This window comes from Meles meles, chromosome 19, assembly GCF_922984935.1.
Source record: "Meles meles chromosome 19, mMelMel3.1 paternal haplotype, whole genome shotgun sequence".
In the NCBI taxonomy this organism is placed as follows: Eukaryota; Metazoa; Chordata; class Mammalia; order Carnivora; family Mustelidae; genus Meles; species Meles meles.
Genome location: NC_060084.1, coordinates 16,262,805 through 16,529,304, shown reverse-complemented (window position 1 = coordinate 16,529,304; position 266,500 = coordinate 16,262,805). Strand labels below are relative to the sequence as shown.

The following is a 266,500-nucleotide window of genomic DNA, read 5'->3' as shown; positions in this document are numbered from 1 at the left end:
CACATTGCTCACTTCCCAAAAGATCTTTTGTAGAGCTGACAGCCTCTGCACTGGGTCTCAAGTAGTCTGCTAGCTGGGAGCCTGGGCACAGAAGGTCCTACCTCCCGGCCTACGTTATGTAGCCCTTCCCCTCTGAAGGCTCTTCTCTTGCCTGTACTGCTCCCCTCCTTCCCCGACTCCATCCCTTTGAGGAAACTTGTGGGTTTCCTGTTACTGTTACGGGAGGAATCCCAAATCACTTTTCTCTTCCCAGACTTAGAAAACCTGCTTTTGGTATTATGGTGCTCCAAATATATTTCTCTAACCCTTCCCTTTGTTGACAAGTTCTTTTATACTACCATCTTAGAGTCGTTAAGAACACGATTGGGCCCAGTTTCCCAAAGGCAGAGATAGTAAAGGAAATGCTTTGCAATTTTACTAATTTATTGCATGTGGGATAAAGATATATATGCTTCAGAGAACATTCAGGGTTTCCCAAAATTATCCACAAATCACTTGCATCAGTCATCACAGATACTTGCTAAAAATGTTCGTTTCTGCTTTTACATCCAGACCCACCGGGCCTACATTTCTGGAGGTGGGGCTGGGAATCTGCATGTTTGTTTTTTTTTTTAATTGTGTTAAAACAATGTTTTATTATTTCTCACAATTCTGTGGGTTGATTGGGCAGTTCAGAACACTGGGCTCCCTCAGTGTTCATACTGAGCTGACAAGTGGATGAAGGGGTGGGCTCAGCTGAGAGTTTAAATGGCTGGTCTTTAATCCCAGGCTTTTTCCCGTCATCTTGATCTCATTCGGGGGAGGGTTCTTATCTGTGAAGATGGAAACGTCAATGCCTCTTGAGGTCTGAACTTCACAACTTGAGCGGCATCACTTCTGCCACAATCAGTTGGTCAGAGTAAGTAATGAGGCAAGCCAAGATTTTGAGGTGAGGAAGAGACTCCCCTGTTTGGACAAGAAGCAATCTGTATTTTTAAAGATCTTTATTTATTTGAGAGAGAGAGAGAGAAAGAGAGAGGGAGATCACAAGCCAGGTTGGGGGACGAGGGAGAGGGAGAAGCACCAACTGCTGCCACACACACACCCCCGCACCTCCCCAGCCAGCATCCTGGGATCATGACCTGAGCCAAAGGCAGCCACTTAACTGATTGAGCCACCTAAGCACCCCAGAATCTGTATGTATGTCTGTCTGTCTGTCTGTAAAGATTTTATTAATTTATTTATTTTAAAAATTTTTACTTATTTATTTGACAGGGAGAGAGATCACAAGTAGGCAGAGACACAGGCAGAGAGGGGGGGAAGCAGGCTCCCCGCTGAGCAGAGAGCCCAATGCGGGGCTGGATCCCAAGACCCTGAGATCATGACCTGAGCGGAAGGCAGAGGCTTAACCTACTAAGCCACCCAGGCGCCCAAGATTTTATTTATTTATTTATTTGGCAGAGAGAGACACAGGGATAGAGGGAACACACGTAGGGGCAGAGGGAGAGGGAGAAGTGGCTTCCCGTTGAGCAGGAAGCCCGATGCTGGGCTTGATCCCAGGGCCCTGGGATCATGACTTGAGCTGAATGCAGTTGTTTAACGACCTAGCCACTCAGGTGCCCCTAGAGTCTGTATTTTTTTTAGAGTTTGTATTTCTAAAACAGTCTCCTCAGGTGCACACTGGGGTTAATTGTGAATTATTCATTTAACGAGTATGTGTTCAGAGCTGTGTCCATTACATTTGGAACAAATCTCTATTTCTAGAATTTAAATGTATATGTATGTAAACCTTTTTGGTTTAGAAGTCTTCTTTTTTTTTTTTTTAAGATTTTATTTATTTGAGAGACAGAGCACAAACGGGGGAGGGGCAGAGGAGAGTGAGAAGCAAGCTCCCCACTGAGCAGGGAGCCCCATGTGGGGCTTGATCCCAGTACTCTGAGATCATGACCTGAGCTGAAGGCAGATGGAGATGCCCTCAGAACGCTTATTTCTTATGTTACTTTTCTATTACCAAGCCTACCACAGTACTTGTGACATAGGAAATGTTCAGTAAATATCTCTGAAATGAATTTAAATCTTTGAATCTAGTTTGTGGAATATCCTAAGAATCATATGGGATTTCTCTCATGATTTCTGTCTCATTTGGGAGGTAAGATATGGAAACTTAAGATTTACAGATACAGGGGGTTTCCTGAAATAGTAATATGCTTAGATGCTGTAGGGGATGGGACCATGGAGGCTGGAACGCCAGCGGAGTTTGTGAAAAAGAATTTCAGGATGACCTTGAAAGTGAGTAGGCACTGGAAGGAAGAGAGTCGGTGTACTTGGTATGATCACAGAAGTGGTTTTATTACCAGCAGGTTTAGGAGTCAGTGGCTGGTACACAAGTCTTATAAAAGGAATGGTGGAAAATATTAGTAAAAGGGGTTGAAGATGGATTGTGGAGCGCCTGGGAGAGTGACAGGATGAAAAGGGCATTACATGTCAATTTGTCAGTTGTAATGGCAGTTAAAAATGAGTAGCTTACAACACTGCACATCAATCAAGCTTGGAATTCCAAAATGCTGGGAGGTGAATTTTATTTTAGAACACAAAGAAACGAAAATAGCATAGCTCTGTTCTGATCACCGAATAATTCGTTCAAAAATCAGATTCCCCCTTCCCAACTTTGAGTTATAACTGAATCAGACTCTCAGTAGTGGCAAAAACTTGGGAAACTACCTGTCAGTGGCATAGGCGAATTACGACCCTGCCTCCACCCCTTTTTGAGCACCACTGTCATTCATGCCTTGATTACTGTGTGCCTAGCGCTGTGGAGATACACATTCTCATTCAATTGATCAAACAAGGTTATCTCGCCCATTATACTGGTGAGGAAAATGAGACTTAGACATGAGTCGTCCGGTCACAGCCTGAAGGTTTAAAAAAAAAAAAAAAATGTAAACCCGGGCTAGAATACAGGCCGCACGGGAGGTGGGGGGAAAGAAACTTCGCGCGGAGAGGTCACGGCGAAGGGAAGGCAAAAGAAGGGAAACGGAAAATGGAGACTCGGCCCTCACTTCCATGACTCCGCAGGCCGCTACACTAAGTGAAAGGGAAACTTGTGTAACCTGTCAACCTGTCTCTATTAGGCCTTTTTCCAAAATCACGGTACCTGGTTGGCGAGATTGGAGGGATAGACGATCCTGATTGGTTAGTTGGACCTCGAACCAGGCCTCCACTCCAAGGATTGGGCGAGAGGGGGCGGGACTTAAATCTGAATCCGTTATTTCATTGGTAAAAATAAAAAACGAACCAGGAACTACCCGGAAGCGTGATTGGCTGTTGCCAGGATCCTTCCGACGACCGTAGGGGGCCTAAGTTACGGAAGCCGGGGAGGACTGAACAGAAGGTCCACCTCGAGGAAGTTAACCTCGGAAACCCGGATAGTGGTCGAGAAGAGCTCATTCAGGCCCAATGGCGACTGTGGAAGCAAGCAACAGCGATGGGAAAGGGGAAGGGGTCGAGACCTCCGTCACTTATTATCGATTGGAGGAGGTGGCGAAGCGCAACTCCATGAAGGAGATCTGGCTGGTGATCCACGGGCGAGTCTACGATATCACCCGTTTCCTCAACGAGGTGGGGCCCGGGAGGTGGGCGGCCCTTGGGAGCTGCACGGGTGAGGGGTGGTCCGGACCGGAAAAGTTGCAGGGTGTGTGTAGGAGGGAAGTGAAGCCTGGCTGAGGGCGATAAGGCGGACGAAAGGGACCACAGCTCCCCTAGACGGAAACAGAGGGGCCTTGGTTCTGCATGCATTTCTAACCAGCACTAAATTCTGGAGCCTTCAGTAATGTCATGTATTGCATATCTTATATTGGGTACTTAACTGTTCGCTAGGTGAAACTTTTAAGCCATCATTAAGCCGTCATTATCCCCATTTTACAGAAAGGGAAACTGAGCCTCAGGGACTGAGGACTTTCAAGGTCACACGCTTAACAGCCTATAACCATTCCAATCTAGGTTTCAAGGCTCTGAACCTGTGCTCTTCCCACTGCGCCCCCTGAAGTAATTCATTTCAGGTTTTCCTGAGAAGAAACTGAGATTTCTTTACCCCCTGATTATGCTGCCTTTATTTTCTATTAATTTGAGTTGACCTTGAGGCCAGAAGGTCATGAGTTAACTTTTTTAGTCCTTGACTCACCTTCTTTGTTAAATCTTCAAACCTGTTGCATTAGATCTCATTGTGAAAGTTCTTGAGACCATGGTGCAATTGAGTGTTATTTTGTTTTAATTTAAGGAAACAGGATAGGCTTTTGTCTAAACATATTGAGGTGTACTTTACATACAGAAATTGTGCCCAATTAAAATGTACAGTTTAGTGAGTTTTGACAGATGTTTTCATTCACATAATCCCACTCCCTTTTAAGACAGAGCATTTCCATCACCCTAAAAAGTTCCCTCTTGCTCCTTAACAGACAGTCCACAAACCCCAATCCATGAGACTTTGAGGTATTTGTGTATATACACATATTAACACATATTTTTTTTGGTGTGTATCATTTTGAGTAATAAAATCTTGGGGTGAATTCCTTGGAAATTCCTGCACAGTATAACCTTGTAACTGAGAAAAAACTTAATTTTTGTTCTTTCCGTGAATCAAATATACTAGTAAAATATTTTTTCTATATTCAGATTCATAAAGCTATAAAATTTTTTTTGAAATGTAAAGTTTCCCAAAGGACATTGTTTTTAATAAACCTTAATGGCCAGTAAATTAACATCTTAGAATTTAATAACTTGTATGGCTTTTTATGCTTTTAAAGGGTACTTTAAAAGTACTTTCTCATTATTTCATCCATGGATAACTAGTTGAGAGTGACTTGGGTGTAGTGATACTTATGTTGACAGAATGAGAAACAGGTTCACAGAGATTTTGATTGATGAGTGGCCGAATCTGATTTCGATAGATCCCTTGATTTCTTTTGTGTACATAGCATTACTTCTGAATTCTACCCTTAGCTTGGTCCTTTGGTGTATGCCTCATGCCTTACCTCATGGTAAGTTAAAGTTGTGGGTTGTAGCCTGTTAAAGCATAGTTCATAATTGTAGGTAATGATGTTTTTCATTTGTGGTTTCATTTCCCCCCCAAATTTCTTCTTGATTGATTTAGAATACATAATGAACTTGGAAGGAACACTCAGTGCTTGTCGTGGACCTTAGTTCAATCTTGAGTAGTGGTTGCTAACTCGGTTCACAATGTTGGTAGAGCCAGAGACATCACTGGTATGCCAGAGCCGCCCACGAAGCTTGAGCCACAGCTCTTTACCTGCAGTTAGCTCTTCTTACTTACCTGTTCTAGTCTCTCTGTTCCTATATTCTTGTTCATTCCAAGGCTATTCATTTATTCACTTGTTCATTCAGATATTTATCTGAATTGTCTGTGATATAATCTGTGACATAATCTGAAGTGTCTGTTGTATGTCAGATACCGTTCTAGGTGCTTAGAATAAAGCAGTGGATAGGCTGTATTTATGCCTTCATGGAGATTAATCTGCAGGGAGTGGACAATAAGCAGAGTAACTATAATATATGCTATATTACATAGTGGTAGGTTCTAAGAAGAGAAATAAAGTAGAGAAGAGGACTGTAGATGTATATGGGGTGAGGGTGTAAGGGTAAGGGGTTGAAATTTTAGGTATGATGCCCAGAGTTGTTTTTATTAAGATGACTAGAGTAAGGCCAGAAGGAAGTTAAGGGAGCTAGCCATGTGACTCTCTGCAGGAAGAGCATGCCTGTCAGAGGGAGCAAGTTCGAAGGCCTTGAGGCGGGAGTATGTCTGTGTTGTTTGAGGACGAGGGAGGCGGGAGTGGCTGGGTAGTAGTAGATGAGGTGAGCAGGATTAGCTGAGGGCAGATGAAGTACCGCTTTGCAGGTTGTGGGAAGGATTTTGACTTTGTGTGGGTTAGAAACGAACCCACACTGGAGCAGGGGAGTGTCATGATGTGGCTTAATGGTTTAATAGTATCACTCTGACTACTCCATTTAAAAGACTGGAGGAGGGCATGGAGAGAATTGAGGAGCCCAGTTAGGAGGCTGTTGTAGTAGATTGGGTAAGAGGTGGCAGTGGCTTGGACCAGGCTGGTGGCAATGAGGGGTTGTGAGAGTTATCAGATTTTTGATGTGTGTGGGGTTTTGTTGTTGTTGTTGTTTTTAAAGATTTGCTTATTTTGTCAGGGTAGTGGTGGGAACTGCAGGGGGAGCAGGCATGAGAGTCTTAAGCAGAGCATGATGTGGGAGTCCATCTCTGAAATCACGACATGAGCCAAAACCAAGAGTTTGTCCTCTAACCAGCTGGGCCACCCAGGCGCCCCTGGATGTGTTCTGATAGTAGAGGCAATTGGATTTAATGATGCATTAAGTTTGAAGAGTGAGAGAAGTCGTCAAAAATGGCACCAAGGTTTTTGGCCTGTAGGTCAGGAAGGGTAGGATTGGTATTAGATGAGATGGGAGACCTCTGCCAGGTCTCATTCTTTCTTTACAATCTGAAATCACTTTGGGGTTCATCCTTAGAAAGGGGTTCCTAATCTGAAAAATCCTGTGTTGCCTTTTTTTTTTTTTTCTTAAATGAATGTGGTTATAATGTTATTCAGGAGTTTGAGTGTGATAATTTTGAATTGGTAAGGTAATTGAATTACTTTTTCCCTAACATTAATTTTGCATTTTTGAATTAATAGTACTGGTTTAATTTATTGAAATCATGAATGAAAAACCAAACGTTGCAGCAGTACACATCATTCATCATTGTCTTTCCACTTTTAGTAATATAGAAAGAGCACATAAAAATGGTTATGCTGTCTATGACACTGACTAGAAGATACCAAAGTACAGCTCCTTTAGCAAGGGTAGGTATGATTTTGTGAACCTTTGTTTTAGTTAATACTCTAATTTTCTTACTGTGTATCACAGGTCAGAGAATTTAGAAGCCATTATCTTATGTATAAATAACCATTTCTAAAAAGAATAACTTAAATACAACATTGTGATATTTTAAGGTTTTCTAGGTTTTTTTTTTATTTTTAAAAATTAACATGTAATGTATTATTAGCCCCAGGGGTACAGGTCTGTGAATCGTCAGGCTTACACACTTCCCAGCATTCACCAAGCACATACCCTCCCCCAATATCCATAACCCAATTCTAGGTATTTTTTTAGTGGCTATGGGCATAAGTGGGAATATTACTATAGGGCTTGCCTCACAAATGGGATAGCATTCAACAGGTATTTCTTAGTTGTTACCAGGTGCAATGGTAGTAGGCCCTGGTGGCAAATAAAAACACGGTCCTGTCCTCTTGAACCTGCTCTTTGAGGAAAGACAATAGAAAATAGAAGTAGAAAGATGCTCAATGAAGGTGCTTTCTGCAAAGGAAGCAAATAGGAATTGAGAAAGAAAAATGAGGGTTTAATTTTTTTTTTTTAATTAAGTAAATTCTACTCCCAATCTGGGGCTTGATCTCACAACCCTGAGATCAAGAGTTGCATGCTCTACCAACTGAGCCAGCCAGGCGTCCCAGAAGACTTACTTAATTATTAAGAGTGATCTGGAAAGCTGTGGGATGACTTTTAATTGAGCTGAGGTGAAGGAACTGGCTTCAGGAAGAGAAAAGTACATTCTGAGGCATTTGCAGAGTGAAGCAAGAGTTTGGCCCATCAGTGGGACTGAAAGCAGCTGTGGCCGTGGTATAGCCAGTGAAGATCAAAAATGGCAAGAGAGCTTGGTGGGACCCAGGTCAGGCAAGGGAGGGTAGGTAGTATGGATTTGATCCTAAATGTATTGGAAAACCATTGAAACCTAAGATGGGAGTGACATTAAAGCACTTTGCTTTTCCAGTAGATTATTTTGGGCTAGGAGTCAAGAATAGGTTGGAGGGAAAAGTGATACAGAATGGCAGAAAGTAAAACTCTTATCTATCCCAAGGATTTGTTTGAATCTTTCTGCATCTTCCATGTATATACCAGTATATACAAATGTGTACAAATAAATATGGAAAAAGAATCGTAGTATTCCTTTTTTTTTTTTTAAGTTTTGGGTTTTTTTTTGTAATCACAATATGGGGCTTGAACTTACAATGCAGATCAAGAGTTGTAGGCTCCTCTGACTGAACCAGTGAGGGACACCAATTATAGTATCTATTCATTGATTTGTTTTAGTAGTACAAATAGTGTTTACTGGTGCTTATTATTCTGAGTGTTTTACCTGTAATTTTTCTCTTAACTTCTAACAGCCCAACCCTTTACTTTTTAAGATTTATTTATTGACTTCGGGGTGGGGTGCAGTGGGAGAGGGGAGAGAATTTCAAGCAGACTTCCCATCTTGGGTATTGATCCTGAGACCCTGAGATCGTGACCTGAGCTGAAATCAAGAGTCAACCCACTGAGCTACCCAGGTGCTCCTATTTCTAACACTGTAGAACAACGGTATCACTTTTTTTTGTCTAGTGTCTTTGGTTTCACATATCTGAGACTTATCTTTGCTTTTTCCTATGTATCAGCAGTTTGTTCCTGTTGCGTTTTATTTTCTTTTATTTATTTTAATTTTGTGTATTTATTTCATTGTATGATTGAACTGAAGCTTATCTGTTCTCCTGTTGATCAACATGTGCATTGTTTCCATTTTTTGGCTTTTTTTTTTTTTTAAAGATTTTATTTATTTGACAGAGAGACAGATCACAAGTAGGCAGAGAGGCAGGCAGAGAGAGGGGGAAGCAGGCTCCCCACCGAGCAGAGAGCCCTATGCAGGGCTCGATCCCAGGACCCTGGATCATGACCTGAGCCGAAGGCAGAGGCTTTAACCCATGAGGCTATTATGAATAAAACTGGTGTGAATGTTCATGTACAATCTTTGTGTGGACATATGTTTTCATTCCTCTTGGTTAAATACCTAGGAGTGAGATTTCTGGGTCATAATTTTTTTTTTAACTTTTTAAGCAATCTCAGGCCTTTTCTCAAAATGTTGGTATCATTTTATACACCCAGCAATATGTGGTTTTCCAGTTCTCCACACTCTCCTTGACACACAGTATCGGTCATTGTACTTTGAACCAATCTAAAGGGTATGTGCTGTGCTGGCATATAAATTATGGTTTTAACTTATATATCCTTGATGATGAATGATAACTGAGTATCATCATGGTATGATTGGCCATTTGTATGGATTTTCGTGAAGTGTCTGTTTTATCTTGGCCATTTATAATTGAATTGTTTTCTTAAATATATTCAAGAATATATTCTTGAATATATTCTTCATATATTCTATTTTTATTTTTATTTATTTATTTTTATTATTATTATTTTTTAAGATTTTATTTATCTACTTGACAGACAGAGACCACAAGTAGGCAGAGAGGCAGGCAGAGAGAAGGAAGCAGGCTCCCCGCTGAGCAGAGAGCCCAACATGGGGCTCGATCCCAGGACCCTGGGATCATGACCTGAGCCGAGGTTTTAACCCACTGAGGCTTTAAACCACTGAGCCACCCAGGTGCCCCTCTTCATATATTCTAGATGCAATTCCTTTCAGATACAGTTAGCCCGTGAATGGCAGGTTTGAACTGCACAGGTCCATTTACACATGGATTTTTTTTTTCAACATAGTATTTTCTCTTCCTTATGATCTTCTTACCTTTTTTTTAAGTAGGCTCCGTGCCCAACGTGGAACTCATGACCCTGAGATCAAGAGTTAGATGTTCTACCAGCTGACCCAGCCAGGCACCCCATGATCTCTTAATAACATTTTCTTTTCTCTGGCTTACTTCATTCTAAGAACACAGTGTAATACATGTAACATGCAAAATATATGTTAATTGACTATTTTATTGGTAAGGCTTCTGGTAAGCAGGACACTAATAGTAGTTAGGTATTTGGTGAGTCCAAAAATATATACAGATACTCAGCTATGTGTAGAGGATGGGGTTCAATAGCACTCTAACCCCCACATTGCTTAAGGGTCAACCTTATATGTATCGTGATTTTTTTTCTCCCAGTCTTTTGCCTTTTTGTTTTCTTAATAGTGATTTGTTTTGTTTTTCGATTTTTTTTATTGGGCGCCTGGGTAGTTTGGTTAACTGTCTGCCTTCGGCTCAGTTAGTGATCGCAGGGTCCTGGGATCCAGTCCCAAGTTGGGTTCCCTGCTCGGCAGGGACTCTGCTTCTCCCTCTGCCCTCCTCCCGCAGGGTCTCTCAGTCTCTCTCTCTAAATAAATAAAAATCTTTTTAAAAAATTTTATTTATGTAGGGAGAGAGAGAGCATGCTCTTGAATGGGAGGAGTGGCAGAGAGAGAGAGAATCCCAGGCAGACTGTCCTGAGCCCAGAGCCTGCGTCAGGGCTCAGTCCTCTGACCTGAGATCAGTACCTGAGCCAAAGTCATGAGTTGGCCATTTACCTGATAACCACACAGGAGCCACACTTAGTGGTGTATTTTAAAAAAATTTGGGAGACGCCTGGGTGGCTCAGTTAGTGAAGCATGGGCCTTCCGGTAGGGTCATGATCCTGGGGTCCTGGGATCGAGTTCCGCATCAGGCTCCCTGCTTACCGGGGAGCCTGCTTGTTCCTCTGCCTGCCATTCTCCTGCTTGTGCTCTCTCTCTTTCTCCTTCTCTCTGGCAAATAAATCTTAAAATGCAATTAAAAAATATATCTAAAGAAAATCTGGTTCCTTGTATAGATGAAATATAATTCTAATGTCTGGGTACTGGCTTTGGGGTCCAAATATCTGGTTCAGTTTACTGTTTTACCACCAATAGTTGTATAACCTTGGGCAAATAGCTCTGTCAGGGCCCTTTCCCGTCTATAAAATAGAGATACTTGTATGTACTCCATAGAGTTGTTACGACAGTTGATATAAATAATGCATATAAAGTCTTGTGGTACCTGGCATAAAGAGCTCAGTAAGTGTCAGGGGCCACTGAATGATTGAAGAAGTTATTTTTATTAGTAATAAAACTTGTTCCCTGTAGCTCTTTTGAGTGCTTAAGTGACAGGTGCTCTGAAGATGTAAAGGTGAATTGTTTGTCTTGGGCATGTGAGGGAGAATGAGCTCTGTGCACAAGTCATTGTCATGCAAGAAAGACAGAACACAGGCTGTGTTTGATATCAGGGTACTGACAGTACCCCTGAAATCTTCAGAGCCTGACTGGTAACAATTCTTACTCATTTCTCTAAGGCTGGTGAAAAGAAAGCATAATTTGATTGTCATCTAGCTTGTGAAATTAACAAATCTCTAGGAAGAATACTTTTAAAAAAAAAGATTTTATTTATTTATTTTAGAGAGAGTGTCAGTACAAGCAGGGGGAGGGACAGAGGGAGCAGGGAACCCGACACAGGGTTCCATCCCAGGGCCCCGGGATCATGAACTGAGCAAAAGGCAGATGCTTAACTGACTGAGCCACCCAGGAGCCCCAAGAATACTTTCTTTTCTTGAGTAGTTGCAAGTGATTAGTCCTAGGGAAAGCTAGAAATAAAATGAGGCAAAATTTAACCTCCAGTACTGTCCAGGTAAGATCCTCTGATGACCAAATTGACTTTCATTTATTTGTTTTGCATGTGGGCATGAGATGGGGTTGCGGGGGTGGCGAATGGGACAGAAGGAAGGTGGAATGAGCTCTCTCTGTAGATCTCACTATGTTCAAGCATACTGTGTTCTAGAATACAGCCATGAAAAAATCAACCACGGTCGCTGTTCTAATGGAGCTTATAGTCTAGCAGGTTACAGAGACATCAAATAAACAATGACGGTTGTCATAAATGAATACTATGAAGGTACCTAAGGAATTATGAAAATCTGTGGTACTGGGATTTAATCTGGTGGGAATAAGTTATGATTGGACCCGAAGACCTGAGATTTCACCCCTGGGCAGGGCTGACTGCCGAGGTTACACCCTTTCTGGCAGCGATCACGTTAGCGTCTCCTAGATGACACCACTACTTTACTGGGCTCTTTCTAAACGAATGCGAATGAAGACGTGTGGACCCCTACTGCTTCCTCCTGTTCACCACTCAGGTCTGTCATCTTTCTCTGCTCTGTCAGACTGTTGTTTCGAAAGTAGTTTTGCCCTGTCCAGAATTTCAATCTCCATATCTCATTTTGATGAGATATTCTGCCTATCTGTTTGGGTAGAGGTTCTTTTCATCACCCAGCTTAATTTTGCAGCTTCTAAATCTTAATGTTTCTAGATCTTATTTCCTAAGCCTACTGGTCTTTAGCATATCCTTATTGCTGCATTTTTATTACATCATTATGGGATTTCCACTCATAGAGAATTTGTGTAATTTTTTCCCATTATGACTTTTTTTTTTTAAATTTATTTGACAGAAATCACAACTGGGCAGAGAGGCAGGCAGAGAGAGAGGAAGAAGCAGGCTCCCCGCAGAGCAGAGAGCCCGATGCGGGGCTCGATCCCAGGACCCTGGGATCATGACCTGAGCTGAAGGCAGAGGCTTTAACCCACTGAGCCACCCAGGCGCCCTCCCATTATGATTTTTATTCCCTATCCTCCTCTACATTCTTTCTCTTCTTTTCTGCCCTCTGATCCCTATCCTGTGCGTAAAATTAGTAATCGGAAAGTATATTTTCTGTTAGTAATTTGCCCTCTTTCTTTTCTGTATTAAAACAAAATTTTCTTCTTTTTTTTTCCCCAAAATTTTTAAAAAAGATTTTATTTATTTATTTGACAGACAGAGATCACAAGTAGGCAGAGAGGCAGGCACAGAGAGAGGAGGAAGCAGAGAGCCTGATACGGGGCTGGGATCAAGCCCTAAACCGAAGGCAGAGGCTTTAACCCACTGAGCCACCCAGGCACCCCTCTTCTTCTTTTCAATAATACTTAGTAAATGAACTTAAGAAAGAACCAAAAGGCTTCCTCCCTACCACATAGGCTTTGGACAGATGAACTGACTGAAATCCTTCACTAGGGGACATTACACAATTTCCTTTGTATCTTTGAAGTATTTCACTTGATTATTGCTGGACTGAGAGAGAAATGAATGGGTCACAGTCATTGTTTTGTCCCTTTTGAAAGTTTAGATTTTGGTTGTAGTGTCATTTATTTAAAACATTTTTTTTGTAACATTGTGTAACTGCTTACATAATAAAAGCTAGGACATTAGTCTTAAAACACAAAGGCTATCCAAGTCAAAATAAATTTTTGGTAAATTCATATAAGATTTAAAAGCAAAGCAAGTCCTAGAAAAAGTGGGAGATTTTTCTGTTAGATTTACTGAATAAAAAGAGGGAGAGATTTATGATTTTCCAATAGATTTGAACAGTGTAGGCCCCAATGTAGATTATTCAGGTTAACCCCTGAAACTCTTAATGGTCTCATTTGTTATATTTTGCTCTGATTCAGACAAAAGTAAGTTTTTGGCTGATATTAATTATAGGCATTTATAACCTAGTTTTATTATTTTTTATTTGGTAAAACATATAAACAGAATTTTCCATTTAATCAGTTGTACACTTCAGTGGCATTAATTTTGTTCACAGTATTGTACAACCAACCAGCACTGATAACTGTTTATAAACTTTTTCATCACTTCAGGCAGAACTTTGTTACCACTAGGCAATAACTATCCCCTTATCACTCTTCCTTTGATAACTTCTAGTCTGCTTTGTCTCTTTAGAATTGCTTAATTCTAGGTACCTCGAGTAGATGGCAACATAAAATATTGGTCCTTTGGTGTCTGGCTCCTTTCACTTAACATGTTTTTGTTTTTAAAATTTTTATTGTGGTAAAATATGCATAACATAAAATTGATTATTTCAACCATGTTTAATTGTACAATTCTGTGGCATTAAGTTCATGCATGTCATTGTGTAACTCTCACCACCATTTATCTCCGGAAGTTTTTTGTCCTCCCAAAGTGAAACTATAGCCATTAAACAATAACTCCATTGCCCCTGCTCCCAGCCCCTAGTAGTCACTGTTCGATTTTTCTGTCTTTATGAATTTGACTGTTCTTGGTACCACATATAAATTGAATTATTCAATATTTGCCCTTTTGTATCTAGCTTGTTTCACATAATATGTCTTCAGTGTTCACCCATGTAGTAGCATGTGTCAGAATTTCTTTTTTTTTTTTTTTTTTTTTTTTTTAAGATTTTTTTAAATTTATTTATTTGACAGATAGAGATCACAAGTAGGGAGAGAGGCAGGCAGAGAGAGAGAGAGAGGAGGAAGCAGGCTCCCTGCCAAGCAGAGAGCCCGATGCGGGGCTCGATCCCGGACACTGGGATCATGACCTGAGCTGAAGGCAGAGGCTTTAACCCACTGAGCCACCCAGGCGCCCCTCAGAATTTCTTTTTAAGGCTGAATAACATTCCATTATATGTATATATACTGCATTCTGTTTGTCCATTCAGCCATTCATCAATGGACACTTGGATTGTTTCCATCTTTTAGCAATTTGTGAACAATATTGCAGTGAACATTGGCATACAAGTATCAGAGTGCTTGTTTTCAGTTCATTTGTATATACTGAATAGTGGAATTGCTCATACAGCTATACTGTGTTTTTTTGTGGAACTCTAAACTGTTTTCCACAGCAGCATTTTACATTTCCACTGGCAGTGAATGAGGGTTCCAGTTTTCCCACACCGTCTCCAACACTTACTGTTTTTTCACTTACAGCCATCCTAGCCAGGTGTAAACTGGTATTTCACTGTGGTTTGACTTGCATTTGCCTAATGACTAAAGATGTTCATGTATTTACTGGTCCTCTGTGTATCTTCTTTGGAGAACTATCTAATCAAGCTCTTTGCCCATTTTTCAATTGAATTGTTTATCTTTTTGCTTTAAAGTTGGATTTCTTTGTATATTCTGGATATCAATCCTTTATTAAGTATTTGATTTGTAGATATTTTTCTCCCATTCTGTAGCTTGTCATTTCACTTTCTTGATAATGCCCTTTGATGTACAGAAGTGTTTAATTTTGAGAGTTAAGTCCCTCCTCATAAGTAATTACTTTAAATGTAAATGGATTAAATTCCTTTTTAAAAAAAGGATTATTTGAGAGAAAGAGTGCACATGCATGTGCACAAGTGGGGGTAGGGGCACAGGATAAGGGAGGGAGAGAATTGCAAGCCCTACTGAGCGCAGAGCCCAACACGGGGCTCCATCTCAGGACCCTGAGATCACAACCTGAGCCAAAACCAAGAGTCAAAGTTTCAACCAATTGAGGCATACTGGAGCCTCTAAATGGATTTAATTCCTAAATCAAAAGACAGAGGTTGACAGAATGAATAAAAATACAGGATCTCACAAGATGCTGTCTACAGGAGACTCACTTTAGGGTTTTTTGTTTGTTTTTGTTTTTTTAAAGATTTTATCTAATTATTTGACAGAGTACAAGCAGAAGGGAGTGGCAGGCAGGGGGAAGGGAGAAGCAGACTCTCCAGCATTTTTTCGTGTGTCTTTGGCCATTTTGTTGGTTTTTTTGTTGTTGTTGTTTTTTGGACAAATATCTGTTCATGTCTTCTGCCCATTTCTTGATTGGATTATTTGTCCTTTGTTTAAGTTGATAAGTTTTTAATAGATTTTGGATACCAGCCCTTTATCTGATAAGACATTTGCAAATATCTTCTCCCATTGTGTCTTTTGGTTTTATTGTCTGTTTGCTTTGCTGTGGGAAAGCTTTTTATCTTAATGAAGTCCCTATAGTTCATTTTTGCCTTTGTTTTTTTTTTTGGTTTTTTTGCCTCTGGAGATATATTTAGCAAGAATTTGCTGCAGCTGAGGTCACAGAGGTTGCTGCCTGTGTTCTCCAGGATTTTGGTGGATTCCCATCTCATAGTTAGGTCTTTCATCCATTTTGAGTCTATTTTTGTGTACAGTATAAGGAAATGGTCCAGTTTCATTCTTCTGCATGTGGCCTCATTTTGGTTTTATTTGCATTTCCCCAGTGACTACTTATGTTAAGCATCTTTTCATATTCTTGCTGGCCATCTGTAGATCATCTTCAGAGAAATGTCTACTTAAGTCCTTTGCCTGTTTTCTAATCACATTGTTTGATGTTTTCATTGTTGAATTTTAGGATTTCTTTATGTATTCTGAATATTAACCCCTTTTGATTTACGTATCTTTTCTCTCATTCTGTAGGTTGTTTTTTCAGTTTGGTGATCATGTCCTTTGGTGCATAAAAAATTTTAAGTTTGATGTACTCCCATTTGTCAATTTTTGCTTTTGTTACCTATGCTTTTGGTATCATATTCAGTAAAGCAGTATCAAATCCAGTGTCCTAAAGCTTTCCTTCTGTATTTTCTTCTGGGAGTTTTATAGTTTTGGGTTGAATGTTTAGTTCTTTAATCCATTTTCAGCTAACTTTTGTCTGTCTTATAAGGGTCCATCTTCATTCTTTTGCATGGATATCCAGTTTTTCCCATAATTTATTGAAGAGACTGCCTTTTCCCTATTGTGAGTGGTTCTGGCATCCCTTGTCGAAGATCATTTGACTGTATATACAAGGGTAGTTGTATATGTGATATTTTGGAAATTATTTTCCCATTAATTATAAATTCCTGAGATTTAGTCATATGACCTCACTCTAGTAAGCGAACACATTTGGATAACCACCATCTAGAGTCTAGAACTTCACAGCATGTGGGGCTCCCAGGTGACTCAGTTAACTAAGCGTCTGTCTTTGGCTGAGGTCATGATCCTAGGGTCCTGGGATTGAGCCCTGTGTTGGGCTCCCTGCTCAGTAGGGTTCTGCTTCTCCCTCTGCATCCCTCCTCCGCCACCCTGCTCTTGTGTTCTCTCTCTTAAATGAATAAATAAAATCTTTAAAGAAGAACTGTATACATTTTCTTCTTCATCCCTGGAGGTACCCACTCTATTGATTTTAATCCTGTAGATTTGTTTTGTTTTTGAACTTTTTACAAACGAGAGAGTCACAGGTTTTTTGTTTATTTTGTTTTTTAAGATTTTCTTTTTTTTTTTTTAAAGATTTTATTTATTAATTTTGACAGAGAGAGATCACAAGTAGGCAGAGAGGCAGGCAGAGAGAGTGAGAGGGAAGCAGGCTCCATTCAGTGCAGAGAGCCCGATGTGGGACTCGATCCCAGGACCCTGAGATCATGACCTGAGCCGAAGGCAGCGGCCTAAACCACTGAGCCACCCAGGCACCCCTTAAGATTTTATTTTCTTGTTAGCAAGAGAGAGTGCGCGTGCACCCCCGCAAGTGGTGGGGAAGGAGGGAGAGGGAGAAGCAGACTCCCTGCTGAGCCGGGAGCTCCATCCCAGGACCCTGAAATCATGACCTGAACAAAGGCAGTTGCTTAAGTGACTGAGCCACCAGGCACCCTGAGAATGTCACAGTATATTGTTTTATTTCTGGTGTTTTTTTGTTCGCCATTTATATTCTTTCGTGTTGTGGATATTGGATATTGCAGTGGTTTTGTTCTTTTTCATTACTGATTAGGATTCTACTCTAGGATTATATGGATTTATTTGTACTCTGCTTATGGTCATTGGATTTTCTTTTTTCTTTCTTTTTTTTTTTTCTTTTTAATTTTAGAGAGTGAGCACATGCAGGGGAGAATGGCAGAGGGAGAGGAACAGAGAGAATCTCAAGTAGTCTCTCTGCTGAGTGCAGAGCCTGATGTGGGGCTCCATCTCATGACCCTGAGATCATGACCTGAGCTAAAATCAAGAGTCCAGCAGTTAATGGACTACACCACCCAGGCAGCCCAGGCATTGAGTATTCAAGTTTAGGGTCATAACAGATAGTGCTGCTATGATCATTTGTGTGTGTATACAAGTTCATATAGCTATACACATTTCTTTGGGGTATCTACTTAGGGAATTCAATTTGATTTTTTAATTAAAAGTTTTATCAAAATAATTGTAGATTCATATGTACTTGTAAAAAATAATAGATCCCTTGTATCTTTTACCTACTTCGCCCAGTGATAACATTTTGTAAAACTGTAGTACAGGGGCTCCTGGAATAGCCTCTCATTGGGCTCCCTGCTCATTGAGGAGTCTGCTTCTCCCTCTCCCTCCGCCCCTCCTTCCCTCACTATGTGTGCTCATGCACACTTTTTCTCTCAAATAAGTAAATCAAGTATTTAAAATAAACAACTGTAGTACAATACCACTACCAGGATATTGACATTAATTGGATCCACAGATCTTATTCTGACATCCCCAGTTCTACTTGTATGAAATTGATTTGCCTTTTAAAAAGAGAACACAAAGTGATTTAATTTGTAGAGTCAAGAGTAATCCACTTTTGATTACAGTACTCAACATGCAAATTACATTTACCTCTTGATTCAGAAATGGCACCCTGCCACTTCCCCAGGACATTTAATCCAGACAGTTATTTCTGGGCAACTTTTCTCTATATTTCTGCCAGCACTTGCCCTCTCTACCTTCTTAAAATGATGTATAAACTCTTATCCAGAATGACTGGATCTTTAGTTCAGTTGAGTCACCCTAGTATAGAGACAGCCATTGATTTTTTTTTTTTTCAACTGATTTGATATATTCTGAATGCACCTGTAAGTGATCATTCCTTAAGGCACTTGAGAATCCCACAGTGTCTCAGGGTCATCAATTTTCCCTGGACAGTTTTTAGAGACGTAGAAGGTTTGTTAAGTCTATCTTGGCCCTGAGTATTCACTCTGAAAAATAATTTATTTGAATTAAGTTTTGATACCTTTGCTCTTTGTGTCATTCTGTAGGCTCAGAATGAGCAATGCAGGGATATTTGTTTTGCTTATACTTAGTAAATTTTCATTAATAAAATTATTAGTTTTGTAAAGGAAGTTATTAAATACTAGTACATAAATTAGATTTAAAAATACAGGCTATCTGAATCCCAAGAAAACAGGAGTTTACTGTGATTTAGATGTCAGGGTGATTGTATATGGTAAGTATTATAATGGTTAATGTTTCTTCCAAAAATTGAATTTTTGCTAAATTTTTACATATTATCACTTGCTTGAGTTTCCCCTTTCTTTGCCTTTCATTTCTATTGTCTCCAGAAGGGAATTTTTTTTTAAGGATTTATTTATTTATTTAACAGAGAGAGATCACAAGTAAGCAGAGAGGCAGGCAGAGAGAGAGGGGGAAGCAGGTTCTCCCCTGAGCAGAGAGCCTGATGCGGGGCTCGATCCCAGGACCCTGAGATCATGACTGACCTAAGCCGAAGGCAGGGGCTTAATCCACTGAGCCACCCAGGTGCCCCCAGAAGGGAATTTTTAAACATTTTAAAAATAGTTCTTTCCCTTGGGATGCCTGAGTGGCTCAGTGGGTTAAGCTGCTGCCTTCGGTTCAGATCGTGATTGTAGAGTCCTGAGATAGAGTCCTGCATCGGGCTCCTTGCTCAGTGGGGAGCCTGCTACTCTCTCTGCCTCTGCCTGCCATTCGGCCTGCCTCTGCATGATCTGTCTCTCTGACAAATAAATACATAAGATCTAAAAAAAAAAAAAACCAAAAACAGCTCATAGCTAAATATGAATACATGAAAAAAAAATAGTTCTTTCCCCATGTGGCACCTGGGTGGCGCAGTGGGTTAATCTGCCTTCGGCTCAGGTCATGGGATCAAGCCCCAAGTTGGGCTCTCTGCTTGGAGGGGAGCCTGCTTCCCCCTCTCTCTCTGCTTGCTGCTCTGCCTACTCGTGATCTCTCTCTCTGTGTCAAATAAATAAATAAAATCTTAAAAAAAAAAAAAAAAGTTCTTTCCCTGTAAGTCACCCCAAACACAATCATTTCCTCCAGCTTCAAACATAAAGGGAAACCTGGCTCAGACAAAAATGAACCTTTTTGCATGTCCCCGAGCTCACGTGTTCTTTTTATTCTGAGAGGCCCCAGCTCAAACAGTTTACAAGGTTAAGGGCTACTCTGTTCCCAGCAGAGCTAACGCTGCTTCAATAAATAGAGGTCTACAATTCTTTTTTGAACATGCCTTCAAAGTGGAGATCTTTGGCCATGAGCTCCTCTTTGACATCAGCAAGTGCCCACTGGCAGCCTGTTAGCTCCAGAACTTTCCATTTTGCCTTGAAAGCTTTGTTGCTGGCTACGGGCATGGCTGTGGCTGCTCCAGTCATCTTGGCGTGGGTTGTTTTTTTTTTTTTTTAAAGATTTCATTTATTTACTTGACAGAGAGGGCACAAGCAGGGGGAGCAGCAGAGGGAGAGGAAGAAGAGGGATTGAGAGCCTAGTTCGGGGCTTGATCCCAGAACACTGGGATCATGACCTGAGCCAAAGGCAGATGCTCAACCTACTGAGCCACGCAGGCATGCCTGCCTGGATTATTCTTGGTTGGTCATTGGCTTTATTTTGGCCCAGAATGAGAGAATAAATGCTCTGAATCCCAAATACGTAGAATTACCAGGATGTAGCATGTACTCAGATGCAGCTAATGTGAGTAGTTGAATTCCTTCCTATAGTATAGGCTTAAAAAACAGCATCAGTAGAAATAGGCCTTTGGTTGTAACAAAGCGTGAGCATGTCATGTTTATCCATTCACTAGTTAGAATGATTGGGATGCCATTTGTTAAATTCCCTTTCACCATGTCTGTGAGCATAGTGGAATCAGTCGTAAGAGAAGGTAGTACTGTTTTCCCTTTAGTTTTTTGAAAAATCCGTCATTTTCCATTTTCTCTGAGGACTGTGCTATGTAATAGGACTTCAGCTGTCAAATATTTGCTCCTGGGGGAGTTTCTTGTCCCTCTGCAGCAGGATGGACACATAGTGGTGGATCATGCCCGCAGAGGGGGTGATGGTGAACATGGGCAGGGCTACTAGAGACTCACATTGGAGTTGAGCTGCAGCTCCTGCCATCTTTTTTTTTTTTTTTTTTAAGATTTTATTTAGTTATTTGACAGACAGAGATCACAAGTAGGCAGAGAGGCAGGCAGAGAGAGAGAGGGAAGCAGGCTCCCCGCTGAGCAGAGAGCCCGACGCGGGACTCAATCCCAGAACCCTGAGATCACGACCCGAACCGAAGGCAGCGGCTTCAACCCACTGAGCCATTTATTTATTTGACAGGGATCACAGGTAGGCAGAGAGGCAGGCAGAGAGGGGGAAGTAGGCTCCCTGCTGAGCTGAGAGCCCCATGTGGGGCTCGATCCCAGGACTCTAAGACCATGACCTGAGCCGAAGGCAGAGGCTTAACCCACTGAGCCACCCAGGCGCCCCCCCTCCTTTTTTTTTTTTTTTTTTTTAAGATTTTTAATTTTTTTACATAGGTGTGGAGGGACAGAGGGAGAGAGAATCTTAAGCAGGCTGCATGCCCAGCACAGAGCCAGATTCAGGGCTCCATCTCAGAGCCCTGAGATCCTGACCTGAGCTGGAATCAAGAGTCAGGCACTTAACTGACTAAGCCATCCAGGCACCCCCTAAAGATTTTATTTTTTGTAATCTTCACACCCAGTGTGTACAACCCTGTTGCAGGGTTACATGCTTTACCAATTGAGCCAGTCAGGCGCCTCTCCCACCAGCTTTATTTATTGAGAACCAGCCTAGTCAGAGTCATAGGCCAGGCCCTGAGCCTGGGCATTACCTTGTTACAGAACTGGCCATGGCTGTGCTGTGGCCTCAGGCCTAGTGCACTGCCTTTAGCTGGGTTGCCATTTTATTTTATTTTTATTGTTTTAACTAGTTTATTTGAGAGAGTGAGTGCAGGGGGGTGGGGACAGAGGGAGAGAATCTTAAGCAGACTCCATGCTCACACAGAGCTCAAACTCATGACCCTGAGACCATGACCTGAGCTGAAAGTCAGGTGCTCAACCAACTGAGCCACCCAAGGTACCCCTGCCATTTTATTTTTTTTTTTTTAAGATTTTATTTATTTTTTGACAGAGAGTGAGACAGGGAGAGAGGGAATACAAGCAGGAGGAGTGGAAGAGGGAGAAGCAGGCTTCCTGCTGAGCAGGGAGCCTTATTGATGCCTGATGGGGTCTTGATCCCAGGATTCTAGGATCATGACCCAAGCTGAAGGCAAACACAACAACTGAGCCACCCAGGTGCCCCTGCCATTTGATTTGATTTGATTTATTTTATTTTTTAAAAGATTTTATTCATTTGTTTGAGAGAGAGTGAGTGGGTGAGAGCATGAGAGGGGAGAAGGTCAGAGGGAGAAGCAGATTCCCCATGGAGCTGGGAACCCGATGCAGGACTCGACCCTGGGACTCCGGGATCATCACTTGAGCCGAAGGCAGCCGCTTAACCAACTGAGCCACCCAGGCACCCTGCCATTTGATTTTAAATAGTATCTGAAGTTTATAGAGTTCTAAAATAGTCACCAAGTTTCCCTAAAATCTTCTGCTTGTTCTAAACCATCTGTAGTAAAGCCACATATTGAAGTGAAAGGTAGTAAACCTAGGGTTTTTTTGACTACTCCAACCTTCCTTGCCTCAGTGAAAAAAAAAATCAGGCTATAAGGCAGCGTATATGATATGAATTATTTTTATAAAAACATGAAAACTTTTATTTATCGCTGTCTGCTTTATCAAATAAGTACTCAATAAAAATTATAGCATAATGATTGAAATGAATATACAGTATTAAATACACAGTGTTGGATATACAGTAAAATATACAGTATTATATGTTTTTTTTTTTTAATTTTGACAGAGAGAGATCACAAGTAGGCAGAGAGGCAGGCAGAGAGAGTGAGAGGGAAGCAGGCTCCCTTCAGTGCAGAGAGCCCGACGTGGGACTCGATCCCAGGACCCTGAGATCATGACCTGAGCCGAAGGCAGCAGCTTAAACCACTGAGCCACCCAGGCGCCCCTACAGTATTATATGTATTTATATATTTTATATATTTACTATATATTCAATATACAGTATGCAGTGTGTGTGTGCACTGAATATACAGTAAAACAGTGGATGTATATTATATATAGTTGTGTAAGTGTAGCAGTTGTGGGCGGGCACACGCACAAGTGGTGGGGGAGAGGCAGAAGGAAAGGGAGAATCTAAAGCAGGCTCCAAGCCCAGCTTGATCTCACCACCCTGAGATCATCACCAGAACCAAAGTCAAGAGTTGGAGCTTAAATGACTGAGCCACCCAGGCACCCCAAGTGTTGCACTTTCTTATTTATTTATAAGTGGTGAGAGATTGATGAAAATGAAAATACTTTGTAGCTGTAGATAAAGCCATGCAGGAAGTCATAAATTCAGCCATTTCCTGAAATATCTCAAGCTGCTAAGAGATTCTGTTACCCTTTTGTTCTCTGAAAGGCAACATAATAGTTGGGATGTAGCGTAAGGAAAAACTATCTTCACAGTTGAGGCATATAGAGCACATTGTGGAGCACCTGTGTGGCTTGGTTGGGCGCCTGCTTTCAGCTCAGGTGGGGATCTCAGGTCCTGGGATCAAGCCACGCAGGGGGCTCCTTGCTCAGTGGGGAGTCTATCCCTCTCCGTCTACCCCTCCCTGTGCTTGCCGGCCACTGCCCCACTTGCCCCCTCCAAATAAAGAAATAAAATCTATTTAAGGATGAGGGGCGCCTGGGTGGCTCAGTGGATTAAAGCCTCTGCCTTCAGCTCAGGTCATGATCCCAGGGTCCTGGGATGGAGCCCCACATCGGGCTCTCTGCTCCACGGGGAGCCTGCTTCCTCCTCTCTCTCTGCCTGCCTTTCTGCCTACTTGTGATCTCTGTCTGTCAAGTGAACAAATAAAATCTTTAAAACACAGATTTAGATATGTCATCTAATGTAAATTCTAAACTTACTCATTTAAGTAATGTTTATTGAATGTTTAAGTCAGGGACTGTGTTAAATGTAATTTTTAAATATATATTTTCTCAATAGATGGTATTTCATTTGGTGAAACAATCTATAAAAGGTATATGGTGAAAAATCTTTCTCCTGGCCCCTAGGTTCTTTTCAGAGAGAGATATTTATATTTATACATTTAATGTTTATAAAATTAATTTATTAATTTACTATTAATTTATTAATATTTAAGTATAAATATATATTTAAAGTCACAGATGGTAACATATTATATAAACTATACCTTTCTTTTTCTGAGTACAAAGTATTTCATATCTGTATCTCATTTGATACAATAGTAGTGAAAATAGTTACTCCTATTATCTCCATTTTATAAGCAGGAAAGCAAAGACCTTTCAGTTTCTTAGTACATTGTCCAGGGTAATAGAACTAGTCAGTTATAGACAGAATCTACTTCCTGGTTATAAAGGCAGTTATTTTGGTATCACTTACTTAACTTTTTATCTTGAAGCCATTTCAAACTTACAGAAAAGTTGCAGGAGTAGAATAAAGAATTCCATACACTCCTTGACCAGAATCTCCATTCGGGTTTCTGCGGCCGTCTTGATAATGTTGGCAAAAAGGGTCAAGCCAGGAGCACACGTTGTTCCCAGTTGTCCCATCTTGCTGGCCTCCTTCAACCTGCAGCTTTTCTTGAGGCTTTCCGTAGCTTTTCTGACCTTGATATTTTTGGTGATCACAGGCCAGTCCCTTTGTAGAATCTCTCTCAATTTGCTATTGTCCTAGATTTCTTCACAGTTACGCCAGTATTATACATTTTTGTACGAATATCAGCAGTCACGTTACATTCTTCCCATTGCGTCCCATCAAGGTGGCAGACAGTGTTGATTTGTCCCATGACTCCCATTAAGGAAGGAAAAAAAAGGGGGTAGAAGGGGGAAAAGTAACTTCCATGAGTTTTCACTTCAGAGGGCTCTGTGTTCAGCAAATATCTTTTCTTTGTAGCATCCTGGGGGAGAAGAGGTTCTGCTGGAACAAGCTGGTGCGGATGCAAGTGAAAGCTTTGAAGATGTAGGCCACTCCTCCGATGCCAGAGAGATGCTGAAGCAGTACTATATTGGTGATGTGCATCCGGTAAGAACGCGCCGGGCGAGGAGCGCATACAGAGACGAAGCTGCTGAACAGCCACAGAGCACAAGGAGAGGGAATGAATTATTAAAATGGAAATTCATTCATCCCTGTCATCAGGCTACATATTCTCCCAAATCATTTTGCCTGCTGTGCTGAGATGGGGCTTCTTGTATGTGAAGTAACCCCGGTAGTTTTCTGAAAAGTCAAGAGAAATGGTTTTGGAGTTTTTTTTTTAACTGATTTTTATAAGGCAATTACATGTCTACCTGAAACAGTGATTTGGTGGTTCTTGGAAGTTCCTTGCTAAAGGCGGTAGCTATGGACATTCTAACAAGGAACCCTGATAAGCTCAGAGTTGGGGGTGGGAGAGCATCTGCCCTTCTACAGATCTTGATGTCTCTCAGAGAATTCTCTGCTACCAAGTATGTAGTCTCATGGTTTAAGGTTAGAAACAAGCACATAGTGCCCAGAGTGAAAATGCATTTGGAAATGACTTAAAATGTTACTTGTTTTCCCTTTTTAACAGAATGACCTTAAACCTGACAGTGGTAGCAAGGTAAGAAGAAGTCATCTGTTTCTCTTGTGTGTTTCAAATGTTTATATTTCTATTTAACTCAAATAGAATGGCTTTTTAAAAAGTTATCTTAACAAGAGAAGTGTTTACTTTTCCCCCAGGCAAAAAAATCCTATTTTTTCCCCAGGGATTTGGACTTAGTGCCATCTCAGGAAAAAAGAATAGCTGAGTCTTGAACAGTAGGAAACATTTTGTTCATGTTTCCATTTGCATTAAAAAAAAAAATTCTAGCCAGGGGGTTCAATTGTAAAAAAGTATTTCTTATTCTTACACTAAATAGTACAGGTGATAATAATTCTGTGTTAGCAAAATAATTGGAATGTTGATTTTCACTTTCAAGTCTTCGGAGTTACAGATTGAAGTAATTGACGGGAATGGGCCTTTCTGTCCCTGTTACCCGTGTGTAATCCTTTTATCCCATTTCGCTTACTCGGTGCTATAGCAAAAACAAAAGATAAATATTTGAAAACCTTAATGTGCCCTGCATAACATACCAAGCACAAAATATGAAAGCCTTTTAGCTTCCCATAAGCGGGGCTATTATTTCCCTTACTGCTTCAGGCTTTTTCTTGACTTCTCCTTCACAGAGCTCTCAGGTTACCCTTTGACTTAAAGGGACAGCAGTTTAGTTGCAATCAGAGTATCGTGGTAGCAACTTTCTGCCTTAGAGCTTCTTGCTTCCCTTTCCTCACTGAGCTGGAATTACTAAACTTGTTGGATAGAGCACTTAAAGTTGGCCTCAACAGAAGAATTCTTTTAACTCAAAGAGATTGCTTGACAGTGTCTGCCGTGTGTTACTCTGCAGTCCAGACTGGTCTGTGCAAATTAACTCTCCCCTCTTGCTGCACTTTGTTGTTCTCAATTGTTGAATTGTTCGTGAAGGGGGATGAAATGACTCTTTAAATGCTTCTAGAGTACTGTTGGTTGGTCTCTCTTCCCCCTCTCCTAGCGCATGTAATGAAGGTAAAGTTCGAGCTGCACGTCGCCTTGCTGAGTGTATTGAAGGTGTCTGGGAAACACTGTTTCAGTTAAAGTAAACATTTCATTCAAGGGATATTCCCATTTGTACAAGAGATAGACTTTATGTCTAGGAACCACAGCCCACTTCTACACAACATTCATGAGAGTACCTTTACTGAAACAATAGAAAATATTTGGGGGATTAGAATTGTCAAAAAGTCTATAAATTGCTTCTTCTTCTTCTTCTTTTTTTTTTTTAAGATTTTATTTATTTATTTGACAGAGATCACAAGTAGGCAGAGAGAGGGGGAAGCAGGCTCCCTGCTGAGCAGAGAGCCTGATTCGAGGCTCCATTCCAGGACCTTGGGATCATGACCTGAGCCGAAGGCAGAGGCTTTAACCCACTGAGCCACCCAGGTGCCCCACAAATTGCTGCTTGTTGCTATTTTTCTTCCTTGGTAGTTCAGTATGTGGTGAGGACCATTCTTAGGAATGGAGAGTGATGTTTTTCAGTTTCTGTCCCTTGGATCACCTGTGTTAGAATCCCTGGTCATGTTTCTGAAATGTCTATTTCCTGGGCTTCTTCTACCGCTGATTCATAATCTTTGGAAATGGGACTTGGGAATTTGCACTTGAAGTAACCCAGGTAGCCAAGCACCAGACGTTTTGCTAAATGATGTGCCCATCTTTTCATTTGAAAACTTCACAGATGTCTCAGCTAAATTAAATCTCTTGAGCCTTGGACTTTTTATAAGAAATAGGGGGGGGGGGGCTCTTTCAACTCACTAAATTCTGTGTATTAATTTAGAAGTTTCCAAATGTAGTTTGGCCCCTGCCTGGTATAAACAGTGACTAAAGGCTGTATATTTGAAGCTGTTTTCCTCATGTCTGTTGTACCCAAAGGACTGTCTCCATTAAGTAGAGAGTAGATTATAGAGTGTTTCCAGTCACACTCCTTTATTTTAGGCAGATCAGGCAAGGAAACCTTTGGGGAAAATTTCAAGGCCATCTATGTGGGTTTTCACAGAGCTATAGTCCTACCTGATTTCAGTTCCAGGAAGAAAGTCCTGGTCTCTCAGGTTTATTTCCTATAAAGATTGTAAATAAGCAGTTCTGAATCTAGGAAGTAGAAGTACCCTTTCTTAATTTTTCTTCACTCACCATGAAATAAAGGATGTAAAATTCATTTCATTAATACTTTCTTTTGGTGACAGGTTCCTAAACCTCTACACAGAAGTGATTTTTTTAAGCCTAATTAAGGCGTCTTCTGCCTCCTTTCTCTTTTTACCTTCCTTCATTTCTCCACTTCTCCCCCACACCCCAGCTTCCCATTGCTTCCCTGCCTGAAACTAGCCCCCACCCCATGCAAAATTAAAAAAAAAAAAAAAAGCAACAAAAAACCCACCACCCAGAACATGCTATTCCAGAGCATAAATCCGGAACCTTTCCCCAATTTTTTGGCAACTACCTTTCACACTGTTTTGGCTACAACAGAGGTAAATAATTGATGGTCACCATTGTTTTTTTGTTAGATTGATAATGCCTGAGTTCTGAAGCCCTGAAATAGTACAAAACTAAAATGTAAAAGTTTAGAAACTACAGATCCGCCAGCAGATGTTTTTCTCACCTGCTTCAGGGGAGATAAAAAACTAGAATTACCAACTTTTTTGTTTCTGAATCTCTTCCTCCCTGGAATAGTCCCTATGCTGAGAGCCATCAGTCTTCTATTCCTTCTTGAGTTTCTTGAGTTAACATTTTTTGGTCTGCTTTGAGTAAGGAAGCTCATCTTAGAAACACTTGGTGTTTTCTGTGCCGTTTTGTCTGCCTGTCTACCGTAGGGCGCGTAAGCTAGACACGTTTGTGGTCCGTGATACCTCTCTTTGGGTCATGGTTTCCCATGTGGGTTCACGGTTTGAGCTGCCAGCACTTGAGGAGAGGAGGTACATACACATGCTAACCTGGCAAAAGTAGTCATTTCATTCATTTATCAGCAGATATTACCTAGGTGACAGTTCAGCTGCTTCAAGTATCATTACAATGAGCAGACTCAGTAACCTGAGCATTATCCCATTTATTTTATTTTATTTTTTTAAAGATCTTCATTTATTTATTTGACAGAGAGAGAGATCACAAGTAGGCAGAGAGGCAGGCAGAGAGAGAGGGGGGAAGCAGGCTCCCTGCTGAGCAGAGAGCCCGATGTGGGACTCGATCCCAGGACCCGAGCCGAAGGCAGAGGCTTTAACCCACTGAGCCACCCAGGCACCCCCATTATCCTATTTGAATTTTTGAATGGGTAGTACATAATGTACGTTCCAAAAAATTGAGATAGTTTTTAAAAGTATACTTTTATATGTACATCTTATATATAAATAATACCTATTGCTTATATATAATTATGTTAATTATATTAATATATAAATAATATGCATGTACTTTTATATATAATGACTGCCTTCCATCTCCAATTCTCAGTCTCCCAGTTCCTCTTCCTCAGAGGTAGCCAGCTACCATTTTCTTGTTTTCTCTTCCCAAGAGATTCTGTGCATTCAGAAATATAAATGGGTGCACAGATCGATCCACCGATGATTCAGTTGATAAGCAGACCAACCATCACCTCCTTTAAAAAAGTCACATACTATTGTTTCTTTTTACTTAAAATTTTTATCTGAGTGATTGTTCTTTCTTTTTCTACAAGAAATCCTCTATTTTTTTTTCAAATTTTTACTTAAATTCTAGTTACTTAACATACAGTGCAGTTAGTGATTGTTGTTTAACGGTATTCTGTAGACAAGAATTTTGATGAGATGGCATTTACCATACTTAACTGAATTTGATGTGTTTTTTAAAAATAAGTAAGATTGTGGGGTGCCTGAGTGGCTCAGTTGCTTGAGCATCTGCCTTCGACTTGTGGTCCCAGGGTCCTGGGACTGAGGCCCACATTGGCTCCCTGCTCAGTGGGGAGTCTGCTTCTCCCTCTCCCTCTGCCTCCCCACGCATGCTCTTTTTCTTGCTTGCTTTCTCTCAAGTAACTAAATAAAATCTTTTTAAATAAATAAATTTATTTAAATAAATAAATAAAAACAAATAAGATTGTTTCCATAAAGACTTGACATGTTACTTAAACTTCATTTTTTTTAAAATTAAGAATTAACTTTTGAACTCTAGTAAATTCCACATATGTTAGAAGCAATCTATAAGTTGCATTTAAAAGCAGATACATGGGGGCCTGGGTAGTTCAGTGGGTTAAAGCCTCTGCTTTCGGCTCAGGTCATGGTCCCAGGGTTCTGGGATGGAGCCCTGCATATGGCTCTCTGCTCAGCAGGGAGCCTGCTTCCTCCTCTCTCTGTGCCTGCCTCTCTGCCTACTTGTGATCTATGTCTGTCAAATAAATAAAATCTTTTTAAAAAATAAAATAAAAGTAGATACATGGGGCACCTGGATGGCTCAGTCGTTGGCCGTCTGCCTTCGGCTCAGGTCATGATCTCAGGGTTCTGGAATCAGGCCCTGCATAGGGCTCTCTCCTCAGCAGGGAGTTTGCTTCTCCCTCTCCCACTCCCCCTGCTTGTGTTCCCTCTCTCTCTGTCAAATAAATAAATAAAATCTTTTAAAAAATAAAATAAAAGATTTTTTTTCTTCCTGATGCAAATGACTTCTGTTATACAACAGTTTTCTAGAATACATACATAATATTCAGTTTACCTTCTCTTTTATGGGAAAGAAACTAAAAAGAATACATTGTTTGTAATTATGTAATGTAGTTACTTGGTTGCATCATACCAAAAATTTCCTTCAAAAAATTGTTTAATATTCCCGTCTTACGTAAAAGCTAGTTCATTAGTGTTTGGAACGGTTATGCAGATGCCCTTCAGACAATCAGTGATTGCTCTTTACCAGATAATTTTGCATGGTTGATTCATTGTTCCTGATTTTGCCTAACATTTCTTTTTTGAAACATAATATTTTGAAAGCATAGAATGTAATGGCAAAATGCCTCTTGTAAAACAAAATACTCATTGCTGAGGCATCTCAAGGATTAATACCTTCTCATGACGCTTTATTTAGAAATAGTGTGTAGGGGCACCTGGGTGGCTCAGTGGGTTAAAGCCTCTGCCTTTGGCTCGGGTCGTGATCCCAGGGTCCGGGGATCGAGCCCCACAGGGGGCTCTCTGCTCAGCAGGGAGCCTGCTTCCTCCTCTCTCTCTCTGCCTGCCTCTCTGCCTACTTGTGATCTCTGTCAAATAAATAAATAAAATAAAATAAAAAATAGAAATAGTGTGTAGTTTTGCAAAAGAAGGTGTTGGAAGGATAAGGTAACATCTTTTTCAAATCAGCCCTCCAGTGTTAGAACATGTTTTTCACTTCTTTGGTCCCAGTAGAAATTACTCTGTGAATGTTGAGTTTTTTCCTCCAGTGATGTCTTATATATGTTATCACAATGGGTTCTTGAGACAGTCGTACAGAAATTTATCTTAGAGGGTGTTTTTCATCTTTGAATTTTTCCCTTATATGCAGGGAAATATTTTCTACTTGACTAGGCTGGCTCTAGGGATGATACATCCCTAGAAATAGTAATTATTAATTATTAATACATTAGAGCCTTTCTAGAAAGAGAAGATGCTCTCGATCCACACATGGCCATGTCCAGTTGGGACTATAATATGTTGAAGTCATGTATTTAAATAGTCAGACTTTTTAGATTTTAAGAAATTAATTCTGAAATTCATATTGTGAGTGTTCATGCTGTAAAGTCCATTGTATCATAGGGGGAAAATCCTTTCCAATAGTGTTTGAAACCGAAAGTTCCAAAGTTGTTTTTCATAAGTTACTGGCCACATAGAAACCAAAGTGTTCTAAATAAAAAGCTACAAAAACTGTTGGACCACCCAGATATTCATGAGCTTTGAAGGTGGTATGTGGCCCAAAATCCACTTTTTCCAGTTTTAAATACTTGGAATCCTCTTGGAATAGCAAGCATCTAGTTTAGGAATTAAAACATAAGCTCCTAAAAGAAAAAAGGAAAAAAGAAAAAAAAAAACTCCTTGTATACCCTGCAATAGATTTCCCTTTTATTTAAACCTCTGAAAGTCTAAACTATTCAGGCTAAAGGTTTACTTTATAAATGCCCTATCTATATATTTTGATGCATCATAATCCTAATTGTGGTGTATTGTTTCCTATGTTTATGTTCTGTTGATAGAGCACACTATTCCTTAGGCATGGGTTTTCCCATGTTTTTTCAAAAATGGCTTTCATAGTGAAACCATGCCCACTGACCCCCAAATCCTTTCCTGTATGTTTGCCAATTACTACATTTCTTTGTCATTCTCTTAACCATATCAGAGAGTCCGTACTTTCAGTACAGTGCCTCTTGGAATAGTATCTAGAAGAATATAGATACTCTATAAGAGTATCTTATACCAGGTGTAAGATAGAAAAATCTGCATGTGGGTAGTGCTGCTTCAGTCTTTCCAGACATGGGAGACTAGTGTTTCCTTCTCTCTAACTTTTAGAAAGCTGCTATTGTAGATTTTGTGAAAATGCCCTTGGGTCAGAAAATTGTGTTGAGTTAATTAAATACGGCTTTAGAATTAGAGTTTATCTGGTTTGAGCCTTTCATTTTATAAGTGAAGAAACCAATTTAGCATTGAACTTGAAGACTGTAGACAGTTTCAGTTATGAGCAGTGTAATAAAAAGGGTACTCAGATATTAGGAAATATTTCCTTTTACCCTCAGAGCCCATGTTTGTTTATTTAATGAAGGAATTAACGCCTTAATTAACCTCGAACTTAAGAAACTGTTTATTCAAACAGTTCATTTCTGTTAATTTTGAACTAAAATCAGAGTAGACTTAAAACAATTTGGTAGTTTGGAAGTGTATTCCAGAAACATGCATATTAATTACTTGGTAAGGCTTTTGGTAGAAAAACTGGATTTGATCTGCTTCCTTGTAACTAAAATCGTACAGTATTGCAGTTTTATCCTTCCATGCCAAGGATTGAGCAGTCACTGTTCTCCTGACCAAAAATCTTGCATGTAAATTAAGATGTGGGCAAGAACATTACCAGCCAGATATGCCTGAACACACAAAGGGGTAAGTTAAAGTCAATCATAAACTGTAGGAATTTCACTTACACATCCATTAGATTGAGCACAGAGCTTTGGAGTGGAAATGGGGAGCTGTGCATAGAGACAATGGCAGGGTGGGAGTGAAGGAAGGTTTTGTGTGAACAAAGCCTTTTCTTTTTCATTTTGTTAAATTAAAAATAACTTCCTTGGCTTCTTTCCAAACTTGGCTAAGGTACTTGGCTTCTACGAGCAGTGCCTTAAACAGCTCTTTCGTTATAGCTGATTAGAAGGAGAGTCGCTGTAGTTTGGGACTTACTTGGCTGTCAGTGTCCTAAAGAAAGGGTCCACTTCTTTCTCTTCTTTTTCCTCCAGTGGTAGGGAAGTTGGTCTTTTTGCCTCCAGGGATGGAATGATCTTAAAACAGGATTTGAGGTACTTAGTTTTTTTTTGTTGGTTTTTTTTTTAAGTATGTTTAAAATTTTTTAGTGTTTATCAGAAACTATTAGAGTTGGAGCGTATTTTGGTCTTCTTTCTGGTCTTTTTCTTTTCTCAGTTGCTTTCCACATTGTCTGAGGTTCACTCCACTTAGCACACATGCCAGGCTGTTAGTTGTAAAAGGGGCTAAAGGTTTGAAATCTAGAGAATCCAGTACTATGAACATCGGCTTTTACTGTGACTGCAGATTAAACATAACACATATATTACCCTATAATGCTTTCATGTAAGCCTTTCAAATTGTTCCAGATTTTTTAATACTGACTGTACATTTTTTCTTCCAAAATCATTGGTATATATGTGGATAAAGCATGAAAGACTATAGACATCCTATTTTTGATGAAATTCAATTATTTCATGGCTGCTGTAGTGGAATCTTTTATTTTTTTATTTTTTATTTTTTTTTTTTTTTTAAGATTTATTTATTTGACAGAGAGAAATCACAAGAGAGGCAGGCAGAGAGAGAGGAAGGGAAGCTGGCTCTCCGCTGAGCAGAGAGCCCGATGCGGGACTCGATCCCACGACCCCGAGATCATGACCTGAGCTGAAGGCAGCGGCCTAACCCACTGAGCCACCCAGGCGCCCCTGTAGTGGAATCTTTTAAAAGGCAACATTATAAATTAATCTGATACACACTCTACCATAATTACTACAAGCACCACCTTCTAAATTTATAAAACATTTGCTGTATTTCTCAAAGAGTGACTTGTAACATGTTTTAATTAATCTGACTTATGATGTTCTAGAAATGTCCCAGATAGCAGTTATCATCAAGGTCTCAAAGAAGTATAGTAGTTTATTAATGTGGTTTATCTGAAACTTCTTATGAAAGGTTATATTTGCCAGTAGTTTATTTGCTGCTTATTTCTTTTTGGGTTTGGGGCATGTATTCATTTGCATGGCAGTGTTTTGGGTATATGAAATTAAAACTCATTTCATGATCTGCTCTAAAGTATCTACAGTACTATGTAGGGTTTTTGGAAATTCTTGGTGATTACTGAAAATTGTGGTTAAACAGAGTTAATATTCTGTGTTCACACCATCGTAACATACTGCTGCGTATTGACAAAGAGATATTTTGGGCAGTAGTAACCTATGCTAATGGCTTTGTATGCTAATGGCTGCTAACCTCTGGCAGTAAGTTAGCCGGCCTTTTGTATGTATAGCTAATTAATGGACTCCAGAACTTCATTTGATATTTACTTAAGTCGCATTTGAAAATTTTAATAACAGATTTTTAAGCTATAATTCACATACCATCCAGTTTATTCGTTAAAATCTACCTGTCAGAGGGTTTAGTATATCCATAGAGCTGTGCCACCATAATCACAATATCACAATAATTTTGGAACATTTTCATCACTCCAGAAAGAAACCATATACCATTAGCAGTCATTCCCATTCCCCTCCAACTCCTTTGCCCCTGCTACTCCTCCAGCCCTAGGGAACCACAGATCTACTTCCTGCCTCTAGATTTGCCTGTGCTGAACCTTCATACCAATGTATTTCTGTAATACTTGTATAATACGTTGTGTTTTGTATCCTCATTGCACTTAGCATGTTTTCTTCACGGTTCATCCATGTTGAAGCATGGATCAGTACTTCATTGCTTTTTATTGCCCAAATTTTGCTTTTAAGGTTATTTTGATATTTTTCCCCTTAATTCCATTCTTCCCATTTCATTGTTAAACAAGCCCCAGGGTTTCTACTCCTAATGATGACGATTTCTAAGAGTAACCATTTCATCTCTATAAGCCATGAAGAAACCAGCTGCACACGCTAGAGCATTTCACAGTTGATCTTTTTGACACAAGTTTTGATTTTTAAAATATGTTTTCAGAAAATGTGGTCTTGGCTACTGCCAGTGTGGCAAGCCCAACTGAACTAGGCATATCATTGTGACTGTAATTAGTTCAATATAGTTTGCATCAATACCATTTTTTTTTTTAATGTCTAAGAAAGTTTAGGCCATTTTTCTGGGCTCTCCTTACTTGTTCTTCACTAGGAAGTACCAGTATGTTACCAGAAATAGAATTCTTGGTCCTCCCAGTGCATTAGGTGTATAAACATCAAATTGCACGAAAGATGAAGTTCTGTTATTAGCTGCCAAGTTTATGTAGATACTCAGTAAAATTTGCATACTTATTAATCTTCTTTGTTTTTTTTGGTAACTTTTGAATATGCATCTTCTTCAGGATCCTTCGAAAGATGCCCCGTGCAAAAGGTTAGTATATCCTTAATGGACTTCCTTATGCTCAACATAATGTCTGGCCAGAGGTTCTTCCATAAATATACATGTATAACATAACTTAAGAATACAGTTTGACTTGGGAAGAAAAGTGGGGAATACAGTCAAGGGTATTACGAAAGTGTTGTGTGGTGACAGAGGTTAGCTACACTTGTGGTGAGCGTGGCATAGGCATAAACTTGTCGAATCACTGTGTCATACACCTTAAACTAATATAATACTGTGTTACTATATTTCAGATATGTGTTAACTATATTTCAATGTTTTAAAAGTACAGTTTAACAGCTAACTCTCTTTTGGCCAATATTACTGCAAATTCAGTAATTTCTTACATTTGCAAAATTAATTTTGACACAGTCATTTTGAGTAATCTCAAAAGTTCATGCTTTGAGTAATTTTTAAATCATGTTGTGACATAAATTGGAATCACATTCGGTGAGAGGCCAATGCAGGGACAAGTAACTACTGTTAAGTCAAGCTAGCAATCTCTGTAGCTGAGCCCCACTATGCAGCTTCCACTTAAAACTTAGTCTCATTTAATCCTTGAAACCACTCTGTAAGGTGGGTGCATTTTATAGAAGAAAAAAATGTGTTGCACATGTATTCCGGGATTTGGATTTTTTCAGTGGTTACTTCAAATATCCATTGCTGCGGTTTTAGGAATACAATAGTATGAGCTCTGAAAGGTATACATTTGCCATCCCTTAAATGTACTTGAGATGATTCTGGAATCCTTGGCTTGTAAAAAATCTTGATATTTTATATTTATTTATATTTTATGTTTTATAAAACTCTCTGTTTACCTTTCTGAGGGTTTCAGAGAAAGTGAGAGAAAATGTTGTGTTCTCCCCCCCCCCCATAAAAGTATCGCCTCTTTTTAATTTGTAGTGGAGGACAGAGAATTAAGAAAATTTAAACTTCGAGGAAACTATTAATAAATTTGCCTTCCTTAATATTAAGGTGTTAGGCTCAGCCAAAGACTCCGGAAAGAATTTGGAAACACCAGCCATAAAGTTGCAGTATTCTTAGGCTACACATAACACTCGTTAAGAATTATCATGCAGGGATGCCTGGGTGGCTCAGTCCAACCTGTGTCCAACTTGGGCACAGTTAAGTTCCAGCTTGGTTTCAGCTCAGGTCATTGTGTCATGAGATCGAGTCCAGTGTCCGGCTCCGTGCTCAATGGGAAGTCTGCTTGAGATTCTTTCCCTCTGCCCCTGCCCCCATTCATGTGCTTTCTCTCTCTTTCTCTAAAATAAATAGATGCATCTTTTAAAAAAAATTATTATGCAGAATACATAAAGAATTCCTACAAATTAATTTTAAAAAAATTTAGTAGAATATGAAAAAAAGACTCAAACAAGCACTTCACAGAAGAGGAAACCCAGATATAGGCACATGAAAAAAAAAAGTTTAATTTCATTTGTTATCAGAGAGATGCAAATTAAAATCATAAGGTAGGGGTGCCTGGGTGGTTCACTTGGTTAACTGTCCAACTCTCGGTTTCTGCTCAAGTCACCATCTTAGGGTCGTGAGAACTAGCCCCTAGTTGGCTCCTTGCTCCATGGGAGCCTGCTTGAGATTCTTTCCCTCTCCCCCTGCCCCCCACTGGCTTGCACATGTACATTCTCTCTCTCTCTCTCAAATAAATAAAATCTTTCAAAAATAATAAAATCATAAGGTATATTGCCCGATGACCAGGTTGGCAAAAATTGAAAATTCCACAAAAAGGTGTTGTTGAGGAAGTGGATTGCCAAGGTTCTTAGCCCCTCTTAGGGAAGCATAAATGGGTACAGTCACTTTGGAAAAGAGTTCGGCATTATCTAGTAAATTTGGCAATGTTAATAACTTTTGATCCAGAAATTCCATTTCTCAGGATTTATTCAAGAGAAATGGGTGCACAAATATGCCAGGAAACACATACTAGAATATTCATAACAACATTATTCAAGATAGCAAGATACTGGGGAAACAACCCAAATAACCATTTCTTAATAAAATGAATCCAAAAAATAATAAAATGACTGAATCCATTCCGGTATATTAGTAAAATTTTGGTGTATTTCTAAAGTGCAATACTAAATACTACAAAGAATAAAAACGAGTGAGTCACAACTATGTACAGTAACCTGAGCAAATCTCCAAAAGAGAGTTCTGTCTTATGGCTGGGAAGTTACTGTTGCACCTAAAACTCTTTTGGTGCTGCCTAAATCCATTTCCTCTGTTTCTATCTCCAGTGACAGTTACGTATTACAAATTGTATGAGGACTGGTAGTCAACCATTCTCAGTCTTTTGTACAGGAGAATTTCTCTTCCGTGTTTTCCCAAGGAACCTATTGTAGTCTCTTATGGTGATTCTCCAAGATACCTGAATTGATTACCTTTCTGGGGACATTACTTCAGTGTTCCCATGTGCCATAGTGTTGTCGTACATGCTAGTTCGCTTTACCCAAAGCTCCTTGGCTGACATTCTCAACTTCTCTGGGGCAGCTTTCGACCATACTTAAATGTACAAAATGCCAGGCATGTTTAGGCAAGGAGAATCATTGTTGTTACTGAAACTCAGCTGGTTTTATTGCCTTCAAAACCTTTTAATACCAAAGCTGTGTATGTTTGGACCATGGAAAAATTACACTTTGAAACGAACAGTGCTAATGAGCCGAATAGAGAAGAATTATTTTAAGGAGAGTGACGACTATTGTGGAATTCCTAAGGAGAGTCTCTTACGGGACTTCTCATGTTAACTGCCATTTATTTAACATTATTTGACTTTGTTCCCTCCCCTCAAAGGTTTGTTTGTTTATTTATTTATTTATTTTTAGAGCGAGAGCAGGAGGGAGAGGGAGATAGAGAATCGCAAGCAGGCTCAATCAGGGCTTGACCCCACCACCGCGAGATCATGACCTGAGCCAACACCAAGAGTTGGTTGCTTAACTGACTGAGCCACCCAGGCACCCCAAACTTTTTTAAGCCAACTGCCATTTATTTAACTTTTCAGTATGTTCTGTGTGGATGTGTATCCTTGTTAGTGTCCAAACTTAACTGGAGATTAAGAGGATGGGTCTGGAACCAGACTGGTTAACTCAATTTGCTTCGTGATTTTGGGTGCAAGGCTTGTATTCTCTGTGTATACTAGAGTAATAGTAGTACCTATTTCATAGGGTTGTTGTGAGGATTAAATTTAGAAAATATATGTGAGACAGATATAACATTGCCAGTAGTTGTATTAGATGATATTGTTTTTAAATTTGTAACCATATCTATAAAATGGTGGCTTTTTTCTTCTTTAAAAATGTTGATTGTAGAATATGTGAATAACAAAGCCAAAAGAAGAAAAATTTAAGCCATCCATGATCCAGAAATAACCGCTACTTGTCTTTGTAAAAACCTATAAAGAGGCCTATATATGTATGTATTCTTTAGTATTATATTGTGCATTCTGTTTTTAATCTTTTAAAATTATTGTTTAATATTATCATGCCAATCTAGGTTTTTATTTTTTTCCTGTTACTTGGGTGATAAAAGCAGTTAAACTTCCCAAAGTAAATCAAAACTCTTTGCTCATAAAAATATTAAAACGTGGTTGTTGAAAGATAGGAAATGTTTGGTATCAGGTGTTCACGGCTTCATTGCTTTCCCCCCACTTCTAGTTGCTGGTCATACTGGATTTTGCCCATCATAGGCGCTATTGTCTTAGGTTTCCTGTATCGTTACTACACGGCGGAAAGCAAATCCTCCTGAGGAGACCATGTGGAAGTTGGAAAGCATATCCATTGGGAGTGCGCGCTAGAGACTTGTTTGGAGGCCCTCTTCTCGAATCCTGCTGGGTGTGTGCTTCCCCCTTGGAGCCCAGATGGTTGGCCAGACGTCCACCCCAGACCTGGGGCCAGTGTCCTTCATTTCCCAGAGCCTTACTCCCACAGCACCTGCTTGTTGTTCTGTGTCCCTGCCAGTGGCCCCTCTCTCCGCTGGCTTCACCAGCTCCTTTGTGTTTCCAAACTTGGTTTTATAATTACAATCCATACGTCCTAGTGACATTGTACTTTGGTAAAAATGCCTGCTTTCCAATTCTTTGATGTACATTAGATATTCTTAACAGGGCAACACACTCTGGTTTTGAGATTTTTCTTTTTCCATTTTTCTTTGAAGTAAATATATATGTGTGTATATATATACACTTAGTTCTGACTTAATTCTGTTATTTATCATAAGAGGTTTAATTAATGAAGTAAAATTGCACACCTGTGAGTTAAAACACAACTGCCAAATGATCTCGTTCCTTGTTTATATTTGTTCAAACTAGGAAGGACCATGAAATCACCCACCCCACCCCGAACTAGTGCAGCAGGTAGCTCTTGCTACCCCTCAAGTCCGCCAAGTGGTGCTGGGCAGAACTGTGCTTCCATTGTATTCCTTGGAAGTGGAGAGAAAGAGGGAAGGGGAGAGGTCAATTGGGGTGATAGGATGAATTCCTAGTCCTTTTTCTTTCACAAAATATTGAAGACACTACTTTAGGACAGGAGTTTAGGAAAAGCACCAAAGATTTCCTTCTTTTCTTTCCTTTTTTTCCCCCCCAAAGACTTCATGCCCTACTTTCATGTGGCACCAGTTTCTCGCTGTCTTCTTTCTTTCCCCCCACAACTGTCTTATTGGTGAGATACAAATTTATAATTCTCTCTGTAGAACTTTACCAGGGATTTTTTAACTGATTGATTAGCAAATGTTTTCTTTCTCTGTTTTACAAAAGCAAGAGAGTTCGACTTGATCAGAGATACAGGATCAGATCTTCTGTTAGCCCCGGTAAATGAACTTCAGCAGTAAAGTGGCCTTCGAAAGGGGGAGCACGTGACAAGAGAATGTTTTCCATTTCATCCGGGTTTTACCTCCTTGGCTCCTATTTGTGATTTTGTTGTTTTTCCATTGAGGGGGAAAAGAAAAAAAAAACAACCAACGAATAGTTTTATTCCTTGGATGAGTGTTTAATTGAAGAGCAGGTCATTATTTAGAATTATGTGAGTGTTTCTTCTTGGTTCAGGAATTTTTCTGGCTTATTTGACTTTACTTTTTTTCCCTCTGTGGAAGAACCTGAGGAGACAGTGTACAGGCTGTTTTCTGCCAACAACTGTTTGTGGTGATTTTTCTCCCCATTTTTTAAGGATTACCAGCCTGCTTCTGAGCCGTTGTCCTATGCAGCAAGGAGCAGCTTGGTTCCAGAAGGACCATGGACACTACTCAGTATGTGTCCCCACAAAGCAGTGTCTGCCCATGCAAACTATTTAAGAAAAGGTTCAGCCCACGTCCTGCAGTTGAGTGAATTCAGAATTCATCAAAATAATATTAACCTTGTATTTGCATGCTTGGATATGATGTTCTGAAGAAATTTTAAGGGATTTTTGGCAGACTTTTATATATTAGGGATGTGGGAATAGTCAAACTTTTATCTTTAGAAAATATTTTATATAAAATGCCACTTTTAGACACTTTATTGAGAAAAACCTTTGTTATTATGTAACAAAAGTGGTGTGACTATTGATGGTTCTCCCATTTGAAGGCATAAGGAAGGACTGCCTTGAATAAAAATTGGTATATAATTGCTATAGTAATTAAGCTGCATGATCACATGGGCCACATTGGGGTAGAAATAAAGAACAAAGGAATATTGAGGAGCTGGAAAGGGAACGTTCAGGCTGAAAGTAAGCCAGCAGATAACTTGGATCAATTAAAAAATCTGTTGGCAGTCTCCAAAATGAAATGAAAAACATTTGGCTTATAAGAAATGTTAAAGAGTGATAGTCTTAAGTAAAATTGGTGGGGTATTTTTGTTTTTTATTTTTGCTTTTGTTTTTTAGGGCAAACACAACACTAAAGGTATGTTTTTCTATTTCATATTGGTTGTCTTTTCCTGTTTATATCTGGACTTGTTTTTACTTGGAGCCAGAAGAAAAGATTTTCAGACTTTGTCTCTACCGTCCATGAAATCCATCCAACACCCAGGGCTTCTTTTGATCTACTCCTGATGTCACTTTGTATTAGAAAAAACCCGTTTGGGTCCTTTCGCTGTTCCTCTGCTGCCTACATCAACAGCCAGGCGAAAGGTAGAGCTGGTGTGTGAATTTGCAGTGGTTTTTCTAAACAGTAAAATAACACAGTATGTTAGCCAAGTCCATCAAAAAAGACTGTTTTAAGAGGTAAACTCAAATTCTCAAAACAATCTGGACATCGGTTGGTCACGAAAACCCTTCTGGAGAGCAAATGGAGCCAGTTGCTGTTGGCTGACGGGGCCTCCGAGAGCTGGTCTCTGGGGTGGAGAGTTGTTCGTTCCCGAGGAGGACCCAACTGCCGCCTCATTCTGTGCTGTGCACGTGAAGGCTGGAGGTGAGAAAAGGCGGAGATGAGGGAAAATGTGTGCCACCCACATGGGGATGGGAGTGCCGGGCCTCCAAAATTTGCTAGCCCCTGTCCCTTAGTAATTGGTTTCGGTGTCTAAACAACTCCACGTCTGTAAAGACAAGAAGTGGTGGGAACAAAGGTGATATGGTGTTTAGTTCTTTTGTGACCTCTTAAGCAGAAACAAGAATTCATTGGAACCTATAATTTGAGCCTTTCAAGCTCTTTTAGCAGTTGCCATAAGTGCATATGTTGTGAGATAAGAGCATTGTTGAGTTTATACTCATGGAAATCCGATGTGGAGCAATGAGAAATGCTTTATATTTATAGGCCAAGTATATCATTACTTATGGTATCTCATGCTTCAAATCTCAAGTGATACCTATCTGGTTAAATTCCATTTTAGGAGATTGAAATGCAGAACATTACGTTTATTACTTCCTTCCCTGGGAGAAATGGAATCAGACATGTCTTGTCTCAACAGGAGGTTTTTTGTGTTTTTTTTTAAACCATCTCATTCTGTTGCCAAATATCACAAAAGTAATGGGGAGTTCAGTTCACATTTGGCTGTTGTTCTCTAAAAGGGCCTGGTTTGGAATTTGTGGGGGTGATTTCAGAGGGAGGTTCCAGAAAGCAGTGAGAGGTATTTGTCAAGTTACCTACCAATATCTAGCATCTTACTCATAAGTTTAGGAGCTGCCCTTTTCCTGTACCTATATTCTACATGTGCTCGTTCGGCAAAATGTTTATGGTTATTTAACTTCCTTTCTTTTTACTTCACCCTCAACTGTGGATGAGTAATATTAACATTCCTTTTGTGTATTCAATAATGGAGTTTGTTTACCTATTTTATTTCAGCATATTTTGAACAAAGATCTTTGTCTCTTTCTGCTGGAATGTGCACACAGTGAATGTTTGTTAGAACTACACACAATAAAGATACTGTTTTCCTTTTCTTGCCCTGACTACAGTTATTAACTTTTTTTTTTTTTTAAAGCAGAAGTGTTGGCTCTGTAATCCTAGGTGTTCTGGAAGAGAAGAATTTGAGGAGCATGAAAGTCACTTCTATCTGTGCTAATAATGTGTTTAGTGTAACTTGATGGGCAGTTCTGTGGTTCTTCAATATTCTTTCTGCTGTTCTTTCTTTGAAGTTAGTTGCTTGGTTGATAATCACAAAAGGCAAAAATCTAGACTTTTACTGTGTTAATGGACGTGAAGTGTCAACCAAGTAGACCAGTTGGGAGTTCTGTTTTTATTGAAACCATCTGGTAAAGAGAAGCCAGTACAAGGCCATAATATTTTGTTATCTGCGATGCCAGTCTTCAAATGATTGTTTTTCTTGGAAATAGCTAAACTGTTGGGGAAAATTAAACACTCAGATTGAAGTTCTAGCGACCATGTTAATTAAATAAGGGAAATAAACAATTCTTATAATTACCTTTAAAACATACTGATAGCCTTCTAACATTACTAATGAGACATCGTTCATTCGGGCTTGGTTATTTCACTGTCACATGAATTACCAACAGGAAAGGGTAGGCCCATTCTTACTACTATTTTTTGAATCTAATGTTTAATCTCCAGTCCTGATAATTATTATGACTGACTCTTCGTGATACTGAGTATTTGGTAGGTGCTTAACAAATCCTGATTTATTCTTGAAAGCCTGAGGTAGAAGATTGTGATTCTGTTTATGTAAATTTAAGGTAAGAAATGCCCACATGGTCTACTAAACTGTTGGTAATTGTAGGTGTTTTTGGTAACCTAACATTAATTAGCTTAATAGATATCTGTAGTATGCATTGAAAGGACCGCTCAGCTTAATCACATATATTCCAGCATTTAAAAAACTTAATTTTTTTAAGACTTTTTTGTTCTTAAGTAATCTCTACATCAACGTGGGACTCGAACTCGCAACCCTGAGACCAAGAGTTGTACTGTCCACCAACTGAGCCAGCCAGGTGCCCCTAAAAAACTTAATTCTTTTATAAAGCATCCGGGAAAGACTAGAGTTGCTGTCAAATGAGACATGAAGATACAGCTATAACACTCTTCATCATTTATGTGCCCCCTACTATGTGTTATGCAGTACCTGTGATAGCATTTCTGATCCATCCCCTTATAGCATCCTTACACAGTAGATGGGGATATTAGAATTTTAACAAAACTTGCCTAAGGCTACACAGCTAAGATGAAAGCTAGAATTTAGATCCAAATCTAGCCCTAAACTCTCCATTTCCTCTGTTGATGGTTCTCCTATAAAAAATAAGCTTCAACTGTATAAGAATTAATGTGTTTGGTATATCTATTACTGATTCTCATATATAGGTGTTTCTGTGTACCGTCAATGAAATGGATCAGTAATAATCATTTTCTCCGAATTAGTAGATTACTGAAAAGTAGCCACTATCTTAGGAGTCCCTGAAAAATCTTGGTTGTTGAAGGGATGCTGTTGTTTCACTGGAAACAACTTATTTAAAATGATCCTTGTAGGGATGCCTGAGTGGCTGTCAAATGTCTGCCTTCAGCTCAGGTCATGATCCCAGGGTCCTGCAATAGAGTACCACCCTGGCCTCCTTGCTCAGTGAGGAGCCTGCTTCTCCCTCTCCTTCTGCCTGCCTCCCCCTGCTTATACTTTCCATCTCTCTGTCAAATAAAATCTTAAAATAGGATAAAATGGTCCTTGCATCCGTTGCAAAAACAGTCTCTTAAAAACAGTTAATGCGAATTTAGATTTGAACTGCATTATTAGAAACAACTTTTTAAAAAATATTTATTTTTAATAAAAATATTTTATTTTATTTAATAATTTGTTTAAAATAAAAATATTTATTTTTAATAAATAAAAAATATTTATTTATTTTAGAGAGAGAGCATGTGCAAACAGGCATGGGGAGAGGCAGAGGGAGGGAGACGCCTGAAGCAGACTCCGTGTGGAGTGTGGAGCATGATGTGGGGCTCAGTCTCACAACCTGAGATCATGACCTGAGCTGAAACCAAGAGTCAGATCCCCAACCGACTGAGCCACCTACTTGCCCCTAAATTTATAGTGTTTTTTTTTATTTTTTTATTTATTTGACAGAGAGAAATCACAAGTAGGCAGAGAGGCAGGTAGAGAGAGAGGGGGAAGCAGGCTTCCTGCTGAGCAGAGAGCCCGATGCAGGGCTCGATCCCAGGACCCTGGGATCATGACCTGAGCTGAAGGCAGAGGCTTTAATCCACTGAGCCACCCAGGCGCCCCTAAATTTATAGTTTTTAAATGGAAGGTAATTGATAATTGGTTGGCTTGAAAGTAGCCTCTTCTGAACCTTCTCTACAAATCATGTGGATATTTGAGAAGTGGAAATCCTGTAATTTGTGTCACATACCCTATGATTTCTAGCTTTTGAGATTGTTACATCATGAAAAGATGATTCAAGTTGAAGTGTGATTCAAGGATGCATAACGTAACACAAATAACAAATGCTGTTTGTTACAAGTGTGATGTGGCATTTTTTGGTTTTGTTTGTTTGTTTGCCAGCCTCAGAGTGGTTTCCTCTTGTTTGCTCCTGGGTCCTAATCTCTGTCATTGAAACACTGATGTTAACTTTAGAGCCACATGGACCAGGAAAGAGAAAAATGAAAAACCCAGGTGCTTGAATTTCACTTTTCCTTAGAGAAGCCTCCTTCTGAGATTTTCTCCCCCATGGCTTCCTCATCGGAAGTTTTTCAGAAAGGGGAGGAGGTGGTGGTATGTCACTGAGCAACAGGATGGTGTCCCCAGTGAAAGTAAAGCTTCTCGCAAATTTGCCCACTGACACAGCTGCCCAAAAGTCTGATAATCAGAAACAAGTAGAGAAACAGGGAAGCTGTACCCTGAACAGCACAGACCCCCTTCGGACCCCCTTTTTTCCTAAATCCTTTAAAAAATCTCTTTGGAGTTTTTCCTTAGTCCTTATCCTAACCTCTGCCCTGCCCTTCACTGAACAACTTTGCCTATGTTTTACTAATAATTTCTAAGATAACACCTCTGCTATGCTTCTCTTCGTTTTAAAGTATTGTGGTACAAAAATGTACCCTTTAGTCTGTCTTAGAAAACATTGGAAGAAATAAAGACGATTTGTTTATGAGCTGGACCGTCCATGTAAACTAGTGCAGTTTTGTTTGAACATCTTTGTTGACCTTCGTTTAAGGCGGATTTCTACCTCTGGAGTTTTCATGTATGAGTCAGTAAATTGGTTTTTTGTCTTAGGCTCGTTCAAATTTGGTTTCTGAGACCCACATACTGACTACTATGGCCTCTGCAATTTATCCGACCTTAAATGCCTGCCTTGGTAATGATGTCTTTGTAAGGATTCTGCCTCTCCAAAGTATACCCTCGCTCTCATAAGGCAGAAACTCATTTTTTTTGTTCTGTGCTAAGTCTAAGTATCTTTGTAAAGAAATACTCTTCACTTTAAAAAGGTACACAGATTCTTTTTTTCTTTCTCCCCCCCCCCCCCCGCCCAAAGATTACATTTATTTATTCGAGAGAGAATGGGAGAGAGGAGGAGCTGGGGGAGCAGTGGAGGGAGAGGGAGAAGTGGTTTCCATGCTCAGTGGGGAGCCCCACATGGGGCTCAATCCCAAGACCCTGAGATCACAACCTGACCAAAGTTGAGGCCTCACCAACTGAGCCCCCTAGGTGCTCCCCCCCTTTTTTTTAAAATAAAAGGTAGACTCCACACCCACTTGTGAAGCCTGGTGTCCAGGCTTGAACTCAACCCTCAGATCAAGACTTGAGCTGAGATCAAGAGTCATGCTTAATGGACTGAGCCACTGAGGTGCCCCAATTATTTTTTTCATAGAGTGAGATAAAGAGACCTATTTAAACTAATATAGGTAGAAGGGAATCTACTTGTTATGAATCAGTTACGAATATCTGATGGAACTAAGGGTGGGAAGCATAGCTGGGCTTCCGGAGAAACTAGGACTAGAAATCAGAAGATCAATAGCAATCAAGAGGGCTACATTTAATTTCCAGTCCAAATGCCTAATGGAAATGAATTCCTAGAAATGAGAATGTAGTCAGCCAGATAGTATCCCAGTGTCCACTTCTGGTCCCATCAAGGGCATGGGGACCCAGGCTTGAATGAGGGAGATCATAAGGGAAGCAGTTCCCTAAGGCAGATACTTTAATCACACACATACGTGTGTGTGTGTGTGTGTGTGTGTGTGTATGAGTGTGGTGTGTATTCAACTGTCTTCAGTAATGAACTATGACCTCTGAAGGAAGGGTCTTCTGCATCTCTCAGGGTACCCTACATTAAGCTCGGCCATAAACTAGGTAGATTCAGTATGATTTGGCACACTCTCTGAATGAACAGCCATAATCAAATTTGCTGAAGAACTATCTAGGACTCCCAAGTAGAATTTTAAGATGAATCCCAATTTTACCCACATTACAAATAACCAGAAAACCCATTCACTCCTGCATGCCCACAAACCATCCTGTTTTCTCTGTAAATAGATTCAACTGCCAGTATTATTGGTTTCATATGAATATTTTAAGTTCTGTTTTTTAGAACAGTTTTAATTTTACAGAAAAATTGTGCAGATAGTACAGAGGGTTCTCATGAGGTGGACACATGTTTCCCCCTATGAACAGCTTATATTAGTATGATACATTCTTATAGTTAATGAACTAATATCAGTTTTTTAAAAGATTGTGTTTATTTTGAGAGGGAGAGTGAGTAAGAGAGAGCATGAGAGGGAAGAAGGTCTGAGGGAGAATGAGTACCCACAGATCTGGGAGCCAGATGCAGACAGAGCTTGATCCCGGGACTCCAGGATCATGACCTAAGCCAAAGGCAGTTGCTTAACCAACTGAGCCACCCAGGTGCCCTGAACTAATACCAATTTTTTTTTTTTAAAGATTTTATTTATTTATTTGACAGAGAGAGATCACAAGTAGACAGAGAGGCAGGCAGAGAGAGAGGGAAGCAGACTCGCGGCTGAGCAGAGCCCGATGCAGGACTCGATCCCAGGACCCTGAGATCATGACCTGAGCCGAAGGCAGCGGCTTAAACCACTGAGCCACCCAGGCGCCCCTCTAATACCAATTTTTTAAAGTCCATACTTTATTCATACTTCTTCACTTTTTACATAATGTCTTTTTTTTTTTTTTTTTTTAAACTTCAGAATAGCACATCACGTTTAGTCTTCATGTTTTCTTTGGCTCCTCTTGACCATGACAGTTTCTCAGACTCTTTTTTTTTTTTTTTTTTGTGACCTTGACAATTTTGAGGATTACTGGTTAAGTACATTGTAGGATGCCATCTATTGGAGCTTGATATTTTTATAGTAATAGACTGAGGCCCTAGGGTTGCAGGGAGGGGGTGGGAGGTGGAAGGAAGGCTACAGAGGTAAATTGCCATTTTTTTTTTATGATTTTATTTATTTATTTGACAGAGAGAGATCACAAGTAGGCAGAGAGGCAGGCAGAGAGAGAGAGGAAGGGAAGCAGGCTCCCTGCTGAGCAGAGAGCCCGATGCGGGGCTCGACCCCAGGACCCTGAGATCATGACCTGAGCCAAAAGCAGCGGCTTTAACCCACTGAGCCACCCAGGCGCCTCTAAATTGCCATTTTTAAAAAAGGTTTTTATTTATTTGACAGAGATCACAAGTAGGCAGGTGGAGAGGGGGTGTGGGGAAGCAGACTTCCCACTGAGCAGAGAACCCAATGTAATTGGGCTTGATCCCAGGACCCTGAGATGATGACCTGAACCAAAGGCAGAGGCTTAGCCCACTGAGCCACCCAGGTGCCCCTAAATTGCCATTTTTAATCACATAAGGGTAGACTATCAATAGAACTTATGACTGTTGATATTGACCTTCATCAGTGGTCTGAGATCTTGACCTCAGCCAAAATCAAGGGTCTGATGCTTAACTAATTATGCCACCCAGACACCCCTAGGTTATATTTAAATCTCTACACCCAACGTGGTGCTCAAACTCGTGGCTCCAACATCAAGAGTCGCATGCTCTACTGACTGAGCCAGCCAGGTACCCCTTTAGATTCTTTTTTGATCACCCTGGAAAAAAATGGGGTTGTGATTGAGCATAGTAGTTTGAATAAACTTATATCTCTGCTCCCTTCCAAAAGCCACACAAATAATGAGAGTAAAGAATAAAGAAAGATATAAATCCATAAAGACAAAGTGAATGAGAGAGTACACTTCAGTTGATGAAAAATCTCAAGACATTTTTGGAAGATGGAAGACCAATAAACTTAGAAGAGTATAGGAGGAGGAAGAAAGGCCAAAAAGAATGAAGTCACACCACAGATTCCTAAAAAACTCTTAAATGGGAAATACTGTTTACCTGTGAGGATAGAGATTGTGTAGCAGCCTTGAAAACAGCTAAACTTGCTCCTCCCCCCCCCCCCACCCCCGTGCCAAACCTAGCCTCCACAGCTAGGCAGCTGTTGTCTCCTCTGAGGTTTAATCCTGGGCACAGTTGAACCTGAGAGCACCCTGATGGAATATCACAAGACAAAGCCTAGGGCAGTGTCAAGTGTGGAGTGGAAAGTGGAGATTACGTGGAAGTTCATACAAATTGCAGAGACCCCTTCCACCCTCTCCCCTTGGCTCCTGGAATACAATAAGAAGATTCGTTTCGGAGAAACTCACTAGTTCGAAAGAAGATGTAGAGTGACATTTGGTGCCTTCCCCATGTTCACCCTGCAGTGAAATCCTTCAATCAAAAGCATCTGAAAAGATTTATAGTGCCTTGCTTAACAGTTGAATACGAGTGGATAGTCAAGAGCTATCAACCATTTTTGGAAAGCCGTAACACAATAAAGACCAAAACAAATAGGGAAAAATCAGAGGAAGAGATAAAGCAGAAGAAAAGCAACCAAAAAAGACCCCTGAGAACTTCAGAGAGATGATACTATATCCATGAAGACAAACATAGGATGCTATTTAAAAAGGAAGATTAAGAGGAGAAGAATTCTCAAAATTACAAATGCGAGGCTATGCTAAAATCGGTGAGAAATAGCTTAAGAAGAAACCTGATATTTATTTACATACCCTCAAAGTATCTACTCTAAAACATTTACTAATCACAAAGAAAAGCAATTACTTGACAGTGAAGAAAGTGGCACACACCACCTTAACCAGGTGATCAAATTCAACATCACTAGCAATAAATAACATGTACCCTTGAAATGATGCATTGGAAAGAGCACATCACCTCTGCTGGATTCCCAAAAATTTATAACCTGATCTAAACATGAGAAAATACCAGACCCAAATTGGTTCACATTCTACAAAACCACTGACCAGTATTCATCAAACGTTGTCAGGGTCATAAAAGACAAAAGACTGAAGAACTGTCACAGATTGGGGTGGGGGGACAAAAAAGGAGGAATGACAAATGCAATGTGGGATCCTGAATTGGATCCTGGAACAGAAAAAGGAAATGTTCTTTTTCCTTGTCACCAGTGGAAGAATTGGTGCCATTCAAATAAAGTCTGTACATAATAGCACTTTTGCAATGTTAATTCTTTGGTTTTGATAATTTTACGTTGGTTATGCAAGATGTCTACGTTAGAGGAAACTGGTGAAGCGTATATCGGAACTCTGTATTATCTTTGTAAGTCTTTGTAAACCCAAGATTATTTCAAAATAAAAGTTTTGGTTGGGGTTTTTTTGTTTGTTTTGTTTTTGTTTTGTTTTTTTGGTTTCGCTTTTTTTGATGAGAGTAGAAATAAAAAGGGAAGCAATAGCAGGGTTGGAAAAATAAAAATGAAGAAATGCTCCCACAAGATAGAACTAAAAGGAAAAGATGGAAAGTGAGAGGTTTATACAGAGAGATACCCAACTCAACAGGAGATCTGGAAGTGAACTCTGAAGAAACTATCACAGAAATAATACAAGAAAACATCCCGGAACTCATGATTATTATGTTTGAGCTGGAAAGGGCCCCTGAATGCGCAGCAGCATAAGGAAAAAGGACTCCCACTCCTATCCTTGTGGAATTTCAGAACAGAAGAGAGAAGAATAAAGTCCAAGACCTCAGACCATGGCAACACGTTGGATTACCCTGAAATTAGCGTGAAAACCTTAAGAAATGCCCATATCTGGCCCTGCCACAGATCAGTGAAAACAGAATCTTTTTTTAGGGGAACCTGGCTCATGATGACAGTTGAGAACCACTCTCCTGATAGCTTCCAAAGAGAAAAAATAGATCATTTACAGAGAATCAGGAAATCGGTGTCTGTGAACAGCAGCACCGTAGACATGAAGACAGTGCAATATGCCTTCCAAAGGAATGTGTCTTCTAACCTACATTTCAGGACACTTAGGAAATCTTTGGTTCATGAGAAGAATTATCACCTTGAAGTCTACTCAGAGGTGTGGGCTTTTTCTCAAGACTTTTTTTTTTTTTTAAAGATTTTATTTATTTATTTGACAGAGAGAGAGGTCACAAATAGGCAGAAGGCAGGCAGAGAGAGAGGAGGAAGCAGGCTCCCTGCAGAGCAGAGAGCCCGATGCGGGGCTCGATCCCAGGACCCTGAGATCATGACCTGAGCCGAAGGCAGCGGCTTAATCCACTGAGCCACCCAGGCGCCCCTTTCTCAAGACTTTTTAAAAAAGTAAGTGCACCCAGTCATTTTACGTATTTGCTATCCCCGTTCCTTCCAAGCTCTCCTTTCTTAAACACATTCTTTATTCAAGAACTGCTAAGTTTTCAATAGCTTCTGTGATTTGACCCAATACCACCTATCAGATTTTATTACCTAGATATTCTGCTCTCAGCCAGCCACACCTCCTACTGTCTCCTCGTTCCACATGCCCTTCCCTATCTTTTGTATCCTTGAAAGTTCATTTCCATGAGCCAGAATATCCACCTCCCACCCCATTCCTATTGCCAGATGGGTTTTGTCATGAGTTTTGATTCCTGTTGACTGGCCTGTGTTGCCAGGAGCACTGTGTTTCGTCTGAGCTTCGTGGACATGGGAGCCATCTTTAGTGATGCCTGCCATGGACACAAAGAGTGGCAGTGGATGGGCAGCATATTTACTGTGTTGGCCTAGATGAATCATACCCAGATAGCAGTCAAATGTTAGGTCTCACTTTCTCTATGAAACCTCAAATTACACCCCCCCCCCCATTGAATTCTCCCTTGTTTGAGTGCCTATCACATGTATGGCCATTTTTATTCTTTGGTGCCAGACTAGTTCCTGTGTGAATCGTCTCAGCTAGACTAGAGTGTCGTTGAGCGTGGGGATTGAGCAGTGTACTTTGATACTTCCCTCCTTGGTGCAATGTTCTACACATAGTAGGTGCTCAGAACACATGTAGTAGGTTGGAGGAGTTATAGTCATTCCCACCCCCGCCCCCTCATCCATGGTTTCCCTTTCCGTGGTTTCATTTACCTGCGGTCAGCTGCGGTCCAGAAGCAGATGATCCTGCTTGCTTCTGAGGTAGGGTCAGAAGGTTAGTCATAACCTAATCCTGTGTCGCCATGACTCTGTCCTCCACCTCACTTCATCTCGTCATGTCGGGATTTTATCATCTCACATCATTACAAGAAGACAGGTGTGTAAAGTACAATAAGGTATTTTGAGAGACCCCATTCCCATAATTTTTATTACAGTTGATTGTTAAAATTGCCTTTTTTTATTATTAGCTACTGTTGTTAATCTCTTACTGTGCCTAATTTATAAATTAAACCATATCATAGGTATGTATGTATAGGAAAAAATATGTAGGGTTTGGCTATTATCTGCAGTTCTAGGCATCCTCTGGGGAATCTTGAAACTTACTTGCCAGGAAGGGGGCACTACTGTGTGGGGAAGTAGAAAATGTGCCCTCTGCTGGTATGGCAAAAAAGAGCATTCTTCTTAAAATCTACAACCTTGGTCTGACCTTTGTTGAGCAAACTAATGTACTTTGTTATATCATTTGGGATCCTCATTAGAAGATCTCTATTTCCTACATTGACTCTGTTGGGTTTCGGCATTGTGACATACTCAAATTCTTTTCAAAAGGCTAGGGGTGCATGGGTGGCCAAGTCGTTAAACATTGGGCTCTTGATTTTGGCTCAGGTCATGATCTAAGGGTCATCAGATTGAGCCCCGCCTCCATCTCTGCACTTAATGGGGAGTCTGCTTGGGAATTTCTTCCTCTCCCTCTGTCCTTACCCCACTTGTGTGAGCACACATGTGCTCTCGCTGTCTCTAAAATTGAAAAAAGAAAAAAAAAGCCAAAAAGCAAACTGGGGTAGTTTGGGATTATAAATAAAAGACACAGGGGTGCCTGGGTGAGTCATCATTTAAGTGTCTGCCTTTGGCTCAGGTCATGATCTCTGGGCCCTGGGATCAAGCCCCATGTGTCGGCCTCCCTGCTCAGTGGGGAGTCTGCTTCTCCCTGTCCCTCTCCCCCATCCCCCCTTTCATGCTCACAATCTCTCTCTCTTTTGCTCAAATATATAAAATCTTTAAAAACAAAAAGACACATTCCCAGTTGACATTCAAAGGAATAGTGAAATGTATATGCTCCATATGTCATTTCTGAGAACGAACTAGAATTCTAACACGAACGGACATTGGAACATCCCGGGATTATTGGAAGGCTGTTGGATATAAAACACATTTAAAATGATTGATGATCTCAGGATATTATATTTTTACTTTAGTAAAAAAGAAGACATTTTCTGAAACTGGGAGTGGGAGGAGGTCAGGCCCGTTGGGCTCAAGTATGTTTAATGTACTTTCCCAAATTAGAATGTACCTTTAGATATTATATTTGTGCTGGTATGTTGCCTTATAAATATAGTGGCAATTAAAATTAGAAACATTTATGAAAAAAAATCTTCAAGACTATTAGTTTTGTGGTATGTATTTTTCTGAAGGATATGCTGGATTTTTTACTCTCCAATTGGAATTGCCCTTGTTTTCATTCTTCCTTGGTGCCGAGACCAGTATCAGTTGCGTATTTATCCACTATGAATGATTATTTAGAGAACTTCTTTCTTTACAAAATGTAAAATTACTGGTGTACATATATTTAGATAGATAAAATTTACATACATATCCAGTATAATACCTTATGTTTGAAACCTATCCACTATTTGTCGTACCACCCACAGACATACACATTTTACCATTTAACACAAAAAATATGACTATTGTACATCATTATTATGATTGTTTTTCCCTGATATGTATAGCTTTCCAACCCAGATCTTCTTTGATGATGGATTCCAACATAGGTATTCACTGGTGTTCTAATACTATGTGACTAGCACAGTGATAAAGGGGATGTCAATATGTTACATTTCTGGCTACTTTATGCAAATGAACATTAAGACATATATGTATGACTCATTTTATTTATATGAATATAGAGAATATTCAAACGTCTAGGAGGACAGAATGACTGTTGTATTATCAGGGTAACTGAAGGAGTTGAAGTCCTTTGAGGAGCCGTGACTCACACACCTGGTAGCATTTAAATGCGCGCCCCATGTGTGTGCTGGTCGCCAGCATGTGATTTGTAATGAAGTGGGATTTGTCCCAAGTGTATACTGAAACATTATGTCTTGTGATTAACATAACTGGTAACAGACACTATCCCAGTGACTTTTAAAATGATGTTTATGACTTAGTGCCCAAACAGGCAATTCAGAGAAGGATCACTGACGTTCAGAGGAGAGAGAGGGCAAGAGCTGCTCTGTTTATTTTGCCACGGTCAATTTATTTTTTCTTCACAGCGAGTTACTTACCTGTAACCTTGAATCTCCACCAGTATGTCCAGCCACAAACCTCCCCTGTTTACTTATAACCCTTGTTACCATTTAGCCTTATAAAGCATGTTTATAGATGAGTTGGGCCCGACATTTTCCATGAGTACTTCATGGCGTTCCACAGGAGGCACTGGAGTGGACTTCTCAACCTCCACGTCACCCCGTGTGATAAGTCAAAGGCAAACTGGGCAATCTTGTCTCCTCATCTGATTGGTTGCCATGTGACTGAATCCTTAGCAGTGGGTGGAGACGTCTGGAAGAAGTTTCTCCTCCAAAGAGAGAGTCACGGAAAGAGGTGCTGCGTTGTTCTGTTACCAGCCAGAGAATGAGGCAAACACCAAGATGGCGGAGAGATGGAAAGAACATGGGACTTTGTTGACTCAAGGCGCTGATTCAATTAACCCTGAAGCTCACTCTACTGCACGACTCCCATTTTTGTGAAGATCGTAAATTTTCTTATTGTGTAAGCGGTTTGAGTTGAGTTCCTATTACTTGCAGCTGGAAGCATCCTCACCGATGAACTATTCTTAAGATGAATGACTCATGGAGAAATAATCCTCCCAGTTTCTGATTAACCTTGGCCTCCAGAGATAATTATCTGGGCCATCAGATACGTAAAAAATATGGAGGTCATAAGATTAAAATTATAGTTAGGGAGAGGGTTGGGATAGTGACCGGAAGGGAATTCTGAGAGGGGCTTCTGGAATGCTAGTGCTTTCTTGATCTGGGTGTTGGTTATATGGGTGTGTGTACTTTAAGATAAATTCATCAAACTATGTGTGTGTGATTTGTGTGCCTTTCTGCTTGTAAGTCATTCTTCAATTTAAAAAGTTTACTGAAAAATATTATATTGTAACCTGGCTTCCAAACAAGCTATATCTTGACTGGATGGAAATGAATGGCATATTGTGGTCATTTTATGAGGCAGCCAAATTAAGCTAGGGACATGCTTTCTTTCATAAACTTCCAGAAGATCACAGTAAAGACCTGCTGTCACTAGTGTGCGGCCAACCCCCTCTAATCTCAGACAAATGTTTTCTTTTTTGGTTCAGATGGGAAAGCCTCAAACCTTGCAAATGAAGGACTGCATCATTTTTAGAATTCAGTCACAAGGAATATGAAAAACCACAATAAAAACCAACAGATTAGAGTCAGTCGATGAAGGGCTTTGTCAAGTCACATTCTCAGAGAGGCCTTTGAGTTCCAGGGGATCCACTCCAAGGAAACCACTGGGTTTGGAAGAATGCAGTCACGGACCTCATGTAGCTCAGGTTGTTGAAACCTTTAATTCATGGAGGAAGAGATGTAACGTGCTTCACCAGGTTTTTGTTTTGTTTTGCTTTGCTTTTGTTTTGGTGGAAGAAGAATGTATGGGCTTTGGGGACCCAATAATCTGGAGAAGGACTTGACTCCTCTAGAAGAAAGCTATTGAGCAAAGTTATCATAAATCCCAGGTTGGGTGGAGAGTGGAACTGACCATGTGACGAGCAAGACTCTAAGAATACCAGTCTTCGTGAGGCAGAGGACTTGAGGAGGAATCCCATCATGAAACTAACTGAGGAGTATGGTTGGTTGATCGCCAGGCCCTTGGAATTCAAATTCCTGAGGGATGAAGCCTCCTGTGCTGTTTGAGCAGCCACACAGATCCACAGAACTGGACGCACAAAAAGAATGTGGAGACCTTATGTTCCACCAAGTTTCTGGGTGCTCTCATGTCTCTAGATCCTCATTACCGCCTTGTGAGGGAAGTAAATTAGATCTGATCCTTAGAGAGACAGCGACTAAGAAGGCTCTCGAGTCACTGAGACTTGGGTTTGATTCCTGTCTCTGTCTTACTAGTGGAGGTCTGCTGCGTAGTCTACGTAGGTGTCCAGGAGACATCTCATAGCATGGAGATACATATTTTTTTAAGGTTTTATTTATTTAACTTGAGAGAGAGCACAGAGGGAGAGGGAGAAGCAGACTCCCTGCTGAGCAGGATGCCCAATGCGGGGGGGTCCATCCCAGGACCCCGAGATCATGACCTGAGCCAAAGGCAGATGCTTACCTGACTGAGCCACCTGGGCGCCCCACGTTGGAGATATTTTTGATTGTCACCACCGGAGGAGTGCCATTAGCATCTAGTGGGTAGAAGCCAGGGATACTGCTAATCCTACAATGCCTAGGACAGCGCCCCCCCTCCACCACAAAGAATTGTTCAGTCCAGAATGTGAGTGGTCCCACTGTTGAGAAACCTTGTGTCCGTCCTATCTGATTCTCAGTCTCTGTCTTTAAAATGGGGATATCGACATTATCTCATTGGGTTGTTATAGAGCAGATTACATGAGTTGCCATTGGATCACCTGTTCTTCCAGTGTCTCTTCCCTCTCTTTGAGGAACTGCCCTCATAGGACTCGGCATCGCTACGGAATGAGATTTCCATGGGCCAACTGCCAGCAACCCATAGTCCCGTTTAGTTTCATGATGTTTGTCCCTAGCAGCCATTTTGCATAGTGTGACTCTGCCCCTTTGCCACAGTTGACTGGGTCAGGGGTGGACACTGAATCCAAGCTAAAGCAGCAAGATTTCTCTCTCTGGGGAGCTTATAATTTGTACTGAGAGTCCAGTCTGGCGGGTGTCTTGAATGGAAAAGATAAAAACCTGAGAGTTTTGGGTGGTCGTTTCCTCACAGGTGGGCTGGATGCAGTTTATAAGAAAAGAGAAGAATGCAACAATTATAGAGAGAAAGGCAGCCATGAGAGACCGAGCTCCCAGAGTCTGTCTCCTGGCTGCACCCTGCCCTTAGCTTCTGTAAGTCATTTTTGCACCCTTGTAAGACTTTCTGCTGAGCTTGCCTTCAGTTATGTGGGGTTTTTTATGCCCAAGGGACACATAGTAACCACTGTTACCATATGTAACAGCACTTAGCAGGATGCCTAGAAATAGGAAGACCCGAATAAGTGTCAGTTATTATTATCCCATATTAGAAAAAGTTGAGACAGAGAGATTAAATAATTTGTCTCGTGCCACATAGCTCTCGCACAGTCAAGTTGATCTGGAATCTTCTGTCTGGGTCTCCTGACATTTAGACTGAGGTTCTGTTCTGTCTGTCCTTTAAATGGTGAAATAAAACTTTCAGAATAGTGTGTGGTTTGGTCAGTTAAAAATAACTCCACGTGACCCTCCGTATATCTCACCCAGGACAGGAACCACACAACGGGCTGCCGCTCGGAAGACCTTCCTGAACCCCTCCCCGCCACGTCTCCCTGCCAGAGGTAACCAATATCCTGTTTGCCATTGACATGGTTTTTTTTTTTTTTTTTTTTTTTTAAAGATTTTATTTATTTATTTGACAGAGAGAGAGCACAAGTAGACAGAGAGGCAGGCAGAGAGAGAGAGGAAAGCAGGCTCCCCGCTGAGCAGAGAGCCTGATGCGGGACTCGATCCCAGGACCCTGAGATCATGACCTGAGCCGAAGGCAGCGGCTTAACCCACTGAGCCACCCAGGCGCCCCATTGACATGGTTTTTAAGTTTTTCCACCTACATATGCATCCCTAAACTACATGATTTTGTTTTACCTGCTCTGGAACTTCATATAAGTGAAACTGCCCGTATTCTTTTGCAGCTTTTTTTTCCTGCACTGTTTGTGAGGTTCCTCTCTGCTGTTATGCAGAGCTATAATCCATTTGTTTTCTTTCTTTCTCCCACTGTGTTTACCCGTGCTACTGGTAACGAGCATTAGGTCATTTCCGATGTTCCGCCAGTGCTGTGGCTTTGAGCATCCTTGCTTGGATGTCCTGGTGCAGGTGTGCAAGGATGTCTGGGGGAGCATTCCTGCCACACACATCTGGTGCTTGAGACCCCCTTTGCTCCACATTCTTGTCCGTTTGGGTTCTTCTCCAGGCAGATGCCAACACCTGGGACCACAGGCTGAAGAGAGTGCAGTGCGGTGCTGGGGGGACATGGAGAGATTTAAAACAAAGTATCTTTCCTCAAAAACTTAAACATAGAGTTACCACATGGCCCAGAAATTCCAGTCCCAGGTACCTACCCAAGAGAACTGAAAACATGCGTTCACACAAAAACTTGTACATGAATGTTTCTGGCTGCATTATTCATAATAGCCCAAAGCTGAAAACCTCCTTCAAGGCCGGCCAGCTGATGAATGGGTAAATAAGATGTGGTCTCTCCTGACAACGGGATTATTGATTATTCGGCATAAAGAGGAATGAAATGCTGCTACAGGTGGCAACAGGACGCCAAGTGAAAGAAGCAGGCACAGAAAGCCACATACTACATAATTCCGCTTATAGGAAGTGTCCAGAATAGGCCAATGTACAGAGACAGAAAGTAGACTGTGGTCGCCAGGGGCTGGGGAAGGGGGAAAGAAGGAGTGACCCTGATGGGCACAGGGTTTCTTACTGAAGTGATGAGAAAGCGTTTTGGAATGAGTGCTGATGGTCTCCCATGCTTGTGAATAAAGTAAAAACCACTGAGTTAGAGACATTAGAAGGGTGAGTTTTACGGTATCTGAATGCTGTCTTAATAAGAATGTAAATAAAAACATAGTATCCTTATGCATTCATTTATTTCATTTATTCAAAAGCCACTTATTAAGAACCTGAGGTATGGGGGCGCCTGGGTGGCTCAGTGGGTTAAGGCCTTTGCCTTCGGCTCAGGTCATGATCCCGGGATCCTGGGATCGAGCCCCGCATCGGGCTCTCTGCTCCGCAGGGAGCCTGCTTCCTCCTCTCTCTCTGTCTGCCTCTCTGCCTGCTTGTGATCTCTGTCTGTCAAGTAAATAAATAAAATCTTAAAAAAAAAAAAAAGAACCTGAGGTATGCCAGACATCCCTTAGCCCCTAGGTGGGAGACGCCAGTCAGGGAGTTAGACTTGGCCCCTGTGTTCGTCAGAACCATTGTCAGGTATCAGGTGGCATGCTAAAGATTGGGCACTGAGGAGAGTCTCATGAAGGGACTGTTTGCAGAAGTACGAGCAGGGCGCCGAGATCCCTGGGGAAGGGAGGCATTTCAGGGTTGGCAACAGATGGCAGCCATGCCCCCCACCCCAGGCGGGCAAGGGGAGAGAGGCGTCGCTGGAACCCAGCGAGAACTGTAGGAGAAGGCGTAGGAGCTGTGGCAGGGAAGGGCCACCCACCCACGGGTGATGGGAGCTTGGGCCATGCAGACCTCATCGTCGGCCTCCTCAGGCCCTGAGGACGGAGGAGAAGGCTGCAGAGTGACTCGGGAGAAGCCGATCGAGACTCTCGATCCTCATGCACTTGACATTTTGAGTGGAGAGACATACAGAAACATACAAGTTACAGAATGTGAGACGCAAACAGGCTGACATGAAAGAGAGCATCTCGGTGTGTGGGTGTGTGTGGGGGGTGGGGGGTATGACGACACTGGATATGGTGCCTGGGAAGGTCTTTGCAAGGAGAAGGAGGAGGTGCTGTTGAGCTGGGACCTGAAGGACGCGCCGCTGGGTGACGCAGGGGCTGTGTGTGGAGACGGGGAAGCCTGTCTTCTTCTGAAGAGAACCAGATTTAGGGAAGGACATCAAGAATGCCCCCGGGATGTATTAAAGATAAAACATATACAAACATCCCAAAATAACAACAGTCTGAGCGTGAGTCCATGGGACTCACCGCAGAGGCCAGGGCTGTGGGCCAACACCCAGGGCCTGCCTCTCCGAAGCCGGGACGTGTGTGGACTGCGCCCTCCCTGGAGGTTACAGCGAGGGCTGGCACAGCACACTGGCTCGGGGCCTGCCGTCTGCTCGCAGCTCTCCTCCCAGCGTTTATCGGGACTTCTGCCACGTCCCAGGTTCTCCCTTCACAAAGGCAAGAAGGGCCAGGGGAAGGGAGTGTCCTTTCTGCACACCAGATGTGACACATCGCATTGAACAGGCAGGAGCGCCAGTCCAGTAGCTGGGATGGCCACAGGTAGGCCTGCCAACCGTGAAGGGTCCAAAACCGACCTAGAAAAGCACCCAGGCCTGTGACTAATACGGTCGTGCGTCGGAGCACCCAGAGGGCAAAGCAGACCCGGCATCCTCCCTGGAGCCACATCAAGACATCAGAGAACGGAGTCTATAACTAGCACCTTCTTCCTGACTCAGTGGGCTTTGGGGCATCAGCCAGAGTCCACCTTCGGGTGCTTCTGGCCCACACAGGTTGGTACATCCCTGTATCCCGTATTTCCTTCCATCGAGGTCTCTCCCCTCTGGCTCCTTGCCCAGCCAGTTGCCCACAGACTGCAAAACAAAGGCTCTCTGACTTCCCCAGAGACCTGGGCTTAAGGGATGGGCCTTGAGCAGGCTGGGCGGATGCTCTGTTGATTTTTTTTCCAAGTGCAGAGAATGTGACAGCCAATTCCTGTTGGAAATGGCTGTTGTTTTCTTTGGAGCGCAAAGCACTTTTCCTTTCTCGTGATTGTTCCAGTTCAGGTCATGTTTAGGATGGAGATGATTCTTTAACTTAATTGCATGCCTTCTTGATCTGTGCCTCTTAAACTTTGGGGACACAGATCCTACTGCAAGCCTGATTAAAAAACCATAAACACTCTCCCTAAAACACACACGCACGTGTGCACACCTGTCCCCAATTTAACATTTAATATCAATCCTAGCAGGTGAAGATCCCTTGGGTTAAGGAGGGTGAGTCCCTCCCACTCCCCCCACCACCCCTCCACCCCCGCTCTCTTTTCAGTCTGGATCTTAAAATTCCCTTTCTTTAGCATTCTCAGGGGCCAGTATTTCTTGCCCAGCTTCTGCCTGAATTAATCCCATGTGTCCAGCCGCTGAGGAGCAGGGGCCTTCTCTAGCTTCAAGCTGCCTCTGGCTTGAAGCCCCAGTCCAGTAGCTCTCCAGTCTTTCAGGCAGCAGAGTAGCCCAGTGGGATTCGTCAAACTTTTGTCTCATCCATGCCCAGTTATTACGGAAGGGCCAGACTGCAGGAGTCTGTGCCGATTCTGGGCGAGGTGGCACAGCTTTGGATGAGACTAGGGAGACAGGCGTTGTCTGGTTTTGTTGAATTCCAGAAGCAAGTCACTTTGCCAAAATTGCCAAAAATAAAAGGACTGTCTAGACACTTACATATTAGGAGCTCTCCTCTGAAGAGAAACCATCCTGGAGATCATTGATTTACGCCTCAAGGGTGAGACAAAAGGGTTCGTTTATGTAACAAATGCGAATCTCGCACCTGCCGAGGGCCAGGCGGTGTTCTAGGCACCCGGGGGGGGGGGGGGGGGTCGGGGCGAGGCGGGAGGAGGCGCATGGTGAATAAGACACACAAGGTACCAGAGAATTCTAGGTGGTGACAAGTGTGAGGATGAAAATAAGCACCAGGGAGTGAAAGATGTGAGGGTGGCAGTTCCATGATCAGAGATTTCTCAGAGCAGGTGGCCCTGAAGCCGAGCCTGAATATTGAAAGGGAAGCGCATCCATCAGGAGGAAGAGACTCCAGGTGGAGGGAACAGCTGCTGCAGGGCCTTGAAGCTGGAACAAACAGGCGTGCAGGGTGGGGAGAAGAGAAGCGCTCGTGGATGGCGTAGTCCGGCGTGGGGAGGGAGGAGAAGGAAGGGGAGAGGCAGGCGGTGGGCAGATCGCTGTGGGCTTTGCGGGGAAAGAGCTCGGAGAGGCTAGAGCTGGCGTCTGGTGTGATCTCCTTTGCAGTTTTAGAACTGGCCGCCTGGAGAGAAGCGTGTTTTGAGAGAGCAGGAGCAGAAGTGGAGGCCACATGAGGCCCAGGCCGATTAAGGGTCCAGGTGAGTGGGGGATGGTGGCTCAGACCTATTGGGGTGCCGCAGTCGGAGCGAGGAGGACTGTTTTCCAAGTGAACACACGTGGTGCGTAGTATGTTAGAATGCATGGCAGTTAAGACCCCGTGGAACTTCCCCTTAATACATTTGAGAAGAGCCAAGGTTATGGTGTTCTTGCCAGTCCAAGGTTTCCTGTTCATCCCCTTCCAGGAAAAACAATAACAAGATACAAATCCTCCTTAAGAGAAAGTTGCTTGGCTGTTCTTGTCTCTGCAGAATGTTAGTCTCCTTGGCAGGCAAGAGGATGAAAGGAGAGGTGATATGTATTAAGTGCCAACTGCATACCTTGATCTCATGTAATCCCACAGTAACCCTGCAAGGCTTTGGATATTAGCCTCATTTTTTTTTCCTTTTCCTTTTACTTTTTCTTTCTTTCTTTCTTTTTTTTTTTTTTTTGAGAGGAAACCAAAGTTCAGAGAGGTTAGGTAAATTACCCAAGGTCACACAGCTAACAAGGGACAGAGCTGGGATCCAAACCCAAGTCTGTCTGACTCTAGTACTTTCCACATTAGCCCTGGCCATCGAGATCAGGTGAGTGCACTGAGGAGCCTGAATGACCCCGAGACTTCCAGAGTTTTTCACTATTCCTGGGATGAAAACTAGTCTCTGTTGGGGGTCTGCTGACTTTTCCAGACCATGGGGGTGTGTTGAATGCAGTGATGTTTAAGAATAGTGTTTTAAGACAGTCCCTGATGGTCAGAAGATTTAATGATGCCAGAGAATCTAATAAAGAAGTTTTCGTCTTGAGACAAACAGGCTCATTAGCAGTAAATCAATTTGGGTGAAATCAATTAGGGCTAACAGGAAGGTAGAACCCACGCTCTCCGTCTTGCCCCTTTTGCAGTCACACTGGTGGTGGTTACCCATGTGTCATGGAGACATCCTCAGGGACAAAGACCCTAATGACAAAGGAATTCTGTGCTATAAACCCCGCCTCTGAAGCTCTGTGGCCAATTTCTTGGTCGAAGGACTCTGGAGGGTTCTGGGGGGCTCTGAGCTTTCCAGAAAGGCCCTGCACGTGGGCCTGGGCCTCCAGCAGCCTCAGGACTGTGTTTATCACCTAAGACTCCTGTCTTGGGCCTTTCAGAGCAATCCAGAACAGACTGGGCCTGGCATGTTCCACCTGGCCTGGCTGCCTAGGACTGTGCCAGGGAAAGGCTGGGGTGACGTTCCCGGGGCCCGCATGTAGGAAGAGCCAGCCCATCACAGCCGGGGTCGCAGCCAGGCTGACAAAGAGCAGCAAGACCCTGTGACCTTCTCTTTGGCGGTTTTAGCTCTCTGGTGGGTGCTACCTACTGGGCTGCAAGCTCCATGGAGAGAGGACTCAGTCTTTTCTCATTTCTTGTATTTACGCTGTGCTCATGCGAATTCACTGAGGTTGACTGACAGATACCGTCTCGATCCTCCAGGCTTTGACATGTCAGCGGGAGTTAAAAGCACATCAGGAGAAAACCAAGGCATTAAGAAAGTGCATTTTGGAATCAGACGGAGCCAGCTGCCAGCGCAGGTAAGTGAAGCCTCGGTTTCCTCATCTGTGGAATGAGGTAGATGAGACACAGGTGGATGGTGGCTGGAAGGGTTAAATGAGATGATATGCTTGGCAGGATTCTCAGCACGTAGTGACCATCAGAGCGAGTACTGATGCCTTCTACAACCACCGCCAAAGCATTGCATGGTACGTCATGTTTCTGCGGAACTTTTATATTTTTTTGACTGTGGCCCACACCACAACCTTATCATGCGTGTGTATCTTTAAATGTAGCAGAAACATATGTTTTATGAAGTAATAACCCTTACTGCATGTGATGAATTCTGATGGTCTGTACTCGATTCACTTTTGTTGAAAAAAGCCCTGAAGGGGCCAAGGGGAACTTTTTGGGGTCATGGACAGGTTCTATATTTTGATGACAGTGATGGTGGCACTGTGTGTCTTGGCCAAAAATCATTGAACTCCGCATTGAAATGGTTGCATTTCGTTGCACGCCAGTTAGATCTCAATAGATTTGCAACCCCCTAAATCGATTTTTTATTGAGAGCGCAGAATCCTAACCACTAGACTACGAGGGATGAATTAGTTTTTCATTGAGATGCAATTCACGTTTCATAAAATTCACCCTTTTAAAGTGATATTTAGTATATTCACAGAGCAACCACCACCACAGTCCAATGCCAGAACATTTTCGTCACTCCAAAAACAAGCCCCATACCTATTAAGAGTCGCTTCCCATCCCCCCAACCCTAGTCCCTGGCAACCACTAATTTACTTTCTGTCTCTCTGGATTTGCTGGTCTCAGTCTTGTGTGGCCAGGAGAACAGCCTTTGAAGCTACACCAGTTACTGGACCTCTCAGGGAGGGGACACACCATTCCCCACAACTGGGATTTCTCTATCTGGTCCTGGTCCTGGGTGGTGAATTCCAAGAGCATCAGAGACACTTGTGGATGACTCACACCCTATGTCCTCACGTCCTTCCTACACCGACTCCAGGCCCATTCAGTCCTCTGCAAATGCCCCTTACTCACTCCCCAGCCTAGTAAAGGTAGGGACCGTGATGCACCCAGCAAAAAAGTAGGGAATGGACTCTCCAAGGTCAATGTGACAAACCCATCACAGAAATGCAAAGACATAAGAAAGGTTCAGAAAGGTGTTCAGCGAGGTGGGGGTTAGGATTGGATTTGGAACTGAACTTGGCAAGAGGACTAGGTTAATGGGCTGTTACCGGCCTCCTGGAGGACAGGGGACCTGGAGGTGACTCCTGCCCCATGTCCCCGCCTCTTTCCTACACCAAGGTTCCACCCGCACTGTGGAAACACTCCACACTCCCTTCACCCACAGTGCCTTGGAAAGGTGTGCACAAAGAGACACCTGAGGAAGGAGCGGGCCAGATGTAAAGGGGACGAGTCTACAAGGTCAGTGGGGCAAACCCACATGGAAACCTCCATAGCTGGCTAATGACTGGCACCAGCTCTGCATTCACCTGGGATGGGTCTGCCACAAGGACCTTCCAAAGAGACAGCGAGTGTTAGCAAGGGCCCCTGCAGAGGTGAGGGGCCAGTGGGACATCCTGGAGATTTAGAAGCCCTTTTTCTAGCTCTTATTAACAGGAAGGGAGATAGGACTCTGGTGATGTTTAAGGAATGAGTGCACATCAGCCATTTATACAATAAAGTTATCATGTGCAATTGTCTATAACAGACCCAAGTCTGGAAGGAGTCTCACTAAGCTGCCAATAACCTTCAGGGAAAGGAATTTCACTGCCTACTATTTTTTTACGATGCTGTGCTATTAAGAAGATATATTTTAAATTCATTGTTTTTGGGGCGCCTGGGTGGCTCAGTTGGTTAAGCCGCTGCCTTTGGCTCAGGTCATGATCTCAGGGTCCTGGGATCGAGTCCCGCATCGGGCTCTTTGCTCAGAGGCGAGCCTGCTTCCCTCTCTCTCTCTCTGCCTGCCTCTCTGTCTACTTGTGATCTCTCTCTGTCAAATAAATAAATTAAAAAAAAAAAAGAAATTTTTTTTTTAAGATTTTATTTATTTATTTGACAGAGAGAGATCACAAGTAGGCAGAGAGAGAAGGAAGCAGGCTCCCTGCTGAGCAGAGAGCCCGATGCGGGGCTCGATCCCAGGACCCTGAGATCATGACCTGAGCCAAAGGCAGAGGTTTAACCCACTGAGCCACCCAGGTGCCCCACAAATTCATTGTTTTTAAAGATTTTATTGACAGACAGAGATCACAAGTAGGCAGAGAAGCAGGCGCCGGGGGGGGGGTGGAGCAGGCTCCCCGCTGAGCAGAGCCCGATGCGGAGCTTGATCGCAAGACCCTGAGATCATGACCTGAGCCGAAGGCAGAGGCTTTAACCCACTGAGCCACCCAGGTGCCTCTAAATTTATTTTTAATCTATTTTTAAATAGGTGATGCATTCACATAGGAAATTTTCCCATTCTTGTCCTCATCTGCAGAGACACCCACTACCCATGCTGTAGGTAAGTAATGTTTCTAATTTCTTATATATCCTTCCAGAATTTCTTTATGCATATATAAGTAAATTTATATACATACACACATATATACTTTTTTTTAATTTAAGAAAGAGAGTATGTGTGAGCAGGGACAGGGAGGGGCAGAGGGAAAGGAAGACAGAATCTTAAGCAGGCTCCACGCCGAGCTCACAGCCTGATGGGGCTTAAACTAAGCCACTCAGGCACCCCATGTAAAGATTCTTTTTTTTTTTTTTTAAAGATTTATTTATTTATTTATTTGACAGAGAGATCACAAGTAGATAGAGAGGCAGGCAGAGAGAGAGAGAGGGAAGCAGGCTCCCTGCTGAGCAGAGAGCCCGATGCGGGACTCGATCCCAGGACCCTGAGATCATGACCTGAGCCGAAGGCAGCGGCTTAACCCACTGAGCCACCCAGGCGCCCCCCCATGTAAAGATTCTTAATACAACTTTTTTTTAGTTCCATCTCCAGGAAGGAAATTTGAATTCAAACCAATGACCTGGGGTGCCTGGATGGCTCAGTTGTTAAGCATCTGCCTTTGGCTCAGGTGATGATCCTGGGGTTCTGGGATCCGGCCATGCCTTGGGCTCCCTGCTCAGTGGGGAAGCCTGCTTCTCCCTCTTCCACTCCCCCTGCTTGTGTTCCCTCTCTCACTGTCTCTCTCTCTCTGTGTCAAATAAGTAAATAAAATCTTAAAAAAAGGGGGGGGGGGGTTCAAACCATTGACCCGACATAAGGGCTCTGGAGATTTCCCATAATCAAACATCCCACAGGTGGCTAGTGGAAATGAGGTGTAGCCCTCCAAAGGGAAGACACTTTTAGACATAATAAATGTAAAAGAGTCAATGATAAATGCTCTATAAAGGGGCCAAGTAATACAAGAAGAAGGAAAATTCCCCCACATCTCTCCACCTGAAAACAACAATAATTAACATCAGTTGAACATTATTCTGGACCAGTGACATCTTATAGCACTTTGTGTCTTGATGGAAGTGTTTTCTGAACAATTGAAATGAATGTTAGTTACAGGTGTCTATTGAGTGCTTGAAATGTGGCTTGGGCAGTTGACCTGAATCGTTTATTTTATTTTAATTAATTTAAACTTAAATATACAGGGCCACACATTTCTAGTGCCTGCTGTGAGGGACAGCACAGTTCTACACCCTGTTCAGTGTGTACGTGTGAGTGGAAGGACGCAAAGAAGGGCTTGGGTGCCAACCACCTTACGTTGCCCAAACACATAAGTGTGATTACTGATTGATCTAGTAATTCTACCTCTAGGAATTGTCTAAAAAAAAAATGGTGATGACTCTGTTCAAAATCTAGCTCTGAGAGTGTTTATTAATGAAAAACTGGAACGTTGTAGGGAAGTATTTACTGACGTGGGAGTATGTTCACAACTGCCTGTTGCGGGAAAGGCAGGTTACGAAGCAGGATGATCTCATTAAAATATAAATATATGTAACTTAGAAAGGTGTATTTCGAACTGCTCAGAGATGGTAGGCACACAACACTTATTTTTATATGAATGAGTGTATATTAATCAGAGCACTGGGTGGTGAAATTATGAGTGATATTTTATATTCTTCTGCTCCTTTATTATACTTTCTAACTTTCTATGGTGAACATATACACCTCTGTAATAAGAAAAAAAATATTTACTGAAGAGGGACATCTGGCTGACTCGGTCCTAAGAGCATGCAGCTCTTGGTATCAGGGTCATTAGTTCAAGGCCTACACTGGGTGTAGAGATTATTTTAAAAAATAAATACTAATAATACATTATATGTTAATAAAAATAAAAATTTTAAAAAATAATAAGCTATTGATAACGTAAAAAAAATACAATATTGACTGGTCATAATATTTCAGAGCTGGAAGGAGCTTTGGAGACAGGCACACATGGCGAGTTAAAGGTAGAAACTTTAAAAAAAAAAAATGTAGAAACTTAGGTTTCCTGACTACACGCAAACATCTTCTAGAGCCAAGGAGAAAAGGTTGCTGGACTGTGTCCTGTTCTGGGTTATCGTGGCCAGGACAAACTGTCTCAGTGTGGCAATTCAGTAGTGGATTTAGAGAGGAAAAAGCAAAGAGTATTAATGCTCCTTGGCAAGTGTAAAACACCCTAAGAAAATCTCTCTGACAAACTATGGGCGTCACAATCTCTGCTCCGGCTGGGCCTGCCTCCCCCACGTTGTGCTTTCTGTTGTGACTCCAGCAGGACACCCTCTAGGACTCTCCGCCCAGTCATCGTGGGGGAGAGAAGGCTCTGTGCCTTGTTGGAGGAAGTTTCTTGATTGTCCCCATGTTTTGGCTCTTCTTCAAAGCCTATCCTTTTTCAGAATTCTTAACGGAATCACTAAGTCTCTACCTCACATGTCCTTTCTTTTTATTCGGCCTGTGCTATTGGTATTCATGCTCAGCTTTGAAACTTTTTTTTATAGGAAATGCACTTTGTTATATGAAATGAATTATTACTACCTCAGAGCTCTTAGTTCTGTGACTCAGTCCACTTTATCTCAGTCCATTTCTTTTGAGTACCAGCTAGGTCCAAGGCACTGATACAGATACAGAACTGTACAAAATACAGAATATAGATACAGAAATGTACAAAAGTACAAAAAGTATTTATCTAAGAGAAATGAGAACATAAACCCACAAAAAGGCTTCTACAAAAATGTTCACAGCAGCTTTATGTGCAATAGCCAAGACCAGGAACAACCCAAAGACCCATCTCCAGGAGGACAGATGAATAAATTGTGACATATGCATTGATTACGCAGCAGTAAAAATATAGACAAAGGATTTAAGTAGATGTTTCTTAACATGATGAAGAAGATGTGTAAATGGCCAGTAGCAGATGGTAAGATGCTCACCATCACTAATCATCAGGGAAATGAAAGTCAAAACCATAGTAAGATACCACCTCACATCCATTAGGATGGCTACTGTCAAAAAACCCTAGAAAATTACATCCTCCGCAAGGATGTGGAGAAATTTGAACCCTGGTACACTGCTGGTGGGAAGGTAAAATGGTACAGCTGCTATGGAAAACAATATGGCGGTTTCTCAATTACATATGTTCACAACAGATGAAAGGTGGAAACAACCCAACTCTCTGTTGATGGATGACCTTATAAATAAAATGTGGTCTATACCTGCAATGGAATATTATTTAGCCTTGGAAGGCTGACACATGGATGACACATGACACAACATAGATGAAACTTGTTGACATTATAATGAGTGAGATAAGCCAGTCACAAAAAAGTAAATACTGTATGATTCCAGATCTGAATGAGGTATCTCAAGTAGTCGGGGTGGGGGGGCACCTGGCTGGTTTAGTCAGTGGAGTATGCGACTCCTGATCTCGGTGTTGTGAGTTCAAGCCCCATGTAGGGTGTTGAGATGACTTGAAAAAAACAAACAACAAAAAACAACAACAAAAAACCCAAACAACCTTAAGAAAATAAGTAGTCAAATTCATAGAAATGCAGAGTAGAAGGTGGTTACCAGGGGCTGGGGATTGGGAAAAAACTTGTTGTTTATGAGTATAGAGTTTCAGTTTTGCAAGATGAAGACATTCTGGAGATGTATTGCACAATAGTTTGAGTGTACTTAATAATTACTGACTGTCCACTCAAGGATGGTTAAGATGGTAAGTTTTATGTGTTTCTTTTTAACCACAATTTAAAAAGCTGTCAAGGTCATCAAAAACAGGGAAAGTTTGAGAAACTGTCACAGCCAAGAGGACCCTAAGGAGACATGATGGCTAAATGTAATATTGTGTCCTGGATGGGATCCCAGGACCCAAAATGCCATAGGTAAGCTGAGGAAATCTGAATCAATTATGGACGTGAGTGAATAATGACATATCAACACTGGTGTGTTAATAGTAACAAACATACCCCACTAACGTAAGATGTTCAGAGTAAGGGAAACTGGGCCTGGGATGTATGGAAACTTCTTCTTCTTTTTTTTTTTTTTTTTTACCTTTTGACCACCCATCTTGCCAGCCCCACCTCCGGCAACCACCATTCTGATTTTTGTATCGATGAGTTTGGTTTTTGTTTGTTTGCTTGTTTGTTTTTAATTTTTATTTATTTTTAAAGTAATCTCTGCACTCAACATGGGGCTCAGACTCACAACCCCGAGATCGAGAGTTTCATGCTCTGTGGACTGAGCCAGCCAGCCACCCATTTCTTTCATTTTTTAGATTCCACATAAGAGTGAGATCATATGTTATTTGTCTTTATTTCATGAAGAAATAGAAAATCTGAAAGACCAATTATTAGTCAAGAGATTGGATCCGTAATCAAAAACCTCTAACAAACAAAAGTCCAGGACTAGATGGCTTCACTGGTGAATACTTCCAGACATTTAAAGAATTAATCAAAGAATTACTACCAGTTCTTCTCAAACTCCTTCAAAAAACAGAAGAGGAGGGAGCACTTCCAAACTCATTTTATGAGGCCAACATTACCCTCATACTAAAACCAGGCAAGGATGCCACAAGAAGAGGACAATCCTCAACAAAATATTAGCAAACCAAGTTGAACAATACATGAAAAAGATTATACATTGTGGGTCCAGTGGGATTAATTCCACAGATGCATATCCCATGTGCAAATCCACCAGTATGATACACCTCACTAACAACATGAAGGGTGGAAGCTATAAGATCCCCAAAACAAATGCAGGAGAAGCATTTGATAAAAGTTAACATCACTTGTAGAGTGGATATAGAGAGACCATGCCATAACATAATAAAGGCCATGTGTTTATTTAGCCTTCAAGAAGAATGAAAGCTTGCCATTGGCAATGACATGGATGGAGCTAGAAGGTATAACTCCAAGTGAAATAAGTCAGAGAAAGAAACTGCCATATGATTTCACTCATATGTGGAATTTTAAAAACAAAACAAATAAGCAAAGGGAGAAAAGAGAGAGGCAAACCAAAAAACAGACTCTAAACTCTAACTGTAGAGAACAAACTGATGGTTACCAGAGGGGAGGTGGATGGAAGGATGGGGGAAATAGAGATGGAGATTAAGGAGTGTGCTTGTTGTGATGAGCCTGGTGATTAAAATAAAAACTTAAGGGGCGCCTGGGTAGCTCAGTGGGTTAAGCATCTGCCTTCAGCTCAGGTCATGATCTCAGGGTCCTGGGATCGAACCCTGCATCAGGCTCCCTGCTCAGCAGGGAGTCCTCTTCCCCCTTTCCCTCTGCCCCTCCCCCTGCCTGTACTCAATTTCTCTCTCTCTTTCTCTCTCAAATAAATAAATAAATAATCTTAAAAAAAAAATAAAGGCTTTCTGTGGCAAGCCCATAGCCAACATACTCAACTGTGAAAGCTGAAAGCTTTTCCTTTAAGATCAGGAACAAGACAAGGATGCCTACTCTCGCTACTTTTACTCAACATGCTATTGAAAAGTCCTAACCAGAGTATTTAGGAAACTCTTTGAATTATCTTCATAATTTTTCTGTAAATCTAAACCATTCTACAAAATCAGGTCTGTTAAAAAAATTAATCATAATAATTTAGCCTCTGCCCTGGAGGAATGTTGTGGCTGGAGGCATGAACTTGGAGTTGGTCTCTTGGGTTCAAAGCCTGGCTGCACCATGACCCTGGAGAGTGATGTCACTCTCTTGGTGACAGTGTCTTCTTCTGAAAAGTAGGGGGTAATACTAGGCCCTACCTCAGGGGGGTGCTGTGAAGACTCCATCCAAAGTGCTCAGCGCCATCCTTGGCCTGTTGTAGATGCTGCTGTAACTATAGGAGGTAGAAATCACGGTGGATAAATCAGTGCTTGAGAGAGCGCATTTCGGAGCCAGGCAGTCTGGATTCAGATTCTGGCCCCTTCGGTGTCTATTTATAAATCTGTGGGCCAGGCACTTGGACTGAGCCTCAATTTTCTCAGCTATAAAAAGGGCTGAATACCGCCCACCCACAGGGTGGTTGGGAGGACTGAACGAGCTTGTGTGTGGGGCCGGTGCCGGATCAGTGTGAGCTGCTGGAGTCAAGTAGATGCCCAGTAAGAGCCCAGAGGAGGAGCAAATGAAACCGTGTGGGCCTCCAAGGAGGCTGCAGAAAGGGGCCTGCTCTGGCTTCTGGGCAGAGGCTGTGGATGGGCTGTGTTGCAGTACTCCGAGGTCCCATGTGACCTTCTCCCCCACCCTGCGGAGTCCTCCCAGGTCCCCAGCCTTGGAACAAAGCCTCTGCCTGCCGTTCTGCCTCTGTTCTCTGTCTGAACTCTGATTAGGCCCTTATCTCTGAGGCTTTGCCCTGCTTGGCTGCCTGTCACATTTAATTCCATTCCAGGCCTTTCATCCTGCCCCGGCCGGAGTGTCCCTGAGCATGAGGTTCTGGGACATGTGGCCTGGTCTCTGTCGTCCTTGATTCCCACAATCCTAAGCACCGGGTCAGGTACACAGCAGCTGCTCAGTTCCTGATGGTTGAAGAGGATATAATGAGAAGCAAACGCCCAGGCAGGCCTTGATGTAGTTAGATTTCAAGGCACTGAGAAACATTGGCACCCTTCCCCCCTCAAAAATACCTTCTTTCTGGGCTCCCTCTAGCCCCCAGTTCTACTGTTAGAGCTTCATTGCTTTGGCTTAAATCAAACTGGGACCCTGTACTGGGTAAAAATGCAACTTTCTGCCTCAGTCAGAATCCTAGCAGGAAAACAGAAGGCCGAGTTGAAAGGGTTTAACTGACAAAGTAGAAGACAGTGACAGGACTATTGACAGTGACGTGGGCAGGATGGAAGGTGCCAGCAGGGATGGTGAGGTGCTCCGGGATGTGTGGTGTCAGGCAGAGGGTAGCACGCCAGGGTTGAAGGGCAAAGGTAGCCTGGTAAAAATGAGATGTGGAGGGCTAAGGCTGTGGAGAGGCAGCCACTGGCCAGTGATGTGTTCCTCTCCTGCCCTCAGCTCTCCCTGCAGTGCCCCCTACTGGCCGGCCGCTCCCCCACCCCCACCAGGAAGCCAGAGGGTGAGGGGGCCCAAGGGGGCCCAAGGGGGGCCCTGTCTATCGCAGGGATAGAAAATGGATGTGGGCTGAGGGTAGAGGAGCAAACTGAGAGCAGTAAGCCTTCAGAAGTGATGTGTTTTAGTCTTATCAGTCATGTCCAGTTCAGCATGTATGATGGCATCAGATCCTTTAAGAAGCCAGAGGGGTCAGAGACCAGTGTCCTGAAGAAAAAGAACATCACTGGCAGGGAAGGGGTCCCTCCTCCTACCTGAGAAGACAAACCTTGCCTTTTCCCTACGGTAGTTCTAGAATTTTCTTAAATCCCTATCCTGCTCCTAAGGATAGTAACCTGGCTGGATGGGACACTGCTGTTTATGGGTTCAAGTAGGCAGGGATGATCCTGAGGAGGATTAGGGGGCGTTAAGCCCCTCCCCCAACTCAGCCATCCCTCAGCTCCTGAACAAACCTTTGTTATTACAGGACTGCAGGGAGACTCAAAGAGGCCAAGCTGAGCAGAGATCCTGTAATCCTGTGATCACCTGGGGGAGGTGATCTGGGAGAGATCCTCGACCATAGGAGCCCCCTCACTGAGCCCATGCTGGGACCCATGGGCCACACTGTGGGAACCGCAGTGATTTGGAGAGATGGTCTTCAGATCTGCATCTGGGCTGGAAGGCACACGGGATCAGAGGCTCAGGCTGTGTGAGGGGCAGCAAAGGGAACACAGGGGCAGAGGACGGGGGCCTGAGCATGGAATGAGGCTCCTTGGGGACTGAGAAGGGCCAGAGATCATCAAGGGCCTACCAAGTCGGATCCAGGGCGCAGGAGTGGGGCATCACCAGCTCGCTTGTTGGGAATAAAAAAGCTCAGGCCACAGCCCTTGCCTACTGACTCAGGATTTGCATTTTCACAGATCCCTATATGCTTGGCATGTTTCCTCTAGTTCAAGAAGCCCTGCTCTAGCCCGCGCTGCTCAGGTCAGCCTGCCGCTCATTTTCCCTTGGTGCCTCTGAGCTCTTCTCCCTCCAAAAGTCATTCAACAAATGCTGAATGACTAGTTCATGCCCTGCACTGGGGATACAGAAATGAATAGCAGACAGAGAGGCACCTAGGAAACTGCGACCCAGTGTGGAAGGTGCTACAATAAGGACGCTGTGTGTCGGTAGAGGGGGATCCCCAACCTGTGGGGGAAGGGCATGCGGCCAGGGACCGCTTCTGTGAGCTGTGGCCCTCCACCCTGCTGCTGACCTCAGCACGACTCACTCAGCCCCAGAGCCGCCTCCTCTCTCTCTTTCACTATGTGTCCAGTTTCAGTTCATTGTCTAAGTTGTGCTTCTCTTCTTTCTTCCCGTTCTAACCCTGAGTAGGCCCTAAATTCTAAATGGGAGAGGATAAATTAGTGGATGATGAGGTGGTACCAATTACAAGTACCCCAGGTAACGGTGAGACCCATTGCCCTTTCCTAGGGCCCATCAACCTGCTCTGCAGACCCCTTTCTCCATCTCGTCCTATCTGTATATGGTTTTTGAAATGGGAGTGTTTATTTCCTCAGTTGTGGGTTTTGGGAGGAGAACATCAAGCATGCTAGGAGGCCTCGCATAGAAAGTAGTTAAAAGCACAGGTGTAAGCCAGGGTTCAAATCCCGGCTTCATTATTTACTAGGACAGTGACTTTGGGCATGTTTCTTTATTTCTCTTGCCTCTGTTTCCCCACCTGCCAAATGGGGATAATAGGAGTACTACCCTCGTAGGGTTACTGGGGGGTGGGTGTCCCATGAGTTATCTGCAAAACGCCTAGGACAGTTCCTGGCACTTGGTAAGTGCTAGGAAAGTGTTTGCTCTTCATGGGAACTTGCTGTGTGCTGGGCCTGTGATTCCTTTGCCTGGTCGCAGGTAACGAGGAAAGCCAAGAACATCCTCTGTTAATGGCGAACAGTGGGAGGCTGGTCTTTCACACACACACACACACACACACACATCAGAGAGTTGGAGCTGGAGGAGAAAGGTCTTTGTCCCCAGCAGGTGGTAGCCGGGCTGTGGGCTGGAGCCATCACAGTCTGGTAACTCCTTTCATGGGAACTAGAAAGATCTTCTTCTCCTGTTGTTCTCATCAGGGCTCTGTGATTGATTCTCTTGTCAGGGATCTCCCCAACCTCCTCCTCTTTGAAGCCCCTAGGGCTGGTGGCCTTTCCACTTGCTCTCACTGCTAACTGGAAGCCACTCAGTTAGCTCTGGCCAGCAGAGGGTGATACCCAGGCTTGGCGGGGTTTGAAACTAATTGGTAGAGTTCATGTGTTCATACTTTGTGAACTCTGAAGGCCATAGGGCCAATGTTTTCAATGTGAGCATCCTCTGGGCCTTGATGGGATCTGTTTCTTCTAAGTCAGGGAGCTCCCAGCTGCCCCCGACTCATCAAGTGGGCCAGGACTCAGAACATGCCCCCTGACATCAGAACCTGAATTGTGCTATGTGGAGAGGTTTCTTACTCTGAACCAGTTCTAAGACATTTGTCGGCCAATTCTGTGGCTCTGAGATGTTCTTGGAATCTTGGAGGGCTTTCGTGCTATGGCTTTCTGGCCATGCTGCCTCTGATGTGGAGGGAACAGGAGAGGTTTCTGCCTTCCAGCCCAGAGCCCAACTGAGCAGAAGGATGCACTCAATTTCGGGGAGCAGGAGGGCAAGCGGTGCCCTTGCCCAACCTGGGACTTCTCAGAGGAGCCGTTGAAATGGCTGCCCATCCGGAAGTCAGGGCTGGAGCAAGCTGAGACTGTCACTTTCAGGGGCTGACTGGGGGGTCACAGGACAGTGTAAAGTTTTGGTCATGCTAGAGTGTTGTTGGTTTTGGGGTTTTTTTTTTTAAAGATTTGATTTCATTTTTAAGATTTATTTATTTATTTATTTGAAAAAGAGAGAGATCACAAGTAGGCAGAGAGAGAGGGGGAAACAGGCTCCCTGCTGAGCAGAGAGCCGATATGGGACTCGATCCCAGGACTCCGAGATCATGACCTGAGCCAAAGGCAGAGGCCCAACCCACTGAGCCACCCAGGTGCCCCAAAATTTTATTTTTAAGTAATCTCAACAACCAGTGTGGGGCTCGAACTCATAACCCTGAGATCAAGAGTTGAATGTTCCACTGACTAAGCCAGCCAGGCGCCCCTGGACTCTTAAGTTACTGCCAGGAAATGTTGTCAGCTGAGACAGTTGTCACCTTCAGCACCCGACACAGCACTGCCTTAGTCATGTGGGCAATCGGCACCCAGCTGACCTTGACTTCTTCGATATACCATTCTGTGAGGGAGCAATGATACCGCAGCCTATCCTGTCCTTTACAGAAGAGTCTTGGGCTTTCCTTTTCTCTTCAAAACATATTTATTTTGAAATAACTTTGATTTCAGTTTCACAGAAAAGCTGCAAACATAGTATACATATAAAAAAATTCCCGTATACCCTTCACCCAGATTCACTGCTCACATTTTGCTGCATTTGCTTATTGTCTCTTTCTTTGTGTGTGTGTTTGTGTGTGCATGCACATATGTATATGCAGAATTTTTTTCTGAACCACTGGAAACAGTGGTAGACACGTTTACCCCCAGTACTTCAATGTGTATTTCCTAAGAACAAATATATTTTGTTGCATAACCACAATATAATTATAACATTCAGAAACAATAACATGGTATCAATCTTATACTATTATCTAATCTACAGTTCGTATTCTAATTTCACCAATTTCCAGTAATGTGTTTTCCATCCATTTCCCCCCCATCCAGGATCTAATCCAGGATAAACATTACATTTTGCTCTCCGGGGACTAAAAGTCTCTAGAATGCTTCCTTGACTTTTCTTTGTGTTTCATGTCCTCGGGAGTTTTCTAAGTGAATATCAGTCTGAAAGCATTCTTTGGGGGCAGTAACTTCTCTAAATACTGGTTCAAAAAAAAAAAAAAAAGGAAAAAAAAAAAAAAGACGTCCTTTTTAGTTCTTGCCTTTGAAGCCTCAAGACAGGTGGGTTTGACAACAATCTATTTTGGTCATGCCTGGCCATTTTTGGCGTATCCATCTACACTAGTCTCAAATGATCCTAGGATTTGCTCTTGGGTACACAGTAGATGCTTAATAAGTCCTTGCTGATTTGCCAGGAGAGAACGTGGATTGGACTACAGGATCAAATAACCCAAATGACATTCCAGAAGATTTTGCTGATGCAGATAGGGAGACAAAGGGTTGGCCCTTCCAGAGGTGAAAGTCCGAGGACAGCAGGTGGGCTTGGATTTCTTTATCTTTCTATTACACAGTGCACTCAGATTCTCCTTCTCCTCAAACTCCCCAGCGGGAGAGTCAGGAAGCTCCCCTGTGGCTTGCTGGAGGGAGTGAAACACAGTGCTGTCAATGGTCCTCCAGACTGGGACCCCTGTTTTTTGATCTCTTGTCTGGGATCTATCACTTTGGATCCTGTCTGCAGGAACAACAGAGGACAGGGCTTTGAAGTCAACCTGTTTGCAGTAGCCAGCCTCCAAGACGTCTCCCACCTGCCTCCCCTGGTGTCTTCCCCTCTTCCCCTTTGTCAGTCCCCTCTGGCAGGAATCAGGGCTGGCCTATGTGAACGTGAACGATAGAATGTGGTGAAAGCCACGGGGTCTGATTTCTGAGGCTAAGACATAAAGGATAACGCAGCTTCCATCTTGGTCTCATGGTTAGCTGGTTTTAGAGGAACACTGCTATTTTGAGAACACTCTAAGGCATTCCTGTGGGGGAGAGGGACTGAGGACCCAGCCAGTAGCCAGCACTCCCTTGCCACCTGTGAGCGAGCCATCTGAGAAATGGATCCCGCAGCTTCGGCCAAGCCTTCAGAGGACTTCCGCGTTGACCAGCGTCCTACTGCAACCTCGTGAACGACCTGGACCCAGAGCCTCCTATTCAAGTTACTCCCAAATTCTGGACCCACAGCCACTATGAGAGATAGTAAATAATTACTGTGATTTTACGCCCTGAAGCTTTGGGATAGTTTTCTATGCAGGAAGAGATCATTATCACATTATTCCACTGAAAATTTTAAAGGTGCTTAGGACCCAGCAATTCCATTTCTAGATCCATACCCGAGAGAACTGAATACATATTTCCAATAAAAACTTGTATGCTGGGTTCACTGCCGCATGATGCACAACAGCCAAAAGTGGAAAGGACCCAAATGGTCACCATCTGATGCATGGATAAATGAAATGTATATCCACAGGGTGGAATATTATTCAACCATAAAAAGGAATGATGTAGGGGCGCGTGGGTGGCTCAGTCAGTTAAGCGGCTGCCTTGGCTCAGGTCATGGTCCCAGGGTCCTGGGATCGAGCCCCGCATAGGGCTCTCTGCTCAGTGGAGAGCTTGCTTCTCCCTCTCTCTCTCTGCCTGCCGCTCTGTTTACTTGTGCATGCTCTCTCTCTCTCTCTCTGTCAAATAAATAAATAAAATCTTAAAAAAAAGGAATGATGTACAGGTACATGCTACCCCATGGATGAACCTTGAAAACGTCGGGCTAAGGGAAAGAAGCCCCTCACAAAAGACCACGTAATGATTCATTTATAAGAAATGTCCGCAATAAGCAAATCAATAGAGACAAGAGAGTGAATTTGTGGTTGCCAGGCGGGAGAGTATGGGAGAATGGGAGCTAACTGTTACTGGGTACAAGGTTTCTTTTTGGGGTGGTGAGAATGTTCTAAAACTGATTGTGGTGATGGTCACACAACTCTGTATATACACTCAGAGCCTTTCTATTGTACACTTTAAATGGGTGGATTACGTGGCGTGCAAGTTATAGCTCGACAAAGCTGTTACAAAATTATAGAGAGACAGACTATACAGGGGACTTCATAAGAGTTTTATTCCTGCTCTTTCCGAGGTATTAATGTCTCTTTATTGGGCTCTTGGCAAAGACCCTCAGAGAATCTTTTGACTAGAAGGTGGGAAAGAACATCTGGACCTGAAAATGAGGAGGAAAGGGAGTAGTCTGCTAAAATAATTAAAGAATAATTCTGAACTTCCAAATGCTATATAGTCAGAATCATGAATTGTAATCCCGACAAGATTAGATTTTGGGGAGGAAATTAATAATAGAACCTGGATTCTTCATTAAGTCCTGGAGAAAATGTGATGTTTCCACCCCCCAAAAATGACAGGCAAGTGCAGTGGTCCTCCACCTGCTGGAGCTTTAACTGAGATGTTTGAGCCCAGTTTTTTGTTTGTTTTGTTTTGTTTTTTGTTTTTATTTATTTTTAAAAAGATTTTTATTTATTTATTTGACAGATCACAAGTAGGCAGAGAGGGAGGGAAGCAGGCTCCCCGGCGAGCAGCAAGCCCAGTGTGGGGCTTGATCCCAGGACCCTGGAATCATGACCTGAGCCGAAGGCAGAGGCTTTAATCCACTGAGCCACCCAGGCGCCCATATTTTGTTTTTTGGTTTTTTTTTTAATCACCCCAGCTCACTAATGTTTTAGCCCAGAACACCTCTTCTGAACCTTTTTTTTTTTTTTTAAGATTTTATTTATTTGACAGAGAGAGACACAGCAAGAGAGAGACACAGCAAGAGGAACAAAAGCAGGGGAAGTAGGAGAGGGAAAAGCAGGCTTCCTGCCAAGGCGAGAGCCCGATGTGGCGCTCGATCCCAGGACCCTGGGATCAAGACCTGAGCCGAAGGCAGGCGCCCAATGACTGAGCCACACAGGCGCTCCTTTTAAGTAATATCTACACGCAACATGGGGCTTGAACTTGTGAGCCTGAGATCAAGAGTAACATGCTCTACCAACTGAGCAAACCAGGTGCCCCTCAGAACATCTTTTCTGAACTCTACTAGGTTGCAGATTAGAAATGGTCACTGCCTCTCACATTTGGCATATGCATACCAATTTGTTGGACTCCAGAAAATTTTGTAATCATTATTCTTTTTTTTTTTTTAAGATTTTATTTATTTGACAGACAGAGATCACAAGTAGGCAGAGAGACAGGCAGAGACAGAAAGAGGAGGAAGCAGGCTCCTCGCTGAGCGGAGAGCCTGATGCGGGGCTCTATCCCAGGACCCTGGGATCATGACCTGAGCCGAAGGCAGAGGCTTTAACCCGCTGAGCCACCCAGGTACCCCTGTAATCATTATTCTTTAAAACAAAATTTGCCTATATTTATTCCTGTCTCCTTTTTCAAAATGTTCTTTAGAAATAATTCTTTTTTTCCCCAAAATTAGCTTTTATAATTTTAGACACCAAAAATAATCAAGAGGACCTATAATTATTTAGTGTAAATAAAGAATCCAGTGGGTTCCTGGGTGGCTCAGTCAGTTAAGCATCTGCTTTTGGCTCAGGTCATGAACCCAGGGTCCTGGGATGGAGCCCCACATCATCGGGCTCCCTGCTCAGTGGGGAGTCTGCTTCTCCCTCTTTTTGCCCCTCCCCCAGGCCAGTGCTCGCTTGTGCACTCTCCTTCTCTCTCAAATATAAAACAATCTTTAACAAAAGGAGCAAGCAATTAAGATTTTTAAAAAATGACATGGTATTTAAGCTAAATTTGTAGCCACCTTTTACAGAATGAGAAATGTGAGACCCGGGAGCAATTTAAGACTTGTTCAAATTGATATGGGTAAAACATACCTTAACCGGGATTCACAATCTAGAATTCGCACTGTTATTCATGTTGCCTCTAATGACATGCATTGGGACTGAGTAGAAGGGATTTAGTATTTTATGAATGGCGCCCATGGTGACCACACTCCACCATGAAGTATTAGAGATGATATTTAATTATTCCATCCAACTGAAACCATGAATACTTAATCCATTAATGTGCATTATAACCCGTGTAACAAAATATACTCAAAGCCTTATGTTTTCAGCCTTAGTTCTTAGTCTCTTATGTTTAAGTGAAGAAATGTAAGATCATTTTAGTTGATGAATTTTTACCCTGTGATCTAGAAGTCTGTTAGAACTCCTGCTTATAAAACTGCTCAATGAACTGTGCCAGGAGTTTACCCACATCCCTCCTTTGGCTCTTGTTAGTGTTGCCAGTAAGCTTTTACATTTATAAATGAAAAAAAAAATGCCTTCTCATCATCGTAGTGGGTTGGGGAATTTCTTTTGATGGGCTGGAGGAGTGGCCACGGAGATTTTGAAGAGGTTCTTAAGGATGTTCAGGGCTGGTACTAGGGAAAGGCGAGTGCAAATTTAAGGGAATGACAAAAACCACAGTAATCAAGATAAAGGCCATTTTAATGGAATGTTTTTTTTAACTCAAGATTGAGGCAAGAAGCTCCATGATGAAGGAAACACCAACATTTTAAGTATAGGCAGGGCCCAACGTGGGTGGGACCAGGCAGGAGGTGGCAAGTGATGTGAATTACACAAGAGCAGAGTCACACCATCTTACTGAAAATTTTAATATTTTGTTCATCATAGAGCTTTTTAATATCAGGTGTTTTTGTTTTTTTTTTAAGGAAAAATATTGCAGTCAGATGTTCTTTATCTTGATTTCTGAGATTTCTGGTGCCCTCTCATATTTTGCAGTTGAGGCGAGTGCCCCTCCTGCCTCCCCCTGGCCCTAGCCCGGCAGGTGGGCATGGCTCCTTCGCAGGGAAAGCTAGAAAGAGGTTCCCCTACCATGCGCCCCAGACATGCCTGGCTTTGGTGAGCTGAGCAACCGTGTCTCAGGGAAAGTTCTTTCTCAAGGATCACTGGTGACGAGAGGAAGCTTTTCTCAACTCTGTGTTTTGACACGTTTACCTGTTTATGGGACACATCTGGCAGCCTCTGGCCGGTGAGCAACTTCCCAGGGGGAGTCATGGAGTCAGCTGACCCCCACAGACCAATGGGAAGGGACCTTTTCTGCTGAGTCTGCACATTCCCCAACTGAAAAGTAAGATTTCTGAAAAGTCCTAATGAAGGCCCACAGGACTGAAAGTACACATTACACACTTAATAATACTTGTCAAGTTGAGTTAAAATTGCCTTTTGTATAACCTGTATGTCCTCAAATGCTCCGTGTTTCTGAGGTTGCTTTCCCTCCGACATCCAACAGAGGCTTGGAAGTGTGTGCATCGCCGCAGAAACTTTGGGATGCTGTCATGTCGAAAGAAGGACAGTTTGCATCGCCTCTGTTCTTAGTTTCTGCTGCCTTGATTCCCCATCTCTCCTGGACTTCTTGCCCCTCTAGCTGTGGTCCTCTCTGGGTGAAGCTTTTTGCCCTGACATTCGCTTTTCCCCCCATGCCCCCCAAAGCACCACTAACCAGGCTTCTTGTGAAGCAGACTCTTCCTGAAGTCTTGTGGGAAACAGAGAAGGGCAGGACAGCATACTCCTGGACAGGAAACCATTTGAAAGTAAAGAAAGACATTTATGGATAAACAAGATCCAAGAGAATTCATAGACAACGGGTCTGCACTGTAAGGATTGCTAAAGGAAAGGTTTTTGTTTTGTTTTGTTTTGTTTTTGTTTTTCAGAGCAAGAGAAAATGATACCAGGTAGAACCTTGGACCTTCAGGAAGAATGAGGAGCACCAGAAATAGTATATAGAAGAATAAATATAAGAACCCGATTTTCTCTCCATTTTTAAAAATACTAATTAATGTTTAAAGCAAACATTTTAACATTGTGAGGTTCATAACGTACATAGATGTAACCCTTAATACCTATTTTGCATGAAGTGGCACAATAGTAATTTTAAATAGACTGTGAAATGTTAAAGAGAGATCATTTCTATGGTGACCACTTCTTAAAAATGCTAAGAAGTATAACAAAAAAGCTAATTTATAGATGAGAGTAGATTTCTAAAAAAATATTCAATTAACCCAAAAAGAAAGCAAGAGAGGAGGGACAGAGAAACAAATAAACAGGGGATAAAGAGAAAAAAAAACACCAGTAAAATGGTAGACCAACATTCAATCATATCACTAATTACATTAAAGATTACTAGTCTAAAACACTTCAATTAAAAAGCAGAATCTGTCGGAATAGATAAAAAAGTACAATCCAACAGTACTAACAGACAGAGAGGTTAATAAGAAATGGATGGGAAATGATGTAGTGTGCAGAGAGTAAATATGAAAAACTTGAAGTGTCTAAATTCATATCAAATGAAGTAGATTTTAAGATGGAGACTATCATTGGAGGTAAAAAAAAGAAACTTCATAATAATATCATCAGGAAAGTATAATAAGCATACATACTAGAGTTTCAAAATACATGAGGAAAAACGAACAGAATGACATAATTAAAGGGAGAAATACACAAATTCACTATCATAGTTGGGACATTTTAACATCACTCAGCAATTATAAAAAACAACTGGAAAAAAATCAGTAAAGACATAAAAGATTTGAACATCACTTTCAACCACCTTGATCTAATTAATATTTTTTAGAACAAAGCACCCACCAGAATATACATTACTTTCAAGTTCAGGTGCCCCTGATATATTCACTAAGGTAGCTCATATTCTGGGTGATGAAACAAATCCCAGTAAGTTGAAAAGGGCTAAAATCATATAGAGTATATTACCTGACCATCATGGAGTTAAATTACACATCAATAACAACATATGTAGAAACCCCCAAATACTTGAAAGTTAAACAGCACTGTTCAACATAACAAACAGTCCAAAAAATCTCAGCGAATATAGAAAACTGGATGATTATAAAAATAAAACATAACCAAACTTTGCAAGATGAAACAAACCCCAGTTTGTTCTTAGAGACATATTTATAGCTGTAAAACCTAAAATTGGAAGAAAAAAAAAAACCTGTTTCACTTTCAGAAGCTAGAGAAAGAAGAGCAAATTAAACTAAAGTAAATAATAAAGAACAGAAATTATAAAATAGCAGATAAACAGTAAATAAATTTAATAAAGCCAAAAGCTGGTTATTTGAAAAGGCAACAAAATTAATTAACCTTAAAAAAAAATTAATTAACCTTAGCCGGACTGACAGCCTTCTCCCTGCCCCTCAGTAAAGAGAAGAGACAAACCACCAATATCGGGAACAAAAGAAGGCATATCACCACACTGAAGATATGAAAAGGCTGTTAAAAGAATATCTTAAAAAAAAAAAAAAGAATGCTGTGAACAACTTCATGCCAATAAATTGGGCAATGTAGATGAAATGGACAAATTCTTTGAAAATTAAATCTTACCAGAACTGACATAAAAGAGAAAATCTGAATGATCTGAATGTCCCTTTCACTAGTATCATAATTGGATACATTATGAAGAACCTTCCTTCGAAGGAAAATCCGGGTCCAGACGGTCTACTGGTGAATTCTGTCAAATGTTTAAGAAAAACATTACCAATGCTACAAAAACTCTTCCAGAAAATAGACAAGAAAGGAATGCTTTCCAGTTTGTTTTTTGAGGCTAGTATAATCCTGATACCAAAACTTGAAAAAGACATTAACTCTCTCTAAAAGACAGAGGGAGAGTGGGGAGAGAAGGAAGAAGGAAGGACGTTAAAAATCGATGTCTCGGGGCACCTGGGTGGCTCAGTGGGTTAAGCCACTGCCTTCGGCTCAGGTCATGATCTCAGGGTCCTGGGATCGAGTCCCACATCGGGCTCTCTGCTCAGCAGGGAGCCTGCTTCCCTCTCTCTCTCTCTCTGCCTGCCTCTCTATCTACTTACGATCTCTCTTTGTCAAATAAATAAAATCTTAAAAAAAAAATCGATGTCTCTCATGAACATAGATGCAAAAATTCCTAGAAAAATGTTAACAAATAAAATCAGGGATATATGAAAAGGATAATACATCATAACTTGCGGGATTTATCTCAGGAATGCAAATCTGGTTTAACATTGGAAAATCAATGTAATACACCATATTAACAGAAAAAAAAAAGACATTTTTGACATCTGTTCATGATAAAAAAAAAAAACTTTCAGCAAATTAGGAACAGAAAAGAACTTCCTCAATGTGAAAAAGTGTATCTGTGAAAAATCTAGAGCTAACAGTGTATTTAATGGTGAAACTGAATGTGTTCCCCCTAAGCTGTGAACAAGGCAAGTATATTCTCACCTTTTGTATTCAACATTGTACTGGAGATCCTAGTCAGTGCAATAACACAAAAGACATAAAAATTGGAAAGTAAGAAATAAAACGTCTATTTGAGAATGACACGATTGTTTTATGTAGAAATACTAAAAGGGACACCTGGCTGGCTCAGCCGGTAGACCATGTGACTTAGGGTTGTAAGTTTGGACCCCACTTTGGATGCAGAGATTACTTAAGAAAAATCTAAAAAAAAAAAAATACTGAGGGGGCACCTGGGTGGCTCAGTCGTTAAGCATCTGACTTCGGCTCGGTCATAATCCCAGTGTCCTGGGATCCAGCCCCCCATGGGGCTCTCTGCTCGGCAGGAAACCTGCTTCTCTCCCACACCCCCTGCCTGTGTTCCCTCTCTTGCTGTATCTCTCTGTCAAATAAATAAATAAAATCTTAAAAAAAAAATACTAAGGGATCTGCAACAGAGCTAGTAACTGGCGCTTGCAACTTGACAGGATGCATGGTTATTATTTCAAAAATCAATTGTAATTTTGTATACCAGCAGCAAACAGTTGGAAAAATGAAATAAAAAAAAAATCCACTTACAATAGTATCAAAAACCAAAATGCTTCGGGATGAGTTTGACAAAAGACAATTCCTGTACATTGAAAACTGACAATCATCACTGAGAGAAATTCAGTAAGACCTAATAAATGCGGGTTTATGCCCTGTGGAGCGTGGAAGACTCAGTAGTGTTAGCTTGTCAGTCCCACCCATATTGATATGTAGATTCAGTCTCCAGAATCCTAGCCGACTTCTTCTTTTTTTTTTTAAGATTTATTTGAGAGAAAGAACATGAGCAGGGGGAAGGGCAGAGGGAGAGAGGAAGCAGACTCGTCCATGAGCAGGTAGCCCAGCAAGGGGCTGGATTCCACGACCCTGAGATCATGATCTGAGCCAAAACCAAGAGTCAGAAGCTTAACTGACTGACCCACCCAGGGACCCCTCCCCGAATTCTCTCTTAAATGACAAATTGGAGGGGGGAGGCAAATTGATACTAAAATGTATGTGATGGACCTACAATATTCAAAGCAATACTGAAAGAAAAAGAAAAAGAATGTTTAGGACTCATGCTAGTGGGTTAAGCCGCTGCCTTTGGCTCAGGTCATGATCTCAGGGTCCTGGGATCAAGTCCCGAATCGGCCTCTCTGCTCAGCAGGGGCCTGCTTCCCTCTCTCTCTCTCTCTGCCTGCCTCTCTGTCCACTTGTGATCTCTCTCTGTCAAATAAATAAATAAAATCTTAAAAAAAAAAAAAAGCTACAGGAATTAAGACAGTGGGATTCTATCATAAGGATCAAACAGTAGGTTACTGGAACAGAATAGAGTTCAGAAATACACTTAAATGGTCATTTAATTTTTGACAGAAGCACCAAAGCAATCTAACAGGGTAAGTCTTTGCAAGAAATAATGCTGGAAAAACTGGATATCAATAGGAAGGAAAAAAATTTTCAATCATTATCTTGTACTATATACAAAAATTAGTATGAGATGGATCATACAGCTAAAGGTAGAAACTAAAATTAGGGGCGCCTGGGTGGCTCAGTTGGTTGAGCGACTGCCTTTGGCTCAGGTCATGATCCCGGAGTCCCGCATCCGGCTTCCAGCTGGGTGGGGAGTCTGCTTCTCCCTCTGACCTTATCCCCTCTCATGCTCTCTCTCTCTCACAAATAAATAAATAAAATCTTAAAAAAAAAAACAAACTAAAATTATGAAACTTCTGTAAGGAAACCTAGGACAACATCTTCATGACTTGATAAGCAAAGCTTTTTTTTTTTTTTAGACCATTCAAGAAAATGAATAGGCAGGCCACAGACTGGGAGACAGTATTTGTAAAGAAAACATTTATTTGACCAAGGATTGACACTTAAAACTTAGAAAGAACTCCTGTAATTCAAGAGCAAGAAAGACAACCAGCCCTATATGAAATGGCTAAAATTCGAACAGACGCTTCACAAAGGAAGATAGATGAATGGCCAATGAGCACTTGAAAACGTGCTCAGTATCACTAATTATCAGCAAAATGCAAACTAAAACCAAATTAAAACGAGGTACTGCTACATCCCCACCAGAACAGCCTAAATTAAAAGTACCGAGAAGAGCAAACGTGAGCAAGGCAGTGAACGATACTAACTTTCCTATTTTGTGAGTGGGAGTGTAAAATCACATAACCACCACTTTGAAACAAAGGTCTGGGAGTTTGGTATGAAACTAAACATACCCCCCATGACCCAGCAGTTTTGGTTTTAGATATTTACCCAAGAGAAATGAAAGCATATGCCTACAAAAAGACTAGTATGAGAATGGTAATGGCATTTTTCTTTATAAAGCCCCAAACTGGAAACATCCCAGATGTCAGTCAACAGGAGGATGTATAAACAAATTGTGATATATTCACGCAGCGAATGGGAACAAACTACTTATTCATGCAACACCATGAATGAATTTCAAAAATATTATGCCAAGTGAAAGATGCTTTAGATAAAAGAGTACATACTGTATGATTACATTTACATGAAGTTCTAAAACAGGCCAAATGCATCAATGGTGAAAGAAAAAATGGTAATACTGTGGTTGTGGGGGGGGGGGAGATTGACTAAAGGGGCATTTCTGGATGATAATACTTTATATCTTGATAGGGGTTCGGGTTATACAGATATATGCATTTCAGAAACTCATTGAATAATGCTGTTAACATGAATGCATTTCACTTTGCGTAAATTTTCCCTCAAAAAATAAATAGTAAATTTTTGTCAGTGATGGATATACTGAAATGTAATGAAAGTGCACCTTGCACTGAAATCCATCAAAAGTTGGGGGGAGGGGAGATGGGGTTATCGCTGGGTGAAGGGATAGATAAGTGATAAAGCAAATATAGTACGATATTAATTTAGAATATATGTGGTTCCTATATAGGATGTAGATTATATAATTATTTCAATTTTCTGTGTTTGAAACATTTCCAAATAGACTGTTGGGGGATAAAAGTGAATACTAGACAGGTCCAAATCCATCTGTAGCAGCACTATTTGTAATGGCCCCCAAATGGAAACGATTGCTATGCCCATCAACAGTAGAAGGGATAAACCAATACTATGACCATCATAGTCATCATGGAATGAATGGTCTCCAGCCATGAGGCTGTAAGATGGACAATTGTAGGTCACGGGTGTAGATGACCCTCACCAATACAATGTGAAACTGAAGAAGTCAGATGCCAAAAGGCACAAGTCATCTGTATAATGTACAAAAACAGGCAAAACTAGTCCATGCTGTTCAAAGTCCAGACAGTGATTGTCCTTGGGTGGAGTCATGACCGGAAGAGAACGTGACTGGGGGCTCCCCGGGTGCCTGGTTAGAGTGCAGGTTATATGGGTGTGTGAAAATTCATCCAGGGGTGCACATTTCCCTCTAGATCTACTATTACTTAAACAGTTCAAAGATGTTGGTGTTAGACCTCACCACTCTTAAAACAGGTTCCTTCGTCTAGCCCCGCCTCTGGGAATTCTGTGCTAGTCATCTTTCTCCCACCTCTTGTCTCCTGTTTCCCAGGCTCTGACATGCCTGTCTTCCTCACCTGCCAGGGAAAAACTCAGTGCAGAGGAATTTTGTTCTCAACCCCTTCCCTCGTCTAGGCTGCAGGATGGAGCCAACTGGAAAAGGCTCAGTAATGACTGACTTGATCTAAATCAGGGAGCGTGCAGCCTCAAGATAAATTCCTTTGCTTCCTGACAACAATTGCTGGAGGCATTTTTTAAAAGCAAAATTTGTTTTCCTTCTACATTGGCGTCTGCATCTTTGCCTTCTACTACCCTCAGTTTATCCTTTCCATCCTCTTCTCTTTATTTTTATTTTTTAATAAAGATTTTATTTATTTGAGATAGAGAACGAGAGAGAACATGAGCAGGGTAAGGGGCAGAAGGAGAGGGACAGACAGACTCCCTGCTGAGGAGGGAGCCCCATGTGGGGCTCATTCTGAGGACTCTAGGATCATGACCTGAATCCCCCCCACTCCCCGCCTCTTTTTCTTCATCTTCTTCTCTTTAAAGTGGTAGTGGCAACTTACTCCCTTCGCCAAATCTGGGAAGCAGTGACTTGCCTTAGAGATTGTTCTGGTACTTAAGCTCAGGACCAAGGTTCCCTTGGCTAGTCAGTCAAGCCCCAGACTCCAGCAAAGTCAGGTTTAGGGGTGGGGGTGGTCGACTGCAGGAGAGGAAGGAGAGGTGTGGTGGGGGGAGGGGAGTGGAGTACAGAATAATAATGGGAAACAATCCCTGTTCTTCTCAACCTTGCCATCAGTTGAGAAGGCTAGATGAATACACATCTAAACAAAACAAGAGAACGATTTAATTAAGCATTTCCTCTTTTTATCTGATGGGTCAGTTTTCAGTCCTCTTGTTCCTTGGCCAATCAGAAGCATCTGACACAATTGATCTCTCTCCCTTGAACCACTTGTGGGGTTCTTCTTACCTCCCTATCTGTTCCTTCTTAGTCTCCAGTTGGTTCCTCTTCATCTTTTTTTTTTCCCCAAGAAATATTTATTTATTTTTGAGAGAGAAAGAGAGAGAGAGAGAGAGAAAGAGCAAGCAGGGGGAGGAGCAGAGGGAGAGAAGCAGACTCCCTGCTGAGCAGGGAGTCCAAGCAGGGGCTCCATCCCAGGACCCTGAGATCATGACCTGAGCTAAAATCTAGATTTGGATGCTCAACCAGCTGTGCCACCCAGGCGCCGCCCCCCCCCCCCCCCACTCCGCCATGTTTTTGACCTCTAAATGTTAGAGTGCCCAGGGCATGGTCCCTAGACCTCACCTCCTTAGCAACTTTGACTCTCTGGGTGATTTCACTCAATATTGTGACTTTAAAAATATCATCCACACCCCAGTGACTTCCATATTTGTGTTTCCAGTGAGATCTCTCCCCTGAACTCCACAAATGTTTATCAAACCACCTACTCATGTAGATCTTGAATCAGGCATCTCAAACTTATCATATCCAGTACTGAGCTCCTGATGTCCCTCCTTCACACCCGTCCCTCCACCCTTATTTTAATAAATCTTCCATCTTCCAGATGCTCAGGCCAAAACTTGGGTGTCACTCCTGACTTCTCTCTTTCTCTCACTTCTCATCTTCAATGTGTCAGGAAGTCCTACTGATGTAACTTCAAAATACATCCAGAATCTGCCTGCTGATACCACTGCCCTCCGTCCAAGCCTCCATCATTTCTCACTTGGATTATTAATAGCGTCCCAACCTATCCCAACCCCTTCAGCCTGCTCTCAACAAACACCAGAGGGACACTATTAAAATGCAAGTCTTCTCAAAACCCTCTGGTGGCTTCCCCTTTCACTCTAAATGAGCACCAACACCTTGACCATGACCTGCAAGGCTTTGGAGTCCAGCCTCTTCTCCTTCACTCGCTCACTTCATGTGCAACTACTCTTCCCTCGTTTGTTCTGGATCCTGGCCATTCCTTGAACAGACCAGACACACTCCTGCCTCTGTGCCTTCACAGTTGCTCTTCCATTTCAAATGCCCTTCCCCCACACAGCTTACTCTCATGACCCTAGATCTTAAATCTGGTACTACTTTCTCAGTAAGGCCTGCCCTTACCACCCTGCCTAAAACTGTATACTTTCTCAGATATTCTCAATCTCCTTTCTCTGTCTTATTTCTCTTTTTAGCACTTACTGTCGCCTACTATACGCATAGTTTCATGTATATATATTCTTTTTTTAAAGTAAGGTCTGTGCCCAATGTGGGGCTCGAACACATGACCCCAAGATCAAGAGTTGCCTGCTCTACCAACTGAGCCAGCCAGGTGACCTCTATATTCTGTAGTATCTGCCCTCCCTCCCTCCACTAGAATGTAGAGTCCATGAAGGTAGGGATTTTTTAATCTGTTTTGTTTGCTGCTGAGTCTCCTAGAACAGGCCTGGCCTATATAGGTGTTTAATATTTGCTACATAAACGAATGCATATTTCAGAGTGATAAGAGGAAGTAAGTCAGGTTAGGGAAGGCCAGAGAGGGTTGCAGACATCTAAAAGGGGATGGAATTTTTTTCAGTCTTTGGAGAATGGAGAGTCCTCAGAGAGATGAGAACAAAGAATATTGGCATAGTGCTGGAGAGCACTGGTTTTGGAGTCAGTTGGCTTGGGTCCAAGTCACTTATTAGATAAGCTAGGCTACTTCTCTGGGTTCCGGTTTCTGTGTCTGAAATACAGAGATTCCTCTCTGGGTCTCAGTTTCTGTATCTATAAGAGATTACCATCGCACCTACCTCATAGGGTTGCTTGGGTTGTTTTAGGATCTAATGAAAGAACACACATAATGTTTATCAAGGTCCGGGTATTTAGGAAAACTTTGTTCAAAAAGTGCTACTTATGGGGGCGCCTGGGTGACTCAGTGGGTTAAGCCTCTGCCTTCAGCTCAGGTCATGATCTCAGGGTCCTGGGATCGAGCCCCGCATGGGGCTCTCTGCTTGGCCGGGAGCCTACTTCCTCCTGTCTCTCTGCCTGCCTCTCTGCCTACTTGTGATCTCTCTCTCTCTCTCTGTCAAATAAATGGACAAAAATCTTTAAAAAAAAAAAAAAGTGTTACTTATGGGGTACGTGGGTGGCTCAGTGGGTTGAGCCGCTGCCTTCGGCTCAGGTCATGATCTCAGGATCCTGGGATTGAGTCCCGCATTGGGCTCTCTGCTCAGCAGGGAGCCTGCTTCCCTCTCTCTCTCTGCCTGCTTCTCTGTCTACTTGTGATCTCTCTCTGTCAAATAAAAATAAATAAAATCTTTTTTTAAAAAAAGTGCTGGGGTGCCTGGGTGGCTCAGTGGGTTAAAGCCTCTGCCTTCAGCTTGGGTCATGATCTCAGGGTCCTGGGATGGAGCCCCACACTGGGCTCTCTGCTCCGCAGGGAGCCTGCTTCCCCTCCTTCTCTCTCTGTCTGCCTATCTGCCTACTTGTGATCTCTGTCTGTCACATAAATAAAAATCTTTAAAAAAAACAGTGCTACTTATTGTGTAAAGCTTAGAATACCTATGAGCTGAGACTTCATGCCAAGGGTATTATAGAGTGTCTCAAACAGGCAACAGAGAGAGGGAAAGAATTGGGCTTGAGCTTTAGGCACAAAAGGAGCAGCCCCTCACGTTGTAACAGATTCCCTCTCAGAACTGTCACTCCCTAGACTCAACCAGTTGGGTTGAACCTAATTCCTGTCCTGCGTTAGTTAAGATGGCGGCTGCTCACAAGAAAAAAGGGAATCAGAATTAGGCACAAACGTGGCACAAGGCCTCTGCTGGGGGACCCAACAGTTCCCAGCTGTCTGTCGCTGACGCAGTCAGAGCAGAGAGAAGTGATTCACTCCGATCCTGTCATCGAATTCAGGATTTTGGCCAAGTGCAGGTTTTGGGGTTGGTTAGTGGATTATTTTTTCCCTTCCTGAGTTGAAAGAGTAACTTTGTGTTTCAAAAAGGTACTTTATGCAGAGAAATTCTGTGGTGAGAGCTTGCTGGGCTCAGTGTGGGATGAACCACCTTTGCTTATGTCTGGGGAGAGAATGAAATCTAGTGCCCCTATTTTCTTTCCCTCCCACCCAGTAAAGATGCAGAGCTGAAAGGTGTCTTTCAGAAGGGCTGGAGACAAGGGAGTGGACTTGTAGGTAAGAGGACGCCGTGCAGGAGGCCAAAGAAGTGGCTTCTTGTTTGTTAGCATAGGTTTGTGGCAAGGAGGTCTGTGAAGCCCTCCCCCAGAGAACCAGGGATTAAACAGAACAAATAAAACCTCTATTTGTTCATCTCTACCCTGGATTTAGATGGTGCTCTACGGCCAGGGTTCTTGGGATCAACTGAAACCCAGGCTGATGTTTATTCCCAGGATTGCAAAGAGAGACAAATACCTCTCTGTCCTTCCATTTTCCAGGCCAAGAGGGCAGGAGACACTTTCAATCAAGCAGGCAGGCAGTGAAGAATGATTTTTGAGGTGCCCACTGTGTCCCCAATGCTGAGCCACCTAAATATAAATAGAAAAACTACAAAATTCCAGCTCCCGCCCTCAAGACACATAAAACCCAGCTTGCAGGAGGAGGCTTGGTGGGCAAAACAAATTCAGGGGAATTTTTTAACACACAACAGTGTGAGGTGGTAAGAATGAATCTCACAAGACGTAAGAGAGGAGGGAGAGGAGTGGGAGTTGGGGGCCCTTTAAGAAGGTTCGTAAGACAATGAGCAACACGGTGACAGAAAGCCTGTGTGTTTTGTTCTCTGCTGTAGCCTGGCACTTAGCATAATGCCCGCGACAGAGTGGGCATTCAGTAAGTATTTGAGGAATGAGTGCAGAAGGAGGGGGATGATATTAAGAATAAATAGGTGAAGAGGGAGGAGGGCATTCCAGCATGAGGAAAGGCCCAGAGAAATGGCCGGATGTCTTGGTGAGACTGGTTTAACCACAGTGAAGGGTGTGTATGAGGAGTAGTGGGAAATGAGGTTAGATATGGGGCCAGATGGGGGAGGCTGGAAAACCAGGCAGAGAAATTTAGAGATGAACATTTCCTTCATTCCTTCATCCAGCTTTTACTGAACGGAGACCATGTGCTAGGCAAGGGAAGGCAGGGGGATATAAAGATGAATGAAAAGATATTCCCTCTGCTGGGATCAGTAGAATATCTGCACTTTATGATTTTAACTGTGATAGTCATGGAATGAATGAGATATTTTGACATTCTAGTCACAGTTTGGCTGCAAGAAATTCAGGCCATGTCCATCTTGCTCAATTCAACTGAGACTGTTAAAATGTATATGAGACATCTAAGGCTAGGAATTGGACTTCAAAAGGGACAGGAGCGGGCTCAGCCTGGTAGACTGGGCTGGTTCTCCTCTCTTTCTCCCCCTCTGTGTTCCTCATGGATGGTCTCTCACCTCTGTCTCTTTATGTATGCTCCATTCCCCTGCTTCCCTTTCTTCTTAGAATTGTACTTGGTGCAAGCTTGACACCCTAATATAATACCCTCCTGCTCCAGAGCCAGACCACTCCATCTGCTCCCCGAGCCCATTAGGTCAGACTATGGAGGAAACAGAAGCTGATGGGCTCAGTTCAGCCTATAGATGGATACTCCTGGGTCAGGTGATCACAGCCAATCAGCTGTGGTCAGAAGGCAGATCATTTGATGAAAGCATGGCAGCCTAAGCCTACCAGGAACTGCAGATAAAGGCGAATGGAGGGGAGGGCAGCGATAGACAAGCCTAATTGCTGCTGGTTAGCAATGCAGGGAACCAGTCAATTCCCCGGGTGGTGGTGGTAAATGGAGAAGGCTATGAGACATAACCAGAGCCTGATTTAAAGGTCTGACTTAGTCCTAGGGGGTAAGAAAAAGACCTTACCAGCTGGGGAGGAAAGCAGTATTTTAAAGCAGTTAGAGTGGGATGCATGGCTGGCCCACTTGGTTGTCTGCCTTCTGCTCAGGTCACTATCCCAGGGACCTGGGATGGAGTCCCACATCAGGCTGCCTGCTCTTTCTCTCTCTGACCCTCCCCCCTATTGGTGATCCCTTCCTGTCTCTTACTCTCTCTCCCTCAAATAAATAAAAAAATTCTTTAAAAAGAGATTAAAAAAAAAAAAAAAAAAGCAGACCGGCTGTGGTCCATAGGAAGAACTGAAATAGTCAGAAACTGATGGGACCCAGACCAGGAAGAAAATTTTTGCCTGAGGGCATCTGGGTGGCTCAGTCAGTTAAGCATCCAATTCTTAGTCTCAGCTCAGGCTTTCATCTTAGGGTTGGGAGTTCAAGCCCCACACTGGGCTCCATGCTCAGTGTGGAGCCTACTTAAAACAAAAAAAAAGAAGAAAAGAAAAGTTTTTGGGGTGCCTGGGGGGGCTCAGTGGGTTAAAGCCTCTGCCTTCAGCTCAGGTCCTGATCCCAGGATCTCGGGATCGAGCCCTGCATGGGGCTCTCTGCTCAGCCGGGAGCCTGCTTCCTCCTCTCTCTCTCTCTCTCTCTCTTTCTCTCTCTGCCTGCCTCTCTGATTGTGATCTCTTTCTGTCAAATAATTAAATAAAATCTTTATTAAAAAAAGAAAAAGAAAACTTTTGCCTGATTTGGAATAGAGCAGTTTAGAGATAAGAATTTTTTTAAGTTGCCTAATTTTATTTTTTTATTTATTATTATTATTATTATTATTTTAGGGCAGAGTCTGCTTCTTATTTATTGCCATAACCCTGTCCTCACAGCTAGGCTCAGAGAAGAAATTCACGACACATTTGTCAGAATGAATTGAGTTCCCCTGCAACCCAGACAAACAACTGAACGTACTGCTATTTGTATTCTGATAGAGACAGAGCCAGGACCAGGAACACGCAACAAAACACAAAAATCAAAATATGACTTTTCTGATTCCTGATGCAGGGCTCGGGTCACTGAATGCAGGCTTGGTGAGAAGCAAAAATGCAGCAGAAGGAGTCTGGGCCAAGCTGGCTGGCAGAGGGCTAGATGAACAGATAGCACCGTGCCCAGTGGCTCAGAGGCAGATCAAAGCCGGCTTCCCCAGCACAGGCAGCAAGCGTGGCAGGAATCTGGGGGACCTCTCACCCAGTCCCCCCACCCATGCTCACAGATGGAAAGCCACACCATTAGTGGTCACACCTTGGAGCACTGCCAGCACACAGGCATCTGTGACGGATCTTTTATAGCCTAGTGTACAGCTCTCTCCAGAGAGGCACAGCTGTGCTGCCAGTGAGCCGCAGGATTTTGGGCCAGACCACCGAGAGTCACAGCCCATGTCTGCCACTGGGACAAGTTGCCTAACTACTTAACGACTTTGTGTCTCAGTTTCCTCATTTGTTAAAGAGGTATAATAAACTCTGTTAGAGGGTCGATGAGACGATTCAATGAGATAACTCTGCAAAGCAATTAAAGAAGTGCCTGGCACATTGCAAGCAATCAGGATTACTGTAATTGGTACCAAAAAACTAGACTGCAGAGTAGAGCTTTCAGCCTGGAGGGCCCTGGAGCTCATTTCAACCCACATAACCCACCTATTAGTGGCTATGGCTTCGACCCTGTGGCCTAACACCCATCCCTCCTTTCTTCTGGGAACAGATCTCTGATTGGTCTAGGAACAGCCATAGAAACTGAGCTAGGCCAATCAGAACTCTTCCCTAGGATTTTTCTAATTGGATCTTCCAATGGGTAGAAAAGAGAATACCACCACTACTCACCACCCATCCTTTTCCCCCACTTTTGGGGTTCAGATAGTAAAAATGTGAGCCCAGAGCTGCCTTTGCGACTTTTTTCCTCCATGTGCAGAAGCTGGCCTGAGAGAGCTGATTTGCAAAGAGAAGCTGGAATGGAGTCCTGGCTGGGGCAGAGCCCAAGGCTCTCTGAATCTGGTTGACCCTGGATCCAGGCCTCCACTCCTACTGGTCTGCGTTAGATTACAGAACCTTTTACATCAGTCTGTTCTCTCTCTCTCTCGCTCTCTCCCTTCCCCTCCTCCAGTCTCCTCCACCCTCTCCCTCACATGGACTCTCATTCTCTTCCTCCTTAAACTGCTTTGGATTACATTTCTGTTGCTAGAATTTGTGCTTGAGGGTCAATTCAGGAGGAAAACATTTTCTTTTACATAAAAAAAAAAAAAGACAGTCCTTTTAAGTTTTATGTCAAAATAATGTAGATTCTTATGGTCTACATTACTTTGTTTTTAATGAAGAACATTAGTGAAGGGGTGCCTGGGTGGCTCAGCTGGTTAAGCTCCCTCTCCCTCTGTCCCTCCTACCGACTCGTGCCCTCTCTCTCTCGCTCACAATTTCTCTCTCAAATAAATAAAAATATTTTTTAAAAATCAGTGAGAAAATTGAGGGTGCTCTATAGCCATTAAATTGTTCCTATCTTGGACCATTTGAAAAGAGCAACGTAGGGACAAATGTATGTATGTATGTATTTTAAAAGATTTTATGTATTATTTGAGAGAGAGCAAGAGAGTGCATAGGAACGGAGATGGGGGAGGGAGGGAGAGGGAGAAACAGACTCCCCGCTGAGAACAGGGCCCATGTGGGGCTGATCCCAGGACCCTGAGGTCATGACCTGAGCCAAAGTCAAACACCTCACTGACTGAACCACCCCGGTGCCCCTAGGGACAACTTTTTAAAGTTTTGTCATAAATTTTTAGGTTCTTCAGAGGTTTGAGTGAATTTGCACCAAGGGTTGCAAACCCCAGTGCTGTAGCTAATATTGATGAGTGAAGTCGATGGTTGTGTGTGAGACAGGAGGGAGTGATGGGGACTATGGCAAAGTGGCAAGTGCTTGGTCCCTCTAAGAGAAGCTTCTTCCACTCAGCCCCGGCCCATTCTTTCCATGTGTGCATGTGGGCGCAGAGTTGCCAGATCCTATGGTTTTTAAGGGATTCCAGGCATTTAGAATGTTTATTTTTTATTTTTTTAAAGATTTTATTTATTTATTTGATAGAGAGTGCACAAGTAGACAGAGTGACAGACAGAGGGAGAGGAGAAGTGGACTCCCTGCTGAGCAGGGAGCCTGACACAGGACTCGATCCCAGCACCCTGGGGTCATGACCTGAGCCAAAGGCCGACGCTTAAGCGACTGAGCCACCCAGATGCCCCGGCATTTAGAATGTTGAATGTGAAATTCTAAACTTTGGACATTGGCTATGAGTTTGAGTTAAAAAAAAAAAAAGGGGTGTGTAGGTAGGGTGACTAACTGGCCTGGTTTGCCTGGGACTAAGGAGTTTTCTGGGATGTGGAACTTCTGTTGCAAATCAGGACAAGTTGGTCACCCCTATGTGTAGGCCAGAAGGAACTCGTGTGAGATTTCTGGCTCACACACTCTCGCTTTACCTGCACACAATCCAGTGAGGTAGCTAAGCAGGAAACTTATGTCCCCCAGACCCCAGCCACTCACCCCAAGGAGGAAGATGCATTGTTATTCCCACTTCAGAGAGACTACAAGCCCCTACAACGAGTGTGAGGCCCAGAGTTCATCTCTGAGGCATTCCCGCAACTCCCTGTGCGGGCCTGGCCTTACGTGATCAGTAGGATTCAGGCTTCTCCCTCCTACGTCCAGCCACTCTGTGGCTGTAAACTTTTCTCACTGCTTGGAGAGGGCAGGGCCTTCTAGGCAGTCAGGAGATGAAGGGGGTTTTCCCTTAATTCCTCTTCTTTAGGCTAAAAGGCTACATTTATAATTATATTCCATACAGTGAACCCGGTCTGCGCTTATGAATGGGGAAACTGAAGGCTCAGGGTGGGGAGACAACTTGCGTGAAGCCACAGCACACGGTGATAGGGACTCCCCTCCAGTGGCTTGCTTGCTAGCGGGGTACCTGTCTCTCTGTCAGGGAAAGGGAAGGGGACCGGCATTTGCCAACTCCCTGCCTGCGGCTGGGACCCCGGCTGGGCTCTCAGCAGCCTTCCTAATGCCAGACAGAATTCTGAGGGAAGGAATGGAGTCCCGGGCCCCGTGCCCTTTCCAGGCCACCACCCTGCCAATCCAGGCGTGCCGGGAGGGCGTTTGGAATTGCCGGCTTGTCATTGCACAAAGGGAGGGGTGTACAGCTCAGAAGAGAGTGAAATAATAAGGGTCACAAATGGACTCCCTCTGCACGGGGCTCAGCAGGTGTCGGTGGCTCTGTGGGTGGGTGACAGGGAGAGACAGGTCCACCCCCTCGTGAAATCGTTCTCTGATGAGATGATGCATGTTAAGTGAACTATAAACTTTTTAAGAGTGCATTCCTTACCCACTCATAAACATGAGGAACCATTCCCTTTGGGAAAGCTAATATTCCTGAGGCAACAGAGTCCTACCAGCCTAGAGGGACCCCACTAGGATTTCCTCGTGACCAGAGGACTGACTTCTTGTAAGGGAGCCAAAATTAGAAAGAAGGTGAGGTTTGGGTTTTATCTGTGGCTTTAGTCCACAGGCCTAGATGTCACTGATCCCTTTTAACAGGGTGGCAGAAATCCAGCATTACCTCAAAGTTACAAGCAGGAAGTTGGTGTTTTGTTAGGTCTGAGTTCAAATCCTACCTCTCCCGCTTATCTGGTGGGTGATGTGGGAGACTCCCAAAACACGCTGACCCTCTGATTTGCCCTGGGAATGAGCTGGCAATATTGTAAGAATTAAAAATGATGGGCACCTGGGTGGCTCAGTGGGTTAAGCCTCTGCCTTCAGCTCAGGTCATGGTCTCAGGGTCCTAGGATTGAGTCCTGCATCGGGCTCTCTACTCAGTGGGGAGCCTACTTCCCTCTCTCTCTGCCTCCCTCTCTGCCTACTTGTGATCTCTCTCTGTCAAATAAATAAATAAATAAAATCTTAAAAAAAAAATAAAAGTGAGATGATACTCTTCATATGACCCCGTAATCCCACTCCTATATATTGATCAATGAGAGATGAAAATGTACATTCACACAAAAACCAGTATTGAAAGTCTATAGAAATTCTACTGATAATTGCCCCAAACTGCAAACAACCCTAATGTCCTTTGGCTGATGAACGGATAAGCAAGGGTGGTACATCCATACAGGCGAACACCAGTCTGCTAAGTGAAAAGAGTTAGACACAAAAAATTACATACGGCATGATCCATTTACATGACATTCTGGGGGGAAAACAACTATCAGGGCAGAGAACATATTAGTGGTTGCTAGGAGCTGGGGGCTGGGGGTACAGATGGGGTTACTAAGGGCTGGAGATGGGGGTAGAAGAAGGCTGGAGAGGGGCAAGAGAGAACTTGTTCTGTGTCTTGATTGCGGTAGTGGCTCCACGACCGTGGGCCTTTGTTCTGCCTCATGAAAGCCGACTTTTAAAAAATGTGAAAACAGGGGCGCCTGGGTAGCTCAGTGGGTTAAAGCCTCTGCCTTCAGCTCAGGTCATGATCCCAGGGTCTTGGGATCGAACCCCACATTGGGCTCTCTGCTCAGTGGGGAGCCTGTTTCCCTTCCTCTCTCTTTGCCTGACTCTCTGCCTACTTGTGATCTCTGTCTGTCAAATAAATAAATAATCATTTTTTAAAAAGTGAAAACAAAGGAAAGGGGCTCAGGTCATTCAGTTCCTCCCCAGAGGAAAATACCTATGGACCCCTTTCCACTGAAGTGTTGGTAACGATGTGTTCTTCTCTGCGGCATCTTTACTTTTGTGAAAAGAGCCTGAAACTTGTGTAGAGAAAGAAGGGTGGCGGGCTATGTGTCTGTGTGTATTTGTATTTATTTGTAAATATAAAAAGAAACTCTGGAAAGATACACAAGAAGCTAATAACAGCAGTCAGTATGGGGGTGCAGGAGAAACGGGGCAGATGGGGACCCCGTAGGAGGAAGACTTTTAAAAATAACTTCTGTATGTATGTGTGTGTGTGTGTGTGTAATACACTCACATGGTTCAGAAATTATATAATAATATATATAATGTTTATTGTAACCATTATATAATTTTTGAGCCATGTGAATGTATTACACATACAGACATTACATTATTTTAAAAATCAAAAAGATTTACAAGGCAGAGAAATGCTTACTGCCTAAGCATGACTCTGCCCTGGTGGAATCTGCGAGGGGGTGGCGTTCTGTGGCGGCCAAGTCACCGGAGCTGCTTCCCGGGCCCTGCCCCACCTACCGGAATAGCCGCAAGGCAAGCCTTGGCTCCATGAGGAGGTGGGCTCCTGTTCTCTGGAGGGAGCGGAATAGTAAACACCCTCCCTCCCCTCCGGATATCCACCCTCTTGGGCCTCCCACTGGCTTAAATTCCTTCTAGTCTTTCACCCTATGGCTGGAGTAGGATTTCACCTGGCCTTGCTCCCCGGGGGTGTCACTACAGGCCTAAAGTCATACTTTGGTGTACATGTCTGCTCCCAGCCTCAGACGCTTTCCCAGGCACAGATTTAGGAAGATGGCAAGCAGACCACCTAAGCTTGGGGCGTGCGGCCCACATCAGGACCCTGAGCCCCTGAAATAGAGGACAGTGGAAAACATGGCTTAGATACTTCCCAGTCTGTTCTGGTGGGGACCTCGGTGAGTGCTCTGGGAAGGACAGAGTCTGGGGGCCTGCCACGTTTCAGAGGACAGGCTCTGGAGTTCAGCTTGACCTGGAGGCTCACCTCTCACCCTCTTCCTAGGTGTGAGCCCGTGGCCAAGGAGTTACCCGCTCTGTGCCTCAGTTCCTCATTTTTGAAACGAGAACGCTGCTCACACCGGTGTTGAGTAGGCAGAGATGAAGGCAAAAGGAGATGATGTGTGACCACAGGCGACACTGGGAAAGACGCACCTTCGATACTCAGTACCCAGGAGCCCTTCTCAGCCAGGGCTGCCTGGACCAACGCAAGGCCACACACGCGGTTCAGGGGAAAGGGTGACAGACAGAGGGGCAGCGACATGGAACAATACCGAGAATGAAAGCAGGGTGGTGGGGCTGACTCACTGGATGACTCACTTCCTTGCCCAGGGATGTTCTGAGCATCCACCGAGAGCCGCTCCTCACCCTCCTCACACCCTCTGTTCCCTTTTTGCGGGGAAGGCCGCGGGAAGATCGCCCCGCCCCCACAGAGAGCGGGGAGCAGGATGCTCAGACCTTCCCATTCTCCCCAGGGCCGCAGAAAAGGGCGGCCAGCTAGAAAATCCTTTTTCAGCCTACAAAACAGCAGTCCCCACATGATGCATTTTGAGAAAGAACAGTTTTTGCCCGGGAATACAGGAGAGAATCTAGACTCATTTTGCCCTTTTCCAGATTATAACAGGGAGCCCTGCACCCCATAGAACATTAGGGAAACACAGAAAAGTGTAAGGAAGCTGAGAAAGTCACCCATAATCCTGCCATTTAGATTCAGTCATAGCGATGAGTTTGGTATTTTTCCACTCTGGGTTTGTTTTTGTTTGTTTTTTTTTTTTGTCTGCATTTTTTTTTTTCATCATACAGTCAAATTTATATTGTTTACATCAGCGCTATTGAAAAGGAATATGTGAACCACAAATGTGAGCCACACGTGTCATTTTAAATGTTTGGTTTAAAAGTAATTAAAGAAGAATGAACACAGGAAAAATAATACTTTTAACATATCTTATTTCACGCCGTAGACCCAAGCTATAATCATGTCTTCATTTACTCACTATTAACATTATTTTTTAAAGTCTATTTATTTTTTTAGTAATCTCTATGCCCCATATGGGGCTTGAACTCATGACCCTGAGATCAAGAGTTGCATGCACTGCTGACTGAGCCAGCCAGGTGCCCCTCACTACTAAAATTATTAATGTGATACTTTACAATCTCTTCAAGTCTTTGAAATCTTTCTTTTTCTACATTGTAACATATCTCAATTCAGACTAGCCAAATTGGGCTGTGGCTACCATACTGGACAGCACAGCTCTATACAATTTCTACCTTGCTTTTATTCTTGTTTAAATTATGTCCTAGGGGCAGCTGGGTGGCTCAGTGGGTTAAAGCCTCTGCCTTCAGCAGGTCATGATCCCAGGGTCCTGGGATCCAGCCCCACATCGGGCTCTCTGCTCAGCAGGGAACCTGCTTCCTTCTCTCTCTCTGCCTGCCCCTCTGCCTACTTGTGATCTCTGTCTGTCAAATAAATAAATAAAATCTTAAAAAAAAAAATTATATCCTAGGGGCTTCTGGGTGACTCAGTTGGTTAAGCATCTGCCTTTTGCTCGGGTCATGATCCCGGAATCCTGGGACCAAGTCCCAGGTCAGGCTCTCTGCGCAGCAGGAAGCCTGCTTCTCCCTCTTCCCTCTGCTTGCTGCTCTCCCTACTTGTGCACTCTCTGTCTGTGTCAAATAAATAAATAAATAAATAATCTTTTAAAAAAAAATTGTATCCTAGTTATTTCCTCACATCATAAAATATTTTTTCCTTAAAATATCTTTTGACAGAAATAACTCTTAAGAGTTGAAATAACATGTACTTTCTACCTAATTTCCAAAGGTAATATATTTATTTCTGTTTTGCTTTTGTTTTATGTCTCCTCACTCAGGGATGATTTGGGTTAGCCCTCTGATACAATTACCTCTAGACTATTTTCTTGGCAGATATTCAGAATTGAGCTATTCTGATTGAGATATTGAGATATTCAGAATTGAGATATTCAGAACTGGAGGCATACAGTATGTTCTTTTGTACAAACCACTCTTTTCACTTAATGATACATTGTGAACATACAAACAGTGAAAATGACAGTGTCACCTTTGAGCCTCTGCCGAGAGCCAGGCATGTTCAAACACCTGCTCTCATCTCCGTGGAGGGAGGGAAGCATTTCCATCCCCAGTTCTCAAAAGTGGAAAGGGGGGCTCAGAAAAGTGAGGTGGTTTTCACTCCTGCAAAGCTGGGATTTCAACCAGATCTTCTGATTTCATTTCCAGAGCCTTTCATTTCACCATATGGACTCCTTCTGGAGGGAGGCAGGCAGGGGACCCAAGACATGCCAAAGAAGCAATTTACAAATTAACTTTTGGAGTAGGATTCTCAGTAACTTGGGACTGTCTCTGCACATAGGTTTGCCTAGTCACCTCCATAATCACCCGGGCTTGTCCTCTCCCCCTTGCATGCACATGCCCGTGGACCTGCCACCTTCTTGGGGACTTCCTTCCCCCTCCATGTTTCTCCTCTGTAACTTCTGAGAGAGAATTCTGAGAGTTCCTGGAAGTCGTTTCTCATCAGTACTACTGACATGGGGAGAGGGGGCTGTTCTTTGCCTTTGAAGTGGTTGGCCGCGTCCCTGACCTCTGCCCGGAGATGCCAGTGGCATCGCCAGCCACTCCCACTGCACAAGTGTCTGCAGACATGGCCAGATGTCTCGGGGGGGAGGGGGGGTGTGAAGATTGCCCCCGTTGGAGAATCATTGCTCTAAGTATTAACAGATGGAAGAGTCTTTCTGAAACCAGTCATTTGACGTAACCCAGAGTACAGATAAGGCAATTACTTCAAATAGGGCCTGCCATCCTCCCAGAGAAAGGAATCCTTTCTCTCCCCCAGTGAGTCTCCAGTATCTTCCTCTAATAAGCACTCAGCAGATGTGTGCACGATGAAGGATGCTGGTGTTGTGCTGTGTGGTACCTTACATTAGGCTTTTCAGGACTGGGGTGAATGCACCTAATACATGCCCCAGATAATGGTGCCATTGCGGAGCCTTTTTTCCTGGAATTCTATGCCTTTCTGGTATTCAATCTGTGATTTCTTAAGGGTTTTTTTTTTTTAAGATTTTATTTATTATTTATTTGATAGAGATCACAAGTAGGCAGAGAGGCAGACAGAGGGTGGGGCAGGGAGCAGGCTCCCCGCTGAGCAGAGAGCCTGATGTGGGGCTCAATCCCAGGACCCCAGGATCATGACCTGACCCGAAGGCAGAGGCTTTAACCCACTGAGCCACCCAGGCGCCCCTCCCTGTGACATCCTTTCAACTCATGTATATGTTTGAAAAATTTTTTTAGGTGTTAGGAAAGATAACTTCATAAATAAATGTTAGTTGGTACTACAGTTATTTACTAAAGAGAGAATGGGGCAAATTTTAGTGAAAGTCAGGTCCAATGTAAACACATCATACCAAGCCTGAAATGTGGAATCTGTTCCTTGGGTGCCACATCAAATGTATTTAGCTCTGCCTGGAGTGTAGCAAAGTATGACCAGAATTTGAGTGAGTGCTGGAAAGGACTGTTGGTTTTTATTTTACCATCTGGTTTCAGAATATAAACCACAGTGTGGGGATAGCATATGCTGTAGGAGTGATTTTTTTTTTCAAGTTTAAGAGACTAAAATATATATAGTTTGTTTGCAAAGTTACTTTGAAACATTTAAAAAAAAACATCTGTTTGAGAATCAAGCACATCTGCATTAGAATCTTCCTCAGCTGCTTAGTAGTTGTGTGACCTTTAGGTAAGGGACCTCTCCTCTTTGGGGCTCTGTGTCCCCACCTGTGACAAGGGGATGGTGAGAGTATGTCCCTCACGGAGGGATGTGAGGAATGAATGAGAGCAAGTCAAGGTGCTCATGCTGGGGTGGGCACAGGCTTAGGCTAATACCCAGTGTCCTTTCCTCCTTGCTAAGGGGCAACACACTTTGTTTTGCCAGGGAATTATTCAGAATGCTGCTTTGCTAATTTAACCAAAGGTGAATTTTCTGCTAGGAAGGTCACCCAGGGCTCAGGATCCTGAACTGCCCACAGGCTAGTGTTGAAAACCTCAGAGTATTGTTGTTGCAGTTTCCTCCTATTCAGAGCTGCTGCACGTGGTGACCAGCTTTATGATTCACTGAGATCCCTCCCAGAAATTTCACTTTGACCTTAAATGTGTGAAAATTCCATTCCTGGCAAGCGAAGCACATTGCTTTGGGGAAGAGAACTGAACATATTTTGTGTTTTGAATTCTGCTATTGGTGAACATGAGCAGACCCAAAATCTGTGCCATCATCGGCAGACGGTGGGCTTGCTGTAATGAATGATGAAATGCCCTGCCCGTGTGTTTCCTGATGTTTCAGAATACACCCCTGTTCCCATCCCTCACCATGGGAAAAGCAAAACACAGTCCGAATCACACTCACTATATTCCACAACAATCGTGGCCATGACCGGCCTCACCATCCTGTTGGCATAGGAGAGAGGGAAAGAGGAAGCTTGGTGCTGGTTCCTGTGGAGCCTTAGGGCCAAGGAGAGGAGTCCCCACCCTCCAACCAGATGCAGCCCTTGTCAGAGCGTGTGACCTGGAAGCACAGAGCAGGCCCGGACTCTCCTCGTTAGCTCAGTGCTCTTGTGTGGGGCACAGCCTTGTGGACTCCAGGAACAGCATGGAATTTGGAGTTAGGTGGCCTGCTTTGAGTCTAGCCCTAGACTTTTATGAGTGACCCTGAGCCAACGCCTTACGCCTGAGCCAACGTTTTCTCATTTAAAAAAAAATTTTTTTTTTTTAGATTTTTTTTTAATTAATTAATTTATTTGACAGACAGAGATCACAAGTAGGCAGAGAGGCAGGTGGGGTTGTGGGGGAGCGGGCTCCCTGCCGAGCAGAGAGCCCGATGTGGGGCTCGATCCCAGGACCCCGAGATCATGACCTGAGCCAAAGGCAGAGGCTTAGTCAACTGAGCTACCCAGGTGCCCCCTCTGTTTTCTCATTTGAGTGTAATGTCCATTTCATATACTTGTTTGAAAGGTTTAATGAGGTATGATATTTTAAAACTATGTGTGTTTGAGGGGTGCCTCAACTGCCTGCCTCCTCTGCCTACTTGTGATCTCTGTCTGTCAAATAAATAAATAAAAATCTTAAAAAACAAACAAACAAAAAACTATGTGTGTTTGAATAAATGTAGAAGAAAATGCCTGGAAAAACATTGAGCTATTGAAAGTGGTTAGAATTTAGGGGCAGAATTACAAGGCCCCCGTTTTTGTTGTTGTTTGTTTGTTTATTATTTAATTATTTTTTTAATAGGCTCCATGCCCAGCATGGAGCTTGGCACAGGACTTAAACTCACAACCCTGAGATGGAGACCTGAGCTGAGATCGAGAGTCAGCCATGTGCCCCTGTTTGTTAGTTTATTACTTTTTAAATAACAGTATTATTTGGGAATGATTTAAGATTTATAGAAGACATGCAAAAATAGCGCAGAGTTTTATTTTGTTTTTTTTTTTTTAAGATTTTTATTTATTTATTTGACAGAGATCACAAGTAGGCAGAGAGGCAGGCAGAGAGAGAGAGGAGGAAGCAGGCTGTCTGCAGAGCAGAGAGCCTGATGCGGGGCTCGATCCCAGAACCCTGGGATCATGACCTGAGCCAAAGGCAGAGGCTTTAACCCACTGAGCCACCCAGGCGCCCTGTTTTGGGTTTTTTTTTTTTTTTAAGATTTTGTTTATTTATTTGACAGAGAGTGAGAGAGATCACAAGCAGGCAGAGAGGCAGGCAGAGACAGAGAGGGAAGCAGGCTCCCCACCGAGCAGAGAGCCCAACACTGGACTAGATACCAGGACCCTGAGATCATGACCTGAGCCAAAGGCAGAGGCTTAACCCACTGAGCCACCCAGGTGCCCCAGCACAGAGGGTTTTTTTGTTGTTGTTAGTTTTTGTTTTGTTTTTTTTTTTAAGATTTTATTTATTTATTTGGCAGACAGAGATCACAAGTAGGCAGAGAGGCAGGCAGAGAGAGAGGGGGAAGCAGGCTCCCCACCGAGCAGAGAGCCTGATGCCGGGCTCGGGCTCAATCCCAGGATGCTAGGATCATGAAGGCTTTAACCCACTGAGCCACCCAGGAGCCCCAGCACAGAGTTTTCTTACACTCCTTACCCGGTTTCCCCTCTTGTTAACATCTTACAAGACCATGGAACATTTGTCAGAACTAGAAACAAAACTAAGAAACATATCCTGGTACATTATTACTATTAAACTGTGGACTTTATTCAAACTTCACTGGTTTTTCCATTAATATCCTTTTTCCATTTTGGGATACTGCACCTGCATTATCTGTATCACTTTTGAATTTATATATAAAATATTTATATACCTACATAATAAATAGATATTTCCCTATATTTGAGAATTTAAAAAGACTATACATACATTTTCTACATTTATTATATATTATAGTATATATTTTTATATAATTATATATAATATAATATATATTATAATGTAATATAAACTGTGTTCTATATGTATATATAAATATATGTGTACATTATAATATAATGGTATGTTATATTATATTATATATTCTTTGGTTGTTTCTGAATGTAAGGGGAAAAGGAGATCAACAAGAGATTGGAGAATGGGGATGCCTCGGTGGCTCAGTTAGTTGGTTAAGCATCTGCCTTCAGTTCAGGTCATGATTCCAGAGTCCTGGGATCAAGTCTCACACCAGGCTCCCTGCTCAGCAGGGAGCCTATTTCTCCCTCTCCTGCTCCCCTTGCTTGTGCTCTCTCTCTGTCAAATGAATAAATAAAATCATCAAGAAAAATCTTTTAAAAAAAGAGAGAGAGATTGGAGAATGAATGCAATGACTACCCATGTAACTTTGAGCCAGATAGATGCTTCCCCTCTCTAGGCCTTAGCTTCCTTATCTATAAAATGAACGGGTAGTGTCAGTGATTGCCAAGACCCCTCTCTCGTAGTCCAGGCCCACTATTCTCTAGATGAGAAAAATAAAATAGAAGACATTAAACTAAACACAATTCTCAAAATATTAAAATAGATACCTTAGCTCCAAGGAGTCCCTTTCGGCCTCATTAAGGAAAGGAATGGTTAAAGACCTGATTACATCTTTCAGCGGCGGGGGGGGGGGGGTGGGGGGGGGGGGACTCCCAACTACCATGGCCCCTGGGGAGGGAGGTATTTGGTGATCTAACAAGTCTCTTCCATTTCTCTCTACTAGGGTTTATTTTTGTTGTAATGGAGTAGAGCAGAGGGAGATTTTGTCCAAATTCTTGGACAAAGGAAAAATGTAAATCCTGATTCTCATTTTGCTTTATTACTTATGACTCCCAGATCTCTGATGAAAAAGACAGGACCTGTAGCTGGCCTCCTTTTTTTTTTTTTTTTTTAACCAGCTGGTTTAGTCTTAAGTTCATGGCCACCAGCCTAAACTGTGCCAGTTCAGTGAGCTTTAGGTAGTAGGTGCTGAAATGGATAATTATGCATCAAAACCCAGCTTACCTTTCCTAAAGAAACCTGACATCTCTGGACTTGAACATCTGACTTCCTTTGCCCCAGACCATTGGCATGGACTTATTTATTCAGAACCGTGTCCTGCCAGGCAGGTCCTGTCCATGTTTGGCTAACAGAGCAGACAGTATTGTCACATCACAGGGAAACACTCCTCATCTACCCTTCAAAGATTAGCTCAAGCTCCTGGTGAATATTTCCAAAGCACCCCACTTTCCCAGCACTGCATGCAGTCAGCACACTTGCTACCGTTTAATTACTTGTTATAATTTGATTAATGTGTCTCTTTCCCTGTGGTGGTCAATGGGGGCAGTTTTGTTCCCCAGGGGACATTTGTCAATGTTTGAGGACATTTCTGGTTTTCATACTGGAGGGTGGGTACTGCTGGTCTTTAGTAAGCAGAAGCCAGGGATGCTGTTAAAATTCCTGTAATATATGGAGCAGCTCCCACAGCAAAGAATTACCTGTCAAAATGTCCACAGTGTTGAGAACCCTGCTGTCGATTATGAGTTTCACGAGGAAGTTTTGTTTTGTTCACCACTGACCCTAGGGTTCACCCAGGGTCTGCCAAGAAAAGGCATTCAGTGGACAGCTGATGACTGACACTTGTCTAGTCTGTCCTCTGAGGCTGGGGTGGCATCCAGTTGAAATTTGTTTCCCAATGGCTGAACCCAGGGCTTAATATGTAGTAATTAAATTATTATGAATGAATGAATCCATCCATCCACCTATCCATCCATTCATCCATTCCCGAATGACCCAAAGGAACCCTCATACCAAGAACATTTCAGTAGTGGTCTTCTGACATCTGTTTTCGTTTTACCACTACTCAGCTATGTAATCTTATGAATTAGGCATGTATTTTATTTTTTTTAGACCAGCATTGTCCAGAGGAACTTCTGCATTTATGGAAATTGTATCTACCTGTGCTGTCCAATACAGTACCACCAACCCAATGTGGCTACTAAACCCTTGAAATGTGGCTAGTGCTTCTTTACTTAATTTAAATTTCAACAGCCACATGTGCCCACTGGCTACTGTATTGGACGGCACAGTTCTAAACATTCTGGAAGATTTGTAGAACCAGTCATATCACATATCACATATTTTTTACTCATATAAAAATAGTATTGTTAAATGGATTTTATGTATATATATTTATCAGAGGTTTCTGCCACCTGGTCCTTTGAATCACTCTGTTTTTTACCTCTATCCAATTAGATCTAGCTCAATCCTTTTATCTACTTCATGGTGCTTCGTGGTATGACTCTTCTATGTTTTACTGGCCATTTGCCTACTAATTATTTTTCTTTCTTTCTCCCTTTCTTTCTCTCTCTCTTTCTTCCTTTCTGTTACAAACAATGCTGCAATGAACATCTTTGAATGACTCCTCAGGCCTCTCCTTGGTAACTCTCAAGAGTGGAATTTCTGGGTCATAGTATATTCGTAAGTGTAATTTTATTACTTCCTGCTAAAATTATTCCCCAGTTTTTTCACCTGTAAAATGAGAGGGATCCAGTGATTTCAGTGATTTCAGCTCTAGAACCCCAGTCATTCCAAGCCAATGGAGGTGAGAGGCAGACTTGAAACTTTTTTTTTTAATTTTATTTATTTATTTGACAGAGAGAGATCACAAGTAGAGAGGCAGGCAGAGAGAGAGGAGGAAGCAGGCTCCCCGCCAAGGAGCCCGATGCGGGGCTCGATCCCAGGACCCCGGGATCATGACCTGAGCGAAAGGCAGAGGTTTTAACCCACTGAACCACCCAGGTGCCCCCAGACTTGAAACTTTTGATGGTGCTTCTATTATATACTGTGCTCAGTCAGATGCAGCAGAAACAGATAATATCCTGGGTCATATATTCCCAGTCGTTCACTCTCTGGGTCCCTGGGAAGAGAAAGCTCCATAAAACACCAGATCAAATTTTCTTTTAATCCTCTAAGTAATGAAGTGGATAAAAGTTTCTGACAGTGGAAAACTCCGATTATTCAATTACATTAAAATAAATCTGTCACTAGATTTGGAAACTCAAGCTTTGCTTGCTTAGATAGCTACAAAAGTAAAAAGGTTTCCATGCTACGCTCAATTTTTCTAACTTCCCCCACGTGATTGTGATTTAGAGTCATTTTACCCACTCACACCTGCTGTTACCCAACTGTTAATATCAATGCAGTGAATGATAAAACAGATCGTAAGAGGAACCTACTCTAATCTCAGTAAATACCTCATTTCTACTAATTTTGAATGTGTTCATTGTCTCTGAGCAGTAACCACAATTCAGGATATCAGAATACACACACATGCAGGCACATATATATTCTAGTAGTATTAAAGAAACAATACTACTGACATCTTGTCCATGACTCATGTCTGCATGATTCCAAGCTCATGAGAAGGATTTAAGCCACTTATCTGAGTGGGGGTTATTTTTAGGATAATATGGACTTTTCCATCACCTATGTAGTTGTAGATACTTAATAGTAGGGAGTATATTAATAAGAATATTTATAAAATTGCATAAGATAGGGGCACCTGGGTGACTCGGGTGGTTAAGTGTCTGCCTTCAGCTCAGGTCATGATCTCCACGTCTTGGGATCGAGGTGCACACTGGGCTCCCTGCTCAGCAGAGAGTCTGGTTCTCCCTCTGCCTCTCCTCACTGCTCCTGCTTTCTCTCTCTCTATCTCAAATGAATAAATAAAATATTTTTTAAAAATGTATAAGATAGCTGTGTAGATTCTAAAGTGATACTAACTACCCCCCAATATTAAGGTTAAGTTTGCTAAGAACAAAACTTTAGAACAAAAAAATGGTTTGGTGGTTTCCCTCCCATTATAGATTTGCTTATTACAAAAACTTTGGGAATTATAGAAAAGCAGAAGGAAGAATAAAAGCATACATCACTGGGGCGCCTGGGTGGCTCAGCGGGTTAAAGCCTCTGCCTTCAGCTCAGGTCATGATCCCAGGGTCCTGGGATCGAGCCCCGCATCAGGCTCTCTGCTTAGCGCAGAACCTGCTTCCTCCTCTCTCTCTCTCTGCCTGCCTCTCTGCCTACTTGTAATCTCTATCTGTCAAATAAATAAATCTTAAAAAAAAAAAAAAGCATACATCACTATTTTCCCTTTTTTAAAAGAAATTCTTTTATAATTTGAAAGGTTTTTAAAATACAGTAAAGTACAAAGAATAACAACAACCAAACACCCATATTCTCACCATTAACTCAGAAATACTAATTTCTTTCAACTGTCCTTGGAGGTTCTGTATGACTAACACCATAAGCCAAGATGAAGATAAATGATTGATAGGGAGGAGATATTTGCAACACATATAAACAACAATGGATTTGTATCCAGGATATATGAAAGACTGACAAAAGGCAAACAGCCCAAATGAAAAAGTGGCGAAAGGAAATAAACAGAAGAGGAACTTGAATGGCCAATAAATATCTGAAAATGTGTTCAAACTCACTAGTAATAGGAAAAGGCAAATCCAAACAATGATATCCGTATATGCAGTAAAAGTGTGAAAACAAGCATGGGATGATACACTCCAACTTTAGAACAGTGGTTACTGTGGGAAAGGAGAGAGGGAAAAAGGATGGTTAATGAGACTTCAGTATTATGCATAATGCCTTATGTCTTTCTAAAAAAAATATGAACAAATAAAGGGAAATGTTGAATGTGTTCTCTGGGTGATGGATGTATGGCATCTATTCCCTCTATATTTGAAATGTTTCCTATTTTAAGCTTAAAAAAAACCTTCATCTTGAGCTGATTTATGTAGATGTAAGACTTTGTGAGACATCACTTCATGAAATTCTTTTCATTGATTTCAAGTACTATGTTTATTTTGTTTATTGATTTTGTGCTTTGATCAAGACTGCCAGGAACAGTTTGTAGACTATAAACCTTAGAGATGTTGGTCACTGTGGCTTAATTATTCTCTAGGGTCTAGAGTCTAGGGTTTTAGTCTTTGCATAGTAGATGTTGACTTTTCCCTTAGGGGGAAAAATAAACAGGATGTGCGTTTGGATGAATTTGACATTAATATCTTGGTGTATCAATTAGAACTCAGTAAGGTTACAAATGACAGAAAAGTCATCTCAAGCAGGCTTAACATGGAATATTATTTGGTCACATAACTGAAGAGCTCTTGGTTGCTTGGAAGCTGGTCAGGCTTAAAGTACCAGTGGCTCCAGGGTCTTCAACGATTCCCACCTTCCACCTTCCAGTTTTTCAGTATTACACGTAATGTTGCTATAAACATATCATTGCATGCTTATACATGTGAGTGAGAGGTTTTCAAATCTAGAAGTGGAATTGCTATGTCAAGAGTATAAGCACTTCCTGGGGCACCTGGTGGCTCAGTCAGTTAAGCATCTGCCTTTGGTTCAGGTTATGATTTCAGGGTCCTGGGATCAATCCCCATGTTGGGCGCTCTCCTCAGCAGTGAGTCTGCTTCTCCCTCTCTCTCTGTGCTCTCTCTCCCTCACTTTCTCTCTCTCTTTCTCAAGTAAGTAATAAAATCTAAAAAAAAAATAAGAGTATAGACACTTCCAACTTCACAAGGATTGCCAAATTTCTACACAAAGTGAGGGTTTTCTAAATTTCGTTTTGTTTTTTTGTTTTGTCACTTTATAGTTCCATAAGCACCAGCAGTGTATGAAAGTTCTCATTTCCTTTCCTTTGTGTCCTTATTACACTTAGAATTTTGAGGTCCTGGGATGCCTGAGTGGCTCAATCATTAAGTGTCTGCCTTCAGGTCAGGTCATGATCCCAGGGTCCTGGGATTGAGCCCCGCTTCGTGCTCCCTGCTCAGCGGGAAGCCTGCTTCTCCCTCTCCCACTCCCCCAGCTTGTGTTCCCTCTCTCTCGCTGTTTATCTCTGTCAAATAAATAAATAAATCTTTAAAAAAAAAAGAATTTTGAGATCTAAAAATTTTTCTGTTCTTCACCCAGATGATCAAGGTCATTAACAGTCATAAATCATCTTGATGGTATGTACTCTTGATATGATATGTGATAAAAATGGCATTTTAACCCTATGGTCTTCCTCCCAAAATCCTATTGCCTAGTCTAGTTACAACAAACAAACACCATCAGACAAAACTACCAGAGGGATGTCCTACAATGAACCTATCCAGTACTTCTCAAAATTGTCAAGGTCATCAAAACCAAGGACAGTCTGAGAAACTGTCATAGTCAAGAGGAGCCTATGGAGCATATCTGATGACTAAATGTGAAGTAGTATCCCAGATGAGATCCTGGAATATTAAAAGGACATTAGATAAACTAGGGAAACTGGGATAAACTGTGGACTTATAATGACGTGTCAGTGTCTGTACATTAATTGAAACAAATGTTACCACAGTAATATAAGACATTAATATTCAGGGAACCTGGGCATAAGATATATGGAAACAATATTATTTTCTCAAATTTTCTGTAGAATGTGAAACTGTTTGAAAATAAAAGGTCTATTAAATTTTTTCTACTCCTAATGGTATCTCCTTGTCATTTTAGTTTTCATTACCCCAATTACTTGTGAGGTTGACCATTTTTCATGTTTATTAACCATCCAAATTCTCTTTGATGAATTTCTTGTTTACCTTTGCTTAAAAATTATGGTTTTTAAAAATGATTTGTCAGAATTTATAGATACGCAGTGTATTACTCTTTTGTTGGGTAACCTTTTTTTTTTGTTTTTGTTTGTTGTATTGAGTTGCAACCATCTTCAGTTTGTAGGTATCCTTTGATATTTTCTGCAGTATATTATGAAATGATATTAATATAATCTGGCAGATATTTTTCAATTTTAATGTAATCAAATGCTTTTCTTTACTCTTTGTACTTTTGAGTCTTGTTTAGAAAATCTTTCCCTATTCTGATGTCATAAAACTGTTCTGTTTTCTTCTAACAATTTTGCATGTTACTTCTTACCTTTAAAATTTTTAATCCACTCTGAATTTATTTTTATCTGGTATAAGGTAAGGAATTAATTTATTTTACATTTTTGTGTAAGTGGCTAATTGTTCCAGCACCATTTATTAAGTTTTTCCATTTTCCCCTCTGATTTGTAATGCAATTTCTATTTTATGCCAAGTTTCCATGTGTAGTTAAGCTGTTTCTGGGCTATCTGTTCCTTTAATCTGTTTGTCTATTCCTAAACAAATGTTGAATTATTTTTAAAAATATGGCTTTATGGGTGTCTGTGTGGCTCAGTCAGTTAAGCATCTGCCTTTGGCTCAGGTCATGATCCCAGGGTCCTGGGATCCAGTCCTGCATGAGGCTCCTTGCTCAGTGATAAGCCTGCTTCTCTTTCTGTTTCTGCCATTCTCCCCTCCCCCCCAACCCTTGTGCTCTCTGGCTCTCTCTTTCTCTGTCAAATAAATAAATAAAATCTTTTAAAAATAATAAAAATAGAAGATAAAAAATAAAAATATGGTTTTATGATAAATTTTTTCTTAACTGACCTGGTAGGTCAAGTCAGACCTTTTTACATAGGTCAGGTCAGGTCTGGTAGGTCATCCTTGTTTTCTCCTCAGAATTATCTTTGCTATTTTTGGGCTATTTGTTCTTTTGTATGAAATTCAGGATTGGTTTACAAAGACCAACGCAATGTCCTTTTGAAATTTTGATTGGTAATACAATGAGTTTATATATCAACTGACATAGATTAATGAATTTATAGACCCAGTATAGATCTTGAGTCCTTCTGTCCATGAACATAGTATAGCTTCCATTTATTTAAGTGGTCTTTTATATCCTTCAATAATGTTTTATAAATTTCTCCTTAAAAGTCTTTCTATCTTCTTTCTGTTTATTCATGGGTATCTCATAGTTTTTATTGCTCTTATACATTATATTTTTTATCATTAGCAACACTATTGATTTTTGGATGTTGTCCTTACCAGTGAGTTGTTGAACTATTTGAATGTTGTTCTCGGACTTCTTATGTAGAGAATCATTTCAACTGCAAGTAACAAAGATTTTTCCTTCTTATTTCCCAATCCTTATCCCTCTTATTTATTTTTTCTGATTGCATTAGTTGGGATCTCTAGGACAATGTTTAACAGCAGTACAGAGAGGAAAGCATCCTTGTTTTGTTTCTTATTTTAATGAAATTCATCTTTTTTTTCACCATTAACTCTGTTGTTTCTTATAGATTTACTGTCATTTTTTGGGTAGATAGCTGCCTCCCATTAACTGTTGTATTCTTCTTATTGTAATAGAACCTCAGATTTGTAGCTGATCATATAACTGCATACTACATTTCTCAGCATCCCTTGCAGTCAATAGATGTGGTTGTCTTTAAGCTTTGGCTCCTAAGACATAATTAGAGGTGATCCATGTCTTTTTTTCTTTTTCTTTTTTAAGATTTACTTATTTATTTGAGAGAGAGAGGGAGAGAGCGCAAGTGGAAAGGAGGGATAGAGGGAGAGGGTGAGAGAAACCCAATCAGACTTCACACTGAGCACTTCACCCTAACACAGGGCTCGATCTCATGTCCTGAGATCATGACTTGAGCCAAAACCAAGAGTGGAGCACTTAACCAACTCTGCCACACAAGTGTCCCTAGAGGTGGTCCATGTCTTAAAAGAAAGAAGAATGCTCTGCCCTTTCCTTTTCCTTCTCCATTCTGTTAATGGTATACATTCTAGATAGCTGAGATAGAACAGCCATCTTGAATAACAACATGACTGATTGAGATAACCATAATTCTGTCTCCTATACAAAGTTCTTTCCACTTCACCTATAACATTTGTCTTGTGATTTTTTTCATTCTTTTTTTTTTAATTTTTATTTTAAATAACCTCTATGCCCCATGTGAGGCTCAACTCACGACCCTGAAATTGTGAGTTGCATGCTCTGTCAACTGAGCCAGCCAGGAACCCCTCTTATGATTTGTTGCTAACCAGGAGAGGGAGATTGAATTTATTCTTCTAAAACATAGATTTGAATGATATGTTTTCTGCCTAATTACAAATATTTTGAAAGCTGGGTGAGAATAAACTGATTAAGGGGCCTAAGTACTCTCAACTTGGGATGAATTTCTTTAAATTGATTTGCCCGTGTATTTATAAACTGTAAAGAAATAAAAAGAAAAAATGAGACAAAGAAGAAAATCTGCTTGTTCTTTATACATTAAAACATTCATCTGAAGTGATGTATTACAGATAAGGAAACTTTTTTAAAGAAAACCTACAAAGTAAATCTTCCATTTAAGTGCGAGTATTCTTACTGTTGTCTGCTGTCTTTCAGTCCTTGTTCATATACTCTGTTTTTACAGTTATGATCATTGTATAGGCACACCTTAAAAAAAGGTATAGACATACCTTTTGCATTAAAAAAAATTACTTATTTTTAAAGTTTAGATCCTTTTAGTCTCCATGTAAGAATAAGTTACCAAACAATAAGAATGAAAGTGCCTAGAATAAATGTCTTCTCTTCCTTGAGTCAGAGTGAAAGAACTCTTAGAACTGAAGAGAATTTTTTAATCTCACCTTTTGAAGGTTGATTGTAATATTTGGTTCTATAAAATAATTATTCGGTGATAGGTTCAATTGAATGCTGTCATATCATGAAATTCTTATATTTAGGATTGCATTTATGCTGTCCAGTCTTTGTGAAGAACTCAGTTCCAGTAAAGTCTGAATCAATCAATCTTTCTTTCTTTCTTTCCTTTTAGTGAGAGAGTAAGGGCAGGTGCTAGAGGAAGAGGGAGAAAGAAACTTAAAATTTTTAAATTTAATTTAATTTAATTTAATTTGTTTTTAATTAATTAATTAATTTTTTATTTATTTGTTTGTTTGTTTGAAAAGGAGAGACTGAGAGAGAGAGAGCACATTAGAGAGAATGTGATATGGGGGAGGGGCAGAGGGAGAAGCAGACTCCCTGCTGAGCAGGGAGCCCGCTGCCAGACTCAATCCCTTGGTACTTCAGGATCAGGACCTGAGCCAAAGGCAGTTGCTTAACCACTTGAGCCACCCAGGCTCCTGAGGGAGAAAGAATCTTAAGCAGGCTCCACATCCAGTGTGGAGCCCAGTTCGGGGCTTGATCTTAGAACGCTGGGATCATGACCTGAGTGGAAATCAAGAGTCTGCCCCTTAACTGACTAAGCCACTTATTCCCCACCCCATCCCAAGTCTGGATTTTTCCATCAATTACAGTAACAATTACCAAAACATTTGTGTTCTAGTATTACACTTTACAAAGGAATTTCTCACAACTTAGCTCATTTTCTCCCTAAGATACACTGAAGAGGTATATCTTTGTCATTCACAGACATAACTCTGTGAATAATAAAGGTACTATTATAAAGCCATTTTGCAGAGGAGGAGACTGAGATTTCAGAGTGGTTAAGAGGTTTATGCATTTCATAAGTGGCAGAGAGGAGATTCGGAATATAATCTGCTTTTTTCACTTGCACTAGTACTTTTTGAGCTCTGCCGAATCAAATCACGCCAGCCTTTTACCAGTTTAGATAGAAAAATTATTAATTAATATGCCAACTTTCTTATTTTTTTTTTCCATTTATGCCAACTTTCTTAATTCAATTTCTCTCTGATGTGTTTTTCTGAAATGCATATCTCATGCCTGTCTGTACTAGATGCTGGAAGACGAAGGTATCTGATGTAGCATGAGGTTATATGTTTTGTGCTTTTAAGTTTCCCTTATCTGCGTTGCTGCAGCATTCTGCAGAGAGCTCAGATTCCCAGGTGTTGTGCCACAGGAATATATTTTAAAATTGTTGCATTATGTTATGCTGAGTAAGCCCTGGAACCTGGAAGCCAAACACATTTTCAGTCCTAAAACAAGGCTAAAGATCCTCTCTGGCCTTGCTTCCAGTCTCCTTCGTTTCATACATCATTTCTCCTTACTGATCATCAAAAGTAAAACTTACTAAGGGTATATCCAAAGGAAATAATTAAGAAAAGGCTAAAAGCACAGATTAGCTGTGAGGATGTTCATTTTGGTGGTATTTACAAAGGTTTTCAAAAAAGGAAACAAATTAAATGCCAAAAGTAGTGGACTGGTTAGTAAGTTAAGATATATTCTATAATGGAATACTCTTCTGCCATCAAACATTATTAAGAATATTTACTGATGTGGGGGTGCCTGTGTGGCTCAGTTGGTTAAGTGACTGACTTGGTTCAGGTTGTGATCTCAGGGTCCTGGGATTGAGGCCCCAGAGTCAATCCAGGCTTCATGCTCAGCAGGGAGTCTGCTTTTCCCACTCCCTCTGCCCCTGCACCCCCACTCATGGTCTCGGTCTCTCTCAAATAAATAGGTAAAATCTTTAAAAAAGAAAAAGAATATTTACTGATGTGTACTGATGTTCACAGTTACATCAGCAATGCAGGATAACAGAATACATAGTGTAGCCAATTTTTGTATATACAAGGTAAAGATACATTAAAAAATTTCCAGAAAGATAGATACTAAATGATCTCTCTGTGGTGGTTTATGAGTTTTTTGAATATTTTTTTTTTTTTAGCGTTTATTTAAGTCATCTCTATACCAGATATGGGGCTTGAACTCAGAACCCTGACAAGAGTTTTGTGTTCTTCCAACTCAGCCAGCCAGACACCCCAAGTTTTTGAATAATTCTTATTTATTAACTTCTTTCTTTTTTTAAGATTTTATTTATTTATATGGCAGACAGAGATCACAAGCAGGCAGAGAGGCAGGCAGAGAGAGAGGAGGAAGCCGGCTCCCTGCTGAGCAGAGAGCCTGATGCCAGGCTTGATCCCAGGACCCTGGGATTGTGACCTGGGCTGAAGACAGAGGCTTTAACCCACCGAGCCACCCAGGCGCCCCTATTTATTACCTTCTTACTTATATTTTCAGCTATTATTTGTAGTTTCTACAAGGAATGCATTGCTTTTGCTGCATAAAACACCCACATAAATTTTATTAAAAAAGAAAACCCACTCAGGCCTTTATAAACATCGATAAACATGTTACTTGCTGTGTTCTGTCAACTTAGCAAAGGAAAAGGAAATGGCTTGCAAGGAATTTAATTTAAACCTAAGAATTTCCTGAAGGTAAGAGCTTTAATCAGTTAAAATGGGAAGGGGCCTTGGTGAAGCAGTTAGGTGAAGGGAGGTGGTCCGGTGCTCACTCCTGCAGCCAGCTGACAATGTACGGGTGCTGTGGACTTAGAGGTAGAAAAACAAGGCTTTCTAAACCCTTCTTCCTAGGATACAAATTGCCTTGGCAATGACTCTGAGGTGCAGTCAGTTAGCAAGCATGCACTGAGGACAGAGCTCAGAAGAGAGAAAATAAATAGAAATTCAGATTTCAATTATTCATTCCTTCATTCATTCAGCTGCGCGACCATTCTCGATTGTTCACTACAAATCCAGCATTGTGCTAAGTGTCAGGCTCTGCTCTTTCCTAGTTTACAACTTACTTGGGAAGATAAGAGATGAGGATATGAAATCATCTGAGAAGCGCTGGAAATGAGAAAGAAAGAACAGGCAACTTAGTTCAGGGAAGGAAGGGATAAGAACAGTTGGGATTAGTGAGAAGAAGCTTTCTGAAGATTGGGATTTCCAAGTTGAAGAAAGTTTCAGGGATGAGATAATAAATGTGAAGTGCTTTTGATTAATAACCTGGTATCTCATATGTACCTATTGTCATTTCATTTATGAGATGGACCTCTACTTCTTCAAAATTTGAGATTTTAAAAATGTGCTTACTTCCCAGAAAACATTTAGCTCTTTTCCATTAAGAAAAGATTAGGTAGGGATGCCTGGGTGAATCAGTTGTTAAGCATCTGCCTTCAGCTCAGGTCGTGATCCCAGGGTCCTGGGATCTAGCCCTGCTCAGTGGGAAGCCTGCTTCTCCCTCTCCCACTCCCCCTGCTTGCTTTCCCTCTCTCGCTGTGTCTCTCTCTCCCTCTCTGTCAATAAATAAATAAATAAATAAAATCTTAAAAAAAAAAAAAAGATGAGGTAAACCAAAAGAGAAAAAAGATTAGGATGACAGAATTACAGAGAGGGAGGTTACCTTTTGTAGTCTGCAGCAGATACTGAAATTGTTGACCCAACATCTGTTCTACCCTTCTTCCTTGCCAACTGACCCCCAGTTGTGTTCAGGGCATCAATGTACATGTCTAAAAAAACCCACACATTTCCCAGCCTTTCAGATGGAGTGATCATGTGAATAGTCCTGGCCAATGACATGTAAATAGAAGCCACTGTGTGGGTCTTACAGGGACCAGAATTGACCCTTTTGCCCTTTACTCTTCTTTCTTTTAAAATATTTTATTTATTCATTTGCGAGAGAGAGAGAGAGAGAGCAAGCACAAGTGGGGGGGGGGAGGGCAGAGGGAGAGGGAGAAGCAGAGTCCCCCACCACCCCCCACACTGAGCCAGAGCCCGACACATGGGGCTTGATCCCAATACCCTGAGATCATGACCTGAGCTGAAGGCCGACCTCCAACCGACTGAACCACCGAGGTGCCTTTTTACCCTTCTTTCTTCCTCTGACCTAGAAGGCAGACAGGTTGCTTAGAGGTGACATCTCATAGGCATGAGAACAAGGGCCACCTTGAATGTCTGTGTGCCTAATGGCATTGTGGGTCTTTGAGATTAGCCTGGATTGCCTAATCCAGGCTTGTCGTAGGAGAAAACTAAAACCTCTAAGTTTGTTGCTAGCAGCCAGACACAATGCCTGCCTGATAAATAATCTAACCCACTTATTTCACAGAGAGGAGACAAAGGTCCAAGAAAGTTCCATAACCCTGGGCAGGTTGCGTCAATTTAAGATTTCCTTACTTTGAAGGGACAGAAAACCCAATCCCAAACCTCTTAAGCAGGGAAAAGAACTGATCATTTCAGATCACTGAAGGCCAGTGTGGCCTCCTCCAGAGACTCAAATGATTTTTTTTTTCTTCAGATTCTGGGTTTTCTCTCTATCTTTTGGCAGTGCTTCCTTTGCTCCCTCCACTCCAGACAGGCTCTTATCCTCTTTGTGACAAGGGGAAGCCAGCAGCTCTTGCCTAACCCCACCCAGGATCAAGTCCAGAGGGAAGACACAGACTATTCCCTGTAGGAAATGACTACCGGCTGGACATGCCAGCAGTGGACATCCTAGTAGCCTCAGTGCCTAGATCTAGAACTTAGAACTCCTGTTTTCAAGTCCACTCATTTCCTACTTCATCAAGTAGCATCGGATTTAACAAAAATAGGTACATGCAACATCCATGAGAAATACAGATCTAGCAGATATTTCCTTGGATCATATAAATGATTATATACTGCTTTGGTAGCTGTTGACCACCAAGGTATATAAATATGATAGAGACAATACCACATCTGCCAAGAAAAAATTAGAATTCACTGGGCATCGTATTCAAAGATGGAACCTCAGCACGGTAGACCAAATTGGATTTGGGGGGCGGGGGTGGAGCTGCTCATGAGCCATGCTACAGATTACATTTTCTGCTTTGCTTCCAGAGAGAGGCCTACTGGAGCAAATCTGCATCAGCTCTTTTCTCGCATTTTTCTCTTGCTGAACGTTTCTTTCTGGATTTCCCTTTATCATATTCCTCCTACAGCCCCAAAGCGTATTTATTTAATAACTGCCAAGGGCAGGGGTGCCTGGTTAGCTCAGTCAGTAGAGCATGGAGCTCTTGATCTCGGGGTGGTTGAGTTTGAGCCCCACATTGGGTGTAGAGATCGCTTAAATAAACTAAACTAAACTTGATTAACTAACCAACTAACTACAAAGGGCAGACCAGCTACGCGTTCCTTGTGATTCCAGCTCACATGGTCAGGGGGAAGTTCAGAGTTCCCTCAGTCAGTTTTATACCTGGTTTTGAAATGCTCTGGTCCTTGGCCCAGGCCTTACAGAGTAAACCTTAGGTCCGTTATTACCCAAGACCTCCACGCATGGAAGGTTTGCAAATTGAAGCTCTTTAAAGACATTATGGCTGCTTTTATCTCTACAGGCTTTTTTTCTTTTTTGGAAGAATTGTTAGCCTTAAGGATTCTTGAAATTCTTCCATATTTAGTTACTATGAAAATAAACATTTAAAAGCTTATATGTTAATACTCCAGGATATTTGGACTGAACCCCGGGAACACGTGCTCATGCAGATTTGCTTCTTATCCCTTTACTCTTTTCCCTGAGTTTCATCAAGTTATGTTTACTTGGCTTTCCTACTGGTAAAAACTAAATCTAGGATAATTCCTTTTCTGGTCAGAGATTTTGCTGCTCCATGTAACAAAGTATAAAGTCTCCTGGGTGATTCATGTTTAAGTGGTGTTTGCTTCTCTGTTAAGTTTTTTTTTTTTTTTTTTTTAGCACGTTAAACTACTGGTCTCCAACGATGAACCGTTGGTGATGTTTCAAACTTCTCTCACTATCTCCTTTCCTTGACTGTTCTCATACTTTTCTCTCACTCTCAACATTTAAGCCATTTCTGAGCTCTTTTGATTCTACTTCCACAATGTCTTGCATAAACAACTCCTTTCCACGTTTTCAGCCTTTACCCTTCAGGGCCTCATTGGCCTTTGCTGGGCTTTATTTCTGGGCTTTCGCTGCCAATTTACTCTCCACACTGCTGTCTCTGTTACTTTCTTTTTTTTCTTTTTTTAAAGAATTTATTTATTTATTTGACAGAGAGAGAGAGGTCACAAGTAGGCAGAGAGGCAGGAACAGGGAGAGGGGGAAGCAGGCTCCCTGCTGAGCAGAGAGCCCGATGCGGGGCTCGATCCCAGGACCCTGAGATCATGACCTGAGCCAAAGGCAGAGACTTAACCTACTGAGCCACCCAGGCGCCCGGTCTCTGTTACTTTCTTAAAAAAAAAAGCTCATCCGCCTCCTCCAAAACCTTCAATATCTCCCCAGTGCCTACAGAATAAAGAACAAAATCCTTATTTGTGGCCTTTCACCTCTAACCTTGTCTTAACTTTCCAGTTTCTTCTTTTATTCTATTAATCTGTACCGGATGTCAAATTCCTAGTACAATATCAACAAATGGCATAATAGAGAGTTTGTTTCATTCCGTGTGGGTGCTAAAGTGATGTGCTCAAAATCAGTCAGAAGTTATTTAAGGCAAGGATGTGTTTTATTTATTTTTTTTGTCCTTGTCAAAGACTATACAACTAAGTGTTCACAATATATTAGAGAGAGACCCATGAGCTAGAATTCATTGTTGTGATCGCTCTACTAACATTTTGGATGAAATACTATGGAAACCCAGAGAACAATCCATATTGCTTGGAAAGGTTGAGGGTGAATTCAGAGAGGTAAAATCTGAGCTGGACTTTGAAGGATAAACAAGATTCTTTGCGGGTAGAGAAAGTGAATGAATACATAAATGAGTATTGTTTCTAAGCCTCGTGTTTTATAATTAGATTCTAACAGATGTGGGCAGATCCCTCGCATGCTTCTTCCCATGTTTGGAGCAGTCCCCATTTCTTATTCAGCTGAAACAAATGCTTCTCAGGTGGAATATGTTATTTCTAAAGTCAGTCTAGTTTATGCAATAACTTCAACTTTGCCCTTCAGTTCTGGGCTTAGTTGTGGATGACCAGTTCAACTAATTTATCATTGCGTCCCTAACCTAAGTTCTCAGCCATAATCCTCAGCAAAGCTGAAGAAAGATACTCAGTGTTTCTTTGACAATCCACTGACAAAGTCCAATGAAGCCCAGGTATTTCTTGGAATATTTGTATCAACACATAATAGCTGTGATGCTTCACAATGTAAACAATTGTATGTCAGGACTTTGCCCTGTAACTGTCTAGCCTCTCTTAACCACTGTAGGAAATTGTGGTTGGAGTGAAGAGAAATCACCTGTGGGGGGATAGTGGGTAGAGAAGAAAGTGATGTGTGTTAGTGAAGATGTTCCTCTTCCCTCTATCAGCTTACTAATAAAATGAAAGGTAATTGGTTTCTAGTACCTGCACAAAACTCTAGCATAGCACCTGTCGCAATGCATTGTGTGTTTGTTTAAAGGTCATTTCCCACATCAGGCTGACAGTTGACTTATTCATCTTTGTTTTCCTGCACCTAGCATAGTTTCTAGAGCCCATTTGTGGAAAGAGGGAAGAGTTGATTTATTTGATATAGAGGAATTTTTTTTTCATCTTCTCTGGGTAATGGATTTTTTTTCCTCCCAGAAATCTTATGAAAGTTAAAAAGACTTTCATCCTTTGTGGTGGTTGTTTTTGTTTGTTTGTTTGTTTTTTGTTTTTTTTTAAGGATTTTATTATCCATTTGACAGAGATCACAAGTAAGGCAGAGAAGCAGGCAGAGAGAGGAAGGGAAGCAGGCTCTCCACTGAGCAGGGAGCCCAATGGGGGGCTTGATCCCAGGACCCTGGGATCATGACCTGAGCCAAAGGCAGAACCTTTAACTCACTGAGCCACCCAGGCACCCCTCCTTTGTGGTTTTTTAAAATAATTTTTTAAGATTTTATTTTTTAGTTATCTCTACCCCAATGTGAGGCTCAAACTCACAACTTTGACATCAAGACCCTTATGCAGGGTACCTGGGTGACTCAGTCAGATAAGCTACAGCTCTTGATTTCAGCTCAGGTCATGATTTCAGGGAAGTGTGATTGAGCACCTCATCAGGATCTGTGCTCAGCGTGGATTCATCTTGTCCCTCTCTCTCCTCCTCCCCCAATCTCTCTCTCAAATAAATAAGTACAGTCTTAAGGGGGGCCGGGAAGAGCCCCATGCTCCATGGACTGAGCCACCCAGGCAACCCAGCACTCCAAGACTTTCATCCTTTGGAGAAAAGTGCATGTAGATACAAGCTTGCAAAAATCTGTATACAAGTTTAAAGAGAGCACAGATCCCTTGAAACAAATCCATGGACTTTAGGTTAAAAAAACTCCCTGAGGGGCACCTGGGTGGCTCAGTGGGTTAAAGCCTCTGCCTTCCGCTCAAGTCATGATCCCGGGGTCCTGGGATGAGCCCTGCATCAGGCTCTCTGCTCAGCGGGGAGCCTGCTTCCTCCTTTCTCTCTGCCTGCCTCTCTGCCTACTTGTGATCTGTCTGTCAAATAAATAAATAAAATCTTAAAAAAAACAAAAAAACAACTCCCTGAATTAAGCAGCACCTGGATGGCTCAGACAGTTAAGCACCTGACTCTTGATTTCGGCTTAGGTCATGATCTCAGGGGTGTGACATCAAGCCCTGACTAGGGCTCTGTCCTGAGCCCAGAGTTTAATTGGGATTCTCTCTGCTCTTCCCGGTGTGTGCACATGTGTCTTCTCTCATTTTCTCAAATAAATCTTAAAAAAAAAAAAAGTCTCCCTGAATTAAAAGAGAGGGTAATAGGAAATAGTAAAACGATTAAAAAAAAAAAAAAGATTTATTTAGGGGTGCCTGGGTGGCTCAGCTGGCTCAGCATCTACCTTCAGCTCAGGTCATGATCCTGGGATCCTGGGATGGAGTCCTGCATCCGGCTTCCTGCTCAGTGGGGAGCCTGCATCTCCCTCTCCTCACCACTGGTGCTCTCTCTTACTATTTCTGTCTCTCTCTCTCTCTCTCTCTAAAATAAATTAAAAAATTTTAAAAATTTTATTTATTTATTTTAGAGAGAGCATGGGGTAAGGAACAGAGGGAGAGGGATGGAGAGAACCTCAAACATACTCCCTGCTGAGCTGATACAGGGCTTGATCCCATGACCCCAAGATCACAACCTGAGCCAAAACCAAGTGTCAGACTGGACGCTCAACCAACTGAGCCACACAGGTAGCCCTGTAAAACCATTTCTAACTCATACTCTTGGTCAAACTAATATCACAGCTGAGGTGGGGCTACTCGATTATTCATGTTATGATTAGATGTGGAAAGAGCATCTTAGCAAACATGATGGTGTCAAAGCCAGTATGAATAAGGACTTGAATGCAGTTTACATGAGTCCAACCCGACTACTGTTGGGACGACCTAGAGACATTCTCCTTCCTTTCGTGGTTTAATGGGGTCAGGGGTTTCTAACTTCCCATTAAAATTTCTCTCCTTTCTCCACTGTTCACCGAGTTCTCCCAAATCAAGCTGATGGCTCTGTAGCTCAGGACTTGCAACTACTCTAGATCTTAGGAAACTGAACTGGTCTAAGACTTTGGATGACAACTCTGACTCAGACCCAGTCATAAAGTACAGAAGTACTTCATCAAAGTGAATTAGATGCCTGATTACCAGATTTGGGCAGTGAAAGATGTAAGGAGTGAGAATGTTCTAAATACAATGGCAAAACTATCAAAACTAATTTTGCCTTCAGAAATATTCGCTAGAGGGGCACCTGGGTGGCTCAGCGTTAAGCGTCTGCCTTGGGCCCAAGGTCATGATCCCAGGGTCCTGGAATGGAGCCCTGTGCCGGGCTCCCTGCTCAGGGGAAAGCCTGTTTCTCCCTCTCCCACTCCCCGCTGCTTGTGTTCCCTCTCTCGCTGTGTCTCTCTCTGTCAAATAAACAAAATATTTTTAAAAGGATAAATACTTGCTAGAACATGTTCTAAGGGTGAAAATCGACACATAGTCATAATCAAATAAAACCTTGTTTTCAGTTTCAGCACAAATGCACTCATTGCTATGTCCCACTACCACCAATTCTCCATTATTATTAAGGAGTGCTCCCAAGGTGGAGCAGAGATCATTTTTGGTCTAAAATTTTTTCTTGTCCATGACTTGAACTGCTCTGGAAATTTTCCTTTCAGAGCTTGTGTTTGTTTAGCAGTTTCTTTACAATATCCATGTGACCAAAATTATTTTAACAGCCTTAATTGTATTACAATGACAAAGATTATCTTGTGACAACGCATTCCTCTGTTCTGTATGAGTTTATTTAATTCCTTTTCAGTGGTTGATATTTGAACCTCTTTCATTTAGAGTAGATCCAGCAACACAATTCACTAAGTGCCTAAACAGGTCCAGGAGGGGTTAAAGAACACACCACTAAGTATAAAAACTGCCACACCATTGCATAATCTATACAACCATGTAGTTGAATCTGGGTTCTTGTGAAATTTTAATCAAGTAACTTGGGAATGTGATATGATGACTGGGAAGCGATATAAAGGAATTCTACAAACTACTAAATCTGCTTTATGTTTTGTTCCATAATCCTATTGTAATTTTCAATGAGAGGAAATTTACAAATTTTACACGCTTAAAGCTTTACTTTTTATTGTGCACAAAGTTTTATGAAGGTGTATATTTGAGGAATGGGTGGTTTTTGAAATATAACACGAGATTCTTTCAAAGATTGAATAGAAGGAGAAGTAAAGAGACATTAATGACTACAGAGGGAATATCCTTGGAAATGGGGGTGGCGTGTAATTTACTGATCGGATAGTTATTTTTAGTAACTGAATGTCAGGCAGGTCTTATATTTTGTGATCAGAGCAGAGCACACATGTTTACTAATGAATTTGTGTTTTTATTTTTATTTATTTATTTTTAAAGATTTTAGTCATTTTATTTGACAGAGATCACAAGTAGGCAGAGGCAGGCACAGAGAGAGGAAGGGAAGCGGGCTCTCTGCTGAGCAGAGAGCCCGATGCGGGGCTCGAACCTAGGACCCTGGGATCATGACCTGAGCCGAAGGCAGAGACCTTAACCCACTGCGTCACCCAGGTGCCCCTGAATTTGTGTTTTTAGTCACAAATTTTAAGGATAACATGAAATCTAGGTCTCCATGCTGTTGCAAAGCATGGCCATGAAAACTACTCATCTAAACAGTTTTTCAAAAAATATATTTCTGTAAAAGGAAATGAGAGGAACACTGAATTTTCAAATATCCATTGAGATATAATCAATGATTGATGCAAGGCCTGATGGGGTGAGGCCTGAGCCTAAAGAATCCATGTAGGAGAATTCAGTCTGGGTCAAGTCACACTTGGGGCCCCCCCTCTTTACCAGGTTTTACCAAGCCAGGGGAAATCTGATTAACATAAACAACAAAGCACTCCTGGAGGGGGGGTGGGGAAGGCACAAAAGGGCAGAGAAGTATTGAGGGAAAGGGGAAGGAAGAGGCCTTGCCAATTCTTGACTTGTTAATTAGGGTCAGAACAGCACTGGGGATTTCTTATACCCTAAGTTTGTTGAATGATTACATAGGTCTAGGGAAAAGGGATGTATCAGAGTGATGCACCCAACTTTTTAGTATTGGGGTTCTGCCTGGTAAATTGCAACTTCCTCTCCTCACATTTTGTATTGACTAATGGCTGGAGGGTGTGTTTGTGGGGGTGGGGGTCTCCATCAGGTATTTGCTCCAATTCAAAAGCTTTCGTCAAGGCCTTGGCCTGTTGGGCAATTTGACTGAATCTTCCTCTTAAATGAGTTAGGTTCTTACGAGTTATGAAGGGACTTCCCTTGGGACTTGTTGCAACAGCATATAGTGGCAATGGAGATTTGAGAGTAGTTTCCTGTTCTGCTTTGCCATCTTGAGATGGGGCTTTGAAAAGCTTTCTTACCTCTGACAGGAAGAAAATGTTCACAGGGTTGATTCATTACTGCGAAGAATGCAGTGAAGATAATTGGGCAACCTGAATCAGATGTTCAGATGGAAAGATAGGGAGACTCTGATGACACAAGTTTAAATTCTAGGTCTGCAGGTAAAGCTTTACAAAGAGCCCCACCCCAGAGACACCTGCACTGGGACCTCCTTCACTGAGAGTTTCTTCCCCATCTCCAGGACTCCAAGTCCAGATGAATGGCCCAACTTCCTGGGGAAAAGGCTCTATAAATTGTATAGATAGATATATCATATATAGATAGATGTAACTTGTGTATATATATGTGTGTGTGTGTATACACTTGTATATATACTTGGATTATATATACTTGTATATATATACTTATAACTTGTACATATACAGGTTATATATATATATATCTATATAATATATGAAGTACAATTTACAAGAGTAAATTGAAATTGTATGAAATACAATTTACAAGAGTAAATTTTATGATTTGTAACTATCTTTGTAGATAAAGTAACAAAACCAAAACCATACCTAATAGCTTTTTTATTTTATTTTATTTACTTATTTGACAGAGAGAGAGAGAGCGGGAGCAGGAACACAAGCAGGGGGAATGGGAGAGGGAGAAGCAGGCTTCCTGCCTAGCAGGGAGTCAGATTCCGGGCTCAATCCGAGGACCCTGAGATCATGACCCAAGCGGAAGGCAGACGCTTAGCGACTGAGCCACCCAGGCACCCCAAATCTAATAGCTTAAAAACGTTGCCCAGAGATTGCTGGCATCAGTATTCCGCACAAGATTAAAATTATTTCCCAAGATGAATACCCTGCACTCCAATTGATATTTTAATAACTTGATTAAAAATTTCTCAGAAGTCTATTAGAGTCAGGAAACGGTCTGCGGTGTAGGTGAGGATTTTCAGTTTTTGCAACGGAAACTTTTGGCCCCATGAACATAATAGAAGAAACTCAATTAAATGTGTTTTTCCTCCATCCTCACCTAATCCAAAGGTAAAAGTAAAAGGGTTTTTGGAAGAGTGGTGTTTAGCTGTGCTTCTTTCCTTTTTCCTTTAGAAGAGCCAGGTGGATTCATAGGATCCAATTTTTAAATAGCCTTTTATCTCCTACTCCGAATAAACCCGGCCACCCAGCACAATCAGAAAGTTGGTTTTATGTTTTGTTTTGTTTTGAATTTTCAGCCTCTAAAGGATGGGGGAGGGGAGACAAAAGTGGGGAGGCGAAAGGACGAAGAAGGTACTTTAATTAAAAACAACCAATAACTCGAGGTTTTTAGATATGGTCTGTCATTTCCTATTTAAGAAATGAGCTTGACAGTCCCTGGGCCAACTCAAGCTGAAACCCTAAAGGGCTGGTGGTTGTCCAAGAGACGAAACTCCATTCCCCTGCGAGACCCCAAGCCAGTCCGCCCAGGCCGGCCGTACCCAACTCTGGGGTCCTTCCCGTCCGGCAGTCACCACGGGTCCCTCAGGTCCGTCTCCTCCTGAGCTCAGCTCGGCGCTGGGCCGGCCGCCTCCGGCTCGCCGCCACCAGGTCGGCGCAAATACCTTTTCCCTCCCCGGGGCCCCAGGCGCGGACACCTCCCTGCCTCCCTCCCTGCTGGCGGGGCCCTTTCACGGCTGGGAAACAGCAGCCGCGGCCGCGGCGGCAGGAAGCGAAGCCCTTGTTGATGCTGTTCCTTGGCGCGTCTCCCCGCCCTCCGGCGGTCTCCCTAGCTCTTCCAGGCTTTGGGACGCCCCCCTCCGCGCCTGCGCAGTGCCCCGCGGGGGGCGGGGCTCAGATTCCTGTCAGCGGCGGCGGCGGTGGCGGCGACCGTCAGTTTTCGCTGAGGAGAAGCACGAAACGGACCCGTTGGCTCTCCCCCCTCCCTTTCCCCGCCCTGAACCCCCCTCCTGGCTCGCCGGGAATTAGTCCCCGTGGAGTTTCCCCTCCGCCTCGCTGCCGTTTCCTCGGTCCTCGGCCCTGTGGAAGTCACTGCCCTCGAGGAGGAGGCAGCAGCAGCCGTCCTCGCCTCGCCGCCCCCGGTTCGGTGCCCGCGGTCCCGGAGAGGAGGTGCCGCCGCCACCGCCGCTCCCCCCCTCCCGCTGCCCTCGGGCCGGGCTGGGTCGAGCTGCGATGCCCTCGGACTTCATCTCATTGCTCAGCGCGGACCTAGACCTGGAATCGCCCAAGTCCTTGTACTCGCGAGGTGAGTCAGGCTGGGGGCTGGGGCGTGGGGGCGGGGAGGCCCGGCCCGGGGGAACCAGAGGGGTCCCTGTCGCGGGTGGGGGCAAGCCCGGGCCGGTCGGGCCTGTTTTGAGGGGGGTGGGGAGAGGCTGATGGTGTCGGGTGATCGTGGAAGGGGCAGGGGAGGAGTGGCGGCCCCTCCCCCGCCGAGCAGCCGGCCGCACAAGGAGCCTAATTGCCATCGGCCCCGGGTCTCTGCGGCACCAGTCGCTCTGAGAGTCCCTCGGCGTGTCCGGCCCCGCCACACTCCTCGAGCGGCTGGTCCCGGCCTCCCCCGCTCAGGGATTCCCCCCTCCCCCAGACTGGGCCCCGTGCTGGGGCCGCAGCGATCGGTGCGCCGCGGCCCCCCTAGCAGGGCCATCCTCCCCAGCAAAGTTGCCCCCAAGCGGGCAGCTTGGCTCGGAGCCGGTTCTGGGTGCAGGGGCACCATTTTTCTCCCCCCTCCAGGTTGTTTGTGAGCCGTCGTTCTACCCCCCGCTCCCTCCGGCCTAGTCCACTCCCTCCCCTTGTTGGGACGGCCCCCCTCGACCAGGCGTTCTTCCTTTCCTCGTCATCTTATTGCTGGAATGGGCCCGAATTTTCTGTTTTTCTCTCTTTCCACCTCTGTGGCATTCTAATGACTTACATCTTCCTCTCTTTTTACAAAGATAGGGGTGCTCTCTCTGGATTAGTTTTATTCCTCTCCTGTCCCAGGGGTACCAGCTCAGGCACTGACGCTGTCCTTTGAGAATTTTCTCTTTCGTTGCGGTTCCAGGACTCCTTGCAGGGAGGGGGCATTGGACAGAGATTCGCGTTTTTAAACTCTTTTGCCCAAGGCCTAAAGGGGATTCCCGGGATCTATGATATGAACACTTGAGTTGATCTCTACCGGGTTTAAATTCCTATACTGGGCTCCACAAGAATGTGTTAGAACAGGTTCCCTGTGCAAGGGGCATCAAACCAGAACGCTCCCACTACACTCTTCACCACTTTTTAAACCCCTGGGAGGGGCAAAAGACATAAATGGGTTATTAGCTATTCATTTCACCATATTAAAAGAAATTATGTGCCGTTGTGAACCTCCTTCCTGAGAAATCCAGCGTTTCTTCAGTTTTGGTGGGATGTATCCATCCGCTGATTCTACCCCCTCCAGAAAGGGGGACCTCAGCTTCACATTAGTAAATTTTAATTGCTTAAGCGAAATCAGAGTGAGATGGTTTACTCTGGAAGGTACTGGACTTTACAGACTGACGACTGGGTTTGTACACAGAGTCCTACTTAGTAACTGTAGCCATTGTCTGTTGCTCTGATGACTTTAGCTGGCAGTCACCATCCTGTAGGATGTTTTTCAGGCATCATACCTGAAGTAGTTTGGAGATACTGTAGTTTTGAGTGTCAGAAGAAAAAGATGATATCAAGAGATGATTCTTAGAAGAAGGCTAATGTGGTACAATTGGGTGCTAAAAATAGCAAAGACATTAACACCATTTGTGCAGTGATCATCAGATAATTTTCCATGAAACAAACGCTTTATGAAAATCGAAGTTTACCATAGAGACCAGTGTAGAGGCAATTCCATCTTCTTTTGCAGAGTGTAGTCACAGATATGGGCTTTAGCTCTTAAAAATACATGGCAGTTATGTAAGAGATTTATGCCACCCTTGCCTTTTTTTTCTTTCTTAAGTCATTCAGCATAAAAAGTACTTAATGCTTTTTGTGTTTTTCAGATTCTCTGAAGTTACACCCATCACAGAATTTTCATAGAGCTGGACTATTGGAAGGTCAGCAAAGTGCCATTTTAAAGCATATTGTGTGAGTATGCAAAGGCTTTCTCTGAAATGGAGTTTAAATGAGAAAGTGTGAAACTTTGCAAACTCATACAATGTAGTTTTCTCCTAAAGAGCCTGATCCTTCTTTTAGAGCAGCTGAATGTTTCAGTGGATTTTGTTGCTGTGTTTGATGTGCTTGTTAGCTTATTGTATCTGCTTTGAGAAGCCTTGAAACCCCCCCCCCCCACAAAATCACTAAAAATTATGTGTTGGGTGTTCTACTTTGGAATTCCAGATCTTAATTCTAGCTTCTTATACATAAACTGAATCTGAAAAGGCTCAATCATTATAATCATAAGTATAACTAAAAGAGTGACACCAAACACATATTTCATTTGAAAATTCAGAATTTAGAACTTTTATATGTTGAGCATTTCAAAACAGAATGTTAATTATTTATTACAAAAGCATTGATTGTATCATTACTGTTGCATTATTTTTAAGGTTAAAGAAAGCCAAAGAAAGAGATGATTGGAATATGCTTAGAAAAAAAAGTTTGAGACAAATTCTGGAAATGTTAATAGAAGGTGTAGAATTTAAATAGCTGACAATCACTTTAGAAAACTTTACATTGAAAAAAAGAAACACTTCGTTGTTTTCAGCATTTTAAGACCAAAAAAAGGACTCTATTGGTGTTTCATAGGGTTTCTAACAATTTTTTAAAAAGCTTATTTATTTTTAGTAATCTCTACACCCAATGTGGGGCTCAAATTTAAGACCCCCCCCCATCAAGAATCACATGCTTTTTGACTGAGCCAATCAGGAGTCCCTCTATTTTGTAGTTTTTGAAATTGTTTTCCATATCCTCTTTGAATTTTGTAATCCTGTAGTTGGACAGCAAGGATATTAATTTCCCCATTATAGAGATGAGTAACCTGAGGCTGGAATTAAGAGACTTGGGGGAAAAGAGTCACACAATAGCAGACATAATGCTTTTTGTGTTTTAGCTGTAGTTCATTACCTAAACCCAAGCTGCCACTGAAAAATAAATACGTAACCGGTAACTTAAACATTTTGTGGTCCACTTTAAAGAGGCCATAAAGGGGCGCCGGGGTGGCTCAGTCAGTTATACATCTGCCTTCCACCTGCCTTTGGCTCCTATCATGATCCCAAGGCCCTGGGTTGGAGGCCTGTGTGGGACTCTCTGCTCAGTGGGGAGCCTGTTTCTCCCTTTCCCTCTGCCCCTCCCCTGTTCATGCTCTCTCTCTAATAAATAAATAAAATCTTTTGAAAAAGAAAAGGCCATAAATGTTTAAGTTTTTTTTTGAGTTTAGATGTTTGCCTCCCATGTGGTAGTCTGATACAGTGGTGGGAAGAATGGATTTTGTAATTGAGGTTGAGTTTGAATAGCAATTTAGTTGCTAATAAACTCTGTGGCCTTGGGCAGGTTATTTCACCTCTCTAAACTTTAATATTCTTTCTATAAAAATGTATATAATCTCTTAAGTTTACAGAGGTAATGTGTATGAAAATGCCTCATAGTGTCTGGCTTAATAAATGTTCAGTTTTCCCTTTAGTATCAGCTAGCTTTTTTGGCTATAATTTAGAGCATATCGAATGTTCTTTAATTATTAATTATATTTATACTTATCAGAAGCCCACTGATATACATTAGTATAAAAACCAATTACAACTTTTTATTTTTTTATTTTATTTTATTTTTAAGATTTTTATTTATTTATTTGACAGAGAGATCACAAGTAGGCAGAGAGGCAGGCAGAGAGAGAGGGGGAAGCAGGCTCCCTGCCCAGCAGAGAGCCCGATGCGGGGCTCGATCCTAGGACCTTGAGATCATGACCTGAGCTGAAGGCAGAGGCTTAACCCACTGAGCCACCCAGGCGCCCCCAATTACAGCTTTTTAAAAATCAACTACAATTTGAGGCAAGAAATTTTATAAGTGTTTCTTTTTTTTTTTTTTAAGATTTTATTTATTTGACAGAGAGAGAGATCACACGTAGGCAGAGAGGCAGGCAGAGAGAAAGAGGGGAAGCAGGCTCCCCGCTGAGCAGAGAGCCCAATGTGGGGATCGGGACTCGATCCCAGGACCCTGACATCAAGACTGGAGCCCAAGGCAGAGACTTAACCCACTGAGCCACCCAGGCGCCCCTGTAAGTGTTTCTTTCTGAAGCAGATTTCTGTTTTTTATTCATATTGTCCAGTTTGTGACCATGTTGTAGATTCCTATTTGTCACAAACCCATCTGTTTTCTGGGCAGCAGACCAGAGAGTATCATAATCATAGAGATTATCAGGCAGAAGCAAGACACGAAAAAAGAAAGTGTTAATTATTCTAGCAAATATTTTTAACAAGTTGATGGAAATGCAGATAGCCGTTTAATATGTATATTTATATGTATGTGCTTAAATACTTTTATTAAATTTTTATTTTGGTTGAGAAGATCCTCAGTTTTTTGAAGTGAGACCATCCTTTCACAGATTATCTATACATTGTAAAATGTATAAATACCAAGTATCCTTTTATGGCTTTGATACAGGGAATCATAAGAAAGTTGTTTGTGTAATGAAAGTATTTATAATTTATATATATATAAGTATTTATAATTTATAAATTATAAATTTATATTAATATTAATATATATAAATTATATAATTTATAAATTATAAATTTAATGTAATGAAAAATTATAATTATAATTTATAATGTAAGTATTTATAAATTATAATTTATAAAAGTGCTTCTATTTAGAATTTACAAAAGTAGAGAGAATAAAATAATGAGCCACCATATTCCTATCACCAAGCTTTTAACAATTATCAATGCTTGTCTGATCTTGTTTCTTTTATCCTCCCCTTTTCCTGAAGCTGTTTTATTTTGAGACAAATATCAGACATCATGTTACTTTATATGTATAGCTTTTGTATTATAGTGATCTTTCTTTAATTTTTAAAATACCCTACTTTATTCCAGGAAATACATATTCTGATTTATTTCAGTAAAATCTCTCCTCTCCCTGCCCTCTTTTTAAGTTAAAGCACAGCTGGAGGCTACTGCTTCTGTGTACCTTGTAATCTATGTTAAAATTGTAGGTCGTGCATCAGACTTGAGTTCAAATCCTTGTTTCAGCATTTGTGCTTGACCTTGGCTTAGTCATATGATCTTTTTGTGCTTCAATTTTCTCATCTTTAAATGGGGACAGTCGTAGTATCTTCATCATGGGCTGCTGTGAAGATTATTTGAGGCAAATTCATGCCTATAGCATTTAACCTAACACATAGTAAGTGCTCAATAAATGTTAGCTTAATTAAAAATTCTGAACAACCACTTACATGGCATTTACTGTATGCCAAGAACTTTATAAATAATGAACTCACTGAATTCTCTTAACAACCATGAGATGGTTATTATTATCCCATTTTGCAGGTGAGGGTGCTAAGGCATGGGGAGGTTTAGTAACTTACCCAGAGTCACACAGCTGGTAAGTTGTAGCCAAGATTTCAACACAGGTAGTCTCACTGTTGTTTATGCTCATTTAACTATTGTATTGTATTGACTCCCTGTTATATAATAAGAAGTATTTTCTTCTTTCTTTTTCTTTTTAAAGATTTTAATTATTTATTTGACACAGAGACAGTGACCATAAGAGAGGGAACACAAGCGGGGGGAGTAGGAGAGGGAGAAGCAGGTTTCCCGCTGAGCAGGGAGCCACATGTGGGGCTCCATCCCAGGACCCCGAGCGTCATGACCTGAGCTGAAGGCAGACGCTTAACTGACTGAGCCACACAGGCGTCCTGAGAAGTATTTTCTAGTAATATGTTTGCATACTTTCTGTCAGTAGTCTAGATTTCCATTTGGTAGTAAACTCAACCCAGAGTAAGGGGAATTTGATTACTATCATATATAATTTGTTAAATTTTTTGAAGGACATATTTTTTCCAAATGTAAGGTCTCTCTTTAAGAAAACAATGTTGGAAAACTTGTAGTTGAGTGTTATGGAGCTTTAAAAATAAATTCAAGGGGCGCCTGAGTGGCTCAGTCGATTGAGAGTCTGCCTTTGGCTCAGGTTATGATCTCAGGGTTCTGGGATAGAGCCCTGCATTGGGCTTCCTGCTTGGTGGGAGTCTACTTCTCCTTATCCTCCCCACTCATGCTCTCTCTCACTATCTCTGTCTGTCTCTCTCTCTCAAAGAAATAAAAATCTTTTAAAAAAAATAGATTAAAAAATCTATTTACCATTCAGTTAAGTTTGCTTTTAGCCTACATATCAGTGCTGGTCCTTCCTGCTACTGTGTGTGTGTGTGTGTGTGTGTGTGTGTGTGTGTATTTTTTTTTTTTTTTTAAAGAATAGGAAGTTGACATAATTCAGTTTCACAATGTAATGATTCATTATTTGTATATATTGGGAAGTGACTACCACAGTAAGTCTAATTAACATCTATAAGAGCGCCTGAGTGGCTCAGAGGGTTAAGCCTCTGCCTTCAGCTCAGATCATGGTCTCAGGGCCCTGGGATTGAGCAGCTATCAGCCATGGGCTTTCTGCTTAGTGGGGAGTCCGTTTTCCCCTCTCTCTGCCTGTCTCTTTGCCTACTTGTGATCTCTCTCTCTGTCAGATAAATAAATAAAAAATCTTAAAAATAAAATCTGTCACCGTATGTGGTTCTGCTACTACCTTTTTCTTTAATGTGGTAATTGCCTAACAATGGGAAAAGGGTCCAGTTATTTAATGCAGTAATACCTAGCCATAAAATAATGTTTCTGATGACACCATAATTACATGGGAGACTCTTAATGAAATAAGTAATAAAAGAGGTACTGTTGCAATTATGTTAAAAGTAACTTACATAGAAAAAGTCCTGTACAAATGTATACTGTAAGATTTTATTTTTTGATTCTATTTTTGCATATTCCCTGATATCTTTTTTTTTTTTTTAAGATTATTTATTTAGACAAAGATCACAAGTAGGCAGAAAGGCAGGCAGAGAGGCGGGTGGGAAGCAGGCTCACCGCTGAACAGAGAGCCCGATGTGGGGCTGGATCCCAGGACCCTGGGATCATGACCTAAGCTGAAGGCAGAGACTTTAAACTCACTGAGCCACCCAGGTGACCTGCATTTTCCCTGCTTTCTTTAAAGAAGTAAGTTTATATATAGTGAACAAAAAATAAAATGGTGTACAGTTAGTGTGTTCAAATTCGAAGGCTAGGAATCTTTGAAGTGTCTATAGAGAAAGTTGAACTACGGAGAAAAATTGTCATTTCTTAACTTTCTGTGTTGAAAAATACTGATTTTGGCATATATGATTTGCCATATAAAAAACAGATAAAAATTAAACTAAAGTAAATGAATACGAGTAAGAGGTCATTCTGGAAATACAGAGATGTAAGATAAGATGGTAGAAAATCAGATAAAACAGGAAAAATAACATAAGCAAGTTGGAAAAAATAGAATAATAAAAGTAATAGATTAAAAATTTTAAATGTTTTTAAAAGCAGGTGTTAAGAGATTACATATGATGGACTAAATTAAATAACTGGTTAAGTAAGAGCTAAATACCAATGTGAGGCAGTTTTAATATTAAGTATTTGAAGCTGGAAGATTTATTTTTTAAAAAATTTTTTAAGAGTTTATTTGTTTAATTGACAGACAGAGATCACCAGTAGGCAGAGAAGCAGGCAGGGACCATGGGGGAGTGGGGAGGGGGGGAAAGCAGGTCCCCTGCTGAGCAGAGAGCCCTACACAGGTCTCCATCCCAGGACCCTGGGATCATGACCTGAGCTGAAGGCAGAGGCTTTAACCCACTGAGCCACCAAGGCACCCCTGAAAGGAGGATTTTTAAAAGAAAATATGAAATATTACAATGAGTTAGGGACAATAAACTACTTTTTTTGTTACTGTTGTCACACCATTTGATATGGTACTATGCATAATTATACTTTATAGTTCACAAAATGAAAATCCTAAAAATAGTAGCAGTGTTTTACTGACTTTGTGGAATATTTCAGGATTGCCATTAAGCCTGATTTATTTCTCTTCATAGAGCTGGTGTTAGTAAGGTAGTTAAGCCATTAATTCTCAAATGATGAAATGTATGAAGGTATCTTAATGGAAAGGATTTTTTGAAAATATTTAGTATTAAAAATAATCTGTTGGATTCTTTTCTTGTTTAGTATCTATTAATATCCATAGATCCTTACCTAGTAACTAAAAATGTCATTATGGAAATGAAGTTCCAAACATTTTAAGTCATCCATACCTAGTTCATCCTCACTTCTTGGTTCTGTCCACCTCTCTGACTTCTCCTATTTGTTTTTGTGTCTCTTTCTAAACTCCGTTTTTGTTATTTTCATTCAGTACTAGAATTGTTGCTTATTAGAGCAAGAGGATAGAAATTCATATTTAATCAGATGGTTCTTGGCTTGCTCTTAACTCACTCTTGACACTACTGTAATTATTCCCAGAGTCCCCTAAAACTTGAAAGTGATTTTATAGAAAAATACTTCTTATTGCGACTAATATTATATATAAAAAATAGCCACTTTATATTAGAAAAAATTGACTCAGATTGTATTGTCCATAGGAGCACCTGGGTGGCTCAGTTGGGTGGGTGGCTCAGTCAGCTAGGTGTCTACCTTCCACTCAGGTCATGATCCTAGGGGCCTGGTAACAAGCCTTTAGCCTCAAGCCTCACTGTGGACACCCTGCTTAGCCAGGAGTCTGCTTCTCCCTCTGCCCCTTCCCCTTCTCATGCTCCCTCTCCCTCTCTCTGAAATAAATAAAATCTTTAAAAAAAAAAAAAAAAAGATTATATTGTCCATAAAGGATAATAGGTGATTAGAAAAAATAAAAGATCAAAGTAATCTGAGTTGTCGTTTGGACCTTATTGTATAGTGAGAGAAGGTGGTCCTGTTAGCTCTAAGTTGTAAGACATTCTTCAGTAGAAATATTGCTTATTAATTCATGTTATTGTCTTGTTGCAAAGATTTTATTTCAAGTTACATAAAAGAGATTCATGTGTCTTTTATTTGCTGTTGTCTTAATGAAAATGAAGGTAAAAAAACTAATAAAGTATATAATACACTAATTATAAACCTGTACTTGAGTGAAAAGGTAGAAATTTTCTTTATGGTTTAACTACAGATAATGATTCTAGCTTCCAAGTATAAATAAAATCTGGTGCTGTGATAAAGGATCTATATTTTTGATGATTTGAAACTAAAGAGGAGCTACGTGGACATTTTCAGTTTACTTATTCTTAGTAACTATTGAAAAATAATTTTTTTTCTCTTTTCTTAATACTTACTTGACAAATAGGTGATAATTAGTGCTGCCCAGCCATAAATGTTTATTCATTTTTTTTCCCATTCAGAAATGGTACAATTAGTCTTTTAGTAAATTTGGTATTGGTATTGGTTATTTTTTGTTTTTGGTTTTGGTTTTTTTCTGGTATCTTCTTTTGAAGATGAGGCAAGAACAGAAAAAGTTTCTAAGACTGACCTAAGTTGATTACTCTTATCTTTATAAATTTAACTTTAGTTTAGTGGGGTTTTTTGTTGTTGTTTTAGTTTTAGTTTTAGTTTTAAGACATCTACTTAAAATAGCATTTGTAGGGCATGATAAAAGAAACAGTGTTGGTAAAGAAAGATTAGTAAATTCAATGCTAGTAATTGGAAACATTTTTTGAGCAATTTATGTGTGCCAGAATTTTACAGATATTTTTCACATTTAGTCCTCAGAAAAAATCCTCTGAGATAGTGTCAGTATCTGTATTTCATAAATGAGCAAACTGAGGTACAGAGGGATTCACTTATTTTCCCAAGGTCACATAGTTAATCGGGGAGGCTGGAATTTGAAACTTCACTATTTTACCACAGAGTATTGAGCTTATCCTGACTCTCTTTAGTATAAACATTTGATAATTGGTATTTACACTTTGGGCCCTACTAAAATTACACCACTGTTCATATGGTGTAAAAAGAGTGCTTTGTGTAGGATTCTTCAGCTTCCATAAGGTAAGAAGTTCTATAAGCCACAGATAAAAATCAGTTAAGAATACGATGATGACCCTTTTGGGGAAATATATTAACACTGGAAATTAGCAAATCTGGGTGAGTGTCTTTAAGATTGAACCACCTCTGTGTTGACAGATGGTGGTACTCAGAAGTGAAAAGTAGGCGAAGGCTAAGCAGACCATCATCAAAGGAGAATTATTTGAGAAATGGAGGATGCCATGGGACTCATGATTTCTTTGGCATTAGTTTTATGGAAGCCTGGAATCATTGCACCTTATTTCTTCTAATGTATTTCAGAACTTAGCCAAATTTGAAAGGAGATGAGCAACAGAGAATACGGTACTAATAGAGCTCTTGGAGTTAGTTCTTTTCTTGCTGTGGTTGGTCATTGTTCATGAATTTCCTGAAAATTTTGTGTTAGGCATTAGAAAATATGGATTTTAATTCTAGTTTGGTTTTGAGACCCTGTGGAAAATCGTGTAAGCATTCCTTTTCTTCGGTAGAGACTTTAATAGCAGTTTTGCTTACCTAAGAGTTAAGAGGAAGAAACAACTGACACAATGTTAGAGGACGAAACTATAAAATGTCTGTATCAGTAGTGATACTCTGCACTGGGTCCTATTAATTTACTTAGGTTCTTTGCACTGTCCCTCTTTCTAAAATCTTGTTCTCATGTCTCCATTTTCTCATGGTACTTTCTACATTTGCTTGTTGATTTTGCGATTAGTTCTTGTATTCTTTCTCTCTCTCTCTTTTTTTAAATAACAAATCGTCTTTATATAGAAGCACAGAGGTTTACCAATTTTGGGTGTTCCATGAATTTTTAACAAGTTAACAATTTTTAACGGTAATCACCGTAGATGAGATACAGAACATTTCAATCACCCTGTTAGGTAGGTTACCTCTTGCTGTTTTGTAGTCAGTCCAACCCACTGTAGCCCCTCAGGCAACTACTTGTCGTTTTTTCTTAAAATAGATTAGTTTTGTCTTTTTTAGAATTTCATATTAATGGATTTATACACTATATGCTCTTTTCTCTTCAACTTTTGTTTGTTCAACCACCGTAATTTTCTAAAACAGAAAACTACTTTTTTAAAGGACCTAAAAATAATGAAATTTTTAATTCTGTTTTACATTACTGTATTCTATAATGTAGCCAAGTGTAATTTTCTAGGGATGACTTTTCGTGTTTATGTGCAAGTATAGGTTACTTAGTCATGATATTTATATTTATTCACTCACTTAAAATGAATTTGCAGAGGCACCTGAGTGGCTCAGTGGGTTAAAGCCTCTGCCTTTGGCTCAGGTCATGATCTCAGGGTCCTGGTATCAAGCCCCGCATCCCTGCATCCCCGCATTCCTACATCCCCTCATCAGGCTCTCTGCTCAGCAGGGAGCCTGCTTCCTCTCTCTCTGCCTGCCTTTCTGCCTACTTGTGATTTCTGTCTGTCAAACAAATTTTTTAAAAAATCCTAAAAAAAAAAAGAATTTGCACATGGATCTTGGCCACATATAGTTTATAGCTCATTAGAAGAGATTGTATGTGAATAAACAATGTTTTATAGGGTTTTGTAATACAATCTAGATTAGAAAGTGAAATTAATATGTTTGACTTTTTTTTTTAAAGTGTCTTTTTTTTTTTTTAAAGATTTTATTTATTTATTTGATAGAGAGAGACACAGCGAGAGAGGGAACACAAGTAGGGGAAGAGAGAGAGGGAAAAGCAGGCTTGCCACTGAGCATGGAGCCTGATGTGGGGCTCGATCCAAGGATCCTGGGATCATGACCTGAGCCAAAGTCAGCCGCCTAATGACTGAGACACCCAGGCACCCAATATGCTTGACTTTTAACTTTTATTTGCTTATAGGAAAATACTTCTGTGCAACTTACACCAGAGCATATAGTTTGCCCCATACCAGAGAATTAAAAATCGAAGTTTAGAGCTTTAAAATTTCTTTGTAAAATAGTTTTAAGTCTGGGGAGGGTTTTATAGTTGAAGAATACGTAGTGTGTATGCAATACTGTAGGTTAAGTGTAACGGTCAAAATCAAAATGAGCTTTCTGTCACATATAAAGTGAGTACTATTTTGTGCTTAACTCTACTATAAGTACTAATTTTGAATAAAATTCAAGTTTGCCTAGTAGTCATTTTTACTATATACTATACTGCTAGTTTGGACCTTAGACATTAAAATACTTTTGTTGGGATGCCTGGGTGGCTCAGTTGGTTAAGGGGCTGCCTTCGCCTCAGATCATGATCCCAGAGTTCTGGGATGGAGTCCATCTGGCTCCTTGCTCAGCAGGGAGTCTCCTTCTCTCTCTGCCTCTGCCTGCTTGTGCTCTCCCTCTCTCTGACAAATAAATAAATAAAAATCTTAAAAAATAAAATAAAATACCTTTGTTAGCAACATAATGGAACGATTAAATGTTTGTTGATGGGGCCTGGTTACACAACTTTAAGTATTTGTTTGAATTAAGTTTTCATTACAGTTGTTTAGGTAAGTCACTAAAATTCCTCCTGTTTGGAAGCGTGTAATAGCAATGAAGCATCCAAACGTACGTTTAAGCTCACTAGCTATTCTTCACAATAAAGTTGTAACTAGAAGTCTTAAAGATATTGTAGTGTCTCTTTTTTCCAGTTTCTAAGTAGCGACTTGCTTATTAGATTTTCAGTCTGAAACGAAGATTTTACTTGAAAAAATATTACTGTAGGGGTGCCTGGGTGGCTCAGTGGGTTAAAGCCTCTGCCTTCGGCTCAGGTCATGATTGCTCTCTGCTCAGCAGGGAGCCTGCTTCCCTTCCTCTCTCTCTGGCTTCCTTTCTGCCTACCTGTGATCTCTGTCAAATAAATAAAATATTTGAAAAAAAAATGTTACTATAAAATGGAATTAATAACAATAAGTTAATGTTTATAAGTTAAATATTTAATTTCTAAGTACCTAGGACTTTAGAAATTATAAATTAAAATTCTACTGGAGTAAATTTTTATAAACTTGTTTTGTGAACTCTAACTTTTTCTATATCCTTTTTAATATGTATTGTTAAACCATATTCTCTAGAATATTAGGCTAAAGTAGAGTAAATGAATGTAAAATATAAACATATAGCTTGAATTTTATAATAATAATTTTTAAAGATTATATTTATTTATTTGAGAGTGAGCAAGCACAAGCAGGGGTAGGGCAAAGAGAGAGGAAGAAGCAGGCTCCCGACAGAGCAGGGAGCCCAGTGTGGGACCCCAGAGATCATGACCTGAGCCAAAGGCATTCACTCAACGGACTGAACCACCCAGGCACCCCTATAATTATTTTTGAAGAGCATTTCATTTTCTTAGTTTATTTTTACCTGAATAACAGATACATTGGATAAAATGACTACTTAATTCCTTTAATATGCTCCATTGTTGCTTTTTTGTTTTTAAATGGGGTAATGAAGTAGTTGAAGAACAGAATGTCACTAGTTAGCTAACTTACTGGTCTATTACAGTAAACACAAATGGTACATTTATACTATAAAATATAGTAAGTAAAAACTAAAAATTAACTTTCTTGAAAATTTTTTCAGTGAACTTAGTAAGAATGGATAGAATCCATTACTAAAAATTCTGCACAGAAAAAAACTCAGTTCAAATTTAACTGAGAACAGATGAACAGAAGAGTTGGAAGTTGAATTTGAAGAAGTGCTTTCAAAGGAATTAAAAATGGTACAGATAGGGACCTCTCGGTGGCTCAGTTGGTTAGTCATCTGCTTTCAGGTAGTGTTATGATCCTGGGGTCCTGGGATTGAGTCCTGCATTGGGCTCCTTGCTTAGCAGGGAGCCTGCTTCTCCCTCTGCCTGCCACTCCCCCTGCTTGTGCTCTCTCTGACAAATAACTAAAATTAAAAAAAAAAAAGGGGGTAAAGATAGTAAGTGGAAAAATCAGAGTTCTATGTATTTGTCAGGCTTGTGAATAAAAACCCAGTTTCAGAAGCATGCATTACTTAATAGCTGTGTGATTTTAGGCAAGTTACTTAACCTTTCTGTGACTCAGTTCTTCTATAAAGTGGTGATAATAGCTGTTAGATTTCTTATGAACACTAGATGAGTTAATATTTCTAAAGTACTTGAAATAGTATTTGGCACACAGTAAGCACTATGTAAGTATTTATAAAATAAATATAATAAAAATTCATATCTAGAAATAAATTACTTGACAAACATATTTACCTAAAATGTAGCAAAGAACCAGGAGTTTATTAGCATAAGTTTCTGAGCACCCAAATCACATGTTGCTAAATTTATATACTAAGATTTAGGCATTCATAGCACAATGTGGTACAGGATTTATCGTCTTAAAATATAAATCTAATCATATTGCTTGCTTTAAAATCCTTTAATAAAGATGCAAAATTCACACACACACAAAAAAAGGTGCAAAATTCCTGGGGCACCTGGGTGGCTCAGTGGGTTAAGCCTCTGCCTTCAGCTCAGGTCATGATCCCAGAGTCCTGGGATCAAGCCCACATCGGGCTCTCTGCTTGGCGGAGAGCCTGCTTCCCTCTCTCTCTGCCTGCCTCTCTGCCTACTTGTGATCTCTCTCTCTGTGTCAAATAAATAAATAAAATCTTTAAAAAAAAAAAAGATGCAAAATTCTTGAAGACCTGGCTCCTGATTATCTTTTTTTAAAATTGAGGTAATTAATATGTCATAAAGTTTTCATTTTAACCACTTTAAAGTATGTAATTTGGTGGGTTTAGTGCATTCAAAATGTTATACAACTAGCACCAGTGTATAATTCTGGAATATTTTCATTCCCCCCAAAAGAAACACTTTACTCATTTAGCAGTCACTTCTCAGTTCTCCCTCCTCCAGCCCGTGGCAGCCCTCTCTACTTTTTTTTTTTTTTAAGATTTTATTTATTTATTTGACAGACAGAGATCACAAGTAGGCAGAGAGGCAGGCAGAGAGAGAGGAAGGGAAGCAGGCTCCCCACAGAGCAGAGAGCCCGATGTGGGGCTATTCCTAGACATTTTGTATTAGAGGGATCATGTATAGTCTTTTGTGACTTCTTTGTATCACTTAGCATTATATTTTCAAGGTTCATCCATTTTATAGCATGTATCAGTAATTCATTCCTTTTTATGGAAGAATATTTTTGACTCTTCATTAGTTCATGGGCATTTGGGTTGTTTTAGCTATTATGAACAATGTTGCTATGAACATTTGTGTACAAGTTTTTCTGTGTGCAGATTTTTTTTTCTTTTGGGTATATACTCAGGAGTGGAATTGTTGGGTCATACTGTAACTCTATTTTTAACTTTTTCAGAAATTGCCAAACTGCTTTCCACAGTGGCTACATCATTTTATGTTTTCAGCAGCAGTGTATGAGGATTCTGATTTCTTCATATCCTTGTCAACACTTGTTATTATCTCTTTTTGATTAAAGGTGTCATAGTGGGTATGAAGTCTCTTGTGGTTTTGATTTATATTTCTCTAATGACTAATACTTTTGAGCATCTTTTCATTTGTTTATTAGTATGTCTTCTTTGGAAAAACGCCTACTTAAGATTTTTGCCCACTGTTAAATTGAATTACTTGTCTTCTTATTGTTGAGTTGTAAGAGTTCTTTATATTTCTGTATACAAATCCTTTATCAGATAGGCGATTTGCAGAAATTTTCTCCCTCTCTGTGGGTTGTCTTTTCACTTTTTTTTTTTTAAGATTTTATTTGAGAGAGAGAAAGAGAGAGAGGGCATGTATGGGAGGGGGAGGGGCAAAGTAAGAGGGAGGAGCAGACTCCCCACTGAGCAGGGATTCCTGCCTCCATCCTAGGACCCCAAGATCACAACCTTGGTGGAAGGCAGATGCTTAACTAAGTGAGCCAGCCAAACATCCCTTCACTTTCTTGATAGTGTCTTTCGATGCACAAACATTTTAAATTTTGTTTAAGTCTGCTAATTTATCTGTGTTTGTTGTTGTTTCTCATAGTTTGTGTCATATTTAAGAAACTGTTGCCTAGCTTAGGGTTACAGAGATTTACACCTATATTTTCTTCTGAGAATGTTATAGTTTTGGCTCTTACATTTTGATCTTTGATCCATTTTGAGTTAATTTATTTCTGGAGTCTCAATTCTTTTCCATTCATCTTTTTGTCTGTCCTTATGTCAGTACCGTACTGTCTTGATTACTGTAACTTTGAAATATATTTTGAAATTGAGAAGGGTGAGTCTTCCAATTTTGTTCTTCTTTTACAAGATTGTTTTGGTTATTCAAAGTCCCTTAAATTTCCGTTTTAATTTTAAATCTTTAAAATGTATTTCTTTGATAGAGAGAGTGGGAGCAGGGAAAAAGGGCAGAGGGAGAGGGAAAAGCAGACTTCCTGCTGAGTGGGGAAGCAGAGGTAGGGCTCCATCCCAGGACCCCGAGATCACAACGTGAGCAGAAGGCAGATGCTTAACTGACTGAGCCACCCTGGCACCCCTCCATTTGAATTTTAAGAATAGCTTGTCAACTTCTGCAAAAAGTGAGCTGTGATTTTAATAGGCATTGCATTGAATCTATTTTGAGGAGTATTGTTTGTGGAGTATAGCCATCTTAATAATATTAAACCTACCTCTCTATGAACATGGGATATCTTTTATTTAGATGTCCCTTCAGTTTCTTTCAACAGTGTTTTGTAGTTCTCAGGGTGTAAGTTTTACATATCTTCTTAAACATTTATTTTTAAGTGTTTTGCTTGCCTTTTTTTTTTTTTTTAGATTTTATTTATTTATTTGACAGAGATCACAAGTAGGAAGAGAGGCAGGCAGAGAGCAGGGAGGAGCAGGCTCCCTGCTGAGCAAAGGGCCCAGGGCTTGTTGCCGGGCTCGATGCAGGACTCGATGCGAGACTCGATCCCAGGACCCTGAAATCATGACCTGAGCCGAAGGCAGAGGCTTAACCCTCTGAGCCACCCAGGCGCCCCAAGTGTTTTGCTTTTTAATCATTTTTAAGTGTTAGTATATTGGAAATGATTTGAGGAATGGTCTCTTAAAACTTAGGAGAGCTTTAGTATGTATTGAAGTATTAGATTATGTATCTATTCAGAAAAAGAAACCCAAACTATGATGAAATAATTGACTGTAAAATATTAGTCAGTCACAGAATTAAAGCTGTAGTAAACCATAAACAACATAGAGTAAAGTCCACTTTTGTTTAAAAAGTTGTACTGGGTGGTAATTTTCTCAAGGGCAGCAATTACACCTTGAATTCTCAGAGCATCTGACCACAAGTGCTTTATAATCTGAAAGGTACTTGATAAAAATTGAGTGAATGTGTACTATATCCAGAAAAGAAGGAAGGAATGATATTGGAAGTCTGAGAGTATTGTGTTCTAGTTATATACAGCCATGTAGAAGCTTTAATTGGAATAACAATTACATTAAAATTATAACAGATAGAAAACTAGGCCTTTATAGACTTGTAGCTATTTAATCTGTAAAGACAGGAACTTAGATAATAAAGATGAAAATGGAGGTTTGTTCTCTAAATCTAAAACACTCAAATAAGAAAGTTCTTGTAAAAAAAAAAATCTTAAAAAGAAAGTTCTTGTGAAGCTTGAATGGAATAGGTTTAGGACAAAATGTATAACTGTAATGTATGTAATGGGTAGAAGTTTTCTTTTTTCTTTTTTTTGGGGGGGGGTAGAAGTTTTCTTAGTGGACCTTTTACATGTTACAACTGAAAAAAAAATAGAATCTAGAATGGTTAGTTAAATGAATAGGTAATAGGTTGACTATCATGGATAATTGAGAAAGCTAGAGAAGTGATCTTAATTTTATGGCAAGAAAATGTCTAGTGCCTTTATCAGAAAATGTAAAAGAAAAGTGTAATTTTTCCCAACATTACTTTTTTCTCTTTGTTTGGGAGGGTTATTTTATTTTGAAATTCTGTGCCCCATGGAACAGAGTAACCAGTTAATGTGAGGTGATTTTGTAGAATTGGAAGTAGACCTTTTTACTCCACATCAGCTCTACATAACCTAGCTTTCTCACTTGTATTGGCATGGATTTCCTGGAATTTTTTAAAAAAAGATTTTAGGGGCACCTGGGTGGCTCAATGGGTTAAAGCCTCTGCCTTCGGCTTGGGTCATGATTCTCAGGTCCTGGGATCGAGCCCAGTGTCTTCGGGCTCTCTGCTCAGCAGGGAGCCTGCTTCTCTGCCTGCCTCTCTGCCTGCTTGTGGTCTCTGTCAAATTAAAAAACAAAACAAAACAAAACTTTATTTAAAAAAAAAGATTTTATTTATTTTAGAGAGAGAGAAAGTTTGAGTGGGGAGGGGCAGGGAGATAGGGAGAGGGAGAAGGAATCTGAAGCAGACTGCATTGAGCACGGAGCTCAACGTGGGGCTCCATCCCACGACCATGAGATCATGACCTGAGCTGAAACCAAAAGTCTCACACTCAACCGACTGAGCCACCCAGGTGCCCCAGTTTTCCTGGGAATTTAGTAGAGTGAAGTGGAATATGTATGTGGGCATGTGTGAAATCACTTCTGTCAAACCCTGGTCCCCAGCAACTATTAAATTAATCTTATAATTTTTAACTGTTATATTCTAGGAGTGAACTTTAAACATAAATGTGAATGTAAGTGAATGAGAAGTAAGACTTAGTAATATTATTTTAGACAGATTTTTTTTTTTAAGATTTTGTTTGTTTATTTTACACAGAGAGACACGGAGAGAGGGAACACAAGCAGGAATGTGAGAAGCAGGCTTCTAGCTGAGCAGTGAGCCCAATGCAGGGCTTGATCCCAGGACCCTGGGATCATGACCTGAGCCGAAGGCAGAGGCTTAACAACTAAGCTACTCAGACGTCCCTATAGACAGATTTTTAAAAATATTATGTGGAAGGAAGGAATGATAAATATTGCTAAATGTATAAATGTGTTTTATTAAGGATTTTATGTATTTATTTGAGATAGAGAAAGCCTGAGCAGGGGGAGCCCCAGAGGGAGAGGGAGAAGCAGGCTCCCCGTTGAAAAGGGAGTCCCATGTGGGGCTTGATCCCAGGACCCTGAGATCATGACCTGAGCCAAAGGCAGATGCTTAGCCGACTGAGCCACCCAGGTGTCCCTGTATAAATGTTTTAATATAAAAGCACTGATACAAGAAAAATATAAATATACCAATAAACACATGAAAAGATTTTCAGCATTATTAGTCATTAGAGAAATGCAAATTTAAACCACAGTGAGATTCTGCTACTTTATACCCACTAGGATGGCTATAATCAAAAAGATAATAACAGGTGTGGCAAGGATGTGGACAAATCACCTCATATACTGCTGGTAGAAATGTAAAATGGTCTAGCGAGTTTAGAAAATAATCTGGTAATTCCTCAAAAAATTAAATGTAGAGTACCATATAATCCAGCATCTCACTTCTAGATATATTGCCAACAGAAATGAAAACATCTGTACACATAAAAACTTGTACACAAATGTCCATAGCAGCATTATTCTTAATAGCCAAAATGTAGAAACAACCAAGATGTCCATCAACTGAACAATGAATGAATAAGCAAAACGTTATCCATTTAATGGAATAGTATTTGGCATAAAAAGGAATGTATTACTGATACATGCTGCAACATGGATGGATCTTTTTAAAAAATTAATTAATTAATTAATTAATTTGACACAGAGAGAGAGAGCACACAAGCAAGGGAGAGTGGCAGGCAGAGGGAGAAGGAGAAGTAGATTCCCTGCTGAGCAGGACCCTGGGATCATGACCTGAGCCAAAGGCAGACACTTAACCAACAGAGCCATGTAGGTGAATCTTGAAAACATGTTAAGTGAAAGAAGCCAATCACAAAATACCACATATTTTGGGATTCCATTGATAGGAAATGTACAGAAGGGGCGCCTAGGTGGCTCAGTGGGTTAAGCCTCTGCCTTCAGCTCAGGTCATGGTCCCAGGGTCCTGGGATTGAGCCCCACATCCGGCTCTCTGCTCAGCAGGGAACCGGCTTCCCCACCCCTCTCTCTGCCTACCTCTCTGCCTACTTGTGATCTCTGTCTGTCAAATAAATAAATAAAAACTTTAAAAAAAATGTACAGAATAGCCATATCTTCTGCACTCAGCAGAAGGGACAGATCTATAGGGATAGAAGATACATTAGTGGTTCCTAGGGGTGGGAATTGAGGTTAGGGGATGATAGTTAAAGGGTTTGGGGTTTCTTTTGGAAGGATGATTAAAAGTGTTACAAGATTGATTGTGGTGATGGTTGTACAACTTTGTGAATATACTAAAGTGTCCATCAACAGATAAATGGATAAATAAAGTATGGTGTTGTACAGATAATGGAATTTTATTTGCCCTTAAAAAGGAATGAAATTTTGATACATCTTACAGTATGGATGCACTTCAAAAATATGTGAGATAAGTGAAATAAGCCAGATACAAAAGGGACAAATATTGTATGATTTCATGAAGTATCTAGAACAGAGACAGAAAGTATATGAATAGTGGTCACTAGGCACCATGGTAAGGTGGCAGTGGTGAGTTACTGTTTAATGGGTAACAGAGTTTATATTTGAGATGATGAAAAAGCTCTGGAAATGGGTAGTGGTGATGATTGCACAACATTGTGAATGAACTTAATAGCATTGAATTGTACCCTTAAAAAAATGCACTGATAAGGGGCCCCTGGGTGACTCAGTCAGTTACACATCCAACTCTTGATTTCAACTCAGGACATGATCTCAGTCATGGGATCAAGTCCCACATTGAGCTCCACACTCAGTGGAGAGTCTGCTTCTCTCCCTCTGCCTTTCCTTCTTGCCCTCCCACCTGCTCACACTCACATGGGCTCTCTGTCTCTCTCTGAAATTTAAAAAAAAAAAAAAAAAAACTTTTGAAAAAAATGCAGTGGTAAATTTTATGTTATATTTATTTTACCACAAATATATATATATTAAAAAAGTATAAAAAAGCAATTTTAGGAGCCTGAAATATAGTAACTTTTTTAGTGAAGTTACTGAAACAGAGGTGATTGTATAGCGGCACGTGGAAAAAAGACTTTTTCCCATTTAACAGAGTGTATTTTTGTTGTCTAAATCATTTATGATTTTCTTCCTTTTGTTTTCATAAAATGTGAATTTCTTTTGCTTTCTATATGGGACCCAAAGTCTTTAGCTTAAAATATGAATGGGATGATCTAGAACATCACTGATTGTGTTACATCTTGAATGATCAAAAACAAAATTTTGATGTGCCAGTCTAAACTATAGATGACTGTGAAAAATTCATGAAGTAGACACAGTTGTTTAGATTGAAAAATTTTTACTATTAATATGCGTGGTTGATTCATTTTGTTGATTTCTGGAAAGCAAATGTTTATATTTAATAGTAGCAAGTAGATTGCAGTTTTCCAATAAATGTCACAGAATTGTGGCAGAAAGCCAGGAAGAAGAAAAGCTGCATTAGTGAAGTGAGACACATTTCTGTAGCTATGGAAACTATAAACCCTACTAAGTCTCAAAAAGGTATTCTCTTTGTATTTGTACTATTAATTAGACATTAGTAGAGGTTAATGAGGACCCTAGATAACTGCTAGGTTAAATATAGGTATAATTGTATTAATCAGAGGCCTGGGTAAGAAGCATTGTTGGGTAGTTTAGTATTTATTTTGTGTGAAAATTGAAGTATTTAATTTCCTTTTCTTTAATTTGATTTATTATTAGTCCTTAACTATGAAATGCTTTCTATATTAAAATGTTTTCTTAGATTATTGGTGTAGTTCAGGTTTTAGTTTGAGAATAAATGAGAGAATATGAACAGGATTAAATGTAGTAAATTAATCTTGACCGGTATTTGTGTTTACTGGTAAACAGGTATTAAAAACTGCACAAGTAGATTTTATGAGTAAATAATGTTTTAGGTATAAATTAGGCATTCTGGTAATTCATAATAATTTTTGTAAAATGAATGGTGCTTTTACCAGTGAAAACTTAATTGATGGATACCCTGACTGACCTATAATCTTAGTATTTCCCCCTAATTATAGAAACAAACTTACTCTGAAGAAAATTCTATAATCAGGTTTGGTTGCCTGTACTCAATTGGTAGAGTTATAATGGGTTGCTTTGGTAGCAAGCTTCAGGAGGGATATGGTGTCAAATTCTAAGACTAGAAAGGTAAACTAGAACTGAAGGATAGCTACGGAGTAATTGTGTTCTCACCATACTTTTTTGATTGTTTGTGTATAAATCCAAAAGTATATTTTCCCTTAAATTTACATGAATTTTGTTTTGTTACACATTTATACCAGGAAGTCTTTCTTCAGCTTGTTAGACCTTTGCAGAAATATCAACTGTCAACCTGCACGGAAGCCAACTGTATTTCAGAATATCCCAAATCAAACAGACTTAGAAGTGAAATTTAGCTGTTCTTTATTGAATGAGCAAAATGAAACAGAAAAAGTGAAGTATGAGAAGTAAACTGTTTTGGAAAAATCATTTTAGGCTGGACCCTAAATATTGCTCAGAAAAGAGAACCTATCCATTTGGAAATGCCAAATTAGAGGGAACTTGGTAGAGAAAAAAATATGAGGCCTTCTTCCACTAAGAACTCTTTAAATATTAACCACTACCTAGTTCTTGAACAAAGATAAACCAGAGCGTTATATGGAAGGTCTTACTCAGTGTGTTGGACCTCTTCTTTTCCTTTTTCCTTTTAAGTAAGACAGTGTTCATCTACTTGACTATTGATTGTATTTTGTAGCGATAATGGATTGTAGTAAACATAGCTCTTTATAAAGGGACTGGATGGTGTGTGCTGTGAGAAAAATACCGTATTAGTGATCCAGATGTGGATGTGCTTATCTGTCCTAGTGGCACATCCACATTTGGATTGCTAAAATACTTAAACACAGATAAAATTCAGGTGAGAAATTCAGAGGATAACATTTAATAAAAATAAGAGTAAAAAGGGGGCTCCTGGGTGGCTTAGTTGGTTGAACATCTGACTCTTGGTTTCTGCTCAGGTCATGATCTCATGGGTCTTGGGATTGAGCCCCATGGTGGGCTCTGCACTCAGCCCGAAGTCTCCTTGAAGATACTCTACCTCTGCCCCTCTCCGACACTCTCTTGAGTAGGTGCATGCTCTCTTGCAAATTTTCTTTTAAAAATATGTATGTATGTATGTATGTATGTATATATGTATTTTTAACCTTTTTTTAAAAAATGAGATTACATGTTTGTTTGTTTTTTTTAAGATTTTATTTATTTATTTGGCAGAGGAGACAGATAGAGAGAATGAGCGGGGAAGAGAGAGAGAAACAGACTCCCACTGAGCAGGGACCTGGATTTGGGGCTCATCCCAGGACCCGAAGGCAGATGCTTAACTGACTGAGCCACCCAGGTGCGCCTCAAATATATCTTTGAAAAAATAAGAGTAAAAGTTTTATCAGTTAAAATAGCTAGGAATAGGGGGCACCTGAGTGGCTCAGTGGGTTGAGCCTCTGCCTTTGGCTCAGGTCATGATCTCAGGGTCCTGGGATTGAGCCCCGTGTTGGGCTTTCTGCTTAGCGGGGAACCTGCTTCTCCCCTCTCTCTCTACCTACCTCTGCCTACTTGTGATCTTTCTACCTGTCAAATAAATAAAATAAAATCTTTAAAAAAATACTTGGAATAGACAGTAAAAAGCAATATCCCTAATTTTGGTATTTAAGATTGAATAGAAATGCAGTTTGCAGAGTCTGTATCTCAGAAGATTCAGATCACTCCATTGAGTCTTTAGGGTAAAGCTCTTGAATTCTCCATTTTCAGGAATTAAAAGAGAAGTCTCTCACTTTCTGTTTTTCTGTCCCTCTCTCTCTCAGCAGCACAAAGTTACTTTCCTTGATACTTTGTTTTGTTACTTTGTGTTCTCTGTATCTTTTGTCTTCCACCATAGGTGATTCTTGGCTACCCTAGGTATCTAAAAACCTTCTTTGGCTTTTGTAAATCTTCTCAGTACAGATTTTAATGAGTGCTAAGTGACAGGTGACTAGATACAACTATTCTGAATGAAACAACAAACTGACAAATCTTGTTTTAGGCAGTTAGGCTGTGGTATACAAAGGAAACAAAATGGTTTCCTAATAAGTTGAGGTTTGAGCATTTATTTAAAAAACTGTGTTAGGAAAAGTTCAGGATTTTTCAGGGAGAGGTGTTTGGCAATACTGAACAGTGCTCTTTCTTCTTTGTATTATTAAAATAAAACTCAGTTGAATTTCAGTTTGTAAATTTTGGAAAATTGTAATAACAGTTACTTTGTCTCAGGTTAGAAAATTATAAGAAAAAAATAAATTCTAAAGTTGTTTAGACAAATTCATATTTTAAGTTAAATGTTCTATAGTTTATGTTTTATATCTTTTCCTGGCTTTTTTAATCCCTTACCCTGACAGGATAAGAAGGTTTGTCCCATATAATTGTTTTTTCAGGTTTTGTTTTTTTTTTTAAAGATTTTATTTATTTATCTGACAGAGAGAGATCACAAGTAGGCAGAGAGGCAGGCAGAGAGAGTGAGAGGGAAGCAGGCTCCCTGCGGAGCAGAGAGCCCGATGTGGGACTTGATCCCAGGACCCTGAGATCATGACCTGAGCCGAAGGCAGCGGCCTAAACCACTGAGCCCCCCAGGCGCCTGTTTTTTCAGTTTTTTAAACATACTTTTTATGTTTAAAATGCCTTTGAGGTAAGGGTAAAAAGATATTGAGTCTCTCGTCTCAAAGTTGTGTTTTCTAACAACTTACCTAAATAACTGCAGACTTTTGCCTTACTCAGTTTCTCCTTAGAAACAAGGGTCACACAGAAGTTATGTTGTGGGACCCTATTCTTTGCTTTACAGCAGGTCCAATTCCAAGATCTAATGTCCAACTTCATAGGAACGTTTAACATTTCATTTCATGGGGACAGTGTTCTTGTTTAACACCAACATTCTTATGCTCTGGCCACATAGAATTTTAAGGCAGTTTGGAAAAACTTCTCTTATATGTTTATTATATTCTCTCCCATGATAATAACAACTTGGAGAAGACAGTGGGTATTGTGGTTAAAGATGTGGGTCTTGGAGCAGGACTGCTGGGTTCAGGTTCTGGTTATATTGTTCACTAGGTGTGACAGCTTGGTCAAGTTCATTAACTTCTCTGCCTCAATTTTCTTATATGTAAAATGCTGTTGATAACAGCTTTCATCATAGAGTTTCAAGAATTAAATGACTTAATATAAGTAAAGTGCTTAGAGTAGTGCCTAGCATAAGCTATGTAAGTTGCTGCAATAACATAATGATGATGATGGTGATGATGATGATTGGAATACCCTTGCTACATTATCTTTTATTGAAAGGATAAAAAACATACCTTTATTAAAAGGTCATTACTAGTGCCAAAGAAAAAAGTGGAAAACATCACATTTCGAATAAAGGAGAATAAACATCAGTTTTGGTCATTTTGGCATTCTTTGCGGCCATTTTCTTTTGGGTGGTTTCTTGATTTATCTGATTGTAGGAATAATGACAGTGCCAAAGTTTCTTTGGATTTGAAAACAAGAATTTGTGCCAGTGTAAGAGAAACTAATACTGCCAGCCATCTCTTCTTTATTAAGGATTGTACAATTTAGGATGTCTGGCTTTTAAGGCTTAATTTTCTTTATCTGAGTGGATTAGATGAAGTGGAAAAGCTTTAGATAGTTGATTCCAGACTGGCCACCATGGAAAAATTATTTCCAGTTGTATCTTATTTGCAGTTCTCTTAATCTAGAGTTACCTGTTTGGTAGTGGAAAAAAGTACAGAATTGATAGTCAGGAAATGTATTTAAATATCAGTTTTACTTTTTGCTAGTTGTATTTCATTTCATCCTTTTATCCTTATTTCCTCTTTAACAGAGTTATTATGAAGTTTATATGAAATAGGGTTTTTCACTATGCTGGTTCTTTTAAACATTTGAATGTGAATCTCCAATTTGCTCTAGATATTTTGAGAAAAAATCAGATGTATGTATTTGAAAGAAAGTTTTTAAGGACAAGTCATTAAATAAAATGTTCTTAAAAATAATAAATAAAATAGGATCATATTATGAATTTTATAACCTGTTTTTATCTTTTAGTATATTTTGAATACCATTCTAGGTTAATAAATGAAGTGTAGGGCGCCTGGGTGGCTCAGTGGGTTGAGCCGCTGCCTTCGGCTCGGGTCATGATCTCAGGGTCCTGGGATCGAGTCCCGCGTCGGGCTCTCTGCTCAGCAGGGAGCCTGCTTCCCCCTCTCTCTCTCTCTCTGCCTGCCTCTCTATCTACTTGTGATCTCTATCAGGTGAATAAACAAAATCTTTAAAAAAAAAAATAAAAAAAAATAAATGAAGTGTAACATATTTTTTATTGCAAGACTTTAAATAATATAAAAATATAGAGTAAAAATCACAAAAATTCTCATCTCTCCTAGATAACCACTATTATATTTTTATACATACATATTTTTTACATAAGTGAGATTATTTTTATTTGGTTGTATACTACTTATAGCCTGCTTCCTTTACTCAACAATATATTTTCTATGGTCTGAGTTAATCTTTATTTTTATATTTATTTTTATTTTTTTTAAAGATTTATGTATTTGACAGCGATCACAAGTAGGCGGAGAGGCAGGCAGATAGAGAGGGGGAACCAGGTTCCCTGCTGAGGAGAGAGCCTCATCCTGGATCCCAGGACCCCCTGGGATCATGACCTAAGCCGAAGGCAGACCCTTTAACCCACTGAGCCACCCCGGTGCCCTCTTTATCTTTTTTTTTAAGATTTTATTTATTTATTTGACAGAGAGAGATCACAAGTAGGCAGAGAGGCAGGCGGGGGAGGGGGGTGGGAAGCAGGTTCCCCGCTGAGCAGAGAGCCCAATGTGGGGCTGGATCCCAAGACCCTGGCAGAGGCTTTAACCCACTGGGCCACCCAGGTGCCCCTTTATCTTTATTTTTAATGGCCATATTGTATTTCTTGATATGGATATGCCATCATTGCCATCAGTTACTCAACCAATTACTTAGGTTTGTCTCTGAATAGAGTCTTTTGAGTGGAATAATTTACTTTTGGAATGTAGTAGTGTTTATACTTGGAATTTTGAAGCTGGGAGGAAAGTATGGCTTTGGGAATGGAGTCACATCCTTTTCCTGCCTGGGTAGTTTAGAGATGTAAACCTTTTTAAAATTCAAAATTAATGGCAATTTTATTTTTTGTGATGTCATGAAAATGCCAGGTTTTTTGTTTTTGTTTGTTTGTTTGTTTTTTAAAGATTTTATTTATTGATGTGATAGCGCAAGCAGGGGAAGCAGCAGGCAGAGGGAGAGGATCTGATGAGCAAGGATCCTGATGTGGATCTTGAAATCAGGACTTCAATCATGACCACAGCCCTGTAATACTCTTACTAAATATAAATAAATGAATTAAACAACAGAGGCTTAGTCAGAATTTTGTTTTCACTGACCAGGTTTATAAAATGTGACTTTTACTGAGTTCTTGTATCTTTCCAGAAGATGTTATAGTTTCACTAAACATCTAAGAAGCAAATTGGCAATGGCATTTGCCAGTGAAATAACTTTAATTCACTTCTAGTACTGTAGCACGGTGGAATTTTTAACAAAGTGATTTGGAGCATATAGATTAAAAGGGTGTCATCCCCAGACTAGTGGGTATATAGAGTATACCCTATGAGGTGAGGAAGGGAAGCAAATTAAAGGAAGGAAATGGTAAATTGAAATTTTGAGTTTATTTTTTTTATAAGAAACTATGTCATTTTGTGTACAGTATAAGCATAAAAGATTATCATAATTTTTTTTAAAACATGAAAACTTGTTAACCTGTTTTCATGTTAGAACTTTTTTTCCCTATATACTATTTTCAGCTGGAGCTGTTAGTGGGCTGAATGTATCCCAGTCTTCCTAGTTGTTCATTAACCTGTTAGCTCTTGACTACTTTAATTTAAAGTTCAGAAAAATCGGCTACTTATTAGTTGAAACGGTTAAGACCTGCAGTTGGAACTATTCTGCTTCTAGTATATCTTACAAATTTGAATTCATTTTAAGAAAAGTATGACTTTAGGGGTGCCTGGGTGGCTCAGTGGATTAAGCTGCTGCCTTCGGCTCAGGTCATGATCTCAGGGTCCTGGGATCGAGCCCCGCATCCGGCTCTCTGCTCCACAGGGAGCCTGCTTCCTCCTCTCTCTCTGCCTGCCTCTCTGCCTACTTGTGATCTCTCTCTCTCTGTCAAATAAATAAATAAAATCTTAAAAAAAAATAAAAGAAAAGTATGACTTTAATAGACTGGCCTTACATTATGATAAATAAAAGTAGGGTTATATACATTATAGGAGAGTGCTCAAGTATATAGCTTACACTAGTGTTGTATCATATTTTGCACATAACTTTGTAGAGTGCATTGATACACACTATTTTATTTAGTCTTTTTGACAACTGGAAGGCATTGTTATCATCGCCATATTGTATATAATAAAACCAGGGGTGCCTTGGCTGGGTCTGTTGGTGGAGCATGCAACTCTTGATCTTGGGTAGTTAATTTGAGCCTCAGGTTGGATGTAGAGATTTCTTAAAAAATCAAATCTTTTATTCTTTTAAAGGTTTTATTTATTTGACAGAGAGAGACACAGCGAGAGAGGGAACACAAGCAGGGGGAGTGGGAGAGGAAGAAGCAGGCTTCTTGCTGAGCAGGGAGCCCTATGTGGGGCTCAATCCCAGGACCCTAATGACTGAGTCACCCAGGCACCCCCCAAAATCATGTCTTTAAAAATATAAAATAAAACCAAAATCCCAAATGATAAAGAGACTTGCCCATGTTGACCCTGTTCATCATTAGAAGAGCTGGGTTAGAAAAAAAAAAGGATTCTGACTTCTTTTTTTTTTTTTTTTTTTTTAAAGATTTTATTTATTTATTTGACACAGAGAGATTACAAGTAGGCAGAGAGGCAGGCAGAGAGAGGAAGGGAAGCAGGCTCCCCGCTGAGCAGAGAGCCCCATGCGGGGCTCAATCCCAGGACTCTGGGATCATGACCTGAGCTGAAGGCAGAGGCTTTTAACCCAGTAAGCCACCCAGGCGCCCCAGGATTCTGACTTCTGATCCATTCCTTTTTTCTTTAATCTCTGCCATGATCATTTGCTGACTGACTACAAATATAATGGTAAAAGACAAAAATGTGATTCCTATCCTGATTGAGCTTATCTTCTAGTTGGGGAGATAGACTAGTAAATAATCAATCAAAAATAGTATTCTGAGAGGTGCTCAACCTCAGTAGGTTGAGCTTCAGACTCTTGGTTTTCCCTAGGGTTATTACTGGGAGATTAGGCTCCGTGCTCAGCAGGGAGTCTGCTTGGGATTCTCTCTCCTCTCCCACTGCCCCTCCCCACACTACACACACTCTCCCTCTCTCTCTCAAATAAATCTTTTTAAAAAAGTAAAATTCTGGGGCTCCTGGGTGGCTCAGATGGCTAAGCATCTTCCTTCAGCTCAGGTCACGATCTCCAGAGTCTGGGATCGAGCCCTGAGTTGGGCTCCTGGCTACCTTACTGGGGAATCTGCTTATCCCCCTCTTCACCCTCTCCCCTTGCCCTGCTGGTATGCTCTCTCTGTCTCTGTCTTTCTCTTAAATGAATAAATAAAATCTTTAATAAATAAAATAAGTAAAATCTTTTAAAAATTTAAAAAAAACCCAGAAAATGTTAAATGAGGATCTTCATATATGAGAACATTGTAACTAAGTCTGAAACTTCTATTTTTTACATATTTTTTAAAAATTTTATTTACTGGAGAGAGGGAGGAGAGGGAGAAGCAGACTCCCCGCTGAGCAGGTAGCCTGCCTCAGGGCTCAATCCTAGGACCCTGGGATCATGACCTGAGGCAAAGGCAGACACTTAACCCACCAAGCCACCCAGTGGATTTTAAAATCTTTTTAAAAAATTGCCTCTGGAAAGGGATCAAGAAAATTACCATCTTTATGATCAAGAAATAATAATATTGATACTCTCTTGTATTAGAACTTACTTTCCCCTGAGTCTTAACCTCTTAATTTTTTTATATTGATGTAATTAGCTATTTAAACATTGATAGGCATAGAAGGATTTGTTACATGTCTCTTACGCATCTGCTTCCGTAGCGCAGCCACTGGCACGTAGGAATAATTGAATTCTCTTCTACAGCATTTTGAAACCATGCCACTGAACCCTCAACTTTTTACCACTTCCTCTCAAAAATTTTGGGGAGTCTTCTCATGTTCTACTTTATTTTTCTCTGTCAGTGGAAGAAATGACCAGTCTTTTTCTAAGGCTCTCCCAACTTCGTGGACTTAATTCCATGACAGTTACTTCATTTTAATATTTTCCATCTCTTTTTTTTTTCATTATTTTTTTTCCATGTTTTTGTTTTCTTGTGACACTAGTTGTCAAACTTTTAAACTGTGAGCTCTATGGAGGTACCTCTACATGATAAAATTTTTAAAAATTGTACTTAAAAAAGAAAATGAATTCCTTATGGTAGTATAATCCTATAAAAATGCCCTGGAAAAAAGTTTTATTTAGTCATTGTTATACAGATCTCAGTTTCTTCACCACCCAGTTGTTCATTAACCCTTTGTTAGCATGCAAGCATTCTCTAGGAAATTCAGTGAGGATTTTATAATTGTCAAACCCTAATGGCATTTTTCTTAATTAAATCTCTTCTATAGGTCCTCTCTTGGATCTTCAAGACTTTCCTTATTCCTGGCCATTTCCCTTACACTATCAAACATACAGTTTCTTCCACATAATAAAATAAGATAAACCTTTTATTTGGTCCTGTTTCCTTAAGTATTTTTTTCCTTGTCTTTGGAAGGACTTTGAGAAATAATAGTCTGTATTTCCGCTTACACTGCATTTACTTCCTCACTTCCATTTGGTCTTCAACTCTTTTGCCTTCTGGCTTCTCTCCCCATCACTCCCTTGATATTTCTTTGGCAAAAGTATCAAGAAATACCTTTTGCCACATCAAATAAATGCATTTTTCTGAGTTTTTCCTTACTTGAACTGAATGAGGCATTTTCATTTTTGGCAGTCCACTCCCAAGACTGTTCTTTTTTTGACATTGCACTCTTCAGGCTCTTCTCTGACTGTAACTTCTTGCCTGGCTTCTTTTCTTGTTCTGATCCTTCTGTCTTTTCATTCTTTATATGGTTTGTCATTAATTTTATATATTCCCACTCCTTCTATTTTCTTGTTCATTCATGTACTCATCAAATGATGTCTGTTTGTGCCATGCTCTGTGCTAATGCTGAGAGTGAGAAGGACTCACACTGCCACTGTCCTTGTTATATAAATAGTCTAATAGGAAAACATGTAGATTAGCTGGCAATTGTGGAAGAGTGTATGATAAATATTCTGGTAAAGGAAATATAGAAGGGGCACTTAATTAAGACTGGAATGGTCAGGAAAAGCTTTTTGGGAAGAAGTAACTGTTGAAAGGGGCTTTGGTTAGGTCAGTGTCTCAGGGAGAAGCAATAGCATTTGCAAAGAAGTAAAAATCAAGGAGTGTTTGGCTGAAGAATTGAAGATCATTGTGTCCTGAGAGTGTAGAGGGAAAGAGGAGAATGAGGAGTGGTAAAGTTGAAGGGTTATAAAATAGGCACTCATTACTATTTATTCAACAAATATTTAGTGCTCTGTTGTCTTACTTTATAGGTGTACTATCATATAAGTATACATTTTTAAAAAGCTTTTATTTTTAAGTAATCCCTACACCCAACATGAGGCTCAAATTTACAACCTCAGTATCAAAAGTTGCAGTTCACAAAGTGAGCCAGTCAGGCACCACAACATAAGTATACATTTTAATAGCATAGTTTTCACTTCTGCTGCTATGAACAACCAAAACTAGATTTTAGAGGCTGAGTCTATGATAATTGATTACTGCTGTAGACTGGTGTTACCATGGGTTTGTACTAGTTATATTACTAGATCTGACTCAGAATGTTCCAAGACTTTTATTGATTATTCAAGATTTTGGCCACCTGTCTCTGATTTTAAATTATAATCATTGCCGTTAATGTATAATCTATTCTATTCTCTAAACATTTAATATATATATGGCCTTACCCTAACTAGATTTTCAGTTCTTTGAGGGCATAGACTGCTGTGTCTAATTTCTTTGACATCTTCACTTGTGTTAGAATACAAAAGGTATATTTATGTGTGTCTCTATGTGCAAAGTTTATATGTTTACAAGATTAAAATTCATGTACTTTAAACTTCAAAGGGCTTAACTCAGTGTCTTTTACATAGGCACATACAATTTTTGTCAAATATTTACTTAAGTAATCTGAAACATCTTCAAATTTATTGAAGGTTGTCAAGTAGAACATGATGATATTTGTTATTCTTCTTCTCTGAGCAAAGAACATATTGATATGGGTTAAAATTACAATGGCATCACTTCTTTTACCCAAGATAGAGTAATAGGGGCTAGATTTACCCTCCTGCCTGAAGCAACTAAAAAGAGATAAAATGTGTGAAATATTGGTTCTCTTTATATGTGCCATTAGACAGAGAAAGACAGTGACAAAGAAAGTGGGTGAAGGGCAAACAAAATGAGCCCTACAAGTGCCCTAACTCTTTGAAGATAGTTTCTAGGCTCTGGTGGTGCAGAAAGGGGCAATCCAGGTAGAGCACACCGGTCTCCTGAGTTGAGGAGGTAAAGCTAGGAGACTGGGAAAACCAAGATACCTACAGTTCTCAGGTGGAGTACTGGAAGGGAGGGAAATGAACATAGAATTCTGAAGATCAGCAGAAGGTCTCCTTTGAGTATTCATTTGAGTAGGTATCATTACATGTGTTTGCAAAAACTATGCAAGATTGAGGAACAACTGAGGGATTAGAACAGTGCTCCGAACTCAAAAAAGGTCTGGATGTAATGCCCATTTGTACTAATACAAAGTAGAAAGAGAGTAGAAAACCTTTTAATTCAGGGGATATTAGGTAGTATTAAGAAGGGTCTTGCTTCAGTAGTAAAGAAAAATGAACCCTGGGCTGAACAGGCTCTGGTCATGTCTAACAAAGCTTTAAAAAGCAAGAACTAAAAGGATCAAACTGTTTCCAAGTAACTTAATCATATCCCTCCCAAAAGCTCAAGAATATTTATAAGAATGTAAAAATATCCAGCACACAGCAAGGTAAAGTTCTCAATGTCTGGCATCCAATCAGAAATCGCCATGGTACTCTAAAAGTTCGTTTTATTTTATAGAAGATCACTAGTCCTGGAAAGAAGCAGAAAATTACAGCACATAGTGAGAAAAATCAGTAAGTCAGAACTGATCCAGAAATGACTGGTGGCCTCTGTTGTTTGACCATTGTCATTGCACCCATTCTGTTGTTTGCACCCAGGTTATTGGCCTCTCCAACACCCATGGGGCAAAAAGAAAACCCAGGCACTCACTGCTGTATCATTCCTGGGTCCCACCATCCGTAGCTAGTCTGCCTTCTTTTCTCCATTTTTCAGTCTTCTTATGTGTGTTCTTTAAAAATGTATGTAATGTCCAGGTTTTTAGCTGAACTTGGAGGAGTAGAGAAAACTGTGTCTACTCCCATCTTTCCAATAGAGAATGTCTCTGAGACTTCATTTTTGGAGTGAAAATAAACATTCCTTGGTGAATCAATTGATATCCATATGGAAGACAGTGAACTTTGACTTCAACCTCGTAATACAGCAATACCAATTCTGGTTGGATATAAATATGAAAGGTAAAGCAAAAAGACTTCTAGAAGAAAATATAGAATATTTTCATGTTCTTGGGATATATGCAAAGATTTCTTGAGTAGAACATAAAAATCATTAACCATAAGTGAAAACATTGATAGACTGAACCTCATTAAAATTAAGAACTTTTGTTTATTAAAGATATCATTAAGAGGATGGAAAGGCAAGGCACATATGGGAGAAGACATTTACAATATGTATATTTGACATAGGGTCTGTATTTAAAATACATAACATACTCCTATAAATTAATTTTTTTAAAAAAGGACAACCCCGGGGCCCCTTGACTGACTCTTGATTTCAGCACAGGTCATGATCTTGGGGTCATGGGATTGGGCCATGTTGGGCTCTGTGCTCAGCAAGGAATCGTTGCTGAGCACGGCTTGAATTTCTCTTTCTCCCTCTACCTTCCCCCCCAACCCCTCACCGCCAGCTCATGCTTGGGCTCTCTCTCTCACTCTTTCAAAAAAAACAAAACAAAACAAAGACAACCCAATTAAAATATGGGTATAAGATTTGGACTTGAACAGCTGTTTCACCAGGGCACCTGGGTGGCTCAGTGGGTTAAGCCTCTGCCTTCAGCTCGGGTCATGATCTCAGGGTTCTGGGATCAAGCCCCACATCAGGCTCTCTGCTCAGCAGGGAGCCTGCTTCCCCTTCTCTCTCTCTGCCTGCCTCTCTGCCTACTTGTGATCTCTGTCTCTCAAATAAATAAATAAAATCTTTTAAAAAAAGGAAAGAAGATAATCACATGGCCAATACGCATTTGTAAAGGTGCTCAAAAATGTTAGTTATCAAATTAAAACTGCAGAGTGGTATCACTCCATCTCTACAAGATGGCTTATTAAAAAAATTATGAAAACACTTCTTTATAACTGAGCTTGTAGAGTAGCCAGAACTTCATACATTGATGATGAGAGTGTATTGATACAACCTCTTAGGGAAACTATTTAGCAGTATCTACTAAAGTTGAGTGTACACATACCTTATGACCTGGCAGTTTTATCTCTAAGTATGTATCCGAGGGAAGTACATATATGTGCATGTGAGAAGGTTCATAGCAGTATTTTTGTAATAGGTAGAAACTATGAACAACTCAGTCATTTAACAGCAGAATGAATTAATTATAGAATATTCAAAAGACAGAATAATACATAGCAATGCAGAAGAATGAATTGCTGTAAGCTGTATCAATAAACACCAGACAATGCCGAGTGAGAGGAGCTAGGCACAAAAGGATATCTTTAATGATTCTTTTATTATATAACGTTTAAAAATAGGCAAAACTATAATCTATGGTAATAGAAGTTAGAAGATTGATTAGTTCTAGGGCTGGTACCTGAGACAAAGCATGAAAGATGCTTAATCCGCTGGGTGGTAGTTATTATGTGTGTGTTCACTTTTTAAATTTCTTCAAACTCAAGAGTTAAGTTATATATACTTCACTATATGTATGTATTATGCTTTAATAAAAAGTTAAAACACTGAAAAACAATCTATTCTGAAATTATGACCTATAAGATTGTAATAATTATGTTTTATTTATACATACTTTATGGTCAAGACACTTTTCACGTATAATCAATACTATGATTATAAATATAAAGTACTTTATAATTTCTAAATTGTAATGTTATCAGATGTTTATTTTTAGAGCAGTTTTCAATGAGAATAATTATGGTTTCTTTTTAGAGGGTTTTTTTTTTTCAAATATTTTATTTATTTATTTGACAGAGAGAAAGAGATCACAAGTAGGGAGAGAAAGAGGGGGAGCAGGCTCCTTGCTGAGCAGAGAGCCCGATGCGGGGCTGGATCCCAGGACCCTGAGATCATGACCTGATCCGAAGGCAGAGGCTTAACCCACTGAGCCACCCAGGCGCCCAAGGAATAATTATGTTTTATTTATACATAACTTTATAGTCAAGACACTTTTCACATATATCAATACTATGATTATAAATATAAAAGTATTTCATAATTTCTAAATTGTAATGTTATCAAATGTAGTTTATTTTTAGAGCAGTTTTCAATTTTTCTAGAGCTCTTTCTCTACTTGTTTCTGTTTGTGGACCACATCATGGCATGAAAGATTGCATGAGCTACCCTTTCATTTGCTATTGTAAATGATAACTGAAGATGATTATCACGATAAAAAGAGTAGCTTTGTGGATCAGTAAGGTGACATCTAGTTACTATATCAAAATCAAGCTATTCTTTATTTGCAAGAAACAAAGTATTGAACTTTCATGTTATAACAAATGTTATTTGTATTTAGAGAATAGCCAGGAGGTAGATGATCTGGAAGACTACCATATGCCGTCAAAATGTTACTCATTGAGAATCTTTGGTTTTTGTCCATAAGAGGTAATTCTAGATAATATCTGTCAGGTTCAAAATAATAAGAACTGTGCTAATTTGCTTTATTATCTTATATATTGTTCAGGTCTGCGTGTATCAAATATAAGTATCAAATATCTAAAATTATTTACTGCCATGTGAAATAGCAGTTGGCATTTTAGTCAGGAAGGATAGAGAACACTCATTTCCTTTTCTTGATATACAAATGTAATTGTTTTCTCTTCAAGGTTTAAAGTTTAATCTGTAGAGGATGATTCAGGTCTTTATTAGTATTCTTTTCTACTGTTTAGGGAAAAAAAATAAATAGCAAAATTCATGCCTGAATATTTGAGGTGAAATTTCATGCTTTAAAGTAATAGCTCTTTGCCAGAATCAATTATAGAACTCTATTAAAATGCACATTGTGGACACCTGAGCTGCTCAGTGGGTTAAAGCCTCTGCTTTCGGCTCAGGTCATGATCTTGGGGTCCTAGGATCGAGCCGCGCATCAGGCTCTCTGCTCAGTGCAGAGCCTGCTCCCCGCCCCCCGCCTGCCTCTCTGCCTACTTGTGATCTTTGTCTGTCAAATAAATAAATAAAATCTTTTTTTAAAAATGCACGTTGTATGATCCTGTCGACTGTAAACCCTTATACAGTTAAGTCTGCGATGGAATCCCGGGGCATCTTCATTCAGGAGAAAAAAAATCCATATTTCCAAATGCAGTTCTGATATTCCTTCTTGTTACCACTGTCTTAAATTAAGAGGCAGAAGTAATGAACTTGCTCATTTGTTTTTTGCCACTAATGATAGACAGATATTTTTGATCTCTAAACAATCAGCTTACTTATTTTGATCTCTAAACAATCATACTTTAGTAAAAGTATGAAGTCTGGATATTTTGTTTGTTGATAATCCTTGTGTGGAGTAGAGTGGAAAAAGTGAGCCTTGTTGACTTGTTTAGTATTGGCTTGAGGGAGGAAAAAAATTCATGTTACATGAATACAGAAGAAGAAACTTGATAGGAAATAACTTTTTTTAAATCACTGAAAATGAAGACCCTAAAATATGAAAAATAGTTTTTATCTGTTCATTAAGAAAATGGTAGTTTAAGAAAAAAAGAAAGAAAATGGTAGTTTAGGTGATCATAGGATAGAAACTAGAAGATGGAATATCAGGAAATAGGGTATTTGGAGTAGAAAATATTGCAGAAAAAATGACTTTTAGTTAAAGTGGTACAACATTCTGGTAGTGATAAGGAAAATAAGATAGATTTTTGTTTGTTTTGTTTTCCCTCACTGAGATTTTGGGGCTAGAAACAAGAATTAATATCATATGATTGGGTAGAATCAATCAAGATAGATGATTTGCTCATTCATTCACAATATTCATTCCTTCATTCTAATTGCATAGACAGAAATGCTGGGGAAGGGCGCCTGGGTGGCTCAGTCGGTTAGGCGGCTGCCTTCAGCTCAAGTCATGATCCCAGGGTCCTGGGATCAAGTCCCACATTGGGTTCCCTTTTCAGCAGAAAGCCTGCTTCTCCCTCTACCTCTGCCTGCCACTCTGACTATTTCTGCTCTCTCTCTGTCAAATAAATAAATAATCTTTAGAAAAAGAAAAGAAATTCTGGGGAAAGGATTTCTCTTTTCAGCCAGCTATTCTATTTTTTTTAATTTTTTATTTATTTCTTATTTTTTTATAAACATATAATGTATTTTTATCCCCAGGGGTACAGGTCTGTGAATCGCCAGGTTTACACATTTCACAGCACTCACCGTAGCACATACCCTCCCCAATGTCCATAAGCCCCCTCCTCCACTCCCAACCCCCCCTCCCCCCAGGAACCCTCGGTTTGTTTTGTGAGATTAAGAGTCACTTATGGTTTGTCTCCCTCCCGATCCCATCTTGTTTCATGTATTCTTCTCCTATCCCCCTAACCCCCCATGTTGCATCTCCACGTCCTCATATCAGGGAGATCATATGATAGTTGTCTTTCTCCGATTGACTTATTTCACTAAGCATGATACCCTCTAGTTCCATCCACGTCGTCGCAAATGGCAAGATTTCATTTCTTTTGATGGCTGCATAGTATTGCATTGTGTATATATACCACATCTTCTTTATCCATTCATCTGTTGATGGACATCTAGGTTCTTTCCATAGTTTCAGCCAGCTATTCTGTTCAAGATCTACCTTTAACCAATCTTGGCTATACTAATCATGTCATAACCTAATAGAAATATAATTTCTTTTCTGTAAAAACTGAGGGTTATGCTGAATATTTTCATCACTTCTACCTCTAAAGTTCTGTGCTTTTTATGTGAATTTTAGGTTAATCTCACAAAACTACATTTATTCGGTTCATACTTCTTGGCCTGCTCTCTTATATTTAATCTCTCCTTTCTTTTTTCACACATAATATCTATGTCTGGTACTGATTGGTTATTTATGTACTTGCAGTCTACCTCACTGGACTATAAGCTATTTGAAAACAGACACAGGTCACTTTAGTGTCTGTACCAATGAACACAAAACGGATTAGTGGTGACAAAATTAGGTTTTTCTTTTTCAAAACAAACTTCTGAACTACCTCGTAATGCAAGGTCTATGCAGAAATAACACTGAAGTTAGGAACTCTGTTTACTATGTTACTGTGCCTGGCACATAATTGGCATTTCAATACTGTGCTTAATTTAAAAAAATTACTGTGCTTAATAAATGAGCATATGGGGGGGCACCTGGGTGGCTCAGTCACTAAGTGGCTGCCTTCAGCTCAGGTCCTGATCCCAGGACCCTGGGATTGAGCCCATTGTCAGGCTCCCTGCTTGGCAGGAAGCCTGCTTATCCCTCTCCCACTCCCCCTACTTGTGGTCCCTCTCTCGCTGTGTCTTTCTCTGTTAAATAAATAAAATCTTATAAACAAACAAATAAATAAGCAAGCAAGTCATCATTTATTAACTGTCTTTTCAAGATTAAAAGCACAATATAGATAAAATAATATATTCTACTTATTTCTTTTTGATGATAGATTATTATATGCATTGATAAGTACATGGTTATTTTAGTTTAAAATATTAAACTATTATATATATTATATATAATATATTTATATATATTATTATAGTTAAAGTATAAGGTTATATGATATGGTTAGCTGTTAGGCAGTGAAGAGATGTTTATTCAGTACTGGTTTTGTAAACAGTCAGTTAAATTTTAAGTGTATGTACATTACAGCATATGGCTCTGATAGCACACACTAGGCTGCAGATAATTTCCTTATGTTTCTTAGACTCTGCACCTGGCTATCTCTTTTCTCTCTCTTCCTCTCTCCATTAATGTTCTCTTCACCCTGTTTCAGCTCTGAAACCCCATGCTGCCTACTTCCCCCACTATCCCCATAGATACCCTCCTCACCCAAGTAGGGTTCTGACAGCAGCCCTGGGTCCTCTTCATACCTCTCTTTGACTCTGTCCAAACTCCACAGTTCTTAAAGCTCTATTGAAAAAGCATTCTTATAAGATCTTTGAAATTGTAAATAGCCATAAATGTTTTACTCAATAGTTTATGTCATAGATATGACATTGAAAGTCTTATTCTTGTAGGACAGACTTTAGTCATAGCTTCAGTAAATTCAGAATCTAGATAACCAAAATGGTTAGTTGAATAGTATATTCCATTCTGTATTTCTTTTCTTTTTTTTTTTTTTAAGGTTTTATTTGAGAGAGAGCGAGAGCACAAGCAAGGGAACCAGCAGGCAGAGGGAGATGGAGAAGCAGGCTCCCTGGTGAGCAAGGAGCCTGATGTGGGACTGGATCCCAGGACCCCGGGATTATGGCCTGAGTGGAAGACAATTGCTTAACCAGCTGAGCCACCCAGGCATCCTCCATTCTGTATTTCATAAGCGTTTAGAAGTTACTATGAAAATAATTGTGAAGTTTTTAGGGAAAAGTACTATGTACTAGAAAAAATATGTGTTATATTAAAATGCTTGTGGTTAAATGCTTATTTATATGATATTATATATATTTATATTATGTAAAAGCATTATATTAAAATGCTTGTCAAATTAGTTTTCTAATTTCAGAATTGATATAATCTATACTGCTGTTTAAATTTAAAATACCTTAAAATACTAGATTTAGGAAAACAGTAATAAAATATAGTCAGGAAGAAGTGATTTGATTAAGTAAATATGTGACAGCAAACTATTAATTGACTTAAACTTAGATGAGAAAAATTCATTCAAAAAGAGCCTCACCTACTAGTTATTCATAACTTCATAATCTTTTCGAAACCAAATATCCAGTAGACCTGCAGCCCGTACATTTTTCCAGTGGAGATGCCAAGTATGATGACTGTCAAGCCTGAAGTGTTTATAACAGAATGAATGTTGTCTCTTTTCAATGCAGAACTGTGTTGGCACAGTGGAGTTGCCAGGCATTTTGTTGTAGAATGTCTGACATGAAACCATAGCCGTGGGATTCACTGGCTTTTTGAGATAGTTAATAGAGGGATGGAAAGATAAGGCAATTAGTTCCCAAGCCATTTGCAAGGAGTTTTTGAAAGTCTTTTAATTCTGAGGTGCTATACTAGCTTTGTATTTACCCAATTTTAAAAATAAGGTACAAATGTTTTAAAATGGATTTTTCAGTATTATAGTATTTGCATCTGATATAGGGAGCAGTCATTATTTGAATAACTAATATCTGTGCTGAGTCATTAGTTTATTTTTTGTTAAAATTTAAAGCATTCCCAGAACAAAGTAATACCCTTTTTACCACAGGTATTTACATTTATGGCTGCTTGCTTGATAGTTAAAAAGAAACGATTTATTTCAAATTTATTTCCTTTCCTCCTATCTTTTTAACATTCATCTCTGCATGCAGTTAAGTCTGTAGTATTAGTTGTGTACAACTTTTATTTATTTTGTTACCTGTAAGTAAGAAAGCTTTCAGAAAAATCATAAAAAAGTAAGTGGACTCTCTAACAAATTTGGTCTTTAGTTTCTGACCCTAATGCAATTGAACATTGAACGCTAGCTGTCATGTCAAGAAGGGTTAGGTAAGGACACAAATTCCAACAAAGGACTGATAAGTTGCAGAGTTCTTTTTAGCAGATAATTTTATAGCAACTCTTTGAAGCTACACACTATCCATGCATAATTTTTTTGTATTTACTGATTTCTTGTATTTTTTCATAAAAGAACATCTGTGAGCCCACTGTCCAGCCCAATTTATTTCAGTTCCTCCTCTGTCCTGTCTCCTTTCTCCTCATCAAAGGAAACCTTTGTCCTAATGAACTTTACATTTATCGTTCCTTTCTTTTCTTGTATCATGTTTGTTTTTCATTTTTTACTATTGCACAGTGTTCAGAGTCTTTATTTGTAAAACCTACCTCACAGGATTGTTTTGCAATTAAGTTTAAATGTATATAATGAGCTTTCCACAGTGCCAGAGCCATCCCCTAAAACTTAATAAATGATAGTTGTATTATTAATATTAGTTGCTGAGAGAGAGCAAGAAAAGCATGCCTTTTTTCAAGTGTTTCCTATGTTTATCTCCCTAGATCCTTTCTGGGGAAAGTGAGAGAGTGTGAGGGTTTGAAGTCTTTTCACCTTTTCCTGGGACTGAGCAACTTGCAGAATGAAACAGTAGAGAATGGGATTTGGATTATTAGCGGTTAGGGAACATTTTTCCCAACTGAGAAAATTAAAAAAAAAAAAAAAGCTACACCATTAAGTTACCAACTTTTCCCTTCTCTTTCACTGCATTGTGCCCTCAGGATATGATTTCTGTCTACTTTGAGTTTGACGCAGTATAGTGAAACAACTCATAGCCAGTGTTAAGAATAAAATACCAAATTGACCCAGAAAATAATCAGTGACATAAATGGATCAATTAGAGTCTACTGAATGACCTAGCAAACAAACCAGCCAGTCAGCCCATTTTTACATTGTTCTCCTTCCCACCCAACACTGGGAAACGCTGGTTTGCTTTCAGTATCTGAAAATAATTTAATTCCTCCATTTCTTCCTTCCTCCTAATGGCCCTAGGCTCTATAGTATTGCACCAACGTAAGACAAACTCTTGATCTTCTGAGCTTGTTTCCCTTTCTGCCTAGTTTTCATACACTTTTTCATATACTTATGTTAATAATTTCTGTTAACAGAGGTGCCTGGGTGGCTCAGTGGGCTAAAGCCCCTGCCTTAGGCTCAGGTTATGATCTCAGGGTCCTGGGATAGAGCCCCGTATTGGACTCTCTGCTTAGCAGGGAGCCTGCTTCCTCCTCTCTCTTTCCCTGCCTCTCTGCCTCCTTGTGATCTCTGTCTGTCAAATAAATAAATAAAATCTTAAAAAAAAATTCTTTCAACAAAGTTATTTGTTATAAGTAACGAATAACAAAAGTTACTAATAACAAAGTTATTTGTATCATACTAATAACAAAGTTACTTGTATTGTTACAGATAACAAAGTTGTTTGTTTATTTATTTATAAAGTTATTTCATACCTGTCCTAATTCTACTACAGGGATATTTAAGCAGTGAACTTACTTGGGATTTTGGTCAACTGAAATTCATAATGAACCATTAAGTGAGTTGGTTAAACATTAATGCATAAATTATTAGCAACATAAATAGAAAACATAGATAAGACATAGTCACTTCAATCCTGGCCGACCAGAGAAAGAATTCCTTAGAAAACAGTGCCTGGCTGGCTTAGTTGGTGGAGCATGGGACTCTTGACCTTGGTGTTGTAAGTTCAAGCCCCATGCTGGGCATAGAGTTTACTTAAAATAAAGGGCAGCTGGGTGGCTTAGTCAGTTGAGCATCCAACTGTTGATCTTGGTTCAGGTCTCGATCTCACAGTCATTTGAGTTCGAGCCCCACGTTGGGCTCCACACCTAGTATGGAGCCTATTTAAAATAAAAAGAAAAGAAAAAAGAAAACAAAAGCAAAATTATTTCTCAATTTAAAAAAAAGAGAAAGTGCCTTTCAGTACATTGTACAGGAACAATTTTTACCAGCTGTTACATTAATCCTAACTAAATTTCACTTATTCCTTTGGGTAGATATTCCAGTGTGGTATGATCTGTGATGAATTATGACACAAAATATCTCTCTCTTAAGCCTATGTTATTCGCAAATTTATCTCTTTAAGTTATTGATGTAGTAACCATCTCCTTCCAGGTTGAACCCATACATTTTTGGGTGCTGTTGCTCAGAGTCATCTGTTTTATTAAGCCTACCTTTCTTCATCGTGGTTATGAGAACTTTGTAAGATTTTCATCAGATATTTTACTGAATTTAGGATAACTGTATCTGTGGCATTTTCCTGACCTCTAATAGAAGAGCCTTAAAAAAGCAAATTAGATTAGTGTGCAGCTTGGCCTTCATAATTTCACTTTTCACAAATAGAAGCTATGTGAAGAGATATATTTATCCAGAGGTTTATTAGGAACAGTGAGAGACATATCTTGCTCTTGTGCAATTTCACTTGTACTTGTTCTATTTCTTTCTCTCTCTCTCTCTCCTTCTTTCTGGAAACTTCTTTATTGATATATAATTTACATATCATAAAATTAACTCATTTAAAATGTACAAATTCAGTAGTGGCTAGTTTATTTACAGAGTTGTGTAACTGTTATCATAATCCAATTTTAGAACATTTTTACCATCCCCAAAAGAAAACTGTGTCCATTCTCACTCTCTTCTTTAAAAAAAAAAAAGAAAGAAAGAAATCTAGAAGTGATTTTACTTTTGTTTTCTAATGAAGTCTTTCCTCAAGAAACTGCGTTTCCATTATGGATTTCCTGGTCTTGGTCTTCATAGTATGTGCTTATAAACCTAGAATTTCATTCCTTCCTTATTTAACTAGTTGAAAAGATAACACAAGGAAAATAGATAAAATGTCTTAACATGAAGTGGTTAGTACCAACTTAGGACTATTTTTCAATTTTGTGGATTTATTTTATTTTATTTTTTATTTTTTAAGATTTTATTTATTTATTTGACAGAGAGATACACAGCGAGAGAGGGAATACAAGCAGGGGAAGTGGGGGAGGGAGAAGCAGGCTTCCCACTGAACAGGGGGCCCGATGTAGGACTCAATCCCAGGACCCTGGGATCATGACTTGAGCCGAAGGCAGACGCTTAATGACTGAGCCACCCAGGCACCACTCAATTTCGTGGATTTTAAAGTATCTATGGTCTTGTTCAGGAGTTCTTTCATTGGGTAGTGGATACTGTAAAACTGTAATTTGGATTGAATTTAGGAGTAAATGACTTTAGTATTAACAGCATAATTTACATTCCTTTAATCTTTTCATGTCTTATGGGAAGCAGATTTAAGAGTAAGGCCAGTATATGTGGTTGGGTTGTACAATTATAGCTTGGGGAGAGTTTCTTCAAGATAATGGGGTAAAAGGAAAATTCAAATGAGGATTTAAGTCTTAGAGAGATTGTTTGGAGTAACAGAGGCAACCCAGTTATGTTTGAAATCAGAGCCTATGATGGTAATGACTGTATTAACTGCTTCTTCCCTTGGGTAGATATGATAAAATTTCTGACTTCTTTAATTTCTGAACACTTGAGTCAGTTACTCAGAAAATACCTTTGATGAAGGAATGAGTCCATGCTTTCTACACCTTCTAGTTCACTTTGCATGTTACTTTGTTTTGGGGGGTAGATTGTGTGGAGAGCTAAGATATAATAAGTTCTATATTTAATTACTTTACAGTGTATTTTTATTAACATTGCTTTTATACCTCTCATATAGATTCAATTTTATGCACTTCTTTGGGAAAGGTAGAGTGTTTCAGCCCACACAGTTTTGTTTTGTTTTGACTTATTTAATTTAATAATTAAAGAAGTGGAGAAATACTTCCTAAACTAGTAAAGTGCTGTCAGTGATGGGCTATTACTAGGACTTTTTTTTTTTCCTGATGGAAATATATTTTGATAGATCCTTTCTCTTTTCATCTAAGCTGTTTTTATTTTCATATTTCCTTTTGGTTTGTTTGGACAAAAAGGAAGGACTTGAGTATGTTTCTCTTTTATGCATAAGGAAGTCTTATTTTCAGCATGTATTGAGAAAGATTATTGTTTTAAAACCAATATCCTATGATAGTGTCATTTCTGTTTCAATTAGGTTCTCCAAGTGTGAGGTATTAGAGTTTTTCAAAAGACAATTTTCAGTTGATTCTGTGCTGCGAGTAAAGATCATTTAATTGTAAAACTTCTAGTTTTAGCTTTCTTTCAGGCCATTCTTCCTTACACCTATCCATGTCAAAGTTGGTATACATAATTCAAAGATTAATTGGAAGGATCAAAGTATTTATATATTCAGTGATCAGTAAACTAAAAGTATTGTTTGTTATCAAGGATAAAATGTCTTAGAGAGCTACCTTTGTTTTTTTAATCCCTCATGCAAATGGTTAATAGTCTTTTATATTTGTTGGAATGTTGGATTTCTTGCAATACTGGGCAAGTTCCTTAAACTCTCTGTCTCCGTTCTTTTGAAAATGAGCATATGATTCTAAGAGGGTGTTAGAAGTTCCTTCCAACATTGATTCTACCACCTTTACAAGATATTTTGAGAATTAATTTGTGCCCCAACCCATACAATCATAACTATAAAATAATTTTTAAAATAGTAGAAATAAGCATAAATTTATGGAAAGTGATTATAAAGTACCCTAAAAAGATTTATGAACACAATAAAAGATAGGGATGCCTGGGTGGCTCAGTCGGTTAAGCGTCTGCCTTCAGCTCAGGTCATGATCCCAGGGTCATTGGATAGAGGTACCCATCTTACCGCATTGGGCTCCTTGCTCAGCAGGGAGCCTACTTCTCCCAGTGCCTGACACTCCCCCTGCTTGCGCTTTCTCTCCTTTCTCTCTCTCTCTCTGACAAACAAATAAATAAAATCTTAAAAAAACAAACAGATGTAATTATAGTCTAATTTAGGCATTTATCCTTTCTGATTTAAGAGTATCCTATACTTGCACCTTTCCAGAGTTTGGAGATAGCTCAGAATAAAAATATAATATTTCCTTGAGCTATGACTTTCCTTGTTTAGCTTTTTGGGGGAGAGAAAAATGCATTATGATAGTGAATTAAACTATAATGTGCTGGGTAGAAGAGTAAGGCTAGACTAGTGGTCTCATTGGAGAAGCCATTTTATTTATTTATTTATTTATTTATTTTTAAAAAGATTTTATTTTATTTTTTTTTAAGATTTTATTTGTTTATTTGACAGAGATCACAAGTAGATAGAGAGGCAGGCACAGAGAGAGAGAGAGGGAAGCAGGCTCCCTGCTGAGCAGAGAGCCCAATGCGGGACTCGATCCCAGGACCCTGGGATCATGACCTGAGCCAAAGGCAGCGGCTTAACCCACTGGGCCACCCAGGCGCCCCGATTTTATTTTATTTATTTGACACAGAGAGAGATCACAAGTAGGCAGAGAGGCAGACAGAGAGAGAGAGGGAAGCAGACTCCCTGCTGAGCAGAGAGCCCGATGCGGGGCTCTATCCCAGGACCCTGAGACCATGACCCGAGCCGAAGGCAGAGGCTTAACCCTCTGAGCCACCCAGGCGCCTCTGGAGAAGCCATTTTAAAGCTGATAAGAGTATGATAAGTTACACTCTTATTATTACAAAGAAAGAGATTATACCATTTTGGGTTATTTGACATTTACTATATTTTGTCTGAGTTTATTTAGTTCTAAAATTTAATAGCCTTAGCATCTTTAATATAAAGGAAGAGACCAAGAAGAAAACAGGGGACAGAACTAATGGAAAATTCACTCTTCAGTAAAATTGAATAAAAAAAAAATTGCTAATAATTCTTTACAACAGTAGTTATATGGAGTTCTTTTTATGTGTGTGTATGAATAATATAGTTTTCCACCTGAGTGAAAAGACCTATTAATTTCATGTTCATGTATTAGGTTATTGACTTACACTCTTTTAAAATTTTTTTCTCCTTCCTCCTACAGAATCTGTCTATGATCTTCTCCCAAAGGAGTTACAGTTACCTCCATCTAGAGAAACATCTGTAGCATCAATGAGTCAGACAAGTGGTGGTGAGGCAGGCTCGCCTCCTCCAGCTGTAGTTGCTGCTGGTATGCATTTCATTTTATTTTATTAAAGAAAACTAGTGTATTATCTGGCCAACATGAACAGTGCTGGCAAAGTTCATATCAAAAAGAGTGTGATTTGAGGGTTTTTTTAAAGAGGTTTAAAAATATACTTTTAACCTTAAAATATTTCAATATACATTTCTTAATATAATTCTTATTTCTTAAAATTTCACATTGGCACAACTGTTAGTGCCATTTATTTTCTAGGAGCTTATCTTCAGCTGTGGAAATAAGCTTGAAGCTCTTTTCTTGACTGCACATAAAAAAGTTACATACCAAGCTATGGATAGAAAATTACATTTGAGTCCCTATTTAATTATTATTTTTTAAAATTTGCTGAAAGAGAAGAATGTTTTATTTTGTATAATCTGAAAAAGGACTCAAGCACTCATGTCTCTTTTCTATTGTCGCGTGTTATTATAACCTTTTCCCTACATTTAAAAACATGTAACTTTAGATTTCTTTTAAATTCAGTTGAAAGTAATGGAAGATTCGAATGTAATATTTATGTAAAGACATTTTGTAATATCAATGAAAAAGTATGGAAAATAATATTTGAAGTTTATCAAGTTAATTTTTGCTCAGCTCTCAAATCATACACTTTGTATAAAATTGGTTCCTTTTTTTAATGAACCAGAATAAAAGATTGATGGATAAACTAATAGAAAAAAGTCTTGATTATTGGTAAATTAATGAGTGCATTCAATAATATTAGATTGCCCAACTGTATTTCTTTTTTTAGTTGGGTTTTAAACACTGCTAAGTGTGTTCGGTTTAAAAAAGAAAAGGACAAAAATTATACTCTGAAGTTTTATCCTTCTAAGTAGAGGTTTTTTATCCAATGATACCTCTCATCTTTTAAATGGTACTTAAAAGCCATCACAGTGTTGTTTTCAGTAAATTCATTTTACTTCAAAAAGAACAGTGAAGTGGAAGGTTGTGGTTTAAATAAGGATTTGGTACTGTGCTAGAACTTCATATATTTCTCTTGTATGCATTAACCTATGTACCATTAACCTTGTGTACAGATCTTTTCCCCGAGCTATATACTCAGTATACAGCCTTCCTGATTGAGGGCAGGAAAACTTTAAACATAGCAAAGAAACTTATCAGCCCTGCTCACTGTTCATGTGTTGCCAGACATTTTCTAACAGATTCTGTGGATTTAACTGTGATCTTTTTTAGTAATCAAATTGTTAAGAAGACCTGGTTTTACTTTATATCTACTGGGTTCTAAAATGTCCCTGAATATTTTTTCTGGAATTTAAAATTTTAAATATTGTTTAAAAATTGTATCAAATGATAAAATAAGGGAAAAAAAGATTTTAAATGAAATATTTCACTTTAAATCCACAAGTAGAAATTGACTAACTGATTTCTTTTGTATCTTTTGAGATTATTTTTTGTAGACTTATTGAATCTATATAGAACTAAAAGTCTGTTTCTTCTGTGCTTTTTAACATCTGTTGACAGTAGATCCAGTTCCTTTTAAAAGCTGAAAAAATGTCAGCGAGGTTTGGAAAAGAACGCTTCCTTTTAAATAATACCAAACTCAATTTCAAGTTTGTATATATAGATATTGAAATTTCTTGAATTTGGGTCACTAATAGAATGTTGATCCTCCCTTCTTCCCTCTATTTATTTGAGACAATCCTCTCCAGATAAATTAGATTGAAAAGCACGAGTTGAAAAATCATGAAAATAGGAGAATTGACCAAAGGAAGTATTCTGAAGTAATTAATTCTGAGTAGATTGAGAAGTTATTGACATTCTAAGGAAGGTGAAGAGTGTAAGGAGGTAACATTGACAGCTTTCTTTTATTCACATACAGAAAGTTTCTTTCTGTTTTCTTTGTGAAGAAAAACAAAAAGTTGTTTTCTAACAAAAACCAAGTTATTTGTAATTTTTTTCCTTAAATTTACTTTTAGTAACCAATATAATCTTATTCTAGGATTCTGTCTTATTAGTAGAATAGTGTTTGTCATATAACATTATAGGTAAGAGAGTTTAAATTACAGAATATTATAGGGAAATCAATTAGTACTTATCTTTATAGTATTGCTTTTTTATTTGACATATGAATATCTTCAGTGACATAACTATCAAAAGGTTTTGGAGTGAATTGCCATTTATTCAGTGTTTCCTGGCCAAAAAACGTGATGTCTAGGGAAAGGCACATTAATTTAGACTTCTGTGAGTTTTATTCTTAATCTCTACATTTGCTGTTTAAATATGAAATGCATAAAAATGATGACTCTTGATGTAGTTAATTCTTCAGAGTTTTGAAGGAGCCGGATTGGCTGCTATCAGGTATGAGGGCCTGGTGGGAACAGACTTCTAGTTCTGCTATAAAGGTTTGTGTTTCACAAGTTCTAAATCAATTTAAATTTTAAAATTTAGAGGCTGGGCATATAGGTTTTCATGTACAGTCTTTATTAATTATTTAAAATGTGTTTCTCAGATTCACCAATCTAGATTTTTTTCCCTTCACATATTACTAAGGGAATGAGTAAACATGATGCTGCTAATCCACAATTCAGAATATTGGATAAGAGTATCTCAAACCTTTTTCTGCCTCTGCACTATTCATACTTTTTCATACTCCCATCAGTAACATCATTTTATCGGGTAAGTTCCAGGTTGGGGCTGGGGGAAAGAGGGCTTACTTCTACACAACTCCTCCCCTCTCCATGGGCCAAGTGTCAAAATGTGGGAGATACAGTTGAGAATCACCAGTCTGAAATTTGTACTCCTTCTCATTTTTTGAAGACCTCTGCTTTTTTCCCATTAGAAGGGTAGTTAAAAGTTTGAGGTTTAGAAAGGTAGTTAAGAGTTTGAGTTTCAGTATGTGAATGAATAAGTTTTAGAAGTATAGATTTTCTGAACAGTACTGTAGGTTCTCTGTAGTTAAGAAAGGGGCCATTTTCCTAACACAAGAAAGTTATCCAAATGAATTAATGGCATTTTTGACAAAATAAGGAGTTGCTCAAGAAATATATATTGTGAAAGGATTCTTTTTGTTTGTTTTTTAAGGGGTGAGAATCGTATAATTTAGGTTAAAAGATCTAAAATGCAAGTATTATTTAGAAGAACTAACAGTTACACCAGAGTTTGGGGAGTTTTTGCAAAGAGATATGGCAGGCATTTTTCTTAAATAACAGCTTTATTGATAAATAGCTTGTATAACCAATCACGTATTTTTAAAAATCTACTTATTGGGGTGCCTGGGTGGCTCAGTGGGTTAAAGCCTCTGCCTTCAGCTCAGGTCATGATCCCAGGCTCCTGGGATCGAGCCCTGCATGGGACTCTCTGCTCAGTGGGGAGCCTGCTTCCTCCTCTCTCTCTACCTGCCTCTCTGCCTACTTGTGATCTCTGTCTGTCAAATAAATAAATAAAATGTTAAAAAAAAAATCCACTTATATGTTTATAGTTCTTCATCCTTAGATTTACCTCATTTAATTAAAATAAGAAGTCTTCAGGTGCCTGGGTGGTCAGTGGGTTAAGCCTCTGCCTTCGGCTCAGGTCATGATCTCAAGGTCCTGGGATCCAGCCCCGCATCAGGCTGTCTGCTCAGCAGGGAGCCTGCCTCTCTGCCTACTTGTGATCTCTCTCTCTCTCTCTGTCAAATAAATCAGTCTCAGGGTACTGATCCTTGTGCACTTTTTAACCTGTACAGGTATACCCACAGATTAAGCATGTATAATAGAAATACCTGTTGAATATCTCCAGTAGTTAGATCACTGGAGGTTTTTAAAGGCTGTAATTTTAGTTTATAACTTTCTGTGAAGTGATCCATTTAACAAACTTTTCCGTTGGAAGAGAGAAACCTATTAAATAGTGCTTTGAATTTTATGCCACAGCAGTTTGTAAATCGCAAGTAGCTAACAGGTATTGCCTATACTGAAAGAACTTAATTGAGTCTTATTTATGTTGGAGGAGAGGATCCAAGAGAGCTACATTAATGTCCTGTTATCAAAGAACAGCTATGCTTTCATTTGTTTTAGACATCTTAATCATCTAATAAAATCATAAGAATTTCTAAACCATCCATAACAACAGAGCAGTACAAAAAAATGAGTTGAAGAAAATGTAAGTTACCATTTTTGAGTTCCTACTGCATAACAGAAATTGTGCTAAACAGTTTGCATATCATCATATGTCAGTTCTTCCAGGCATGAGAGACCTTTCTTCTTTCCTGCTGGGGTCTAAGTTTTTTCTTCTTGCCGTTGTACTTCAGGGAATTGTGTGCTATTATTTCACTTAGATAACAGTAGTTCCTGGACAAAGCAGTGTGTAAGATATTGAGTTGGAAAAGCCATCTACCCCTTTAATTCTGCAAGTTTCAAGATCTATAAAATTGGAATATGATTTCTAGGAGAACATTAAGTTTTAATAACAGTGATTCACAGCAACAGAATTACATAGTCCATTGAATTTATTATAGTTTATTTACTAGTGCTAGAAAGTATTTACAGTTATGTAATTTGTATTTTCTTGAGTTGAATACAGTTTGAGGAGCAAATTTACCTTTGATTGCTGTCCTAGGTTAACTAGGTAAACATATCGCAGAATTTTGGCCATTAATGTAATATAATACTCCTAAAATTAAACCCAAAGCTCATTAGCAGGAAAGGTGATTCGCCTATGTAACCTGTGTATTGATATTGTGAGCTAAAATGTGAGTTGATCTGGGTTATTCCATTTGGCTATTTCTACTTTTTCTAGAAAACTGGACCACTTCCAGAGGGAAGTAAGATTTTAGTCACAAAAAAGTTGCAAGTAGATTTAAAAATTCTACTCCTCATTCTGTCTTTTACTGAAATTATATTGTAAATTTAAAGGTATACATTTATACATATAGAAATATGTGTGTATACATAGATTTGTTTAACATCACATTATTAAAATGAAAAGCATTAGCAAACTTGGGATGTAATGATTAATTCAGAAACAAGTAAAAATTCAGGAGGCTATCTGTATATAATTTACCATTGACAAAAAGTACACATGCCTGTTGATTTATTCCTTAAATGTTTGCCTTTCTCTTGTCCTCGTGATAATTTTTAGAACTTTATAAATATTTTGATTTATTCTGTTTCTGATGGAAAAAGCACATTTTTATATTACCTGCGTCTGTAGATTAGCATTTTAAAACTGCTCAGTGGTTCTCAACCTTCAATGGACAAAATACATACACAAAATTGTTTCTATTTTTATGTGTTTTGTACAGTTTCACATTAATAAATTAATGGACAGAAGTGAGCTTACTTTCTTATATCACCAGTAAGATAATACCATAAGTAAAAGGTGTGGCCATACCAACTGCCATAAGTAATTGTTTTATAACAATTAGTTGTATAGAGGTGCCTGGATGGTTCAGTCTGTTAAGGTTAAGTGGTTGGCTTCAACTCAGGTTCTGATCTCAGAGTCATGTGATCGATTGGGCCCTGTATCAGGCTCCATGCTCAGTAGGGGAGTGTGCTGCTTCCTTTCCCTCCCCTGCTTGTGCTCTCTCTTTCTCAAATAAATAAAAATAAAATCTTAAAGGAAAAAAAAACAATTAGTTTTATAAATACAGTGAAGTTATATAAATATTAGTCCAGCTGGGGAAGAAGTGAGGAGACTGGATTAGGGTAGGGCACAGCAAAAGATTTCACCTGTTTCTGTTAACATTTCTTCTCTTAAAAATAAAATCAGGTGCCTGGGTGGCTCAGTTGGGTAAGTGGCTGTCTTCAGCTCAGGTCTTGATCCCAGGGTCCCAGGGTTGTGCCCCGCATCGGGCTTCCTGCCCAGTGAGGATCCTGCTTCTCCCACTGCTGCTCACCCCTGCATGTCCTCTCTTGCTCTCTCTGTGGAATAAATAAAATCTTAAAAAAATAAAATAAGGGCGTCTGGGTGGCTCAGTTGGTTAAGCGACTGCTTCAGTTCAGGTCATGATCCTGGAGTCCCAGGATTGAGTCCCGCATCCAGGCTCCCTGATCTGCAGGGAGTCTGCTTCTCCCTCTGACCCTCCCCCATCTCATGCTCTCTCTGTCTCTCTCAAATAAGTAAATAAATCTTTAAAAAATAAATAAAATCATGTAGTAAAATGTTAGCGTTGGCTAAAATGTGAGTAGAGGAAGCATGGGTGTTAGTTTTAAATATTTCATAATTTTTAAAAACACCATGTTGGCAGATGATTAAAATAAGTCAGAATATTCAATGAACTATGCTCTTAAAAAGTAATAAAGGGCACCTGGGTGACTCAGTGGGTTAAAGCCTCTGCCTTTGGCTCAGGTCATGATCTCAGGGTCCTGGGATCAAGCCCCGCATCGGGCTCTCTGCTCAGCAGGGAGCCTGCTTCCTCCTCTCTCTGCCTGCCTCTCTGCCTACTCATGATCTCTGTCAAATAAATAAAATCTTAAAAAAAAAGGTAATAAAGGCAGATGTATTAGACACTTGATGAATTCATTTTGGCATAAGTGAGGGTACATTACCTTTTCATCAATAAATGCAAGTAGGTGTCCATCAGTAGTATTTATTTAGTCCACTGAGGTAAAATTCATTTCCCGCATGTCATTTCTTCATAAAAAGGTGTTATTGTCAATGAAATTAAAAATAACTGAGAAGTCACCTCAAAGTGCCAAGCCTGTATGGACATAATCTAGATATAATCCCCCCCACACGTATTATTGTTTTATTTCTATTTATTTATTTTTCCCACAAATAAAATAAAATTAGTATGGGTTTGGAATCATAAGGCTCTAACTTGAATCTGATTGCTGTCATATCATTTCTATCATATAGATGGAATTTTGTGGAGATTAAATAAATTTGTAAAGTTGCCTCTATAACTAGACACTAATACCAACTTTTTCTTAAGGTTATAAAGTTAGATATATAAAATACTTAACATTATCTGATAATTAGTGATCATTCAGTAAGCATTGACTTTTCCTCCCACATGAGTTTCTCCTTTCATTTGTAAGATTTTAAAAAGTAGGTCTTATTTTAATAAAAATAAGTTTTTAACCTTATTTTGCCTGTTTGTTTTCATTCTCACATACTCTGTTTTTTACCTTTGAAATTCTGCCTGTCAGCCAAGGTAGAGCCACACATGGGCCGTAATATTTACATTCTGACTTATTCTTTCATGTTGACACTCTCTTAATAGGAGCCCTTGTATATAAAAGAGACATTGATAGAAGATGATGAGTCACGGGGAGAACAGACATATCCCAAAGGGATGATTCTAAAAGGTGACTATTAAAGAGCTCTAGTTCCTAGAATTGTCTTACCACTTTTTTTTTAATGAAGTGATACTTTTGCACGATCAGGTATCAAAACTTCTGATAAAGTAATAAATAACTTATCTTCTGATTTTTGCTTAGACACTTTGTCTACAGTTGGATCTAATATCCGCTCTAATCCAGACTCAGGTGTAGAACCAGAGTAATTAAATTACAAGATTTTAATGATACAAATAGTATTTTTTTTCCCTTTTTGGTCTCCTCTAAAAAAAATGAGAAGGCATTGGACTAGAGTTGACAGATATACCTTTATTATTTAATCAAATATATTAAAATGTATTACATGATAAAGCATTGAGGTGACCTTCAAATAGCATTATTCAGAACTGTTTTTCTCTAATTCGTATCTAAGTTAATATAATGATAATCTCTGTTTTTGTCTTACCATAACGTTCCTTTTCAAGGAGTAAAGTAGCTAAATAGTTTTTTTTTTTTCTTCAACGTGTACTTGGGGTCTTTGACAATGTACTAAATATAGTTATCACCTAGTATAATTATTCCCTTTTATGTTTAATCTCTTTGAGGTAAAGGATTCTTTCTGGGCTTCAGTGTCGCCATCCAGTATTGACCAGTGATGCCATCCAGTAGTACATAAATCACTGGATGGTAGAAAACCTCTTCCTTTTCCAACAGGAAAGAATTTAAGGGGTGCCTGGGTGACTCAGTGGTTTAAGCATTGCCTTCAGCTCAGGTCATGATCCTAGAGTCCCGGAATCGAGCCCCACATCAGACTCCCGGCTCAGGGGGAAGCCTGCTTCTCATTCTCCCACTCCCCCTACTTGTGTTCCCTCTCTTGTTGTGTCTCTCTCTGTCAAATAAATAAATAAAATCTTAAAAAAAAAAAAAAACCAAATTGCATAATATATACCTAGTACATATTTTACACTGTGCTTAAATACTTAGGATTGAAGAGGACAAAAGATATATTTAAATCATTGCTATAAATATCAGGACACTGACAAATTTTGTGAGCATTTTATTTTTTAGGACACATTCTTTAACAAATACCCTGTGAATAGGGGCACCTGGGTGGTTCATTTGGTTAAGCATCTGACTCTTGATTTCGGCTCAGGTCATGATATTAGGGTGGTGAGCTCAAGCCCTGCATTGGGCACTGTGCTGGGCATGGATCCTGCTTAAGATTCTCTCTCTCCCTTTACCTCTTCCCCTCCCCGTGCTCTGACAAGGTAAAAATAATTATTTTAGGAGAATTTAGATTTAAAATGGGAGAACAATTGTGTAGTATTAGAATGCTGATTGGCAGTTTGATGGACTGGGGAAGAAAAAGATGGTTTCCAATAAATCGGTAATAACGAGCTTTTCAGCTTCAGCCAACAGTGCTAATTATTTTTTAAAATAGACCCTCTAGGATCAAATGTTTTATGTACATATCTAATCTGAAAGTGAAAAAGTGGTAACTTTTTTTGAGGGGTATGAGGATATATGTGGAAGTTGGCCTGAGAAATGAAAAGATTCTTTTGCTGCTGAAATGCAGGTATTTCTGGTATGCCTGGGTGGCTCAGTCAGTTAAGCAGCTGCCTTCAACTCAGGTTCACAGGTCCTGGGATTGAACCCTGCATAGGCCTCCCTGCTCAGCAGGGAGTCTGCGTGTCTCCTTCTGCCCCTCCCCCCTGCTCATGCTTGAGTGCACTTGCATAAACACCCCCTCTTGTTCTCATAAGTAAATAAAATCTTTTAAAAAAATAAAATACAGATACCTCTTTCTGCTTGAGTGTTTTGGTCAAGTATGTTCTCTTCTACTCTTTAAAGGAATTTGGGTAAAGGCACAACCTAAAAACACCTGAGAGAGGGCATTCTGGCTTATGGATTAGATTGCATTAGTTAACAGGACAACAAATTGGTGAATATGAGTTAACAAAAATTTGGGGTAAGAAATTTTCCACATGCATTTATTTGGATGTTGCTAATTTTATTTTTTTTAAAGTTTGTTTTAAAACATGGCTTATTGTGGCATGTAAGCTTATGTTGGGTGGGAAAAGTACAAATGGAAATTGAAATTGTTAAACATGTAAATTAAATGATCAACCCTACAATTTTTGTTTTTTGTTTTTGTTTTTGGTAATCTGGATTGCTTATTTTATATGCTGGGATGCTAGTTGTTTTTTCTATTAATACACTTAACTTGCATTCTAGCTTCGCCATTCAGAGACAGGCATCGTGTGGTGGGTTGTGTGACAGTGTCTGTCAATAGTGAAGACAAATAGTGCCAGAGACACTTAACCCATCCAATCTCACCCAGGGTATAGGTCGGTCTCGTTTTCAGACTTCTTCATAAGTCTTTTTTTCTTTCTTTCTTTCTTTCTTTCTTTCTTTCTTTCTTTCTTTCTTTCTTTCTTTCTTCTTTCCTTCCGTCCTTCCTTCCTTCCTTTTTTTATTTCTAAGTAGTGGATTGATACTGATTGAAACTAAAAACTTTTTGTAAAGTTTTAAACTTTACGTTAGTACTGTAAGAAGAAGAAGAAAGTAGAAAACGAAGGTTGGCATGTAAGGTGTTGACAAAGCAGGTTTGCAGCCACTTTGTGTGTTCTAGATTTTTCAATCCCTTAGCAACATGAATGTTGGCCTTATAATTTTTTTCTCTCAATATCTTTCTTCTTTGATCTAAAATTATGTCCTTGTATCTGGTGACTTTTGTCAGGCAAGATCTTTAGATTTGAAGTCATTGTTACCAGAAAGAAAATGAAATACTTAAAAAGGATAACTAAGGTTGAATAGTGTTTTAGACCAGAAATGTTTCCAAATATCTGGATTGTTTTTTAAGATGATTTTCTGAACAGTCAATGGTTTACTCCTTCTCCGTTCCACTATTGGTTCACTTAAGCACACTTACAAAATGTTATGCTTTTGAAAAAAATAATTATGGCTTTTGTTTTAATGACTTTGTTAGGAAGCTCAACTGATTTTGCCCTGATGTTGGAAAGTTATGAAATATATTTGCATATTCAAATGCTAGGGATCACATTTTTATCTCGGAAGCTCAGTTAAATACCATTTCTGTCACATATTTTAAATTATGTGGAAGGTATTTGTTTCTTTTGAGGACTTTACAGAATGTTTCCAATTTCAAAGCTTTCCATAAAAAGTTTAGTTAGTTCCATATAAAGTGTTATCCTTTTTTTAAATGGTATTTTAAGCACCAAAATGATGTGGTAATTAAAATAATTTCTGGTTCACAAAACTAGAACTATATTAGTTCTTAATTTTAAAATATAGTTTAGGTAAGGAGTATATAAAATCTACACATTTCTATATGTGGTATCATTTAAAAGTCCATTTTCATCTTTCTAATCAAATTAATACTTGGAAATTTTAAGATACCCATGTAGGCATTATCTGCCGCTCTCCTTATCCCAGCTACTTTGAATATTCATAATGAACCTTAATGATTCCATCAGTTCTTAAGAGAATATAATATACAAGTTACATTCACCAGCATTACAGGCATTTGTTCTAGTTATTGGCTACTGCTAATAATAGAATTATTAGACTTAGACATAGAACACTATAGGTGTGATACTTCTTTTCACTTACACATTTTAAAATTAATGTATTCTTTTGAAATTCTAAATTTTCATTAATAAATGTAGAATGGTTTTCCCTTTGGTTCACCATGCTCTATAGTCAAAGAAAAATAAAAATTCTTGTAGGTTCAAAGATAATTTTTTCATAAAAGAAAAATATGAAAAATTTATTCATGTGTTACTTATTCATGGATAAGAATAATTTTAAGAAAACATTTTAAGAAAAACTTAGAGCTTTGCAAAGGATTGATAAAGGATTTAAAAGAACAAATAGACTGATGACTCACAGATCTATATACCCCTGAAACATAATATATTATATGTCAAGTAATTGAATTTGAATTAAAAAAATAAAAACATTAAAATTATAAAGCTCTAAAATAGAAATACATTATAACGAATCTGCTTAGATTCGTTTAGAAAATCAATTATTAAAAAAATTTTAGGAGTTTTAATATGCAGCAATGAAACATAGTCTATACATTCCTAACAGATAAAAATGGAGACTCAAAACCAAAAAATAGGGGAACAGTAGTTAGCATACTTTGTTTATAACAACTTAAAAATAAAAAAAGAATATATAGATGCAGGATTACATTAGCATTTTAGTTCTGTAGAAAGTCAGTTAAGCTGTTTCTTGATATTTAATGATACAGTGACTAAAAGGTCTTTGTAGATATCTTAAGTACATTTACAGCATTCCAAGTAATGTTCTTGAGTGTTTTTCTGGAATTGCTTAGGAATAAGAAATTTGTGTTTAGAAATCTAAAATGTTTTTGATATAATTCAATGTATTTTTAATAGATAATATTAAAGATTTTTTATTCTTAGTAAACTTATGGATTAATACACAAGTAATAATTTAGTTTCAAGAAAGAAAGTTAACTCTAAACTCTTGTTACTTCTAAACCCTTCCCTGTATCAGATAACGCTATTATAGTGAAATGTATTTTAAACACTTTGAGTAGTAAATCCTTTTTTTTAAACCTGATGTGTTCATCATGGGCATGTTGGTACATTTTTTGGCCAATATAACTTTAATATAATTCAACATAGTTATTAAATACTGGCTTCCAGTAAATCAATTTAATAAGAAATTTAAATTTTTACTATATGCAAGGTACTGTTTTAGGTGTTGGGAGGGTCTAAGAAAGATCTAAGAAAGGGCCCAATAATTCTCATTTTACACCTCACCTCACTTGGCATTATTATTTCACTTAGGTGATGTCTTGCTAACCAGAATGTAAAATATCTTTATATGAAGGATTTTATACATCATTATCGTCATTATCAACGTAACAGTGATATTGTTGTAAAGAGTTTTATAGTTTTAAAAAATTGTCTTGTTACAGTCTTAAAATGAGTAAGATCTTTTGTGATTTAGGCTCAAACTGAGATAGGCTTTTAAAAGTAATATTTTTTAATTAAAGGATGCTTACTGCTGTCTTCTGACAGTTTATGTTTTCAGTTTCATAGTTTTGTGCTAATGAACTTTTTTATTTAGTAAGTATATCCAGGAAACTTCAGGTAAAATATAAAAATTATTATGTTAGGTCTCCAAGGAAAATGTATAGAATATTTTAATTTATGTAGGGTATGAGATCACAGTTTGGCATACCTGTCCCAGAACAGACATTTATGTTTGATTATACCAATTGGGTTTTATAACCATGATTGCTTTGATAAGATTTGCAAGATAAAATCATATATACCTTTAAGAGCAATGCTAGGCTATGTCTTGCATATTAAATTCATGAATATGACATAACTTACTTTTGAGTTCATGATTGCTTTTCACCAGTACTTTCCATCTGTCATGGACAGGGATCCCTGAGATGTTCATATTCTGCATTCTCATGTGCATGATACTTAGATTCAAAAAGGGTGGGTGGGGGAAAGCTGCTTTATAGAAATACACGTTCACAGCATTCATGCTGCATGTTTTGTGTGTTCTACTGCAAAGACTGCATGCTGCATACTTTTATTTCTCTGAAGATAAAGAACATAGGCTTATACACACACAAAAATTTAGTTTCATATTTGCCAATAGTTGGAACAGATGGAGGAATGTTATATATAATACCTTTTCTATTTTTTTAAATGATTTTTATAGTATTTTTCAAAAAAAAGGAAAAAACTTGTTGTTTAAACCCAAAGTGGCTACAAATCAGCTCCTAAACTGTCACTGACATTAGCATCTAGATTTTGTAGTTCTTACAAATCTTTTAAAATATTTATTTACTAAGAAAACATTGCATTAATGCATGATATGAAATTGATAAATTTTTCTTTAAATTGGAATGCAGTTTAAAGTTGACTGAATTTTCCAATTTCAGCTACTGCATTTGACAAGGATACAAACTGGAAAATGGAACTGGTATCATCTAATTGCCTAGGTTCTTTGACTTATGGTAGTTTGGAATAATGTTTCCGTATGACATTATGTAGATCACATCATTAATGGCTGATACTAATTACTGTGCTCTTCAGCCTTGACAGCAGTGAAAAATTATTGGTGAATTTAGCTCTTTCAAAAGACTTAAGTATTCTGGTACATGTTTTTAATTTAAAAATAGATCTTTGGCACTTGGCTTTGATTATCTGAACACTAGTGTTCTTACATTCACTGTTTGCAGTATAATTGACAAGAATATTGCAATTCCAATGACTGCACATTGATTTTAAGTTTTATCCTACCACTTTAACACAGTGGCACACTTGGCTATAGATAAAAACTAATTTTAGATTTAAACATATCTGTTAGTTCTCTGTCACCTGTTAACCTATTTTTAGTTTTGTGTGTGTATGATTATGAACCTTTCCATATCTCATACAAGATCAAACAGTATTTCTAAAATTTTGGAACTGACAATTTCCAACCTTAACATTATTAGTGTGTGTTTAAGGTTGTGCCATAAAGGGTTAAAGTACTAGTATTTTTCAAAAAGCTGTTCTGCCAGTTGCCACATGTTTTATAAAGATCTACTTAATTCTTTTTTTGCCAGGCATAATAAATAAATGGGTTTGTAAAAGACCTTTTTATATAAACTGATTCTAGTGCTTCCCCAGCACTGAATTTTTTGTTTAACTCTTTTCTGTAGGCTTCAGTCAATAAAAGTTATTGTTACTTGTATTAAGATATTCCCTTAATAGTTAAAATCAAGCAGGCCCTTTAAAGAGAGAGGAAATGAGTAGGGGAGCCAGTTGCTGAGTGTGTACCAAGTACTGTGTAAGAGAAATCCATCCAATAATCAGTCCTTACTCTACTTTTCATTCTGCCATAAAGGATGGATTTATTTATTTTAGATATTACGGTTTGAACGGCCATTTCCAACTTCTGGATACCCTTAGTGGTTGACTTCCCTATCTTCCACTGCCCAGCATAGTCCAAATCAAACTTCTTTCACTTTTATTCTAGATTTTACAACAATCATAGTGACGGTACCAGTTCCATTTTGCCTCCAATTCAGTTGATTATATATTTTTTCTATTTATTTCTCATTTTATAATTGATATCTGGAATAATCAATCAGCAGCTCTTTTCTCATTTATTTTCTCATATTTTTATTCCAGGATTTGCCTCTGAAGCAGGGAGTGTCTGCATTAAAAATGACCTGTAGTTCTCTGCTTCATAGGTTAGAAACTTATTTTAATATTTTGTGGCTAAGCACAGTCCCACTTTTCAAATTCTATAATGGATTATTTAATTGGCATTGAATGTGGACCACAAGCATATATTTCATATTGGGGTTTTCTTTATTATTTTAAATGATTAAAATTCAACAGATCATCCAGCTGAGGCAATAAAAGCTTTATTCTTGCTTTACAACTTAAAACATTAAATTAGATTTTTAAAAATCTATCAATTATAACACAAGTAAAATATTACTATTTGGACATTTTTTTAAATTGCATTTTTTAGGCCTTGTATTGCTTGAAGCCTTTATATTCTAAAACTTAACCAAATTCCAACTATTCATTTTGGGGAAAAACAATCAGTTCACGAATCACATTTTCAATGGGACTGCTAGCCAGCATAGGTGAAAATATGTATAGTGTATTTACTCTTAAATTGTACACCGCAGATGCTTCTTCAGCTCCCTCCTCTTCCTCCATGGGCGGTGCTTGCAGCTCCTTTACCACCTCTTCCAGCCCTACCATTTATTCTACCTCAGTCACCGACAGCAAGGCTATGCAAGTGGAGAGCTGCTCCTCAGCCTTGGGGGTAAGTAACAGAGGGGTAAGTGAAAAGCAGTTAACCAGTAACACAGTTCAGCAGCATCCATCAACACCGAAGAGGCACACAGTGTTGTACATCTCACCACCACCTGAGGACTTGCTGGATAACAGTCGGATGTCCTGCCAGGATGAGGGGTGTGGATTGGAATCAGAGCAGAGCTGCAGTATGTGGATGGAGGATTCCCCCTCCAACTTCAGTAACATGAGCACCAGTTCCTACAATGATAACACTGAGGTACCTCGTAAATCACGAAAACGAAATCCAAAGCAGAGGCCGGGGGTCAAACGACGAGATTGTGAAGAATCTAATATGGATATATTTGATGCCGACAGTGCCAAAGCACCTCACTATGTGCTTTCTCAGCTTACCACGGACAACAAAAGCAACTCAAAAGCAGGAAATGGGTTGGTATTCACATTTTTTTAAAGTTCTATCACCATTGTGCAAAACAAAACAAAAAATAAATTATTCCCAGTTTTTGTAATTGTTCAACCTAAGTGTGCATATAAAGCAAAGGTACTGATTTTATCGTTGAAATACATGAAATTTCAAACCTAAAATTACCAAGTTTCACTAGAGGAAAACATATTAATAGATTTTAGCAATAGGTATCTTATTCTGGGTATGATTAGTAGAAAATAATCTATTTTGAAATAAACTTTAAATTTCAAATGGATTTAAAAATATTTTTACTCAGACAAATAGCTTGAGTGAAATGGCCCTAGTTGACTCAAAACATTTGAAAAGGGCTAGTTTGTGTTCTCTCATGTTGTCTCCCGATTTGGTTCAACCCATTTCCATTTCTATGAGGATTTTAGACTTTTTTCTTTTGATGAAAACAAGAAAAAACTAAATTGATGGTTTAATTCCTATCATTTAGATTCATGTATTTATTTTAAGCTTTTTCTTTGATACATTGTGCTGACATTTAAAAAAAATAAATATATCACTAATTGTTTTTCCTCTGTTTCTGGGTTTATGTATTAGAAGGGTGATAGAACAGATCATGGTACATGTTTGAGTTTTCATTCATCTGTGCCAGTTCACAACACTCACTATAAATATATCTGAAAATAAATATATTTCAGTGGCTATAGTATAGGATACTATGACTTATTTTTAACTTTTTAAGTCCTTTAGTACTTTTATTATATTTAATTTCTACACTTTTTAAATTAGATTTTCCTGTAATACATTCAACATAATTTGATAAAACTTAACTCAGTGGATTTTGAGAGATTACTTTTTTGGGAGGCAGAATATGGTTCTTTAGTTGATCCAGAACCTCCTACAATTTCAGTTTGTTACAAAGAGTGATGGAGAAGCTTTAGGTTGGTTTGCTATTTGATGACATCATTCTTATCTTTTAAGTTAGATATCTGGTTGAGTATTATAGAGAATATTTTTAATGTATATTAAACTTGTTCTTAGTCTGTCAGTATATTTTTTATGTCATTTATCTACCATTTATCTAACATTTAAGCATAATTATTCTATACTGTTTTCTCCTCTCATTTAAAATTCCTTTGGAGTGATACAGTTAAATAAAAGTAAACATTTAAATGTTTTCTTTTTAGAAAGTCCAGATTAGCAAATTATCTTTAAAAAAGCAAACAACAAGATATACCCTTTCCTAAAATGTTGCCATTAGCAGAGTCAATTCTAGAACATAGTACCTATAAAATAATGCTCTGAAACATAGTAGCACAGATTTAAAAGGCTCGTGTATTTCGGTCATTAAATATGGGTATTTATTTGGGCTTCAATGCACAAAAAAAATTTTTAAGCTCCAGAAGAGAGATTTTCATTTTTATATTGAAATAAATGTTAAAGGTCCAAATGAAGAACAAATAAAATTTTGACATAGGGTTAGTCAACACACATGGTTTGCAGTTCCTATTAAAGAGAATATCTTGACCTACATCTTTTCTGCTTCTGCTTTTGTATGATAGATATATCTTAGAAATGATTTGAGGTTACCCAGGGAAAGTATAATAACATTTGTCAAGACAAAATCTCTCATGAAATAATTCATGGAACAGAAACTCATCAAGCAGCAGAAGAAATGTCCAGCTTCTTAGGTAATGGAAAAATATTTGGCACTAGCAAATAGAAATGATGGAAGAAGTTTTCATTTTGAATTTGTAAGAACTATATCAAGGAGAGGATAAAACCTTATATAAATATATAGAAAAGTAGACTTTTCAAAATAGTTATTAAGAGGATCTCAAGCTAACGTCCTATATCCTTCAAAAAGAAAGGTGTTAGAGGGGCGCCTGGGTGGCTCAGTGGGTTAAAGCCTCTGCCTTCGGCTCAGGTCATGATCCCAGGGTTCTGGAATCGAGCCCTGCATCGGTTTCTCTGCTCTGTGGACAGCCTGCTTCCTCCTCTCTCTCTCTGCCTGCCTCTCTGCGTACTTGTGATCTCTGTCTGTCAAATAAATAAATAAAATCTTAAAAAAGAAAAAAAAAGAAAGGTGTTAGAAACATGAAATTTAGAATTCTTTTGAGGAATTCTTGAGGAATTCTTTTAAGGAATTTAGCCTTAGATCTAATGTGCCATAAATTTATAATTTATATAATGCTACACTATAGGAAATATAGTCTCAAATATGTTGTATACAGCAGTTTGTTGATTTTCAAGATGAAAATAGCATTTTGTATAGTTAAAATGTTATATAAAAAGTTTGTTAAGAAAACAAAATCATTTGAAAAGGAACTACTTAGTATTTAAACATTTCTAGCAATGTCATTCTTAAATTCTTCAACTAAACATCCTGAGAATCAGTAGCCCTATGTCTCTTTATAGATATTCCTAGAAATTAAGACATGTCATCTGGATGTGAAACCCTTTTTAGGTACTTCATAATGGAAGTTATTTTTTTGTGACATAGACAACCAGAAGGATATGTAACCCAAAGGAATTAGAATGTCATCTTAAGACATCTGAAGAGTATGCCAAAACAGTGGATTTATCTTTTAGATGTCATTTAAAAGTAAAATCCCATACAATTAACTGTTCCTCTCTTGTTTGTTCTTCAGACATCATGCCTAAAAATTAGTAATTTCATTGACTACTTTTCTAAGAATTAGTTGACATTTTCATTGTTTTATGTGTCTAAAGATCAATATATATATAAAGATATATATATAGCTTTACATATATATATACATAAAGATATAGATATAGATATACATAAAGATATATATATATATATATATATATATATATATATATCTTTACATTTGAGCCTTAGAGGATAAAGATAGTTTTGAGGGCTTTTAGAAGTATCATTTCAGAAGTTCTTTAGTTACGTGGACTATTCTTTAAGAATATGTATACTTGTCAACTCACTTAGCAGTCTTCATCCCAAATGAAATATTTTGTTTTACTGAAATAGTAAAACTCGTTTTCATCTGTTTATCCTCATAAGTATTCGCTTGGCTAGCATAAGTGAATATAAAAACTATATCTTGCTAGTTCGTTGACATATGCTAAATTTTCCTTGTATTTCAAACTAAGTGTTCCCTTTTCTTATTATAAGATTAATAGGTATTAATTACAAACACTTGGAAAAATGCAGAAAAATAGGAGAAGATAAATAACCCATAATCTAGTCACTCTATAGAACTGTTTTTAGCATTTTGCTCTATTTTCTTTTCAGTGAATATTTGGGGATTTTATGTATTTTTACATAGTTTCTGTAAGTGAATATTTTTGCTTTGATTTTAAAATAGGTAAAAAATGATATCATTGTAGGTTTTCATAGATAAGAGCAAATGTATTGAGAGCACATTGTATTGAAAGCAAATGTTTGAATTTCTACCCAGAATGATGAAAATAGGATTTGTTGCCCATTGTTCCAGTTTCAACTCTTTGATTCGTAGAATTTATTCTTCTAGGGCCTTTTAAATGACTTACACAGGTAATCTTTGACTTACGTCTGTCAAACTTAAATGAATATGGCATTCCTTGGCCAGTTAGGATCCGGTCTTTCTCATCTTAATATTATAATAGATGCTCTTTTTTTCTTCTCCTTTCCTTTCTTTGTTACTTGTTTTTTCCTATTTGCTTTCAACAACGACTATTTTCTCAGCACCTTCAGTTTTAGGAATTGTGCACGGTTCAGGGAATATGAAGATGATGGAGCACAGTACTAGTTCTCAGAACTCTCCCATTTACCTTGTCAGTGTTAGTGCATTCCTTCTTTTCTCCATTCTTCTTTCCCTTTCCTAGCCATGAGGTTCACCCCAGTCCCTAGTTCCATTGAGAATATGGTATTTCCTCCTTTTGTTATTGATAATAGAGGCTACAACTTGTTTAGAGATGAAGGGTTAAACATTAGGGCCATTTTTAAGGCTTCTTAGCCACCATTGCTCTTCTTTGTTTGATTCATAATGTTCCTCCTGGGACCTATTTGTTTTTGGAGATTTTTGCCCATAGTCATCTCTTGGCTCCTGTATTTTCCCAATGTGAGTCACACAGAAAGTGTTATAGGCCATGACATTTTATTTTATTTTATTTTATTTTAAAGATTTATCCATTTGGAGGGGTGCAGAGGAGAAGGAGAGAATCTGAAACAGACTACCTGCTGAGCACAGAGCCCGATACAGAGTTGATCTCAGGAACCTGAGACCTGAGCCCAAACCAAGTCCAACCTTAACTGACTGAACCACCTAGGAGCCCCCCTGCCTCTATTTTAAAATATACATGGATAGGGGTGCCTGGGTGGCTCAGTCAGTTAACTCTCTGCTTTTGGCTCAGGTCATGATCCCAGGGTCCCGGGATTGAGCCCCATCTTGGACTCCCCGCTCCTTGCTCCGCCAGGAGTCTGCTTCTCTCTCTCCCTCTGCCCCTCCCCCTGCTTATGCTCTCTCTCTCTCTCTTTCTCTCACTCACTCTCTCTCAAATAAATGAATAACATCTTAAAAAAAATGTACATGGATAATTTTAAGTCTATTTTAAAACTAATAGTAAATTGTTTTCTATTTGTCATATTTGCAGTGCTTCAGATTAAATGTATTGACCTAAAGTCCTAACCACCATTTGAAATATTTTTCTTTGAACATACATTCCACATAGCAAATGCATGACAAACAGACATTAGAAATACAATTTTTAAAAATTAAAAAAATTAACAATAAAAAAATTAAAAAAGAAATACAGTTTTAAAGAATAGATTTCCTATCTGTGAAGCCCAGTTATAAAGATTTTATATGCTAAGGACTTTAATTATTTAATCACAAATATAAATACTCTGAAAAATTACACTTCTAAGAAAGAGTTTAGAGTAAATCTAATTTCCCAATAAAAAATGGGTTACTGATATTTTATTATAATTTTTCAGAAAAATTACTGAGAAAGATATCCAAAAGAATATATATGCTACATGTAGTTTTAATTGTTTTATTAAGGCCTTTTGTTTATTTCTTTTTGCTATCCACACATATCTTTTGTCTTGCAAGTCTGATTAGAAAATAATGATAGTTAATCTTGTAGCTTTAAAATTTGTTTTGATTGAAGTACAATGTGAAAGTTTATAATGACATCAGCTATTCTCTTAACTGTTATTCCTAGCTTATTACATTCAATCTTCCTTCCCACCACACATACGCATTTTTTATTTTTGCCTTGTATAGTTAAATTTTATTTAAAAATTTTAAGAGATACTTTGCTTATGGAATGTATCTTCCTTTAGGCTGTATTGTCAGTAAGATAATTAATTGTTTTTAATGTTACTGCCTATTCTGTTTCTTCCTTTATCTTAGATGACTTTTGTAGAAAAAACTCATTTTGATACTTTTTTTCATGTTGTGCTTTGACTTCTCAGAACACTGGAAAACCAAAAAGGAAGTGGAGTAAAGAAGAGCCCTATGTTGTGTGGACAGTATCCTGTTAAAAGTGAAGGAAAGGAGCTGAAGATAGTTGTACAGCCAGAGACCCAGCACCGAGCTCGGTACCTGACTGAGGGTAGCCGTGGCTCGGTAAAGGACAGAACACAGCAAGGCTTTCCTACAGTAAAGGTACTTATTTTATTTTTCAGTATACAAAGAATTTCTCCAGTTTTGTTTTTAACCAGCAAAAGCTGCCTACAATATAATAGAATTATTAGATATATATAATTGAAATTAAAGCTAAAGTCTAACTGAATTGTAAGCCCAATATTGTTATTTTTATTTCATTTGAATTTTAGCTTAGATGAAGGAGGAAGTGAGAATGTATTCTGATAAATATTGGGAAATCATGAATTATGTTCTCCTTATATTTGACATTGGTAGCAACTGTATTCACTTCTTCCCAAACTTAATATTTAAGAAGATATTTTAAAGTGGATTCAAAAAAATATTGTAGAAATTATTATGAGCTTGGAAAATAAGGTTTTGAGATGGCTAAAGAAACCAGGACTGTTCATCTCAGAAAAAAATTGGTTGAAAATAATTTAAGTCTTCAGTTTAAGAGTTGGGATATTGGGGCACCTGGGTGGCTCAGTTGGTTAAGCAACTGCCTTCAGCTCAGATCATGATCCCAGGGTTCTGGGATCGAGCCCCACATCGGGTTCCCTGCTCAGTGGGTAGCCTGCTTCTCCCTCTCCCTCCGCTTTTCTGCCTGCTTGTACTCTCTCATTCTGTCAAATAAATAAATAAAATCTATGTTAAAAAAAAGGATTAGGATATCTTTGGCACATGGGTGGCTCTGATGGTTAAGCATCTGCCTTTGGCTCAGGTCATGATCCTAGGGTTCTGCAAACGAGTCCCACATTGGGCTCCTTGCTCAGTAGGGAGACTGCTTCTCCCTCTGCCTCTCTCTCTCTCTGTGTCTGTCATGAATAAATAAATAAAATCTTTTTTTAAAAATTAAGACATCAACTGAATCTTCATCTTTTCAGAATTTAGACTAAAAGAAAAAAGAAGCTTAAATTTCAGCACCTGGGAAACTTTGTTAGAGTATTTCTCTTTGAAGACAAATCAAAAAAGAGTTGGGTGGGGAATATTTAATAAGTGTTTCTGTTTCTTATAAAACATTAAACAGGGAGGAATTTTGGCATGGTACATTCTTGTTAAATACAGTTTGTGAAAATGTTAGTTGAACAGTATTCAGTTGGACTGCCTTTAATTTTAAATTTTAATAAAATGTGGTAGAATCTTGGGGTCAGGAAACCTGTCCGTGCCATCTGTAAGGTTGGTTAATAGTCAACAATCAACAACATCATTCTTTATCCCTCTGCTACTCTTCACACCAACCCATCCTTAGTCCCTCATACTCAGGACAAATAATAGGTGAATAAGAAATTTCAGTTATGCTTTCTGTAAATACTTGTCTAATGAGAAATGTTGATAGTTTGGTCAGTATTTTTAACCCAATTGCTCTGACTTTATGCTTTAAGTACTCTCTGGTCAGAAGTATTATTAGATTGTCTAATTGTGATAGGGAGTGAATTGCCTGACTCTAAAGTTTATTTATTCTTTCATTCAACAAATATGCACCCCTTTATGTGCCAGACACTGTTCTAGGTACTGTTAGTGGTTTGAGTAGATTGTTTATTTATCTGCTTATTTACCTCATTTTGATATCTTTTCACAGAGATAGAGCCATACTGGGTTAGAAAAGATGTATGAATTTTTTAAAGCCTTTTGGTATACATTGTACAGGTTATTTTGTGATTTTATGCATTCTGTATTAGCCCCTTCAGTGTTTAACTATATAAACATGAACAAAAATCTGCTTTGGAAACATTTTTTCCCAAATGCTGTTTTGAATATTTATTTATTCTTCACCATACAAATTATAATTTATGAAGGCTTGTTAGAGACCTGAAAGGACCCATAGATTCTGGTCTAAACTGAGTTTTCAAACCATAATTTTTTTTAAAGATTTTATTTATTTATTTGACAGAGAGATCACACGTAGGCAGAGAGGCAGGCAGAGAGAGAGGGGAGGGGAGCAGGGTCCCCACTGAGCAGAGAGCCCGATGCGGGGGTTGATCTCAGGACCCTGAGATCATGACCTAAGCTGAAGGCTTAACCCACTGAGCCACCCAGGCACCCCCAAACTATAATGTTTTGACCCATGATTTCATGATGGTGTGTGTATCTATCTAATCTATACAGATGAGCTCCATTTCCGTTTTATTTATATAGGAGCACTTCAGACACTTTCCTATTTACTATTTAAAAGAGTAAAAAGTTTAGTATGTGTATTCATTTGATGATGATAGTAATGATGCCAGTAAAACAATTTAGTGAATTTTCCATTAGTGATGGTGGTAAATTTTGAATAACCTGCATGCTTTGGCAGTCCATAAATTTATAAATACCTGAAGGACTGTGTATTCATTTGCATCTAGTTGTACAAATTAATTATAAATGGTAATTTATCATTAAACATATAAATTTTCCTCAAAGTGTGATTATTTCAAAATTAAAACTTACGATTTCCTACAGAAACTTAGCCAATTCTCCTTTTTATGAAGGACTTGTACTTTTGTTTTTCTTGAGGATTTAAATTATTTCCTTATTGTTATCCAATTATAGGACTTGGTCTTAAGTGTTTGATTGGACAATTAGATTATTTAAAAGGCTAATTTATGTTCCATGTTATCTCACTCCAGCTGGAAGGCCATAATGAGCCCGTAGTGTTGCAAGTGTTTGTGGGTAATGACTCTGGTCGAGTGAAACCACATGGATTTTATCAGGCCTGCAGGGTTACTGGGCGAAATACAACTCCCTGTAAAGAAGTGGACATTGAAGGCACTACTGTTATAGAAGTTGGTCTTGATCCAAGCAACAACATGACACTGGCGTAAGTACTTACTATAAAAAAATTTTTTAGTATACATTACACTTTTGCAGTGGGCTCAAAACAAATTTAGTTTTTAGTGTAAAAAAAATAAGACTGAGTATTTTATTAAAATGTTTTAAACATTACAAATACAGAAATAGATTATTGCAGAATGGTAATGGGTTAAAATGGACTTTTTTGCCCTTTGCCATGGAATTCCCATGATGAAAGGCAAGGAAATAAAAGCCAGGTGGAATGCTGACTTTTAAAAAAATAATATGGACTTATTTTTTGGAATTAATAAAAGTAACATTAAAAAATAAAAATTACAATTTGATTTGCTCCCCTAAATTCTGCGCCCCCCCCCCCTTAATTCTGCTTTCTTAGTGTTTGCATTAGAAACTTTGATAGACCATTCGTGGTACCTTGACCCATCTTGATGTGAAAAAGCATATTGTTGTTCTAAATTCACCTTCTGTGTTTATTTTCCTGTATTAAAAAAGAGTATGTTTTTTTCATCTTATGGATTTTCATTGCCTAAAAAAAATTAGAAGTGTTAGTGATTTAAATTAAAAAAATTTTTCCCTTAAGCCTTTTGCTAAGGTCCTTTAATCTTAAAGTTGAACTGTAACAGCAGCAGATATATTGAAAAGGGATAGACTTATATTGTAATTATTTGTATTAGATAGCTAATGACATTTCTCTATTTAATTCTGAGTTTCCTTTTGAAAGCCATTTTGAATAGGTTAGTAAGATGTTAATTGGAAAGGGAAATTTTGAAAAATATTTAGTAAAGACTTATTTTTTAACTTTTGAAAATTATAAAAATAAACATGTAGTGGAAGAAAGGAAGTTACTGGTTATAAAAATCGTGCTTATTCACTATAAGTTGAAAATACAGAACAATAAAAATAATAAAGAAAAATGAATAATAAAAAACTAAAAACATACCTCTCAAAAGCCAACTTCCCAGAAATAACCACTTTTTTTTTTTTTTTTTTTTAATTTGAGCGACAGAGTGAGCAAACAAGAGAGAGAACACAAGTTGGAGGAGGGGCAGAGGGAGAGGGAGAAGCAGGCTTCCCTCTGAGCAGAGAGAGCCGAATATAAGGCTTGATCCCAGGGTCCTGGGATCATGACCTGAGCCAAAGGGAGCCGCTTAACCGACTGAGCCACCCAAGTGCCCAGTAACCAATATTTTGATATGTATCCATTGTTTTGTAACCTTGCTTTCACTTACCATCAGCATATTCCATAAAGTAAATATTATCGTACAGCATATTTTTTTTTGATATTTTTATTTATTTATTTGACAGAGAGAGGTCACAAGTAGGCAGAGAGGCAGGCAGTGAGAGAGGGAGAAACAGGCTCCCCACTGAGCAGTGAGCCCGATGCGGGGCTCGATCCCAGGACCCTGAGATCATGACCTGAGCCGAAGGCAGAGGCCTAAACCACTGAGCCACCCAGGCTATATAGTGTTCCGTTCTTTTGGAGACAGTTGCTAGTTTTGTGTGTGTGTGTGTGTTTTGTTTTTTATTTTTTAGTAAAATTCATCCCCTTTAATATATGAATTTGCAAAAATAGAGGATGCACTTATTTTTTTTTTGAATGGCAGCTAGGGTGCCTGACTGGCTCTTAATGTCAGCATTGCAAGTTTGAGCCCCACACTGGGTATAGAGCATGCTTTAAAAAAAATAAATTGGGGCACCTGGTTGGCTCAGTGGGTTAAAGCCTCTGCCTTCGGCTCAGGTCATGATCTCAGGGTCCTGGGATCGAGCCCCGTGTCAGGCTCTCTGCTCAGCGGGGAGTCTGCTTCCTCCTCTCACTCTGCCTGCCTCTCTGCCTACTTGTGCTGTCTGTCAAATAAATAAATAAAATCTTTAAAAATTAATTAATTAATTAATTAAGGGGCACCTGGGTGGCCCAGCCAGTTAAGTGTCTGCCTTCAGCTCAGGGCATGATTCCAGGGTCCTGGGATTGAGCCCCTGCTCAATGGGGAGTCTGACTGTCCCTCTCTTTCTACCTCTCCCCTACTTATTCTCTCTCTCTCCAATAAATAAATACAATCTTAAAAAAAAAAATAGAAAAAATAAATTAAAATTTTAAAATGGCAAAAGTATCTCTTATAAACCCTTATGTTCAGATTTTGAAATAGTGATTTTGCTTTACTATTTTTCCACTATTATTATGAATGAAAATTTGGCAAGAATTATGAATATTCAGAATTCACCCTTCTGTACTTTTTAAATTTGGAAACTTATGATTGTATTACATGTTCAAAAAATTAATAATTAGCAAAAATTTTTAAAAAGAAACTTATTTGAGGCACATGGGTGGCTTAGTCAGTAAAGCGTCCGACTCATGATTTCAGCTCAGGTCCTGATCTCAGGGTTGTACAGCTGAACCCCCGTCAGGCTCCACATTATGCGTGAAACCTGCTTAAGAAGATTCTTTCTCTCTCTCTCTCTCTCTCTCTCTTCCCCCTAAAAAAAGAGGCTTATTTGGTTAAGAATATTGTACTATTTATAAAACAGAAAATATCAGTTAATGTCTTTTTCTTTGTGTGTTAGGGTGGACTGCGTAGGGATATTGAAATTGAGGAATGCTGATGTTGAAGCCAGAATAGGAATTGCTGGTTCCAAGAAAAAAAGCACTCGTGCCAGATTGGTTTTTAGAGTTAATATTACGAGGAAAGATGGCTCCACTTTGACACTGCAAACACCCTCTTCTCCGATTTTATGTAGTAAGTAAGAAAATATATATTGAATTTTTTTTCATTTTCTGTTAATTTGCAGACATCTCTAAATTTCAGACGTATCATATGTTCTAGCTTGTGATCTTGCAAAACTTGAACCATTTTAAAAAGCTGTAGTCAAATTTTCTAGACTAAAAGGTGGATAATATCAAATAAAATTCTAAAGGTGTATAGTATTTTGTAGTTCCCTATTATCCCATACTAATTTTAAAAGTAATTTGAGGGGACGCCTGACTGGCTCATTCGCTAAAGAATGCGACTCTTGATCTCGGGGTCATGAATTCAAGCCCCCCACACTGGGTATGGAGCCTGCTTAGATTTTTTTTTTTTTTTCTGAAGTACTTTAGGGGCACCTGGGTGGCACAGTTGGTTAAGCTTCCAACTTGATAACAGCTCAGGTCTTGATCCTCAGGGTCATGAGTTCAAGTCCCGTTGTTGGGCTCCATGCTTAAGGAAAAAAAAAAAAAAAAACTCTGAATGATTTACTTGAAGTAAATTATAAATCCAAAGGATTTTTTTGGTGTATCTTTATTATGTGGTAAATTGCGTGATCCCAAGTCTATTTTCTATTAGAACATAAGAAACACTAAGGTAAGCAGAACTTTGTGAGTATACAGTAGTTGGAGTTCTGATTACAAATTATGGAATTAAATTACAGTGTTGGGAAGTGGGAAATAAAATTCTTACTTTGCTCAACTTGGCTTACCTTGTATGGATTCCATTCTATAGTTGATGAAACTGAGACTTACAGAGATTAAATAACTCCTTCAAGGTCACACAACTAGCAAATAGTAAGACTTGGATTCAAAGCCTCTGCTTTTAACCACTATGCTCTTTTGTCATTATGATCACTTAGAATGGCAATGCTGAAAACCAAGTTTAAACAATTCATTTCATCCTAACCATAGCCTCTGGGTGATTAAGACTATGGTTAAAGAAAGAGATTATGTTAGTGAACCATTTCCCCTCTCTAGGAGATTTATTGGTATAGTTTAGATTTTTTATGAATTAAAATAGATCTCAGTTCATATTGGGGGTTTTTCCTTGAATACCTATATTGTCCCTTCCATTTCTTTTTGTGGAAGTCATTTATTATGGAGGTGCAGAATATTTATTTTTATTCCTCTAGTTGACTATTTGTCACTTTTCATCTGCTTAGAGAAACTGGATTCGATAAACATGAACAGTACTTTCTCTGAAAGAAAGGAGTACCAAAAAGGATGTGGTCTTGCCATTCGTGACAACACAGTTGAATCTACAGTGTTTTATACTGAGTGAAACAAGTCAGACAGAGAAAGACAAATTTTGTATGATTTCACTTATATGTAGCATCTAAAAACAAAACAAATGTGAATAAACAAAGTAGAATAAGACCTATAAATACAGAGAACAAACTGATGGTAGCCAGGCTGCTGGGGGATGAGCAAAATGGGTGAAGGGGAGTGGAAGGTACAAGCTTTCAATTATGGAATGAAAGAGAATAAAGGTGGTGCTACATAGGGAATATAGTGAGTGGTATTGTAATAGCACGGCAACAGATGGTAACTATACTCCTGGTGAGCATAGCATAAGGTAGCATTGTTGAATCACTGTATTGTATACCTGTAACTGCTGTAACATTGTATGTTAATTATACTAAAAAAAATTACTTTTGAAAGAAGGAAAAAAAATTTTAAAAGGAGGGGGTACCTTGGCAGTAATAGCTCCCATACTTCTTTTAGTTTTCAAATATGTTTACATGATAGTTTTCACATTTATTTCTTATTAAAGTTATTTTTATAGACTTTCATACAAACAGGGTTTTTTTTCTTTAAACTAGCTTAAAATATTTCTAATAGTAATTTCTATGAATATCAATTACATCTAATCATTTAGGTTAGAATCTAAGCCTCCTTTTTTAAAAAAATACTTAAGTAATTTCTACCCCCAACTTGGAGCTTAAAGTTACGACCCCAAGATCAGGAGTCACATGCTCCTCTGATTGAGCCAGCTGGGTACCCGTAAGCCTCCTAAACTGTACAGTGATATGATTTTTTTGAAAAGCTATCATTGTATGTAATGAATGTCATCATTCTTTGTTTTTTACTTGGTCAATTTTACTTGATCTTCATGGATTTTCATTAAATACAGTACCTAGCAGTCTGTAGATTGATCAATCTTTTTATTTTTTAATTGGCAACAAAATGATATATTTTAAATTTTTTATTACTTTTGTTTAAATGTTAAACTAGAGGTACAGAAAAAGGTATTAATGTCAGTATTACTTTTCACAGTATTATTTTATCTCTCTCTTACACTCTGTGGCTTATATATATATTTTAAAGATTTTATTTTATTTATTTGACAGACAAGAGATCACAAGTAGGCAGAGAGGCAGGCAGAGAGAGAGGAGGAAGCAGGCTCCCCTGCTGACCAGAGAGCCTGATGTGGGGCTCCATCCCAGAACCCTGAGATCATGACTTGAGCCGAAGGTAGAGGCTTAACCCTATGAGCCACCGAGGCACCCCTATTCTGTGGTTTATAAAGCACTTTCATGTATGCTGAGGTCTTAGGAAGTTAATAAATGTTTACCATATAATTGGAGTTAGACACATGGGAGTTGAGAAATTGAGATGATAATGCCAACTTAACTACTGATAAAACTGTTAGAGGACTTTTTCATCCCAGAGTAAGGTACATCTATCCATCCAGTCAGAGCAGTTGTAGGCTTCTTTGCCTTTTATAGTTGTAGGCCTCTTAGCAACTGGCACAAACCATCTAAAATGTCTGCTTTGGGTCACCCGGGTGGCTCATTCGGTTGAGCAGCTGCTCAGGCTATGATCGCAGGGTCCTGGGATGGAGGCCCAAGTCAAGGCTCTCAGCAAGAGTCTGCCTCTCCTTATCCCTGCCACTCCCTTTGCTTGTACTCTCTCTCTTTCTGTCAAATAAGTAAATAAATTATTTTTTAAAAGTTTAAATAAAATGTATGCTTTGTGCATGTAGACAGTTGCAGAAGAGGGAGGAAAGAAGACTGGGCTAATCATGCCTAAGCCCTGGTTCCAAATCCACTGTAGTTAAGTCATTTTTCCTCTCTAGTGAGTATTAATCTAATGGAGTTTCCTATTAATATAATGAGTGCTACATTATCCCATTTGATCTTGAAAACAACTCTGTTATTAATAAAATAGAAATGATTATTTTCATTTTTTATGTAATAGAATAGGGACAAAACTATTGAGAGTAGGAAATGGTAGATAAGAAATAATCTGATTTTTTTTGTTGTTCATTGTTTTGAGCTGATATCTCCCATAAAATATAGGAAAGAATTAATTTTTGTCAACTTTAACATAATAGTGGATATACATTTTAAGTTGTATAGCTTATAATTAAGGTTCAGTATATAGACATTTAATTATCTTAAATTTGCATACAGTTAGGTTCATGCTTTCCTATAATAGTTTTCTTTTATAATAGTTTACTGAGATATAATTTGCATACCATGCAGTTGAGCCTTTTAACATGTACAGTTTTATCATATTCACAAAGTTGTATGACTGTGACCATTATCTAATTTTAGAACATTTTTATTGCCACCAAAAAAAGAAATCCTGTACCTCTTAGCAGTCACTGTTCATTCCCTTGTTATCCCAAACCCTGGAAACCACTGTTCTACTTTCTACTGGATTCTGCTGGATCTGCCTACTCTGGACATTTCATATAAACAGGATCATACAACAGAGGCCCTGGGTGGCTCAGTTGGTTGAGCGGCTGCCTTCGGCTCAGGTCATGATCTCAGGGTCCTGGGCTCCCTGCTTAGCAGGAAGTTTGCTCCTCCCTCTCCCTCTGCTCCTCCTTCCCTCTCTCGCTCTTCTCCTCCCCATCTGCTATTCCCTTTGTCTCTCCCTCTCTAACTGTGTGTGTGTGTGTGTGTGTATTATGAAGAAGTGGCAAGATTTGAAGCTAGTAGAGCTAGGCAAGATTTGTTTTATAGGAACTTGTGTGTTGAGCTAAAGAATATGAATTTTAACCTGTCCACTTTAGGAAGCCTGAGGCTTGCACTTAGAATTTAGAGGGGGGAATATGAGGGAAGAGAAAAAGTAAACATAAAAATAATACACAGTGAAAAGGCCCAAAAATCCTTTTATTTAGAAAATTTTACATAAGAATGTTCCAATATGGGTTCCTGCTTTATGTTTATTTCCATGAATATAAACTTTTTGATAGGTTTAAGCAACTGGAATAGAAAGAGAGGTGAAAAGGAAATAAGTTAGTAAGAAGGGTTACAATTGGAATGGGAGGTGGAGAGAAACAGGAAGATGAGAGGGAGGTAGAAGAGGAATAGGGGCCAAAAGGTGATAGAGGTGGAAGGGAGGAGAGGAAGCAGACATTTGATCTTCCAGCTAGAGACACTCAGTGGAAAGAAGGCCTATTGCCAGAATTCATGTTGTGCTTTGTGACAGTCAAAAGGAAGGTCTGCTTTTACTTACTGGTTTAACAATGACCATTAGATCCATTACCTGTTTTTTTGTTTGTTTGTTTTTAAGGGGATGGAAGAATTATCCCCTTTTTTTTTCTTGACCTATTTCTATTTCTCCAGGCAATACAGGTATATGTGTTTTTTGTTTGTTTGTTTTTGTATATTGTGTACATTATGTGGTGATACTATATCAAATTAAGAGTATCAATTTTCATACTTTTTTAGTATCTTCCCTCCTATGCTAATTTTTAAGGTATAACCAAATTAATTATGTCTTTCTTCACAATAATATATATTGGATTAAATCTGACTGAATTTCATAAGTTTCTACTTCCCTTATTTCTCTGTATTCCATAACTTTAGGAAAAGGATATCATTGAGTAAACTTTCCTTCTCTTCACAGATATTATTAAAAAGATTTACTAATTTTTTTGGCATGTTGAAATATTTGCTGTTATTTTTCAGTATTCATATATTCATTAATCTTTTTCAGCTTTATTTTTGAGGCTACTATTTGAAAAGCATCTAGAAGCACATTGTTTTTATAGTACCAGAGAATTGGCTGCTTTTTTTTTTTTAATTGGCTGCTTTTTTTGTGTTACAATTTTTTAAGCAGTATGATCACTTTCAAGAGCTGACTTACTAATTACTTAAAGATAAAATAGTTAATTCTTAAATAATACTGACTTTGGTTCTGTTTAGTATGGTGTTGGGGCTGTTAGGTAACCATTAAACTTTTTAATAGAAAAGACCTTTTATGGTCAAAGGTTAAAAGTTAAATTATCTTGAACAGTGACAGATGACAGACTAGTTCTTTGTGTAATGTAAATACACATATATAGAAGATCTATACATGATGTACCTTCCGAGGAGCCTCATTTGGCCATCATATGCCCTTAATACATAAAAGGAAAAAAATGCGATAGGAAAAAAAAAAAGCTTTGCTAAGCATCAGTGGAGTGGAATTTCCACATAGTATTTGAAAATGGGGGGAAAGGTTGTATACTTTCCATTCATTTCGTTAATACAATATAGCCATATAATTGTCATCTCTTATTGTTTCTAATCAAAATAATATTTACTGGGGTACCTGGCTGGCTCAGTCAGTGGAACATGGCAACTCTTGATCTCGGGGTTGTGAGTTCAAGCCCCATGTTGAATGTAGAGATTACTTTAAAAAAATCTTTCAAAAAAAATTTACTATGTTTTTCTTGAATGTCCTTTAAAAACAACTGTTGAGTTCCACTGTTACTCTAAAAAGCTCTAAATAAGTTCAGTTAATTCTTCATTTACAAAGGGCATATAATTGCAAGTATTTGACCAGTAACGGTTTCCATTCTCTTCGGTTCTAACCAGTATGTATGGATATATATTCACAATTTCTTTTAAACTCTTAGACATTGCTGAAAGTGTCATTTGCCATTTAAATATTTAATAAGCACAGGATACTTACTTGTTTGTATCAGTGTGTGAGGCTAAATGATGCTGCAGTAAAAACAACAACAAAAAAAAACTCAGTGGCACTTAACAACAGTTCTGTTTTTCTCTCACTTTATGATAATACTGGCTATGGTTTGGAAGCAGGGCCATTCTCTACACTCTAGGATCCAGGCTGAAGAAGCTGCCCTTATCTGCAACACTGACATTTTCGTAGTAGAGGGGAAAAAGGAAAAAGTGGAACATGTAAGGTTATAAAAGCTCTTCCTTGGAACTGGCATATTATTTCAGTTCATTATACAGACGAGTCACATGGCCAATCCTGACCTGAGTGGCACAAGAATTACAGCCTTTCCACAAGGAAGAACCAAGGGAAAGAGGGGCAGTGAATAGTTTGACAATAAAAATTTCCCATATGATATTATTAAAAGGATAAAATTAACCACTTAAATATGTAAGTGTCTACAGAGAAAAAAGTTGAACTTTTCCTAAAGTGTAGTGGACTCTAATTAATTTAGAAGTTGGTGAGTTATACAAGCCAAATTTAGTTTATCTTTGCAGTGCTTGTGTTGTGAGGGTTTACTAAAAAAACAGATAATGTAATCTATGTGAAAGAGCTTAACCTCCTGGGGGAACAGTTTTTTTGGATACTTAAAAGGTATTTATTTGCATATGCCAGCATCTCAGAGTATTTTGGTGGAAAACTAGTCCTTAAGTGTCAATAAGGAAGAATGTTGTGTTTTTTTTTTTTAAGATTTTATTTGAGAGAGAAAGGGATTGAGAGAATGAGTGGAGGGGCAGAAGGAGAAGCAGACTCCCCATAGAACAGGGAGCCCAATGTGGGACTTGATCCCAGGACCTGGGATTACGACCTGACCTGAAGGCAGATGCTTACCCAGGCTCGCGAAAGGAAGAATGTTTTTGGAGTCAAATATATTGGGGAACCTATATACTATATTCGTTATTGGATATTTATAGTGTTTATCAGAATATTAAATACTTAGAGAAATCCTTTTGTTCATTTAGCTTTGCTTTAGCCTAGTATTTTCCTAGATTTACTAAACTTAGGAACCTGTTTCGCTAATCATACCTATTAAATTTTCTTAAGGAAATCCTGGCGTGAGAAAGTTGATAGGCTAATTGTAATTTATTCATTAGATCTGTGCCCTCAGTACTTTACAATTCTTTTGTTTATTTTATTATTTTATTATTTGTTTAGTCTTTATGCACTAGTTTTTCAATTGTTTTATTTTTTATCCTCAGGTTATCCTAGTTCAGGGAGATCCTCTGGTAGAAAAAACTATTCTGAATTGGATTCAGTCTGTTTCTAGGTGTTCTTTTGGTGTGGGGCCTCTGAGTCCTGGGTGTAGATCCTTAAAGAAGCCCTCAGTACCACCTCGGGGCAGATACTGCCTAAGAAGTCTTGTAATGGCAAAAACATAGCTGACATTTTTGAGGTTAGGATTGTGGGACAAGCTTGTTTTAAATAGAATTTTTTAAAAATATTGAGACAAAAAAAAATTTTTAATATTAAGACTAGGTGCACATCTTAAAACTTGTTTTTCACATAACAATAAAACAAAAATGACATATAAAACCTCATTTTAGGCATTAGTCCATCCTCACAAAGTCTTATCAAAGTTATTAAAAATTAATATGGATTTTCCTGTTGTTTTTTTTTCTTTTTCTTTCTTTCTTTTTTTTTTTTTAAGATTTTGTTTATTTATTTGACAGAGATCACAGGTAGGCGGAGAACCGGGCAGAGAGAGAGGCTCTCCACTAAGCAGAGAGCCCGATGCGGGGCTCGATCCCAGGACTCTGGGATCATGACCTGAGCGGAAGGCAGAGGCTTTAACCCACTGAGCCACCCAGGCGCCCCATTCCTGGGTTTTTTTTCTGTTAGGGTGAAAGTTAAGTTGCAGAGTAAAGGAAGTTAAATTCAAGGTTCAACAAAGACAATTTCTAGAACTGATTTTAGAAAAGAAATAAGTGTTGATGGTTCTTTTTATGGAATGCTTATGTGTACCCACAGCTCAGCCAGCAGGAGTGCCAGAAATCTTAAAGAAAAGCTTGCATAGCTGTTCAGTGAAAGGAGAGGAAGAAGTATTTTTAATTGGCAAGAACTTTCTGAAAGGAACTAAAGTTATTTTCCAAGAAAATGTTTCTGGTAAGTAGGCATAACACTGGTATGAAGATTGTTGCACGTTCTACTTTGTTTTAAAGATATAATAATAGCTACAAAATAAAAAACGTTTAAAAATTTTAATAAATTATTGCTTTTATTTCAATCAGATGAAAACTCTTGGAAGTCAGAAGCTGAAATTGACATGGAATTATTTCATCAGGTATAGTTTAAGCCTTTTTGTCATTTAATTATTTACTCTCTGAGAAATTGTTTTGTTCTGAAATTTTCCTGAATCAAACAGATTAAATTTCTTCTTTATGTGGGATTCATATAGTCATTTAACTTTCTTTCTTGAATTTCTGTAGCTGAAAATACTACTAATGCTAGAAATGACAATTCTCTATTTTTAAAAGTTAGAAGCATTAGTAAATAATTGTTAATAAATGAAACATTTATTTCCTAATACTTGTTTTTTCTGAGGATTTGGATTATCGTAGCCTAATATTTAGTTTATCAAAGGGAAACTTATTTATTGAGTACCTGCTATGTCAGGGGTTTTATGTTTGTTAGTTACCTTTTCACAGAGGCACTGTTTGTTAAATTTACACAAGAGTCTATTTTGTAGGACCTCACCATGTATTGTTTTTCAAAATGACAAGGAAAAAGAGCTTGAAAACAAGGATAAAAAATTGTTTGAAGAATTAGAATGTAGAACAAAAAGGACTAAACTTACAGAAATTGAGACTAGCAGAAAAGGACAAATTTTTTAACAAATCAGATTGAACGCATATGCAGAAGAGTAGCATATATAGGTGTGGATCACAGACAGAGAACAGCAGAGCAGGAATAAACTAATGTGTAAAGTACCTAAAGCCTAAAATTTACCATGAAATGTTGATAGGAGTAGAAAAGAGCACATGAAAACAAGTAGAGAGATGGAAGAGACAAAAATTAGAGACTAGCCAATTTATCAAAACAGTTTAATCTTTAGTTTTTAAAATTTTTTATTGCTTTGTATTTTTTTAAAAATAAATTTTAAAATATGTATCCAGTAAAATACATTGCCATACTCAAAGCTAAGGGCACAGTGTGCCCTCATTTCAGATACTAACCAGCCACAAGTTCAGCGGTCTTCTGACCACTCTCATTTTTTAACAGTTGGCTTCAAACTTAGGGTTTCCCACTCCCCACTTAGATTTGCTAGAATAATTCACAGTACACAGGAAACACTATATTTAATTTCAGCTTTATTATAGCAAAAGGACCCTAATCAGAACCAGCCAAAGGGAAAGACACATAGAGCAAGGTCTGGGAAGGTCCCAAAGGTGAAGCTTTTGTTGTCTTCAGGATGCCTTACACACTCAACACATCCGTGTGCGACAATATGCAGAGTATTAACAGTAAGGAAGCTCACCCAAGCCATTGGTGTCCAGAGTTTTTATTAGGGCTCGGTCACATACTGCCCATGCAGCTAATCTTTAGTCTCCAGTTCCACCAGAGGTTGGAACTGATACGACATCGCAAAGTCCCCTTCATAAATCACATTGTTGGACTGTCCAGTGACCAAAGCCCCCGTCGGAAATACTCCTGTCAGGCAGGAGTTTCTAAGGTCTTAGAGATTACCTTTCAGTAGCCAGGGGCAAAAACTAAACCATAGGGTAAAGTTAATTCTTCACAAAATAGTATACTATTAAAGTGGAGCTTCTTACATACCTAGACAGATGCTATGTAGAAAGTTTTCCTCTGTCTTTATGTACTACATGCTGTGAAAGGGAGATAATAGGATGTAACAGTCATTCCTTTGTCACATACACTGTTGGACAATCTCTGTCTTAACTGAAGTTATAGCACTTGCTTTGTCACTAGCAATCTTTGTTACCTCAATAAGACAAGTCACTTTCGTGCTCCAATTTCCTAATCTATGAATTTTTACTAAATTATTTAAGAGGTTCCCTCTAACTCTGATATTTTATGATTTCTTATATAACTTATTTGAACAGACCATTCCCACTTCCCATGAACTAACAGTGGCTTACTTTCGAGGAATTCCAGAGGTTAGGGACAATGTGTTATGACTCTTCCATGCTCCTCATAATATTAAGCACTCAACAGATACTTATGAAAAACTTGTTGGTTCATTTTATTCACTTTGAAGAAAATGAGGACTCGGGTCTGAGGTTCCTTATTCTTTTTGAGGGTACTTCAAACCCTAATTTCAACCAGACTCTTACATGCCTATAGTTTTGGTCTTGACTGAAGCTTAATTTTTCCATGCAATACTTCTGTGTGTGCTATAAACATGTTTTGTTTTTTGATGAGTTGGTTAAATTCATGTAAACTCCTTTACAAGTAATACTCTGTTATAATTTCTCTTCCTTACCTTATCCTATAGCTAGTTCTAGAGACTGAGAAACTTGCCCTATAAATTATACAAAATATTAATAAGATAGCCCCAACAAATTATAGTCTTAACTTGCTGTCTCATGTAGAACCTAATGGTAAGAAATCTTTGTTTCTTCTCCTCCTCATCTTCTGCCTTCTCTTCTTCATCCGCATCTTCCTCCTCCTCTTCATCCTCTAACTCTTCCCCTCTCCTTCTTTCCTTCCTTCCATTTTTCCTTCCTTACTTCTTTACCGTTGAGGCATGGGGTAGTTAATATTCTTAAAACACTTTTTTTCAGGGTAGTTATGCCAGCTACAATAGATTAAAGAAGAATAATCATAAAAATAAGACATGGTGGAATGGAAAGGAATTAATGTCCTTATTTGGTGGCTATATCTAGAGGTCCTGGGGTTTTTGCAAGCAAGTATGTATAACAAACTAAAACATAATATGATCTTCCATTAATTCTGTGGTTGTGCTGTTCATTTTTAAATTTTAATTTTTTTCAGTGAGCTGTCTTTTTTTTTCCTAAGGGACTTTCTGGGACATGTTTTAGAATGGGATCACAGTGAAGATAAAAAGAATTGATCCAACGGATTACACTAAAGAAAAAAAATTAAACATTTAGGGGTGCCTAGCTGGCTCAGTTAGTGGAGCATGTGACTCGATCTAAAGATTGTGGGTTTGAGCCTCTGTGTGGAGATTACTTAGAAAAATAAAATTTTTAAAAATTAAACATTTAGAGGGAAGGGTACTCAGAAAACAAAAGAAAAGAAAATTGTAGTCAGTAAAGAAATACCAGGCCCATACAGAAAAGCTGAAAGGACCTCTATGATATTAAAACATGACCAGAAGATGGTATAGTAGAAAAGACCATTTAAAGAACCTTGAAAATTGCCATTATGAATAATTGTGATAACTATTCATTTATAACCCCAAAATCAACTCCTCAGGCATTAAACTTTGTTATTATTTAAATTTAAAAATTGAGGGGTGCCTGACTAGCTCACTCAGAGGGGCTTATGAATCTTGATCTCAGGGTTGTGAGTTCAAGCTGCATGTTGTGTGTAAAGATTAAGAATGAATAAAACTTTAAAAACAGACTTAAAAACTGAGATTAATGAAGTCTAGGAAAACAGTTCTTTGTTTAATATCTGACTCTTCTATGCAAAGCCATAATATGTCTCAGGCACATGTATACCAAATGTGGTAGGCACAGGGTCATTATATCTATTCCCATTTTAATAATTTCAGATAAATTCTGTAGAAATTGCCTATTAAATATATACAAAAAGATATGTATCTTAAAGATCAATCTCTAAGAGATCTCTTTCACATATATTTTACATATATTTAGATATATATATATCTATCTATATATATATATCTCTATGTGTGTGTGTATATATATGACATATACACACACATTAAGACTATATGTGTGGGGGCACCTGGGTGGCTCAGTGGGTTAAAGCCTCTGCCTTCGGCTCAGGTCATGATCCCAGGGTCCTGGGATTGAGCCCTGCATCGGGCTCTCTGCTGAGCAGAGAGCCTGCTTCCTCCTCTCTCTCTGCCTGCCTCTCTGCCTACTTGTAATCTCTGCCTGTCAAATAAATAAATAAAATCTTTAAAAAAAAAAAAAAAAGACTATATGTGTGTGTGTGTGTGTGTGTGTGTGTGTGTGTATGTATATATACAGTCTTAAAGATAACTTGGTTTTGAAAGAAAGCAAGAGAGTCTCACAGCTTGAAATACAGAGGTGGTTTAAAGACGGGAACTAGGAGCTAGAAATGGTCTTATTAGAAACTAAGAAGTATACAATTCGATTTAAGAATAACTTGTTTTATAAAACATAAAACAGGCATTAGTGTATCAAAAACACAGGTGTGTAGATTGTTATTTCTCAACCTTTAGTCTTCCGAGTTCTTTCTGTTATATTCTTTAGAGGGAGTGAATAAAAAAATAAGGAGAAACTTTGGAGTTTTGGAGAATATGGAATTTTTAGTATAAATATGGAAAGACAGTTCTTGAAAGAAATGCCAAAAGAGATCCTCAGAAATTTAGGGAACATCTAGACTAAACAAAGGCTTGAGAATTTAGAGGTTATGTATTTTCAAATGATTTTATTAGGAATTTTGTTTTGTTTTGTGTCTTTAATTATATACATGTATATATATCCCCAACTGCAAAATGAATGTGGCAGTGATAAATTATCATTTAGGAGAATGAAAAATATCTGACACCATTGCTTACAAGTTCTAAAAAAGATTATCTGCTGAGAAGAAGAAAATTGTTATTTTGAATCCAAGCAGATTTTTCTAAGAAATTAAAATTGGGATTGCTTCTGTTTTTCATAATTTTTTATAAAGATTTTTCTTTATTTATTTGACGGAGAGAGATCACAGGTAGGCAGAGAGGCAGGCAAAGGGATGGGGGGTGGGGAGCAGGCTCCCCGCTGTGCAGAGAGCCTGATGCGGAACTCGATCCCAGGACCCTGAGATCATGATCTGAGCCCAAGGCAGAGGCTTAACCCACTGAGTCACCTGGGTCCCCCAGGATTGCTTCTGTTTTTACCCTAGAGAACATTGAACCTGCTCCAAGGGCCTCCCAACCCTTTGTATGTTTTATCTGTATTGTGCTGCTAGCTTAATGGTAGTTAATTGCTCTTAATTTCTTAAAATAGTATTTAAAAACAACTTATCACTATTCATAATTTAGTTTTTAATTCAAATCACTTATAGGATTTCTAGAATCAGATTGAGAGAGTACAAAGGAGTGGTATCAAAATAGGTTCATTTGTTTTTTTAAAGGTTTCAGATTAGGTTTATTTAAGTATGCTCTCCAAAGCAAGTGGAGTAAAAGTTGTTGTTTTGTTTTGTTTTGTTTTGTTTTTTTAAGGATTTTATTCATTCAACAGAGAGAAAGAGATCACAAGTAGGCAGAGAGAGAGAGGGGGAAGCAGGCTCCCTGCCGAGCACAGAGCCTTATGTGGGGCTCAATCTCAGGACCCTGAGATCATGACCTGAGCTGAAGGCAGGGGCTTAACCCACTGAGCCACCCAGGTGCCCCAGTAAAAGTTTTTTTAAATAAACTATGCATCTGACTTTTAGATACTAATTCCGTTACTGATTACCAAGAAACAAGATCTTACTCAGAATAATAATTTCAATTACAGAATTTGCCAAATAATTTTAAGACTAGAAAGATACCTCACAAGTCCATCCATTCAGCCATCTCTTTAACTGTAGGTAAGACTGCTTTGTGACATACAGTGTTTAAACTAAAGAGTAACACTAAGAGTAGACAGGATTTTACAGCTGTTTATTAGAAGTTGGATCAGTGCAGATATGTTTTTTGATGACCTCAGGTGCATTTGAATATATACTTTCAGACTTTTGTTCCTCAATATCAATGGATACACACATGTATATATGTTTTCTCATCTGTCTTAAAAATGATTTTTTTTTTTTTTTTTTTTTTTTTTTGGAAATGGCTAACTGGGCTTGGGACGTATAATGCCATAAATGAGAAGCTGTTTCTTTATTTGTAATGTGACTATTTCAGAGAGTGTTTTAAGATGGCTTAGAAACAAATTAAGCGCACAGAAATTGAAACCTTGACCTTGATCCCACTTGTCACTTGATCTGTCCGCCGAGTCCACCAACTCTAGTCTAGCTAAATAAAAAATGTCATCAGGGGTGCCTGGGTGGCTCAGTGAGTTGAGCCTCTGCCTTTGGCTCTGGTCATGGTCTCAGGGTCCTGGGATCGAGGCCCACGTTGGGCTCTCTGCTCGGCGGGGAGCCTGCTGCCCCCTGCCTTTCTGCCTACTTGTGATCTCTCTCTCTCTCTCTTTCTCTCTCTCTGTGTCAAATAAATAAATAAATAAATAATTTTTTTTTTTTTTTAATGTCATCAAACTCTTGTCATTCTCATTTGTCAACATTGGCCTCTTGCATATCACATCATCAATAGGAAAACATAATTCCTGCCCCTTCCTAGTCCTTCCCATTACTGTAATACACTAGGGAAGAAGAGCAAAACTCATATATGGTTGATGGTCTCCTTCAAGAAGATGGAGTCTCCTTGATGAGTGCTGATAAAGGACTTATAACTTTATGAGGATTCTTCTGCCACTAATCCAACAAAAAATAACTTTGATTTGCTAGAGTTTGGGTACACTCAACTCTATTTGACTTTTTTTTAAAGATATTTTTTTTAAATTTATTTATTTGACAGAGAGAGAGAGATCACAAGTAGGCAGAGAGGCAGGCAGAGAGAGAGGAGGAAGCAGACTCCCCGCTGAGCAGAGATGTGGGGCTCGATTCCAGGACCCTGGGATCATGACCTGAGCCAAAGGCAGAGGCTTTTAACCCACTGAGCCACTCAGGAGCCCCATCTATTTGACTTTAAATGAGAATTAAAGTGGTTAGGAAGCAGTTGTGAATTGCATTGCAAAGTACATATCACAATTAATGTTTTACAAAACTTATGATAACTGACATTGTGCTTGGTGGACATATTTTTTTCTCAAAATTTATTCTTCTTTTATTCAACAAATACATTTGAGTGTATTTAGTGTAAAGTGCTTAACAGTGGATATAGAACAAAGAACAAAACACCCTAGGTTCTTATGGAGCTTAAATTCTTGTGATTGGAGAGAGACAAAAAACAAACAAATAATCACAATAATTTCAAGTGGTGATAAATGTTATTTTAGAAATAAACAAGATTACGTGACCAGATTGGGAAGGGGTGCTACTTTAAATAGAATGAAAGCCTCTCTGTGGAGGTAACATTTTGAATAAGACCTGAAAATGGGTAAGGAATTCGCCATTTGAAGAGATGAAAGAATATTTCAATGGGATAAACCAGCAAGTTGTAATGACTGTGAGGTTTAAAAAAAAAAAAAAATGAATTTAGTGTGTTAAAAGAATGAACTGAGAAGGTCATTGTGGTCAGAGTATAACAAGCCTGAGGGGAATGGAAAAAAGATAAAGTTGACAGGAGAAGCACCTTGTAAGCCATTGCAGAACATTAAAAGCAATTTTAAGGTTAATGTCCTGATGCCTGTGAACCTGAGCTTTAAGTGGCATTTTTTTTTTCCAGTCAGAGTTTTTATACTTTACAGCTAACAAGAAATGTATTTAATTATAATTATTTCAAAATTTTAATTTAAATATTGCTTCTTTTTTAACTCTTGGTATTTCCTTTAAATTTAGAATCATCTTATTGTGAAGGTTCCCCCATATCATGACCAACATATAACTTTGCCGGTATCAGTGGGAATATATGTAGTGACCAATGCTGGAAGATCTCATGATGTTCAGCCATTCACTTACACTCCAGACCCAGGTATGTCAAAATAAAAAATTCTGAACTAAAATCAATAATTAACTTCTAGTTGTTTGGAAGCATATGAATACCAGCGATCCAAAAAGAAAAAGTTGTGTGCTGAGATGAACTGATACTAAGGGCATTATTTCCGAAGAAGATGGCCACCAAATAATGTTTTTACTCTTAGGTGTTATTTCAGCCTATGCTCTAATAGTAAAAAAGAAAAACTAGGAATGCTTTAAAGAATTATATCTTCAGGGCGCCTGGGTGGCTCAGTGGGTTAAAGCCTCTGCCTTTCGCTCAGGTCATGATCCCAGGGTCCTGGGATCGAGCCCCGCATCGGGCTCTCTGCTTGGCAGGGAGCCTGCTTCCTCCTCTCTCTCTCTCTGCCTGCCTCTCTCTCTACTTGTGATTTCTGTCAAATAAGTAAATAAAATCTTAAAAAAAAAAATTATATCTTCAAAATTATATCATGTAGATTACTTCTTAGTAAGAATTATCATTCATTAAGTACCTCTTACGTGCGGAAAGTTCAAAGTAACAACTTTGGGAAACAATACTTCAGTCTGTGTCTGGCTTATAGGATATATTTTGGGAGAAGTGAGAGATAAACTTGGATTAATAAATGATAAAATCACAAATAGAGTTAAATGCACGTAACAATTTCTAATTTGTGTAGTCAAAATTGTCAAAAGACTGCTGGTTAATGAGTATTTTAAATATAATTTCAAGCATTTGGGCAAAGTAGTCGCTTTAGAAACCAGAGCAATAAGAACAATTGAAATGTTTATAAGTTTAGAAGATCTCTGGGTAAGAAGTATCGTAAGAATTTTTTGCCTGCGTTCATTTAGTTGCCTAGAGAAGAAAAGCCTTTTCATGGCAAAAGTGGGGAGAACATTTTGGAAAATGAAACTCTTCACAAGTTCCATTGACCTAGGCTTGGTTTCTGCCATGTTTACCATTGGTTCAGTTCATTCCAGTCTCGGGCACAGTTCAGAATTAGCACTTCTTCCATATTTGTAAGCTTATCATTTATGTTACTCCCAAATAGTTTGAGGAGTCAGTGAAGTCCAAAGTGAATAAAGGTGGCAAGGGAAAAAGAGTCCTGGCAAGAGAAAGCGATAGAAACAGTAGCTGGGACAGAATTATATCTAGTCTTACTAATTACTTTCCATCACTCACCTCTCCCCTTTTTAAAAAATCATATCTGAATTTCACAGCATTTGCTTATTCACCATTTTGCTACAAAAGTATGCCACAGTATATAGCATTAATGAAATTAATATTTGTTTCAGAATAAAAGATTAGCAGTAAAATTTTCAGACAGGAAAAGGCAAAGTTTAGAAGTAATGGTTTCAGTAAAAATGAGAAAGAGTAAATACTCAAAGATCAAATATTTGGTTGTTTTCTTTCTAGAAAGGTTTCAAAAATCCAAGGAAGTTTGGCTTAAAACTAATGGTATTTAAAGCACTTTAGTAACTACTAATTACTTAAATAGTGGCATTTCGTATATTTTGTGATGAGGAGCTTACTCATCTTGGGAGAAAGTTGGCATAATTGATACAGAAGAACATTTTTCCTAATGAGCTTCTCTGTCATCTGTGTAGAAGGGAAGAGGGAAGTTTAAATGTATGGTTGGGAAATAGCCTTAAAGATTTTATAGTCCTGAGAATACTGAGGTTTATGGTTATTTGTTTGTTTTTATTAATCAATTATGAAGAACATCAGGACTTAGTATTAGCACTAAGAATTCTCATTTATTAGTAATACATGCTGATGATTAGAAATTTCCCTTTGAAAATTGTCAATTAAACAACTTTTTTAAGTCTTCTGCTTTACAACATGTACTAATTGGCTATCTTTGGCCACATTTTAAGTTTTTCCTTTCATATTTTGTATTCAATATAACATTTGGTATCAGAAACTCTTAATCAAATAAATACATAGTATGCAAACTTTGTAAGAAGAAATTATGCTTCAGTTTCTGCCTTTATGTTATAGCTAATTAAAGAATCTTCCTATAATTTCACTTTTTTGTGTTTTACAAAATATGATAATCATTTCAGTTATACATGAGAGAGAATATGATTTTGGGAAAACGTGGTTATAGAAAATTTGCACTATCTCATTATGATAAACCAATTGCTGTTGTCATTCATCTGGGACTGTAGTTAAACATTTGAATATTCAGTTGTGTAGAATTATAACAGCATAAACTAGGCTTACCCTAATATGCACAAGTCAATGTAGAAATGGCAACCATTATACTATTTGTCTAAATATTTAAAAGTTATGGTTTGACCAAGATACTTTCATATCAACCTGGAAGGGGAGATTTGAATTTAGGATTATCAGAATGCTTGGGAATTCTAGGCCAAATATGGCAACATGAGGAAAAAGGATTCCCCAGCCTGCCAGCCTTCTTTCCCCCCCTTTTTTAAAAAATTTTTGTTAAAAGATTTTTATTTATTTGTCAGATGGAGAGAGAGTGCACAAGCAGGGGGAGCAGAAGACAGAATGAGAGCCAGCCCCCCCACTGAGCAAGGATATGGGACTCTGTCTCAGGACCCTGGGATCATGACTGGAGCCAAAGGCAGACGCCCAACCAACTAAGCCACCCAGGCACACATCTTTTTTTTTTTTTTTTTTTAAGATTTTGTTTATTTGAGAGAGAGAGAATGAGAGGAGGGAGGGTCGGTTAGAGGGAGAATCAGAGCCTGATGCGGCACTTGACACTGGGACTCCAGGATCATGAACTGAGCCAAAGGCAGTCTCCCAATGGACTAAGCCACCCAGGTGCCCTCTTCTTTTCCCTTTCTTAGCTTCATTCTATCCCTAGGGGCCTTTGTGCACCAACCAGTGTTTCTAAGCTCTGTTCACTCTACAGGCCCAAGACTATACACATAGGCTAAAATAGTTATGCAGAAAATTTGGGGATCTTGGGTACTTGGTACATGGTCTAAAAGTAGGATTAGGGCAGTGGTTCAAGTGAACATAAACTGGCTCTGCACACACTGTCAGACATGAGCCTCTCTAAAGCCCTCTGAGTCTAGTACTCCTAAAAAATACATTGCATGTGCATGTTCTCAAGCATTTAGATATTTTACAGGGTTGTAAAACTTTCTTTCATTGCTAGTTAGTCACCAAAGCTTTTACTTCTGTCTGTTAAGACAAACAAATCACATTAGCTGTTTTTTGTAGTGACTCAGCGATGGTGATTTCTAAGAAATGAGGGATGTAAAATTTATGCTTTTTGTTGTTGTTGCTGTAACAACAACTGACTAAAACTTGATTTTAAAAGTAAAAATTTGAAGTGTTTTCAAAGATTAGTTTCTATTTTAAAATCTGTAATTGTTGGGGCACCTAGGTGGCTCAGTTGGTTAACCGTCCAACTCTTGATTTCATCTCTGTTTATAATCTCAGGGTCATGGGATCAAGCCGGAGTCAGGCTCCACACTAGGCATGGAGCCTGCTTGAGATTCTCTGTCTCCCTCTGTCCCTCCCACCCTGCTCACACATGCACTTTCTCTAAATACATACATACATACATACATAAAATTTGTAATTGCTAGAATTAATGTTATGGTTTAAAATTGTGGGGGCGCCTAGGTGGCTCAGTGGGTTAAGCGTCCACCTTCGGATCAGGTCATGATCTCAGGGTCCTGGGATCAAGCCCCACATTGGGCTCTCTGCTCAGCAGGGAACCTGCTTCCCCCTCTTTCTCTGTCTGCCTCTCTACCTACTTGTGATCTCTCTGTGTCAAATAAAAAAAACTTAATTAAAAAATAATAATAAATAAAATTGTGGATTTCTTTTCCATTCAGTTCTTTATATGTCATTTGTTGGACCACCTGTGGAGCACACTAAGATAAGTTATTTAACTTCGTTCTTAGATGTGCACATTTTGTCTTTTTATTCACAATTAATTAGCTCTTTATAGTCTCTTTATAAATATCATTTCACATTTTCATGTCAAAAATAAGAAATTAGAAAATAAGATGGGGCTCCTGGCTGGTTCAGTCAGTAGCGCATACCATACTTGATCTCAGGGTTGTTAGTTCAAGGCCCACATTGGGTATACAGTTTACTTAAAAAATAAGTCAATAAAAGTGAAAATTTAAAAGAAATTGAAAGTAAGGTGACGCATTTCCCATTCTGAATAAGTTAGGGAATATAAAATAAATACATTGAAAAATAGAAATTAAAATATTTTTTTAAGCAAAAACTTGGAATTTATTTAACTTTATCATTTCAGAACTAAACCCTGTTCTTAGGCCCATTAAATTTTAAGTTGCCATAGTAGCTGTAGTTGATATGACTAGATGTAATAGTCCAGTGATTCTCCATTAATAATATACAAAGATTATTTTTTCCAAGGCTTTACAAAAGGAATAATTGTAATGTTACATATTCTCTATGTTCATCACAGCTTTTTTCAAATTTAGTTCAGTTAGTTGACAAATGTTTCTCAATCAGTTTTTTTAAGTAAATTATTTATGTAGATGAATGGTGAATTTTTGTTATCTGGTATTACACTATATTTGATAATTTTTAAAAGTTTCGTGTCAGGGCGCCTGGGTGGCTCAGTGGGTTAAAGCCTCTGCCTTCGGATCAGGTCATGATCTCAGGGTCCTGGGATCGAGGGTCCTGGGATCAAGCCCTGCATGGGGCTCTGTGCTCAGCGAGGAACCTTCTTCCCCTGCTCTCTCTCTCTCTGCCTGCCTCTCTGCCTACTTGTGATCTCTCTGTCAAATAAATAAATAAATAAAAGTTTTGTGTCAGTTTTGGGGTGCCTGGGTAGCTCATTCAATTAAACCAGCATCCGACTCTTGATCTCAGGGTCATGAGTTCAAGCCTAGCATTGGGCTCCATGCTGGCAGGGAGCCTACTTAAGGAAAAACAAAAGTTGCATAACAGTGTTATACTCATCACATATCAACATGAATACTGTTATAAGAAGGGTTTTTTTTTAAGATTTTTTTTTTAATTTATTTATTTGACAGAGAGAGATCACAAATAGGCAGAGGCAGGCAGAGAGAGAGAGGAGGAAGCAGGCTCTCTGCTGAGCAGAAAGCCCGATGCGGGGCTCGATCCCAGGACTCTGGGATCATGACCTGAGCCGAAGGCAGAGGCTTTAACCCGCTGAGCCACCCAGGCGCCCCAAGAAGGATTTTTTTTTAAGTTGCTGTTGCTTTTGTTTTCATAAGTGAGCACGTGCTACTGCCCATTTGGTTGCTGAATTTTAGGGCATAGATTGGTGGTTATAAGAACTCATTTCTTGGGGGTGCCTGGGTGGCTCAGTCATTAAGCATCTACCTTTGGCTCAGGTCATGATTCCAGGATCCTGGGATTGAGCCCCACATTGGGCTCCTTGCTCAGTGGGGAGTCTGCTTTTGCCTCTGCCTGCTGCTCCCCTAGCTTGTGTGGACTCTCTCTCTCTCTCTCTGACAAATAAATAAAATCTGTAAAAACAACAAAACAAACAAAAAATGACTCATTTCTGCTTAGATTTTCTGCTAAACAAATAATAATGTTTTATGGAAAATATTTCAATTAAAGATTTTTAAGATACATTTTTTTTAGGAAAAGCTTAAATAAATACATCAATCTTTTTGTTTTGTTTTGCTTTAATAGCAACAGCTGGTGCTTTGAATGTAAATGTGAAGAAAGAAATATCTAGTCCTTCCAGACCTTGCTCTTTTGAAGAAGCCATGAAAGGTACCAACTCGTTTCTTTCCAAAAATGCTATTTTGTCTAGCAACTCTTACTATTATGTGTTCTTTTGTGTACTTGGAACACTTCGCAGGATATCTTCTATATCACAAAATAAATATTTGTTTAACTTTACTGAATGCAGAAACTTGTTTCCCAACTTGGTATTTCCCCTTTATTCACCGTATGAACAAACTGTTTTAAAGTATATGTTGGAGTAGAGGAGATTTTTTTTGTTTTGTTTTTTATTCCCCAATGTTAAAAATGTTAAAATATAAAATACAATAATTTATGTAAAATAGAGTCTATAAAGCTTCTTGCTACCAAAATTAGTACTTGACATTGAAATTTTGAAACTGAAGAAACCAAACTATTTTGAAAGAATTCAGTATTTGCAAAGTTTCTTTAGTTTTTTTAGTTAATATTCTTCCTTCTGACATCTTTATTTACTCCCTGCCAGTCCCAAGAAACAATGAAGATATCTTCAGGATGTTTTAATGTAAAAGAGATTAGGTCGGTCTGTCTTCCTTCCTTCCTCCCTTCTTCCCTTTCTCCCTCTCTTCCTCTTCTCTCCCTTCCTCTCTTTTTCTCTTTTTCTCTCTCATCCTCTCTTTTTCTCTCTCTTCCTCTCTTTTCTTTTCTTTTTTTTTTTTCCAGCATGCAAACTACACTGTGCCCAGCCTTTAATACCTCAGGTGGCAGAGGGGCCGGAAGAGAGTAAATTTTTTTCTTAAGAGATTTCTAACACAACTAGATAGTCACCAGTGATGCTTTTTTGCCATTACATATGAAGATGTCAATTACATATTGGCCATTGATTTATTATAATTCTAGCCTTTATCTTTTACTGCCATGAAATTCATGGATTAAATCAAATTAAATTTTAAAATTAAAAATACTCAATCAAATACAATGGATTTTTTTATATTGTCAATAGTAAAATTCAGCATTTGTATATATACCATGTTCGGTATAGCTTGTCATTTTAATTTCTGACCATGAACACTTCCAGAGTAGATTAGTGAGGAATTATGCAATAGTAAGTAAACTGCAAAATGTATCTGATTCAACTACAGGAAAATTTACAAATCTGTATAATGGATAACAATATCTTACATTTATCGAATGTATATTAAAGTGCTAGGCAATATGCTGTACTCTTTGCTGGCACTGTCTCATTTAATCTTCCAAATTCTATGAGGTAGGTAATTTATTATTCTCATTTCACAGATGAAGAAACCAAAGTTCCAGAGAGGTTAAATAATTTGCCCAAGGTGACTTACCTAGTGTTAAAAATGAATAGGTTGAGCTCTTGTGCTTAGGGTAACACATCTAAGCAAAAATAATTTAAGCCATGTTTATTAGATGAATAAATCTATAATTAATGAATCATTGAAGAAAGTTAAGGATGTTTGTGGTCTTTTTTTGCCAACTTCACCATCCCTGCTTTTCTCCAATTTTTTTTTCTCCAAAAAAAAAATTTTTTTTTAAGATTTTATTTATTTGACAGAGATCACAAGTAGACAGAGAGGCAGGCAGAGAGAGAGGAGGAAGCAGGCTCCCCGCTGAGCAGAGAGCCCAATGCAGGGCTCAATCCCAGGACCCTGGGACCATGACCAGAGCTGAAGGCAGAGGCTTTAACCCACTGAGCCACCCAGGCACCCCTCCAAAAATTTTTGATGGTACTCACATAGAGTATCAGACTGAAGGGTCACTAATCTAATCCAATGTGAAATTTCTCATAAAAAGATAATGAGTTGAAGGTTGGAAGGTTTTATTTATTTATTTACTTATTTTAAAGATTTTATTTATTTGAGAGAGAAAGAGAGAATGAGAGAGAGCATGAGAGGAGAGAGGTCAGCGGGAGAAGCAGACTCCCCTCAGAGTGGGGAGCCCGATGCAGGACTCAATCCCGGGACTCCAGGATCATGACCTGAGCTGAAGGCAGTTGCCCAACCAACTGAGCCACCCAGGCACCCCGGTTGGAAGGTTTTATTTTTTATTTATTTATTTTTTTAATATTTATTTGACAGAGAGAAATCACAACTTGGCAGAGAGGCAGGCAGAGAGAGAGGGGGAAGCAGGCTCCCTGCGGAGCAGAGAGCCCAATGTGGGACTTGATCCCAGAACCCTGGGATCATGACCCGAGCCGAAGGCAGAGGCTTTAACCCACTGAGCCACCCAGGCGCCCCGGTTGGAAGGTTTTAAATGTCATGTTTAATTTTCAGTAATAAATGATTTAGTCATTTGGTCAAAATCTTAAAAGGCTAAAAAAAATGGATAAGAAACACACAAGTAAAAAAAAAATTTTTTTTTAAGTTATAGAAAAAGAGAAAGAAACACACATTACTTTTCACAATTCAAACCTTATTTCACAGTTTTATCAATTAAAATCATGATTAATTTTTTGAAGATAAAAAATTAAATTGAATACTAAACATTTGTTTAAATTTTTCACTTGTCATTTTAAATGGAATATCATTATTCGGAGATTCCTGATCAATGAAGAAAAAATAGTAGCTTTCAGAACCAGCAGTTTTCCTTGACTTACGGCTTATTTTTATGATCCCTTAAAATCAGAGCTTTAGTATAATGCCAAGGTGTGTTATCTGAGAGATTTAATTAAATATACTTCAATGATGAAGACTGAGCAACATAAATGTCTTCTAACTTTGTGTTCTGGCAGGAATCTTCCAAGTAACATTCTTTTTTTTTTTTTTTTTTTAAAGACACATTTATTCAGCGTCATGATCAGACTATTACATTTAGCATGGGTGCAAAAAAAAAAATCTACATTAAAACCCTTTGTTGGAATGCTTTACACTTTCCACAGAACAGAAACTAAAATAACCTGTTATACAATTAGTCACAAATACAGTCCTTGAGTTTTTTTTGCCCATACACATGAGTATTGTCTAAAACATGTCTTCTTTGTAGCAGCTAGGCCCTGCCACCACTGTGCTTGGCTGAGTTCACAAATCTGTTGTAACCTGTAGCTTCCCTGTCACTTCTCTGGCTCTCCTCTCCTGCTAAGCTTTGTTTCCTGGCAGCAATTAAAACCTTCTCCACTGCCGTAGCTACTGCTGCTGCTGGAACCACCATAGCCACCTTGGTTTCGTGGTTTGGCGAAGTATTGGTCTCTACCACCATAAGGGCCGGAGCTTCTGCCTCCAAAATTGCCTCCTTTCATGGGTCCAACATTTGAGGACTGATTGTTGTAATTGCCAAAATCATTATAGCTTCCGCCACCTCCAAAGTTGCTTCCATCGTTACCAAATCCGTTATAGCCATCCCCACTGCCACCATATCCACCACCACCTCGACTGCCACCAAAGCCACCTCGACCACTGAAGTTTCCTCTGCGACCAAAGTTGTCATTCCCACCAAAACCACCTCCACGACCACCACCAAAGTTTCCAGAACCACTTCGACCTCTTTGGCTGGATGAAGCACTAGCCATCTCTTGCTTAGAGAGCGCTTTCCTTACTTCACAGTTGTGGCCATTCACAGTATGGTATTTTTGAATGACAGTCTTGTCTACAGAATCATGGTCATCAAATGTTACAAAAGCAAAACCCCTCTTTTTGCCACTGCCTCGGTCAGTCATGATCTCAGTCACTTCGATTTTCCCATAGTGTTCGAAATAATCTCTTAGATGATGTTCTTCAGTGTCTTCTTTAATGCCACCAACAAAAGTCTTTTTCACAGTTAAGTGGGCACCAGGTCTTTGAGAATCTTCTCTTGAGACAGCCCTCTTTGGTTCCACAACTCTTCCATCCACCTTGTGTGGCCTTGCATTCATAGCTGCATCCACCTCCTCCACAGTGGCATATATGACAAACCCAAAGCCTCTGGAGCGCTTGGTGTTTGGATCTCTCATGACCACACAGTCCGTAAGTGCTCCCCATGGCTCAAAATGGCTCCTCAGACTCTCATCGGTTGTTTCAAAGCTCAGACCTCCGATGAAGAGCTTCCGCAGCTGTTCAGGCTCTTTGGGAGACTCTGACTTAGACATGACGGAGGTGGGAGGGGAGACTTCAACGATGCTTACTCGGCGGCATCCGCGGGCAGAAAGGAGTAATCTAACGAACGTATCTCCCAAGTAACATTCTTATAAATAGCTGTCAATTTTATTAAGATTCAGAACTTGATATCCAAATAATGATACTATTGAAAGATATTGAAAGCTTTTGCTTTAAAGTAAGTTTCTAATTCCTTAGGGTTTGGAGGGAGTAAGTAGAGAGTAAGAAGGATAACTGTACAGCTCACTCAATGAGATATTAAATCTAGAGCCAGTATATCATGATTCATCTTCGGTTTTACTTAGCTGTGTATATATCCTTAACACAAAAGTAATACAGATTAAATAATATAAAGTATACAGTGTAAACTGTTAACCATTTCTTGAGCATATTTCCAGGAAGTTTTCTATATCTAGTAGGCACAGGTAGACAAGAGAGGACACTCTAGAAAGATGACTCAAAGACTCTGTGATACAGGTTTAGGACCCAGGGATAAAGTATAGTTGACCCTCGAATAACTCAGGTTTCAACTGTGCAGGTCCACTTATATGGAGATTTTTTTTCCAATAAATATAGTGTATTTCTCTATGATTTTGTTAATAGCCTTCTTTTCTCTAGCCTACTTTATTGTAAGAAAACAGTATATAATCGTATACAAAATGCATGTTAACTCTTTATGTTATTGGCTAGGCTTCTGGTTAACAGTAGGCTATCAGTAGTTAAGTTTTGAGGGAGTCAAAAGTTCTATATGGGTGGCACCTGGGTGGCTCAGTTGGTTAGTCATCTGCCTTCAGCTCAGATCTTGGTCCCAGGGTCCTGGGATTGAGTCCCATGTCGGGCTCCCTGCTCTGTGGAAGGCCTGCTTCTCCCTCTTCCACTCCCCCTGCTTCTGTTCCCTCTCTCGTTTTGTCTCTGTCAAATAAATAAAAATCTTTAAAAAAAAATTCTCTGTGGATTTTCAACTATGTGTCATGGTCAGTGCCTCAACCCTCACATTGTTCAAGGGACAGCTTGTATTGATGTGCATTCTCTTGGTTTTGGCTTTGTAAGGAGTGATTAATTGGGTAAGTGTGTAAAATAGTTGAGAGCATATACTTTTCTCTAACTGATTTTAGCTATGTGGAAAGGTTTAGGAGCTTGGAGAAACCATATCTCAATTTTATTTTACAGGTGAATAAGCCAAGACTTAGAGAAGTTAAGTGATTTACTCAAGCTCACACAGCTAGTAACTAACAGCTTGCAACTTAGATTGCTCCCAGACCTGTGGTTTTTTTCACTCCACTATTTCTTCCCCTATACATCTTAATCTATATTTTAACCAAACATATTTGTACTTGACCTGACCTAAATGCTGCTTGGTAATAGCAAACTTATAGTAAAGACTGTTCAAAGTTTCAAAGATTATTTGCCATGAATGGAAGTGAACACTATTTAAAAGTTGTTTGGCAGTGCCTGGGTGGCTCAGTTGGTTAAGCAACTGCCTTCAGCTCAGGTCATGATCCTGGAGCCCTGGGATCAAGTCCCACATCAGGCTCCCAGCTCTATGGGGAGTCTGCTTCTCTCTCTGACCTCTCCCTTCTCATGCTCTCTCTCTCTCTCTCTCTCTCTCTCTCTCAAAGAAATAAAATCTTTAAAAATAAATAAATAAATAAAAATAAAAGTTTTTGGCATATATTCTTCACAAATTCAGTTTGATATTTGGATGATTAAATATGTCTATCTTACTTACCTTGTGGATTTTCTGAATTTGCTTAAAAGTTCTTCCCTAGCCCTTACATAATACACAGACTTCACATGTTTAGGGTTTTTTTTTCCTCCTTCGCTAAAATGTAATTTCCAGGCAGTAGGACTTTATCCATCTTAATCATCACTGGAACCTGAAACAGTGCCTGAAACTTTGTAAAGGATCATAAATATATAATGAGAATGTAGGAAGGAAAGATAGGATGACTTCTCTCAAGCCATTTAATATTGTTTACACGTCCATTAAAGATATAGTTGTGGGTTCTGGGACGTAATAGTATTTTTATTTTTTATTTTTATTTTTATTTTTTTTATTTATTTTTATTTAAATAAATAGTATATTTATTTTTCCCTGTCCCTCCCATCTAAATCTACCAAATTACCTGGGAAATACTTGAGCAATCATAAAAACACTTTCAAATATAGAGAGAAGAAAGTGGACTGGCTAGGGACCATAGAACTTGAAGATTAACACCAAGTGAGTTTCCTGGGTTTTCTTTAATCTACCATTTTTCAGAATTGGGCACCAGAGCAGTCTGTGGCTCAGAACTGGCAACAGGCACAGAGAGAAAGAATAAATCAATAAATAAGCGTGAGTAGCCTGCTCTTGAAAACTAGGAAAAGCAAAGACTGGCAGAGTCTTGGTGGGATAACTTATACCTACTGACAGCTGTTGATCCACTAGCAAAATCTGGGGGCTGACTCATCCCCCACCCACATGTGTAGTAGCAACAGCAGAACTTGATACTGTCAACCCACTGTATGCCCCACACCTGCCAAGTAGCCGTGGGCCTGATATACTAACGTAAAACCAAAGAGGGCCCAATACAGGTTTCACATAAACCAGAACCAACCGATCAGTCTGTCTTGTATCACACCAAGCAGTAGTCTTTCAAATCGTATGTGAGATGGGTCTAAAATACTTTTTTTTTTTTTTTTAAGATTTTATTTATTTGACAGAGAGAGAGAGATCACAAGTAAGCAGAGAGGCAGGCGGGGGCGGGGGAAGCAGGTTCCCTGCTGAGCAAAGAGCCCAATGCGGGGCTCGACCCTAGGACCCTGAGATCACAACCCGAGCCAAAGGCAGAGGCTTAACCAACTGAGCCACCCAGGTGCCCCTCTAAAATACTTTTAAATACCTGCCTTGTACATGATGTAAAGTTTTTTTCTCAGTCAAAATTGGATTGTGAGTTGCTTTGAATCTAGGTGAAAATAGGTCTGAAAACTCATGAGTAAATGACCCATTTTTCAAAGTAATAAAGTATAGAATATCAGAAGTTAAATGAGTACTTCCATCTCCCTGAAGATAATCAGTTCCCACAGGAGTTGTTTTTAGCCAGTTAGCTGTAAGACAAATTGAAGACCAGAATTCAAATATTTTTAAATCAAATTATTACAAAGATAGCTATCCTGTTCATATACCATGTGCCATTTTAAAGTCCTCTTTGGGGACGCCTGGGTGGCTCAGTGGGTTAAAGCCTCTGCCTTTGGTCGGGTCATGATCCTGGGGTCGTGATATCGAGCCCCGCATCGGGCTCTCTGTTCAGCAGAGAGCCTGCTTCCCTCTCTCTCTGCCTGCTGCTCTACTGCTTGTGATCTATCTCTGTCAAATAAATAAAATAAAATCTTTTAAAAATAAATAAATAAAATAAAGTCCTCTTTGTAGCCAGTATTTCTTCTTAGTATTAAATTAAGAAGTTTAACAGTTATGCCTTCTGGGGAGTTTGTATTTCTCTCTATAGGGTTTCAAAGTAGTGGTAAACTCTTAAGTCAGAATTTGGCTAGGTGTTCTGTTCAGAAGACTATCATTAGTAATACCAGTAGGCTGCACTAAGTGCCAGTAGCACAGATGTTAGACAAAAAAAGAAGTCAAAGAAAAGGAATCAAGGACAAAAAAATAGATATAATGAAATGGTAGAACCTACCTTATCTGCTATGGATTACCTGTCCTTAGTGTAAATCTGTAACTATTTCTGCAAACTGGAGTAGAAGAAAGTGGAAAATACTTGGTGGTTTTGCTTTGGAAATTTAATTGGTAAACCTAAAATAGTTTTTAAATTTCTGAAATGAAAAAATAATTTAAGTCCTGTCTAAAAGGGAAATTTGCTGGGATACCTGGGTGGCTCAGTAGGTTAATCTTCTGCCTTTGGCTCAGGTTGTGATCCCAGGGTCTTGGGATTGAGCCCAGCATCAGGCTGGGCTTGGGCTCCCTGCTCAGCGGGAAGCCTGCTTTTCCCTTGCCTACTGCCCTTCCCTCTTCCCCTGCTCATGTTCACTCTCTTGTTCTCTCTCTTTCGCGTGTGCTCTCTCTCTAATAAATAAAATATTTTAAAAAGATAAAAATGAAAGAGAAATGTACTCATGTCAACTTAGCATATACAAGTTTTCTAAGGCATTAAGCTAGAAAAGCAAAGTCTATCTGGTTACTTGGTGGCATAATCTAATGAGACACTTGAGTTTTGTTGAGGAGAGAAATGTTCAGACAATCCCGTGGCCCTTAAAATGTTTTTGACTTTATGTGGCCAGGCAACCATATGCTGAGAGGAGAGTTGTAATTGAGTAGCTTTACCCTGGATATTTCTAAGCTGTATCCTCTAATATATTGTGGAAATGTTGATTAATGTAATTCATGGTACTTTGAAAGGACCCTAAGGGATATAGCTTGATAATTGAACTGTGTAAGTTTGTTGATACTTAACCCAGTCTCATTCAGGCTCCTATCAGAAGTCACTAAGCCTCTACTACTTCAAAAAAGGGAGGACACATTTTGATACACCAGTTTTATATCTCATGCTGCCAGCATAGCATCAAAAAGTAGACATTTAAATCATGACAAAGAGTCAGCATATCATAGAATGAAATAGTTGATGATGTTAGTGATTTTAAACTTTTCTTTCTTTTTGTGTATGTTTGTATACAGCAATGAAATCTACTGGTTGTAACTTAGATAAGGTAAATATTCTTCCTAATGCTCTGATCACTCCACTCATATCAAGCAGTATGATTAAGAGTGAAGATGTTACTCCAATGGAAGTAACAGCAGAAAAAAGATCTTCCCCTATTTTTAAGGTGAGTTACATTGTTTAGTACCCCACATCTTCATCTCAGTTATAAATATTGCTAGTTTGATTTCTTTTCTCCATGTTTGTGCTTTTTACTTTTCCTGTTTATTTCACATGTGTTTCTCTTTAGTTGCAGGTAATGAGTTTTGCTTTTCAGAGTGATTTAACATGCTAATAAAATAGCCTGCAAAGTGACTTCCAATATACCTTGGAAAGGGAAGAATTAATATTAGCTAGACTTGTGGAGTATGGGGTATTAATGAAAGGGTAGGTTTAGTATTTTTGGAATTGGAGACATTTTTTTCCCCAGTCTTTTTCTGTAACTCCCTTTTCCTTTTTCACTTATTCTTTTCCCTCCAAAATGTTACCAGTGATCCACAAGATGGAGGTATTTTTAAATTTACTATTAATTCATGAACTATAGAATTAATGTGTTCTTCCTGTCCTAAGCACATCAATAACTGATTATTTTTTGTTTGACTATTAGTTTAGTCAAACTGGTTAGTTTTTAGTCAAAACTGATTTAGTCAAAACTGATGAGTTTTTGTTTAACTATCTGTGCTTATAACATTTATTAAAAAGATATCCTAATGACAGTCAGATATCGTGGTATCATCAGAGAATCCTAGTCTTACCTGTTTTCTGAAAAAATAAGGTAGAGTGGAAAATTGGTCCTGCATATACATATGTTTTTAGTATAATAATTTTTGAAATATCTTATGAGTTAATTTAATATTTATATAGACATATTATTTGGGGATTTTTATTTTTTAGACTACAAAGACAGTTGGATCAACTCAACAAACATTAGAAAATATCTCTAACATAGCAGGAAATGGGTCTTTTTCATCGTCATCCTCTTCCCACTTACCTTCTGAAAATGAAAAGCAGCAGATTCAGCCTAAGACATACAACCCAGAGACCCTGACAACTATCCAAACACAGGACATTTCACAGCCTGGTACCTTTCCAGCAGTTTCTGCTTCTAGTCAGTTGCCCACCAGTGATGCACTGCTGCAGCAGGCAACCCAATTTCAGACCAGAGAAACCCAGTCTAGAGAAGTGCTACAGTCAGATGGTACAGTGGTTAATTTGTCACACCTGACTGAATCATCCCAGCCACAGCAGCAGTCACCACTACAAGAACAAGCGCAGACTTTACAGCAGCAGATTTCATCCAATATTTTCCCGTCACCGAATAGCGTGAGTCAACTACAGAATACGATTCAGCATTTGCAAGCCGGAAGTTTTACAGGCAGTACTGCCAGTGGCAGCAGTGGGAATGTTGACTTGGTCCAACAAGTTTTAGAGGCACAACAACAGTTATCTTCAGTTTTATTTTCTGCTCCAGATGGTAATGAGAATGTTCAAGAACAGCTTAGTGCAGACATTTTTCAACAAGTCAGTCAAATTCAAAATAGTGTAAGCCCTGGAATGTTTTCCTCAACAGAGCCAGCAGTCCATACTAGACCAGATAATTTAATAGCTGGAAGAGCTGAAAGTGTTCATCCACCGACTGAAAGCACATTATCCAGTCAGCAGCAGCAGCAGCAACAGCAACAAGTGATGGAATCATCAGCTGCGATGGTGATGGAGATGCAACAGAGTATTTGTCAGGCGGCTGCCCAGATCCAGTCTGAGCTGTTTCCTTCCCCTGCGTCAGCAAATGGGAACCTTCAGCAATCTCCAGTTTACCAGCAGACGTCTCACATCATGAGTGCGTTATCTACCAATGAGGACATGCAAATGCAGTGTGAATTGTTTTCTTCTTCACCTGCAGTTTCTGCAAATGAAACTACTACAACCACCACACAACAGGTTGCAACCCCTGGCACGGCCATGTTCCAGACATCAAGTTCAGGAGATGGAGAAGAACCTGGAGCACAAGCAAAGCAGATTCAGAACAGTGTCTTTCAGACCATGGTCCAAATGCAACATAGTGGGGACAGTCAATCTCAAGTTAACCTTTTTTCATCTACGAAAAGTATGATGAGTGTACAGAATAATGGTACTCAGCAGCAAGGTAATGGTTTATTCCAGCAAGGTAATGAGATGATGTCACTCCAGTCTGGGAATTTTTTGCAGCAGTCTTCTCATTCACAGGCTCCACTTTTTCATCCTCAAAATCCTATTGCTGATGCTCAGAACCTTTCCCAGGAAACTCAAGGTTCTATTTTCCACAGCCCAAGTCCTATTGTTCACAGTCAGACTTCTACAACGTCCTCTGAACAAATGCAGCCTCCAATGTTTCACTCTCAGAGTACCATGGCTGTGCTCCAGGGCTCTTCTGTTCCTCAAGACCAGCAGTCGGCCAACCTGTTTCTTTCCCAAAGTCCAATGAATAATCTTCAGAGTAACACAGTAGCCCAAGAAGAACAGATTTCATTTTTTGCAGCTCAGAACTCCATTTCTCCACTTCAGTCAACATCTAACACTGAGCAGCAAGCTGGTTTCCAGCAGCAGGCTCCAATATCACACATCCAGACCCCTATGCTTTCCCAGGAACAGGCACAACCCTCCCAGCAAGGTATGTTCCAGCCTCAAGTGTCGCTGGGCTCCCTGCCTCCTAATCCAATGCCTCAGAACCAACAAGGAACGATCTTCCAGTCTCAGCACTCGATTGTTGCTATCCAGAGTAACTCTCCATCCCAGGAACAGCAGCAGCAGCAGCAACAGCAGCAACAGCAGCAGCAGCAGCAGCAACAGCAGCAGAGCATTTTGTTCAGTAATCAGAACACCATGGCCACGATGGCATCTCAGAAGCAGCCACCACCAAACATGATGTTCAACCCGAGTCAAAATCCAATGGCTAATCAGGAGCAACAGAACCAATCCATCTTTCACCAACAAAATAATATGGCTCCAATGACTCAAGAGCAGCAGCCCATGCAATTTCAGAACCAGCCTCCAGTTTCCTCTCTTCAGAACCCAGGTCCTACCCAGTCTGAGTCGCCACAAACCTCCTTATTCCATACCTCTCCTCAGATTCAGTTGGTCCAAGGGTCACCCAGTTCTCAAGAGCAGCAAGTAACACTCTTCCTCTCTCCAGCATCCATGTCTGCTTTGCAGACTAGTATGAACCAACAAGACATGCAGCAGTCTCCTCTTTATTCCCCTCAGAACAACATGCCTGGAATCCAGGGAGCCACATCTTCACCTCAGCCACAGGCGACTTTGTTTCACAACACTACTGGAGGCACAATGAACCAACTACAGAATTCTCCTGGCTCATCTCAACAGACTTCCGGAATGTTCTTATTTGGCATTCAAAATAGTAAGAAACTCTTTCTGATTTCTTATTTCTTAAATGTTACTAGTTGAAATGGTCAAATCATTATTATTTTTATTAAAAGGAAGCAAAACACAGGGGTCTTAAGAGCACAGATTATACTTAAAACTGAGTTCAAGTCCCAGCTATACCACTTATATACTGTGAGATCGTGGACAAGTTATGTGACCTGCAAAAGCTTCAGTTTCCATATCTTAAATGGTGGTAATATTATGTACTTACTCAAAAAGGATATTGGGAGGACTAAATGTGGTCATGAATGTAAATGAATGTGTTTGCCATTTTAATCTATAAACTTGAAAGGAAAATGAAGTAAGAATGACAAAATGTCTCTGCCAATTAAAAAAACTCTGCCAAGGAGTTTCCAAGAAGGTAGAAAATCATCTTTAATGTTTATATACCAAGGAAATGTGTAGGACTTAAGATTAACAAAGCAAAGTTGTATTTGTATATCACTTAGAGGAGACCTGGGATGAATTCCAGTACCGTTTGGTGAAAACTTTTTCGGGGGGGCTGTCAAGTGCCTCCCTTCTGGTTCTTTTTTGAATAAGTACAATAATGAATTTGCCCCGGCAACTAATAAATGTCTTCTTATGAATCTTAACAGAAAGTAACTAATCAGGTAGCTTCTCTATTTTAAATGTCTCTGCAGACTGTAGTCAGCTTTTAACTTCTGGACCAGCTACCTTGCCAGATCAGTTGATGGCCATAAGTCAGCCAGGCCAACCCCAGAATGAGGGCCAGCCACCTGTGACAACACTTCTTTCTCAGCAAATGCCAGAAAATTCTTCACTAGCATCCTCCATAAATGCCAACCAGAACATTGAAAAGATTGATTTGCTTGTTTCATTGCAAAACCAAGGGAACAACTTGACTGGCACCTTTTAACTGGATGAGTAAGTATTGCATTTTGGCTTTTTTTTTATTGAAAAGCATAGATAAATTGTATTATTCTGATATAAACTGTATCAGATTTGGGTTTAAGTAATAATACTTTTTAGACCCTACTCTTTTGAAATACAACTTTCTCACAAGATAGTACTTTTTTTTTAAATTTTTATTTATTTATTTGATAAAGAAATCACAAGTAGGCAGAGAGGCAGGCAGAAAGAGAGGGTGAAGCAGGCTCCCAGCTGAGCAGAGAGCCCGATGTGGGGCTCAATCCCAGGACCCCAAGATCATGACCTGAGCCAAAGGCAGAGCCTTAAGCTACTGAGCCACCCAGGTCCCAAGATGGCACTTTTTTTGATCTGCATAAGTTACTCTGAATGATAGCTCGTAGTTGTATTGTTAGAACTAGGCTGTCCTTCTGGTGCTAAGTTTCTTTGCCATGGAATGACAGAATATCCAACGAACATCCAACAAATGTACTATATATTGAATATAATTACATCTCATTTCTCCCTTCCTCAAGAAATACAGAGTTAGAAAAGTCTGTGGATGTATAAATATGATGGAGTATCATTTATAGTACTATAATATACTTTGGGGACATCCAGGGTAATGGGAAATTTCTAAATGATTTCACTCCCTAGTGAGTTACATTCAACTTCTCCTTCTTTTTTAGAAATTCCATGAAGAAAATTCTGATTCCAAGATGTCCTGAGATCATGTGATTCCATGAGGATTTTTGAACTGTTACTTTAAAAACAAAACAAAGTATGAAAAACTGTGATTGAGTAAATGGGTAGATTCTACTCTTACTGCAAAAGAGCACATCAGTGCTGCCTGTTGCAGTGATTAGCCACCATTGGTAACATCTTCATATTTTATATTCCTAATAACAGTGATGACTGAGAATCTATTTGAGTTTCCAGCTGACAGAATTAATTGTTGCTATTTTCCTAGGCACTGTTTCTTTAAAAGTACAGTTTAAATCCAAAAGCTGGACTGCTCAGTTATTATTGCTATTAGAAAGTAATTCATAATGTCATGTTTACTTTCGTTTTTTCATTTTTCATATTTTATTTCCTGCATTGTTTTAGTCAAGTAATGGCTTTTAAAAAAGGAAAGTTCAAATAGTAACTAAAACTAAGGCTGTGATTTTTCAATATAAAAAGCACAGCTATTGGCCAAAGCGAAGGAATCTTTTTTCAGCTTTTATGGAGAAACTGAAGGGGTAACATTCTGATAAGTAAGCTGTATTAAGAGCTCTACACAGATAAGAGGCTTCTTTATCACAAAGGCAGACAACACACAAACCGAATGCTATTGATTTTATTTTTCAGGGAGTTGTTAATTCTCTGTGTTTCTCTTAAAGGGTTTAGCCATACTGTGCATAGAATAATAATTATCTTGCTCTATCAAAAAATGAAGGGGATAATGTGTGGTAAATTATGTTCTGATATCCTCCTACAGCAGTTAAAACTGACATAGCAATTTGAGTCTGCTTTCTTCTTATCCCAGTCGTGGACCGATGTTCCCTTTTTATATTCATTTATATTCTTCTCCCCCTCTTCTTCACTTTTTTTAAGACAATTAGTAATATACTGTTAGCTTTGTGACCCTGTAACAACTTAAAGGAAAAGGCCACTTTGGTGTGGGGTAACCCAGCAACTCCTGCAGCACAGGTGGGGCAGGGGGCTACCCTTTCAGGAATGAGGGGAGCTGATTCCTGAGAAACAAACAATGCATTTTTTTCCATGAACGGTGCTGTTCTGAAGTCTTCAAATTTTCCCTCTAATAGGAAACAGTGTACATTTTAATTAAAAAAAAAAAGGCAAACTAAAATTTCTTGAAACATCACTTCTCCCTGAACTGCAGTGAGTGTAATTCACTTGTCACCTCAGTGCTTTATGGTTTGAAGTGGTCACTTATCTGATGGTTCCCACAAGCCTTGGGCTTTACAGGGTCATATCATTGACTTAAATTGAAGAACTAACTTGTGTTACATCTATAGAGAGCAAAATTACACACTCCAGAATTTGCAGTTGTAGCATTAGTTATACAGTTCTGGGTGTTCTTGCCACCCATGGGATGCCCACTTCTCTTCTCACTACAACCTGTTGTCTGGACACATGCTTATGTCTTTTTTTCCTTTTGGCATGTAGAAAGCTGTTAATACAGTTTAAGGCCAAATTGTGTGTGGCTTCTATATGTAGATAAGATGTTTTGGTATTCATGTCCGTTTCATTTATTTTTTAAGTGTACAAAAAAATAGCCTGTTAATTGTTTGTTGAAGGCTACTTTTCTGTTTTTAATTTTTTTCTATCCTATACATTTAGTTGACCTTTATGGAATTGTGGTGTTGGTTTTGTTTATACAGCCAGAATTTTTTCCCCTTTTTTGTGGTCTTCCTTAGTTCTTTGAATGTGCTCTTCTAATTTGTTTTTTCTCTTTGTCCTTGTATATTCTTTCCTCCACCCCCAACCCTTTCTTTCTTTCTCTCTCTGATTGAGAGGCATTGAATTACGTTTTCAGTAGTACAGGCTTCTTGCCGATATGAAGGGAACTTTTCAGAAAGAGACCTACTCTGGGTCATTTACTTTTGAATACAGTTTTCAATCGTTCAAGTTTTGGATGGTTTATATCTAATGTGTGTTTCATTTTTTTGGAAAGCTATATTTTGTATTTAGGAAATGGTATACTATTTTGCTATTTGTACTGAGTGAGTACATTGGCATAAATATAGAAATTTATATATATACATATATATAAACTATTCTTTTTTTGCCACACATTTTTGTGGTTAAATTTGTGAGTTTGTCTGATGTTCTACCACAACGTGGCGTCTGATAACAGTGAGGGGGGGGGGGTTTGTTATGTCTTTATTGAGTATTTAAGTATCTTTTGAAATAAATGACCTGTTCATCTGTGGCCATTCCATCAGGCAGTTCCTTGATGTTATTAGTGGGCTAAAGGCAGCTTACTGTGTGTTTGCTGGATCTTTCACTCAGCAAAATGTTAAGAGTAAGGAAACCCATCTAGGCAGTTATGTCAAATGGTGTTTCACAAGAATGAGCCATTCAGTCCTTGCTCACTATATATTTAATATTTTATTGTTGTTGTTGTTGTTAATTGGCTTTCTGTATTCTATGCCTTTTATTTATAATGACACTAAAAAAAAATCCCATGTTTGTAATTTTAATAACATTTTCCCCATCTTGTAATATCCAGAGCTACTTTATAAATTCTCTGAACCAAAAGCATTTTCCTCAATATATCATCTCTCCCCACCCCGTCAGGAAAAATTACCCAATATAGTTCAGGTTATAAGAGGGACAGCCACACAATCCAGTGCTTCAGTTTTAAAATGTAAAACTCTAATTGCAGAGTTATAAAGAGGTAGCTTACCCAGCAGGTAGAAAAATAAGAAATAGAAGTAAAATACTGTAAGTTTATTTCTGAGTTTTCTGACTTTTTTTCTAAGAGATTACACAGGAGACTCAGGAAGTCTATTTGTTCACCAAGTTCCAATTAAAATGTTTGTTAACACTGCTCTGTGGATGAAGTGGTGGCAAGAAGACTGGCTTGTGTGCTGACTTCTGTTCTGTTGTTTAGCAAGAGGCTTATCATTGTAAAATGCTGATTGCCAATGCCAAGTCACCAGGGACCAATTTTCTGTTTAATAGTATCTAAGTTTAGAACAGAACATACACCTGAACTGTATAGTGGCTTGATTGGATGGAGGCAGAAAACCCTATTTTTATTTTCATAAATTTTGTGGTTATTTATACAAGGGCTGTGCTATGCTACCATATTCTTATTCAATAATGATAAAATTTTTTTAACATTGTTTAATGTTCCTTACCCCTAAAGGTCAATGTTAAGTACAGCATTCTGAATATTTGGTTTCAAAAAGCATCTCTCTTCTTACTGAAGAGTTAGCTCAGTGGTCAGTGGTTGATACTTGTGCTAATAATACAATTTCCAGATTACTGTTACAAATGGGAGAGATTCCAGGGCTAGCAAAGGCCTTGGAAGCAACAATTTATTAAATTTATTTATGGCAGAAGGACCTAAATAAACTATAAACCTTGTTTATTCCTTTATATTGTTACATTCAACTGCTCTTGCTTTTAGCAGCTCACCTTAATGCTTGGAGCTTATCTGTGTGTGTGGGTGTGTGCGTGCGTGCGTGTGTGTGTGTGTGTTGTTCCTTATTGTCATTCCATTATATATCCACACCAACATGGGAGAAGATAAGTAGAAGTCATATTTGCTTCAGAGCTTTATCATGTTACCTTTGTAATTAGAGTATTGTGCTGTTATTTAGTGCAAATCTGTTTTTACCAGTCTCCCTAGAACAGGTTTTTGAAAGGCCTTATTATAAAAGCAGAATTAGTGAAAGATCTTCCTTCCTTTTCTTTTTTTGTAATATTGTACATTCTGTAGTTGAGAATTTCATTATAGTACATTTCTTGTCCATCACAACTTCAGTTAATCTGCCTAGGAAAAATAATGTCAAAGGAAATGAGAGAGAAGTTATATCTGAACCCACCTAGAACTAAGATAATAATCCTTTTGAACAATTAATTTTAATTCTAATACCTGTTTCCTAGTTGATTTTTTTCTAATTATTTAAAAATTATATGAGGCCTGTTAGCTTTACTCTGCTTCATGACCACAGGCTTCATCCCTACTCAGTGCAGCCATATTGTATCTGCACAGCTTTGGTTATAAGGAGGGACTCCATGAAGACAGAAACTATATAGTTTGGCAGCTTTATTAGAAAAATAGCACAGAGTTCATGCACTAGTAAGTTAGGTTAGTAGAATCTCATAACATATTAAAAAGAGGTTTTCTCCTCTGCTTATTTATGTCACTGAAACTAAATCATGGACATAATGTTTATGATGCAGAATGCAGTAAATATCAGAGTAACATAGTGTCACTTGTGAATTGTCCCAGTGCTCTAATTACTTCTTTAATCCCATTTTTTCCATGCCATTCTAGCCTCATTTATTAATAAAATTCTATTTTTACTCCACTTCCAGGAAATTTTTTTAAATTAATACTTTATATCTAAATCAAATGCTTATGGAAAAAGTGCCTTTTTACCATGATAGTGCCCCTTTCTTATATTTTCATTTTTCACTATTGCCAAAAACAAATACACAAATGATTTCATAGCCCCAACTTCAATTTTTCCATTTAGTTATTCTTTTCTCCATTTTTCGATCACTGTAGAAAACAACTTCATAAATTTCTCCCTCTGGCCTAAGAGTAACAGAGAAGATACATTGCTAGAATTGTTCCTTTGAGGAATGGTAAGTAATAAATTATAGAATTATACTGTTTCAGCTTTATATAAATTATCTAAATTTATCTTCATCTTGATCAACTAATGATAGGTCTTACCTGAATGCTAATGAAAATTTTATTATCTTAGAGACTCCATGTACACAAATGATTGTAGTTAAATTTCAGGAAGGAAGTATTTAAAGCATCTTCTCTGATCTTACTCAGATGGATGAAAATAAATCACTACACATAGTTTAGGTAAAAGCTGGTTACATCAACTTTTCTAAATAGATAAGGCCATGTAATTCTTCGTAGTGCACCTTTTTCCTGTTAGAACCTTCATAATCTTTATGAAAAATTATGTTAAAGGAAATAGAAATCCCTCTAGAACTAAGATAATGATTCCTTTCAACAGAATACAGTTGAATTAAGTGTCCCTCTGGTTTTTGTTAATTTTGCCTCTGTTCTAGCTCCTTATTGCAGTGGTGGTACCTAACGAGAGGGCAGGATAACAGTAGCTTTGGGATAGAGCTGCTTTCCCCATGTGAGTATTTCTTTGACTTAGTGGCTCTGAAGACTGCAAACCTTTATGCAATATTCTTAATACCCAAAAGATATTATGCACTTTAGTCATTCCAAAGAAGTCAAGAATGCTGTATAGTGATGATTCTTAATGAATACATCTTAATTCTTTATGTCCCTTTTTATTTTGGATAGCCAGCTTGGTATAAGTATTATGTGAATATTTTCTAAAATGACTGTTTAGTAGTACTTAAGACTTTGAAATGTAATTGACTATATGAGGAAATGATTACACTTCAGCAAATCATTTTAGAAATATTAAATGTTCAGCTTGCTAATCTATATGTTTGAGACTTAATTAAAACCAGGTCTCTTCCAGTATATTTTGTGTCATGTTTATAAGAACCTTGTAGTATAGAGTTTTCTACATAAACAGTATAAACCAGTGGTTTTCAAAGTATGGTCCTCAGCCCACCAGCCAACATCAGTATCACTTGGGAACTAGTTAGAAATGCAAATCTTGGGCCCTGTCACAGACCGATTGAATCAGAAACTCTTGCATGGGACCTAGCATTCTGTGTTTTAACAAGCCCTCCAGTTGATTTTGATGTATGCTCATTGGAAAACCACTGGGGTAAATGTTATACAGTAAGATCTAGAAAGGTTCCCTCCTAGTCATACAAATAGTTATATATTGTTCTTTATATAAATTCAGCTTAACCTGGTTATCCATAATCATTTATTGGCAATGATAATTTATTCTCAGTACTGCCTATAGAAATATAGTATGTTTTATGTACATAAACAGTTTAGTTCTTGATAATTCAGTTAACTTAGTTTGGCATTCTACTACCATTTACTAAAAAGTTTACATTAAATGACTGATTTAAATATATAGGTGCAATCTTCTATATTTCTTTTAATTGTTATGATATTTAAGTAGCTAAAATAATTGACGGGTGCTAAAGTCTCCTGTTTATCCATGAAATGGGTACATTGTGGGCAGTGATAATATAAGCTTTCTTTTCATTGCCTCTTACTTTACCAGCAGACCATAATTTTGGTCTGGCTAGACCAACTCTCAGAATATCATTCCTTGTATTTATATTTGTATCTGAGATATTAAACAAGATGGCTGGCCAGGTCAACAAAGCACCTTATTTAATTTCTTTTTTATTAAATAGATAAAACTTATTTAAAAGTAGCTTGGTTTGTATGAGAACTGATGCAGTAGAGATATAGCTATTCTTGGAACTTACGCTTCAGACAAGCATTATTTACTAAAATAAATATTGGACAAGACAGTGCATTATATAATCTGGGCATTTCTCCTTTCTCAATTGTATGCCTCTGGTAAATATAAAGTAACAAGATAAGTAGGTTTATCCTGTCATTTTAATCTCCATGTGTATTCAGTACCTCCATAATTGCTGTAATCTTCCTTCCACTGTTTACAAATCACCCAATTAATTAACTCACGGAAGAAAAATGCACATTCAAAATAAAAATAATTGTATACTCACCTTATAAATATCACCACTGCTGTCTTTGCTTAATACTAGCAGTGGAAATATAAGTGGCTTACTCTACAAACCTTGGTGCTGGCAATACATAGGCAAACTGTGGGGAGATGCTCTAGGTACATTCCTTCTTTCTTATTCCCTTTCCCCTCTACCCCACTTTATTGCATAATATATTCCTATATCCAAAGAATTCTACCACAATTCTATTTGATTCCAACTTGTAATCTCTCTTCTAAAAGACCTGTGTTTAACCATATCATCATTGCTCTCTTTTTCTCCCCCAGAAGTAATTTGGTTTGAAATAGTTTATAGGGGTTGCTTCTTATTTTAGCTAATGAACCTCAGGACACACACACACACACACACACACACACACACACACACACCCCATCTCAGATGTTTGAGTGTGGCTTTGGAATCAGACTAATGTGTCCAATAAAGAACTGTCCTGCACTGAAGTGTTTATGACTTTAGTAGGTACAAACTGATTCCAGTGACATTGAGCTAATTTCTTTTGAGCTAATGAATGTATCTGCTCACCTTGCTCCCTTCTAATTGATAAGCTCCAAGTAGTGGCTACTTTTTTTGGTCAAATTTTACTGAGTTTTATGCGCTTCTTTTACTTAGTCTTTTAATTAACATAGTGCAGATATTTCATGAACCTGTTCTCAAGTGCTTTAGCTACCATTCTGCCATTTAAATTTTTTACTTTTGTTTTATTTTGCTTGAGCACACTGGTCAACCACTGAACTGCCTTCTTCCATTGTCCTGCAATGATATAAGGATTACATTTTTGTGTATATGGCTTTCATAGTTGGGATTTCAGAGCACTGACACCAGATATTTTCAGTTTGTTCTGTGGGGGAATTTCATTTGCATCTATGTTTTTAGCTATCTGTGATAACTTGTTAAATATTAAAAAGATATTTTGCTTCTATTGGAACATTTGTATACTCGCAACTATATTTCTGTAAACAGCTGCAGTCAAAAATAAAACATTGAAAGTTTTCATTTTGCAGTGGGTAACTGTCTTTTTTCCTCAAACTTTGTGAATGAATTCATATCCATGATTGTCAGTTTTGAGCAACATGAGTATGTGGCTGAAGTTATAAAATCATTTGGAAAAGGTAAGAAATGCAGATCTATTTTTGAGCATTTACTTTGTGCCTAGTAGTTTTGCCAGCAACGTACAAAGTGACTTAGCGTGGTAACAGATCATGTACCACAGAGGTAATTTTGCTAAAAATGAAATCTCCCCAGCCCTCAGTCAAAAATCCAGAGGCAATAATCTCTTTTTGTCGTTCTTCTGTCAGTTATTTCCAAATATATAAATTGGTGTTTACCAAAATGTGGTGTATATATAACATACCACTAGCAGTATTTGAAATGAAAAAAATAATCCATGTGCACCTACTAGACTATGGAGAAATGTAATTGATACTGAACACAAATACAGATGATACATAGATATCAGTATGATATATAAATAAAAATATGATATATAAATAAAAAATACATGAAACTTCAGAAGTAGTACTTTAAATCATATGTTTATACCTTCTTATCAAATACAGACTGTGTCTGTTGATTCTATGAAAGTGACTGAATTTTCAACATACCCAGATGTATATAAACACAAATTGTCTTTTTAGGAGACTGTATGTATTTCAATAATGCTACCATTGTTCTAAATGTGTTTAAAAGTTTTGGCATTTATTGACTTCAGCAGCACTGGAAAGGATTGATAACGAAATTCAGTAAGTATAAATATCAAAAAGGGTGGCAGATGGGTTAGATGGGTAATGGGTATCAAGGAGAGCACTTGTTATGATGGGCACTGGGTGTTGTATGTAAGTTAGGAATCACTGAATTCTACTCCATAAACCAATATTGCACTGTATGTTAGTGACCTAAAATTTTTTTTTTTTTTAAAGATTTTATTTATTTATTTGACAGAGAGAGATCACAAGTAGGCAGAGAGGCAGGCAGAGAGAGTGAGAAGGAAGCAGGCTCCCTGCCAAGCAGAGAGCCCGATGCGGGACTCGATCCCAGGATCCCGAGACCATGACCTGAGCCGAAGGCAGCGGCTTAAACCACTGAGCCACCCAGGCGCCCCGTGACCTAAAATTTTAATTAAAAAATTTTTTTGAAGTAAAAATAATAAAAGGGTAAAAAAAAAAAAAAACTTGGGTCCAAAACTTGCCTGTGTGGGCAAAAAGACTGATCTGAAGTTGAGACTTTTAAGTGGCTGCCAGAAAAGCTGATGCAGTGCTAGGTTACATAATTTGTTACAGTGTCCTGAATAGGGGAGATGGTTGTCCTGCTTTACTCTAAGCTACTAAGAGTACTACTATGTCATGTTTTAAGGAGCAAACACATTCTTAGCAGCCATATAATCAGGCCTGTAAGAGAAATGGGACATCATTTATGCCTGCTCAGGACACAACAGGGACTCTAGAAGTATAAAAGCAGCTACAGTTTCTCAACAGCAACGCTTAATGGTCTTGTTCTAAGAGGAAGTATTGAGGGGCGCCTGGTTGGCTCAGTCAGTTATGCATCTCCCTTCAGCTCAGGTCTTGATCCCAGTGTCCTGGGATTGAGTCCAGCATCAGGCTCCTTGCTCAGCAGGCAGCCTGTTTTTCCTTCTGCCTCTGCCTGCCACTCCCCTGCTTGTGCTTGTCCTCTCTCTCTGACAAATAAGTAAAAAGTCATTAAAAAAAAAAAAGTATTGGGGCGCCTGGGTGGCTCAGTGGGTTAAAGCCTCTGCCTTCGGCTCAGGTCATGATCCTGGGGTCCTGGGATCGAGCCCCGCATCAGGCTCTCTGCTCAGCAGGGAGCCTGCTTCCTCCTCTCTCTCTGCCTGCCTGTCTGCCTACTTGTGATCTCTGTCTGTCAAATAAAATCTTTAAAAAAAAAAAGTATTGGTAGCTACTCTTGTGCTCTCTTTCATGGTGCCATTGTCCCTGCTTCAGCTGAGGCAGTACAGTGTAGTACTTAAAAGCAGAGGCTCTTGAGTTTGCCCACCTCAGTGGCGTTCTGGCTCCTGCACATGTTATTTAACCTCTCCATTCCACCATCTCCTTACTTATAAAGCAGAAACAAAAATAAAACCCTTTTCTTAGAGTTATTGCAAGAATGAAGTAAATTAATCCATGTAAATACTACTTAGTTCCTGGCACACGTTAAGTACCTAATGAGTGTTAACCTTGTTTTAGTATTACTAGTCCTGATACTACTTAGCTATTCTGCCCTTGTTTGCTAGATCCCAGATCCTTTTGTGCCCCCTTGTTTTTTTAATCAAAGACATGTTCCTTTAATTGTCGTCTTTCTCCAGCATCAAAATCTTTTCTGAGTCATTCCTACTGGCAATAAATTTGCTGTAATTTCCTTTATCTCTTAAAAAAATAACTTTTTGACTACACAACTCCATACATAAAGTTTCCACTTCCTCTCCTTCCATTCTTTCTTGAACCCACTCCGATCAGGCTTTCATGAAACCACTCTCCTGAAATATCTCTTGTCAAAATCACCAGAATAGCCTCCACCTAGCCATATCCAAAGGTCCATTCTCAGACCTATCCTACTTGGCTTATGAGTAGTATTTGACACACCCGATCACTCCCTCTTTGAAACACTTTCTTCTCTCAACTTTCAGGACCCTGCAACTCCGATCTCCCGCTCTGCTGGCTACTTTCTTTCATACTCATTTTCTTGACCTCCTAACACTGGAGAGCCCTAGAGGTCAATCATCAGATCTCTTCTCTATTGCAGTGGTAATCTCATCCTTGACACTGCATTATATACTATCTCTATGTTGAAGATTTCCATATGTATGCCTCCAATCATAACTTCTCCCCAAAGTCCACGTACCTGTTACCATCCATCTCAAACATAGAATGCCTGAAGTCAAATTCTGATTTCACCCCTCCTGACCCCAACTTCTGCCCCCAATATGCTTTCCAGATTCTTGATCATCTTAGCAAATGGAGTTTCCATTCTTTTAGTTGCTTAAGCTAAAATACCTTTGAGGTTTTTATTTGACCCAGATACGATCCTTTATCAAATACTGTTACGCCAACCTTTGAGATATATTGAACCTTATAAATATGTCTTCTACTTGACACCTCTGTTGCCCAAAGCATTTATTAAGTAGATTGTCACACTGTCCCATAAGCACAAGCCATGCTTCTATCACTCTTATACTTGATTCCTCCCTACCAGCCAGCATTAAACGTGAGTCTCATTACAGCTCTGCCCAAAACTCTCCAGCCACTCTCTATTCTTATATACTTACAGAGCTCATAAGGCTCTGTATGAGCTGATCTCAGCTACGTGTCTCACCTAGGCCACTCCTCCTTTCTCTGCTGTAGTCACATGAATGTCCATCCTCTCTCTTCCTCACACTGTACATGCTCCTGCCTCAGATATGTGCATTCTGTCATCACTGCGGCCTAGAGTGCCTGCCTTCACGCATCTGCATCTCACTCTCTCACTTTATCAGGTCTTTGCTCAAACGTAGCCTTATCGAGGTCTTTATAAAACAAAACTACTCATATCCCATCTCTCTCTTAGCCTGCTCTTTCTTCCTAGCATGAGGTACTTGGTTTTGTTCATTGCTGTGCTCCCAGTGCCTAGACGACTACCTAGCCCAGTGACTAGATAAATCAGAATAAATCAGGCAAATCACAATAAATACTGCTGCCCCTAGGCATGTGTTTACTAAATTCTATTTTTTTCTGGATTTCTTTAACATTCTTACCTGGATCTCTCTAAATGTCCTGTAGATTCCCTGCAAGGATCTTAATAGGTTGTTCCATTACCATTCAGTATGAAACAGCCCTGTTGAGAGAGCTCTCAAGTCGTATAGGCTTCTGGCCATTTGTTTTTAGATTTTATTTTTAAGGAATGCTCTCTACCCAACATAGGGTTGGAACTCAAAACTCTGAGATCAAGAGCTGCATCTCAGACTGAGCCAGCCAGGCACATGGGACCATAATTTCTTCTTGCATGCTCTGATCGCATCTTCCCTAGTAGATTCCACTTTTGCCTATATGCCTCTATCAGTAGCTTCACTGAAACCAGTGAGTGGGTCTGTTTGTAGAAATGGGTTTTATTTATTTCACTGGGAACTTTCAGAAATTTATACAAAATTGCAGTGAGGATGAAGGTAACAAGAAAGTATTTTTCAAACTGAAGCACCTAACTATATGCCATTGTGTGTATTGTAGAGGGAGAAATACCCAAGTGCCTGTCAGCATCTAGCACATGAGGCTCTGGTCTCCCACCCTCATTTTCTTGGCAGGTCCAGGACCTGTTTGCACTTTCAGGCAACCCTGCTTTGCCTAATCTCTCCTGTTTTCTTTCAGTGCAACACAAGAGGGCGGCATTTCATCACATTCTACTTGAGTTATACTGACCGTGAGCCCAACTTCAATAATTGAAATTGGAAGTTGGAATATTATGTCAAAATTGTTCAGAGTTAATGAAACTCTAGGATTACAATTTCATCCCCAAAACTGTGGGACCAAAATGCATCCAAAAGGAAAGTCATCAGTTTAGCAATGATAGAGGGAAACCTTCCAGTGTGTTATATAGCTCAGAAATAAAATACTATTTGGAGAAGGCTGTTGCTAAGTACCGGGAGTAACTGTTTCCTGAATTCATTCATTGCAGCGGATGTAGTGTACAGAGGTGTTGGCTTATTTCTGCAGACATTAAATTAGAAGATAGAAATAAAAAAGAGACTTCTTTATCTTTTACTTGAAGGTATCTGTAGGTACTGTATACAAACAACAGACGTTGAAGCAAGAGTAAAACATTAGGCATATTAGTCACTGTGCAGTAATTAAAACCAATACCATAAACAAGCACAGATTACTAACTACTAAACAAGTCCCTTAGGTCAGACAGATTCAGTCATTTCTTTCTCTGAGCAATTCCCTTCTGTCATAAGCCACAGAGAGGTGATTAAAAGAAAAATATATCATTGAAGAGTTGGATTTTGCCTTGCCACATTTAGCCCTAAAAATTTATCCCTGATAAGAGGAATTAAATTGTGTAGAGGACCATAAAGATTATTGTCTGGCATCTTTCTACTTCTTCCCCTGCTTTATAACCTAAGTGGCCTCTTGAGCCTAATCAGATTTTGCCAAGATAGCAATCATAAGAATGAGTTACATTTAAGAAAACTAACCAAAAAGATATTAATACAGTCTATTCTATCCCCGATTCATTCCCTGTGGAAAAAGAAACCTACCTTAAAGACTAAAGCAAGTCAAGGAAGTCTGAATAAGAAACCTCAATTTTGCTACAATTTAGAAGGAAACCAAATCTTGTGAGTCTCATTTTCTGGCTTTGATCTGGTTGTCAGTTGGGATGGACTTGCCCAAATGATGGCCCACAGAAAGGCCAAATTTTTCATTTTTCTGCTCATCCTGCACTTCCTTTTTCATTAAGAATCCTGCCTGGAAGTTTAAGTCAAAGAGGCTACTTGGAGCAAAATACAGTGGAGTCTCATCCCAGATATTCTCCAGGCGTTTCTTCCATCCTTCCAAGATCTGAATTCGGGCATCCATAGGTGTGTGCCCAATGCTGTATGTCAGTTGAGGTTCCAAGACTTGGAAGCCACAGAAATGAAGAGTGCCACTCTGGGGATACACAAAAGCACAAACATGAGTCACAGAACAAACCCTACACAGCTTGTGCCATATGCAAACAACAAAAGTTAATCTAGGTTTTCCAGTAAGCCACTCGATATGGGGACCTGAGCCCCCCTGGAGAATCAATTCATAGCTATTTTCTCTCACCTGTGCTCTATTCCTAGCTGTTACCTATGTTAGCCTATTCAGCTGAGCTCCTTTTTAAATGAATAAAACCTTGAAACCCTGCCAGCCTGGGATCCTCTGCCAAAAATACCGGAAGTTCTATTACATAAGGGAGTTTCAGCTTCTTGGCAGCTGACTTGCCAAGGCACGCAGATGTGCCTTTCTCCGCCTCTCCATTTAACCAGATGAGCCTCCGTAAATGATTCTTATAATTTATTCTCCAGTATTAATGGTTCACTCTTAAAGATGGCCACCTCATTTGCTTTTCTCTCCAACCCTCTTCCTTAGAAGAAATTATCTTGATAGTCCAGTGACCAACCCCAAAAAAGCCTACCTCATTCTTCACTTTTGTTCTAACTTCACTCTGGACTAAATCATTTCTTACAATTTTCTAAGAGTTTGTGAGGCTGAAGCAGCACCTGGAGAAGGCCAGGAAGCATGGACAAAGATGTCAGTCATCTGGAGAGAATCGGGGCGCATGGCTATATGAATCTAGGGATTACCTGCACGAGCCCTTGGTTAGGAGGCAGCAATGTTTGGACATGTGCATATTTGAGTTTTTCTTGCAATAAAGGGGCCTGGGAAGACAAGCAGGGCCTAAAAGGGAGCTCCCTGTCCCTGGAGTTCTGAATTATTACATTGCTTTCCTCCTCATCCCTCAGGTCTATTTTCAGTTGGATCTTCAGGATCTGGACTCCACAGAAACCTCAATTAATTAGCACCCCCCCCCGAAGGTTCATTGAAAACAAAGTAACCTGAATTGGCCAGAGAATGATATTCATGTCTCCGTGGATACCCTGCAGAGAGTACATGGAGCCGCTGCCACCAGTGGTGATGGAAAGCACGGTCTTCTTATTCTGCAAAAGGCAAGTCATTGTTTCCCTCCACAGCTCCATGGTGACAGGAAGTTAATGAAACAGCCCCGGGGAAAAGAACACCCAAGTCCGCCCAGCTGCACATTGACTCCACTGAGCTACTCAGTGGGGCTCCAGGAGGCACAACCAGGGCTAGCCCAGGACTCCACACTACTGGTGGCAGATCGGGGGAACCACAAAACCAGGGTGGACTGCTGGCGCCCAAGTAGAACCCTGTTGTTTCTACCTGTCTCCCCGCAGTGCTACACATGTATTTAGTCATGGAATCCAGGAGGCCTCAAAATATTTCTTGTGTAGTAGTTGGGTCTCTAAAAAACTAAGATAGACTTTCTTTTTTTATTTTTATTATGGAAAACATCATACGTAGAGAAAATAGTATAACGATGCTTCCACACACACACACCACCCCCCAGCTTCAACCCTCAGTATGAGCTATAACTCATACCCTTGCCCCTTAGGTTCCCGGGCTATTTTATGAGACTGATGCGCTACCTACTGTGCTAAAGAGGCACCTCCCCAGGTTGTTTTAAAGCAAGTCCTAAAGTCATGTCTAAATACCTCTGAAAACTTTCGGACCCATCTCTCCCAGGATCTCTCTTCATATCTGTTCAAAACCCTGCCTCAGAAGAGAGTTGACCCAGAATCTAGCTGACAGAGAAAGCAGAACTCATCCACCTACCCGGAAAGGTCCCTTGTCATACATGGCGGCATATGTGTAAGCAAACTCCCCTATGAGCACTCGCTCGAACCAGCCTTTCAGGATGGCAGGGACTCCAAACCACTGCAGTGGGAACTGTGGGACAGAGGACAAAGGGGTCAGATCAGAAGGCGGCTCAGGTGCTTAGCTGCTGCCTGTGATGTCACAGAAGGGCAAACCTTTCTTGGTCGGGGCCCTTGTCATTTCTTCTGGAGGAGTTAGCACATTAAAATTATTGTCCTTGGTCAGTCAACTTGACACTGCTTGACTTGCTATCTTTCTCTGATACTTGAATAGTTACTGACCTACAGGAGAGGGGGAAAGAGGGTTGGCTTTTTTTTTATTTAAAGGTTTTTATTTATTTGATAGAGATCACAAGTAGGCAGAGAGCGGAGGAAGCAGGCTCCCCACTGAGCAGAGAGCCCAATGCAGGGCTCGATCCCAGGACCCTGGAATCATGACCAGTGTTGAAGACAGAGGCTTTAACCAACTGAGCCAACCAGGCGCCCTGGGAGTTGGGTTTTAAAACAGAAAGAACACAAGATTGAAAACAAGATTGTGTTCTCGCCCTGATTCTGCCAATGACGTGATGTAAGACCTCTGCCCCATGGGCCCCTTACTTTCCCTAAGTCTCATGTGCCTCACTTGTGAAAAGAGGGGCTTGAGTAACCTCTAGAGGCTTCTTATATTTATGACTGTGAGGGGCCAGACCTGCAGCTTTTTTTTTTTTTAAAGATTTATTTATTTGACAGATAGAGATTACAAGTAGGCAGAGAGGCAGGCAGAGAGAGAGAGGAGGAAGCAGGTTCCCCGCTAAGCAGAGAGCCTGATGCGGGGCTCGATCCCAGGACCCTGGGATCATGACCTGAGCTGAAGGCAGAGGCTTTAACCCGCTGTGCCACCCAGGCGCCCCAGACCTGCAGCTTTTAAGAGAAATGTGTAGGTTGTTTAGACAAGTAGATTTGCTCTCTGTGAATGTTCTACAGTCAGAGCTGAAAATAGAATTGCTTGGCTTGCAGGATATTGAGAGTTTATTCTTCCTCTGGCTGTTTGTGGAGAAGTGAGGAAAGTGAGCAAGAGGCTAGCCCACATGGCACCTCGATTTGAATTAAAGTGTTCCTCCTCAAGATACTATTTGCATGTTGAAAGACTATCATTCATAGTACGCTGATTCTTCTATAGTAAGACTTTGCCTCTCATCCTTTGGTAATAAATCTACAAATCTAATAAATCTAAAAATCTGCAGTGTATATACATTGCCCTTTGATGTTGCTATTTGGCAGTGCACAACCTGCCCAGCTGTACTTATAGTAAATTAAACTTACATGTCAGATAGAAGCTAAATTAAAAGACCCCCAAGATCCACTCCAATTCTAAAATATGAGATGCAGACTTGAAAGCTGCTCCTGCCACTGCCTTGGTTGCACCAGGATACGATGCAACAGAAAATGCGCCCCCAAGAAGGCATTCTCCGGGACAGGACGCGGGCTAATGGCGCGTGGCTTTGATCTATAGCAGCAGGCTTGAGGGTCGAATAAAAGACCTAAAAGTTTGGATTCTTTGCAGCTGACTGAATAATTGCAAAAACCACAGCTGGCGTTGCCCTCCTTGTGCTGTTTCTCGTGTCACAGACATCCCAGGTTTAGTATCAAAAAGCTGGTTAGAACCGGGAGAAGCAAAGCCACTGAGTCCAGTCTAGCATTTTCAGGAAAGAGGCCTAACAAGAAGCATATGCATGCCCAGTACTGACTGCCTAGCAGGGTGACAGCTTCCAGAAGAAGAAAGGCCCCAGTCTGCAGCTGGAACACATTAAGCAGAGCAGCGGGCCCTTCAGCTGGAAGGCTCCCAGAGGTCTGTCTCCCATGCTTCCCTCGGCAGACCCTTCGGGGTACTGATGCAGAAAAGGGGGGCAACGGCAAACTGGGAGAGATCCCACAAGGAATCACTAATTGAAGAAAAGTGCCAAGCTCTGGTGTCACTTCTGTAGCCACTCCTCCCATAGAGGAGTACGGCCAGGTGCACCAGGTCTATCAATCTGTGTAATAGCGCACCTTTGAAGTCATCACCGTTCTTTACAGAGAATGCACTCAGGTGGGTAACTGACTTTCCTAAGATCACATAGCTAACGAGGTGACCGGGCTCGGGCTGTAAGAACTCAAGTGTCCCGACACCTCCTCTGCTGTCTGACCACACCTGAAAAATCACAAGGTCCGCAGCTTCCAGCTTCTTTTGTTCCGCCACAATATCCGGGCACAGACGGCCTTCTTTATAAGCTAGAGCAGACTCGGCAGGATACTGAAAGTTCCCCGGGTCCTTCAGTTTGCCTGCCACAAGGAAAAAGACAGGTTGGAGCCAAAAGGGCCCAGGCAGGGCCAAAGAACCCACAGCTGAGACGTGCCACAGAGACCTCATGAAAGGAGGGAGCTGCTCCTACCTGTGATGTCCTTTCTGGAGATGACGGGATTGAAGTTCATGGCATATAGGTCTGACACAGTGACCTCCCATCCTTTCCTCTTCAAGGCCTCCACCGCAGCCTCCTTCATGGCATAGTTGAAGGATGTCTTCTCTGCGTGGGCGAGGACGATCAGTGCTCTTCTGGCTGCTCAGGTACACACAAGGCATATGGAGAAAATCAGTTACCGAGCAGCAAAGCTTCAGCTGCAGGGCAGCCAAGCCAGGATCCACAAGGCAAGAATCAGCTTCAGGCGTGCCTGGCTGGCGCAGTTGGCAAAGCAGGGGGCTGTTGATCTTGGGGTTGTGACTTCAAGCCCCACATTGGGCATAGAGATTGCTAAATAAATAAATAAACTTAAAAGAAAAAAAAGGGAGGGGCGCCTGGGTGGCTCAGTGGGTTAAAGCCTCTGCCTTCGGCTCAGGTCGTGATCCCAGGGTCTGGGGATCAAGCCCCGCATCAGGCTGTCTGCTCAGCAGGGAGTCTGCTTCCCCCTCTCTCTCTCTGCCTGCCTCTCTGTCTGCTTGTGATTTCTGTTTGTCAAATGAATAAATAAAATCTTAAAAAAAAAAGAAGAAGAAGAAAAGAAAGGGAGAGTCTACTTTGTTAGGCAGTAGGGGATGCAGTCACCCACTGAGGCCAGAAACGTATTTTCTCCTTAAAAGTACCAACAAATAAAGAAGGCATCTTAGCTTAGTGGCTGATTTTGTTGGCATACTTAATTGGCCATCTGCATGAAAATGGAATTAACCCCTTAGAAAACTAATATAAGGTGTTAGGAGTCAGGATAGTGGTTCCCCTTGTCAAGGAGTAGTGATGAGAAGGGGCTTTGCGGGTACTGGCGATGTTCTATTTCTTCATCTGGGTGCTAATCACACAAGTCTGTGACAAGCCACTTCGAATTTGTGCACTTTTCAGTGCGTCTATTATATTCAATTTTGTATTTTGAGTGGGTTTTTGTTTGTTTTTCCAGTATCCCACAAACACACAACATAGAGCAATAAATTCCTGGCAGAGTAAAGCTCTAAAGGGAGAATTTGTATAACCTCAAGATAGAGAATATTTTTAAGAAAGACTAGAGATTCAGAAACCATGAAGGAAAAGCTTGCCAGATAAAGTCACATGAAAATTAAAAATTTGTGTGTACCAGAAGGCACCATAAACAGAGTCAGAAGACAATCAGCTCGGAGAAGGTATCTGCAACTCTTATCACAAAGGGTTAAAATCCCAAACAATGCCTATAAACAGAAAAAGACAATGCAACAGAAAAACAACTCAAGGCCACTGCTGCTATACAAGGATAAAGAAATGCCAATGACAAAAAACAAATGAGCAAGTCTGCCCAGCACTTTAGGAAAGTGCCCTCACGAAAAGCACATTAAAATGAGATATTAGGGGCGCCTGGGTGGCTCAGTGGGTTAAGACTGCCTTCGGCTCAGGTCATGATCTCAGGGTCCTGGGATTGAGCTCCGCACCCAGCTCTCTGCTCAGCAGGGAGCATGCTTCCCCTTCCCCCTCTGCCTGCCTCTCTGCGTACTTGTGATCTCTGTCTGTCAAATAAACAAATAAAATCTTAAAAAAAAAAAAAGAGAGAAAGAGAGAGATTATTATTTACCCATCAGATTGGCAAAGCTGCAGCACCGGGCTGGCTCAGTCCGTGGAGGGTGCAAGTCTTGATCTCAGGGTTGTGAGTTCAGGCCCCACGTTGGGTGTAGAGATTACTTATAAATAAAATCTTAAAAAAAAAAAAAAAAAGATTGGCAAAACAATTTAAGACAAGGAATACTGAGGTCTATTAAGACTGCAGGAAGACTGGCATGTTGTTGGTGAGAATACAAACTGCATTCACCTTTGAGGAGAGTAATCAGGCTGAATCTTTTAAAATTGTAAAGACACATAAATCTTTGGGGCACCTGGGTGGCTCAGTTGGTTACGTGCCTGACTCTTGATCTCGGCTCAAGTCACGATCTCAGGGTTGTGAGATTGACCCCTGTGTCGGCATGGAGTCTGCTTAGGATTCTTTTTCCCTCTCCACCTTCCCTCTCTGTTCACTCCCTCTAAAAAAAAAAAAAAGACAAAGAAAGAAACTACATATATGTGTGGGTAGATTTGCAGTATATAGGTATGAGGGGAAATTAGTTTTTTTAGCTAAGAGATGACAAGGAGATAGAGACAGAGGGGAAAGATTTATTTATTTTTTCTTGGACCTGTATTAATAAAATTGTTAGAACAGGAATGCTATAGTCTTACAAGAACAGCATTTTAAGTTCTTTTTTTTTTTTAGGATTTTATTTATTAGAGAGAGAGGGTATGAATGGGGGGAGGAGGGTCAGAGAGAGAGAGAGAGGGAGAAGCAGGCTCCTCACTGAGGAGAAGCAGGCTCCTTGCTGAGCAGGGAGCCCGATGTGGGGCTTGATCCCAGGATCCCGGGATCACGACCCCAGCCAAAGGCAGATGCTTTTTTTTTTTTTTTAAGATTTTATTTATTTATTTGACAGATGGAGATCACAGAGAAGCAGGCAGAGAAGAGGAAGCAGGCTCCCCGCTGAGCAGAGAGCTTGATGCAGGGCTCGATCCCAGGACCCTGAGATCATGGCCTGAGCCGAAGGCAGAGGCTTTAACCCACTGAGCCACCCAGGCGCCCCAAAGTTCTATTTATTTTAAAGTCATCTCTATACCCAAGGTGGGGCTCGAACTCACAACCCAGAATCCTGAGCTCCTCCAACTGAGCCAGCCAGGTGCCCCTTTTTCTTCTTTATTTTAACTGAAGTATATTTGACACACAATGTTACTTTCATTTCAGATGAACAACACAGTGATTCTGCATGTCTGTACATTAGGCTGGGCTCACCCCAAATGTAGCTACCACCTGCCCTACCCCACCACACTGTTATAACACCACTGATTATATTCCCTGTGCTGTACCCTTCACTTCCCCCTCCACTGCCCCCCACCCCGACTTATTCGTTCCATAACTGGAAGCCCGGATCTCCCACTCCCCTTCACCCATTTTGTCCTTCTGCCTATTCCACTCCCCTCTGGCAAAGTCCCTTTGTTTTTTTGTATTTATGGGTATATGTCTTCTTGTTTGTTCATTGTTTGGGTCTTTAGATTCCATATACAAGGGAAATGCTATATGCCTTTCTCTGCAAGAATACCATTAATGGGTGCTTACTATGTGCTAGGCACTGCTTGGAGTGCTTTGCATTCTTTTGCAGTTGTCCTGGCAATGCTGAGATAGCTACAATGAGTATCCTCGTGTCATAGATGGGAACACTGAGGCACAAACAAGTCAAGAAAGTTAGCATAGTGAGAGGTGAAACTGGAGTATTATTTATTTGTAAGACAGCGAACGTGAGAGCCAGAGAGAGACTGAGAGAACAAGTGAAAGGAGGGGCAGAGGGAGCCCGACATGTGACTCGATCCCAGGACCGTGGCATGAACCTGAGCTGAAGGCAGATGCTTCACCGACTAAGTCACCCAGGCGCCCCTGAAACTGGAGTAATTTTAAAATATATAGACATAGGGGCGCCTGACTGGCTCAGTGAGGGAAGTTAGGGCTCTTGATCTCATGGTTGAGACTGCAATCACCACGCTGCGTGTATAGATTATTTTTTTTTTAAAGTACACACACATACACTCCATATATATATGGAGAGAAAAAGATAAATCTACACAACCGCAGGCAGGCGGGGGCGTAGGGGTGGGCAGAGTATGGAAGAGAATGGAGGATTACACCACCACCACCGCTCCTGGTAACAGTTGTGCCCACGGACGGAGCTCCAATGGGCGCAGGTGCTTCGGGTTAAATTCAAGCAGGTGTCAGCCTCCCGCCCCCACCCTCGCGAGAGCAGCGTCGCCATGCTTGCTCGTGGCGTTTCAGGCTCTGTAAACTCCGTGTGGCGGAATACAAGCTTGATAGGGCATTTAAATGCTATGAAAGTGGTTTATCTGCTTTGGATGGCGGGGGGGAGGGAAAAGAGCTCCTGGGGCTGCCTCAACAAGCTCCTACCCCCAGCCTTTTTTTTTTTTTTTTTTCATCCTTTTTTTTTTTAATCAACTCCAGGACTTCCCATTCTCGGGAGAAATGTGAGTACCTGAAGTTCCGACGAACATTTCCTCTGTGACTTAACTTTGCATTTGTTATATCAGTGTTTACTGAATACTGCTTTGTCAGACTTTTATTCTCTTGGCTTCCTACCTATATATAAATATTTTAAATTTTTTTTTAAAGATTTTATTTATTCAGTTGACAGAGATCACAAGGAAGCAGAGAGGCAGGCAGAGAGGAGGAAGCAGGCTCCCTGCTGAGCAGAGAGTCCGATGCGGGGCTCGAGCCCAGAACCCTGAGATTATGACCCAAGCCAAAGGCAGAGGCTTAACCCACTGAGCCACCCAGGCGCCCCATTTTAACAGAATCAGTATCAACAAGCATTTCCTAAGTAGTAAAATATAAAGGTACTTCATGTAAAATGAGAAAATCAGGCTATCTACCCTTTCGCTGATGAGTAGCTGATGAGCTACTAGCTACAGGATGCCTGATACCTTCAAATACGAGCAATGTGAGAGAAAGACACAAACAGGAAGGACATATTTGCGAGAAATAGAACCAACAAAGTTCAGTATCTGGAATATATTGATTCCTAAAAGCAACGCAGTAGGAAAATCGTAAAAGGTTCTGCACACACAACACTGATTTGCAGTCCACAGAGTAGTTGTGTTGCTTTGCCAGAGGGAAAGGGTAAACGGGAGAATCATACCCCACATCATAACACCAAGTCACTCGTTGCCAGTCCTTTTCCATGGACAAACCTGCGGTCTTTGGACTTGAAGGGTCCAGTGGCCCTTCCTGCCACTTACCTAGCTGTATGACAAGCTTGATTTTCTCAGGATTTACCCTGAGAAGGGAACTAAGAAAGACACACAGAAAACTAATGGCGTTAGCCTGACAGGGGAGACCAGGGACAAAATTCCTGAGGAAAACCATTCACTTCAGGGCTGGCCGATAAGGAAAGGCTTCAGGGGAGCCGCTGTTGCAGGAGAGGTTTGAAAGACAAATGGGGCTTTCTAATTTAACGTTCATTTCTGTTTGCCAGGCACACCAATGACCTAACAGAAGCCATTGCTTATCCCAAAGCTGAGCCTGTCCTTGTTAATGCAACTCTCTTCAGATTTCAGTCCCTGCTTGAAATACGCTCCCTGTTTCTGTCCTTTTCTGTGTTCTCAGATCCCTTGTTCCTTCCCCACCGGCTTTTGCGTTCTCTATCCACCAGAGTCAACTTTTTCCCTCCCTGTGCAATGCTCATGTTCTAACTCATCCTCTCAACCTCTCCATCAGGCTTGAGTGAGTACCTCCTACCCACTGGGCACTGCTTTAGGCATTTGGGATACACCAGTGTGCAAAAACACACAATATTTCCACAGAGCATACATTTTGGTGTATGGCCAAAGCCTCCCGACTGTTTCAGGGGACTTGGCCTCTGTCCTCTTCTAAGGCTACCACGTTCCTACAATTCTCTGCCTTCAAACTCGGGCCAATCCGAAACCAAGTTTTCTCGAACATTCCAGAGTGCATGGTACTCTATGGAGCTGCACTTTCATTCAAGACCAACATAGAACTTAAACGACAGAAGAAGATAAAGCTGGACGAGAACGAAAAGAGGTCATGGCACCTTGTTTTAATGTAAAGCACATCCAGATATCTTTAGCGGTAAAAGGGAACATTATCCACACCATCGTTGTGGCAGAAGAAGAAGCAACAGAATAAGGGCAGGCCCTCTAACCAGGTTTGTGCGTGCTGTTTCTGCTTCCTGGGCTCCTCGGGTTCCTGGAGGAACACGTACATGCCAGTCAGAGGCACTTCGTGGTTGTAACAAACACTCTGGATGCACAGAATATTCTGTAAGATGGGAAAATCAGGAACTGGCTCTTGCCCTGTATTGGAGGAGGGAGTGCTGGTGCCCTGAGGACAGCTTTGAAGGAAGCAGAACCCCTAAGGTGCAGGTAGGAAGCCTTGTCAGCTGCAAAGCAGTCTCTCTCAGACGCTTCCCTAGGTTTCTAGAAACTCTGGGTGGGCTTCCAATCCCTGGCTCAGCCCTTTTCACAGAGACTCTAACCCTAGTTTGTCAACCGCAACATTAAGTCCATCCCCTCACTTCCTTTTGGCAAGATGAGATTCTCTGCCTGTGTGTTTTCAGAAAACAGAACGAGGTTCAGAGGGAAGGAAATTGCAAGGTGGAATTCTGTTGCAGCAGAGGAGATAGCTGCCTCAATGGTAGCACTGTCCCATCTGGGAATGAGGCTTTCTGGGAAAGAGCACCCTCCGCCTGCAGGTGTTCCTTGCAGCTGGGGTGTCTCTGATGCCAGGCCTGCATCAGGTAAAGTTGGGGTGACCCATAAGGTACCCCTCGGGTAGATGGTGGAGAGGGGAGGCTCTGTCACTCCCAAGGGTCACAATCAAAACTGTCCCCTGGCCAGACAGCCTGGGGCTGGTCTCTATCCAACTAAAGGGAACAACTTCCCCAGCTCCAGCCATCACTGGATCTTTTTAATTTTCCTCCAGAAGCAGAGAATTCACCTTTTTAAATGAAATAAACAATATTTACTGTGGATAGTAGCAACTTATACCAAAATGTTTTAAAGTATGTAAGGCCAAACAAAGTGTGCTACTGGGCCAAATTTGCCCTCGGACGACCGGTTCCAGCCTGTTCTGGAAGGCATTTTTATTTTTTTATTTTTTTTTTGCTTCCGAGGTCAAGTCTCTCTAAAACGCCCACCCAGTTTGTGCGAATGGAGTAGAAACAGGAGTTCCCCTTCCCTCCGTTGTCTGGTCAGGGCTTATCCCAGGATGCTAATCCCTTTGCTTTCCAAGCCCCTCGGGGCTCCCGCAGACAAACGTGGGCCAGGAGCCTCTGTGCTCCACAGCGTGGCGAGGCACTCACCAGCCAGGGCTCGGGTGGTGCGTTGATTGGCTGCGCTGCTGGCCGTGGCAAAGTCGTCGCGGGGCTGTAGTGGACCAGGTCTGCAGACAGAGGCTGGGGCTCCGGGGTGCCCCGTGCAGAGCGCCCGCCATTTTATAGCTCCTCGCGCCCGGCCCACTGGACCGGGGCCCGCCAGGGCGGAGCCGACTTCTGGGACCTGGGGCACAGGGCGGGGCGCGCCTAGGCTGCGGTTCTGGGAAGGAAGGGGAGTTTGGGGGCGGGAGTGGGGACCCCCGGGGACCCCCGACGTGGAAGAAGGGGGCCTTGAAGACGCGGGGGGGAGGGGCGGTGAGAGGGCGCGGCTAAAGAGTCCGGGTGCGGGTGGCATGCCCATCTGGACTCTGTCCAGAAACCACTTGGGGACACCAGGGTGCCAGTGTCTGGTGGAGTCCCGGCGCGCCCTGGTGCCTCTCCCAGCCTCCGGAAAGCGCCTTCGCACGGAATGGGGCAGACAAGGAGGAGGGTGTACAGGGTTGTGGTCCTTAAGCCTCAAATTCGCTGAGTCACTGTGACTCTGGACTTCGATTTTGATGCCTGAGGTAGCTTGGGATACCTGTTCCCGGGAAAGGGAATTGGGAATTCGTTTCTTCCTTGGCTAGGTTCAGATTCTGCCCTCCAGGGTCCAGGAAGATGCATTTCCCTTGGTGCCAACCCCTGCTCCTGGGATCGGTTTGGTTTTGTGCCCCAAGAGCTCATCCCAGGGGCGATAGCAGTAACAGGGAAGCATTTAAGAACAGCCAAGACAAATGAAGGTGGAGTGGCTTTACACACAGCCCTACTTGGAGAAGCTGAACAGAGCACAGAGAAAAATTCTCAAGCCTTACCAAGTGAAAGCTAAAGTCTTAATCCTACAGGTTTTATTGTGCTTGTTTTAGTCTGCTTTGCTGATGCTGATTTTTTTTTTTTTAATGAATTTAACGTTTGTGGCAACCTCGCATTGAACAAATCTGAGGACACCCTTTGTCCAACGGCATTTACTTGTTTTGTTTCTGTGACATATTTTGGTAATTCTTGGCAATATTTCAAATCTTTTCATTATATTTGGTGTGTTGATCTGTGATCCGTGATGATAACTCCCTGAAAGCTCAGATGATTAGCATTTTTTTAACAATGAAGTATATCTCCCCCTCCCCACACTCCCACCAAGGGGGCTCAGTCTGTTAAATGCCTGCCTTCAGCTAGAGACTGGAGATCAAGCCATGCTTCCAGCCACTTGCTCAGCAGAGAGCCTACTTCTCCCTCTGCCCCTTACCCTGCTTTTGCTCCCTCGCTCTCTCTCTCAAATAAGTAAATAAAATCTTAAAATACACACATAATGAAGGATTTTTAAATTAAGATATGCACATTGTTAGACATAATGCTATTGTACACTTACTAGAGTAAGTGTGGGGTAAACATAAGTTTTATATGTACTAGGAAACCAAAAAATTGATGTGACTTACTTTATTGTGGTTATCTGCAACCAAACCCGCAATATCTCTGACGAATGCCTGTACTGCCGAAGGGGAAGGAAGAATAGAACTTTAAAGTGTAACCATCAGGGGTGCCTGGGTGGCTCAGTGGGTGAAGCCTCTACCTTCAGCTCCGGTCATGATCTTAGGGTCCTGGGATCAAGTCCCACATCAGGCTCTCTGCTCAGCAGGGAACCTGCTTCCCCCTCTCTCTGTCTGCCTCTTTGGCTACTTGTGATCTCTCTCTCTCTCTGTCAAATAAAAATCTTTTAAAAATAATTAAAAAATAAAGTGTAACCATCAGAAAAATTAGAAATGAAAA

At 39.6% G+C, this 266,500-nt stretch overlaps 4 protein-coding genes, 1 non-coding gene and 1 pseudogene across 8 annotated transcripts; 3 read left to right on the top strand and 3 right to left on the bottom strand.

Moving 5' to 3' along the window:
• Positions 1 to 3,334: 3,334 nt before the first annotated feature.
• LOC123931227 (cytochrome b5 type B) lies at positions 3,335 to 42,515 on the top strand. The gene is made up of 5 exons (XM_045988120.1): positions 3,335 to 3,597; positions 24,704 to 24,832; positions 25,356 to 25,385; positions 35,121 to 35,149; positions 38,824 to 42,515. The coding sequence occupies exons 1-5, from the start codon at positions 3,436 to 3,438 to the stop codon at positions 38,912 to 38,914; spliced, it is 441 nt and encodes a 146-aa protein (XP_045844076.1). The 5' UTR covers positions 3,335 to 3,435; the 3' UTR covers positions 38,915 to 42,515.
• Positions 11,062 to 11,146, top strand: LOC123931951. Its single transcript, XR_006816369.1, has one exon. It is a non-coding gene; the product is annotated as a small nucleolar RNA SNORA17 (small nucleolar RNA).
• Positions 19,879 to 20,794, bottom strand: LOC123931166 (annotated as a pseudogene).
• Positions 42,516 to 131,030: 88,515 nt separating the features above from the next.
• Positions 131,031 to 247,910, top strand: NFAT5 (nuclear factor of activated T cells 5). 3 transcript variants are annotated; one of them, XM_045989605.1, is made up of 15 exons: positions 131,031 to 131,440; positions 133,185 to 133,238; positions 178,361 to 178,486; positions 193,421 to 193,979; positions 199,406 to 199,598; positions 202,184 to 202,374; positions 204,924 to 205,096; positions 213,034 to 213,168; positions 213,294 to 213,346; positions 220,729 to 220,861; positions 226,478 to 226,561; positions 235,241 to 235,389; positions 236,157 to 238,656; positions 239,324 to 239,567; positions 240,239 to 247,910. In XM_045989605.1, the coding sequence occupies exons 1-14, from the start codon at positions 131,368 to 131,370 to the stop codon at positions 239,557 to 239,559; spliced, it is 4,659 nt and encodes a 1,552-aa protein (XP_045845561.1). In that variant the 5' UTR covers positions 131,031 to 131,367; the 3' UTR covers positions 239,560 to 239,567; positions 240,239 to 247,910. The 3 variants fall into 3 exon arrangements, with proteins under 3 accessions (XP_045845561.1, XP_045845562.1, XP_045845563.1); XM_045989606.1 differs by lacking the exon at positions 133,185 to 133,238; XM_045989607.1 differs by lacking the exons at positions 131,031 to 131,440; positions 133,185 to 133,238 and adding an exon at positions 192,909 to 192,970 and having other exon boundaries at positions 178,411 to 178,486.
• Positions 229,488 to 230,606, bottom strand: LOC123931912 (heterogeneous nuclear ribonucleoprotein A1-like). The gene has a single exon (XM_045989609.1). It carries the CDS (start codon positions 230,568 to 230,570, stop codon positions 229,560 to 229,562), a length of 1,011 nt encoding a protein of 336 aa, XP_045845565.1. The 5' UTR covers positions 230,571 to 230,606; the 3' UTR covers positions 229,488 to 229,559.
• A 4,722-nt stretch (positions 247,911 to 252,632) lies between the features above and the next one.
• Positions 252,633 to 265,091, bottom strand: NQO1 (NAD(P)H quinone dehydrogenase 1). 2 transcript variants are annotated; one of them, XM_045989272.1, is made up of 7 exons: positions 264,689 to 264,805; positions 259,363 to 259,482; positions 257,730 to 257,894; positions 257,489 to 257,619; positions 255,278 to 255,391; positions 254,479 to 254,580; positions 252,633 to 253,546 (listed from the first exon to the last, which is right to left on the bottom strand). In XM_045989272.1, exons 2-7 carry the CDS (start codon positions 259,364 to 259,366, stop codon positions 253,241 to 253,243), a joined length of 822 nt encoding a protein of 273 aa, XP_045845228.1. In that variant the 5' UTR covers positions 259,367 to 259,482; positions 264,689 to 264,805; the 3' UTR covers positions 252,633 to 253,240. The 2 variants fall into 2 exon arrangements, with proteins under 2 accessions (XP_045845228.1, XP_045845227.1); XM_045989271.1 differs by lacking the exon at positions 259,363 to 259,482 and having other exon boundaries at positions 264,689 to 265,091.
• Positions 265,092 to 266,500: the final 1,409 nt, after the last annotated feature.

Excerpts from the sequence above, each read along its gene's own strand:
- LOC123931227 (XM_045988120.1), top strand. The coding sequence starts at position 3,436 with ATGGCGACTGTGGAAGCAAGCAACAGCGATGGGAAAGGGGAAGGGGTC. Across the intron at positions 24,833-25,355 it reads ATATTGGTGATGTGCATCCG|AATGACCTTAAACCTGACAG; the intron begins GTAAGAACGCGC and ends CCTTTTTAACAG. Across the intron at positions 25,386-35,120 it reads AACCTGACAGTGGTAGCAAG|GATCCTTCGAAAGATGCCCC; the intron begins GTAAGAAGAAGT and ends CATCTTCTTCAG.
- NFAT5 (XM_045989605.1), top strand. The coding sequence starts at position 131,368 with ATGCCCTCGGACTTCATCTCATTGCTCAGCGCGGACCTAGACCTGGAA. Across the intron at positions 199,599-202,183 it reads AAGGCTTTCCTACAGTAAAG|CTGGAAGGCCATAATGAGCC; the intron begins GTACTTATTTTA and ends ATCTCACTCCAG. Across the intron at positions 205,097-213,033 it reads CTCTTCTCCGATTTTATGTA|CTCAGCCAGCAGGAGTGCCA; the intron begins GTAAGTAAGAAA and ends GTGTACCCACAG.
- NQO1 (XM_045989271.1), bottom strand. The coding sequence starts at position 265,061 with ATGGGCATGCCACCCGCACCCGGACTCTTTAGCCGCGCCCTCTCACCG. Across the intron at positions 254,581-255,277 it reads ATGACAAGGGACCTTTCCGG|AATAAGAAGACCGTGCTTTC; the intron begins GTAGGTGGATGA and ends TGCCTTTTGCAG. Across the intron at positions 253,547-254,478 it reads TCATTCTCTGGCCAATTCAG|AGTGGCACTCTTCATTTCTG; the intron begins GTTACTTTGTTT and ends GTGTATCCCCAG.
- LOC123931912 (XM_045989609.1), bottom strand. The coding sequence starts at position 230,570 with ATGTCTAAGTCAGAGTCTCCCAAAGAGCCTGAACAGCTGCGGAAGCTC.